General features: G+C 41.3%; 5 protein-coding genes and 2 long non-coding RNA genes across 11 annotated transcripts; 4 read left to right on the top strand and 3 right to left on the bottom strand.

The window, feature by feature from the left end:
* Window positions 1–53,160: 53,160 nt before the first annotated feature.
* Window positions 53,161–56,727, bottom strand: LOC125802920 (uncharacterized). 2 transcript variants are annotated; one of them, XR_007439963.1, is made up of 3 exons: window positions 56,548–56,727; window positions 54,854–54,937; window positions 53,161–53,541 (listed from the first exon to the last, which is right to left on the bottom strand). It is a non-coding gene; the product is annotated as an uncharacterized LOC125802920 (long non-coding RNA). The 2 variants fall into 2 exon arrangements; XR_007439959.1 differs by lacking the exon at window positions 54,854–54,937.
* An 8,606-nt stretch (window positions 56,728–65,333) lies between these two features.
* On the bottom strand, window positions 65,334–98,084 carry cd109 (CD109 molecule). 2 transcript variants are annotated; one of them, XM_007255440.4, is made up of 33 exons: window positions 97,957–98,084; window positions 97,668–97,834; window positions 97,538–97,566; window positions 96,599–96,835; window positions 95,911–96,036; window positions 95,198–95,237; window positions 94,995–95,076; window positions 94,558–94,651; window positions 94,310–94,451; window positions 93,582–93,691; window positions 91,762–92,052; window positions 90,972–91,070; window positions 90,794–90,856; window positions 89,039–89,215; window positions 87,090–87,242; window positions 85,696–85,782; window positions 85,492–85,561; window positions 83,726–83,822; window positions 82,578–82,692; window positions 82,347–82,460; window positions 80,767–80,979; window positions 79,633–79,774; window positions 76,925–77,101; window positions 75,624–75,705; window positions 75,074–75,302; window positions 74,370–74,541; window positions 73,562–73,752; window positions 71,341–71,493; window positions 71,175–71,240; window positions 68,570–68,706; window positions 68,270–68,426; window positions 65,830–65,932; window positions 65,334–65,700 (listed from the first exon to the last, which is right to left on the bottom strand). In XM_007255440.4, the coding sequence occupies exons 1-33, from the start codon at window positions 98,025–98,027 to the stop codon at window positions 65,510–65,512; spliced, it is 4,377 nt and encodes a 1,458-aa protein (XP_007255502.3). In that variant the 5' UTR covers window positions 98,028–98,084; the 3' UTR covers window positions 65,334–65,509. The 2 variants fall into 2 exon arrangements, with proteins under 2 accessions (XP_007255502.3, XP_007255503.3); XM_007255441.4 differs by having other exon boundaries at window positions 83,726–83,819.
* Window positions 98,085–107,683: 9,599 nt separating this feature from the next.
* naa20 (N-alpha-acetyltransferase 20, NatB catalytic subunit) lies at window positions 107,684–112,581 on the top strand. The gene is made up of 6 exons (XM_007255442.4): window positions 107,684–107,828; window positions 109,179–109,203; window positions 110,470–110,560; window positions 110,697–110,832; window positions 112,002–112,147; window positions 112,249–112,581. Exons 1-6 carry the CDS (start codon window positions 107,776–107,778, stop codon window positions 112,332–112,334), a joined length of 537 nt encoding a protein of 178 aa, XP_007255504.1. The 5' UTR covers window positions 107,684–107,775; the 3' UTR covers window positions 112,335–112,581.
* Window positions 112,582–112,674: 93 nt separating this feature from the next.
* crnkl1 (crooked neck pre-mRNA splicing factor 1) lies at window positions 112,675–120,050 on the bottom strand. Its single transcript, XM_007255443.4, has 14 exons — window positions 119,870–120,050; window positions 118,242–118,394; window positions 118,045–118,136; window positions 117,784–117,942; window positions 117,493–117,659; window positions 116,792–116,970; window positions 116,529–116,699; window positions 116,246–116,437; window positions 115,634–115,693; window positions 115,432–115,512; window positions 115,085–115,324; window positions 114,864–114,965; window positions 113,701–113,949; window positions 112,675–113,105 (listed from the first exon to the last, which is right to left on the bottom strand). The coding sequence occupies exons 1-14, from the start codon at window positions 119,915–119,917 to the stop codon at window positions 112,770–112,772; spliced, it is 2,229 nt and encodes a 742-aa protein (XP_007255505.4). The 5' UTR covers window positions 119,918–120,050; the 3' UTR covers window positions 112,675–112,769.
* A 50-nt stretch (window positions 120,051–120,100) lies between these two features.
* Window positions 120,101–268,806, top strand: cfap61 (cilia and flagella associated protein 61). 3 transcript variants are annotated; one of them, XM_007255444.3, is made up of 26 exons: window positions 120,101–120,154; window positions 125,440–125,588; window positions 127,250–127,400; window positions 127,510–127,586; window positions 127,956–128,023; window positions 129,107–129,224; window positions 129,364–129,496; window positions 131,785–131,997; window positions 132,239–132,316; window positions 132,459–132,580; window positions 133,127–133,166; window positions 133,924–134,063; window positions 135,035–135,161; window positions 135,246–135,323; window positions 135,443–135,649; window positions 233,623–233,757; window positions 240,690–240,817; window positions 247,878–247,970; window positions 249,824–249,992; window positions 255,144–255,321; window positions 261,220–261,512; window positions 262,153–262,480; window positions 263,285–263,370; window positions 264,361–264,566; window positions 266,885–266,984; window positions 268,198–268,806. In XM_007255444.3, the coding sequence occupies exons 2-26, from the start codon at window positions 125,446–125,448 to the stop codon at window positions 268,399–268,401; spliced, it is 3,615 nt and encodes a 1,204-aa protein (XP_007255506.3). In that variant the 5' UTR covers window positions 120,101–120,154; window positions 125,440–125,445; the 3' UTR covers window positions 268,402–268,806. The 3 variants fall into 3 exon arrangements, with proteins under 3 accessions (XP_007255506.3, XP_007255507.3, XP_022540376.2); XM_007255445.4 differs by having other exon boundaries at window positions 120,116–120,205; XM_022684655.2 differs by lacking the exon at window positions 120,101–120,154 and adding an exon at window positions 124,466–125,152.
* Window positions 268,807–269,804: 998 nt separating this feature from the next.
* Window positions 269,805–271,100, top strand: LOC111195982 (uncharacterized). Its single transcript, XR_002651920.2, has 2 exons — window positions 269,805–269,918; window positions 270,664–271,100. It is a non-coding gene; the product is annotated as an uncharacterized LOC111195982 (long non-coding RNA).
* A 6,113-nt stretch (window positions 271,101–277,213) lies between these two features.
* On the top strand, window positions 277,214–280,242 carry insm1a (insulinoma-associated 1a). The gene has a single exon (XM_007255446.4). It carries the CDS (start codon window positions 277,667–277,669, stop codon window positions 279,158–279,160), a length of 1,494 nt encoding a protein of 497 aa, XP_007255508.3. The 5' UTR covers window positions 277,214–277,666; the 3' UTR covers window positions 279,161–280,242.
* Window positions 280,243–288,358: the final 8,116 nt, after the last annotated feature.

Below are 288,358 nucleotides of genomic sequence, written 5' to 3'. Positions count from 1 at the left end.
CATAGCAGTCTTTGTTGTCCAGGTGGGTGAGAGCCAGGTGGAGCGCAGTAGAGATGGCATCGTCTGTTGATCTGTTTGGACGATACGCAAACTGCAGAGGGTCCAGTGAGGACTGGAGCTGGTTTTTGATGTGCCTCATGACCAGCTTCTCAAAGCACTTCATGATAATGGGAGTAAGTGCAATGGGACGGTAGTCATTAAGGCAGGACACTTGAGACTTCTTCTGCACAGGGACGATGGTGGTCGTCTTGAAGCACGTCGGCACGATTGCAGTACTCAGAGAGATGTTGATAATGTCCGTGAGAACATCCGTGAGTTGTTCTGCACATCCTCTGAGCACTCTGCCAGGTATGCTGTCTGGTCCTGGGGCTTTCCGTGGGTTGACTCTGAGTAGAGTTTTCCGCACATCAGCTGAGGACAGGCACAGTACCTGATCGTTTGGAGGAGGTGTAGTCTTCCATGCTGTCGTGTAGTTCTGTGCTTCGAACCTTGCGTAGAAGGAGTTCAGTGCATCTGGAAGGGAGGCATCACTGTTAAAAGCAGGGGTGGGTGACTTGTAGTTGGTGATGGTCTGGATGCCCTGCCACATGCGCCGAGTGTCAGTAGTGTCCTGGAAGTGGGCGTGGATTTTCTTTGCGTAGGTGCGCTTTGCCTCTCTGATCCCCCGGGAGAGCTTGGCTCTAGCTGTTCGGAGGCCAGCCCTGTCCCCTGACTTAAAGGCCTTGTCTCAGGATCTCAGCAGCACACGCACCTCTGCAGTCATCCACGGCTTCTGGTTGGGGCAGGTTGTGATGGTTTTGGAGACAGTAACATCCTCAATGCACTTGCTGATGTAGCCAGTCACTGAGTCTGTGTACTCCTCCAGGTTGATGGAGTCATCAGAGGTAGCAGCTTCTCTGAACATGTCCCAGTCAGTGTGCTCAAAACAGTCCTGAAGAGCAGAGATGGCTCCTGGAGGCCAGGTTGTAACTTGCTTCTTCTCTGATTTGGCACGTCTGATGAGTTGTCTGTATGCTGGGATGAGCATGACAGTGATATGATCAGAGTAGCCGTAGTGGGGGCGGGGCTCTGCTCTGTACGAAACGGGAATGTTAGTATACACACAATCGAGCAGGTTAGCTCCACGGGTTGGAAAATCCACATGTTGGTGAAAGCTGGGCAGCAGAGCCTTCAGATTACTGTGATTGAAATCACCAGCAACAATAAACAGTCCGTCGGGGTGTGAGTTCTGGAGTTTGGAGATAACAGTGTACAGTTCTTGCAGAGCGTTAGCATTAGCACCGTTAGCATTAGCATTAGCACTGGATGCTACATACACTGCTATTATGTACACGCTGCTAAGCTCTCTGGGCAGGTAGAATGGCCTGGCTCTGACTACAGCAAACTCCACCAGCGGCGAGCAGTAGCTGGAGATCAGCGCAGCGTTGTTACACCATGCTGTGTTGATGTAAACACACACCCCACCTCCACGTACCTTGCCCGAGAGGCCGGCGTCGCGGTCCGCGCGGTAGCTTAGCATGCCGCTCACCTCAATCGCGGAGTCCGGGATGGAGTCCGTTAACCACGTCTCCGTGAAAACGAACACACAGCAGTCTCTGAACTCGCGCTGGGATGTCCGCTGGAGCCGGAGATAGTCAATCTTGTTCGGCAGGGAGCAAACGTTGGAGAGAAGGAGAGATGGAACCGCTGGCCGGCTGGAGTTAGCCATTAGCTTAGCGCGGATACCGGCTCTCTTACCGCGCTTTCGGCTCCTCGCGCAACGCTTGCGGAGAGACCGCTTCCGGATAGCAGGCTCAGGAAACGCCGCGGATCTTAGCAGGCCTAGCGCGCGTAGCTCCGCTCGTAGACCGTCTGTAAGTACAGATTTTTTGTTGATTTTGCAGGTCTAGCAGGGTCTGTCGGTCGTAAGTTGTTCCCATAGCAAACTTTTCCATGATTGCGAGTTCAGATCGGATTATTTACACAGAAAAACAAACAAAAGCACCGTGTTTTGCTTCCGGAGTAGCCGCTGCGACTGCTCGCGCCGCCGACAGGAAGACTCGACAGACATATCAAGACCTGGGCTGATGACGGGGCCTGTTGCAAAGACTTTATCTAGAAAAGACTGTCTCTATATATAACCTCTTTATAATATTAATGTTTTTTGATTAACATTAAATATTTCATATAACAAGTTTGCTTATAAACTATAGATCTGTATACTTTAGAACTACTAGTTAGATCTTCTGTGAACTAGTCAGTCCCTTCAGTACTACTGAGAGATAAATAACCATAGCATTAATTTCCAGACTTCAAAAGACATCAAAAAATTTAATGAGATCTATTGTTAAGAAATATTTTATGATTATATAACACTGAGGGAAATGTGGCCAGAGCATTTTGTGCAGAATTTCCTGTACGAATACAATTCAAACAGGTGCATGTCATTAATCACCAGTGACTGATAAATTAAATTCGGTCTTTAAATAAGTGATGTCATGCACCAAACATGCCATATTTACAAACAACGCATGCCTGCAGCGGAGTGTCTCAGAGCCAGGAACGGAGAACAGCCCTGGAAGACACAGCAATAATCCTGAGAGCTGCTCTATTCATGTGTTATAACAGGTTCTTACCGCCCCTCCGCTCTCCAGTGTGTGCTAAATTAGATCACGCTCAAGCCAAAACATCACACAAACAAAAGGATCATAAAATGCCGCAGAAATCTCCCAGGCAATTCCAGAAAAGGAGCCGAGGGTTCAGGTTAGATAAGAGAAGAGGAAATTGCTAGCATATGCCAAAGAGGAGGGGAAGGTTCAGACACGCAAATGAGGAAACTGGGATGGAGAATTCTTCTCAGAGGATCGGGGTGAGAAAGAGAGTTTAATGGGTTTGTTGTGGATCGGGAAGAGAGTGAGAAAAACAGCCTCTAGGATGCCTTTTTTAATGTGTGTGTGTTTACAGAGGAGGAAACTCAGAGCGAGCAAGAAAACTTCTTTCTGTTCAACTTCTTTCAATCAGTGCTCAGTGGCCCCTGGGTGGCTTTCTCAGTGGTGGGTCTTTGCGAGGCCGGGCCAGGCCAAACACAGAGAAATACACTTATGCTGAGTCATTACCAACCTGAACAAACTCATGCCTGTGCATAAACTGTGTGTTGTGTCTCACTTACAGCTGGCAGATTTTTAAATAGTGGAGACCATAATGATGAACCCCAGGACACTAGGCTTAGCATCCCAGATAGCATGCCCACGTGAAGCCTTTATGAGCAACTAGTGGTTTATTGAGAGCATGAGCCATTATTCTGAGTGGTATCTGCAACAAATACAAAATCCGGAGTCTGTAGTGGTATAGGGTTCTGTTAGAACACGTCTGTGATGCAGCATTAATGCTCAAAATCCATTGAGATCTTATAGTTGTCCAATATACATTATGCTGCGTTCAAGATCACATCTATACCAGGAATTTCATTATCATTATTTTAATTTCAGGAAGACAATTCCAAACCACATGCTGCACAGGTTTTGTAATGCAGCTGTACTGTTGCACACAAAGTTAGTTTCACAAAGAATTTGATAACATTACACCTGAAACTTTGTTGCTTGGTATTCTCAGTACAAACATTGTGCTGTATCTAGTGAAATAAGTGCAGCAAACTGTGTATGAACAGATGTATTAGTCTCTAACTGTACAAATATAGAACTGTATACTGTTAAGAGTTAAACTACAATGGCATTCTTTTCCAGACTTGACATCAAAATAGTAAATGATATCAATTGTGAAGAAATACTTTAAGATTACATGAGACTGAGGGAAATGTGGCCTGAGCATTTTGTACAGAATTTTATGCACAACACAAAATTTGCAATGACACCCCTGTTTTGTTACACACCTTAAGAAGTGTTTTTTCTTTTTTTTTTTTTAAGGGACAAATAAAACACCTGAAACACTTCATCCATTGGTATTTTTCTTGCATGACATTACAGTGAGGAAAAGTGTAATGTAATGTAAGAAACACTGCATTTTTGTTTTTGTTTTTTTGCATTTTCCATACTGTCCCAACTTTTTCTGACTTGAGGCTGTAGTTACTTGGACACACTGCATTGTTTTTAGTGTAGTTTTTAGTAGTATCATAATCTTAATAGAATTTAGTATTATAACAGAGTTTAGCCTTTCCTGTTTCCTGGATATTAATTAACCTACAGTAGTTCTGGACTTTATTCTCTCAAAATGCTGTGCCATTTTTTCAAGCTGCGAGTTACATAATTTACACAATTTCTGAAGAGTGAATGTTGCAGAACTGCCATTTCATTTTGTCTGTATGTTTCTGTATATTCATGTTGAATTCTTATGTATGTAAATTACTTTTGCTGCTGCCCCCCCATTTCCTCCCTCCCTTTTCCTGTTTTGCCCATTCCCCTCCCAAAACTGCAATAAAAAGGTGAATCACAAAAAATGCTGTGCCAGAACTAGAACCAGAACTTAATCCCTGTCTGAGATTATTTGATAACTAATTTGATACCTCAATAACTCATAATCAGGGAACTTGTGTTACAAATGTTATTTAATAAGTAAGTGAGGGCAGGCACATGTTTGGGGATTGCATTCCACAAAGCTAAACATTTACATACTATGACAAACTGATCTTCCAAATGCCTGAGGAAAACAGGTTTTCTAACATACTATTCTTTATGTACATGTTTCAATTATACACATGGTTTAAATGGTTGAACAGTGTTTTAGTAGCTTTACTTCTGCACTTCTGCTTCTTTAGTAATGTCCACTTAATAAGCATTGTTGTCCACCACCATCTGATGTCCAGATATTTTTGTGTGTTGGCTCATTCTCAGCAAGGCACAAGAAAGTGTCTGTGGCCAATAAAATCACACATAACAGTGAGAAGAAAAAAAGGGAAAAGAGTATTAATTATTTGTTTACTAATAAAAACTCAAATTTACAAATCTTTGTAATGCAATCTTTACAAATAGAAACCAGAGACGTTGCTCATGAGGAGACCCGCCACTTACTGCAGTATGAGTGAGAGTCACTCATACTTCAACCATGGCATCAATTCAAGAGTAAAGCTCACCCTTCACGAACAAACGTGATTGAAAATGTGTTTCTGAAATGGTAGTCCAGTATTTTGGAGTCTCCCAATAAACAGATGGTCTTGCATGACTGTAATTAACTTGAAAAGATGGCCTCTGAGTAAACAGACTAGTCTATAAGGAATTTGTAGATAAGAACAATGAAGTAATAATTCTAGTACTAGTGTGAGAACTCAAACTATTGATTTGATTATCAGAAAAGGAGATATTCATAATGCAATTTTGTCTAGTTATGTTTTACCATTTACACAGAATTGCATTCTATCTTTTCTATTATTACAATTTTTATAGAAAAAACTCCAGTTACATATATGTATAGTTTTATTTTACACGTAGAAAATATCTGCTCTTTAATTCTTACTAGTAAAAATTTCAGCTCCGCATATATGTAAATGAATTGTGACTAGTACAAATGATTATCTCCAGATATCTGGATATGGGCAGGTGTACCACTCTGTAATATGAAAAAAGAAGATTTGACTAGTGATTATAATTTTACTGATATCTATTTTTATCTAACTTTTTCAGTAGTCAGATTGACATTGTATGTGAAACTATCTGAAATAGTAATATCTACTAGTAAAAAACAAATGACAGATTCTTGTTAAAGAGTGAAAGTGTTTGTTTCCACAGTGGTTTTCATCATGTCATGACCTTTATTAATCTGGTTATTTAGATTAAACATCTACATTTGTGGGATGGATGAGGGTGGGGTGGGATGGATGTAGGTGGGGTGGTATTTAAAAGAGATACTTCTGTTATCTACAAAACTTTCAATAAAAACTTGATTACAAAAAAAACATCCACATTTATGGAAAGACAGTGGTGGATCACTTTACAGCCCCTCAAATTTCTCTTTGATTTAATGTGTTCACCATTTTTTCAATTCCTAAATAGAATTGGGCATCATGTGGTTATCAGACAAAACCTGGTCTCACCAGAAATTCATTCATTTAAAAATCAGGAATGAGAGATCTCAACCTGAGACTGTGTCTTTCCAACTAATACATCACTGTTTTTGCAAGAAGTTGATTCACTGAATGAAATGTGAGATTTTATTTGTTTTATTCAAATGTTATATGTGGATTTTACGCACACTTTTGCCAAAGTAAATGGTAATTGATATTTAAAAAAAACTTCTAGCAGTTCTAGCAGACTTTCCTAAATCTTTCCTATTCCTTTCTTAAAATGTAATGCTTTCCTGGGAAACAAAATTTACTCTTGGTTCTTAAATATCTGTTTAGTCAGTTTCACTCAGATCTGTGAATATCTTTTCTTTCTCTTCTTGAAATATGATTTAAGAAAGAGATTTTGTGGTGCTCCATAAATCACACATAGGTTCTTGCAGGTGCATGAAGCAAAAAATCTGAATCAGTGTGGAGTGTGGAAGTGTTGCACACAGACACAGTGCTTTTTTATTTTTTAGTACAAAAGTACATAAAACTGATTTAAAGACGAGTTCGTGCTGCGCAGACATTTTTTTACATTACCGGCAAATAAAAGCATGTGATAGTTTGCTGATATATAACATCAGACAGTGGAATAATTGAGCGCTATGTGACACTGTGCTCTTCATACTTTAAAGAAAAAAAAGGATTAAATATGTGAAAAGCATCTAATTTAGAAGCTTGTCTAAACACGGCCTTTCGCTGGGCAGGCATCCAAGTCTGGGAGCTTTTAAAAAGCCTGCCACAGCCAGGAGAACAAACTGCCATCACGGAAAATATCCCTCATTTCTTTCTGAAGGCACCTTCAGGGAATACGGTGTATATCAGCTTTGACAGCTCAACCACGTGCCCTGTTCAAATCCAGACGCATATAATGATTAACGCAATCTGACACTCCTTACACAGAGGAGGCATCAGCGTGTATGCTCTGATGAAGCATTTAAAAAAAAGGGTAACTCATAGAGCTCATTTGTCAAATTCTGACACATGAAATATGTAGCATCACATTCAAATAACCTAAAGACTCGGCGTGCACAACCTGAAGGCCTTTGATGGCCTGCAATTTATCATAATTGACACTGATTTATTGCACTCGCCTAAATGTCAGAATTTTTTCAGCTGTAGGTCAGGATTTCAAGTCAAATAAAGAACTCTGTTTTGACAAGAGGTTGACATGCTAATCTCCATGTGGAGTCTCTGTGATGATATCACCCACTGCCTTAAGTGGGCCAGTACTCACTGGTACCCAGTAACCCAGTACCAGCCCTTACTATGTTTTACTCTTCGGCATACTGGAACATGTAGAATATGTGTAGAATAGTGTGTGCATTGTTTTGCAGGTTTAAATACAGCTAAGTCTTTTAATTGGGCTACATGATCATACATCTACAACTGTATCTCAGAGGAGAGAGAGAGAGAGAGAGACTGAATGCCGTAAAAATGGAAAAAAGTAGAAACAACTAAATTCTGAAAACAAACAGACCAAAAAGTTTAAAACATCAAAAAGCATTGCATTTCATTTTAATAATCAAATCATCCACACACTTGGATAGATTACACTTTCTAGTAACACTTTCTATGAATGTCATCTCTATTACAGGTATATATATGTATATGTATATATGTTATTAATAATTTAGTCCCACAATGAAAGTCTGAGTGCACAAAGACCTGTTATAATACATAAGTGACTTTAACATATATTATATCCAAGACAAGAATAACTCATGAGAGATTAAAAAAATTAAAGTGTGTTGGCAGCGTTTTTAGTCATGATGCATTTTGCAAGCTGAAACTGAGTTTTTTGGAATTTATGTATAACGTCAAAAACACAGGTAAAGATGCACAATGATTACAATTCATTATGCAAAATAAACATGGCTACGATGGGTTACGATGGGCCTTTTTTCATAAATATGTACAATCATGTTTATAATGCCTTATAGGTGCATCATAATCTGTTATAGATATGTTTATAGAGTCTTATAAAGATGACATTCATAGAAAATGTTACCAAATTTGGTAAAAGACTGAAGTCTGACACTCTCTCACATCTAAAGACAATTTAGTATTACTGAACAAAGACGGAAAATCACTATTAGAGTCACTATTAGCAAGACAGCAGCCACATTCCTTTTGGGAATATTTCCACCCAACTAACCCAGCCCCAGCGCCCTCAAGAGTGGGGCATCACCATCACAGCCAACAGCAGAATAAAGATGGCTATTTAATTCTATGTGCATGTGCTCAGTGAATAGAGTGGATTTTAATTATGCAGTGATAGGAGACTGATGTATTTTATTAATATTATGTTTCATGATCTACTTTCTAAGATTGTAACAGAGAAACGTTTTCGTTTAAAAAACAACAAAAACACAACTTTTTAATTTCTTTTTTAAGGGTGCTGGGACTTGAGTGCTAAAGTCCTCCTTAAAAGGGCTAGTGATTCCGTAGTAGAACTTTGTAATAGAACATTGTGATGTTCCTAGTAAAACTTTATGATAAACTGTTAAACAATTAAGCTGAAACAGAAGCAGATTTTGGCCACAACTGCCCTTGTGTGCACAAATGTGTAAACATTTTTTGCTGCTTCCTTTGTTGATTCCTATTTGGTGCTGTATAGAGTTTCCCTATTTGGTTCGGGGGAAAAAAATACCTGTTGTTTATTTACAGTGTTCACATGTTTTAAACTTTTGATGATGAGATGACAGCTATTGTGCATTTTTTTTTCTAAAACTGGAGATTTGTTTGCCACAGTGACATTGTTTTTTAAAAGTCTTCTGGTGTGAGAATGGGGTTACACACTAAAGCATTAAAGCCGTACACACCAGGAGGACTGAACAGTGTCTAACAATGAAGTGTTAGACAGGAAGTGTCAGGAAGTGTTTGGGGATAACACTGAAATCATCAGTTTTCTCATGAGATCTGTGTACATTTATAGGTGTAGAGCTTGGCTGTGTTAAAGCATCAAAGCATCGCTGTGATAATATTTACAGTATCTTTAGGCCTTATCTGGCACCTGCATTCATACACTTTACTGCTGATCCTAATGCACCACACCCAGCTGATCACAGATCTGAACCCCGAACAGGTTCACACCCATCCACACACACACACAAACACACACACACACACACCAGTAGTCCCAGCTGGAAAAATACTGCCAGGGACTCTGACTGCCAGTGTCTCTGTTCTGGAGCACAATAACAGTTTGGATAGGGCTGATTCATAGGTTCCACTGACTCACGTGAGCTCTGTTCTGGACATTTAAGGATTAGCGAGCTACTGCAGAAACAGAACAAATTATGACAACTGTTCTCTGTAAAGCCAAGCAAGGAAGTTTAATTTCACACATTAAATAAGTAATTGAGGTATCCTTTTATATTACACTTTAAATGTATTAAATGTAAATCCCATTCAGTACATCAAACTGTGTAATAAAAAAATAAAATAATAATAATAATATTAGACTGCGATGGTGTAAATGCACTCCTTTGCATGTGTTCATCAGTGCAAAATATGAACATTATCCAAATCTCCAAAGACATGAGCAGGGAAGAGAAGAAGAGCAGAGAAGGAAGACAGCCGGGTAAATGATCGTATTTAAAAAGGAAAAGTTACGTTTTATTTTGAGTGGTTCTTTTTAAATGAAATAAACACCCATCAGACTCTTCCTGAACATTCAGTAGATTATCAACAGACATCTACTGAATTGTGTTTTTCTCCTTATTTGGAGCATCCAAATAAACTGTATCTGGATCTTAATTGGATTAGGGAGGAGATTAAGGGGGCAGATTTAGGTCTTGGATTTAGATTAGGGTTAAAGCTAAATTTTGGGAAGAGGTTAAAGTTAGAAAAAGGACCAGAGTGAGAGGTTAAGATTAGGTCTTGGACTAAGGTTAAGGTTAGGACAATGGCTAGGATAAAATATAAAATGTTGGTCTGAGGTTTAGGTTTTGAGATTGAGATTAAGGTTAGGAATAAGTCTTGAACGGAAGTTAAGGTTCATCATGCCAATGTCCAAAGAAATTGAGGAACAAATGAGAAAGAAGGTAATTTAGATCTATCAGTCTGGAGTTATAAAGCCATTTATACATTTTTGATACAAATGACAAAAATATGGAACAGTGGTGAACCTTCCCAGGAGTGGCCGACCAAAATTACCCCAAGAGCGCAGTGACAACTCATCCAAGAGGTCACAACTGACCCCAAAACAGCATCCAAAGAACTGCAGGCCTCACGTGCCTCAGTTAAGGTCAGTGTTCATGACTCCACCATAAGAAAGAGACTGAGCAAAAATGATCCAAAACACACCAGCATGTCCACCTCTGAATGGCTGAAGAAGAACAAAATGAAGACTTTGGAGTGGCCTAGTCAAAGTCCTGACCTGAATCTGATTGAAATGCAGTGGCATGACCTAAATAAGGCAGTTCATGCTCAAAAACCATCCAATGTGGTGATATTACAACAATTCTGTAAAGAGGGTGGAGCCACAGCGCTGTGAAAGGCCCAATCAGTTATTAGGTTTAGGAGAGCAAATACTTTTTCACACAGGGCTATGCAGGTTTGGATTTGGTTTCTCCCTTAATAATGAAAACCTTTTATAAAAACTGCATTTTGTGTTTACTTGTGTTGTCTTTGACTAATATTGAAATTTGTTTGATGATGTTAGGCTCACTCAGCCATCTAATAATGATCTTAGTGCTAAGTACCTTTGGGGAAACCCAGCCCAGTAAAGTGCAGTATATCATTTACTTATGTCAACTAGATATAAATGTTGAATTACGGAGCCCTTATCAGAGCTTGCACCTTATGAAATAAGCATTTATGTATGTTTATATTTATGTCAGTTTTCATGTAGCTTTATAAATACTGGCCTACAGTGAAGTGTTAGCGGAAAACTATTTTTGTCACGAAAAGTCCTTCAGGGTTTAGCCAACACACAAGTGGCATTATTTGCAAATGGAGAAAGTGTGGTACAGTGGCACAGTTAATCTTCCCAGAAGTTTCTGTTCCACCACAGTTTTTTTCCAAGAGTATTGTGGTGATTCAGACAGGAATTTGCAAAAGAACTCATATATTCAAAGAACTGCAGTTCTTCCTCATTTCAGATACAGTCAGAGACTCACAATAAATAAAATGAAGGGTTTTGATTGGCCTGATCAAGCAAAATCTGCAAAGACGTCCAAATACCAACAAATATATGCAAAAGTCTTTAGGCTACAGCTAAAATAGGGTGAATTACTTACAGAATAATGGCAAAACATATTCTTAACATACCTTAAAATCCACCATGGATTTCTTTTAGAGAGACAAACCAAATCTTTAGGAATGGCCCTCACTGTATTCTAACCTAATCATAGAAAATATAAGAATATGCACTATAAAAACCTATAAGACTGAAGCATTTTGCAAAAAAGATTTCTTCCAATGTCTTAATCCTGTGTCACATCCTGGTCTCGTCTCGTGTCTGTGTGTCTTCCCCACGTGACCTGTGCTCCCCTGTGTCTCCTGTCTCAGTACTTTTCCACCTGTGTCTCATTTGTAGCTCCACCCCTTCCCCAGGTGTTTCTAATTTTAGTGTTTCCTGTTTCTTTAAATAGCCCTCGTCTACCACTTTGTCTCCGTCGGTCTTTGCACTAACCCCTGTTGTTTTGTCTCTCCGTGTTTCGTAGTTTCTCCGTTTTTCATAGCCTCTGTTCCTTGTTATTTTCCCTGTTTATTGCCCTGCTCAGTTTAGTCTTCCTAGTCCTGTTTATTTCTAGTTTCCCTTGTTATTCTCTTGTATATACCCTGCTTTGTGTTTATTTTCTAGTTTTGCTCCTTATAGATATTCCCTGTTTATCATTATTATTATCTCTAGTTTGTTTATGTTCTCTAGTCTCCCTCGTTTATTTTGGTTTATTATCTTTGTTACGTGTTTACTTGTTTCTTTGTTTATCTTTGTTATTTATTTATTAAATATTTCCTTTTGTTCTTACCTGCACTTGTGTCCGCTTTCCTCGTCTCCCTGCCTGGGTCTACCTGACATCCTGCAACAAAGCCTATTATTTTATTGGAAACTTCATTGGAATAAACAAAATGCACCTTCATGTTCTCCCCAACATGGAGCACTAGCTTTTTAAGGAATATATTAACCCTCCTTCTGAGCGTATTCCCTAGTAAGGGAAATTATAAGGATTTGCATATTCCAGAAACTGTGATTAGCTGCAATTTGTTACATCTAATGTATCCATCCAAAATACTGCCAGAATGAGTAAGCAGGAGTTATAAAACAGAACACATGAACCCCACCTTTCTGCATTCAGATTTCCCAGGAACATTCTGATTAAACACGAATGAAAACCTATTTATCAAACTAATTCTGGAACAGACTCACAGGATCTGATATATCATCAGAGTAAATGTAGATGACATTATGTTGACTTTAGTTCAGAACATTCTGAATATTCAGCTCTAAACGACAGATTTGTGGGTGTCATTAAATTATAATTACATCTAATTACAGATTTCTAGCTTTGATTACTTACATCCCCGTTTGCACATTGCAACTACCAGACCAGATTGCCCTCAGGAATTGTACAATTGTGTGTAAAATCTTCGTTAGATTAGAGGATATAGTATATACATGTTTTGAAATTAATGTTCATTGCATTTTTTTACCAAAAGTAAAAAAAAAAAAAATGCATTCATTCATTGTCAAATTCGCTTAATCCATTCCTGATCGTGAGGGAGCCAGAGCCACACCTAACCTTAATCTTAAACAAAATGAATCTACACCTTCATCTACACATAAATCTACACCTAAACTAATGATAATCTACCCCCTAATCTACATCTAAAACTAATCTTAAACTACATTAATCTACACCTTCATCTACACATAAATCTACCTAATTACCTAAACACCTTAATCTAAACCTAAAACTAATCTTAAACTAGTTTACCAACTCCTTATTCTACACTTTAATCTAGACTTAAATTAATTGTCATGCCCTCACTCTGTTTCCCTGTGTTTCTGCGTTTCCCAGTGTGTTTCCCCGTAATTTGTATCTCCGCCCCTCGTTACCTGTCTCCCCAGGTGTTCATTGTTTCTTGTTCTTATAAATAGTACCCTGTGCCACTTTCTCTTTGTCGGTCTTTGCACCACCCTCCGTAGTCTGTCTTTCCACATTTTCTAGAGTTATTTCCACGATCCTTAGTTCTTTGTTTGGTATTTATTCTCTGTTTACCTTTGTTTTGTTTCTTGTTTGTTTCCTTGTTTATTTTCCTAGTCCTGTTTAGCATTTATATGTCTAGTTTAGCTCTTTGTTATTTTCCCTGTTTGTTTATGTATTTATATTTTCTTCGTTTACTTCTTATTTGTTTGTTTGTTTATCTGTTATTTAATAAATTCGTTGGTCTTACCTGCTTTTACGCCCGCCTCCAGTCTGCTCCCTCATCACATTAATCTTAATTAACACCGTAATCTACACCCAATTTAACTCCAAACTCTAATACATAATTGTAACCTACAACTTAATTTACAATCCTATTAATTCTAATTTAATCCTAATATGTTACCTCAACTCTGTTTGTGCTTACAATAATTATAAAACTTGTCCTACATCTAAAATTATTCATTAGCAGGAAATTAGCACATTTTAAAAGTTAAAACTGTGCTGTGCGTCTGGATTAAACCTCATACAGGATTTTTAGGTGTTGTTATGAACTTGGCGGGTCTGTCTAGAAAAAAGGCTCTTTTGGCATATATTTTACCCTATTGAGAATTTTCCTTTTAAATAGATTTGATTGGTCTAGATAACCCTGCACCTGGGGCAGCTGCACCGTGGATAATAAATTAAATTGCATGATCACTGATTAGATATATGCTTAGGGTCAATATGAATTTAAAATCATATCTCTTAACTGCAGAAATCTTTGCTTTCTGGGCCACAAGGCCAAGATATCACCATAATCACAATATATAACTTGTGCCTTAAGAGAAGGAAATACTCTGTTCCACTGCTACACTGCTATTGAAGATGTCGAACACTGTTCAGCGAGCAGCTCTTGGGAAATCTGACCACAATCTTGTTCACATTTACGCCAACATTTATGCAGAAACCTAAAACCAACAAGCCTGTTGTCACAACAGTAGAGATTTAGAACAGTGGAGACGCTGAAAAGCTACAAGGCTGTGTAGAATCCACAGATTGAACTCTTTTTGAGGCCACAGACAGGCACGATGAGTACACTGATACCGTGATGTCATACATCATCTCCTGCGAGGGCATCTGTATTTCAACTAAAGCATGATTAGATCAAAGCCGTGGTTTTCTGCTGAACTCAGACCACGTTGTAGGGAAAAGAAGGCAGTACTGAGGAGCCCAAACACAGCACAGAGAAACAGCAAAGCTCATACAAGCTTAAAATCCACGTTCCTGCTGATAAGATAACTTCAGTTTGGAGTTATCTCCTCCAGGAGATTACCAGCTGCATCATTATCAGAATATTTTTGCCATCTCATAAATAATAAATAAAAAAAGATTTTTTATTCTTTTAACTATTTATCATATTTAAAAGACTTCAGATTATATAGAAACTATATTTTTAAAGCTTATTCACTTTTTTGTCTCACTTATTATTTCCTGTCTTTCTTACGTCCACTCTTTCATAGCAAACTGGCAATGCACAATTTTTGTGAAATTTGCTATTTGATGAAAACATGGTTCACCTAGAGATGCAAGGATTATGAATTGTTGCAAATGCATTTGTATTTCCTAAATCATTTGAATTGATGAATTAACTGACAAAAAGTATATTTTACCATCAGTCCTGATGCTGTCAGCCTGCCTGCTCCAGACTCCAGACTTGTTACTAAAGACATTTCCCAGCATGCACTCACACCGGACGTCCCTAACTCCGGTGTTTCCGCTCTCCGAGCTACTGATTGTTTCCACCTGTTCTCCTCTGTATAAATACCCCTCAGTTTGCCCTACTCACGGCTGAGTATTGAATCTAGCTTTCTTAGCTCTTCTATGACGCGTTTCATTGTATTTGCCTTTTTGTAACCAAACTTTTTTGTGTCTCTGTTTATCTTCTTTTGCCTTGCCCATCCTACTGACCTTTTTGGGTTTTTTGACTCCTCTTTTGCCTTCTCCCTTGTATTGCTGGATATGACCCTGGTTTGCCTGACTACTCTATGGTATGTTGTTTATATTTGCTGCCATTTGTTACTGTCCCTGCCTGTCCCTCACAACTCTTGTAAGCCTAGTCCTTTTAATAACACATTTTGTGATTTTTATTTGCAAGTGTCTGTCTTAAATCTGTCCTGTGTGACATTTACCATGACAGGCTGGAAAGCTTACCATAGCTAAGTATGGAGACAATAAAATAAATACCAAGCAAAATGAATACTATTAGTTGCTGAAAATGCAGCAAGTGTCTTCAGTCACCTGAAAATTGACCTTTCAGAAATAAAAATAAGGGACACCCACCAAATAAACAGATAATTATTAATATATACAGCTCTGGAAAAAAAATAAGAGATGTGGTGGAGGAGAACATGCCAAGATGCATAAAAACTGTGATTAAAAACCAGGGTTATTCCACCCAATATTGATTTCTGAACTCCTAAAACTTTATGAATATGAACTTGTTTTATTTGCATTATTTAAAGTTTGAAAGCTTTGCTTCGTTTTGTTATTTCAGCCATTTCTCATTTTCTGCAAACAAATGAAATAAATACAATATTTTTATTTGGAATTTGGGAGAAATGTTGTTCGTAGTTTATAGAATAAAACAGCATTGTTCATTTTACTCAAACATATACCTATAAATAGCAAAATCAGAGAAACTAATTCAGAAACTGAAGTGGTCTCTTCATTTTTTTCCAAAACAGTATTTATATGGACAATACAATTAGCAAAAGCACTGCTAACACACTTTCTCTGGCTCCACGTATAATACACGTTATAGCATTTCCTCTCATGTATTATTGCTTAAATGTGTTGTTACAGAGTTTGTATAAAATTTTAACAACTACGCTTAGGGTTACAGACAGAAAACTGTGTTATACTGATACTGATCCAGGTACAAGAAGAAAAAAACACACTCCTCTTTTACTGAACACCCAGATTCTCACCAGGGGACTGAATGAGTTATACTGCAGCTTTAAAGGGGCAATCTCTGAAACCTCTGCCCTTTTCCCCCAACATTAGGTGAAAAATGCTCCAGGCCCAGATTTAGTTTCACCGTCCACCCTGAAGCATAGGTGACCAACTAGCTTAAAAAAACATGGAGGACTAAATGACCACAGGCTGTTTGCCCTGACCTGTGTAGTCATGAAAGTTTTTGAATGGCTGATCCTAGCCCACCTGAAAGCTATTACTGATCCTCAGCTAGACCCCCTGCAGCTCACATACAGAGCAAACAGGCCTGTGAGTGCTGCAGTAAACTCGGCTCTGCAATAGCTTTACTCTACGCTGCTGCACTTTATTTTACAGAGCCTATGCACTTTCTGAATCTATGCATTTCAGAAACTGCTTTTCCAAGCACTCCGCTTTGAAATGTCCTAATGTTTGCAGAGAGCACTACTGTTATTAACCAGAGTAGTAGGACTGTTCAGACTGCAGGCAAAGCAGCTTTAATTCTCAAATCTCTTCTGTTGAGATGACTGCACTGTTATTAGCATGTGATCAGGGGGAATTTGATGTCTGAATATGACAACCGTACCGGAACAACCATTAGGTCTTTCTTTATAACATTTTTACTAAAGCCATTTCCTGCATTCTGGTGTATTTTTAACAGGTTGTTAAACACAGACACAAACAATGTAACTTAATTAAACGTCTATTTCAGAGACAGATTCAACAATTACTACTCTTTAAATTTACTTGTTTATTTACACGTGAATTTAATGTGGTCTAGGGTTTATTTTAAGGGGATATTACAAAAAAGTATGTTTTAGTAAAAGCTGAACATGATGGTAATGGGACTGACATTACATCCTGACTATTAACTTCAGTTGCATGCGGTAAATTGTTGTATGCAAGCCGAAAAATCTGGAGTGGACTATTAGTGGGATGTATATTCTCCTATCAATCAAGTGGAATGGATTCTTTTGCAAAGTAATAAAAACATTGCTGGTGGAAGTAATATTTTATGTTAAATGTAGAGGGTCCAGATGAAAAAATCTAGTTTTTACGTCTTGCGCCTGCCTAGTATCAGAATTTATAAATATATCTAAGCTGGTGGTCTGGAAGTGAGGTGTGTTCAGGTAAATTTCTGGCGTGTTGCTATCTTGGTGGCAGAAAACACAGGTGCACAATTGACTGATTTGAACCATGACAACAGTCAGACGTTCATACCACTTTTAGCTACGCAAGCACGCTGTGCTCAGTGAACACGCATACACCCCCACTCGCTACACACCTTATATGTACTCAATTCAGTGCACAAACCTAACTTTTACATCAACAATAAACAGAATACAAATACAAATACAGACAATAAGATGTGTCTGTAAATGATCTACTCACACACCTTCACAATGTGAACAAGCAGGTCAGTTTCCTCTGCTGAGAATCGCAGAAGCACTGTGCCATTAAAATAGCAATCCACGCACCTGGCTCTTAAAGGGAATGGCGAGTGAAACGCTGATTTACACTGGTTTATTCTACGTTATGCTTAAAACACACCCATGATTAAATAGGAAAATTAGTATATGCCTTTTGCGCGTTTTGAGGCACACAAGGCACACTTTTTGCAAATTCACAAAACCAAAAACACACTGACACAACCCAAATTAAGCTGCACCAAATATTGCTGGCGTGGAGCAACCATGGTCACTAACTTGTGGTGCTCTTCTCAGACCCTCACACTTTTATCACTTTGAATTTGAACAATTAGCTCATTTGCCACATTGTGAGTGACATTGAAATCTGGTTTGAGCAGACAGAGAGTACAGATTGAGACACATCTGGTTAAACCTCCAAACCTCCAGACCACCTCCAAATTTGATAATAAAACTGATTTGCAAATATCTGACTTAAAGTGGTTTCTTGCTGTTCAGACTGTAAAAATTAATATGGATCCAATGTGACAATTTAGATGCTGGATTTGAGCTGGCTGTCTGGCAGGTAAGTGATTAAAGTTCCTGGACACCACCATTTCCAGGGACCTGAAGCAGGAGGGGAACAAAGTCTCCATTGCCAGAAGAGCAGAGCAGAGGATGTTCTTCCTAATGTAGTTGAAAAAAAAATCAACCTACCGCAGCCTCTGATGATCAAATCCTTCATAGCAATCACTGAATACATCCTCACATCATCCATAAGCATCTGGTTTGGATTGTCTACTTCACAAGAACTAGCCTCCATGAACTTCAGCACATTCTGAGGACAGCACAGATGATCATCGGGAGGACTCTGCCAATTCTTCAATATGTACAGTCTCACCCAAAAAGGTTTACAAACCTTTTTATAGGACAACTATAAAACTATAAGAAATAAACTATAGAAATGGAGCGTGGATAATTTGGACATGTTTAGTGTGAGGTGTCACTGGTCACTGACTACTCTTAATTATACCCAACTATCGATTCTGTAGTGTTATCCTATGAAAATATATAATAAAATATTTGCAGAAATGTAAAGGCTGTATTCATTTTTGGTATATATTGTATATACAGGAACAGCAGGATCCTGAGGTGCACTGGCAAGAATATAGCTGACTCCTCATCTCCTCTTCCAACCACTTCCCTCAAGCCGCAGGATTAACAAAACCAGCACTAAAGAGCCATGAAACGCCACTCATAAATAGTAGTGGACCCCTCACACATTAAAAAAAAAACTTCCCATACTGTGGCCTAGAATACCACTCTTTACTTTAATGCATCTCTGCATAACTGTACTAATATGTATATAATTGTAACACATATTGTAGCAGATATAGCAAATTATATGTTTTCTTAAAGATTCTCATTTTAGAGGTCGCAGGTTCGAACCCCAGTTCATGCAGCTTTGCCATCAAGCTGTCGGCACTCAGAGGGAGCACAATTGGCCCTGTACTCCAAGCGCGCTGGCTGCTCGGCAATGCTGCATCAGCAGCAGCTCGAAAAGAAGCAGTGGCTGGCTTCACATGTATCGGTGGAAGCATGTGTTAGTCTTCACCCTCCTGGTGTGTTGGGGCATCACTAGTGATAGGAGGAGTCCTAGTGAGTGGGTTGGGTAATTGGCCGTGTAAATTGGGGAGTAAAAGGGAAAAATTAGAAATAAAATAAAAAAAAGATTCTCATTTTATCCTTTTAAGCTTGCTTATCTTTATATACACTTATTGTCAAACAAATAGTTGCATCCAAGGAAGTGTCGGATTACAACACTATTCAGAAAGAAGGTAAAAGCTACCAGGTTTTGAACTCTTGTTTATATTTATTGAGTTGCACACTCAAAAGTAGTTTTAAACGCATGCAAAATGCATATGAAATGCAACATTTCAGACATTTTGGCATGGATATGTAGAGGTTCTTAATGATGTCCTTAAATAATCTATCCTATGCAACTTAAATATTTAAACACAGTTCCTGCAGATTTTGCTTTAGGGGTGAAGTTATGATAGCATGTCCAATAGCATTAAACAATTTTAATTGGGGATATGTCTGGTGAGATGGCAGCAGTATGTGGACAAGCATTATCCTGTTGGAATACTGCATTTAGGTGTGCATTCAAGAAAAGTATGGCCACTGGTTGTGGGACCTTATTATCCTAATGTGGGGTGGTCCAAGTGCCTTTAATATAGACGTGCACTGTAGCTCAATAAATAGATATATTTATTGAGCTACACACACAGTAGTTTGTAACACATGCATAATGCATAAAAAAGGCAACATGCCAGACGTCTCGGCCAGGCATCATGGAGAGCAGCCGGATGTGGACAAGCACTATACTGCTGGAGTACTGCATTGGAGTCTGCACTCAGAAAAGGTAGGGGCACTGGTTGTAGGACCTACTAACATAACGTTCTGTGATATTAATGCCTGTATAAAGGCCTATAAGATCTGTAAGACCAATGGTGAGGTAGCATTGTACAAAATTGCACCTCACTCCATGACATCAAACCTTCTTGACATTCCAAACCTTGACATTCCAAACCTTCTTGACATCAAACCTTCTTGAGTCACACCCACCTGAGTCACACACACTAAGTTTATTTTCTATTGATTGATTACTATTCATAAAAAAGATGGACATGAGGTAGCATATAAGAAAGTCATTAAAATCATATTCACTTTAATTTGGCACAGTGAACCCCCATACTTAGCTATAGTGAATTCTTCTGTTACTGGTCTGTTGGGTTAGGAGTGGTAGATTAGGGTTGGAAACTCCGTAGAAAGGCAGATTTTCAGAAGTTGGTGTGTTGGTGACATCTGCCTTAACAGATCACTTTAAAACCTGGAGATAAACGAGGTGTAGATATTGTGCAAGACACAGAGATATTGTGTAATAATTGCAAAATGACACTATGATTTTGCATCACATTTATTTAAAGTATTTAACTCTGATTGACAGCCATGGATTTACATTGGTTTCGGTACCACTTTAAAATAAGACTACCTTTATAAAGGGTTTCTGAAAGGTTTGTAATTAGTTTAGTAATGGTTACTAATAAGGTTGTTAATGCCTTACAAATCATATATAATCAGTTATAACACATACGTAGAAAGGGCAAAAATGACCTGTTGTTTGCCAAATGGTGAACTTACAGCCATCTATAATGTTGCCCTTTCTACGTATGTGTTATAACTGATTATTAATTATTTTTAAGGCATTTACAATCTAATTAGTAACCATTTATAAACCCTTTATAAAGGTAGTCTTATTTTAAAGTGGTACCTTGGTTTCTACCTGTGATTGTTTTTTTTTATTTTTATTTAATGTACCAGAGGTTTGGGTCATGCTGGAGCCCCCTTCAGTCAGTGAAAGTGACTTCATCGATTTACAGAACATATCTCTGGAACCCGCATCCCTCTGTCTCTCTCTCACACGCACACAATAGATCAGACACTTCACAGTAACGGAGAGGGTGGGCTGGAGACTTTTTTTCTGACATCACCGCTGTAAATGTGAGAATAGTTTTACTGGCTTAGGTGCTCCAGACAGGGATCATAGACACTGCTGAGCGAAGGGAGGAGGGAGGAGAGCATGTTGCTCCACACTCACTGTTGATCTTTTAAGAAGATATTGCGTTTCCAGACGTAGCTGCCTGAGGTGAAATGTGGTAGTGGAAAATGTTCGCTTTTCAGCGATGAGCCCCGTCAGAATGTTCAGCTTACGTGGACCAAGAGAGGGAGAGAAAGAAAGGGTGCTGGGAATACGAGGAGAGTGACTGAAAGGAAATGTGTAAAAGCAATATAAGTTAGTTAGCATCCCCAGTGAAGTGCACACTCACCTCTGTTGAGCCACACTGACATCTAGAGGTAGTGCAGCACACTGCATGCCTGAATACAGCGTCTTTAGCAATTTATTAATTTATTCAGTTACTGCCTCAAGCTCTCCCATACCTATGACCAGACAAACATCAGTGTCTGATGCTGACCCCAGGCCAGAAGTAGATGCAAGACTTTGTTCAGTATGACCTGCAAGGAAAGAGTTTTCATTTATTCATGTTATTACACTTTAATTACACTATACTTACTGTTTATAACATATATACTGAAAACTAAAACTTCTACAGAAACCCATCTCTCTATTTTAATGGTCTTTATCTCCTATTTAAGAGGGTAGAATAGGGGCTGATGAATTGCACAGCAAGAAATGCATCTGCTACAGTCTGTAGTGCAGATGAGTCATTTATTTTGATGTCTTGAGTTGTATAGATATGAATCAGTAATTTGGAGTTATTGTTATCGCTAAGCATCCTTTCACAGCTTCCAAAGATCCAAAGGTTAAAGAAGCAATGAGAACAGGGATTAAGCAGAGTCTTGGAGTAAACAAAGAATTATTACTTGGTATTAAACATGTGTCTGATGAGTGTCTGACGTTGAACCCAGGAAAAAAAAAGTTGATGCAAGAGTCATTTCTTTGTTTTGGTTAAAGTTGCATATTGCAGATGAGGATTTAATACTTAGTTAATATTAAACTAACATATTTAGTTCTATTTCTAGCATGTGAATATATTTATAGATTGTGTAGCTTTAATGTGATGCAATCGGATTGGCTACTAATTCTAGTTTAAAAGTGTGATGATGCATAGAAAAGACTCCAGAAGCTTTGAGCCAGGAGCATCACAGTCTTTCGATCCTCATGTAACAGTAATGTAACTTTATTTAGTTAGAAATTGATCCTTTGTTTTGTAATTTGATAAGTTCATTGTAAACATAAAACAACAAAGAAAAGTTTCAGATTCAAGACCTCTTATTTTTTGTGTTATTTTTTTATGTTGTGTGTGAAAAATACTTCAAGGTTAAAGGCTAATTAGCAGCACTATGCACTCACAGCATGCCATGAAAGAGTTCTCATGTATAGATACATGTAATTACATTTTAATTACACTGTACTTACTGTTTATAACACACATACTAGGCAACTTTTAACCTTTTAAATCACTCTGCTCATGTCAAGTGGTGTAAAGAGCCTATAGTCCACTTATTGATTCCCAGTTTGTGTTTGAGTCAGTCCTTTATTACGGTATTATTAAGGTACAATACTCAGAGGTACACTGTTGTACCCTCAAAGGTATAATATTGATCTTTTCAGGGTCAAATGTGTTCCTTCTGAAGTACAAAGTCATCCCTAACAGCAATAAGTATAGATTTGTACCAGCCAAAATGTACGTTCAGTATTCAGTACCACTGTGCTAATAAACAATATACATTTAATTGCCCATTTTTTATTTGAAAGACAGACAATTTTGGATCATCAAGTTCTTAACACATATTCAGCTGATGTGGTTCCAGCATTCATGAATCAGCCCTGTCCTTCTACTCATCAGAAATATTACACAACCTTTCTAACTCCTGCTTTTTGTTTCAGTGTCACTAACGTGTACAAAAGAATCAGCAATAAATTCTCACCAGCACTACATACCTGCACACACAAACACACACACTGACATATAACCACTTGCATATTAATGTGACTGCTAAAATGACAACCTAAGTAATATCTGGTTACCAGAGGACTTAAGGGGGGCTTTATCTCCTCTTAAAGAGGGTAGAATAGGGCACAGCAAGAAATGGTCACATGCTGCTGTCAGTAGTCCAGAGACGTCCAGAGATTTCTTTTAGTGTCTTCTGTTGAGTTAATTGCACATGTAGTTATGAATCCATGATGTGGAGTGTGTAAATCCTGAGCATCAGGAATGCATAGAGTTTCATAGATCCAACGAGTACAGAAGTAATGTGAACACTAAATGACAGGAATTATGCCAAGTTTTTTTTACTTTTTATAGAACATATAGTGTACAAACAGACTTACTTTATGATTATGATTAGAATTATGCCCTCAAACAGCAGCTGTATTGTGTAAGTATTAGTTTTAAGGGCAACCTTGTCTGGTGCAGACCAAGTTTTGCTTTATTTCTATCCGTTTTGACAAGTGTGAATACTCCACCCATACTCTAGTTTTCAGCAAATCACTGAAAAGTGTGCTCTGCCAAAAACCATGGGTCCTGGCCTGCTTCCAACTGAACCCTTATTCAGTTTGCTGCTACAGGAACCACATTTTTTATAATGATCTGCAGCAAACAAATTTCAACATTAATTTAATCTAGACTTTAAACTGTAAATATTTGGTTGTCTGCCAAATTTCTCAACAAAATGCCTCCTTGAAAGGGATTTGAGCAAACAAAGTAGAAGTGAAAATCAACTTAAATGTATGCTGCACCAATGTGTTGGTTTATTTTATAAATACTGGAAACTTCAGAAGAAAAAGAAAATTTCTGTTTAAATATTGCAGATCAGGGAGGTACATGGTTATCATTGATAATAGGATATTTTAGAGTGTGTATGTGTTTTGTGTGTGTAGCGTCACTGTCCAATAAAAAAGTGTATTTTACTACAACCATTAAACACAGCAGTTGTCTTCCATGTTGTTTCAGAATTGCATGATGTGTGTCCAATAGAAATGCCTCAAAATGGCTTGTATAAATACAATATTTACACTGTCTTCTACTGAAAGTTTAAAAGGTTTATACCTTTCCTGTAAAGTCACTGTTGTGAAGATACATGTTTTCAATGGGCGATCACACAGATTAGTGGCAATATATGATAAAATCTCTATGTCACATACCAACAGTTCTGATACATTAAACAATTCCATTGTTAAAGTGGCACAGCAGGTCAGTCAGATTCCATTCCATTCCTTTCCACTCTCACAAAGTACATCCCATCCTGTCTGTTGTTTCTCTTTTCAGAGCCTCATATAAACGAGGCTTCCTAATGGTAATGCAGCAGTAAAACAAAAGTAACACCAGAACACTTCCAGCAAGTTGTATTTGGTCTGGAAAGTTACGTCCTGCTCCTGCTCTGCAGATTTAATGAAAGGTCTGGAATTTGATTACATTGGGGAACTGTGTGGAGCAACTGCTCCTCAAAACAGTAGCAAAAAGGAGAAAACACTGAAGGATGAAGTAAAGGTCTTCCCAAACGGGAGGATTTTTCTTTTAGGTCCATTAAAAAAGGCTCAGAGCTGTGTTTTAATGAAAGCTGACTGAATGATCAGTAATTTATGTCTTATACCAACATTAAAAAAAGAAGCTGTTATTTTTATTTTATTTATAAATTAATTTTTGACCTTTTTTGATATAGTTCATACTGGAGACATTGTTAAGTCTCCAATTGAATTTATGGCTATCACTTATCGCTTCTAGAAGATTCAAGTGTATAAGTGTATACTTAGTGCATCACACTAAGTAATGGGGGAGAGGGAGGGTCATCCTACCAACTCAGAAAAAGCAAGACCAATAACTAATGTAACCAACCATGTTCAGGACATTTTAGAGACTGGGAAGACTAGGTATGACAATTTACCCCTTCTCAAACTGCAGTGATATAAGCAAGACAAAAGAATTTAGTTATGTGCAAAAAGATATTTCAATCAGCATGAGAAAATCTAAGGATTTTTTAGTAGGAACTTGGATTTAATTTTATTTTAATTAGATTTTAAACAACACCATATAAGTTTGAATGAGATCTGAGATTAAATAAGATAATATTTATGACCTTACGATAAGTAGATGTGTACAAAGCCTTAGGTTACCAGAATGTAATTGCCAACAAATGTTTAGACATGCCACTTAGTTATCAGCATGCATATTTATATGTAGAAATTATTAACAAATCATTAGGTCATCAGAATTTGAAACTAGTTATAAAGAATCTTAAATCTGACAAATGTATATGTGTTCATCAGTATTTACAAATATGCTAGCAACGTTTTAATTCCTTAAAATGTGAAAACTTATAGATATGAATCAGTAGTTAATGGTATATTAATGAAAATTATCTTAAAGTGTTTGCGAGATCTGTAATTTTTAATATGTTTGTTCTTCTTGGTTTGGTCAATTGAACTCTATGTGAGAATTATTCCTGCTCTTTCAACAAACTAAATCTGTACAAACAGAAAGAAAATGATTACCTTATATGAGCAATGAGGTTGAAGTGAAAGAACACAAAGACCCAGTGCAGCACAGATTTATCAATAAAAATCATTAGAACACTACTGACATGTGCACCTACTTAATAATTGCCATAATTGATTTTATTGTGAATTAAAATAACATTATGATTAAAGTGGCACTAAACCTCCTGATTTTTGCTGACTCCACCCTCAGCTCAAATTTGAAAAAGACAAAAAAATTGGAGGGGTAGTTTGGGAGAGGCACTGGGTGATGTATGGGTTTAGAGGTGGGGCAGGAGGAAGAGCTGATTGGCTGAGCTGCATTAGCAGCAGCAGAGTCTGACAGCGGTGAGACGCAAATGGGTGGATGTCAGCAGGGGGGCGGTATTATTGATTATTGACTGATCTGCATATTGTGATGTGTCCACATACCAAAGTACACGGAGACATCATCCTCATCTATGGCACAGGGAAACCTGTGATGGCACTGCAGAGGCGGAAATTATCACATTATTATTTTTTTAAAGCAGGACTGGTATGTTTTATTACTTCTAAGGAACACATTTCAGCTATTTATGCAAAAAAAAAAAAAAAAAGGTTTAGGTTTTATTGGCTTTTTAAAGAAACCTCCCAAATACATTGTTGCATACAAAACAACTCATTTGAATGATTAAATAAAAAAAAATGCAGTAAAATAAAAGTAAGATACTCCACAGAAATAAAAAAATAAATAATATCGCTTGCAAACACGATGGCTTCACATTGCCTGACTCTCGACTAGGCTAGGAGCTCTCCCAATTTCAGATTTGTTTGATTACTTGGACTCTACACGTGATGACAGCTTAACAGAGCTGAATATATGACTTAAAAGGCAAACTGTCTACAGCTGGAGGTCTTGTGAAACCATAACTGAAGATGGAGATGATGGTCAGGATTATGGAGGAGGGCTTTAGTATTAGACCCTCAGCCTTGTTGTAACTGGCAGAACACTGCTGTGCAGATTGGAATGCAGGACCCACCGCGTCACAATCCTTCAGTAGTGCTGCGACCTGTCCGAGAAATATGCCTCACACTTCCATTTACCTTCGCTTTAAATTCATCCCCTTAAACTGTGTTCTATGCAGGTTCATTGAGAGGAGAGCATGTTTCATGCTGATAGGCTGGTGTTTTTTATCTCTCTGAATGCTCCACATTCCTCTGGCTCTCCTCCTCCCTGACGCCACGTAGAACCTGCAGCAGATCAGTTTAAGAACCACTTGTCAACCTCTCTGTGACCCTCAACATCCTTTATCTTCACATTACAACTGCCAGGTGAAGTGCTCCTCTGCTCTGCAGACTCGGGCTATACTCGATATGGAGGAAATTATGTACTGGGGTTGCATTACACTGCTGTGTTGCTCTCCAAAAGAGCAACTTTATAGAAAAAAAAAGTTTACTGATGCATTTGGAACCTACATACAATCTACGGAACAGCTGCCAATTAAAAAAAAAAGTCAAACAGTGTAAAATGCATGCAAGTAAAATACATATTGTTGAATTATGATTTAATATAATTTAATTATTCAATACTTGGTGTGGTTTAAGATAACCTGCATTATTTAACACAATATTTTACACATTATTTAACACCATTTTTTGGATTATGCAACTTTGTGTCAAGTATAAACTAGGTCTATCAAAATCATTACATGTTCATGGAAGCAAACTGAGATATCCTGAAGATTTGCTCTGCTTTGAATTTGATATTAAGTTTATGTTTTATATTTAACGCGTTTTACAGACAGATAATTCTTATTCTCATTCTTTCTTCATTATTATACTGTCCATTAAAGTAGATATATCTAATTGAATATCTAATCGACTGTGTGCTCCAGATTAATACATCTACATACAGAATGTAAATCCAGAGTCAAATTCGCAATTACATACATATGTAATATGTAATAAGTTATGTCATTTTTTTGCAATTTCCTTCAAGATCATTAAAGTGCTATCTTATCTTATCTTATCTTATCTTATCTTATGTAAAGATGGCGGCGCGTTAACACGTAGCGGCCGCTCCGGGTCGCTTTTTTGTTTTTTCCGTTTATTCCTGCAAATATGTGCATCGGAACACCCTTGCACATGTTCTACCACCGCCAGACCCTGCTACAGTGGAGAAATCAGCCAGAAAACACGCTACCGGACGAGGTTCTGCAGACGCTACTTGAGCTTAGCCTGCTAAGAGACCCAGGCCGCCAGCCCGCGGTGTTTCCTGACGCCGGAGCCCAGCGGAAGTGCCATCGCAAGCGGTGCGAGCGTAAGCGCGGAAAGAGAGCCGGGATCCGTGCGAGGCTAAAGGCTAGTCCTAGCCGGCCGGCTATACCATCGCTCTTTCTGGCAAACGTCTGTTCCCTTGACAATAAACTGGACTACATCCGACTCCAGCGAACAACCCAGCGTGAGTTCAGAGACTGCTGTGTTTTGGTTTTTGTGGAATCGTGGCTGAACGACAACATTCCGGACAGCGCCATTCAGCTAGCCGGGCTAACCGCGTTCAGAGCGGATAGGAGCGCGGCTCTATCCGGGAAGACCCGCGGTGGAGGCGTGTGTGTTTACATCAACACGGAATGGTGTAACAACGCTGTGACTGTCACCAAACACTGCTCTCCGCTGGTGGAGTTCCTGATAGTCAAGTGCAGACCTTTTTATTTAGTACGGGAGTTCTCCGCCGTGCTAATAGCTGCTGTCTACATCCCACCCAGCGCTAGCATTGGTGCTAATGCTAAAGAGGCTCTGTGTGAACTCTATTGGACTATCAGCGATCTGCAGAACAAACACCCAGACGGACTGTTTATTATCGCCGGAGATTTCAACCACGCAAATCTCAAGTCAGTGCTCCCTAAATTCCATCAACATGTGGACTTTGCAACGAGAGGAGCGAGCGCGCTGGATCTTGTTTACACAAACATCCCCAGCGCGTACCGGGCGGAGCCCCGCCCCCACCTCGCTTTCTCGGACCACATGTGTGTTTGGCTGACTCCAATATACACACCACTCATCAGACGCTCCAGACCAGTTCAGAAGCAGGTGAAAACCTGGCCGGCAGGCTCCATCTCTGCCCTTCAGGACTGTTTTGAGTGCACTGCATGGGACATGTTTAGGGAGGCTGATACTGAAGGCGATTCTGTTGATTTGGAGGAGTATGCAGCATCAGTCACTGGCTACATCAGCAAGTGTATTGATGATGTCACTGTCTCCAAGACCATCACCACACGCCCAAACCAGAAGCCTTGGATGACTGCTGAGGTACGTGCGCTGCTGAGGACCCGCGACTCCGCCTTCAGAGTGGGTGACAAGGTGGCCCTGAGGAAAGCGAGAGCCGACCTGTCAAGAGCTATCAGAGAGGCAAAGCGCGCACATGCCCAGAGAATCCACAGCCACTTCAAGGACACGGGTGACGCGCGGCGCATGTGGCAGGGCATCCAGGCAATCACCAACTACAGGACAATGCCACCGTCCTGTGAACGTGATGCCTCCCTCCCTGATGCCCTGAACAACTTTTATGCACGGTTTGAGGCACAAAACAACACGATGGTGAGCAAGTGTTGTGCCTGACTGCAGTGGACGTGAGGAACACTCTGCACAGAGTCAACCCACGGAAAGCTGCAGGACCAGACAACACAGAGTGGAGGTGCAGCGGCTGACAGACTGGTGTACAGTAAACAACCTTCACCTGAATGTGGACAAGACAAAGGAAATGGTTGTTGACTTCAGGAGAGCACAACACACCCACTCTCCACTCAACATCGACGGGTCCTCTGTGGAGATTGTTAAGAGCACCAAGTTCCTTGGTGTCCACTTAGCAGATAACCTCACCTGGACCCTGAACACCAGCTCTACAGCCAAGAAAGCCCAGCAGCGTCTCTACTTCCTCCGGAAGCTGAGAAAGGCCCGTCTCCCTCCACCCATCCTCACACTCTTCTATAGAGGGACCATTGAGAGCATCCTGAGCAGCTGCATCACTGCCTGGTTTGGGACCTGCACCGTCTCTGACCGCAAGACCCTCCAGCGTATTGTGAGGACAGCTGAGAGGATCATCGGCGTCTCTCTCCCCTCCATCACGGACATTTACACCACCCGCAGCATCCGCAAAGCAACCAGCATTGTGAATGACCCCACTCATCCCTCACACGAACTGTTCTCCCTCCTGCCTTCGGGAAGAAGGTACCGCAGCATCCGGTCCAGCACAACCAGATTCTGCAACAGCTTCTACCCCCAAGCCATCAGACTCCTTAACTGCAGAGACTGAACTGATGGTTTTTCTGTACATGCACACACACTCTTACCCCACTTACCCCAGAAAATGGAAAGCACTAAAAACCCTACTACCTCACTGGACTCTATTGCACACTGTGTAGTAGAGGTAATTACTACCTCACTGGTCTTTTTTGCACACTGCATAATTTGCACACTGTCTTGATATTTATTATTCTTTTTCTGTATTGTGTTGTATTGTCTGTCTGCACTTTTGTACTGTTGCACTTATTGTTCTGTCTACACTGTGTTTATGTGCACCATGGTCCCTGGAGGAACGTTGTTTCGTTTCACTGTGTACTCTGTATATAGCTGAAATGACAATAACACTTTGACTTTTGACTTTGACTAATAATATATATTTTAAACATAGACATCTATGTAATTGTAGTTCTTACTGGCAAATTTTTTCCTGAACTAAGTTTTTATATAATTTGCTTCAAGTAAAAAGAAAAAAGACAAAAACACATTCATTAAGATCCTGAGTATTGAGAAAACAATAAGCTCTTTCTTTTTTCTTCCTTCCTTCCTTCCTCTCTTGCTGAATGAAATGTTCGTGTTGGGGCCAGTCTTATGAAGGGTGCAATAAAACTCTTCTAAGCTGTCTTTCTGTCTTCTTGACCTCAAGCTTCTGAAGGTTTATTGACTTCCTGACCAAAATGCAAACCAGTGACTTGGCATGCAATTACTCCAATTGAGACTAATCACATATTTTAAAACCCCCAATCAGCAAGAGCTCTGAATGCCAGACCGGTGTTGAAGACCAGCACAGCTTGCTGAATATCACTAATGCACACACTAAAATGATCAACAATAGTCATGCTGTTTTGGCAGTTCCTTACCGGAGCTTTAAATGTCTCTGACAATAAAAATCAGAAAGTACAGTGCAGCAGCAGCAGTGTTCTTTTTACCCACTAAACTGAGATTTTGGATTATTGTAGGTTTTCTTATTTTAATGTAGAGTAGATAGTTTATTTAAATAAGAGAGTGACAGATTATCATTGTACTTTATCTGTACTAGAAGAGTTTTGCACACAGAACATTTGCCAGTTTTAAAATGCAATTTAACAGTAAAAGTGATTATTTAAAACTGGTCACTGTTTTGATAAAAGGATTATATAAAAGCTTCTGTATCATGGGGACTGTAGTTTTCACATTAAACTTATTAAAGGCAACTGAGATATTCTGAGGATTCTACTTTCAATTTCAGATACAATTTCAATGTAAGATACAGATATTAAAATAACTTTGCATTAAATGTTATATATATATATATATATATATATATATATATATATATATATATATTTTTTTTTTTTTTTTTATTCTATTTATTTTTATATGTTATGTTTTATGTTTAACATGTTTTGCAGATTAAAAATTCTCATCTACATTCTTTCTTTCTTAACATACTGTCTTCTCTTCACTTCTGAATCTGACAATTAGTCCAGTGTTAAGCTGAACTAAGGGGGTTGCCATGTGGGTCAGCCAGATGTCTTCCTGTACAAGTTTTAATTCTTTTGAAGGTGTAGGAAACAGTGATTACTGCTCTGGCTTCATCTGTAATTTCTCAAAAGAAAACTCTTTTATTTTAAATATTTACAGAGTTATCTGTGTTTTTGTGTATTTTCCTAGTCATTATGTTGAAATTGTGAACGTGTGTCCAACGAAATATTAGAGTCTGTGACCTTTTTTTTTTGGTGGCAGCTTTTTTCTTTGCCAGGCAGTGTATATACTTTTAAAATATATTAATATTTATAATCTTTTTTTTAACAATACTAAAATTACTTTTTTCAAATTTTAGTTCATTTGTTTTATAAAGGACCTGTCAGTTTATTGTAAAATTTGTACACTGTATTTTGTACCATTTCTAGTTATTGATTGGACCTGAAGAGCTTAAACGTTAAAAATAAAGGGGAAAAATGGAGTACATATGTAATTATGTAATTGAATATATAACTACCTAGACATACATACAATTGTAGTTAATTCAGCCAATTTTCTGTACTCTTTCTATCAGTTCTTACTCATGAAAAGAGCTTTATTGTAGACGACAGAGCTCTTTCTTTTCACCCACTCATCCTTATGTAAGCTGTGCGACTGGAGGGAAGGAATTCCTCAGGTCCAAACCTGAGCCGGGTCTGGCAGCCCATCCCTGCAGCACGTACACACATCAGAAGAAGCCCATATCAAATATATCAATAGCAGATGATGAAGGAAAGGCTGTATGGTTTGGAGCAGGATCTTTCCTACGACACATTTACGCTACCATTTACTCAACAGTAAGAAACCAAAATAAACTTTCAGGAAAAAGATTTTAGTCACCTTTTCCCATCATAGCTTCAGTATTTCAACTGAAAAGTCCTCCACACTCTGCAGCCCCGGTTTATTGTGACCTCCTTTAAACTCCTGCTCTTGCCTGGAAACCTAACGCAGTCAAAACACTCACACATGGGAGTAGGATGTAAGGTAAGGGGTAAATAATGCTTGGTAGAAAGGAATTTATTGTTCAGGAACAGCCAACAGCTTGGTGCTATTTTTGGAATAAATTAGACTTCAGGCTTTATGTAAAGAGAGGAAGTTCAATAGTTTTGAGACCGTAAACGATCTCTGTCTCAACCTCCTTAAGAATTTTTCTCGTCTCAATTTTGTGGTGAAGTAGACTATAAACAAAAAAAAAACTGAAATTGGTGTTGAACCCAGTCCAAATCCACAGTGTGTGTTTGATAGACTGAACATTTGTATGTTTATATGCTTATATGTTTGTATGTCCCATTACAGGTATAAACATGAACTAACTGTACTATACCCTTAAACTGAACCTAGATACACCTGGATGCTTTTGTTACTAAAATACGCTATCAAAGAATACTAAGGCTAATATCATAATACTAATACAGGTAATTATGTGTATGTTAATTTTGTGAACTAGAGATGTGCACAAGTGTTTATTTGAATAATTAGCGAACAATCTGAGATGCTAGATTTTACATACTGTATCTTGTATGTTTATATGTTTATATGTTTGTATGTCACACTACAGGTATAAACAGCTCAATCCTCTAATATGAACTTACTGTACTTTACCCTTTCTGAAGCTCACTGTGGTGAAAACAGTCCTGGCTCCTAATGTTAGGTGAGCTAACAGGACTTTTTCACTATTCTGTTTAAATCTCTTTATTAAACTCTATAACTTTAATTCAATTAAGAGTGTAAAAAAGTACTGACATTCATCACTGATAGAAATATAAATACTAGGGTTTGAAAATACTTCTGTATAAGTTAAAGTATCAACTCAAGCTTTTTACTCAAGTAAAAGTGTAAAAGTACTTGTTTCAAAACTACTGACAGTATAAAAGTAAAAATAATGTAAGGAAAAAAATAGACTTCCTATTTTAGTTGCATATCTTCAATGAAAAACACTTATCTCCAAAACAGCAACTTTACAGAAGAGAGAAAAAAAACTTGTAAACTTTCAATGAAAGTTGTAAAATGTAAATGTAAAAAGAGTTTATTTCGGGTCATTTTAAAGAGTTTCTATTCGTCCGTTTATCAAAAAAATTGGCACAGGGACATTTTGTCTGTTCAAATTATGTAGTAAAAAATGGAGATAAGTGCTTTTCATTGGACAGTGACGATAAATGCCAACTGAAAATGAATGCATTTTAGTACAATGTAAATATATTGAAGAAGCTTAGTTGGGATATTTCGCCCGAGGTCTCTTGAGTCTCTGCATAGATCATTTTCATACTAGGCTACAAATGTCTGCTCTGTTCTATCGTTTGCTGACTGAATAAGTTGACGATCAATCCCCAAACCCCATTAAAAAACCTCTGGAATGTAAGCAAGAGGAAGATGGGTGGTCACAAGCTATTAAACAAAGCTGAACTGAGTTTTTGTGCCAGGAGTGGCATAAGGTCACTTAAAATCAGTGTGAAAAACTGGTGGAGAGTATGCCAAGATTCATGCAATCTACATAAATATATACAGTGGGGTGAAAATATTTCTTATGTTTTTATTTTTTTATTTTTTTCTGATTATCAAACAAACTTTAATATCAGACAAAAATAAACACTTTTTAAATTATAATTTTATTTAACCTAATACCTTGATTGTGTGACCATCACACTACCACCACCATGTTTTACATTCAGTATGAGGCTCTTTTTCTGAAATTATGTGTTAGTTTTACAACAGATGTAACGGGATACAAACCTTCCAAAAGGTTTCACTTTTGTCCTGTCTGTCTAAACAATATTTACCCAAAGTCCTGGGGATCATCAAGATGTTTTTTTGCAAATGTGAGAAGGGCGGTTGTGTTCCTTTTGTTCAACAGTGTTTGGAGACCATTTTCGACCAGTCTCTATCTCATTGAATCATTAACACTGACCTTAACTGAGGAAGGTGAGACCAGGAGTTCTTCAGAAGTTCTTCTTGAAACCTCCTGGATGAGTTGTCCATGCCCTTTTGGAGTAATTTTGGTTGCCCGGCCTCTCCTGGGAAGATTCACCACTGTTCTATTTTTTTTTTCAATTTGTGAATAACAGCTCTCACTGTGGTCTGCTGGAGTCCCAAAGGCTCAGAAATGACTTTGTATAGAAATAACCTTTTCCAGACTGATCGATGTTAACGACCTTGTTTTCTTATCAGTTTTTGAATTTCTTCATATTATGACATAATGTGTTGTTTTTGAGATCGTTTAGCTGCTTCATGTTGTCAGACAGGTTCTATTTAAATAACTTCTTGATTCTGGCAGTAATCAGGCCTAGTTGTGGTTAGTAGTGAAATTTACCTCAGCTTTCCAAAAAGTGTGATTGATCACAGTTAATCACAGTCTAGATTGGTCTGGATAGTTTTTCTTTCCCTTAATAAATAAAATCTTTATTTAAAAAGTGTCTTTATTATTTACTCAGGTTATGTTTGCCTGATATTAAAGTTTGTTTGATAAAAAATTGCAAGTATGACAAAAATGCCCAAACAAAAGAAATCTGTAAAGAGGGGAATTTCTTTTTCACGTCACTGTTAATTTTCCCAAATACATATATACACTGCATTTGAGGAAATAAAGGACATTTTAATGCTACACAAATGAAAAATGAAAAAACACATTCTCTGTTACACAGGAAATGGCTAACTTCACAGACTGTCATGCATTTTTAGTTCTAGGAATTTGTTAGAACATCAGCAATGACTAATGGAGTGACATAAGCTAGATGAGGGTAATGTGTGACTTAAAAGTATGTTGTTTTATTTATGTTTTTTTATAATTTTTTCCTCGAATGATGAATCTGCTCTGTTTGAATAGAAATGTGTGACATTTAAGTTTAATAATTTAAAGGGTAATGAGATACTCAGGGTCACATATTTTACCCACGTTCCTCAGCTTCTGTGTAGACTATTACGTCATCCTGGCCTTCTTCTAGACCTCTTTCAGTGTGGAGAGAAGGATCTGGAAAGAAAGCAGTGAGAAGCAGAATTAGAACCATCCACAGCCTGGAGAGACTGAAGTGCACCTCACAAAAAAAAAATCCTGCATATTTTTATGCTTGCTAAGTGTCCTGCATGTGATTATCGCATTATTTTCATACCTGCCACCTGCCAGTTTTAACTGACCTGAATTAACCCAAGAAACAATGACCAACTGCAGTCATTGAATCAAGACACACTAATAAACTGAACCTAGATACACCTGAATGCTTTTGTTATTAAAATACGGTATCAAAACATATTAAGGCTAATATCATAATACTAATACAGGTCATTATGTGTATGTTCATTTTGTAAACTAGAGATGTGCACAAGTATTTGAATAAGCCGTTAACAATCTGAGGTGCCAGTATTTAAATTCAAATCTTAACTGGGGTATTTGTAATGTTTCATCAACAATATTTAATGATTTTACAATTTAACAGATCTTTACACTTGACATCTTTACAGTGTATATCTAGCTGATGTTTGCTACATCTTCGCAACTCTAACTGATGTTTGATGGATGTTAACTATTCTATGTTAAAACCTTTAACTGATGTTAGCTAGAGTTTAACTACAGTATCTGATGTTAGCTAAATGTTTATTACTCTATTTGATGTTTGCTAGATGTTAACTACTCGTTCTGGTGTTTGCTAGATGTTAACTACTTTAACTGACGTTAGCTAGATTTTAACTACTGTAGCTGATGTTAGCTATATGTTAACAACTCTTTCTTATGTTTGCCAGTTGTTAACTACTCTAGGTAATGTTAGCTAGATGTTAACTACTTTAACCGATGCTACCTAAAAGTTAACTTACTACAGGTTAACTTAGTTAGATGTAAAGTTGATGTTTGCTAAGTCTGCTAGACACAATGAGGAAATAATTCTCACTAAGAGGAAAAGATCTAAAAGTGCTCCTCATCAGTATTAGATACTTTACTGGTTTATGAGCTAAGTAGCTTCTTTAAGCTTCTCTCAGCTTTTTTGAATACTTTATTTATTTTAATCCAATGTTTTCTTATAAATGCTATTAAATGTCTGACTGAATTGCTCCTTAACACCAGAACTGTCACTTGAACAGTAAGTATTTTTTGTGTGGTTTTGTTTTAATAAACTTGCAAATTAGATTACCATTTCAGACTTTAAACACTTGCAGCAGTTTCCCAAACACACAGCATTTTGAGTGGAGATTTACCACTGAAAGGAAAATGTAATCAAAGATTAGGGTTAATCCCTGTCCGGGAAAATTACCCTTTATCAATTTCAGTGTGTTCACAGTGTGTTTATTTTAGAACCTAAAATACTTCGTAATCTATTTATCTATACCTCACAATTTTCCTTCCCCTTGTGCTGGTAAGCGTCACAGTGGTAACAGGATGAGAATGTCTGTCCATATTTTTCTGTTCTTACCCTGAAATTTCAGACTCTCATGGGGGAACCCAAGATATTTCCAAGCTATGAAATATAAAACTCTTCAGTCAGACCTGCTTTTGTCTTTTGAGTTTTTGTCTAGTGAGATGTTTCTGGAGATTAGTACAGGAACTAACAAGAGGGCATCCTTATAAGATCTCAAACAATGGGGTAGATATTTTCGTAAACCGTCGCTATTTTACCAGCTCAGATGCAAGGTGTAAAAATAAACTGTACACTGATGCGCAGGGCCATTTCGAAGCATTTGAGTGCCTCGATCAAAATCGACATTTATTATCAGCCTGTCCAAAATCGGTTGTACTAATTAGTTTTTTACTAGCATTGACTACCTGCCTGGAAGTCAATGCTAACATAAACTTTACCTATATATTGTATTGCTAACCTACCTGCTGCTAAATTACACCATTACAGTATATAATTCAAGCAGGCAAAATTTATTCAGTGTAAATGATCATTTACCACTGTCTTGTATTTAATTTTCTTAATAGTTTCTTACCTGGCTTTTTGTTGAAATTTCGGAAGCTTCATATTTTGCCAGCTGCAGGAATCACAAACCTTGTCTAGCATTGCGGACGACCTCACCCATTCCTCACACAGACTCTTCACTCTGATGTTGTCCGGCAGAAGATACAGGAGCATCCGAGCCTCCACTACTAGACTCTGCAACAGCTTCATTCACCAGGCAGTCAGACTTCTCAACACACAAACTACTCACCCAACACACCACACAGAACTAAACTGAACTGAACCACCCCCACCACTCACACAAACACACACACACACACAGACTGAAATCTCTCTATCCCTATCAGTAATATTTACTGCTTCCTTCTATAAGATCAATAAACTCTCTGTGCAGTGATCATGTATGTTCTATATGTTACAGCATGTTACATATCTCTGCACCTTATTCTCACTAAAATATTTTATTTTACCGTATCAGTACTCCACTGTCCTGTCTGTTAAACTGTCTCATCTGTTGTATTTTTTTATTTATTGTAGTTTTGTAGTTGTATGTTGCACTTTCATTACACTTTTGCATTGTATTGTATTGTTGTTTTATGTTGCACAATAAAAGACAATAAAAGCCTCTTGACTATTGACTTGGTTGGCTACTTTCCTGCACTGACCCTCACAGAATTTAAAGGGGTGCTCACACACTTTGCCATCACATTTAACTCATAACCAGTCATTGTCTGGGGGTCCCAGGGCAACAATTCACTGGTTTGCTTGCCTTGTTGTTATGAACCTGGCGATGCACTTTGTGCAGGGTGTAAGATAGCACTCAAATCATGAGTGTGAAGAACCAATTATAGGTTTAAAAAAAACTACATAATGTAAAAGATTTTATGCCATTTTGTTTGTTTTTCCTATAAAGTTTACATCATATTTATGGAATTGTGGTGTTACATAAGGATTATCATTATCATTAATTCACTAGTACCCAAAAAAAAGCTACCCAACAAAAGTGTGGTTCACGTAGACCTATGGAAAATAACCTCGAATACGGCAATAAATCACACAATGTCAGAGTAGGTCTTCAGTGACAGAAAGCCTCAGGGTGGTCCTGAAAACATGCCCAATACAAGCCCAGCTGGCCTGTTTCTCCAGCACAGTCTCGTGCATGCTGGAAGTCATGCCTAAGGTCTACAGTTCCCTTCAGCAGAAGTCAGATGATACAGGATTTATCATGAGTGTGGGACTCATATTTAATGAGTGGAAAATGAGACTGCAGGCCATGTTTATGTAGCATGTCTGGAAAGTATTCCACAGCCCCTCTAGCTATTAGCATAGCCTCATACCACAGGTAATAAAGATGCTCAAAATCCAGGCAGTGATGTCTCTGTGTGACTGAGAGCACAGGAAGAGATAAGAATCTAAGACAGCAAAAGGTCTATGTAGTTGAAGAGCACTTTGGGTTACTGTTACTCAAATAATGCAAAAATTGAATTTAATCAAAAACACGAAAGGTAAATATTACAGGAAGCATTTTAAGCCCTTTCACCAGATTTTTAGGCAAAGTATCATTTTTTTGTCTTTTTTTAACTGAATGGATGTTATTGTGTCTTGAAAGTGTAGCCTTTACTTGTACTGCATGCATGATTACCCGATGCCACAGTCTGGGGATTACAAATTCAAGGTTCACTGCTTTTACGCACATTTACATAACATTGGGTTCATGGCCACGGAAGACTGACACGTTACCTTTACACACACACCTTAACATGGTAAGACAAGCGTTGCGAAATTGTTCCACTATGTTGTTGTGACAAGCAATACGGTGATAAGTGACCTGAAGCTCAACCAAACAAAGCAGTGGTGCAATACCGGGTCACGTTTTCGGTGCGTGATATTACTTCAGTGAATTTTATTACTTTAAAATCTGAACTAGATCAATGTTCAAAGAGCTACATTACATCAGCACACGGACTGGCGATGATGTAAAGCATTAAGAATGGAACAGAAGCACATGTGAAGATGACATTATTGTATCAAATTACCAGCGACCTGGTGTTTCCTTTTTTTGTGCAAATAAGCGTGAAAGCACATAACCATATTGTATCTCCCAGCCATGCAAGAGACATGAGCTCAACCCAGCCACAGCTTGCCAGCGCAAAGTGGCATTTAACAGTAATCACGTCACTGTTAATCTAAATAGGGTGTAATGTGGCCTTCATTAGGAGGTACTATTAGACCTATTATAGCTCTACAAATCCCTAAAGGCATTTGGCATCCAAAAATAACCTTATAAACTAATCTAATGCATATATGCACATGCACTAAAGCTCAGGAAGCACCAACCAAGCATTCTCCACAAAAAAACTCCAACCAAGCACTCTCCTTCCAAAAGCTGTATAAATTCACATTTATTACAGACGAATTTAAAGAAGATTTGGCAGCGATCCTTTTCTGAGATACTCTTGGGCTACATATCTTACAAATTACACTTGGCCTGTGATCATCCGACAAAAAACATTCAATTTGTTCACGGATCATTTCAGTTCATTTTCACTTTCACTGCTACACATTACACTACCATCCAACAGCATTGGAACAGTGAGGACCAAGCAGTAATTTCTGCAGTAGACTGAACAAAAATTGGGGTCGACATTAAAATATGTTAGAATGTTAGAAAAAATATCAAATTTCAGCTTTTGATTTCAGGTATTTACATCTGGATCTGATACAGAGTTCAGAAGGTAGCAGCTGTTGTCTGAACCCACCCATTTTTCTTATGTGCAAAAGTATAGGAACAGATCAACTTAAAATAGAATAAAGTTAATTAGACTTAATATTTATTTGCAAATACTGTCCTCGCAATACCTGCATCAATCTTGTGACCCACTGATATCACTAAGCTTTTTATGCTTCTTCTGTGATGCTTTTTCAAGCATTCAGAGCAGCCTCTTTCAGATGGTGTTTGTTTTGGCGGTTAATTTTTTCAGTCTTCTTTTTAGTAGGTTAAGTACATGCTCTAAGGGTTTAAGTCTAGAGATTTACTGACCATCCAAAACCTTCCACTTCTTGACAGTGTGTTTTGGATCATTATCTTACTGCATGATGAAAGATCTCCCTTTCAGTTTGGTTGCATTTTCTTTAAATTGACAGACAAAATGTTACTACACACTTCTAAGTCCATTGAACTGCTGCCATCACACATGACATCATCAATGTAGAAGCCTTGAAAGCCTAATTTCTTTCTTCAGACTTTCTTTAGCCTTTCCATCACATTGGTTAAGGTTAATCTTTGTCTCATCAATTTATAATCAGTCCATAGGCTTGTCTCTGTACGTCTTGGCAAAATCCATCCTGGTCTTCCTATTCTTCCTGCTATTTAGTGGTTTGCATCTTCTGGTGAAGCATCTGGTCTTTTGTCCATGAAGTCTTCTGCTGACAGAAGATTTTGATACCCTCACTCCTGCCACCTGGAGATTGTTGATGATGTCACTAACAGTTATTTTAGGGCCTTTCTTTACAGAAAGTACAGTGTTTCTGTCATCAGCTGCTGTTGATGTTCAACATCTGTTACTTAGTACACCAGTGATGACTTTCTTCTTCAGGACATTTCAAATGGGTATATGCTTGGTATATGTCATTTTTAGTGACAAGTTACACTTTTGTTCTAGTGGAGTTGGTGGCAAAAATTAACAATTTCATGTTCATTTATTATAGGTTAAGTTGATAATGTAATTTGCGACCACTTTGACAGCCCAACATTAGGTTAATGAGGTCCTGCATCTTAAAAAAAGGCCTAATCTTTTCTAAACACGCACATAGGTACACTATTCCAACAAGACAATTCCAGCAAGTCCACAGACTGCTGATGTCTAAGATCTTGGGCCATATTATACATTCTGCGCAAGGAGCATTGCAATACTCGATACTCTTTTACACACTGTCAACAGTCTACACTGAGTATCTACACTGATGGGCGTGGTGGTCTGGTAGTGAGATGTATTTAGGTACATTTCTGGGGTGTTGCTATTTTGGCGGCAGAAAACACAGGAGTGCCACTGACTGAAATTAATCTAGAAAACAATCAATCATTAGAGTCCATTCATATAGGTTCACCGTGCATGCTGTGCGCGTCTAGCAAGAGTACACACCCCATTGTTAAAAACCCAACTTTAAAAAATAACATTGAAATAAAATAACATTGCTGTTCCCTTAAATAAGATGCTGGCATACATTCACAGTGTGAACGCGCTTTCAGATTCCTCTGCTGAGACGCACAAAGCGCCTCACTGTTAAGATAGAAATGCTCCAAAGTCAGAGCTCACTTGCCTCTTAAAGCAAATAGCAAGTGACACACTGATTGGTTTATTTCACATTATGCCCAAAACACATGATTAATTAAGAGCGTTAGCACGTGCCTTTTGAGTGTTCTGAGCCACGCACGGTGTACTTTTTTTTTTACCTCACAATACCAAATCCAGCTGCGCGATACACAATTAACCGGTGCCCCATTGTCTTGAAGATACAAAAACCCATGCCATGGTCAGTTGTACAGATTGAAAATGTGTGAGATGCTATTGGCTACTGGTCTATTGAGCTATTGGCGATCAACACTCTACCTCTACAGCAAAATCCACAGGAACTGCATGTGAATATGTGAACATCTGTGTCTGGAATGAGCAGCTCCTGCTGGAGTGCAGCTCTGGATGTGTCTGAAGCTCCAGGTTTACAGTAAGTCGCCTCTGTTTGGTCTGCTGTTAGTCAGCGCAACCTGCAAGCTTACACTGGATCTGAAGAGCACGAGCCAATCTATCCTCATCTAGAAGCTCTGACTAACCCTGCATACCACACACCTTCTCTAAAGCATGAAGCAAAGAACCAGTGCCCCTCTGATGCCTGTAGCTGATCCACTGCTTTTACACACCCTGTGGACACACACTTAGGCCATGGTGTAGCTGTGGATCTGAAGATTGATAGAGGTCCTATAGGTCACTTGCATTTCCAACACTGTTTTTCCTCCCTTCCTCATGACCTTAGCTCAGCCAAGGTTTGCTGTAGGAGTGCTCCCCTCTTCATTTCATCCCCCGTCTCTCAGAGCCTCCTGATTTATTACTGTTGTATTGTTGCCAGCAATGGTCATAGCTGAGCTGCAAGGAGCTGCTGTTGTGAAAGTATTAAAGCTGCAGCCAGCCAGGTTACATAGAGCAGGAACAATGGATAAGCATCAATCCCATCTATCATGTCTGTCCAGCAAAGACCTCCACGCTGCTTTATTAACAGGTTGCCTGGACCTCCTGGTCAGAATGGAGTAAAGGCAACGCGTTTACATTCCTGCCGTTGAGTTTCATCTGGCAAGTTGAGCGTCTGACTCCTAAAACACAAGAAATCAGGCATACATTAATGAATCTCCTGCTATTGCTCTTTGTGATATATAAGCAGCAACATAGCCAAAGCACTTCATACTAGCTCAGAGATACATCACACGTTTAATGAGGCGTCTGTTAATTTTCCAGACATTGGGACTGTGCAAAACTTTTGATAGGTTTTGACTCGCTGCAGTGGCTCAGTGTCTCATGTGGAGCTCAGATGTTCAAAATGTAAGCCATCAAAAGGAAATTCCACAGAACACATAATTCTGCTGAACCTGGCAACCTCCTCAATGTGGCACTTCACAGAAAGGAATCAGACAAAACATCTCTTAACAGGGGGTGGGGGAGGGGGAGTCTAATGTTCTGTCTGAAGAAGACTCAAAAACAATGCAAGGTGTCAGTCATTGCAATTGAAAAATTATGGAGGAGTTTTTGTGCTTTAGTATATTGTGTTATTTTTGATCAAATAAATAATCCGTATTTTATCTTAATTAATATTTAGCATGTTTTACTTTATAATCTCTGGTTAATTCATTTGATTAATCATTAATATGTAATCCTGGTAAAAACTAACATATGCTATGTTTTACTTTGGCCAAGATAGGTTTTAAGGCCACTTCTCGTAGTTGGTTGAAAAACATTTATTTAGTGTTTTGTGAATTATTTGTGTGCTTTACAAGCCAACTGTTTTCAGACCATTTTTGTTTTTTTTTATATTCCATTGCATTCCAAAAATCAAGGAGATCTGAGGTAAATTATTTAAATAATTTATTAAAGATACAACTTGCTTAAAAAGATGAAATGAAATCTAGTAAAAAAAATCCTTGTTTTTTTTATTTTAAGATAAATTTATATAGAACAACAAATTATTGCCATTTCTATGTCTGTTATTTTTTTCCAATATCATGCAACCATGCAGTTGTACATAATTACAGCAGCAAAACTGCACAATTTTAAACCTGTAGGAAATTCTATGAACCAACTTTTTTTAAATGCTTTAAAATCTAGAGCGATTACTGTGCTTTTATTATATACTAAAAATAAAACATACTTCAGAAGGTTCTTTAAATATACAGGGGTTGGACAATGAAACTGAAATACCTGTCATTTTAGTGTGGGAGGTTTCATGGCTAAATTGGACCAGCCTAGTGGCCAATCTTCATTAACTGCACATTGCACCAGTAAGAGCAGAGTGTGAAGGTTCAATTAGCAGGGTAAGAGCACAGTTCTGCTCAAAATATTGCAAAGCACACAATATTATCGGTGAAATACCAGAGTTCAAAAGAGGACAAAATGTTGGTGCACGTCTTGCTGGCGCATCTGTGACCGAGACAGCAAGTCTTTGTGATGTATCAAGAGCCACAGTATCCAGGGTAATGTCAGCCTAACACCAAGAAGGACCAACCACATCCAACAGGATTAACTGTGGATGCAAGAGGAAGCTGTCTGAAAGGGATGTTCAGGTGCTAACCCTGATTATGTCCTAAAAACTGTCCGTCGACACAATAAATTATTGTGGTCTAAAACCAGGTGTTTCAGTTTTTTTGTCCAACCCCTGTAGGATGCCATAAAAGAGTCCATTTTAGTTCAATAAAGAACAATAATTGGAAGTGAAAGGACATAAAGATTCTCTAACAATTATAAAAAGTTGAAGGAACTTTTTATAATTGTTAGAGAATCTTTATGTCCTTTCACTTACACATCTCCATTATAAACATAGTTCTAGTATCTTAAAGTTGCTCTTTTATATGACATCACTTAAACAAGTACAGGCAAAGACTATAAAGTATAAAGAGGCAAAATATTGCCTGAGCTTTATATGACTTTTTCTAAAAAAAATCAGAAGACCATTCAAAATCAAATAAATTTTAAATTATTTAACTTACAATCAGAGAATGTCCCCTGTTTTAAAGAAACACAAGCTAGAAATATAGATTGTTTTTTTTAATGCTAGTAGTAATGCTGAATTCTATTCTATCTTCTAAAGCTTTACAATAGCAAATAGCTTTTTTATATCCATTGTTATGCAAAAAACTGTCTTTTTACATAAAATTGCATTGTTGTTGTTTCTCACACATAAGCTACATGCATCAGTGAGTGTCTTATTAAACGAAAAGCTGAACATACTTACTGTACTCAGTGTCATTGTTATGATTTGTGAAGGTACTTACTTGCAATTTTTTACGCAATACCACACGCTCTCTGCAAATGGCACTTTTGCACCCTGAGTAACTTAAAATGATAAGGAAGTAGGAGAGAGAGATCACTTCTTTGAAGCATTCTTGGATAAAGGAATAAGTAACTCTGAAATGCATACTGTGCCATTTTCTAACTCCCAATTCGGCCACTTTGTGTCATATATATCCCATGTGTCAGCCATCTAAAGCTTGTAAAACCTTATAATTGAAACATCAGAGCCCCATCCCCTAACTTAAGACTTCTACTGGACCTATAAATCTCTGTTGGATATAGGGTTTTAAGTGCGTGCTGCAGAAAAAGCTGTTCACTGCTGACGTGGAGCCTTGAGTTTGACTTTACCCCTGCTAAATTGCCACATTACGTAATAGCAGAGCTGGCACGTTATTTATACCACTCACATCTACCCAATTCACATCTACAGTATTCAACTTCATACAGCACAGCAGTGTTCACATTCACATGCAAAGAGTTTTTATTCTATCTGAAATGAACTCATTTCAATACTGGATTCTGGATTAACTGTTTTATGTCAATGTGTTTCCAAGTTTCTATTATGTTCCCCTTAAAGTGACAGTCCATATGTTTTATGGATTTGGAGACCTCTCTGGTGAGAATGTGAAATTGCATCTACCACATGGAAAGTCCTGTTTAAAGCGCATCATGTGTGGTCTGATTTCAGAATGGATGAATTTGGCGATTTTAATACCCTATATTAGAGCTTTCCAGCTCACCTCAGTTCTAATTCGGTATTTGGTTCAGATTAATGAATGAATTAATGTGAATGAAAAGACAACGACATAGTTATCTATTCTGATATCTCCATGTTTGCAGTAGCTCTTGTACTGGAGCTATTAGTAGTGCCAGTAGTGCTGCTCAGGCACAAGGAAAAGATGTCTTGGTCTAAAAAAAAACTAGAATAAATGTATTTGGCTTTGCAGAGAAGGTAATAGACACCATTTATTTGAATAATTTGTTCCCAGTTCTAAAAATGCTTTCGAATAAAAAATAAAAATTCTTAAGGACTGCTGCTTTAAATTATTTAAACTATATGCAAATTCTGATTAGAAAAATTTATCTAAAACTCAGCAACCAGCTCTTAATAAACGTCCATGTGTGCAGTATATTACATCTTATGTGCTTACATTACCCTAAGGCAAGTTTATTCTTTGTTCCCCCATTGCACATGCCCAGAATGTATACAAATATTATGACTGTAAAAGTGATAAATCTATTGTTTACCTGATGATTGTTACTCAACTTTAGATTACAAATATCTATTTCAATAAAATGCAATGCAGATGAAATTTAATTCCATATGATTTATTCTAGTAAAGTATGAAGTGTGAAGTTTTTTATTTATCATGTCTGAATGTGCATAGAAATGCTGTGCTTCTTATTGTACTTTTTTTATTAGGCCATATCCACGAGACACAGCACTATCAAGCAGCAGCAGTTACATAATACACAGTGCTTGACTGGGGTGAACTCTTTAAGCATATTGACTCAAAATGTCGCAGCCTTGCCCATACACATAAATCTATTTTAGTGCCCTCAGGGTCGTCTATCATTCAAATATGTGTACCATATATAACGCAAATATTTCAGACAGCCAGTACATCAGCCTGCCAGCAGAATCATTGAAAACAGCCTCCCCAGAGAACCCATTACAGCCACTGCTCTTAAAGACTCGTAAAAAAGGAAAACAAAGCTGCATAGTTGCTCTACTGAACGTCTCAGATATTCAGATTAAACCTAAAATCTCTCAGCATTAAACAGAGAGGAAATACAGCTATAGAATACAGCTAATGACATGTATCCGAATAATTGCTATTTTCATGGTTTTATGCTACCTCAGACAATTGACAACTGTGTCACCACTGACTAGACAGGTGTGTAGAGTAACTTTAACTCTCTTCTAGAAGATGATCTTTTAACTGTCTTCAGGAGTAAAAGTAAAGTTTGCCTAACATTTTCCGCACATCACACAAGAACTACATCTTTCCTAATGGCTTCTGGCATTATTTATTTGCTTTATAGCCATATCCCCAAAAATTACCATCAGTGTAGTGTAGTAGAGGTGTAAGGAGACACACATCTTACAAGACGAGATGAGACACAATATTGGGCTCACAAGAACAAGAAGAGAGTAAACTAGACAGGATTTAACACATTTTTTATGATAAAATATATGATTGAAAACATGATTCTATATGACTGTTTTTAACATTACAAGTAATCATTTTGTAATGGATGTCAATCAAGTCAAGTTTTACTCGGATTATAAATTATGTATGATTGATATCATATGCAGTAAAACACAGACCAGAATGTAAGTACTGCTGCTGAATTTACTGTAAACCCATTAACTTCTCTCCTGTATGATCTCACAAACTACTGTCAGAATCCCACCATTGAGGGTTCTGTAGTCAACTGGCAATCCCCTTATAGGGTTCTATACAGACTTGGCAACCTATGGCAGAATCTCTGTGGTATATACTTCTGCGTCGTGTCAATGTGTTGCCTCCGTTTGTTTCCATGTTGCTCTGCAGTTTAAACCACAAAGGCGGGAATGCGTGGATGGTAATGTGAGGCTCGGTGGACCATGCATTAATGGAACATGAAACAACGTGTGTGTGTGTGTGTATGTGTGCTGCGGCTGTTTTACGTGTGCATAAGTTTAAGTTTAATCTCACAAGATGTAGCACATCATTTCATTAAACCCTTAGTTTGCAAGCTTTTCAATCAAAATTTATTCTGAGAAGGTTTCTTAATACAAGACTGTCTGTGGTAAGACAGTCCACCATTACACTAAATATATCCAAATTTCCAAGCGAAGGCTACACAGCGAGCAAGGTTTGGGAAGATGCATATATTATGCAACTTATTGAGGCCAGGAGCCAATAGGATTGATACAGTGTACACTTTTTGTGTAATGTACTAAGAAATGTTAGGAATTACCACATTTACTGTGTCTCAGCTCAATTTAGGCAATATTTATTCTAAATGGGGTGAACTGTACCCAAACAAAGTAAGCTTGACAACAAAGCAGTAAAGGTGAATTAACACCAGGAGAGCTGTATCGCTCTCCTCAACATTTTGTGAATAGACTTTAAAATACTAAAAATACGCCAAAGAGGTCATTCTTTTGTCATTCTTTGCAAATATCTCTATCTTTGAACAGTTGTTGGAAGGTAAAATGTACAGTATGTGTAAAAGTATAGTATACACTTCATATAGTATAGATTTCAATGTAATAGAGGAAAGATTTAGGTATATTATCATGAGAAAGTGAAGCTTAAAAGCTGTGCATGTTCTCATTTTTAGTACGAATGCACTGGTGGGGAAAAAGAAAACATTAAAAGGATAATGACATACCAAGAAATAGAAAAGAAGGAAACTATGAAATACTACCCCTTAAATTCATGTGATGAGTAGAGCAAAACTTTGCCAAGAAAAAGGAAAAACAAAGGGATGTATAAGGAGAGACTGATGAGTCCATAAATTGTTAGCAGGTGAGCATGAAGACTGTAATGAAGACTGACTGAGCAATTCAGCAGGCAAACCCAGAATGGCAAACCCTGCAGCCTGCATGACTCCAGAGAACTGTGTACCCCTACATTCAAATGTTTTTCATCCCTATTTTTTAAATAATAACTACTGTAATTTAATCCAATAATAACATAGGATTATTAACTCTATATAACAAAGCAGATTCTACATATAATACAATATCTGTATTGAAATGTAATATTTAAAATATGATTTTGGTTACAAAAGCTACTAAATTAATATATTAAAACGTTTAATGTATAGTACTTATAGTCAAGGTATGTTTGATTATATGCCTACATGTTACTATATTTGAGTAATAATGTTTAAAATCAAGACTTTTTGAATGTACATTTTCCTACTTCAGAGATGTAGTTGTACACAAATGTGACCAAACTGGTTTTAGCTTTGTTGTTAAAATATCTAATAAACACTATATTTATACAATTCTAAACAAAAAGTCAAAATAGTAGGAGTTTATATCAGCAAGTTAAAACATAAGTGCCAGATTTAAATTTACATGCAAATTTACATTTAACCCTATATATTGTCTGTGTAATGGGCTTTACTCTGATTATAATAGTGCTACTTTAGTTTTGAGGGCATGTTTAATCACTGTCTGCTGCTTGCAATTAGCCATGAGAGAGCTAGAAAATCTGTGATAGTAAAAGAAAGCAAAGACAGTAAACAGTACTGTAAAAATGATACATATGAAGAGTCCAATTTTTAATTCCCAGTACAATTAGTAAAATAAACAGATATTATTGTGATTTGTCCCCCTGTTTTTTTTAAAAGACACAAAATAAAATCTCAACACGTCTTTTTCTGTTGTTTGATACAAAAGAAAAGGTACCCTAACTGTGTAGTTTATTAATGGATAGGTTATATACAAAACTGACATACCATGAATATCAAAATTGTGTTCTAATATAAAAGAAAATCTTTCATAAACAAAATAATGAAATAAATCCAGCTAATTGCAAAACCCAAAAACTGTTTTGTAACATCCTAACTATTTACTATTAGGTAGATAAAAACAATTATGCTTCTTTTTAAGGTTTAAAAAATTAACCTGGACGGGATTAGTTTTTTTCAGGGGGACATTGTGAAAATTTTTACACTTTTACTTAGTGATAAACCTCTTGCATCCGGACTGCAATTGAGTTTTTTGGCTTTCTTGGTCACATGACATTGCGTTCAGTAGCTCCTCCATTTCCTGTCGCTGTTGTGTTTACATAGATCTCTGTGGAAACACGTGCCCAAAGTGTAATTATGGTGCGTGGCAGTGGACAAGTAGCTATTTTATTAAACCCAAAGTGACAAAACTCAAAGATGGAAGTCCGGACTGCACTAAAAACTAGATAATTCAGCCTGTAATTTTCTCAGAGGAAAATATAAAAGAGAAAATTTTCCCAGAGCCCCTGAGAAACTAATCCCATCCGGATAGTTCTTATGTGTCTGCTGTGGGCCATCTTGGCAATGTAATCCTCATTAGAACACCATAAATGATAAAAACAGCATGTTTCAAAAACAGCATGTTTGTAGCAACATAACATAGTTGTTAATATGATTCTTAAACATCCTCTGACCAAATCCAGATTCTTACAATTTAGTCTTCAAAGAACAACTTAAAATCTTCAGTAAATGCATTTTTGGGACCTTAGGGTATACTCAAGGTAAGCATTATTGACAGTTTAGAACATTCTTTTGGAAATGACACAAAACAGGCCTATATTCTCTAAACTCTTTCACCCAGAGAAAGCCTGTGGTTAAAGTGTTTAGGGACGTCTTCTTGACTGTCTGATGAGTAACAATTATTTGTGGAAACTTGGGTGCAGGTAAAAGCCTCCAGAGACATGCTCTCTCACTCTTTCCAGTGAAAAGTATCTCTTATTTATTTAAAGAATCTGTGGTTTCTGCAGTGTCTGTTAAATGTCACCATCATTCTCTGTTTTAATTTAAAAACTGAGACAAACCTCACAGACACGAGGCATCATCAAGATGTCATTGACTGATTTGTGAAACCACAACTGTGGATTCTGTTGTCTTTGTTGAGGGACGTCTGTTTTTTTTTTTTCATGCAAATCGCAGCCACAAAACGTTTTTGTGCAAAATGGAACATGCAAATATGTTGTGTTTGGAAATGAGTAACCATACGCAAAAGCACAGAATCAAATCTAGTGAACCCCCAGTGAGTGACAGAGGAGAGGAAAAAAACTCCCTCAGAGCTGGAGGAGGAAGAAACCTTGGGAGGAGCCGAGGCTCACATGTATCTTGTACTGTCACAGGAACTGATCACATGAACTGATCATTTGTACTATCAAAGCTAGTATGTAGGAGGGGACCCATCCTCCTCTGGTCACACAATTTATAAATGAATGTTAAACCATCATTAAACATCCACATAGGTCTAATATATTCAGATGATTAGATACACAAGCTGTGGAAGTTAGACATCCTTGTTAGAGTTTAGATAAACTTTAAAATAATCAGTTGTAGAAAGTGAGTAACTTGTGCGAGGCAGGTGGCAGAAAGTGGGCAGTGGGCAGCTGATCTGTGGTGGGTTGCAGGAAGCCTGCCTACCAGAGACTTCAATCAGTCTGGTTGCACATGTTACAACCTAAGGGGTTGAACATCCATCACTGCCAGACTGGACAGGTGGGCAGATAGTATCTAATGAAAATCTCTGGAATATAATCAAGATGAAGACAGATGATTACAAGCCATCAAACCAAGCTGAACTGCATGGATTTTTGCACCAGGAGTGGCATTAAATTGTCCAAAAGCAGTGTGTAAGACTGGTGGAGAAGAACATGCCAAGATGTATAAAAACTGTGATTAAAAACCAGGGTTATTCCACCAAATATTGATTCCTGAACTCTTAAAACTTTACAAATATTAACTTGTTTTATTTGCATTAGTTAAAGTCTGAAAGCTCTGCATCTTTTTTGGGGGGTATTTCAGCCATTTCTCATTTTCTGCAAATACATGTTCTAAATGACAATATTTTTATTTGAAATTTGGAAGAAATGTTGTCTGTAATAAAAATTTTCATTTTACTCAAACATATACATATAAATAGCACAATCAGAGAAACTGATTCAGAAACTGAAGTGGTCTCTTATTTTTTTCCCAGAGCTGTATATATGCATCAGTTATGGTGATGGCAAGTGTACTGTGGCAAAACTAAGCCAGCTTGAGAAGCCACATTTAAAGTTTGCCACATGTGATCCATACAATATACAGCCCATCAGGTGAAACGTTTGTGCAGCTTTTCTATTTTGGGTCAAGACCGTCTTAACTGTAGGCAGTCGTAAGTAGTTGTGTTCCAGCACATGAATTCAGAATCCAGGTTCTAGAGTAAAAACCGAATGGAAACAATGGGAATAGCCAGATACAATGTGATATCAATCAATACATTTTAACTTACAAGATGGTTTTGGGTACCAAGAATATACCCAAACTAAAAAAAAAACTTCAGGGTAAACTTTGGTCTGTCTTTGTGCACTTACATGGAGGAACCAACTCTAAAAATCAGATCCATTTTCCTTCATTGGTGGTGAAAGCTGGAGCTAAATAAACAGTATTAACAATGTACGTTTGAGTTGTTTTGCTTCATTAGACCAAGTCATCACCCCAGTCAAACAAAAGCATTATTCTCAAATGAAGTCAACGCTATCCTAACAGTTTTATATGCAATCATGTCATGTTATTAAGCTGTTGAGAAGCTGAGAAGTGACTCATGTATGTATGTTTTTTGCATCCCCTCACCCTTTGTACGATCCTCTGATGTATGACTGTGCTTGTTTATATAGGGTCCCTGGGTCCGATGACAACGCCAGACAATGTTTTCATGACTCTTCATGACGAGAAGTGCTACTCATGCCAGAAGCACAAATTTCTACAGCAGACCAGGGCAAGGTCATGTTTGGTTGTTTGTCTGAAGCAAATGAGAACTTTCCTACCGGCTATACAGATGCATGACATCATCGTGCACAGCTGCCAAATAACTTATTAGCCAAACTAATTGGGAGATGAAATTGAGAGTAATTTAATTTGTGCACTTTCACTGGAGCGCATACTTATATGACAGATCATATGGAAAACTAATTACTATCATAAGTGTTAATCCTCAACTGAAAACATTCACAATCTTATAGCCTGTATAAGAAACTGGGTAACACAGAAACGATGCAATTGCTCCTCACGCTCTGTTAGGCCAAGATATACTGTAATTAAAACTGAATTGCCCAACCACGTATTAGAAAACCATGAAACATCAGGAGCATTTGATACGCTTCATTTCAGTGGCTAATAATTCCCATTAATTCTGATTCATTCTGAACCTTTGCACTTTCTCCCTCTGCACTGTTCAACTCGTTATAGTCTTTCTTGATTGCAAAAGAGGTTGCGACCTCTACAGTGGAAAGGTCAGCAGTTTTAAATTGGCCAATGATTGAATGTCAGTCAGTGGTTCTTTGTTTTAAACAGACGTGATCTAGCCTGGGTTAGTAGCATGTTCAGTTCAAGACCAATTCTCTAATTTGTAGTTTGATTACTTTGATTTTCCACAGTCAGGAAAACAGCTTTATGGGAAGTAAAATGAATGTAAAATGATGAAGTGTAGACCTGATGAGTAAAACAATAATGATTAAAAGTAGATAAGTGAACTTCAAAACAAACGGCTGTTTGGTTGAATAAAGCTGCATAATTGCCAGGATTGTATCAAATCTTTAACAAATAACAACAAAGATTGCATGAGGATGATTTTGGAATAAGCAGCAAGATTTTAATCAGGTTTTAGTGCATTCTTCAAAACAGTACTAAATTTTTTTGCCATAATTGTTTGTAGTTGATGATGCTGAGGAGAAGATGCATCTAGTGACTGACCTATTTTTATGCTTTATTAAAAACCTCAGCAGAATCTGAGCGAGTTAATGCTATTGCTCTCAATCAAATTAGCAGGTACTTGGGTTTCTTCCTGTCAAGAGAGCCAGCTGGCACTGCCGTTCCTTCAGTTTATCCATTCTTATGAGCAGTGGGTGTCACCCTTAACCGTTTGCCAGTGGACAAATTCCCCCCATCTTGGCCTTAGCCACTTCAGTCCAAACTTGTTCACAATGCCAAGGAAACTGCAGTTAAAGCTGAAAAACAGAGGCAGTCAGATTAGTCTTGACCAAGAAGTAATGTTCTCTCCTGTAACAATGATAAGTGTTAAAGGCTCTGTGATATGGAAAACATTTCAGTAGACTTGGCCGTGGCTTTGATATAAATCAACTCTCATGCTTGAACGAGGAAATGTATACTAGGCTAGTGCAGCGTCTGTCTCAAAGAAAATCATTACGATTAGAAAAATTGCACCCAACCAAAAGCAATGTAAGTAAACATAGCCAGAGCTCTGCTGTTTCTTCAGTTCCAACCAATACAGTGTGAAGAAATGAGGGGGAGGGAATGAGAATGTAAGAAAAGGAAGGAAAGAGAGGGCAAGGGGAGAGAGAAGTTTCCATCTTGACAGCATTTCTGTGGCTACTTAAGCCTCTAGCATTACGACTTGGGACAATGTGGTAATGCTACTGTAATGGACTAACTATCTCAGCCATTGCTCCTCAACCCCCAGACGGCTCCGATTTATGACATCATCAGCCCACAGCGGGGCCCGAAAAACTGTCCGGTGGGTAAAATCCTCCAGCAATCCCTAAGGTTTATGGACTCATGTGTAAAGCTAATGAATCACGTTTATCACCCAGGACCCTGCTGTCTAACGCTTGGTTATGCTGGTAACCCCCTGCCATTTACAGCTTAGCGGTAACATCCCTCCCATTCCCATCTCTGGGGATCCTCCATTGATGCTCTACATGTGTGTGTGTGTGTGTATGTTCTTTCCATGATCTTATTCAGCAAAAATGAACATATACTCAGCCTGGCCATGTCTGTCCCCATTGCACCGTGCAGTGCCTTTTTATGGGACGGAGCGAGTTTGACCCACTTTCAATCTGTTGCCTCTATAAACTGCCCATGCAGTCCCTGCTTTTTCTCCAACTCAGATTTTCCCTCTCACATCGTCTTGTGTTGGGCGCCAATGTATTGCAGTTGTATGTGTGCTTCAAATGTAGTTACATCCCCAGGGGTGGCACCACACCTCCACAAGAGGTGGGGCAAAATGTACTGGTTCGCAAATATCTTGGATACTGTGTGCTGACAAAAGACAACTTGGCTTTTACTTCAGAAAATAGAATAAGTATTAATATGATCCAACAAATGTTAACAAATAGCATTAGTGTTGTTTTCTCAGATAGCTTAATTTACTCAAATCTCTGAAGAATTTTAGATTCTAGTACATGTAGCAGAAAGTAATAAAGTAAATTTAGCAGTGTGGCTGCTGCCTCAACCAGTCTTCCAGATTATTAAGGAACACATAAGGAGTCATATAATTAAAGTGTAAAACAACTTTTTTACCTTGCAGTTTCTGAGGCTGGTAATTCTGATGAAATTATCCTGTGCAACAGAGATAACTCCGGGTCTTCCTTTCCTGAGGTGGTCCTGATGACAGCCAGTTTTATCGTTAAGTTTTTGACTGCCCTTGAGGATACTTTCAAGATAGTTCTTGGCATTTTTAGTACTGACTGACCCTCATTTCTCAAAGTCATAAAAGGGCTATTCACTGTATACCACTGCATACACTGTGTACAACTCTTCCTCTTCACAACAAAACTGATGATCTTAAACACATAAAGAGGTAAAAAGTCCAAGTAATTAACTCATAAGGTTCAGCACCAGCTGTTAACTGAAAGCCATTCCAAGTGACTCTACCTCACAAAGCTGACTTTTGACTTGTATTTTATGTCTTGTAGATGAACTGTGGAAGGCTGGAGTAGTGGTTTAAAGTGATGTGTGATGTGATGTGAGGTGCTCATCGGAAGGTTATGTACCAGATGCCATATACTGAGGCATGGGAATCTGAATATCCTAAAAAATATTTAATAGAATAATCCACAAATACTGTAAAATATATATATAAAAAATGTATAAGCATCAGTTAGGCATTGGAGTATAATTGCATAAATTACATTATGTAAAATCACAATTTAAATACACACTGTAAAAGTAGGTTACAACTCATCCTGATTTTACCATTTGTAAATATCATGTAAAAGCTGTATTATTCATTTTCTCACTTGAATGCAGCTTTAGTCGACCAGCCATCATTAGCCTGCATTTCTGTGTACTGTGTTTATTGTTAGCAGAATGTCTGCATATCAGTTTATAAGTAGCTAATGCTAAAATAGCTAGGTTACTAGCCTAGCGTTAGCTACCAAACAGCAACAAAGACTCTGCTTTTTTGCATAAAATGTTTAGAATGCTTCTGCTCTAGTTGTGTGGAACAGAATATTTATCAGGTTTAATCAGGAAAAAAAAACATTTAACTCTCTGAAGGAAATATATAAGACCACTTAAAGCAAAACATATGGACAAGGAAAGTGTATCTGTGAGGCTAATGGTGCTAACAAGCAATAAAAAAGCAATGTAGAGGTGAAGTAATACAATTTACTTTACCCTCTATGGCATAATGTTTTCCTCAGACAACCAACCAATTTTTTGATTATTGCACCTTTTCATACCACACTGTACCATATTGATTTATTGATTCACTTACTTACTTATTTACTTTTAATATAATACTGCAAGCATATCTACATCCAATACAATGAGGTGAACAAGTGGGTCATACATAAATTATGTATATACCAGTATGTACAAGAATATGTAAATAAGTATTTGGTTGTTTGTTTTCTTGCACTCTTTTCGTTTAGCTCCTTGTTAGACCACTTTTTAAAAATAAGGGGAAGCAGTGGTTCTCACCTCTTACCTTGTATGTTTTTAGTGCTTTTTTACTCTTAATTATTGGATTTAAATTATCTGCTTGTTATTAAAAGTCAAAATATTACATTTTTCTCAAAAAAAACATAATTCATGCCATAGAAGGCTAATTTGTTAACATTGTTAAGCACTAATGGATTAATACATGTTTTTTTTGTAATTTTTTGTAGCATTGCAGAGACTTTTTATATATATTTAGAAATAGTAATCATAGTATTTGATACATTTGTTAGCTTCTACTAACAACATTGTAGCCACTTGCTTCCCATTACCTTTGTCTGTCCTGTAGCCTCACTGCTTAAAAAGTCTGGTGTATTTGGTTCAGTCAAGGTATTATTCGTCTTTTGTCGTTTTCTGATTTAGAGAGTAACATGGTGTATTTTGTGACCGAATAAAACCACAGTCCTCAGAAAGGCACGAGCTGTTTCTCTGGTGCTGCTTATGAAGCGGTCTTAAACAGAAGCATGAACAGAGGTCATGTTCACTTGGCAAACACCTGACTAATACAATCATGGCTTAAACAAGTCTGCCCCCTAGAGGCGGATCAGCTTAATCACACAGTGATCACACAGCTCAGTCCAGTGCCAGGATCCATAATGTCTGAATTAAAGGGACATGCTCAATTGTGACTCATTTCCTCTCTGCCTCTGGAGAAGAATTGAAGCTTCAGTCTCTCAGAAATGTATTGTTTTTTCTTCTGTGAGATTTCTGAGCCAACTTTTTAGTCCTGGAGCCTCTAAACCTCTGAGTGCAACGTGCAGGCACTCATTCCAAACCGCTTCATTTGGCTTAATTTTAGCTACGGGCTGAAATTCAAGAATATGAACTTGCTTGATTGCTTTTTTTGCTTGTATTTATTTATTTATTTATTTATTTATTTATTTATTTATTATTTTAGCCTGGAACAGATGTAGCTGCCCACACTCTCAGAAACCTGTTAATTAACACTACCTTTTAATGTAATTTAATCTGGTGTGAAAACGTGATCTCACGGATATGCATCTTCTGCAGTGTGAAACTAAATCAGATGTGTATTTTGTGTGGATAAGCTCAAGCTGTTGGAAAATAGGAAAAATGCTGCCTTATTTTACAACAGAACATAGAATCAGTAGACAACTTTGAGTTATACATTTAAACCTGCATTGCCTGTATTGCCTGACTTCTTCAAAGCTGCAGACCCTTTAATTCTTTCTTTTTCTGCAACGGGGATGTCTGGTGGGTTTGTTGTTCCACATGCTCTGGCTCTGTGTAATTACACATTCTCACACATTCTTAGAAACTTGTGAACTGTTGCTTTAAGTAAAAATTTGATTTAGGGTAAAACAGACCATTTCAAATTAATTGTTCTTATAATATGTATCACAATGAACATATGTACATATATTTCACTATACAGCCTACAGCAGTTTAGCTCCTCCCACTTACTCTGAAGTTATAAGAAGTGGTACTTTTCAGAGTGAGACCCCAGTAGTATGGTGCAGCCAATCACAACAGAACTAATTTACATAGATCAATTTTAAAGGCACAAAAAGGCAAACAATTGTTATGGAAAAAAAAAACATGGCTTAACATATCTTTATGCTTTAACACTTAATTATACTGATGTGTGTGGTCTTACAGTGCATGTTGTGTTTATTTTAAGCCTTGGAAAGGTGATTCATCCAATCAGGTTTTAGCACTGAAGTCATCAGATTTAGAGCAGAGATTTTAAAATAGCTTGGTCTGAACGTGCTCTGGGCTGCACATGTTGGCTACATGTATACATGACACTGGTACATTTACGTGAGAAATGAATGGGGCGAGTGGACTGTTTGGTTTGAGTGAAGGGTTGTAACGGCATGTTTTCACCAGGCCCCCTTGTTTATGTTCCCAAGAGATCTGGACGTGCGCTGCGCTGACATCTCAGTATTGTGTTTACATTGGCCGCTGTGTTGTGATGCATTTGTGTTTGCATTATGATTTACTGAGAAATTGAATGTGCAGCCCACTTAATGGGAATAGCTTCTAGGGGACCACGAGACCTTGATTGTTTATGAACGGTTCTTATAATGTTCTCAACTAAACCCGATAGCAGCACACTGGACCCCCTGTTTGCATTCTGCCATGTTCTCTGCCAAATGACATTTTGCCCAACTAGTTTTTTTATGGTAATCAGCAACAGGTGAAGAGATTGAAAGAATCTCACATGAGAAAGTGATTTATTTTTTATACATAAGAAACATATATTATATAGCTTTGTATGTTAGTTTAAAAAAAAAAATAGGCATTGATTTGTTGAGTTCATGAGTTGTTGAGTTTTGTTATAAACAAGAAATGCTGGGATAGCTGTTTCAAACCAAATATAGTATAATGATCTGTTGTAAGGAATTTTATTCCTTATCATATTAAAAGGGTTCGTACAGTCATGAAAATCTGGAAAAGTCATGGAATTTACAAATAGCAATTACTAGGCCTGGATGAGTTTTGGAAAAATAAAAAAAAAACAGAAAGTTTTGGGAAAAGTCATGGAAATTTGGTCCACAAATCTTTGTGTTTCAGTTTATCGATGGATAAAATTTATATTGAGTATTGAATCTATATTGAATCTATATTGAATACATCAGCTCAGAGTTAATTCAGTAATTTAGCCTTTAACAATGGAGCTCTCAGGATCTGACCCACATTTTATTATCAAAGATTGTGTCTTCATCTTTATCTGATTCATTTTAAACCTAATTTTAGTTTTAGTTGATTTTTGGTTTTATTGTCCATGTCTGCACTGATATTTAAAAAATTATATGGTCATGAAAATTTGCCTTGAAGGCATGGAAAAGTCATGAAAAAATCATAGAAATGTATTAGTTAAAACGTGTATGAACCCAGTATTAAAGGGGATTTATTATACACCTTTTTACTATGTGCTATACAAAACATGTTCATGAAGTTCAAAATCATTGTCACAAAATTAGATCTGATCAGCTCTGTTCCTGTTAGTTTTTGTCCCTTTCAGACTGAACCATTTAAGGAATCAGTCACTTTTATGCAAATAAGCTGTTGCTGACCATGGCCCATGTTTACGCTGAGTATTTCCACTTGTTAGTGTTAGCTTGTGCTAAATGGCAAAACACAAACAAGCTAGTTCCACCTTAACTGCGATAGAAACACAAAACGTATTTTTTTTAAGTACTTACATCTCCCTCATCTGCTTATTTGCCAGACATTAGGTACAGCTCCCTCTGTCAGATGAAGTCTACTAGCTAATCATGCTGTGTACTGTCTAAGGTTCTCTTTCAACTAATTCACAGAAAATTTTATTAGGTGCATTATTGACCTAAATAGAAATACAAAGGAATGTTTTCCCTTTAAACATTTAAGAAGGGACACACTGCATATACACAAAAAAAACACATTTCTGAACCTCGTCAAGTTTGTAGTTTGACTCCCTATATCATGACAACCCCTCACCAGAGAAAACAATGAAAATACTCAACTCAAGCACCTCACATAAGAATTAGCCTTTGGGGAAGATCAGACAGTTCAGTCTTTCAAAAGTTTCTTTTCTCGTATGAGCTTTTCCAGCCAATGCTGCAGCCCTGGAGCCTCTAAACCTCTGGGTGCAAAATGCAGGCTTACATTCTAGACCTCTTCATTCATCAGCTGTGGGCCCTAAATCAGAGTCTGATGTTAATTTGCATTCAGAATTGTGCTCGCTGTGAACTAATGTCAAGCTTCACTCCAGACATTTCCTATTATAGGACATTTTTAAACTCATTAAAAAATTTTTAAAAACATACCCTCGATTGGTCCCTAACTCAGCAGGCTGATATGTAAATGATGACAAGTGTGATTTAATTAGACACTAATTATTCCCCCACTGCCCCAATAAAAAGGCTCTCAGATGCTACTTTTTGGTTGTGTTTCTTTTGGTGAGAGATGGCTGGAAATGCCCCTATGACACATTAAAGCACCTTTTGATCAGATGACAGATTTTGAGAGTGGGCACATCATTGGACCAAGAGATACAGGTTGGTCATTTTGACAACAGTCCCACAGTCAAGGCATTCCAATAGCCAGACACCATTGCCTTTATTTACAGAGGTATCCTAAATGATAAACCTGCACTGCTACAGACAGGGACCGTATTGTCTTTAGCTATGAATCCATGTTTGGGTTCTGTTTGGGATCTGTTTGAGGCCTTGTGGTAAGCACTTTAATCTAGTGCTGAGCAGTATGACCAAAAATGTATATCACTGTATTTTTCAAGATTCTGACGGTTTCACAGTATGTCACAGTATTTTTATTTTATCTTATTTATTTATTTTTATTTTTTTGCATGACTAGGCTTTTATATAGGTTTGTGATTTTTTTTTACTGTTAGGAGTACATATAATATCAAACATTAAGGCTTTAAATTAAGGCTTTGATTACTATTGGGTTTACTTTGTCCCGCAAAATAACACTATATATGGAGGAATAAGACTTCATTAGCAGAAAGACAGCTGAAGAATGTAAACAATAGACCTTAGAAAAAGATATGCCAACAACTTCAACATGGATTCCTTTTTGATTTGTACAATAAGCACTACAAATGGACCTAAAATACTTAATGTTTAGGTAATAAAAGTATATATTTTTCAACATCTATATTATACAAGTTAGACATACGTTTGGTATCAATTTATAATATTTTTCTGAAGCCATTAGAGGCATTACACTATTAATATTTTAAAAATAGGTACTTCTTCATTTTTAGAGTTTTATTTCTTGTGCTGAATAAATGATTGTTTCTGGGCTCGTCTGGAATACGAGAGGAACATTTCTCCGAGCTGTGGATCGATTGCGCAGTTCCAGTCTGTATTCATGTCTATTTTACCGTTAACTGCAGTATGTTAGCTTGTTATGCTAACTGGCTAGCATTATTATCTAGCTAGCTGTGTGTCTTCTTTGGGGCGCTGATCTACACTGTGTACTTCTGCACAGCGCTCCGCAGCGCCTCTAGTGGTATGGCGGTATAGGAAAACTCCATACCGGTTGAAAAGTCTCCTCCGGTATACCGTATGAACTGGTATACCACCCAGCACTACTTTAATCCTTCCTTTGATTTGAACTGCTGTTGAGATCTGATCTGGAGAGCCATTACAGTACTGGTTACATTACAGTACTGATACAAAAGACACTAACAGCTCATATATAAATTCAGGATGCTCTGCAGCCACATGCATTTTTAGCAGGATAATACACAGCAAGAGTTTCACAGAAATGTCTCTTCCAGATTGTAACACTTCCTTGGCCTGACCAGTTGTCAGATTTATCACCAATTAACAATATATGGTACAAGCTAAGAGGTCAACTTTGGAAGCTTATAAATGTGGATCTACAGGCCCAGCTGCAACATCGGTGTGCCTCCATGCCCAACAATATTTTATATACTGGCTAGGGCTGACCCGAAAGTGTAATTGAGCCTACGTTCTGTTTTCACAAAATAAAACTTACAATAATCATTTTACTCCAGTATTGTCAACCACTTATGATAGATCACAATTACATTCACATATATAAAGGTTTTATTGTTTTATTACGGTACTTTCTTGGTGCATTACCTTTTTGGTCAATAACTAAACCTAATACCCGTTATCTGAATGCAATCTGCATGATTCCCCACACTGAGGACGCTGAGGCAGACAGGGACGTTAAGATAAGACAGAACAGCTGGAAGAAACACTGAGTCAAACTGCTATGGGCTCTAGCTGTGCTAGACAATAGTAGCTACAAGTTGACTGCAGCCCTACAGCCATGTGGTTGTGTGAACACTATTGTAACCCCTCAGAAGACAATAGCTTAACAGAGCTGATGAATAAATTGAAGACTGGGGGTTGAGATGGAATTTTTGGACCCATGCATTGTGGAAAGATTGTGCTTTTCCAAGACTGCATGGGGCAATGCTAATGAAGTGGCATTGCATGGTCTATACATTGGCTAATTTGAGCACATTTTCTTTCAGAGGTTATCAATTGTGCCAAAAAATGTGCCAAGTTCTCTGTGTTCAATAAAGTTGACAAAGGATCGATGCATCTTTGATAATGACGCACTGAACAGCTTGTGCAAATTAGGACGCCTTGTAAATATGCAAGCTGAATGACCTTAACCTTTCTTTGTCAGCGCTCAGAACTTGTGGAATTAACCAGGAGCACAGGTTTCACTGCAGCCTGAGAGAAGGGCGTGACTAGGTTTAGTCCTCTTTTTGGTGGGATAAACACACATTTATGCTCGGGATGTCTTGCAAAGATACATATAGTTTATGACAGCAAAATTATGAATTAAATGAACAAAACTGTGGATTTCCACACTATCTGATAAGATATTTATGGCCTATGAGATTAATAAAGGCTTCTTATTTAAATTCTGTTTTTTACCATATATTGTGCAGTAGTTATATTCTGCCATGAAAGGTAAAATATGACCCAAAACTGCAGGTTTATAAGGATTGCTTTCTCAGGGCAAATCATCCGCAAAGGCTCTTTTTTCAGCTATTTATATCGCAATATTAAACAATGCAGGACCTGTGTTTGATTTAATTGCCTTATGTAATATCGCACATCCTGTGATGTGACTTTTGCACATGCACACATTGAGATGACAATGCTTAAACGATATATCGTGCAGCCCAGTATTATCATTAATAATGGATCAGCCTGCTGTCAGTTGGCATCTGTCCATGTGACATTCTGATTCAGGGTCATCAAGGGCACATAAGACATTGTGCTGTTTACAGTTGTTTTGTGGGAAAGGAGTAAACACGAGGTAACCACATGGCCTCCATCCACATGGTTGGGCACATAATTGTAAACCCACATGTCTAAAGCTGTGCACCTCAGTCCAGCACAGTTTTGCGCAGATATTTCCAGTTACAGCTGAATTCACGCTTTTAATCCCAGGAAAACACTCTTATTTACCTTTTTAAAAGCTATTTAAATGCTTGATTACTGATGTTTTGCTGTTTTCCCCAGGTTTTGAGTGCTCAGAGCTGACTCGACGTCCAGACCGGCTCTTGATCTGTCTGCATTGTTTAATAACAAGATATATATCAACGCAAAAAGAACATTTGCAATGTATTTTTTTTTTCAATATCGTGCAGCCCTAGCCTGTTGTCTTTTTACTTACAGTGTTGATCAGTGGTGCTTTTAGTATTAAGGAAGCAAGTATAGCTACAATTCTATGGCAGCATTTTGCATTAGGTGTAAGAGCAGGCAGACATGTTCTATTGCATGAACAGATTCAAATGCTTCACTCCCCTGCACTGGGTTAAGCCCCCAATGTTGATGTACTTTAGTCACACCTCTTCATGAAAGCCCTTGCCTGCAGTAAAAGCGATTACTATGTCAAGCATGAGTGGTTAGTTTAGATTATGTCTGGTGAACCCAAGGACATGTATGAGCTAATCTCTTTAGACACTCAATATCCTCTCTGCTTCACTTCCTCCACCATAACAAAGACAAGACGTCACTTTTGCAGACAGTTTCACTGCTGCCATCTTATGTCTCAAGCACTTGAACTGTAAGACAGACAAGTTGGACCCCAGTTGCACTTATGTGCTCAGATTTATGAAGGCTACTTAAATGTCTGTATTGCATGTCTTCAATCTTTGCTCTTGACAGCTGCTCTCTCTCTTGTTCTTGTTTTCTATCTCTGGCTATGCACATGTTTCCGCTAACCCTATTTATTCACAGTGTATAGAAGCATGCTGAACATTAAAGTGATTCATTCCCGGTCAGGATCTCGGCATGAGAAGTAAACTGCTGGCAGTTATTGTTCAGCTTGAAGTCACAGCCTCTGTCATTTACTGCACTTCAAACGTTCAGGAGTGCTGGAGATTCTTCACAGTGCTACAGAGATTGGCCATTTAGCCACTGAGTTCCACTAAAACTCTGTATTTGATCCTTGGTGTGGCCTGTCACTGAGTAAAACTTAAATATTTTTTATTAATTTCTTTTTCATGTATTTATTGCACATCAGCATTAACATACATTGATTAGCAAACCATGAAAGGATGTTATTTATTTCTAAACTCTGTAAATCTAATACAGCATCAGGATCCTCTGAAAGCATGGCAGCAAAAACCAAATCAAATTAAACTGTAAAGTCACACATACTGTATAAGATCATTAAAGGAATGAATTAGTTAATTACAGTTCATGTATTACATCACAAACAGCAATGCACTGAATTTACTTTTTTCAAACACATGTAATTTCCACATAAAAATGGAAATAAAAACTAAAAGACATTTTTTTAAAGATATTTTAAGGAGGAATAAAGGTCTCAGTATTCGCAGATATCTGTTTTAGAAAGTATTTCCATTGAACAGAAGTTCAGGTTTGTGCTATGTAATCATATAATACTGCACAACATGCATTTTATAATGGACTTTTAACACCACAGAACTTAGTATACTATTTTATATTCTTTATATATTTATTCTATTCTTTATATTCCATAAATGTTTTTTTTGGCACCATCATCAACTGATACACTGCCTAGCCAAACAAAAAAAGTCACACACTCTAATACTAATACAGTCTTTAGCTTTGATTATAGCATGCATTCGCTGTGAAATAATTTTTCACACGCTTCTGCAAGTTTCCTCAAGATGGTGTATTGATGATAGGAGACTTGGAGCACAGCTACACAGCTGTTTAGTCCCAATTACTTGAGTTCTCTTTGCATTGTGAGTGTGGAAATGCTCTTACTTTCACTATTAAACATATCCCTGAGTTCTAAAGATTTTTTTACATAATTTGATCTTACCAAATGATTGCCAATCACAATCATGTATGTTTTTATTCAGTTATCCCACTGTTATTCCACTTTAGAGTAACCAATTAACCAAAATTCCATCCAAAGTCCCACAGGGACTTAAAGCCAAGACCCTACTATTGAAAGGCAAACTTGCTAACAACCAAGCCACTGTGCCATAAATAAAACATCAAATTCATACATTCTCAACGAATTTCTGGGCAAATAAAGTACATTTGAATTAAGTAAATTCAGTGAATCACTGTAACGTTGATTTAAGTGTCTATTTCACTCATGAACTTAAATAATCATAATAAAACTAATAATTTGTACCATCACATTAATCACAGCATTTTTGCAGGTTTCCCAGTCCAAATTCAAGTCTTGATTACACATTAGAAACTGAAGAACTGTTTCAAATCAATACAAAGTGACCTCATATCACGAATAATTAATTTCTATTTAGAAGCAAATAGTTAAGGTGATCAGAAGAACCAAGAGCATAACTAAACTATTGTTTTGATGCCAAGACAGGCCACTGTCAAATATAGACACATCATTTGTCTCACAGTAAGAGCAGTCTCCTTCACAGAAAGAGCAAATTGGCATGTCTTGTCTGGCCTCAGATGTGTAGGTCCTCACTGTTCTCCTCCCTGTTGAGGAAACGGGACAATGAAACAATGAACATGAGTTGCTGATGCTGTCAAAATATGAGCTTGCATTTTAAGAAAAGCAAATTTTATAAAATTCTGTGTGGGTGGAAATCTGTGTGAGGAGCTTACGTGGCTCATAGTAGTCATAAAGAGCAACCACTGCATCCTGAACACTGGTGACTTTGAACTCCAGCAAGGTTGGGATAGTAACACATTCTTCACTCTTGGTCACCTGTGAGGAAAACAAAAGAATGTCTCTGAAGTTCATACTATCCTTAATTTAAACATCAATCATAGGACACTGCTGTAAAACAACAGCAAGAACAATTCTATAATCTTTTTTATTTGCCCCATTGCCATCAGGACAGTAAAACTGTCAGGTAATGTAAGAACACCAGATTCTGAAAGAGCTTCTCTTCAGTATAGTCTACTCATCTGCTAACTCTGTGCTTCACAGTAGAAGCAAAACACAACACTGATTCTCACATATTCTAGGACGACTGTACACTGTAGACTCTGTGTGTGACCAATAACCTGGTCTATATTCAGTATATTCAGGTAGTCAGCTGACCTTCTTTCAGCACCATTCTTTCAGCACATACTGTTGCTGAACCCAGACCTGACCAACTGTCACAACTCCAGATAACCGCACTGCTCCCACAGGCTTGTATGGTAGACACTAGACATGACATCACTTCAGCTGTCTCTCCTCTTACCCTGATGATCCATCACTCTGAAACAGAGTAAATGTGGACTCATCAGACCACATGACCTTCTTCTATTTCTCTAGAGTCTGATCTTTAAGCCTCCTAGCAAACTGAAGCCATTTTTTCTGGTTAGTCTCACTGATAAGTGGTTTTCTTTAGGCTACCCAACTGTTTAGTCCTCTCTTCACATTGTGTGTGTGTATGTATGGAAATGCTCTTACCTTCACTATTAAACACATCTATTAAACAGTTCTAGTGTTGTTTAAGGTTAACGTTTAAATGTTTACCAATCATGGTCATCATAGGAGGACTGTAGACTTTAGAGGTTTATCTGTGTGTGACCAGTTTAACAATCTTTAACACTCTGACTGACCAGAAAAAAAATACTATCCCTAGTTCTCAATCCAGCAGGTGAGGTGCTAAATCAGGCATATATACATGAGCCTCAAGAGACTTGTGTAATACTAACCTGATAGGAATGACCTTGTTTCGAAGCAAGGGGAACACAATATCACTAACATAACATAATAAAACTGCTCTGTACCTCTCTGATTACACATTACCACTGTTTCTGAACTACTCCAATTACATAACACCACTGTTCTGCACTACTCTTATTACAGGTTTTTATTGCTGGAGTCCTTTACCAGAGTGTCCTTTACCAGACTGTTTACATAAACTCTTTCTTACTCATCTCCTTTCTTTTTTTTTCCTGTATGTCCTGAGCAAACCCTCTGTTGCTCTGCTCAATGTTGGTGAAAGTTGATTCATGGTTGGGTGCTGGTGCCTGCCTTTCCTGGAACAGATTTATCCGATGGGTGATCTTGCCAGTGTTTGATGCAAAACTCTAATCACCCCTGTTCTTTCTTTCTTTCTTTCTTTTTCTTTCTTTCTTTCTTTCTTTCTTTCTTTCTTTCTTTCTTTCTTTCTTTCTTTCTTTGTTTCTTTCTTTCTTTCTTTCTGGTTTTGTCCTGGTGCTTCCCAGCTTGGCTGTCCACTACCCTGCTGCCCACTGCAAAGCTGTCCTGCTCTGGATCCTGTCACTGATTAATTTCTGCCACACTCCACATCTGAACTCAGGCTGAGTTTAAAAACACGTCAGTACACTATATACTATTTAGTGTGCCAGTGCGCAATTTTTGATAGTCCTAAACTATCTTAATCTTCTTAAACTTCTCTATGGCTACAGCAGAGAGACAACTCTCTGTTCTGGCCCTGGTTAGCATTGTGATGTGGAAGAGTCTTGCAATAAGGCATTTTGTTGCATGAGATGGACTATCACAGAACGCCATTAGGAACCCGAGATGTCTGGCATGCTGCATTACAGATGTGTTGCACTCTAATTCTGTATTCTATGTAGCTCAATAAATATGATTATGAGTGGCCATATATGCCTAAATGTTGAATCATTTATTGGTCCTGGTAACTCTTATCATCCTTCTGGGTGCAACTGTTTTTGCAACCATTTCTTTGATGATGAATGTATTTCCTCTGCCCACATGTTTAATGTTTTCATTTGTTTATGCAAATAATGTTTAAATACAATATCTGTATTATGTCTATTAAAATTAAATATGATGTAAAACATTTTTTTTTTTAAGTTCCCAGATTCTATTTTTTTACTCATGTGCCAAAGGCATGGTTCCAATTCATTAAGCAGAGTTAGGAAAGTTTTGGTCACAGTCTCAGTTAGTCTTAAAGTGGAAGTCTTTAACTCTCTTAAACGTCTCTATGTCTGCAGGTGTGAAAACAACAGCACTGACTTTGCCTAGCATTGTCATGTGAATGAATAAGGCATTTTGTAATGGTAAATAACTCAGGTTATCACAGTTAAGAAACCACAAATGACATAGGATGCTTACTGAGTCAAGATAGAGGATGACTTTTCCTGGCGGTGTCTCCACTTTTTTGACCAGGCTGTTTAAGGTGATGCCATCCTGAGCCAAACTGAAGCCAGTGAGAAGGCCAACCTCCAGAATAGCCATACCGGTCTGATCCAACACTTGGTTCTCTGATAGCCTGGAAGAAGTGTGAAGAAATGCACATTTAAAACAGCTTAAATATGCACTTAATTATCATTTTAGAGACATTTTGTATCTATAACTTTGTAAGCTAATTCACAATGTGAAATATCCAGCAAAATATTAGTTTAGCTCTCTTACCGAAAACATATATTGATGTAGATACTGTACAGGTTAATGTCCATGACATTTATGTCCATGTGAAAGGCCTCATTAGTGTGAGCATCACGGCGTCTGCGGGACAGCTCTTTGGCCTCTACGTTGTAGAATGTAGTAAGCTGATAAATGGAGGGATGAAAACAACAGATCAATTATGGCAAAACTCTGCTTTGATTAAAGTTGTTCAGAACAATAAGTATGTGAAATAACAAATCATTTCCTTCTTTTCCATTGAAATTGTAATCTGTTTTCAGTGTTTCCATGTGAGCAAGTTGAAAACCACCCCAAGGCTAGAAAAGCGTCTCAAGATGTTGATAGTGTCTGAACGAGACGAACAATGCGACAATACAAGTGTGAGTCGTGGGTGTTGTTAGCTTCACGCCACGCTTTCGGTATAATCATGCACTGCTGAGAGAGAAGAGTTCTGTGCATTGAGAGTGGAACATTTTCCCAATTACAGTAATTCTTTTTATCTGCGCCATTCAAACGAATGAGCGTTATGACTCAGGGCGCCCTACTTCCTGATTATCACACACAGCTGCTAGACCCATGCTTTTGTAAAGACTGCAATACCTTGTAAATTGGAATCTCCCAGGCACTGGCAAGTTCTCCAGGAGATTTCCAGCTGTCCATGCATGAAGTCATGCTGCTTTAAACACACAGCTGAAATTCCATTGTAAAGACACTGAGGTTCACCACAGCGGCTTTCAGGATGAGCTGTTGTCTTATAATTATATATGTGACTTGGCCACCTGGCGGCATTCTTAGAAATGATCCTTGAGTCAGAGACTCAAGCGCATTGTAACCAAAGTATATGGATAGATCCCCTTGACATACAGTACATTATCTCATTATCAAAAAACAGCTGCACCCAGAGGGAATCGACCAACAGGAATGAAACTGGTAGAAATAAAACCATATAGCTAGTTGTGCCTGACTGTGTCAAAATCTGCTAAATCAGCTAGGAACTGCATGAACTTTCATTCTGCATGAGATGGATTATCATTACATTACATTTGGCAGACGCTTTTGTCCAAAGCGACTTACAAAAGTCAAGTACAAAAGTAATAGGAATTAAGATAAACCATTTTAGATGGGCTTAAGGGAGGTCGAAGGGAAATAAAAGGATAGAGAAGTGAAGGAGGGGAAGAAGGAAATGAGGTTAGAAGTAGTTAGTGTGTTAGAGGTGTTTAGAGAGTAAGTGCTCTTTGAAGAGCTCTGTCTTCAGGAGTCTCTTAAAGATAGCGAGAGATTCTCCTGATCTGGTATTGGAAGGTAGTTTGTTCCACCATTGGGGAACTCTGTATGAGAACACTCTGGATTGCTTTGTGTGAGTGTTTGGCAAAGCGAGGCGACGTTCATTGGAGGAGCGCAGCGGCCGGGAGGTAGCGTAAGCCTTCAGGAGCGAGTGCAGGTAGGAAGGAGCTGTTCTGTCATCACCTTGTAGGCGATTGTAAGAGTTTTGAATTTGATGCGAGCATCAACTGGTAGCCAGTGGAGCTCAATGAGCAGTGGGGTGACATGTGCCCGTTTTGGTTATCACAGGATGATCTTCATACCAAAATGTCTGACATGTCTGACATATACATGCTATTTCTGTACGTGTAGCTCAATTAATGTGACCGTGAATTGCCCATATATGCCTAAACTTTAATCTTCGTTCAAAACAGCACTGAAATCTGACACTTCCTTCAGGGTGCAACTTATTTTGCAACTATTTATTTCACAATGAATGTATTTGCCCTGCCCACACATTTAATGTTTCCAATTGTTCATGCAAATAATGTTCAAAATTCATACAGTTTTCTATCACATTCTCATGTGCTCATAGCATGGCTCGAATTCATTAAGCAGGGTGATGAAATGAATAAATCCCAACTGCGCGTCATACAAAGTTTCTTCACCCTACAACCAATCTATCTCCTCCCTGAACTCGAGCCATATTCGAGCCTTCTATTCTCTGCTTCTCAGATTGGGTCTGGCCTTCAGGCTCAAAGAAGAAGTTGGCTGGACTTCAGCTCCAAGTTCTTTGAGTTCACTCCCTCTTACAGTTTTTTTTACAAAATTATCATATAATGATGGCTCACTGAACTCCTAAAATTTAGTTATATTTAGTTATTTAGTAATAAGCATGTTGCTTATGGCATGTAACATGATTAGTTACACAGCTCTGGAAAAAAAAAGAGAGACCGCTTACAAATGATGAGTTTCTCTGATTTTACCAAATTAAAAAACTTCTGGAATATAATCAAGAGGAAGATAGATGATCACAAGCCCTCAAACCAAGCTGCTTGAATTTTTGCACCAGGAGTGGCATAAAGTTATCCAAAAGCAGTGTGTAAGACTGGTGTTTTGTTTAATTTCTTCGAAACTAATTCAGAAACTGAAGTGGTCTCTTAATTTTTTTCAGAGCTGTATGTTAAGGCTTCTTTATTAAGTTAATTATTAAAAGATAAGTGTTGTTGTTTTCAAAGACACTCCGCATACTTCTAACTGCCGTATTTACTTATTTGTATAGAATGTAATTTCATAGAAATAAATAAGTCAGACATTTTGCACCTTTTAATAGTTTAAGTAGGGAGAATACCTGGAAGAGTGCAATTCCTTTTCCCACTGCAGATACATGGATGTGGAGCTCCTCTGTGGCTTCAATCTGTTGAATTAATTTAATATAATTAGACCTACAGTTATCCAGCAAGTTAACATACGACATGTAGAGTATATACTTTAGAATGGTCAGTGCTGATGGCAACCTCTTGGCTTTGGTACAGAAGGTAGTTGCTTTGGTTTATAGTGAAGTTGGCTACTTTGTCCATCGGGTTGGTCACTGTAATGTCAATGTCAGTCTGCTCTCCACTGTTCAGGCTGGCATAGGTTGATAGAGCCTGCATAGCAATCACTGTGTCCTGCAAAAGAAACAGAATGAGTTCATGAACGTGATAATAATAAAAAAAAACGTTTTTTTCCCACAACGTGAATATGGGCATAAATATTTGTGATAAATATAATTAAATAATATGCATAACACTTTTTTTTTTCTCGTAGAATAAATGTACATGTTTTTTGTACTACAACAACACAAATCGGGTTGGAATAACAAAGCCAGCAAATAACATTGCAAGGAAATATGAAGTGAGTCAGCTCAATAAAAAATACATGGCAATTAGTGGGGAAAAGCTGTTCTTATGGTTGAAATGTTTATATGAAATACAGCAGAGGGTGAGTTAGGGTTTAATTGGACCTGGAATTATTTACACATATGTGTATTTGTTTTTCTGTGCCTGTTTTTGTCATGGTGTCATTAGCAGAACTGCTATCATGTGACTCTACAGCAGCAGGTGCCAACCTGCTGCGCTCTGTCGAACGTTTACCACAACCAAACCATCACCTGCCAGCCATTAGATCACACAGATGAAAGGAACAGGGAAGAATCTGCAGATAGCGGCGGGCCTGGCAGCTTTGATTAGGCCGTCTTTAATCTCAAAACAAGCCGCAAAACAAAGGCCGCCTAAGACTAGACACCAGACACAGGGCAGCTGTTCTTCTGCTTCCCGGAATGTGTCAGAAAACCATCATCCAATTAAGAGAAGCTGGCTCTTCACTCGGCCCCTGACAGTATTCTCATCACCATGTTATTCTCGCTTCCCCAGTATCCATTTAATCACAATTTTAACCACTTGAATTCCGGGGGTTATAGTTCAGATATAGTTCAGGTTGTTTTCCAGCAAGTACAAAAAACTGTTTAATTGTGAACAGCTGCTTAGGTGAAAAACAATGCAACACATAACATATTTTTATCCATATACAAGTTCATCTTGGTTTTCTTTGTCCAAAAAACATGTTCCACAATGTATGTGTTCTATTAGTATGTTTACATTTCTGTTCTTAAGTATAAACAGTGGTTTGCAGTGGTTGAATGACATTGAAAATGTTAAGCGTACCTCCTCCATATGTTTCTCACTTGACTAAAGGTTGGTGAAGAAGGTTTTTTTTTATACAAAGGAGAGAATTCTGTTATCATCTACTTTAGCTGTCTTCCACTGTCTTATAGGCCCTTAGGTGTTGTTCATCTCAGCAGTGAATTCCTCCATTTTTAAAAGACCACATCTTTTTTTTTTTTAGACTCTTTGTTTCTTAATGCCTGGCTCACAATATAGGATTTTTAAAATCTTAACCAATTGTGAAAACGTGAGAAACCCCAGACATTTTTCACAGATTTATCTGTCTTCAAGTGTGGTAATTAATCAAACTCCACACACTATAAGATCTTCTCGCCATCTCCAATCCTCAAAATCTTGCAGGAGTTTCTCACCAACTAGACATAATCAAATATGGCGGATGACAGCAAAATTGTTGTTATACTAGATGCATATAGTATACTAGATGCTTTCTTCTCAAAAAAGGTCAAGAATAAGTAATGGATATGGATGCAACAATAGCTGAAAAAAGGGAGTCAACAGGGCTTGTATGTACTGCAATGCAAGCTGGAGGTAGCCACACATATATACATATATACGCTATGTGTGCAATGTATATATGTTGCACATATAAGTTGAAGACATGTAACTATAGCTAGCATATACATAGATATAAATAATTATGAATATAACTGTCAATATTAAATGTGTCATATTTATGATTCATTATCGTGACGGCCATGACTGTTCTGAAAGAAGATTGGATGAGCAAAGATTAGATTATATCTACTGCACAAGATAACAATCTACCTCAAATCAGATCTTAATTGTTGGGAGAAGCAAATCATCCATAAAATCTGCCTCAAAAATGGCATTATTTTTATGAAGGAATAATGAGAGAACCGGCCACATCTAACCAATAAGCTGCTAATAGGTTAAATGTTAAACTACATTTGAGTTAATGGAGCAATTAATAGAATGTTTTATTAAACTATTTGAATTAAAGCTAAACATCTCTAAAGGTATATCAGTGTGAACAGAGTGTGAGAGTCATTGCCTGGGTGGAGCCGTATCCTCCGAGGTGGCTCCTCTGCTGGCTGAGCCACTTCATCAGCGTGAAGCCCTGCTCTACGCTGCCCTGCTGGTAGTAAGACAACAGCGTGTAGGACGCCATCTCAATGTCTGCTGAGCGCGGCTGCCAAGAATCCATCAAGCCAGAGTCTGGAGAACTCCACACGGGCACGTTATCTGTCAGACAGTCAGAGTGCAAAACACTGAACACCTCTGGAAAATTTGCTTTTAACACACATACACACACAAACAACTGGCATAATGTCTTCTGTTAAACTGCTCATTTGTCTTCAGACAAATCTCAGGATAAAAATGACTAAATTGTCCTTTTGGTGCATAAGGAATGTCTCGAAATCAGGCCTTTTTTTTACCTTTAAAACAGAACAAATCTGGACTATAAGGACGAGGATGTGCTTTTGAGAGTACAATTATGTACATGTATATATAGTATAGCACACATCATATATAGTTCAGTGTACAGTATGAAGAAAATATTTTAGCATTGTTGTGGTCATTTCAGATATTGTCTTTATGTAAAGATTACTGACAATCTACTTCTTTCATAAAAATAAAAAAAAAGAACATTCCAATTTTAATGAATTTAGTGCAGTGCTATATCTGAGTCAAAATAAGAATTCAGTTTTTGTCATACTGTTAAACGTAATATATACTGTGTAAATGTCTTAGATATCATGCTGTGGTCGACTCTTGGTGTGATTTCAATCACAACTAACTGAACAGGAATTTTTGAATGATATTATACTGCCAGTAATTTTTTTACAGTGTTTACCCACCTTGCATCTTAGCCCTGCTCATCAGCTCACTGAGAGCACTGCCGGCGGAGGGGCTTTTGGCCAGAGACAGGGCATAGGTCACCAGACACAGGCTGTAGTTACTGGAGATGCCTTCGCTGAGTTTTAAGGTCAGGTAGTTTACAGCAAGCGATACCTGTCCTGCATAGTTAGACTAACACATAGAAAAAAAGAGCATTTTAACCATTCAGCTCACATTACATAATGATATTTAAATTCACACAAGTCACTTTTTTTACATATACATTTCCTTTATATTTGAGGCTGCAAGATATTTTCAAGTCATAAAATACCTTCCCTTCTACAGCCAAACACAAACATATCTTGTTTTAATGCAAATATAAAATTTGGGACAAATCTAATGGTTAAGGGAAGGTCTACCCACACAGTGGCTTCCCCTAAATGGCTGCAGCGCTTTGGAACTCTGATTAGACCATTTGATTAACATATGCTGTTTAAGCATTAAGTTAAAACCAGAATGATCCCATAGAAAACAAGCTGTCAGTCAACACATTTGTGAGGATTTGTCAATATCTAATAAGGATAAATTATTTAAAAGAAAACCTTTGAATTGCTTAAAAAAACATTGTAAACTGTTTATTTTTCTTTGTGAAAAGCTGGATCTGTTCCAATCAAATTAATTTAATTGAATCAAATCTTAATAAATGTAATCTTATGTCACATACACTGTAGCTCACATCCTCCAGAAAAGCCATAAGCACATAAGCAGTGAGAGACACAGAGCTGTCCAGTCCACCCTGGAGCTCAGTGTGGATGACCCGGCCAGGTTCCTTGAAGGCCCCGTCTGATGTTTGCTGGGCTATCAGCCAGCTGGCCGTACGCAGCAGCACTGATTCATCAATAAAGATGAAGGCCCGAGCTTGGAGGAAGCACCTCAACACAAAAGCTGACAACCTAGCAATAAAAGAGAATATGGGTAGGTAATGTTTAGGTTTTTTATCTATATTTGACCAGACTTTAGATTTAAATGCTTCAAAAACGGGTGTGCATTTATACTGGGGCTATCAAAGTTTGCAACAGATTTGTAATAGAACTGTCCTATGTAAAAAAAAAACACTATGACAATCAATATGTAAGTAAGATGACACATATAATCACATATAATCACTTAGTCTAAACTGATTTATCATGTCATTCTCTCTAATGAAAGCTAATCTGTTCCACTTTCTTATAAGTACTATTTGTGTGTGTGGCTGTGAATAAATAGATTCTCACCATGTACTACCAGAAGGGTCACTGTCTCCAAAAGCACTGAAAGAGCCATCCTCTCTCTGGTATGACAATTCACGCTCATAACCTGTTCGTACACAGCATATCTCATAACCAGTTCTACATGAGTACATTTTAGCATTTCATATTTGTAAACTGTTGAATTAATGTGGAATGTATTGTATATTACATATTATATAAGTTGTCTACTGTTGTAGTAGAAGGAAGGTGAAATACATTAATAGATGAATGTAGCAAAAGGTTTTGAAATTTGAGGCATTATGAATATTGTACAACTTATCCAAACTGTCAGAATTCTTGCTTTAGCAGTATTTGGCACTCCCCAAAAATGACAGTTTATTAATCCTCTGGGGTTGGCACATACAATATGATGTGTCTTAATATATTTACTAATGTCTTTATGATACTACAGTGCAGATGCAAGCAATCTTAACCATTATCTAATAACATCTCAGTCCCTGTTTCTTGTCCAAAATAAAGAACCCTATTTAACTGGAAATCATTGTTTGAGTGGTGATTACACTATAATTATAGAAGGTGTATATTTAAATATATAAATGTCTGTTGGCCAGTTTTACACAAAACATAGAAAGAAGTTCAGATAAGAGGATGATGGATGATGGATTTGGCAGAAAGGCAGAAAATACTCAGCTCTGTATTATTAAGACAGCAACAGAAACATTGAGAAATGCTGGTAATTTTTGCCCAGGAGAAATATATACAGGGGTTGGACAATGAAACTGAAACACCTGTCATCATTTTAGTGTGGGAGGTTTCATGGCTAAATTGGACCAGCCTAGTGGCCAATCTTCAATAATTGCACATTGCACCAGTAAGAGCAGAGTGTGAAGGTTCAAGTTCTGCTCAAAATATTGCAAAGCACACAACATTATAGGTGACATACCAGAGTTCAAAAGAGGACAAATTGTTGGTGCACGTCTTGCTGATGCATCTGTGACCAAGACAGCAAGTCTTTGTGATGTATCAAGAGCCACGGTATCCAGGGTAATGTCAGCATACCACCAAGAAGGACCAACCACATCCAACAGGATTAACTGTGGACGCAATAGGAAGCTGTCTGAAAAGGAATGTTTGGGTGCTAACCCTGATTTGCCCATGGCTGCCCAAATCATGGCAGAATTCAATGTGCACCTCAACTCTCCTGTTTCCACCAGAACTGTCCGTCGAGACAATAAATTATTGTGGTCTAAAACCAGGTGTTTCAGTTTCATTGTCCAACCCCTATAGCTTTGCAGGCTGAGAGACTGAAGGTACAGGTAGCCCACCTTGTGTCAGGTAGTTTATAGCTGTAGTGCGGATCTTCTCATCAGCCTGGCCTGTGCTGCTCAAGTACTGCAGGACGTAAACGTTCGGGGCAAAGTTGATCATGTTCTGTTCTCCACAGCCATACGGCATCTGGATCAGTGTGTCCAGCCCGCTGATGGATGGCCCAAGTATGTCACCTTCATAACCGCACACACAAACAGGAAACCACATCATGACACACAAATACACACATGCACACATGTCAGCCGGTGAATCACCTTTCCTGCTGTCCAGCAGAAGAACACACACAGAACGAAAGACCACTAAACGAGCCCCACTCTGCATATTTACAGCCACTGCCACCTACAACACAGTCCATGTTTACTCCGACCCACTGCAGCTCCAAACAAGCGGAGAGGTCCGCTAAGTGGAGTAGCGTGACTGAAAAGAGAGCTTTTCACTGCCTCCTGCTCCCAGGGCAAGCAACATAATCACACAGCTGCCGGCCATAAAAGAAAAAAAAACACCCAGAAGAGTGAAACACCGCCAAGAGTGCCATTATTCCCCTCCTTCTACTTCTTCCACTCAATATTTATGGATCAACATGTTTGGGGGCTTATCATCTTATGTCAGTGTTTCCAAAGAAAGCTTACTTTTTATTAGACAAATAATTAGAAAGCACAAAGAAGAAGGAGGCAGGAGGAGAGGAACAGATAAAGAGTGATGATGAAAGTGTGAGTTAATGACTTAGTAAGAGAAAATGAGGAGTAAATGAGAGATTGTAATTGCTGCTATTGCTTGTAATGTAATATGCCTTTTTGTTTTTACTTCTTTTTAACCCAAATGTGTCACAGACCCTTTAAAAGATGTGGAAAGTTCGTTACAGAACTTTTCCTTCCCTTTACCTCATAGGGCCCTATTTTACTGATCTATGGGTGAGCTGTCAACAGTGCAACGTACAGCTGGATTTAGGGAGTCAGTGTGTGTTTGCTATTGTAAAAACGGGAAAAGTACACCTTGCATGGCTTGAAAGATGCAAAAGCATGTACTATCTTTCTTAATTTATCATAGGTGTGTTTTGGGCATAACGTGACAAGATAGCAATGAACATCTGATGGTTGACTGTTGTAAGGGTTCAAATCAGTCAGTGGCGCACCTGTGCCTTCCGCCACCAAGATAGCAATATGCCAGAAATATACCTGAACACACCTCACTTCTGGACCACCATGTCCATCAGCGTAGATATTCACTGTATTTACAAGCTCTGTTGCTATTTAAACAGCACAGATGAATTTGGTAACACAGTCGACAATATCAGCATCTTTACAATAAAGAGTGCAGGTTCTTTTCCATTACCCGGCAGGAATGGAGCTCTTCATTTTGTACTTAAGAGTTTGTTATTAAGTTTAGCAAAGCAGACTATTTGGTTTCAAATCTGATTTTTTAAATCTAAAAATCAGCTGACAGTACAGCTGTGTTACATCTAAAACCTAGCCAAAACAACTGATGGGAAATGCATTTAGCTTTATATTTTAAACATATAGATTAGTTCTGGCAACAAACGGTAACACGGTAGCTGACCTGGAGGTAGATTTGAACAACCAATGTTAGTAAGCTACTAACTGAGTTATTGAAAGAGAGACCAAAGTGCAGAGCTGGGAAGAACCAAAGAACAAACTTAAAATTATATAAGTAAAGGCTTCCACAGAAAATACTGATGGGACTAGGAAGGACAAAGACACTTAGGAACAGAGGAAATATTTATTTGAGCAAAAAGGGAAAACTTGTATTACAGAGGACTCAAATCTCCAACCTCTTGGTTATGAGGCCAATGAAACCCCACTGCAACAGTGGAGCAGCTCACATGAAATATTGACACAAAAAGGCAAAACATAGGGAAGCCTGGCCAGCTCAAAATCTCAGAGCAATGAAAAAACTCAAGCAAGAGTAAGCTCCCAAACAATTCGATTCAAAAGAGAGGCAGAAACTCAAAAGACTTCGAGGATGGATTATTTCTTCACATATTACTTTCTTATTTTGTCTTCTATTCCATTTATTTATTTTAAGATAAGAAACAATTTGAGGCAAATTAAGACCCTAATCAGGGTGTAGTGGTTCTGGGTTTCCCTCTAGTGTCGGGGGGTGGAACAGCAGGACAGTTTGCACCCTTACACAAACAGTGATTGATAACATATACTGCCTGGCCAAAAGAAAAGGTCACCACCTGGAGCAAATAGGTAAGACCTTCCCACTGAATAGATGATTATGTTTCAGCTGCCAACAAGTTTGAACTCTAACTTCTCATTTGTTAAACAACCAAGACACTTCCTGTGGTTGTTTAAAAGATGTTAATCTGTTTCAGAAGAATCAAATTATTGGCAAGCATCAAGCAGAAAAAAAACATCTAAGGATGTTGCTGAAACTACTAAAATCAGGGCATGAGACTTGAATTCACCTCTCCCATTAAAAGCAACTGAAAATAAGTTATTTCAATAGTATTCAAAAATGCAGCATAAACCCAGCCATCTAAAACCCCACTAAACCTATGGATGTTAATCACTTGACTGTAAGTTGTACATCACACAATTACTGCTATGGTAATTTGCCCACTGTAATTTCTTTTACGATAGTGCTTTACTATGGACAGAGGTAAGAGTATCTGCTACATGTTTAAATGTAACTGGTGGATGTGAAAGCAGGAGGAATGGAGCCAGTGAAGTTTACGTACCTACAGCCGTCACCACAGCCCTCTGACTTCCTGACACCACATTTACAGGGAAAATAAAGTCCAGCTTTTTGTGAAGGTCATTCTGTAACGGGGGGAACTCCAGGAACAGTGTCTGAGTGAACGACTCTTCCATTCCTTCTGGCTGGAGAATAACAACAATACATGCACTTACTGGTCATTTATTAGAAACATCTTTCTTGCTGCTCCACCTTGCTGCTGATGATGCACACAGATAGTAGATGAGAATTATTATAATCATTTAGTTTAAGTGGCGTTTCGAAAGTGTTTTTTCATTGTCTCATGGGTGCTGTCTCATGTCTCATGGCCATTACCATGGTCTGTTTTCACAAAAAGTCTTAAAACAAATACATGAACTGAGAAATAATAAAGCTTACTTTATTTACTTTATTTTTTTTCATTGGATTTTTAGACTTTATTCTGATCTATGAACTCAGAATATGCTGTTTACATGACTACTTAAATAATTAGTTAACTGCAATGATTACAATATACTAAGATGTCCATTTAAAATAAATGTCTGGTGCTCACTGGGGGTTCTGTATTCTGTATTTTTTATGTTTAATGTTTTGCCTGATTCTTTGTCCTGTGATCATGTTTCTGTAAAGTTGCTTTGTGACAACACCAGTTGTAAAAAGCGGTATACAAATAAACTGAATTTGATTTGATTTGATTTAAAAAGTGGTCCAGCGGTCAAAAGCCAATCAATGACCAGGATGTAATTGTATTCCTAAGTAGCGGGCCTTTTAAGTAGATGGAGCTCATAAAGAGGTGAGCAGATAGTGAAATGTAATGGCTCGGACATGCAGACCCTCACAAAGCTTACTTTTAATGGATTTGATTTGTATAGATACTTACAGATTAGGACGCATCATACATTTTCATCATGAGGTTTAAGGCTTGCTTAATGTGGTCAGTAAAAACAGGCATGAGAAGCCCAGGAGAACAGAGTAGTGAATTGTTTTGTAGTTACATTATGATTGATCAAAGGATACAGCTGTTTCTACAAGAGAGATTATAGCTGATCAAGTGAACCCTGTGTTTCATTAAGATATTCAAACCTGATGGAGTATTTCATCTCTTTAAAGCCTTCAGAGAAAAGCTTTTCCAACTTACCTTGACCAGGATGGTCTGGTAGACAGAATCAGAGGCATAGTTGGAGACAGCTTTGACAGAAATTGGGATCTGTCCCAAGTCAATGGCTTTAATGGGGAACTGCACTGTAGTGCCATTCTGACTCCATACAGACACATGGCGGACACCAGGCATGGAGTCTTCAATAGAAGACACAAACTCAAACATGCTGCTCTCCTGGACCTCCACCATCACCTGGACAAATAGACAAAACACATAGTAAAGCCATCTTTAAAAACATCTATTCTTTATTTTGTCTAGCATTTCATCTGTTCACAAAATGATAAAACACTTAAAAGGACTCTACCAATACTCTCTAATAAGTCCAGCAGCCCCACTTTGTCCTTGTTTGGGTTATATTGGAGGTTTTGTGTTGTTTTTGGGGGTCTCCACTGGTGGGATACTATTTTAATTAAGAACCACTACGCTTACTGAGTAATTTCTGTCTCTCTCCCTGTTCAAATAAAGTTGCCAAACAGGACTATGAGCTTGCATTCCTCAGTGATGTTAAAATATTGTTTTGTAATACACACACAGATTGAGATTTCAAGTAATAAACAAACACAAAGTATTGAATAAGTGTGAAGTAAATAAAAAAAATTATACATGGTTTTCAACATTTTTATCAAATAAAAATCTAAAAAAGTGTGACGTGCAAAAGTATTCATATCAATACTTAGTGGAGCCACTCTCTAACAAACCACTAAGGCCTTTTTTTAGAACAGGTGTATTTATACTGACACTTAATTACACACAGCTGGACTAATTAAGTGACTTATGAAGGCAGATGATTGCAATAGATTTTATTGATGTGTTTTAGAGTAAAGGGGGCTGAATTCACGTCACACTTTTCAGATTTTTATTTAAAAAAAAATTGAAAACCTTGTAACATTTTCGTTCCCCTTCACACTTATGCAATACTGTGTGTTTGTCTATCACTTAAAATCTCAATAAAATACATTCAAAGTTTCTGGTTGTAAGGTGACAAAATGTGGAAAAGTTCAAACATATAGATCTATGCATGTATGATAGTATCTCATAAAAGTGAGTACAACCCTCACATTTTTGTTAATATTTTTTATGGGACAATGGGATATACCACATAGATACAGTGTAAAGTAGTCAGTGTACAGCTTGTATAACAGTTATTTTTTACTTTTTTGCAGGGTTTATGCTTTTTTTATATATTTCCAAATACAATTCAGTACACACATACATGTACTATATATATATATATATATATATATATATATATATATATATATATATATATATATATATATATATATATATATATATAACACAAAAACACTATCAAAAAAACAAAAAATATCAATATGGAGATAATTTGTCAGTATGTGAAATACCTCAAGTACTATCAAGATCATCAAAACAGTTACACTTGGTTACATATTAACAGAATTAAAATGACGTTGCTTTATTTATCAAATCATGTGCTCAGGATCTGCTCCTCCCGCAAACATAATGCATTACTTTTGGTGGTGTATTGCTTGCATGTATAAAAGTGCATGATATCTCTTGGATATAGAACAGAAGCCCACCTCCAGTTCCTGGTCCATGTAGTTGAACAAGGTGACCTCCAGCAGCAGCAGCTCTCCGCGGATGACGTAAGCCGGGAGACTCAGGGACAAGAAGAAGTCTTTGAACACTACCAGCTGGGAGAGATGCTCAGAGTAAATAAACATCCATAACATAATAGGTCTTTGTTTCTGTATTATGATTACATACATGATGTGTTTATAACGTCAGTAAGTCAGTAAGCAGATTGTTACCTCTGTAGGAGCACTAAAACCAATGCCCAGGTTTTCGGATATTACGAAAGCAGTGGCCACCCAGGAGGTCATGCTGTCTGGTACGGTCAGATGAAGAGGTAACGTGGTATTCTCACTGCAATACAAAGAGATTTTGAGCATTGTTAAGAAAAGCATGTGTGTCATCATCAGAATACTGTGCCTTTTTTTTTTTCAAAACTACCACTAAAATTACCATTTATCATATTTATTCATATTCATATTTATTTATACAAACTAAACTAAAATAAATTAAATTGCTTTGATATTTTACCACGACAGGTTGTACAGCATTAGTTTTATTCGGAGCCAATATGATAAATATTAAGTGCAATTAATATCATAAAATATAACTGAAAATAAACCAGTAGGAAGGTTGTGATGTGACTTTCTTAAGAGGTTTTATCCCAAAATGACAGGGTGGGCAGGTAAACAGGATCATTTAAAAAGCTTGTTATTTAAAACAGCTAAATTGATTATTAAAATGTCTAACTTTTTAAAAACTTCAAAACTAATAATAAAACAAATTAATTAAACCTCTTAAAAACACATTTAGCTTAACCAGGCAGCACTGTGGACATACCAAAAGCCTACCCCCAGTGTCAAAGAAACCTATATAATATGTAGAAAAGTACAGTAAAGTGAAGATTAACATTCCTTTATATATGTATTGTGGTTATTCAGAGTAGATCTTAAAATTAAACAGGGTATTTGTATGAAATTTAAACAACCATGCTGCAAACACAAAAGTTATGGTATACTAATATCAACCCCTATAGGTTTGTGTGTATGTTTGAAGTCAATAATAAAGTCAATTAAACACTAAAGTATAGTTAGAAATATTATGTTGGACTGCATTTGCACTATTAAGACATTATAGCAAAACAATATCCATGTTAGAATACTTTTTAATAATTCAAATAGTTTATAAATATTCAGTATATCTGACTAATTCATTAGTTGTATTAATTGTGATTTTATTAGCTTGTGGCTTCTGGGGGTTTAGAAAAGCCAAGGCCCTGAAAACAAGCCTGTAAATCATAACACACAAACATCAGACAGCACCCCCTAGTCGGCTTAATAAGAATGACCACTTACTGAGATATTTCTGAGAAACACAAAGGACATACCTCATGTAGCTCTCCAGCCACAGCCATGTCTCAGGGAAGTTTTTGCGTGGCTGGAGGTTGTCCTGCTTCATTGAAAACATCTGGACTCCCTCCTCTACTGTGACATAATAAAGGGGGGGAAAAATAGCATAGCCGTGGTCAGCTTTAGTCTGGAACAAATGATAATATTTCCTTTCATACAGTGTGATTAAATTAGGAGTAAATTTATCTGAATTAGCATTACAGCATAACAGAGAAGTATACCATTTACTTCTCACAGTTTCAAAAACAGTAGGTCAGCATCACCTCTGCTCTTCTGTTCTTTAATACATCTTTGCATATCAGAGTTAAACAGTCTTTAAATCCAAAACTTTGACTGATGCCAACTATGTCTGATATTGATATAATTCTGATATCCTCATGTTTCACAATAAGAGTTTAATAATATAACATTAATTATTAAGGTAGCTCTTTTATTAAAGGTGTTTAAGTAAAGTCAGTTGTTCTACAGAGAACCACGAAAGGTTTTTCAAATACAAGAAAGCACTTTTAATTCCTTATGGAGCCTTAAAAATGTTTCCACTCAGTTTAACATTTTATGCTTTTTGGGAAGAGTAAGATATTGTTAAATTATAATATTATTCTGTAATTATCTATGAAGCAACATTAAATATTAAATGTCTGTTTATATAGACTTGATATTTTTGGCCACTAATGGTTTGTCTTGTGGTTTGATTGCCATTTTTAATTAAGGCATTATTTGTACACTTAAAACATGCTAGATCTTGATGACCGAAAGATTCAAGTTGAAAAGCTTTACTGACATAAACTGTGTAATTAGCTGAGAATGAAATGACATAAAAACAGTCCATGGAAACCAAAATAATACCGAAAATCTAAGTAAAACACTGATATTGTAGGTTCATTCAATTTCCATGAATTTCATCACAGCAGCTCAGGAGGAACCCAGGGCCCACAGCACTAGAATACTGTCTGAGCTGGATGATGCTGGGTTGTGACTATAGGTCCCTCTTGAGGACTTTGGGCTCTCATGCCACCCTCGTAAAGTCTGTTTCTGACTGTTTGTTCAGTAGTCTGCTGGAGGTCACTTTGTAGGACCTCCTGGCAGTGCTCTTTCTTTTTCTTCTCACACATAGGGGCAGATATACTGTAGGTCCTGCTGCTTGGGTGCACAAACGGATGTGCCATCCTGGAGGAGCTGGACTACCTGTGCAGGCTGAAAGAGCTGAAGGTACTGCCTCATGCAACCAGTGTTTACAAGGAGACTAAAAACACAAAACTAGAGAAGAATCTGTCGAAAGGAGAGGAGGAAAGGAGTATTTGTTTGTGGCACCACCTATAAAACCATTCCCTTTTTGAAGATTTGTTTTACTGTTGCCCCTCTGGTTTCCATTTTCATTTGCACTAAAGGTAAACCTGATTTGTAGTTGCTTATACTATCTAACTAGTTAGATTTTTAACCATACTTTTTTTTATGAAGTGAATTTTAAATATCCTGAACCCTCTACCACTTTCTCTCTACAGATCTATTCAACATTCTGGATGAATATAAATTTTGTATTATATTCTTGAAAATTATGTTAATTTATTTGTTCTATTACATTGTCTTAAATTATCAGGTTTATTCCAAACTTCTGAACTGTGTCATGAAAGAATAATTCGTTCTCATTCCTATCTTTAAATATTCATCTCCCTAGAGCATTTTAAGTGCTTTCATTTCCCTTTCAATCAGCTCAGTTACTATACTTACATAATTTCGTACTTACTGAAATCGTTAATATAGTAGTTGTACACCGGGTTCAGATTGGCATCTGTTAGGACAGTCACATCACTTGCCTAAAGGGAATAAAAATAAAAGGATCATTCAGACCTATGGTTAACTCCCTTTGCTTTATTTTTTATGTGTGCATAGAAAAATGGAAGAAACATGAGTTAAAAATGTAAGATCATATCAAGTCTTTTCATTCTACCATGAACATTGAATATGGATCCATCATGCTCGTCCCGGCCAATGGTGGAAAAAGCACTCCATTAAACTTATCCAGCTCATACATCACCTGCAAAATAAGCAAAGTTCTTCATTTTATTGAGGTTGATTAGCAGGATGTTAGTAAATAAATAAGGCATTTTAACCCTAATGACTCTAAAAGGCATTTTCAGTCAATAGTTTTTAAACAGCTTGTTTTCTCAGTGTGCACCAAGAACATAAATCATAATTCATTACCCTTCTAATGTACCACGTAATAAATGTAACAACATGAGCACTTAACATTTAAGTAAATGTAATGTACAGAGCACTTAACATTTTTACATTGAAGCAGACTAACCAACAAAGCACAATATATGTACACATTTACCTCAACAGTTTATGTCCTAAATTTACCTCAGTAGTGCTATTCTTATTATATTTTGTATACATTTCTAAATAAATTTACCTCAACAGAACACTTACTCATAAATGTACTTCAGCCATGCAGTAGTAGTAACACAACCTGAAACTTAATGGTTTTCGGTAAACAAACAAATGCTAAGGGTAAATTTCCTCACTCATCTTAAATATCTTAGCCCTGCACAACTAAAACAACGTTCTTTTAGCTTTATAAAGTCTCTTCACACTCATCTAATTTTTATATATAAAAAGAGGTTTATTTATGGCTTACAATGCTCCTTTGATCCTTTGGCCAGTAAAGTAAATCACCTGTGTGCTAATGGCTTGCCCTATTATCATCAAAGGCTATTTTGTGGTATTTTTTGTCAAAACTATTTTTAAATGCACTGACTGAATCTCCTTTAATCTCATAGTTAAACACCTGAGAGGCCTGAGTGCTAATGTGTGCTGACATCACAGTTTAGCCTTTGGCTTTATTTGCAAAAAAGGCTTTGTTCATTTAAAGAGAAAGCAAATACCTAACCAGCTTTCAGTTTAATTTAAGTTACCAACCAACAAGTGAAATGTACACATTTGTATAGAAATGGTTTTGAAATGTCCCCAACGATTTGATAGTCAGTGAACCTGATAGAGGTTAATGAACCAAATCCACAAAAAGAGTTTTGAAGTGTGAAAACCTCTTGGTCAGGTTTGTGAATAGAGGTTCTCTCCTCTTTCTTTTAACACAAAGCTGATACATGGGTGTGTGTTGAGAATTGGTTTACTGAAGGGTCAAATATGTATTATGAAGATAACAATGCAGGACTGGAGCACAAAGACTGAGACTTCAGCGGCAGCATCTTTGTTGTGGATGGTAAGCCGTCATGTATACAGGCACTGAGTACAATAAATGAGATGAAGAAATGCTCCTATATTGACACATTACTGGAAAATCAGGTTCATCCATCAGTTATCATGATTGTAGTCTAGCTTTACCTTCTCCCCTGTGAGGTCATTGCTCCTGTCTACATCCTGGCTGCCTTTGTCCACCACGAGGATTCCCACCAGTGATCCAGGTTCTGCCACAGAAATGCTCAGAGACACAGCCTCGGCTGGCTCCGCCCTCTCTCTTTCCCAGCTCAGAGACACCTGTTAGAATGAATTACAAAATCAAGTGATTCAAGTATTTTATTACTCTCTACATCACCCTGTACTCCACAGGTATCATATATTCAGAATGATCCCTAACACCTAAACATTTGGTCAGAGATGGTCATGACCAAATGACTCTTTACATTGTTACTGTTTATTTTAAATGTATTAAAAGGCACGCAACTGTAGGTGATGTTTTTTTTTTTTTTTTTGGTTCATGCACTGTTGGGACCAGAGTCCAAACAAACAAACAAAAAAAAAAGATGTCAATTAAATGTGGTGTGCTGAATGGATTAGGAGTTCAGACAATTACATTATAACCAGCTGCTTGTTCAATCAATTTAATCAAGCCTGATTAGCATGAGGCATCTTTTTACATGTAACGTCACTGGAGAATCAGCTTTCAGGAGGTACTAAACACCATAAGGACTACCAGTAATATCAGCCTTCTAGCTATCCTTTGGCAATGCCATAGCTACCAGCTAGTAACACCACAGACATGAGACAACATCAACTGCATAAAACTATTATTGAATGGACTAAAAAAGTAACATTAAAAAACATATTCTATAAAACAAATCATTACATTTGTAATAATTTCCTCTGCACCTGTTGAGAGGATATTTAGTGTTGCTGGTAAGATATTTAGACCAGAATGATGCCAACTTAATGACAAAACACTTGAGGAACTGTTGACCATTAGAGGCAACAATGTTACCCTGTACTTTAATAAATGATGATTGCATTTACCAAACTGCTGTTTCATTCGATAACTTTGAAATGAAGTTACTGCTAATTATTCATCATTAGAGGAATACATGCTTAGTGAAAAAAATGCTCACATTCTCACTGATAAGTGATAAGAAGGAATTTCTCTGGATTGCCATTCTACATCCTGTAGTTCTAATTCAAATTCAATTCAACATCCTGTAGGGTGTATTAAATTCAAGTTTAAATTCATTCACTGAATTAAATTAAATTCTGAAATTCTCAATGTTTCACAACCCTGACCTACCTTACACAACATAAAAACTTGGTGCCACATTTCACCAAATGTTTTCTTTCTGGCCCAAGTTAAAAAGAATTTTGTTACGCCATGTTGCTTAATCAACTTGACACAACTTGATTGTAATGCTAAATCACTGTGTTTGTACACAACTTGTTACATAACAAAGTTCATGGATAATCAAAGGTCAGTAACTGCAACAGTCACAGCTGGCAGCATCCCAAGGGATTTGCTGCTATATGCTTTCATGGAGTGGGGTGGCAGCTAATCAGTGTACATACAGTAAACATAGGCTTTTTTGTTGGAACACTGGGAAAAGAATTGACCCAGCTTTATCACTGGACAGGATTGTCTCTAAGGAGGAAATGAGATTCTGTTTCAGGACCTGAACAATACACACCAATGACAATGACCAGGCAGAGCCATATCTGATTTACTGTGTGAATACACAGGTTACCGGAAAGTAGGTCAGGAATTCTAATGAACTGAAATAATCATGGATTAGCTAACATTGGAGCTACCCAAGTTTTAAACAGCATGCCTTCTATAGTTTCTATAATTATATGCCCTCTACAATTTCATAGCAGACTCTAAAATATATATTATAGCGCTTAGACAAAGTGGACTGACACTGTGGGTTACTTTATTCTACAAACATACTTAAGCTTGGCCAGGATGATGAAGCCACTAAATGTATCTGTGAAGACACACTTTCTCCCATTTCTTAAAAAAACTAACCAGTATGTTAATACATTATCACCATTGAAACTATGAGGTTTAAATTTACATTGTTCCTCATGGTTTGGGTAAAGGAAATGTACAGGGCATCACTGATGATCTCCCCATCTGAATGGATGCAGTAGACCAGCACACTGGCATGAGGAACCCACGCAAAATCTGGAGACAAAGTAAAAACAGAGGAACTTGATGTCCCAGCATCCACCACCTGACCCCGGGATATTACCTACAAACACACAAAAACATTAGGAACTACACTACAGTTCAAAAGTTAGGAATGCATATATTATTATACATTATATTGCTCATTGGTATTTTTTGACAATATACCCATTTTATTAATGTATTTTTGATATTCATGTTATTTTTCTGTTTACCCTTAACATAAGGATTAAGAACACATTTTGAAATTCTAAAAACAGGCTGGGTATACTGTAAACCATAGTGGTATGAAAAAGTTTGGGCACCCCTGTTCATTTCCTTTATAAATCATTCGTTGTTCAAATCAGCAATTTCAGGTATATATATATATATATATTTTTAGGAGACAAACACAGTGATATTTCAGAAGGCAGGTGCATAAATTTGGATACCCTTATTGAAACACAAATTTAATTTGTTAAGCTCACTGACCCTTGACCTGCATACACAGGTGTATTCGATTTTGAGAAAGGGTTAAGTTGCCATTTGCAAGTTTTTCTCGTTTTTGAAAAGTGGCAACATGGGAGCCTCAAAACACAACTCACAAAAGACCTGAAAACAAAGATTGTTCAAAATAATGGTTTAGAGAAAGGATACAAAAAGCTATTTCAGGCACAGTTCTAGTTAAGGCCTGAAGTGGCAGGACAAGAAAAATCTCAGATAAGCAGAGGAGAAGGATGGTGACAACAGTCATAGTCAACCCACAGATCAGCTCCAAAGACCTACAACATCATCTTGCTGCAGATGGCTTCACTGTGCATCGTTCAGCTATTCAGCGTACTTTGCACAAGCAGAGGCTGTATGGGAGAGGAACGCAGAAGAAGTCTTTTCTGCGCCACAAACAGAGTCACCTGAGGTATGCTTAAGCACATTTGAACAAGCCAGCTTCATTTTGGAATAAGGTGCTGTGGACTGATGAGACTAAAACTTCCTTATTTGGAGAGTTATTTGGAGGATGGTATGCATGGAGGAAACAGAACACAGCATTCCAAGACAAACACTTTACTGCTCCCCACAGTAAAATTTGGTGGTGGTTCCATCATGCTGTGGGGCTGTGTGGTCAGTGCAGGAACTGGAATGATCATCTCAGTACCCAGACCTGAATATTACTGAAAATCTTTGGTGTGATTTAAAGCACAGGCTGTTCATGCTCAGAAACCATCAAACCTGACTGAACTGGAGATGTTTTGTAAAAAAAGGAATAATCAAAAATATCATCAACCAGAAGCCAGACTCTCATTGGATTCTATAGGAAGTGTTTAGAGGCTGTTATTTCTGCAAAAGGATTTACTGAATATTGAAGCATTTTTTCTGTTGGGGTGCCCAAATTCATGCAGTTGCCTAATTTTGTTTGAATTATTATTGCACACTTTCTGTAAATCCTATAAACTTCATTTCACTTCTCAAATATCACTATGTTTGTCTGCTGTATGATATATTTAACTGAAATTGCTGATTCGAACAACCAAAGATTTATAAGGAAAAATCAAAGTTATCAGGGCTGCCAAAACTTTTAATACCACTAATATCCAATGTATAACTTAAAGTCATTTTAGTAAAATCTGCTATTCCAGTGTTTGAGCCACCACAAATTAGGACTTACCATGTAATGAAACTGAGGTAAGGGAAAATTACTTTCCACATTGATCTTGAGAGGCTGTCCGACCTGTAAATGTGATGAGAGAAGACTCTTTAATTTAATAATCCTAAATATCCATACAGAGAATAGTATCATTTATTTAAGTATATGCAAAAATACACATCAAGAAGAAGATGCTTGCCTGAGACGGACTAAGAGCCTGGAGTTGGATGTATGAATCGCTCGGAGATAAGTATCCTCTGTATAGGTGCAGGCTATTTTGTTGGTCTTCATACTGTGCCTAAAATAAGGAGATCGGTCATTGGTTATGATATGATTGGGGTTTTTTGTCATGCTCAACATGGCATCTCTTTACTGATAAACTCCAATTTCAAAGTGTTACCAAAATACAAATTGGTATTTTTTTTTTATCAGGTTAAATTAGTAATGTAAAATATGTTTCTAAAACAATGATTTGAGTTTAAATTTTCAGTATTTTCCAGCTGCTGCAGACTCAAATAAATGGTTTTGTATGACCAGAGATGACTGCCCACCAGCATTGCTGGCGAAATGACAGATTTGTTTTTATTATTTTGGTTTTAAAATTACAAATAGTATTACAAATTTCAGAAATATTTACAAACTCAAAAATGTATTTCCCAAATGTCCGACTTATTTCAAATTAGCCAAGACATGTGTCTAAAGTTTGGTTCCTTAGTCTCTTGATGGAACTATAATGTAGCTAAGAAGTAATGGGAGGGTTTTATCTTCATCAGTTAGCATAGTAATAACTTCATGCCTAAATGTCACACCTCACAAACAGTGTGGAGCTGTTCAGTAGTTTCTAATAGACAGTTTCTGACACTGTATTAATGTACTCACTGTTTCTATAAACATGAAATAACTGCATAGCCAAAACAGCAGTCCAGAACTATCCAGAACTCTGATGCATAACATGTCTCTGGGTCAGGTAGTAGCCAGTGCAGTGTTACCTCTATGGTAAGCGTAGCCACAGTTTCTGAAAGCTGTATCGGGATTGATATAATTCCATCAGCAGGTACTGGCAGCTGTAACTTCTCCACTGGCATATCTCCTGAGGGGTAGGGGAGGGTTGAAGGCAAGATGCTGTCCTGTGTTGTATTGATTTCTCGGGGCTGAAAAGGTTTTGGGTTGTTCCATTCAAAACTCCATGGACTCCTAATCTGCTGAGTAATGGTTATACTAACACCCCTTGCCTGATCATTTAGCGTGAGGGGTTGGCCGTTATAAGTGGACAGTTTGAGCTGCAACATAGTAAAGAAAATTCAGAAATGATCTGGTTGTTACAAAAGACATTTATTTTTACAAAAAATGTATGCAACATATGTAGTTGTCATACCAGTTGCAAGAAAAAGCATGTGAACCCTTTGAGATTACTTGGATTTCTGCATAAATTAGTCATTAAATGTGTTCTGATCACAACAATAGACAAACACAGTCTGCCTAAACTAATACCACACAAACAATATATGCAAAACCTCAACCAAACGTTTCCTGTAGTTGCAGATCAGACCTGCATAACAGTCAGGAGGAATCGTAGACCATTTCTCTTCACAAAACTGTTTCAGTTCAGTAATATTCTTGGGATATCTGTTGTGAATCGCTCTCTTGAGATCATACCACAGCATCTCAATTGGGTTAAGGTCAGGACTCTCCAGAAGGTGTATTTTCTTCTGTTGAAGCCATTCGGTTGTTGATTTACTTCTATGTTTTGGGTCATTGTCCTGTTGCGTCAACCATCCTCTGTTGAGCTTCAGTTGCTGGACAGATGGTCTTAAGTTTTCCTGCTAAATGTCTTGGTTAACTTGGGAATTAATTTTTCCATTGATGACGGCAATCCATCCAGCAAAGCAGCCCCAAACCTTGAGACCCCTCGACCATATTTCACAGTTGGGATGAGGTTTTGATGATTGTGTGCTGTGCCTTTTTTTTACCACACGTGTTGTGTTTTCCTTCAAAACAACTCAATTTTGGTTTCACCTGTCCACAGTATATTTAGCCAGTACTGCTGTGGAACATTCAGGTGCTCTTTTGCAAACTTAAAATGTGCAGCGATGTTATTTTTGGACTGCAGTGGCTTCTTCTGTGGTGTCCTGCCATGAACTCCATTCTTGTTTAACGTTTTTCTTATTGTAGATTTGTCAACAAAAATGTTAGCATGTGCCAGAGATTTCAGCACCAGTGCTGAACTTTCTCCATTTGTAGACCGTCTGTCTTACCGTGGACACGTGAACATCAAGGCAACATCAATGCAGGTCAACAATTCTTGAACAGAGGTATTTTGAGAGCTCTTTTGTGGGAGACATGATTCGCATCAAGCAATGCTTCCTAAGGACAGCAAACTCAAAACTGGGGTGTGTTTTTTAAAGGGCAGCTGTAACCAACACATCCAATCTCATCACATCCGGGCTCCAATTAGCTCTTAGAAACGTCATTAATCTAGAGGTTCACATACTTTCCCCCCTCACTGTGAATGATAATATGTTGTGTTTAATAAAACCTTGCAAACATATATTTTTTGTGTGTTATTAGTTTAAGCAGACTGTGTTTGTCTATTCTTGTGACTTCGATCAGAACACATTTAATAAACAATTTGAGCAGAAATCCAAGTAATCCCAAAGGGTTCACATCTTTTTTTTTCTTGCAACTCTATTTAAAAGTGCAATTATTATACTTTTCCTTATGAAATACAATACAGTGGGCACAGGCTCGGAAAACTGGACAGTTCCTGCAATGCAAGGAACTCATAAAATAGATCTAAAACAAAACTCACCTGGGCTGTGATGTTCAGAGATGGCTTTATAGTGGGTGGGTAGTTCTGAAACTCAAGCTTAAACTTAAACATCGCAATAGAAATCCTTGTGGTGCTGTTGTGGGTCACACCTATCCAAAAAGCACATTAAAGGTTTGACTAAATAGAGCAGAATCGTATCATTTACTGGACAAGTGCATTCACTGCTGCCAACACAGAATGGTTGTGCAGATAAGGTAAGAGACAAGAAAACAAAAACATAACAGTATAGGCCAGTTCGGCTGTGGATTAGAGCTGAGTTGCTTGCCCTAATGGAGGGATGAGAAAAACGACAAATTAAGGAGTGTATCAGTAGAGTTAGGGGGCCTACTCGAAAGAGTGCATGACTGTCAGGCAAATAAAACTGTGGGACTTTCACAATGGATGAATGTGAATGTAAGTAACTGTGAGTTATAAGGGATGAAAGTAAAATAAAAAATAAATGGGTATGGGGTTAAATGACAGTGGATTTGTTATTTGAGAGTATATCCAAAATGGTGTGCATAGGTCGAGCAGAAGTACAGTAAATGCATTTTTGTACCCCTTTGAAAATTGATGTAAAAACTGTGTGTTCAATCAAAGAACTATAAACACCCCATATACAAAAATACAAAGAAGAAGAAGAAAAAGATGAGCCGGATAACAATCTACAAGCACAATAAAGAGAAAGGAAGGAGTTACATTGGGAAAGTGTCTGCAGTGATATTTACCAGTCAGAGATTCTGTGACCTGCACGTTGATGTCAATATAGTCTCCGGTGTCATATTTATAATCTGAGTACATGTAGTCATTAAAACGTTTCTGATGATACAACTGAGGAACATCAAAGTTTAAATCAACTGTGCCATCAATCTGTGACAAAGAGAGAGAAAGAGAGAATAAATTGTAAATGTAAAGCATTACTAAAAAATTAGACTATTAGCAATATAATTTAGAAGTACATGAAGCCAAAGCCTACCATTCTCGTATCTTCATAACGTACTTCATAACCATAGAAACCATGAACGTATATTACAGTCAGTTTTCCTGTTACTGGTTTTCCATACAGGTATCTACAAAAAAACATATTTTGTGAGTTTGTGAAGTATGTAAACACTGTTTCTTATATATATTCTAAGTGTACCTTTCACTCCCCTGATCTTTGCAGACCATATCATGTATATATATAAAAAAATATATATAATGAATAGTGTATATAGTGTTTTTGTAAATCACTTTTGCAATATGCCTATATAGTATTTTACCTAGCTCTGCTATGTATACTTAATTTTTTTTTATTTACTATTCTTAAATACACAGTAAACATAGCCTGTTTAATGAACTGGACCTTAAAGGCGGTAAGATATTGGTCAATTCAGTTCTAAGTGTATGAAAGCAGTGTGTGAGTGGACTCACTGTGCAGTAACAGTGTATACCAGGTGATCTTCATAGTAAAGCACATCAGGCGCATTCACCAGAACCTCAAATTTTGGGAGCACTGCAGTTTCACAAAAAGCAACCTCTTGTTAACGAGGCAGAGTTATGTATTACATTCTGTGATAGATATTTTCCCTTTTCAACTTTCCAACTGTTTAAAAAGTTGTATTTTCATATCTTACCATAATGACTGACAGTGAATACTTGCTCCTGTGCTACCTCCTACAGTTGACAAGAAACAATGTTTATTGTGTTGTAGGAGTATCAGCAAAAAGTGAACTGAAAAACTAAAGATGTGAAGCATTGATTTAATTAATTCAAGTGTGTGCTAACTGCATAATAAGAATTGACTGTATATTATACCAAAGCATATATGTCTTTGACTTACTTTTGTCAATAAATATGTTGTTGTAATACATATATATTATTCATATGTAGGTGATGCACACACTAGAACCAAGTAAAGCATAAATTCATTTATTTTCTACACTCAAATCCAGTCCAACTAACTGTCAAGTCAAGTCATGAGGCTTTTATTGTCAGGTACACAGTGAAATAACTACGCAATCATGGTGCAACATGGAACAAGAATACAATAGACAAGCATAAAGTGCAAATGTGTAACGGAAGTGCAACATAAAATTAAAACACTCCAATAAATACAGCAGATGAGAAGTTTAACAGACAGGACAGTACAGTACCGATATGGTAAAATGAAATGTGCATGGTAGAACAGGTGCAGAGATAGGTAACATACTGTAATATATAGAACATACATGATCACAGTAGTTACTTAAAATGTTACTGAAACTGTTAAAAATGGAATAAAAAAAATAAATGAGCATATCTAAACAAGAGAGCAAATAATTTTTTGGGGGGAAATGCAATGACTCACTTTCATGGAGGCCGCAATTACCCAATTCCCAAGCGGAGGGTTGTCAGAAAGCTGGAACTCTCGAGATGCCGTACCAACAGAAGTCTCCACTGACAGCCACTGATGTACCATGTTTCGTTTAGGGTCCTGACTCACAACAAATACAAATACACAACAAAAGTAAATGTTATCAAATTGGTCAGCTGTAAAAAGGAGTTATCTCCTTGTGCACACATCTGCAGTTCTATTCCCAAATCCTAAACCCTACTATATCACTATTCTTCCTCTGTAGAGGCCAGATTAACATTAGTAATAGTGTTCACATGGGGCAGCCCTTCACTCATTTGATATTTTGTGATCCTTGTTAGCTGTGGCATTACATCGTCAAGCAATTATATCAGCTGTACTCTTAACTGATAATGATTATAAAATCTGTGATGAGAAACTGGATTCAAGGTCCAGGTTTGACCTTTGATTTTGGGCTTGTCCATTTCTGCTATCGGCTCTGTTGCGGTTTACTGTCTTTTTGTAAAAGACCTTAAGTATTAGATTACATAAGTACAAAATTAACTAATTATGTATATAGTTAGTTGCAAAACACCTTACAGCTACATGACTAATACATTCTGTGTTAAGAAGCCGAAGTTACATTTGTTCTCATGTCAAGAAATGCTTAAAAAAAAGCCTCTGGCTTGCTCAGCACACTCACCATGATGACGAGGTCTATCCGTTTGTCACATGGTTTGCCATCAGGGGTGATGACCACAGCCCGGATTTTCACAGCTTGGCCTGGCTTGTACTTTGGCTTGTCAGTTTGGAGTAAAATAGCCATGCCCTGTAGCTCATAGCGCAGTGAGGTTGAATTACAGTAGACTAAAATTCCTTCACTATAACCTCTGACTCGCAGCTCGTAGGGGATCCAGTAGCTCTGGTCATCCTCTGGAATCTCGAGAGACAGAAAAAAAAGGATTCAAAATACTTTTTTGTAAAACTGTAATATTTAATTATTAAAATTATATTCAACATTCATATTTAGGTTTATTTTTGTAAAGTAGTGTTGTTATCTTGGAAGCAGTTTTGGTCCAGCACTCCAAAGTAAAGCACATCAGACTGCTTTATTATGAAATTATATCTGTGTTGTGGAAAGAAATGCAACTAAGTAATATTATTATTACTGTACTGTAAGTTATTTATATTAACTATCTGAATGTGATGTACAAACTCTAGTTTAATGTAATTATTTAGGTAACATGACAATTCCAAGACAACAAAATTAGTAGGTTCTAATTATTAAGGCAAAAGGGACTATATATGCATTTCCAGAAGCAAAGCAAACAATTACAAATGTTAAATAAAACAATAAAAAAGTTAAACATTTGAAACATTTTATAATATAGGAGTGAATTCTAACATAGCAACCCAACACAATGTTTCAATTAAATTATATATACATTTACATATACATGTAAATTAAAGCTCAACATGTGCAATTCATGTTATGAGACCAACCAAAAACAAATTAAATTCATTTGACCATATTCTAGGGTGTGCACCAATCCCTAACATTGGAGGCTTTTTTATACCTACTTGCATTTATTTACTTATATGATGTGGTCCTACCTAGAGATTATATGAATATGATACTCACTGGAGGAAGAACTTGCCTTGCTGTTGACCCTTTAAATAGAAGGCAGTAAAAGTACATGAGCGCACTCTGTGTTTTGAGAAATTTGGCTATTGATATACTTCTCCTTATTTTACAGAATAAAGCATTTTACCTGCTTCGATTGTGCTATTTTGAGTTTGAATGCTGGTATTTCCATGGATAATCTCAGAGACGACGAGAACAGGAGACTGTTTGAGGTTGGTGACTGAAACTGTGACAGGAAGCCCGGGCCGCACGGTTTTGAAGACTGCAATCAGGTAAGAGGGATTCTGAGCAGAGCTAGGAGGGAATTAAACGCATGAGTGAATAAAAGAACAGCACATTACAAATTACAAAAGAGAAAATTCTACAAACAATACAAAAACCTAAACTAAACAAGCCAGTTCAACACATTTAAATACCCCGGTGTGGTTTGTGCTCCTACGGCACCAGATAAAAATCCAAACACAAGTACAATGTAAAGCTGCTCCATCTGCACGTCTCCAGCTCATGTGAACTCTGCGTGGTTATGAAACTAGAACCAACTGAATCTTTTAAAAGAAGCTTTGTCCACCTGATCTTACACAACCCCACCTATGTCTCCCTGAGGGGAAACCTTAGCAAAGAGTCTTTAAAATATATTAGCAGGAGAAGAATAATGAACATAGTGATCGTGCACAGTTTTTAAAAAAATGTCACCTGCCGTGTTCTACTGGTAAACCAGGCTTTGACATTAAAGTGTCACAACTAATAACTACTGTTTAAAAGTTTAAATACTAAATTACTAGGAATTTAAACCAAACATAAAAATTTAAAATAAAATTACATTAATATGCAAAAAGTACAAAATTTCACCTGACAAAAATATCAAAGCAGAAAACTCCTGTAAATAGATGATTAAAGTATGCAATTTATTAGTTAATAACATATTTTGGCTGAAACTTTTGCACAGTACCAATCAAAACTATGGACACACCTCTACTTATTCAATGTGTTTTCTTTATTTCAGTGATATATTTTTTTTACATTGTAAATTTATTTGGAATGATTTTGTTAAGAAAAAATGTTACACTAACTAAAATATGTTTTATTCTTTAGATTCTTCTAAGCAGACACATTTAGCTTGTATAACAGACTTGCACACTCTTTGTATTTTCTCAGTGGTTTCATGATAATTGCTTCTGTTTGATTTTCATTATTTGACTGTTTCTAATAAATTGCCTGCAGAGGCCTGATGGGAAATATTATTAGAAATATTTGATGACATAAAAAGCAATATTAAAACAGTGACCCTGCAAGATTTTATGTAATGAAATCTTTTTTTATTGTTATTATAAATTGAGATTTCAGATGTGAGAGTGTGTCAGACAATGCTGTGCTTAATTTCCTTGAATGTAATAACTGGGAATGACATTACACCAGAGCTGGCTGCTTTCTAGTGTAACATTCAGGCAGAGACTGTAAAAAAAGATGGACGCCGTTCCCATTCATTCAATGAAAATTAAGCCAAAATCTTCCGCCATGTTGGCGATCCTGACACCCGATTCTGAGCAGTAGAGACCAGAGGAGGGAAAAAAACTGTGTAGAGACAGCCTACTCATTTAAATAACCCCGCCCCCTGAGAGCTGCCTCACAGTCACAGGCTGCAGAGCGGGCGGAGAGGAGCTGACGGTCTGTTATTGGTCCCGCCCATAACCAGCCCTTTTACAATAACCACACCTTTTTTTAATAGAGCTGAATAACCTTCTAAAAAACTAATTCTGTGGGGATATAAAATATAACAATATAAGCAGAGGTTACACTAGCTGTTACATTTAAATAAAGGAGGTAGAATTACAGTATATTAGAAAAAAACGTGATTGAAAGTTGTCTGTTTTGCCATTGAAACCTACGGTAACGGGGGGAGTTACACAGCTTTCTAAAACCGAACAGCAGGGGGCACCCGACCTGTGGTGCCTTCACTTTTGAGAGACGATACTCTGTCCAGCTATATACAGTCTATGCATTCAGGTATCAGCTATGCTAGTTTTGTCCCAGATTAGCATTGTAGTGATACCAGTTGAGATCAATGCCATTATTCAGTATGGTGCACATCCAGTCTTCATGGAAACATGTGCACAGCTGGACATATACTGGACAGTTCTGTGTGTACAACATATTAAACAAGAAACAAACAACTAGAAATGACAATAAACTGTATAAAACTGCTTCTGTAACTGTTGTCGATGTGTGAGGCAGCCATCTTGGATTTTGAACTTGGGGATGGTGAGGTTCTTCAGATTATTCAGCAGGAAATTAGTTAATATTTAATTAATATTAATTAACAGTTGAAATGTCCTACTTGGAACTAGAAAAGTCTGACATTTGGCTTTAAATGGAACACAGAATTAATATTTTCACAGTGATCTCGTGTATGGTTGAAAGCTTAAGAAGTAATGTAGAATTGTCATGACTTACATACTGTTTTTAGGTTTAAATGAAGAACAAACTTAGATATTCTCACCTTTCTAAAATAATCGCCCAACTAATTTTTTTTTTCATTTTTTAAATTAAATATATGACCATTTCTATGGCTATTTAAAAATCAGCATTGGTTTATGAATATACTTTATCATACAATCGCAGAACCAACCAGAAATAATCCATATTAAAAAACAGTGTTGGGAGTAATGGCGTTAAAACTAACGGCGTTACTAACGCCGTTACTTTTTTCAGTAACAAGTAATCTAACTAATTACTATGACTGTAACTATAACACCCCGTTACTGCACGTTACTTTAGCCGCTCTATTAACTTTTTTTTTTTTTACTTTGCTTTGCCCTGGTTAACCCCTCCTTTTTCCGGTGAACTTGAGCTTCTGGCCGCTGTGCCTGTGGTTTGGCGTGGTGAAGTGAGGCACAATTGTGACGATTTGCGTGTTCTAATTAATTCAGTGATTGCCGTGGACAGCCCAAGTTCCGAATTAAGGACGTTAAACTATTTTTAGCTGCTCCGGTTTTTGTGGTGCTGCTGCTTTCTCTTTTAGAGCTTAGATTCTCTAAAAGAGAAAAAAAGAAGCTTTGTCCACCTGATCTTACACAACCCCACCTATGTCTCCCTGAGGGGAAACCTTAGCAAAGAGTCTTTAAAATATATTAGCAGGAGAAGAATAATGAACATAGTGATCGTGCACAGTTTTTAAAAAAATGTCACCTGCCGTGTTCTACTGGTAAACCAGGCTTTGACATTAAAGTGTCACAACTAATAACTACTGTTTAAAAGTTTAAATACTAAATTACTAGGAATTTAAACCAAACATAAAAATTTAAAATAAAATTACATTAATATGCAAAAAGTCTCAAGTACAAAATTTCACCTGACAAAAATATCAAAGCAGAAAACTCCTGTAAATAGATGATTAAAGTATGCAATTTATTAGTTAATAACATATTTTGGCTGAAACTTTTGCACAGTACCAGTCAAAACTATGGACACACCTCTACTTATTCAATGTGTTTTCTTTATTTCAGTGATATATGTTTTTTTACATTGTAAATTTATTTGGAATGATTTTGTTAAGAAAAAATGTTACACTAACTAAAATATGTTTTATTCTTTAGATTCTTCTAAGCAGACACATTTAGCTTGTATAACAGACTTGCACACTCTTTGTATTTTCTCAGTGGTTTCATGATAATTGCTTCTGTTTGATTTTCATTATTTGACAGTTTCTAATAAATTGCCTGCAGAGGCCTGATGGGAAATATTATTAGAAATATTTGATGACATAAAAAGCAATATTAAAACAGTGACCCTGCAAGATTTTATGTAATGAAATCTTTTTTTATTGTTATGATAAATTGAGATTTCAGATGTGAGAGTGTGTCAGACAATGCTGTGCTTAATTTCCTTGAATGTAGGAGCTGACGGTCTGTTATTGGTCCCGCCCATAACCAGCCCTTTTACAATAACCACACCTTTTTTTAATAGAGCTGAATAACCTTCTAAAAAACTAATTCTGTGGGGATATAAAATATAACAATATAAGCAGAGGTTACACTAGCTGCTGCATTTAAATAAAGGAGGTAGAATTACAGTATATTGGAAAAAAACGTGATTGAAAGTTGTCTGTTTTGCCATTGAAACCTACGGTAATGGGTGGAGTTACACAGCTTTCTAAAACCGAACAGCAGGGGGCACCCGACCTGTGGTGGCTTCACTTTTGAGAGACGATACTCTGTCCAGCTATATACAGTCTATGCATTCGGGTATCAGCTATGCTAGTTTTGTCCCAGATTAGCATTGTAGTGATACCAGTTGAGATCAATGCCATTATTCAGTATGGTGCACATCCAGTCTTCATGGAAACATGTGCACAGCTGGACATATACTGGACAGTTCTGTGTGTACAACATATTAAACAAGAAACAAACAACTAGAAATGACAATAAAGTGTATAAGACTGCTTCTGTAACTGTTGTCGATGTGTGAGGCAGCCATCTTGGATTTTGAACTTGGGGATGGTGAGGTTCTTCAGATCCGGTTTTTGTGGTGCTGCTGCTTTCTCTTTTAGAGCTTAGATTCTCTGCCCGAACCCGACCTGACCCGAGGACCAACCCGAAATCGGGCTCCTATTTTTATTTTATATAAAGCTCTGGTGTGATATTCACAATGTTGCTAAGTAACCAATTATTATTGTTCACTAAAGCGAACGAAATAGCGAAAACTGAAAGTGAAAATGAATCTAATAAAAACGGTAATTAAAAGGAAAAAACATAACTATCTCGAACTGTATTTTGTGTTTATAAAACTAACTAAAACGAACTGAAATTACTGAAAGAATACACTAATTTTCGTGTTTAATTTATTCATACGCGCTGTTGTACAGCGGAGTTGTACAGCGGCGGTGTTGTGCCGAGTGCGCTGCACCTCGGGGTCCGTTAGTTCTTGTGTAAAGCGCTCGCGCTAGCCGCAAAATACGACAGAAAACACTGAAACTGCAGAATTATGTATGGGATTACAATATGAGCGCCAGGCAGATGAAAGAGAAACAGGAGATACAGTGTGTGAGAACATTTGCCTGTGAGTAGCTCATACCAGAACAGGTAAATCTCTCTCTCTCTCTCTCTCTCTCTCTTTCTCTCTCTCTCTTTCTCTCTCACGTTTCTTAGATTGATCTCTCTGATGAGATGTGTGAAAACTAATAAAAACTAGCAAGCCCACCCTAAAAACTCTTGGAGGTGACAAGAGCAGCCAGATCCAGCTCCACTCCAGGACCCAGTCGAGTACCCTACAAGGTGTACAAACGCTGCCCAAACCTCCTCAGAAATCTCTGGAAGTTGCTGCGAGTGATTTGGAGGAGGGGGACCATCTCAGATCAGTGGAGGCAGGCGGAAGGCGTCTGGATACCCAAGGAGGAGAACTCAACTAGGCTGGAGCAGTTCCGATCCATCTCACTTCTCAGCGTGGAGGGAAAGATCTTCTTCAGTGTTCTTGCCAGAAGGACGACAGACTTCCTCCTGAAGAACAAATACATTGACACTTCAGTACAGAAGGGGGGCATTCCTGGAGTCCCTGGCTGCCTGGAGCACACTGGAGTGGTCACCCAGCTAATCAGAGAGGCTCGTGAAGGGAATGGAGACCTGTCAGTGCTTTGGCTGGACCTAGGTAATGCATATGGGTCAGTCCCCCACAAGCTAGTAGAAATCACTCTGAACCACTACCACATACCCCATAAGATCAAGGACCTCATCCTGAACTACTATGGGAACTTCAGGCTGAGAGTGACTTCAGGTAGCACAACATCCAACTGGCATAGGCTAGAGAAAGGGATTATTACAGGCTGTACAATCTCAGTCATCCTGTTTGCCCTTGCCATGAGTATGTTGGTGAAGGCAGCTGAGACAGAGTGCAGAGGCCCCCTGTCCAAGTCTGGAGTTCGACAGCCCCCCATCCGAGCCTTTATGGATGACCTGACGGTCACCACTACATCTGTGCCTGGATGCCGGTGGATCCTTCAGGGCCTGGAAAAGCTCATCAGTTGGGCAAGGATGAGTTTTAAACCATCAAAGTCCAGGTCCATGGTCCTGAAGAGGGGGAAAGTGGTGGACAAGTTCCGCTTCTCTGTGAATGGTGTGGTAATACCATCCATCACTGAAAAACCAGTCACAAGCCTGGGCAAGGTTTTTAACTGTAGCCTCAGAGACACAGCATCAGTCCAATCCACCATCAAGAAGCTCGAAGCCTGGTTGTCCACCGTGGACAAGTCCGGCCTTCCCGGAAAGTTCAAGGCATGGCTATACCAACATGGCATTTTGCCCCGTATCCTCTGGCCTTTGCTGGTGTACGAGGTGACCATGTCAACTGTGGAGACCATGGAAAGAAAGATCAGCTCCTATCTCCGAAGATGGCTGGGCCTACCACGAAGTCTTACAAGTGCAGCGCTGTATGGAAAAAGCAACAAACTACAGCTTCCTTTCAGCAGCCTGGAGGAGGAATTCAGAGTCTCTCGCACGAGAGAGGCACTAGTCTATCAAGATTCCAGTGATACCAGAGTTGCAGCAGCAGGCATAGTGGTAAAGACAGGCAGGAAGTTCAAGGTTCAAGAGGAGCTGGAGCTGGCAGAGTCCCGGCTAAGACACAGGGCTCTGTTGGGCACGGTGGCCATTGGACGAACAGGACTGGGGTTTATTCCTCAGCCACGCTGCGACCTGGCCCAGGGAAAGGACAGACGCCATCTTGTCCTGGAGGAGGTGCGGGCAGGGGTTGAAGATAAGAGGACCAGCAGGATGGTGAGCATGCAGCAGCAGGGAGCATCGACAAGGTGGGAAGGAGTGCTGGAAAGGAAGCTGACCTGGAATGAAATCTGGAAGGCAGAACCACAGCGCATCAAGTTCATGGTCCAAGCTGTGTATGACGTGCTACCCAGTCCAGCCAACCTGCACACCTGGGGAAAAAGTGACCTACCCACATGTCCTCTCTGCCCAGGAAGGGGCACACTGGAACATATCCTTAGCAGCTGCCCAGCAGCCCTCAGTGGAGGCCGCTATCGCTGGCGTCATGACCAAGTATTGAGGGTAGTGGCTGAGACTACTTCCACTGCAGTTGCCAACAACAAGCACATCCACAGCCAGAGGTCAGTATCCTTCGTAAAAGCTGGAGAAAAGCCACGAGCACAGCAGACATCACCAGCCAGCCTAATTTCATCTGCATCAGACTGGGAAATGAGAGTGGACTTGGGTAGGCAGCTCAAGTTCCCAGAGTATGTGACATCAACTTCTTTAAGACCAGACCTGGTGCTTACATCTCTCTCATCCAAGCAGGTACTCTTACTGGAGTTAACAGTCCCCTGGGAGGACCACATGGAAGAGGCTAATGAACGCAAGCAACTCAAGTACCAAGAGCTGGTAGAGGAATGTCAAAGGAAAGGCTGGAAAGCCCTCTGTGTGCCAATAGAGGTGGGATGTCGAGGCTTCGCAGCCCGCTCCCTATGCAAGACCTATACCCTCCTTGGCGTCACAGGAGCTGCAAAAAGGAGAGCTATCAAGTCCACTACAGAGGCTGCAGAGAGAGCCTCAAGGTGGATTTGGATCAAAAGGTCCGAAACGTGGGCCAAAGCTGCTGGGACACAAGTCGGGGTCTGATCAGCCCTGGCTGGGTCGCCTGAGGGAGGGTGTCTGATGTTGTGAGACCCGAAACACCTAAGGATCTCAGGAAACATCACTGATGATGTGTCCCAGTGCATCCCCAGATGTATCTACACACCTGAACAGAAATAAATAAATAAATAAATAAAATTAAACTATAATAAAAATGAAAAATGTAATCACCTAGCTCTAGCGGCTGGGTCGGGTCGGATTTTTTGGGCCAGATCTAAGCTCTATTCTCTTTTGGTGAAGCTGTTATATTAATACAATTTTAACGGTCATTAGATTGTTGTTTTTGTCCATTATTTTGTTTTGTTTATATATACATATTTCCTTTGAGTGTGGCTTGGTTTGTTTAATTTCATCCCCAGACGCGCTTTTCCGTTTTTTTCAGTATTACAAGTTTTAGTACTTTTCTTTGGTTCTGTGAAGAATTTCGTTTTTATTTTTTGTAATTCGTTAAATTATATTTGTCAACATTTTGGGTTCATTTTCGTTTGTTATTTTTGTAATAATAATATTAAATGCATAATTGATTTCCTTTTTTTGACGGGCGAATAATAAAAAGTAACGCATAGTTACTTTAACTGGTAACTAATTACTTTTATAGTGGAGTAACTCCGTTAGTACCTCAGTTAAGTAACGAGTAACTATATCTAATTACTTTTTCAAAGTAATGTGCCCAACACTGTTAAAAAACCTAGGCCTTGTGCCTACGACCGCAGCACAGCAGTGCCAATTTTACACACTATAGCTGTCCCTCTTCTGTATTATTGCTTAATTAATAAAGCCTATAGAGTCTGCATTTTAGTTGGCAAAATAGTCCATAAACCTATCTAGAAATGCTTTGTGCCAATATTACACATTAAGGCACAAACCTCAAGCGTAATATTTTGATTATACCACAGTTCCATTTTCAATGTTTATTGAAAGATTTTGAGTTAAAGAGGACGAGAAAATACAATCTGTTTGGTTATAAAAACTATGCATGTTAAAATAGTTTACAATGAAAGCAATAAAACATTACTGCTCTGTTTGTAGCTGCGCTGTTTGGTTTGTAAGCGCTGCATTGTTTCTGGGTTACCTGTATGTGGTGCATACCTGTCAAGTCTCCCGTTTTGGCCGGGAAACTACCGTATTTTACTCCTCTTTCCCTCCGTCCTCCCGTTTTAGTATTTTACCGTGAATTTCCCGTATTATATTAAAATTAAAAAATATATATATTATTGAGGAGACAGGGCACTGACCGCTCTGTGTCTCTTAACCAATCGTGGAACCGGTTCAAGGAGAAAGTCACGCCTTTCAGGAGAAACAGCCAATCAGATGGCAAAGGATGGTCAGTGTGGGGAAGCCACAGGCAGCTAGTCGGAGCAGCTGATGTTAAAACATATCTGGATATTCAGCGATTTTTCTAAAAGAAAGGTAACGGTAGGCGGCTAATCATGAAAACTGTGATAAGATTTTTCTGATAGCTGCTAAAAAAACACTCGTCTCCGAAATAAATCACACAGATTAAACCTTTTAAAATAAAAAAATTACAGCTTGTGACTCAGCTTAACTAGAGGACCGAAATGAACTGAACTGATCAGGGGTGGAGTGATCAAAAGAAAGAAGTACTAACTAAAAATTATTAATTGTGTAGGCCACTTAGGACTAATTTTTACTGATGGAATATATCTGGTCCATGTCCTTTTAGTAAAAGCTCATGATACTATTTTAAGGTCACCAACAGTCATTTTGCAGAATTTGTGCACCCTTTGTTCAATTTTAAATCTATTAAATAAATAAAAAATATATTATATAAAAGAGTGCATTTATGCCAAAAAAGACATGAAATCTTAACTTTTCTTAAATATCTAGAAAAGGGTTTTTAATTTGGCTGTATTAAAAGAATGACATATGTAGGAATGTCCACAACATTTCAGATTCTGATAATCTAATTGTAGTGTGTAAGTGGTTCACATGTGGTAATTTTAGATTTTTTGTAAACCTGTCCTAAAATGTAAGGGATACTGAACCTTCGTTGGGCTGGTGGGACGACTTTAAGCGGACAGAGGAAAATATCCCTTATTTTTAAATCTAAAACTTGACAGGTATGATGTGGTGGAGTAATACATGGAGAGCTCCAGTTACAGTGCATTACCAGCTGATAATGGCACTTATAGAATGCCTCTCAGCCACTCACACTGCAGGGTCAGAACTAACTGTGGTATAATAATAATAAGGGTGATATTATAGTAAATCTCATCACTTGCCAATTGGGGGCCAGCCCTGAATCAGTAAAGGTCAGTGGATGTATTTTGGAAAGCTATTAAAATAAAAAATAAGTCCTTTTGATTTAGATTTAGTTATAATAAATTAACTGAAGTCACCCTCTATAGGCCATTATCCTAAAGGGGTCATAGGAGATTTTACCACAGGAGGCCATATAGCATCATGATAAATTATTAGTTATTAGAGCTGTTTTGTAAATAAAACTACAAGACTTGAGCGGGCGCAGTTTGCTCTCCGGTCGCCAGGCGGCGCCTCTCTCTGCAGAGCTTCAGTTTAATGTGAGGGACGGAGGATCTCCAGGCTACAACCGACTGAGGCTGAGTTACAGAAACAGCGAAGACAATGACAACATTACGGGCTTTTAACTGCGACGACCTGTTCAAATTTAACAACATGTGAGTTCTTCTTCATTGTGAGAGCGAGTATTTCTCTGATTTTAGGAGTCAAACTGGACCAGAGTGAAGAGAAACGAGGGGATATCTGGGTAACCTAGCCAGTAAAGCTAACTAGCAGTGTTAGCAGTGCAGCTAACGAGTCTACTGAGTCTAGTGTTATAAAGTCTGTGTAACCCCTCTGCAGGGTTTAGTGTTTAATCATTATAACAGCTAAAGCGTGTGTCAGAACACTTCAGCATATCATTAAGAGTGTTTCTGTATTTCTAATTTACTGAGCTTAGTACAAACACGATCACACAGGAACTGAACCTCGCAGTGCTTCAGTTTGTTTATTAGCAAACCTAACGTTAACTATTATTGAGGAAAAACTAAAACTATAAGTTCACTAAAGCTGAAAATGTAACTAGGTAACTTTATGTGTCCGTTTCCTCCACTAAGTGGTAATAAGTCGTCTCTGATAGAAACAGTGGAACAGAAGATCCACTAACGTTAGAGGATAGGCAGCTAACCTTGTTAAGCGTTTATATCTTTTATTGTTGATGTTTATGGCTTACAGCCAATAAAAACCCAAAATTTAGCAAATTAGAATATTATATAAGACCAGCTGGTATTTGGGCAGTGAGCCAAGTCCTGCTGGAAAATAAAATCCACACCATAAAAGTTGTCAGCAGAGGAAAGCATGAAGTGCTGTAAGATTTATCGGGTAAACAAACCATCACTGATCATCAGTGAATTTTGCCTTTCATTTAAAAAAAAAATCAAGGCACACAGTCCAAGCTGCTTGAGGTCTAGTGTGAAGTTTCCACCAATCAGTGATGGTTTGGAGAGTCATGTCATCTGTTGGTGTTGATCCACTGTGTTATATAAAGTCCAAAGTCAGTGAAGTGTTTTCCCAGAAAATATTACAGCACTGCATTCCCTCTGCTGACAACTTTTATAGAGATGCAGATTTCATTTTCCAGCAGGACATTTTCCACAGCCCACACTGCCAAAAGAACCAATTTAATATTCAAAATGTCTGAGACACTGATTTTTAGGTTTTCACTGGCTGCAAGCTAAAATCAACAATAAAATAATCACTATGTGTAATATATCTATATAATGAGTTTCACAACTTTTCAATGATATTCTAATTCTAATGAGGTGCACTAGTAGATATTATAGTCTGTGCACATGTCATTACTTTTAAATAACAGGCTTTACATCAACACTTCTCACACATCTGGATTTATAGGAGGGGGCAAAATCTGGACATTGTAGTTAAAGAGCAAGTAACATATCTCTGTATAATGGTGTTAAATCAAGTTGGTACATTAACCATATCCTCTCTCATTTTTTTTGTTTTTGCAGAAACTTGGACCCTCTAACAGAGACTGTATCCTTTTTGTCATAACGTTACTGATCATACTGTAGCCACAGGTTGTGAGTGTCATGTACACTGTGTATTCACAGGTTTGTGTTTGTAGGCACCTGGTTCTCCAGTGTTCCTTTCTGAAACCAAGGATAATAATAGGAGGAGATACTACTGGAAAAGATTTTCACTAAAAATGGGAACATTGCTTTAAGGAATTCACCAAACTACTAGAAAATAAGTTAAGATAATCCTTTGTTAATACAACAGCAGGGAAATTGTAAACATTACAAAAGAAACATATATAACCCAGGCACTATATAAAATCTATATATACAAGAAAAGAAATACACGAGAATATAAAACTACCAAAATATACTATATATCTAGGAAAACCTAAGATTAGAGGACACATGGTTCCTCAGTATGTATGACCAGTGATATTGCACACAGGTTGATAGACATAGTCAATAAGTGGTAATACTGCACATAGCAATGGTGATGGTAAGACTTTGCTATACATGGTTGTTTTAGATATTGTGCATAGTATAGCAGCACTAAAGCAGAAATAAGCAGCACACAGTTGTAAATAGTAAACTGCTGTCTAGTAAGAGCAGCGTGTGTTATACAGTCTGACAGTGGCCAGAAGGTTGGACCTGCGGTATCTCCATTTTACACACACTTAAATCACACAAGTTCTGATGTTGGATGATCTTTTTGTATCATAATCAGCACTTCAGTGCATACCAGCGATATTTAATGGGGCTCAGTTACTTCAGATGCTCTTTCTAGCCCTTTAGTGCACATTTAAACATTATGGGAATGTACATTTAAAAGAAAAAATAGGAAAAGGAGTATGATCAGTCAGAGAAATCATGAACAAGCAAATAAAAGCCTAAATACTTAAACAGAAGATGGACAGAAGAAAACTCTTTCATACGGTTGCCAGGAATGATTGGATCTGCATATAATAAGTGTGCTACTTAATAATCATGCACTGGGAATTGGAGTCCTTTTGCTCGTGTGGCTGCTTCTGAGTGCTCTGATCTGTTGGCAGTGATTTCTGTGGAGGTTATACATGTCTATGCATGCTGTTAAATGTTTAGTTCCTCAATTAGAGGGGCTGTGGGAAATCTTATTGGGCCAGGTTCATAGACTGTATATAAGGTCCATGTCTGTAAAGATCTGGTCCATGTCTAGGCTTGGTCTCTGTATAGAGTATGTAGGTTGTATTTGCATCACAGGTCCCAATACCTATGCAGTCTCCTTCCTTAACTGTTTGCTTCACAGTATGGAATTCCCTTTTACTTGCAGTATCTGGCACATTGGCCAGAGTATTTCATCGTGGCAGAAGCTCCAGGTGGAGAGCTGATGGGTTACAGTGAGTCTAACTTATTTATTTATAATACAGCATTTAAGGCAAATATTTGGTTTAAAACAATGGTCAAGCTGGACAGATAAATGGAACATTGTGGAAGACAGTCATTACCTTTTCCTCTTGTGTCCTGTCTCTGAAGTCATGGGAAAGGCTGAAGGCTCAGTTGCGAGGGAAGAGTGGCACGGCCATGTTACTGCACTCTCAGTGGCTCCTGAGTTTAGACGACTGGGGCTCGCTGCCAAGCTCATGGAAATGCTGGAGGAAATCTCAGAAAGGTACTGTTAATCGTAAAATCCATTGCATTGTTCAATACTCCCAAGTCTCCCAATTCAATACACACAGGCATCACACTGTACATTCAATGGACGGGAGCAAAGGTTGTACTCCTTTTAGTACTGGCTGTTGTTTGTAATAAAACATCAAGTACTTCTATTAAAGAAGCAAGCACACGGTGTGGACATTCCAAAATGCTTTCTCAATATCTAGAGCATGGACAAAAAGCACTTATCTCCAAATTGATATGGATAATAGTTCACTTACACAATAGCACAGTGTTAAATTATGTTACACTGGGAAAGAAAACCTTCTAAATCCATACTTACACCACAGTGTAAAAACTGATTTTTGTTTTGTATATACTTGTGGTAACTCTGCTTTATCAATATAAATGGGAGTTCTCAGTGGTGAGGGATGGACTTAATTGTGTTCTCTCATTTACCACACCAGATTTAAATCATTAACTAGCCAACCTTATACAGATCACCAGTACCAAAAACAACTTGGATGATACAAAATGTATAATTGAGTGTAAACTGGTCAGATCATGCTACTTTGCTCAGACTAAAACAGGAAGCAGTTTTAGTTTACTTACACCATTTTATACAATTAACATTTTATTCACAGTTACTTTGTCTACCAGTATTTTTGGCAACAGAAACTTGTGCTGTACACCCGGTCTGGTCTTTTTTTTTTTTTTAACAAGTATACACTACTCAGTCAGGGGAACAGTGATCTAATGCTGTCTGACATAGTGTCAGATATACAGGCTGTTGAGAAATTCTGATGCTAAAACACTTGTGGCAGAGGTCCATGGGTCAGTGGTCATTCATATACTGAACGTCAATAAAAAAAAAATGCTGGATAGACATGTGGATAGATAAAATTTGAGACAGACTATTAGTTCAGTATTTAATTCCTGGAGCTAGATTAGGTTCCATATTTAGGCTTAACAGTCCGCTTTAAATAATGTAACTTAAGGTTCAACAAGACATTCCAGTAAGAGGCAGGTAAATAATGAGCTGCCATCAGCTTACGTCAGGTACCTTTGGATGCCGCATATGTAGTAGAAATAAAATAGTGAAACTATTATTCTTAATCATCAGTAAGATCTTCTTTGTTCATTTTAGTGTGGGGTAACTCTTTGGTGTGTGTTTCTCTCATGCAGGAAAGGAGGATTCTTTGTTGATCTTTTTGTCCGGGTGTCCAATCAAGTTGCTGTAAACATGTACAAACAGCTGGGCTACAGCGTCTACAGAACTGTAATAGAATACTACTCAGCAAGCAACGGAGAACCAGATGAAGATGCCTATGGTAAGTTATTTCACAGTTGAATCAGTAGATTATTTTAGATTAGTTTATTGACATTATAATGTACTAAACCAGTTACTGAAACAATTTGATTTTATCTGCAGATATGAGGAAAGCATTATCCAGAGATACAGAGAAGAAGTCCATAATTCCACTGCCACATCCTGTCAGACCAGAGGATATAGAATAACACTGAACAGTGGCTCTCTGACTCCCCCTGTACCCCATATTGGGAGAATAAAGCTGCAGGTTGTCATTCTTGCCTACAATGTTTCAGATGGAGCTTAAGGTTTATTTTTTTTGTAAATTAAATTTGTCAGAGGGTCACTGCTTTGTTAATCTTATTTAAACTGAACTCTGCTTGTTCTACCCTTCCAATGTCTGTAACTGCAGGATATATTCACGTTTTTTAAAGTTATTAAAAGATATTGACAAAAGTTGGGTATTGATTTGTTTTAAATGCTTTAAACACAGACTAATAATGGACAATAATAATGACAGTTGCATGATCTGACAACACATTTATGTATTTTTCTTTTTATTTTGTTATAAAAGAATAGTTTGTGGAAAAAAACATAAGGTCACATTAGTCCTTGGGGTTGTTGAAGAGAAAGAATTATCCATTTTACTCTTTCTCTGCAGAATCAGTTTTCTCATTCTCTTTTCTACCTTCACTCTTTTCTTCATCACTCTCGCTGTCACTGCTGCTAGTGCTACTGACACTGTCATCACGATCGTCATACATGTCTTTAGGCTCCTGTATTTCTGTTTCCTCGTCTTCTTTTGGCTTTGAAGGGGCATCAATCTCCTCTGTTTCTGCCTCGTCTTCCTCCTGTGGCTCCGGCTCCTCTTGCTGCTGTTTTTTCCACATTTTGGCCATTGCCAGCAGTTTAAGGTTGGGCTGGTTAGCAGCATCCTCTGGAAAGATGTAGTCGTAATATTCCTCCCATCCTGCATCCGACTGGGAAAAAAAAAAAAAAAACACTACTATTAAGTGCAAGAATACAAAACCAGTAGATATGAACAAAGGGTGGTTACTTAACTGCATTTATTTTACAGAGTTGTAATTGATTATAGTCAACAACATTAACATACAATTCATGCTTAGTGTATAGTTTGTTGTTCATACTCAGTGCAAAAAAAAAAATGAATGGGGACTTTACCAATTAATTGGATTTTTAATTTTCAATGTAATTTTATTGGAAGGTATTAAAAACTACAACTTGGCTGTAGCTAGATTTTAAGTTTATGATAAATAAAATTGTAATGTAAGTTAATACCATATACTGTGGTAATATTTTGACACAGTAGGGAAAAAGTGGATACTGCCCAAGCCTATATCAGGTGTTTATACTGAAGATTTTGCCTCCTGCTTATGACCTTAATGTTAAATATGAACACATACCATTAAATAAAAGACACTGCTACCTTTGAAAAATTGAAATGAGAATATGGCTCCAAAACTCACTAAAATAACACTAACCCTACATCTGGGCTGCAACTCTTTATACAAGACAACACACTGCATATTCTGTGTTCAAGGTAATCCCACTTACCCCATCCTCTGCTGTGAGTTTCCTCCTCTTCTTCACCTTCTCTGGCAGTAATTTCCTCACTCTGTCCTTGTTGGCAAAGGTACCAAACTCCTGCTCAAAGTCTCTCCAGGACTCCAGCAGCATCAGTCGCTCCTCCTTCTCCTCACAGTTTCGCAAACTCTTATTGGATTCCTCATACACCTGCCTGCACCTCTGCAGCCTGTCCTCACTGTCCACAGAAAGCTCAAACTGGGCATAACTGATCCAGACCTGCAGAAGAAAGAAACATGTAGACGAGTTACTCATTAATGAGTTTGAGAGAGGAACTTTACAATTTGTATTAAATATGTAATGATTGTTTTAGATTTTAGATAAATAGGGAGAAACAAATTATAAGCAGGATAAACCATGATACATTTTCTTAATCCACAACATTTTACCATAAAATATCCATAATATTTCTTTACTTTTTTTTGCAGCATGTTACATGTTACAGTATGTAAAGTATAAATATGCCTACCCAAAAGAATACATGATGCACTGCTAAACTGAAATAAATCCAAAATACAGATTTTTTTTTTACCAACTCCTACTTACTTTTCATTAATAATTCTAGAATTACTCTTTACAATTAACTGTGGTATCTAGGCACTGTAGTCCACCACTTGACTTAAGAACCACACAAGCTAACCCCATCCTGACAAGCCACATCCTACTTTGAGCTCAAAATATGGAATTGTAAATCCTTGGAGGAATGGTCAGCCATGGTGAAGAGGAACATTTTGATTAGTTCTTTCAACCAATAATCATATATGGGAGAAATCAGCTTTTTTATTTAGTTTTGTAAGCTATTTTATGTTAAGTAAATCTAAATAAAGCACATAAAACATTTTAGTTTTTAGTGTGACAAAAATTAAATAGAAAAAAATAAACATTCATATGGTTATTTATTCAAGGTTTAACTTCGCTCACGGTGCCCATATAGTTGCAGGAGACTATAACATGAGTGTGGATGAATCCACAGAGATGAGTATGTGTTCTGTTAAATATACAACAGAAACAAGTAAAATCTGACAGAACTTCACAGAAGCAGATTTCTTTTTCAACAGTAACGAAATGAAATATCTGCGAGCCATCTGCTCCTTTAAAACATCTGTGGGGGGGAAACAGGGAAAAGTCCTTACCTTGACATGCTGTGTCCGCTGCAATAGCCTCTTATAAAGCTCTCGTGTTTTGTCATACTCCTCCTGCTCAATCTCAAAGTCAATATAAGACTTCCACAGCACCTGGAAAATTTAAAGGCTTTCGATTAGGTTCACTATAGAACATCAGAGATATATCACTGCTCGAATGCTTTGTGAAGATTCACAACTGTAGGAAAATGAACTGAGGTGAGACAGATTACCTCTGGCATGTCTAGCCTCGGCTGACCGATGGCCAGCTCAAATATGGCACGTGCTCGCTCTGCATCACCCAGGATGGTCTCCAGCTCAGCAAATTTGATCCAGGTGGTGCAGTTTTCCGGACCGAACTCCAAATATTTCTCATACAGTTTCCTGCAGCGGTCAAACTCTCTCAGTTGCAGCTCCAGCTCTATGTAGCCCTTAAACAGCTTGTTTTTTGGGCATTTGCCTATGGCTGAACCCTGGTGTGAGAGTAGACAAGACAATCAGTCTCTGTGTATCTTATATGGTGTTAATAAAGCAGATATCAACCAATTAAATTGTGTAAAAAAAAAGTGTCAAAGCTCACCATGCCTCGTCTGGCATTCTGCAAGTTCTTCTGGCGAATTTCAAACTGACCATACAGCAGCCAGATTTTGGCAAAGGTGAACTGTCAAGAAGAGAAAAATTCAAGAAATATATGATAACATGCCAGAAATGCTGCACTATAGTATATTATATATTGTATTATGTTATATAATTCTAATAGTAATAGCTGTTGCGGCCCGTACCTTTTTGTGAGGGATAAGTTCCAGGCATGCTTGATACACCTGTCGTGTTCTTTCAGGATCCTGCCATGAAATTTAACAGTGAGTACACATTAGGAGGTGAATGATATGGTCCTAAAATAATATACAATATTTCAAAATGTGTTTACGATAAAAATATTCCTGGCGATAAGATAAAAACAAACATAAAAGATTATACTACTGCAACAAAACAATAAAACTAAAATACATGTAGACAAATAATCTTTTAGAATACTAAAGAGCAGAATATTTTGTGCATGCACATAAACTGCAAAAACATAAAAGTTTACAAAAATACCCTTCCATATTAACAGCAAATGGCAAAACAAATACAAAATAAGTCTTTCATGACAGATTACAGCTATCACCACAAAATTAGATTTTTATCTTGAACAAAATTGACATACTTACAAAGTAAACCAAAATTTGGTAATTTTAGCATTTAGTCTAATCAGCTACAATATGTAACATTATAAAACATAAATACTGTAGTCCCTGCTAAATGAAAATGCTATGCTATGCTATGTGATAATGCCTGCATTCTGCAGCCTATTTAACATCACCAATCCTCCAGAAACACAAAGCAATACAAACCTTGACCTCCAGTTCCTCATACAGGGCATAGTTGATCCACAGGTAAATGTAGCGTCTCCAGTGCCTCTTTTCCTGTATGGGGGGCATGTTAGCAATGGCTCTTTCGTACACCTCTCTAACCGTGTCCACATCTGCATCACTCTCCACCAGGCGCAGGTAATCAAACCAGGCATCGTAGTTGTGTGGGTTTGCCTAAAAAAAAAGAGAAAATTATGATGATCCTAAAACTGCATTATCATCACTATACACACACATATTCTCCACCTTTTTAATTTCATCTTACCTTGACCTCTTCCTCATACTGAAATCTCCTTTTGCTGACAATGACATCCTCGATTCCTCTCCTGTCTCCAAACTTCTTCTCAAACACAGTGTAGTTCTTAAAAAGCTCCTGGGCCTGCTGTTTGGGGATTTTATCCAGGGCGTATTTATATATGACCCGAACCCGCTCAAACTGAAGAAAAACAATATTAATAAAAAGTTTAACTTCTGAAATGAACAGTAATAGGATGTGTATATTGTCTGGTCATCTTAGAATGACATTACCTCTTTCTGCTTCTCCTCAAATCTAGCAAAAGCCACAAAGAGGTTCTCATCAATGTGCTCTTCACCAAAGAACTCCACAGCTCTTTCAAACACCTTCCTCGCGTGAGCAATGTAGCCATGCTTATCCTCAAAACGAGCGTATTTGATCCAGTTCTTTATTTCAGGATGAACGATCACAAGTGCAGTGGAGTTAAAGAATGTAATCAGTTTGCTATGAGAGCCCACAATCAGGTACACATTTAACACTCACAGAACAAGTTAAATTAAACGGAATACTAGTGAAAAACAGAGTAAAAGAACATAATAACAAGAATGTAGCTGTAGCCAAATGGTACATAGTGTAACACAGATGATTTCATTTCATTTAATTTCAAATTTAAAAAATAAATAAATAAAAAATAAAGGTTTGAAAAATAAACCTCTAAACCTTACTGCAAATTAAAAAAAAAAATAAAGTGAATTTTATCCTGTTCTTCATTACACATCATTCTTTACTTTTTTTTAATTAATGATAAATAATGACCAAAACAATTTGAAAAACAAAAATACCATAACTTATTCTGTAATTTTACTATAGCCAACATTGGGTGATCAATGCAATCACATAACTCAGCAAACTGCAAAACTCATTAAAGATCAGGCAACTATTGCACACCATGCTACAATAAAATATCTAAAAGCTAAAATATATAAAAGGATATATCTCTCGTAGATGGTGCGGGCTTTGTCCACCTCCTTGTAGCGCAGCTCGAAGTTGATGTACGAGTGCCAGGCCTGTTCTTCTGGCTCCCACTCCATCCAGCGTTCAAACACCTGCCTGCAGCCGGCTACGTTCCCCAGCATCTCCTCCATGTAGCTGTATTTGTACCTGTAAATTCATTCACACCAAAGCTCACTACATGTAAATTGAAGCCAGTTTAGAATAAATGTTTTCAGTCTTCCTGTAGCAAATGTTTCTCTGTCAAAAAATTGGACAACAGAAGTGTTATTACCAGAACTGGTTGACTCTTGGCAGGATGGTTATGGCTCGGTCCCAGATGTTGCGAGCATGGTTGACCTGGCGACTCTTCATCTCCATTTCGGCATACTTCAGCCACAGTGTGACATTGCGGTGATCTACATCCAGCGCTCGCTCGTAAATAGAGCGAGCTCTTTAAACATGAATGACAGAAACAAAAGGTTTATTTTCATGTTCTTGAACATAAAAAACATGCATTTAAATATGAGTCTAACAGAATGATTAATGATAATACCTCTGGATTTCTTTCAGACTCTCCTCCCATTGTGCGTACTTTATCCAGTTGCTTATGACAGTCCTGTTCTTTCTGATATGGTCTTCAAATCCCTTTTGAGGTGATAAGAATATTGGTGATGGTTTAAACAGGAAGGTAAAATCAATGACTTTGTTAAAACAGATTGTTAGATTTTAACATGAAGCACGTTCTCTTACCTTGCGTTTTCGTAACTTGTAGTCATTTAACTCTTCTTCATCAGTGATCTTCTGTTTGGGTGGTGGAGGAAGAAGCTCGAGTTCTCTCTCCTTGGCTTCTCTCAGAAGCTGCTCAGCAGTTATCTGCACCTCTGCTGGGGCTTTATTTTTCACCTGTGGGAGCAAAAAAATGGTTAATTAAGCCACCAATGTTATGACATACTGCTAAAACTTAACACATAATATCCCATTTATTAATTATTTATCTATTAAAAACGACAAAATTGAATATTGTACTATATATATATTTTTTTATGAGTTTAAATTTAAAACACACTACTTTATATAGTCAGGTAAAATGCCATACTCAAAAACTGAACAGGATAAAACACTCTGCATTATATTTTAGAGTAGATAAGCTACACAACCACAATTACAATTACTTATCAAAAACATTTTTTCTCACTTTGAATGGTGTCCATACAGATATGCCATCACTATTATTTCATCTGCACTTTGGCTTAGTGGTTACCATGTTCATCTCCCAGCACTGGGGTTTTGGAATTAAGGCCCTATCTGGATGGAGTTTCCAGTTCAAAACATGAAGTGTTTCGTTGGTGTCTGAAAAAGCGCTGTATGTGTGTAACTTAATTCATTAACTACTATTTTTAACTACACACTATTATACAGTTAGATTCCACCAGCGGTACAGTGTTGTACCTTGCAGTTTGTCATGCCAAAAATATTTATCTATGTATGCCTTATCTGAAATTACCTATAAAATAAAAAATGTATTTATATTATTATGTATTATTTAATCTACGCATGCAGAAACTCAGATTTTCCATACGATACGAACACTTATTCACGATACACTAAAATGTCGATATATTGTGAAGCTCTACTTGCAGTATATGTTTTTTTCTATAGTTTTATACTCTAGTGTTAAAAGTTTAATACTTATTTGTTCCAGGTAGATATCAACACATGGTGGGGCTCCTATTACTGGAGGTTCAATTCCTATCTTCATTTATACAGAAGCAAGCTAGTTTCGAGTCTGGGGAAAACATACTCCAAAACCTAACTAGCTGCTACATTCTGCAGCCAGTGAAAGATAGATTTGCTGGACAATGAATACATACTAATGATAAACTTATGATAATGGCTCAAATAAGAGCTTAAAGTTATTGTGTTATTGTGACAATTTGATTAGCTAGCTAGCTTAGCTAACTACAGACCACACTCAACGGCAAACTTAGGGCTGTGCTCCAATTCGCCTATTTGAGTTCTAAGTAGGATACTTATCAAGTGTGTAGAAGTGAAGAAGAATGTTTCGCTGCACTTCAGCGGCTAGTACGTTAAACAACTGACTTAATCTAGCTTATTTCAGTTCAGCTCACGTCGTTGTTCCCAAGCTACTTAACGGTATGTGTGTACGAGAGTGTTTAGCATATTTAGCTCCGGTGAAATAGCCAGCTAACGTTAACTACCAGCTTACAACTGGTCCTTTCCCACTTTTGTTTTCTAGTTAGTGTGCGAGTGTGCAGTGCGCAGACCCTCCAATTGGTACACGTCCGTTAGCAACGTTAGCTTATCCTAGCTTATTTAGCTAACCAGCAGGTTTACTACTAACAGACACTAAAACTCACCTTGGCCACTTTGGGTATTCTCTGTTTCCCAGCAGCGGTGGACGCCATATCTGCAGAATACCTGACACCACAAAACTACAAGAACTCTGAGAGAAGACCAGGCTGTAAATATATAAACACAGAGAGCTTCAGCTAACTGGCTAACACTCTTCCACCATGGCCAGGGCTTCCGCCATTACGTTCGTCTACAAAACGGACGTCCAACGTAAGACGGAAACGTGCATACGTCATGACGCATGGTTGCCATGACAACAGGACGCCCAGCGCTAAAGTGGTTTTGAACTGGTTAGTTTGGATTAATTTACTCAGATTGTGTACATTTCTTTGCTCTTTTGGGTGAGTGACTTTCTTTCTGTTGAATTATCTTTTTACTATTTATTTTTCCTGACAAAACGACATTTTTTAGCTCAGAGAACTATAGGAGAATATAGTACAACCAAATGTGCAGGACATTTCGCTTTTAGGTCGAGTTGTGCTACCCTCTCAAACAGTGCTACCCCAGTGTATATTTAAACGTAAGAATTGTAAATACTCTCGGTAGGATTTGAAACGCCTAAATCAATAGTTATATCAGGATCCATTTAATGGTTAATCAGAGGTTTTGTTGCTCACATAAATTTGGTGCTCACATAAAATTTCCGCGCATGCGCACTGGTGTTAAGAAGCACATTTCGACACGTAGCACAATTCGACAGAACACCGCACAAAAACACTGCAATGTCCGAATGAACGCTGTATATAAACAAACAGAGCTGAGGGAGAAAGGATAAAATAAATGCACGCATAATTTTTTGTGTAGATAAATTACTAAATACGTTTTGTCATAAAAAGTACACACTTTAAATTATATCAGGGATCTATTTTCATATTCCCATGCATGAACATTTATTTGGGGCTGTTTCTGCATTTATTTATTTATTTAATTATTTACTTCCACATTTATTTATATGTGTATTTATTTAATCTCACATTTCTTCATTTATTTGTTTATTTTTACCTTTGTATTGTGGCGTGGAAGAGGAAGGAAGACCCGTGAGACTCATGCTGAATGCTCAACAGCTCCTTTATTGAACTGGCTTGCCACTCACTTACAGTCTTTAACAAGACTAGGAGAGCTAAAACCATACCCACAGAGCTCAAACAGCCCAAAGGCCACCAACACAGCTGTGTGTCTCCCAGATGGCAGATCCAGAGTGGTGCCCACCCTCTCTGCATAACCCCTCCCAAGGGAGATGCCCCACCCCTGTCATCCTCACACACAGGAGAACAGAACATGCCTGCAGGCAGCCACACACACAACCCAGAGCCGCCACATAGCCCCCCTCCCAAGGGTCAGCCGTCCCGGCGACCCCACCAACCCAACACAAACCCCGCGTACAACAGAACATTTTTTTATTTTTTATTTTTATTTTTTTACAATCAGTCGCAAACAAAGTCATTAAGGCGGGCGGGCGGCCTCCGTGCCCGCGGCGGCCTGGAGGGGCCGGGCACGGCACCGCCTGCCAGCGGCTCCGAAGAGCCAGAGTTCAGGTCAGGCACGAGTGCAAGGCCGGCAGGTTCCGCACCACCATCCACAGTGTCCGACAGTCTCGGCCTATAGGGGGCCAGCCTATCACGGTGCACAATCATAGTGCGTCTGCCCCACCGGATCTTATACACCAACTCCCCCAGCCTGGACAGCACCAAGCATGGACCCACCCAGGCCGACTGGAGCTTCGGGCACAGTCCCTTCTTCCGCTGAGGGTTATATAGCCAAACCCTCGCCCCCACCGCCAACGGGTCCCCAAAGCAGCGCGTGTCGTACACACGCTTCTGCTTCTGTCCGGCAGCAGACTGGTTGGAGCGCGCTAGACGGTTTGCTAATTCCAGCGAAGACATAAGGTCCGAGACAAAAGTGGGCGTGTCCGAAGCGTACCCGCCCCCGTCAGGAGGCGCCCCAAAAGCCAGGGAGACCGGCGTCCTCAGTTCGCGCCCGAACATAAGCAGAGCCGGCGTGAATCCCGTCATCTCCTGCACAGCGGAGCGACAGGCCAGCAGCACTACCGGCAGGTGCCTGTCCTAGTCACGCTGGTTCTTGTCCGACACCATGGCCAACTGCGCCGCCAGCGTGCGGTTAAAACGTTCCACCAGTCCGTCACTCTGCAGATGAAGGGGCGTCGTCCTGGTCTTATGGATTCCCAGGATGCGGCAGACCTCCGCCATGACCTCCGACTCGAAATTTCTCCCCTGGTCGCTGTGCAGTTCTTCCGGAACCCCGAATCTGCAAAAGAACTCCCGCACCAGGATATCCGCAGTAGTGACCGCCCCTTGGTCCGGCACCGCGTAGGCCTCTGACCACTACGTGAAATAGTCCATCACCACCAGAACAAAGCGATTTCCAGAGTCCGTCACCGGAAAGGGGCCCAGCACGTCCACGGCCACCCGCTCCATCGGGCTGCCGCACTGGTAAGGGTGAAGTGGGGCGCGGGGCGCCCTCGAGGGGCCCTTCTTGGCAGCGCACACGTCACAGCAGTGCACGAAGAGTTCCACGTCGGTTCTACACCCAGGCCAATAGAAGCGTTGCCTCAGGCGCTTCAGAGTCTTGGTGACACCAAAGTGCCCAGCCCCAGGTGACCCATGAACTCCCCGTAGGACCGATCCCCTAAGCGCCCGTGGTACCACCACCTGAAAAACGCGCCGCCCGTTCGCCGGATCCTCCCAGGTATGGCACAGCACGCCGTCGGACAAAGTCGGTTCCGTGCGCCAAGACATCATCCAAATAAACGACGCAGCACGACCGCGGAACCCCACATAAAACACGCTCCATAAGACGCTCAAAAGTAGCCGGCGAGTTACACAATCCGAATGGAAGCACCGTGAAATGCCATAGGGCTGAGCCGAGCGAGAAAGCGGTTTTCTCCCTATCCCCCGCCGCGAGGGGCACCTGCCAATATCCACTCCTCAGGTCTAACGAGCTGAACCAGGCTGAGCCAGACAGCTGGTCCAGCGTATCGTCGATCCTGGGGAGCGGGTAGGAGTCAAGCTTCGTGACAGCGTTAAGTCGCCGATAATCCACGCAAAAGCGCCAATTTCCATCCTTCTTTTTCGCAAGGACCACCGGGGACGACCACGGGCTGCTCGAAGGCTCAATAATGCCCGTACTCGCCATCTCGCGGACTAACTGCTCCGCCGCTACGCGCTTTGCTAACGCCAGACGGTGCGGCCTCAGCCTGATGGGCTGGGCGTGTGGCCACGCCCCCCGCAGCGCCAGCACTCCAGTTGGGCATCAGACTGGCTCCGACCCCACCTCTGCGAATCACGGGCAACCGGCGACGCCCCCCACGGTCCAGGATGGCTTGAGAGGATGAGTTCGGACCGCTCCGCCACCTCCACCGCGGACTCCAGGGTCTGCGGGTCGGCCAGCCTCACGTGTTTGCGCAGCTCGCTCGGCTCGAGGGCGCGCAGAAAGTGATCCAACGCGAGCCTCCTCTGGGCCGCTCGCGGAAACGTTGGGTAAGTTTGGCGGGTTAGCAGGGCCATCTCCGATGCCAGCACGCCCAGTGTCTCTCCCTGCTGTCGGCGTCTGTCCGCCACTAGCATTTTGGCGGCCGCCTCTGACGGTTGGCGGCTGAAACGTGTTCTCAGCGCCCGCGTCAGTTCGGGCAGCTCGCAGCGGCACTCGGCGGGGAGCTCGATCAGTACCCTCAGCACGTCGCCCCGCAGCGCCAGGCAGAGGTTGGCTGCCGTCTCGGCGTCCGTCCAGCCCGCACCGCCCGCCACGATCTCAAGCTGAGCTTCGAAGGCTGTTCAGTCAGCGCTGCCGTCGGAGAGGGTAAGGCGGGGTTGAGCCGTGAAGCCCGCCATCCCGGAGGCTTGCGCCGCCATCATCGCGCCGTCCGTTCCGCGAGTCGGCGCCGCTGTCCTTGCGCCATCCGCTCCGTGAGCAGCTGAGCAGGCGTTTCTCAACAAGAGGAATTTCGGCCTGAAATCGCTGCTCTGATTTTCGGTTCCTACTGAAGATTTATTCCGCCAGCAAAACGGAGAGAACAGAACTGAACTGAGCTGATCTGAGGTAAAATACTCCACTACACCAGCAGCTACCCCACTATAGTACTATCCTTACAGAATTACCTTTTTTTAGAAAACTATATATTAAAACTGAGGAAATTATTTATTAAATTAACAGATTTATGACAACTAAAGAATATTTTTTTTAAATTAACAGAACCTTTTATTGAAACAAAGGGAATTATTTATTAAAGTTAACATAACGATTTATTACAACTGAAGAAAGTATTTAATACATTTAACGTAACGATTTATTCAAACTGAGGTATGGAATTTGGAACGATTTAGTTAAAACTGAGAGAATTATTTATTACATTTTACAGAAAGATTTATTAAAACTGAGGGAATTATTTATTAAATTAAGAGAAAGACTGTTTATTAAATCAAGAGGATTATTTAATATATTTAAGTAAACATATTAATTACATCCAAGGAATTATTTATTACATTAAGTTAACAATATTTTAAATTATGGACAAATATATTTATATTATATAATATATTGTAAGAGAATGATTTACTACATTAAGGAAAATAATTTATTATATTTAAGTAAACCCATTTATTGTAATATGAAATAATTATGTTAAATAATTGTACTTAATAATAGTTATAAAATATATAAAGATTTATTGTTTGTGAAACGTCTGTACGACTGTTTATGGTTTAGGAATTGTGTAGATTGGCTGAACCCTTGTTTCTGTACGTGCCGTATTAGGAAAACGCCCACCAGCGACAGCTCGTTCTGAGTGAGACACGTCCACAAGCGACTCATCGCCTGTTGCACAGGCGACACAGAGCGATTTTATCGCGTTCGGTGTGAACGTACAGTAAGCCGGACGACGCGGCACATTATATTTAAAGTCCGCTAACTGCCCTGTACATTGTTTACTTCCGTTCAGAGGCGAAGCTTAGACATGATGCTGACAAAGTGGGCGGAGCTGGACGCACTGGACGTCCAACTCCGCCTTCCTGCAGGCTGCAGTCAGTACCCTCTCAAAATAACCGGAAAACAGCAAAAATGAGCCGTGGATACAGTTGCTTCAGGACGAGCATGTTCGTTTGGCGAATTTGAACTGACCTAGAGTACTGTCCCTGAAGTTGCTGCTGCTGGTATAAAAACACAATAGCAGCACTACTATGGAGACGAAATGAATCTGTTCATTCATTTTATCCTTATCCTGGAAAGGCTTTCCACCGAATGAACCAAAACCAATAAGGAAAACGCATCGATACGTAAGTGATGATAAAAGGATGTAGGAGTATCACACAAAGGTCTTTGTTGCGCTCCCTAAACTGCAGTATGAAAACAAAAATAAGCGGACCAAATATATACAATGTAGCAAACACATATGAACCTTGGTTCAGACCAGGGTCCGGACTTTCAGGGTTGAAAAGCAGGATTGGTCAGCTGGTGAATCAGTTATTCATTTATATGTGAATTTATTTATTCATACTTGTGTATGTTTTTTTTGTCCTCCATATGCTTGACGCTTTTGTCAGTGTGTTTGTTTTTTCTTTAGGTGAGCATGAGGGTCGTCACGTCCTCTTCTGGTCAGGTTGAGACTGTGACTGTCAGGCGCACTGAGTCTTCTGACGCTGAACAGATCTGTGAGCTGCTCAGTCCTACAGCTGCTGCTGTGTTCGGCAGAGTGAATGTGATCTATCTTCTGTGAGTACTGGAGACTGGGGTGGGAAATATGACTCTAAATTAATATCACCAAATATTAGAGTGTTTTTGATGATATTCTTGGCAAAATGACAAAACATTGATTTTTTTAAATTAATTTCAAGAATATACTACTGCAACAAAACAACCATTAAAATTGAAAATAATTTTTTTACAAATATAACAGTGTTCAAATAGAACAATATTGAATTTAATTAATACATTTAATATAAACAACAACGGAAAAAACATATACAGTACCAGTCAAAATTTGGACACACCATCTCATTCAATGTCAGTGTTTTTCTACATGGTAAATGAATATTTAAGTCATCCAGACTATGAAGGAACACATAAGGAATCATGTAGTAACCTAAAAGTGTTAAACAAACCAAAATACTCATTTAAGCATTTAGGTGGGGTGCTGTTAGCTTGTGGTTTCTGGGCTGGTAACTTTAGTAAACTTATGATGTGTAACCGAGATAACTCTGTAACAAGAAAGTTTTGTTTACTGGAACAATGTTGTCCCTGCATTTGGATGTCAGTGATGGGACCAGGAGGGATAAAACATAAACCCCAACTGGGTTGCAAACTTCATGTGTGCACTTGCTGGGACCTGTGTGAGATTTGATGGGAAGCAGATTTGGGTCCCAGTAAAAACACATACATAAACCCACTCATGTCCACCTGAAACCCACTTACCCCCCTTACACCCATGTTAGACCCACATGAGAATATTGTCTGGGTTGGTGGAGTTTTGATGTTTTCCTTTACTGTGTGGTCTTTTATTAACTGGACTGTTTTTTTTTATCAGAAACCCGGCTCTTGTAGCTCCACCTAGTGGTTCATAGTTAGCTACACACTGTAGTTCATCTGTTGATTTGACACACTTCTTCATGCTACTATTAAATCAGTGTCAGTGGTGGGCAGGAATGCTCCACTACTAAAAATAATATCTAACATAAGTCCCAAAAATCTATGGGATAATGATTGTTATCATTATATAATGCCTTTCACATTGGGTAACAATATGGGCCACAATCTGAAGATGCAGGGGTTTCTAATAAAGAGGCCAGAAAGTGAAGTACAAGGTAGGGTTTTTTTTAATAAAGTGGTCAGTAAGTGGAAGCACAAGGTGTTTCTAATAAAGTGTCCAGTAAGTGGAAGCACAAGGTGTTTCTAATAAAGTGGCCAGTAAGTGGAAGCACAAGGTGTTTCTAATAAAGTGGCCAGTGACTGGAATCACTAGGTGTTTCTAATAAAGTGGCCAGTGAGTGGAAGCACAAGGTGTTTCTAATAAAGTGGCCAGTGACGGGAATCACTAGGTGTTTCTAATAAAGTGGCCAGTGAGTGGAAGCACAAGGTGTTTCTAATGAAGTGGCCAGTAAGTGGAAGCAAAAAGTGTTTCTAATAAAGTGGGCAGTGAGTGGAAGCACAAGGTGTTTCTAATAAAGTGGCCAGTGAGTGGAAGCACATGGTGTTTCTAATAAAGTGGCCAGTGAGTGGAAGGTACTAGTAAATGGAGATACAATGTAGCTGTTTCTATTAAAATTGTTAGTTTACTCCAAAAATCGATGTAGAATAAATTTTAATAAGGAATTAATAAACAGTATAGATTAATGTAGTAATTTGTAATTGTGTATTCTGATTTTTTTTATTCTCAGAGAGAAGGCTAATTTGGCTGTGACTTTAAGTACAGCCAAAAATCAAATTCTTGCCCATGCTGCTTTCTTGGACCACCCCATCGGTGACCTGGTGGATCAGGCCTCATGGGAGGAGTTCCTTCAGATCCATTATAACGGCGCAGCATTCACAGTAGGAAGAGACATTAAACAGTGGCTCAGCTTATATAATTGAATAAGGGAGATGGATTCTGCTGTGATGTTTCATATTTGATGCTTTGATCTTGTGTTTATCTCCTTAGCCTTTGAACACTCTCTTCATGCATCTATTTGTGGCCCGGTCCAGCTTTGCTGCTGAAAGCGCTAAAGAGATTATAAGGTATAACGAGAATACAGTGCATGTTTTTGGGCGCCTATATGTTTCTGGAGAAATGCAATAAACATATATTCAGCCTTTTGAGATTTGTTTAGCCTAACATGCTTCCATGTACTTTGATAATGATTTGCTTGAATAAGACAGACTTCTACACTACGGTCATCCAGTTAGGCTGAGTTTAAATCTTGTTTGAGGCAGCAAAATTACATTTCCACCACGGCGATGTCTTCCTGTTTCCATTCATAGCCCTTTAGCATTGAATTCCACAATCAGATAAAGTTTGGTTTTGCATTGTGAGGTTATTGTCATAAAAGGACACAGAGCAGACCCAAACTGTAATCTTCTCATGTGTTTCTTCTTCAATTCAAACAGAACTGTCTTCAGTGCCATCACTGAGCTGGAATACATATGCCTGGTTACTCCCTACAGCAGTTGTCTTGGTAAGAAAACCAGACTGTCTGACTGGGCTTGAGACATTCTGGCCATCACTTTTATTTAATGCCCAGTATGCTATATTTGTGTGGTATTTTATTTTGTTTGCATGTTTTATTGTTACAAAATCTGACATACAAAATATCCAGATATTTTTTTTTCCAATTAGTGAATTTAACTACCTAAGACTAAGGTGCTCCTATAACAGATAGATACTTTATCTGCATAAAAATGCCCTTTCTATAGAAAAAAGCACTGCCAGTATCTATTGTATGCTAATGTGACACTCCAGGGCAACACATATACAACCCAAGAGTCTGCTATAGGGTAGTGAAGCTGTGTTCTCTGTAATAATGGATCTCCATCTAATACCTTTGGGATGGTTTGGGTGATAGAACTAATAATCCAATATCAATACCAGGCTTCAGTAAGGATCTCTTGTGATTTAATACATTTAAATCCCCAGTGTTCCAACATGTACTTTAAAGATCTTCCCAGATGAGTCTAGGGACAAACTCCCAATTCATTTTCTTGATTTAAAAACTACAGGACTACTGCAAATGTTTGGACACACAATGTCTGACCTTTATTCTGACTACACAAAGCACTGCACTTTTAAAAAGCAGTCTGGACTGAACAGCATGGAGTAAACTTATACTGTATATTCAGATTGAGATCAGCAGTCAGGTCAGGAATAATTCTTTAGTTGTGTGGATCTTTTAAAAGCTGTCTATTTATTATCTCCTCAACATTTTGTCAATTGTCAAAAAAGTGTTTAAATGTAGTGAAAAGCTGTGCTTAGCTATTTAAGATTATGGCAAGTTAGTTCAGATTCCCTATGTCAAACAAAATTAAATTTTGTTTAGTACAGAGATTTACCTAAGCCTGTTTAAAAGAAGGTAACATCTTGATGAGTATCTCAACATTGCTTTTGGTCAAATCTATATTAATATTAATTTTTATAGCAGTTTACTGGGCACAGATTGATGATTTGTTTTTTACAATAACTATATAATATATCAGAGTTTGTTTTCTGGTCTGGACTGTATGTTAATGTTCTCCCAAGACACTCATTGCATTTCTTTTTCCAGAGCCAGCTTTGGATGGCATTTTTGAGCCCATGCATTGTGTTACTGAAGGGCTCCAGTGTGCTGCATTTGTGTGCAACAGACACAACCACTGCCCAAGACTGCATGTGCGCAAAGCCAGGTACTGAAACTGCTCATAACTGCTCAATTGCTTTAACACTATAAGCTTGCATCTGCACTCCTTTAAAAGTCCACCAGCAACAAGCAAGTTTCAAATCCTGCTGTATTTACCCAGTGAGTAATAGCATAATGTCCTCCAGAGTGGAAGACCTTGATGACATCACCACTCTATTAGTGGAGCAGACGAAGGCTCAGGCCAGCTCCTATGGTCCATACTTCCTGGCTGATCTCATTGAAGCTCAGGATGAGACCAATCATGTGGCGGTCTGTGAGGTTGGTAACGCTAGCCAGTAATGCACCACGAATATTCATGCGCCCCCAGCAAAATGCATGCAAATGTAGCCCAATCTGGGCATCATCAGACGTTTCATTTGTAAATCACCATGGCGATAAAATCCTTGATATACTTTTGAATTGCACAGCAGTAGGCACACTCGAGGCTGCAGATGCTTTTTTTGGGAAATGTAACTGAAATTGTGACAGGGTGTGCTCCCCCAGGAACGGCACGATGACAGATCCAAACGCCCCCCCCACCACCACCCTCCCCCTCATCGCTGTGACTCAAGCTGACATGTGTTCATAGCAGCATATGGCAGATGAGAGCTAATGCCCAGCCAAGACATGCTCACACTCAGCATATTGTGTCCAGACATCTGTAGCATTTTTGCATTTTTTTGTTTGGGTGCACGCTCGGCTAACGGCTCCACATTGCCCGGGAGTGTTATCAAAGTAGCATCAGTTTTTCCCCCCAGAGAATGTCAGAAATAATTACAGAGCTTTTTGTTGCTCTCACAACGAGAGTTTTAATAATTCATTCTGCCCTGAACATCTTTTTCTCTGAGAGGGTTTGAAATGTTGATCCTGGTGTTCATTGTGTCTCGAAGCACAAAAAGTGTTAGGAAAATGCAACAACAAAAAAACAAAAAAAAAAACAAAAACAGAACAAAACGGTTTGTCTCGGTTAACCTCTTAAACTACTGGCTTATGCAACAATACACTAGTTACAAACAAGAGGGAGATCATTTGAATACAGAGTAGGCAAAAACAAAAAAAATCAGCTTTCTAAAATGTATATTTTTAACATTTGACCACTTTTGTAAACTGTGGGAGTAATATAACCTGTAACTTCATTAAAATATAAGATAACACTGCTGTGTGGTAATCACAAAAATACACTCAGTGTTACTGATCTTTTTATGGATTGTATTACTGCCTTTATAACACACTGTTCATAGTTATGTTTTAAAAAAGAGAGGACATAAAAAAGCTATTTGTTTGTTTATCACCATCCACAAGCTAAAATACTTTTTTACAGTTCTCTCAGGCATCCCACTGCTGAAACATTATCATCAGACTCCGCCCTTTAGACATCATAGTCAAGAAGCAGTTCATCATCTTACCATCACAGGGTTACAAGCAACAACCAAAACATTAGGTGATGTTACAGGTCATTTTAATCCCATGACTACACAGTCTAAGAAAGTGTGAATATACAAAAACTTCTTTGTATTTTGTATTCAAATGACTCATTCTATTTTATATTGTACAACAGATCATGTTCCCTTTGATTGGCTGATCTAAAAATGTATACCACTTCATAGATCCTACATACCTCCCTATTTTAAACCCATGGTGTGTGTGTTCAATGCTTTATATGTATATATACTGTATATGTACTATTATAATCACTAAGGTTGTGCACTTATAGTAACAACAAGCTTTGTTATGGCTGGTGTTTTATCTCGTTAATACTGGAGCTTTTCTGCTATTTTCTGTGTTTAGGTGATTTGTTAATTTCATGAGATTTCATGAAATTACTACGAGTGCCTACAATATCTACAATGTCTCTCATTAACTGACTGACTGTGGTAAATTATATAACAGGGGTGGAAAATATTAGTCCTAAAGGTCTGATTCTCTGTTAAGATTCTACATCCGATTCCACTTGTTCAAATACTGTACCAGTCAAAAGTTTGGACACACCCCTTCTCATTTAATGTTTTCTTTTCTTTATTTTTGTTAGTTTCTGCATTATAGATTAATATTGAAGACAACAAAACTATGAAGGACCACATATGCAATTATGAAGTAAACAAAAAATATATCGTCGCTGTCCAATGAAAAACATTCTTATCAAATTTTAGTTTACTACATAATTTGAACAAACAAACTGTCTCTTACACTGTGTCATATTCATTTCTCAATGAATATTGATATTAATGATCTAAAATTACCTGAAATAACATCTTTTTACATTGACTTCTATTGAATGTTATAAAGGTTTTTGTCTCTACTGTAACGTTGCTGTTTTTCATTAAACAGCGACGCTATATATATTTTTATACTAAATATTCTTTAATGCATTATGTTTTGCTTTTATGCCAGCTGATGCAACTTTGCACCTTTTCAACAAATAGATAAATAAAGAATGAATAACCTTTACACTTCAAATGTTACTGAAAAATTCAGTAAATATTCTGAAATATTCTATTGCCTCACTTTGTCATGCACCTATTTTTAAGAGTGTGCTAGTATTATTCGATACACATGTCTCTTTTCAGAATGAAGGAATTGCAGTGGGCTTTATGAGTGTGAGTAGTGAAGTCAACCTGACACTGCTCAACCAGTGCTTTGAACTCAGCCCATTTGATGGATTGCTGAAGATAAACCCAGCTGATCAGACCGATGAAACAGAAGAGCCACAGCAGGACCAACCTACAGAGGAGAATACTGAACATCACTCTGAAATCATTCTCACACAAGAGAGCAATGAGGTGAGTGTAGATATACTGCATATTGATTTCAACAGATAATTGCGAAAAATGCATTTGCAGTAATAATGACTAGCCTAACAGTTTTACAGTAATAATAATATTTGTATATATAGCACATTTTTATTTTGATGAGTTGATGAGTACTTGCTAATAACAACAACTGCATAAAAAGGCTATTTTTTTTTATTCTGACACTGTTAGACCCTTTAGTTAATCAACAGTGATTTCTACGCTATTCCAGGTTCCTGCAGTAGAAGGTCCTGAGGAGGGGTCAGAGTGTGGTGCAGGAATCTCAAGAGTGTCCTGTGGCACATCCGAGGTGAGAGCTGAACGTGAAAATGTCTCTAAATAATATCTTGCTTTCAAAGTTTGTTCACTTTACACTAAACATATTTTCTTTAGTGTTACTAAATTACTATGTTTAAATGACTTTGCCCTTTTTCTGTGTGCTTGTGTGCTAGACTGAACCCATCAGAGCACACACAAAAGATTGCACAGGATCCAATGTGGGCTCGGAACCAGCACAGTCTCCTAATGCTTTCTGCATCCAGCTCTTTGCCATCGACAAGAGGTTTGAAATGAGGTGAGTTCAGCTGAAGGGCACAGACGCAAGGCCCATTCCAACACTGCGCGCCCTGCCCATTATATTACCCACAACTGAAAGTTTTCCCAGAGCAACAAACATTTATGGTACCTGAGTATGATTTAATGAGTGTTTCCACTGGTGAAGTAGTGTGTATGGAAAGAACACAAACTCGTACCTCCGCTGGCCCAGCTCCAGTGGCTCTTGGTTAAGAGCCGTTGTCGGGCTGGGGGGAAACTGATTGCTAGTTGGCTCCTGCTGAGCCCAGCTTTCTGCGCCTTACTACCCAGCTGTTGTGGAATATGGAATCCATTCCCACCCCGTGGAGAGTGAGCATGTAATTAATGAGTAGAATGCTTAAAGTGACAGCGAGATGAGAGTGGAGGAGTTGAGTGGAGACCAATAGGCAGATTGGTTGGCCGCGGACTCTAACGCTAGCATCCAACATGGCAAGTTTTCACTGTTTCTCAACAAAGACACGCCATGCAATCAAACTTTCCACCGTTTCACCACCCTCCTCCTTTTTCTCATTTTATTTCCTCACAGATCAGTGGACTTCCTGCCTTACGTCTTTAAAGTGTTCCCAGTGAGTATGTTTAGCCAAAATATGTTTTAACTTACCCTAAATATTTATTGGTTTAATCATAAAAAAGGTGTCCCTCACCCTTTTCTGGCTGCACTCATTGAACCTGATTTATAATGATATGTATTTATGAACACCACACCTGTACTTTCTCATTTTGTGAATAATTGCATTAAAATATGCTGCCAGCTGCTTTTACATGGGCATTTAGGTCACTTTTCCTGCAGTAATGAAGAAAGAATATGTTTTATGTAAAGGAGAAAAAGACATACAGTAGCTGTGTTACACCACTATACTGTTCACTGTGTCATCAGTCCATTAGGTAGACATACTGTACATTTTCCTTGCAATACTTTTTTTGTAAAAAAAAACAACAAAAAACAACAACAATAGAAACACCTACGCTAATGTTCACTTATGTGTAGTTGCACACATATGTGTACAGTTACGACTGTAGTCCATCTGAACAATTTATCTTTTCCGTTCTGCTCATTTATCAGTGGAAAAGAGAACAGTACGTCACATATTAAATATGATTAAGATGGTGGTTCAGTTTGAGTTGAGCATTGACACTGATTCAACTTAATTAGACACTCTGCACTGTGTTTAGCTAGACTCAGAGTTGGTTCACACTCAAAATATCCAACCAAAAGTTGAGTAACACAAACTGGAAAGGTTGAGCTATAAAAAGGAGGGGGCCATTCATTGTAAACAATAGCAGTTTTGGCATGCCTAATACGTTTTTCTACTTTTTTACCAGGAGAGGGATTTTTGCATAATTTCTGTTCCTAAACTGGATCCAGAGTTTCCTCTACTGCAGACTTTCCTCAGAGCAGCGCCTCGTCCTTTTAGCAATCTGCCCCAGGAACTTTACATCTTTCACCGCACTGGCCTTCTCAAGTAAACGCACAGACACAGACACAAAACAATCTGTTATGACTGATGTAATAAAACCTTCTCCAATACTTAATTTTTATGTTTTTTATTATTTTTTAAGCACATATTTTAAAAAGGCAGCTGCCCAGCTAGAAAAAACAGCATACAACCACATAGACCTTCATAAACCAATTTAAACCACTTTAGGTTAACTGTAAGCATTAACAATGAAATGTAAAAGAGCTCAATTATAAATGTGAGAATTTCAATCAGGCACTTTTATACTGTGTTCAGCTAAGTTTGGAGTAGTTTTCCACTCAAATTATCCAATCAAAACTTACCAAAAAAACAGCCAGAATCCTAAAGATGATCAACACAAACTGTGCATCATCAGTGGCTAATTCAAGAAATATTAGATCTACCAGGGATTTTCTTTCCAATTTTTGAATTTCCATTCCCACCTACCAGCAAGGACTTTCATTGCTGCACTAAATACTACAGTACCCACTCTTGGGAGGATAAAAGCTAAAAAAAAGGAATGTGAAAAAATGTGAGATGTGATATCACTGTTTTTTTTTTAATTAACATTTGACAGCTGAATGCATTAGAGGAGATCTTTAACTACCAAATCTTACAGATAACAGGTAAAAGACTGCTGTATAGCAACATGCTAAATGCTATAGGGTGAAAGGGAGGCTAGTTATGCTCTCTGGTCTGACATCACCTGCGATTTATTGTGAACTACTGTAGGAAATCATTATAAGGAATATACATTGTGTGAAAACTGGTTTCTGTAGGATGTACATAAAGGTTAATTGAGGTGGCTGACGTTGGTATGTTTGTAAGTTGTTTGTAAGTTTAAATAATGCATTAAAGTGGTCTTGCAGAAGTAAAATTGTCAATTGAACATCGATAAATTTCCAAAATGAAAAATATATATATTTATTTTATTTACCTGAAGAATAAAACTTATTTTTTCTATGTATGTTTGGCAGGTCACTCCAAGTACGTGTGCCAGTGTGTGATGACACGGTTGCAGTTCAGAGACTGGTTGAGAACCTCAGCCTTGACAAGGCTCTGATGGATGATTTAGACATGTTCTTAAAAGCTCGCAGAGACCCAGTAAGTCCCTAAAGTTATGTGGACAGTTATAAATTCAGATGATAATAATCTCTTAAGCTACATTCTCTTTTCCTTCACACACAGGATGGAACACCCATTCAGGCATTTGTAGTTGAAATTGAAGAGCAAATTGTTGGGATAGTTCTAATTAGAAATGAACAGGTAATTAAAACAGCTCTGCAGAACTCATAGTTGTGATTTTTGGAGTTTTTGTGAAATGTCCTCACTTTCATGCTCTCTATCTCTTTTCTCTCTCCTTTATCTCTCCTGAACTATTTTAGGACATTGAGTACATCCGAGCCAACTACAACATTGAGAACTTTGTGTATTTCAGTCATTACCAGCTTGAGGAGCATGGACAGCTCTGCCATTTTGCACTACACCCCAATTTCCAGCACTATACCAAACACATCCTGAAGGAGGTTCTCCGTCTGGCTCACAAATCCTGCCTCTACTATCTTGTTTACCCTACTTATTGCAGCCAGCAGGTAGGAAAACTGTATATCCTGGATATGTTCCATTTAGCTGTGTGGACATCTACTTTAAAACACTCTCATACGTACATGCATATGTATTTACACACTTATCAAGCAATATATATCTTCTAATTAATTTAGTTAGATTTTGCAGTGTTTACAATTATGCTGATTATGTCCATAACAACCATTAGAATGGGGATTAATGTGATGTGATGTTAGTGATTTGGAGCATGGCATGATTGTTGGTGCCACAGGGGCTGGTTAGATTTTTTCAGAACCGTACATCTCTTTGGATTTTCAGAACAAAACCAACATGGAGTTTCTTCAGAATGGTCTAATAAAAACATGTAGTCAACAATAGACAGTTTTGGTAGACAGAAACTTCTTGTTAAGGGAAGAAGGGTCAACAGAGGATGACCAGATTGTAAGGGCTGGTGCCCGATCGAGGTGTCCTCCAGGGCGTCGGAGGGCGCACCAGGCCAGCGCCGAGGGCTGATTGGCTAATTATCAACACCTGCTTTCAACAGCTTATAAGCAGCGCCAACCAGCCACTCGGCGCTGGATCTTTGAAGCTCGTGAGAGCGAATCTATGCCCGTTTTTTCGAGTGAGCCTCGGCTCTTTTCTCTTTCTCTTCCTGCTATCCCTTTGGAGAGAGTATGATCCAGCACCGCTGGCATACTCCTCCCGCAAAAGTATCTTCCTCTGTCCCTTTCTTCTCTCTCGAATCTGCTGGAGATAGAGCTGTGTGCTCTCTCCTGTGTCTCTGTGTCTGTGTGTGTTTCTCACCGCGAGGCACGCGGTTGTTTACTTCTCTCTCCCGCGCTGTTCCTCCCCTCTCTGGTGGAGCAGCGTTTAAATCCACAAACACCTCAGTTCAGTTTTGTTTTCTTTGGAAGCCCCTTTTGTTCAGTTACTCCTTCACCTCGTTTTATAAGAGGTAGCCGTAGCTTCCACGGCGAGTCTTGTTTACAATTCTCCCCCTTTCTCTCACTCACGCTCGGCGTGAATTTTGTTTTCCGCCTGTTTTCCCTCTCCGCCCGTTTTCGTTGCTCCGCCCCTTTCGGGAGTGGAGGCTCTAAAGGGCGATTAAAGCGGCCGCATCCCAATCCACTCGCTGGTTCAGCGGTTAGAGCATTGGGCTGCGACCGCGACAGCCTGGGTTCAATCTCCGCATGGAGCGGGGTTTAATAATAATAATTATATCTATAATATTATTATAGATCCTATATATATATATATATATATATATATATATATATATATATATATATATATATAAATATATATATATATACTATTATATATTGATTATTATTATTATTATTATTATTATTATTTTTTCCCTTTTTCTTGGGTTTACCTGCTTTGAGATCTGCTGCTCTGCACTTGGTTCCTACAACCTTCTGGGCTGGAGAGCTACTGCTCCCCAACCCATTACAGAAAGATCCAGCCCAACATGGACCCAGCAGAGCAGCCGGATCTCGAGCAGGTAAAAGCCACACTGGGGAACCAGAGGGAGGCTATAGGGAGGCATGAACAGACCTTGCAGCAGATCCTAACCCAGCTGCAGGGTCTGACTGGCCTGTTAACACAGCCTGTCACCCAAGCACCTAAACCCCCCCAGGTGGAAGAAAAAATTGCTGTGGCACTTTCAGTGGGGCCTCAAGTTGAGCCCCCACTACCTTCCCCCATGCGGTATGGTGGTGAACCAGGAGGCTGTAGGGGGTTTCTCCTGCAGTGCTCCCTTGCATTCGAGCTGCAACCGTCCCGCTTCCAGTCAGAGCGTGTCAAAGTGGCGTATATCGTCTCCCTCCTCTCCGGACGGGCATTAGCGTGGGCCACCCCGGTGTGGGAACACCAGCCAAGGGTTTGCACCTCGGCTGCGCTGTTTACAGCTGCTCTCTCGCGGACGTTTGATCTCCCGAGTCGAGGAGGGGAGGTAGGAACCCGCCTCCTGAACCTGCGTCAGGGTAGGAGGTCGGTTTCGGAGTACGCTATAGAGTTCCGCACGCTCTCGGCTGGAAGCGGATGGAACTCCAGCGCTCTGGGCAGTGCGTTCCACCATGGCCTCAATGAGGGACTCAAAGATGAGCTCGCTCATCGCGACCCCCCAGCGTCCCTTGACGACTTCATTGAGCTGACCCAGAGACTGGACAGCCGCCTTAGAGAAAGGCGTAGAGCTCAGGGCACGGGGACCGTGCCTCAGGTACCTCGGGGTTGGCCTTCGGTTGTTGGTCCACCTCGGTTGACCAAGGAGCCACCAAACCTTGGGGCACAACCCGTGCAGTTAGGGCACACTCGCCTGTCTAGGCAGGAGCGCAATGCTCGCATGCGGGGGGGTCGGTGTCTCCACTGCGGAGTCTCGGGGCATCAGCGCGCTGCCTGCCCCGAGCTAGCAGTTAAAGGCCAAAGTCTGTTAGGGAAGGAAGGACCCCTAACAGACCGACCAGGGTCCCCTCGAACTCAGGGGGTGTTCCTCAATGCCACACTTTCGTGTGGGGCATCTGAGGTTCGTCTTCCTGCCTTTTTGGACTCGGGAGCTGCAGGCAACTTTTTGGACGCGGCCACGGTCTTCGTGGGGAAGAAGGATGGCGGGTTGAGGCCCTGTATAGATTACAGAGGCCTCAATAAGATCACGGTCAAGAACCGTTACCCCCTGCCCCTCATGTCATCCGCCTTTGAGGCACTACAGCAGGCCACCATTTTCACCAAGCTGGACCTGCGCAGTGCCTACAACCTGGTTAGGATCAGGGCGGGTGACGAATGGAAGACTGCGTTCATCACCCCATCTGGGCACTATGAGTACCTAGTTATGCCCTTTGGGTTGATGAACGCCCCCGCCGTCTTCCAGGGGTACATTAATGAGGTTCTCCGGGAGGCGTTGGACCGGTACGTGTTCGTTTACTTGGACGACATTCTCATATACAGTCGCTCACTAAACGAACACGTTACCCACGTCCGACGGGTTCTCCAGCTACTCCTGGAGAACCACCTCTACGTCAAACTGGAGAAGTCGGAGTTCCATGCGCAGACCATCTCGTTTTTGGGCTTTATTGTGTCACATAACAATCTGCGCATGGACCCCACCAAGGTCAAGGCAGTTGAGAACTGGCCCCGACCGACTTCGGTGCGCCTGGTCCAGCGCTTCCTGGGCTTCGCTAATTTCTTTCGACGATTCGTAAGAAACTTTAGCTCTGTGGCCGCACCGCTAACCGCTCTGACGAGGAAGACGTCTGGGCGGTTCAGCTGGGGCACAGAGGCCCAGGAAGCATTTGATGCTATCAAGAACTTGCTGACCAGGGCTCCAGTTCTCCGACTGCCTGACCCTGGCCTCCCGTTTGTCGTAGAGGTGGACGCCTCTGAAGTAGGCGTGGGTGCGGTCTTGTCCCAGCGGGTGGGGCTGGATGGCCGACTGCACCCATGTGCCTACTACTCCCACCGTCTAACACCTGCAGAGCAGAGGTATGACGTGGGAGACAGGGAGCTCCTGGCCGTAAAGTTGGCTCTGGAAGAGTGGAGGCATTGGCTTGAGGGGGCGGAACACCCCTTTCTGGTCTGGACTGATCATAAAAACCTGGCTTACATCCAGCAGGCCAAGCGCCTGAACCCACGCCAGGCCAGATGGGGGCTGTTCTTCACCCGGTTTGACTTCACTTTGTCATACCGTCCCGGGTCCAAGAACGTCAAACCGGACGCCCTCTCTCGCCAGTGGGAACCCCTCCCTCTTCCAGACGAAGCCTCGACCATCCTGCCTTTGGCCAAGATCCTGGCACCCCTTCGGTGGGGGCTCTTGGACGCCATAAGGCGAGCCCAAGAGACCGATCCGGGTCCAGGGAATGGCCCTCAGGGCCGAGACTATGTACCTGCTCCTCTCAGAGGACGGGTACTCACATGGGGACACTCCTCACCCCAAGCTGCTCATCCAGGGGTCACGCGCACGCTTGAGTTCCTGCGGCGGCGGTTTTGGTGGCCTCGCATGGAGCCAGACGTGCGTGCCCACGTGGCCGCCTGCACGATATGTGCGCGGAATAAGGACCCCAGAACCAAACCCACGGGTCTGCTGCACCCCTTAGCCGTCCCCTCTCGCCCCTGGTCACACCTGTCCCTTGACTTTATCACGGGGCTGCCCCCTTCTCGGGGCAACACTGTGATATTGGTCATTGTGGACAGGTTCTCCAAGGCCGGGCGCTTTGTGGCATTGCCCAAGCTTCCGACTGCCCAGGGGACGGCTGAGGTGCTGCTTGAGCAGGTTGTCCGCATCCACGGCCTACCTTCGGACATTGTGTCAGACCGTGGGGCTCACTTTACCAGCCGGTTCTGGGGTGCTTTCTGCCGGTTATTGGGGTCAGAGGCCAGCCTGTCCTCGGGGTTCCACCCCCAATCCAATGGCCAGACAGAGAGGGTTAACCAGGACCTGGAACGAACCCTCCGCTGTCTGGCTTCCTCTGCACCATCCACCTGGTCCGACCAGTTAAAGTGGGCGGAGTATGCCCATAACACCCTCTGGCACTCGTCTCTAGGGATGTCACCCTTTGAGTGCCAGTTTGGGTATGCTCCGCCTGCTTTCCCTGGTCAGGAGACGGTCACGGGAGTATCCACGGCCGACCAGATGGTCAGCCGCTGCCGCCGAGCATGGAGGAGGGCTCGGGCCGCCCTCTTGTCTGCCAGGGCAACCCAGAAACGTCTCGCAGACAGGAGGCGTCGGCCTGCCCCCTCATTTCGAGTCGGCCAACGAGTCTGGCTTTCGGCCAAGGATATCCCGTTGCGGGGTACCCCACGTAAACTGGCCCCACGGTACTTGGGGCCGTTTAAAATCCTTCGCCGGATCAATCCGGTTTCATACCGGCTTGCCCTGCCATCAGCCCTTAGAAGAATCCACCCGACCTTCCACGTGTCCCGCCTTAAGCCCTACCTCTGTTCCTTGGGTCCGGCTGCTCCCCCGGGCCCCCGTACCATTGGTGGTGCCCCCGCCTACACCGTCCGCCGGCTCCTGGACTCCCGAAAGGTACGCGGGGGTCTCCAGTATCTGGTGGACTGGGAGGGGTACGGGCCGGAGGAGCGGTCCTGGGTACCAGCTCGTCACATCCTGGACCCGGAACTGGTCAGGGCTTTTCGGCGAGACCGTGCGGCGGGTTTAGGGCCGTCGGGTGCCGCCCCTCGGGGGGGGGGGTCCTGTAAGGGCTGGTGCCCGATCGAGGTGTCCTCCAGGGCGTCGGAGGGCGCACCAGGCCAGCGCCGAGGGCTGATTGGCTAATTATCAACACCTGCTTTCAACAGCTTATAAGCAGCGCCAACCAGCCACTCGGCGCTGGATCTTTGAAGCTCGTGAGAGCGAATCTATGCCCGTTTTTTCGAGTGAGCCTCGGCTCTTTTCTCTTTCTCTTCCTGCTATCCCTTTGGAGAGAGTATGATCCAGCACCGCTGGCATACTCCTCCCGCAAAAGTATCTTCCTCTGTCCCTTTCTTCTCTCTCGAATCTGCTGGAGATAGAGCTGTGTGCTCTCTCCTGTGTCTCTGTGTCTGTGTGTGTTTCTCACCGCGAGGCACGCGGTTGTTTACCTTCTCTCTCCCGCGCTGTTCCTCCCCTCTCTGGTGGAGCAGCGTTTAAATCCACAAACACCTCAGTTCAGTTTTGTTTTCTTTGGAAGCCCCTTTTGTTCAGTTACTCCTTCACCTCGTTTTATAAGAGGTAGCCGTAGCTTCCACGGCGAGTCTTGTTTACAATTCTCCCCCTTTCTCTCACTCACGCTCGGCGTGAATTTTGTTTTCCGCCTGTTTTCCCTCTCCGCCCGTTTTCGTTGCTCCGCCCCTTTCGGGAGTGGAGGCTCTAAAGGGCGATTAAAGCGGCCGCATCCCAATCCACTCGCTGGTTCAGCGGTTAGAGCATTGGGCTGCGACCGCGACAGCCTGGGTTCAATCCCCGCGTGGAGCGGGGTTTAATAATAATAATTATATCTATAATATTATTATAGATCCTATTAATATATATATATATATATATATATATATATATATATATATATATATATATATACTATTATATATTGATTATTATTATTATTATTATTATTATTATTAGTGTGATTGCAGTAATGCAATCACAGTATTGTTCTTCTTAAGTCTTATTCTTCTTCTTCTTCTTATTATTAGTGTGATTGCAGTAATGCAATCACAGTATTGTTCTTCTTAAGTCTTATTCTTCTTCTTCTTCTTCTTATTAGTGTGATTGCAGTAATGCAATCACAGTACTGATCTTCTTAAGTCTTATTCTTCTTCTTCTTATTATTATTATTCCACCTGTTTTTTGTCCGGTTAACTAGTGCCGCAGTTTTCGAAATATCGACTTCGTTCAAAAGAGAAAACGTGCGTCCATATCGGGAATGGTGGGCTTGTATACAGCTTTCCGATCGGACTTACGTTTTTCGTAAAAACTTCGTAAGTACGCGTTTTTTTGCCCATTGAAAATGAATGGGCAGAACTTTGCACGCCCGTGGACGTCGCAATTTTTGAAATACGAAGATGAAACCAATTGAGGACCTGTAGAACTTATTGAGCTCTTTCCGAAAATATGCGTTACGAAAAGTTACGTAGTACGGATTTCGTACGATTGTCGTACGAAGTGGCCCCATTGGAATGAATGGGGCCAATCGGAGGACGGCAGCTAGATCGAAGGACAGGTAGCTAGAACTCCAGTACTGTGTGTAATGGAGCAGCTATGGGATAAAACAGCATTAGGTCAAAAGTTTGGACACCCCGGCCCCCCAGTACTGTGTGTAATGGAGCCATGGGTCAAAAGTTTGGACACCCCGGCCCCCCCAGTACTGTGTGTAATGGAGCCACGGGTCAAAAGTTTGGACACCCCCGAACGGCCAGAGCAACCTAGCGTGCATAGCTGATTGATGTATTTGCACGTTGCGTAGCAACGTGCAAACACCATTTAATCAAATTTATGCATATACATCACCTAGCAACCACCTAGAAACACCATAGCAACCACCCCGGATACCATAGCAACACCTTAGCAACCGCCTAGCAACACCCTAGCAACCACCTAGCAACCACCTAGCAACACCTTAGCAACCACCCTGGATACCATAGCAACACCTTAGCAACCGCCTAGCAACACCATAGCAAGCACCTAGCAACCATCTAGCAACACCTTAGCAACCACCCCAGATACCATAGCAACACCTTAGCAACCGGCTAGCAACACCTTAGCAACCACCTAGCAACCACCTAGCAACACCTTAGCAACCACCCCGGATACCATAGCAACACCTTAGCAACCGCCTAGCAACACCCTAGCAACCACCTAGCAACCACCTAGCAACACCTTAGCAACCACCCCGGATACCATAGCAACACCTTAGCAACCGCCTAGCAACACCCTAGCAACCACCTAGCAACCACCTAGCAACACCTTAGCAACCACCCCGGATACCATAGCAACACCTTAGCAACCGCCTAGCAACACCCTAGCAACCACCTAGCAACACCTTAGCAACCACCCCGGATACCATAGCAACACCTTAGCAACCGCCTAGCAACACCCTAGCAACCACCTAGCAACCACCTAGCAACACCTTAGCAACCACCCCGGATACCATAGCAACACCTTAGCAACCGCCTAGCAACACCCTAGCAACCACCTAGCAACACCTTAGCAACCACCCCGGATACCATAGCAACACCTTAGCAACCGCCTAGCAACACCCTAGCAACCACCTAGCAACCACCTAGGAACACCTTAGCAACCACCCCGGATACCATAGCAACACCTTAGCAACCGCCTAGCAACACCCTAGCAACCACCTAGCAACACCTTAGCAACCACCCCGGATACCATAGCAACACCTTAGCAACCGCCTAGCAACACCCTAGCAACCACCTAGCAACCACCTAGCAACACCTTAGCAACCACCCCGGATACCATAGCAACACCTTAGCAACCGCCTAGCAACACCCTAGCAACCACCTAGCAACACCTTAGCAACCACCCCGGATACCATAGCAACACCTTAGCAACCGCCTAGCAACACCTTAGCAACCACTTAGCAACACCTTAGCAACCACCCCGGATACCATAGCAACACCTTAGCAACACCATAGCAGATACCAGCCAGCACTGCAATCACACTCGCAGTTTCTGTAGGAACTGCAATCTAGTTAGTGTGATTGCAGTAATGCAATCACAGTATTGTTCTTCTTAAGTCTTATTCTTCTTCTTATTATTATTATTATTAGTGTGATTGCAGTAATGCAATCACAGTATTGTTCTTCTTAAGTCTTATTCTTATTATTAGTGTGATTGCAGTAATGCAATCACAGTATTGTTCTTCTTAAGTCTTATTCTTCTTATTATTATTAGTGTGATTGCAGTAATGCAATCACAGTATTGTTCTTCTTAAGTCTTATTCTTCTTCTTCTTCTTATTATTATTATTAGTGTGATTGCAGTAATGCAATCACAGTACTGTTCTTCTTAAGTCTTATTCTTCTTCTTATTATTATTTTTATTAGTGTGATTGCAGTAATGCAATCACAGTATTGTTCTTCTTAAGTCTTATTCTTCTTCTTCTTATTATTATTATTATTATTATTAGTGTGATTGCAGTATGCAATCACAGTATTGTTCTTCTTAAGTCTTATTCTTATTATTATTATTATTATTCCACCTGTTTTTTGTCCGGTTAACTAGTGCCGCAGTTTTCGAAATATCGACTTCGTTCAAAAGAGAAAACGTGCGTCCATATCGGGAATGGTGGGCTTGTATACAGCTTTCCGATCGGACTTACGTTTTTCGTAAAAACTTCGTAAGTACGCGTTTTTTTGACCATTGAAAATGAATGGGCAGAACTTTGCACGCCCGTGGACGTCGCAATTTTTGAAATACGAAGATGAAACCAATTGAGGACCTGTAGAACTTATTGAGCTCTTTCCGAAAATATGCGTTACGAAAAGTTACGACGTACGGATTTCGTACGATTGTCGTACGAAGTGGCCCCATTGGAATGAATGGGGCCAATCGGAGGACGGCAGCTAGATCGAAGGACAGGTAGCTAGAACTCCAGTACTGTGTGTAATGGAGCAGCTATGGGATAAAACAGCATTAGGTCAAAAGTTTGGACACCCCGGCCCCCCAGTACTGTGTGTAATGGAGCCACGGGTCAAAAGTTTGGACACCCCGGCCCCCCCAGTACTGTGTGTAATGGAGCCACGGGTCAAAAGTTTGGACACCCCCGAACGGCCAAAGCAACCTAGCGTGCATAGCTGATTGATGTATTTGCACGTTGCGTAGCAACGTGCAAACACCATTTAATCTAATTTATGCATATACATCACCTAGCAACCACCTAGCAACACCTTAGCAACCACCTAGCAACCACCTAGCAACACCTTAGCAACCACCCCGGATACCATAGCAACACCTTAGCAACCGCCTAGCAACACCTTAGCAACCACCTAGCAAACACCTAGCAACACCTTAGCAACCACCCCGGATACCATAGCAACACCTTAGCAACCGCCTAGCAACACCTTAGCAACCACCTAGCAACCACCTAGCAACACCTTAGCAACCACCCCGGATACCATAGCAACACCTTAGCAACCGCCTAGCAACACCTTAGCAACCACCTAGCAACACCTTAGCAACCACCCCGGATACATAGCAACACCTTAGCAACCGCCTAGCAACACGCTAGCAACCACCTAGCAACCACCTAGCAACACCTTAGCAACCACCCCGGATACCATAGCAACACCTTAGCAACCGCCTAGCAACACCCTAGCAACCACCTAGCAACCACCTAGCAACACCTTAGCAACCACCCCGGATACCATAGCAACACCTTAGCAACCGCCTAGCAACACCCTAGCAACCACCTAGCAACCACCTAGCAACACCTTAGCAACCACCCAAGATACCATAGCAACACCTTAGCAACCGCCTAGCAACACCTTAGCAACCACCTAGCAACCACCTAGCAACACCTTAGCAACCACCCCGGATACCATAGCAACACCTTAGCAACCGCCTAGCAACACCCTAGCAACCACCTAGCAACCACCTAGCAACACCTTAGCAACCACCCCGGATACCATAGCAACACCTTAGCAACCGCCTAGCAACACCCTAGCAACCACCTAGCAACCACCTAGCAACACCTTAGCAACCACCCCGGATACCGTAGCAACACCTTAGCAACCGCCTAGCAACACCATAGCAACCACCTAGCAACCACCTAGCAACACCTTAGCAACCACCCAAGATACCATAGCAACACCTTAGCAACCGCCTAGCAACACCCTAGCAACCACCTAGCAACCACCTAGCAACACCTTAGCAACCACCCCGGATACCATAGCAACACCTTAGCAACCGCCTAGCAACACCTTAGCAACCACTCAGCAACCACCTAGCAACACCTTAGCAACCACCCCAAATACCATAGCAACACCTTAGCAACCGCCTAGCAACACCTAGCAACCACCTAGCAACACCTTAGCAACCACCCCGGATACCATAGCAACACCTTAGCAACCGCCTAGCAACACCTTAGCAACCACCTAGCAACCACCTAGCAACACCTTAGCAACCACCCCAAATACCATAGCAACACCTTAGCAACCGCCTAACAACACCTTAGCAACCACCTAGCAACCACCTAGCAACACCTTAGCAACCACCCCGGATACCATAGCAACACCTTAGCAACCGCCTAGCAACCACCTAGCAACACCTTAGCAACCACCCCGGATACCATAGCAACACCTTAGCAACCACCTAGCAACACCTTAGCAACCACCTAGCAACACCATAGCAGATACCAGCCAGCACTGCAATCACACTCGCAGTTTCTGTAGGAACTGCAATCTAGTTATTATTATTATTCCACCTGTTTTTTGTCCGGTTAACTAGTGCCGCAGTTTTCGAAATATCGACTTCGTTCAAAAGAGAAAACGTGCGTCCATATCGGGAATGGTGGGCTTGTATACAGCTTTCCGATCGGACTTACGTTTTTCGTAAAAACTTCGTAAGTACGCGTTTTTTTGCCCATTGAAAATGAATGGGCAGAACTTTGCACGCCCGTGGACGTCGCAATTTTTGAAATACGAAGATGAAACCAATTGAGGACCTGTAGAACTTATTGAGCTCTTTCCGAAAATATGCGTTACGAAAAGTTACGACGTACGGATTTCGTACGAATGTCGTACGAAGTGGCCCCATTGGAATGAATGGGGCCAATCGGAGGACGGCAGCTAGATCGAAGGACAGGTAGCTAGAACTCCAGTACTGTGAGTGTATGGAGCAGCTATGGGATAAATCAGCGTTAGGTCAAAAGTTTGGACACCCCGGCCCCCCCCCAGTACTGTGTGTAATGGAGCCATGGGTCAAAAGTTTGGACACCCCGGCCCCCCAGTACTGTGTGTAATGGAGCCACGGGTCAAAAGTTTGGACACCCCCGAACGGCCAGAGCAACCTAGCGTGCATAGCTGATTGATGTATTTGCACGTTGCGTAGCAACGTGCAAACACCATTTAATCTAATTGATGCATATACATCACCTAGCAACCACCTAGAAACACCATAGCAACCACCCCGGATACCATAGCAACACCTTAGCAACCGCCTAGCAACACCCTAGCAACCACCTAGCAACCACCTAGCAACACCTTGGCAACCATCCCGGATACCATAGCAACACCTTAGCAACCGCCTAGCAACACCCTAGCAACCACCTAGCAACCACCTAGCAACACCTTAGCAACCACCCCAGATACCATAGCAACACCTTAGCAACCGCCTGGCAACACCTTAGCAACCACCTAGCAACCACCTAGCAACACCTTAGTAACCACCCCAGATACCATAGCAACACCTTAGCAACCGCCTAGCAACACCTTAGCAACCACCTACCAACCACTTAGCAACACCTTAGCAACCACCCCGGATACCATAGCAACACCTTAGCAACCGCCTAGCAACACCCTAGCAACCACCTAGCAACCACCTAGCAACACCTTAGCAACCACCCCGGATACCATAGCAACACCTTAGCAACCACCTAGCAACCGCCTAGCAACACCCTAGCAACCACCTAGCAACCACCTAGCAACACCTTAGCAACCACCCCGGATACCATAGCAACACCTTAGTAACCGCCTAGCAACACCCTAGCAACCACCTAGCAACCACCTAGCAACACCTTAGCAACCACCCCGGATACCATAGCAACACCTTAGCAACCGCCTAGCAACACCCTAGCAACCACCTAGCAACCACCTAGCAACACCTTAGCAACCACCCCAGATACCATAGCAACACCTTAGCAACCGCCTAGCAACACCTTAGCAACCACCTAGCAACACCTTAGCAACCACCCCGGATACCATAGCAACACCTTAGCAACCACCCCGGATACCATAGCAACACCTTAGCAACCGCCTAGCAACACCCTAGCAACCACCTAGCAACACCTTAGCAACCACCCCGGATACCATAGCAACACCTTAGCAACCGCCTAGCAACACCTTAGCAACCACCTACCAACCACTTAGCAACACCTTAGCAACCACCCCGGATACCATAGCAACACCTTAGCAACCGCCTAGCAACACCCTAGCAACCACCTAGCAACCACCTAGCAACACCTTAGCAACCACCCCGGATACCATAGCAACACCTTAGCAACCACCTAGCAACCACCTAGCAACCACCTAGCAACACCTTAGCAACCACCCCGGATACCATAGCAACACCTTAGTAACCGCCTAGCAACACCCTAGCAACCACCTAGCAACCACCTAGCAACACCTTAGCAACCACCCCGGATACCATAGCAACACCTTAGCAACCACCTAGCAACACCCTAGCAACCACCTAGCAACCACCTAGCAACACCTTAGCAACCACCCCAGATACCATAGCAACACCTTAGCAACCGCCTAGCAACACCTTAGCAACCACCTAGCAACACCTTAGGAACCACCCCGGATACCATAGCAACACCTTAGCAACCACCCCGGATACCATAGCAACACCTTAGCAACCGCCTAGCAACACCCTAGCAACCACCTAGCAACACCTTAGCAACCACCCCGGATACCATAGCAACACCTTAGCAACCGCCTAGCAACACCCTAGCAACCACCTAGCAACACCTTAGCAACCACCCCGGATACCATAGCAACACCTTAGCAACCGCCTAGCAACACCCTAGCAACCACCTAGCAACACCTTAGCAACCATCCTGGATACCATAGCAACACCTTAGCAACCGCCTAGCAATACCTTAGCAACCACCTAGCAACATCTTAGCAACCACCCCGGATACCACAGCAACACCTTAGCAACCACCTAGCAACACCTTAGCAACCACCTAGCAACACCTTAGCAGATACCAGCCAGCACTGCAATCACACTCGCAGTTTCTGCAGGAACTGCAATCTAGTTATTAGTGTGATTGCAGTAATGCAATCACAGTATTGATCTTCTTAAGTCTTATTCTTCTTCTTCTTCTTCTTCTTATTATTATTATTATTATTCCACCTGTTTTTTGTCCGGTTAACTAGTGCCGCAGTTTTCGAAATATCGACTTCGTCCAAAAGAGAAAACGTGCGTCCTTATCGGGAATGGTGGGCTTGTATACAGCTTTCCGATCGGACTTACGTTTTTCGTAAAAACTTCGTAAGTACGCGTTTTTTTGCCCATTGAAAATGAATGGCCAGAACTTTGCACGCCCGTGGACGTCGCAACTTTTGAAATACGAAGATGAAACCAATTGAGGACCTGTAGAACTTATTGAGCTCTTTCCGAAAATATGCGTTACGAAAAGTTACGACGTACGGATTTCGTACGATTGTCGTACGAAGTGGCCCCATTGGAATGAATGGGGCCAATTGGAGGACGGCTGCTAGATCGAAGGACAGGTAGCTAGAACTCCAGTACTGTGAGTGTATGGAGCAGCTATGGGATAAAACAGCGTTAGGTCAAAAGTTTGGACACCCCGGCCCCCCAGTACTGTGTGTAATGGAGCCATGGGTCAAAAGTTTGGACACCCCGGCCCCCCAGTACTGTGTGTAATGGAGCCACGGGTCAAAAGTTTGGACACCCCCGAACGGCCAGAGCAACCTAGCGTGCATAGCTGATTGATGTATTTGCACGTTGCGTAGCAACGTGCAAACACCATTTAATCAAATTTATGCATATACATCACCTAGCAACCACCTAGAAACACCATAGCAACCACCCCGGATACCATAGCAACACCTTAGCAACCACCTAGCAACTGCTTAGTAGTGACCTACCAACCACTTAGCAACACCATAGCAACCACCCTGGATACCATAGCAACACCTTAGCAACCGCCTAGCAACACCATAGCAACCACCTAGCAACCATCTAGCAGCACCTTAGCAACCACCCCAGATACCATAGCAACACCTTAGCAACCGCCTAGCAACACCCTAGCAACCACCTAGCAACCACCTAGCAACACCTTAGCAACCACCCCGGATACCATAGCAACACCTTAGCAACCGCCTAGCAACACCCTAGCAACCACCTAGCAACACCTTAGCAACCACCCTGGATACCATAGCAACACCTTAGCAACCGCCTAGCAACAACCTAGCAACCACCTAGCAACACCTTAGCAACCACCCCGGATACCATAGCAACACCTTAGCAACCGCCTAGCAACACCCTAGCAACCACCTAGCAACACCTTAGCAACCACCCCGGATACCATAGCAACACCTTAGCAACCGCCTAGCAACACCTTAGCAACCCCCTAGCAACCACCTAGCAACACCTTAGCAACCACCCCGGATACCATAGCAACACCTTAGCAACCGCCTAGCAACACCCTAGCAACCACCTAGCAACCACCTAGCAACACCTTAGCAACCACCCCGGATACCATAGCAACTCCTTAGCAACCGCCTAGCAACACCCTAGCAACCACCTAGCAACCACCTAGCAACACCTTAGCAACCACCCTGGATACCATAGCAACACCTTAGCAACCGCCTAGCAACACCCTAGCAACCACCTAGCAACACCTTAGCAACCACCCCGGATACCATAGCAACACCTTAGCAACCACCTAGCAACACCTTAGCAACCACCCCGGATACCATAGCAACACCTTAGCAACCGCCTAGCAACACCCTAGCAACCACCTAGCAACACCTTAGCAACCACCCTGGATACCATAGCAACACCTTAGCAACCGCCTAGCAACACCCTAGCAACCACCTAGCAACCACCTAGCAACACCTTAGCAACCACCCCGGATACCATAGCAACACCTTAGCAACCGCCTAGCAACACTCTAGCAACCACCTAGCAACCACCTAGCAACACCTTAGCAACCACCCCGGATACCATAGCAACACCTTAGCAACCGCCTAGCAACACCTTAGCAACCACCTAGCAACACCTTAGCAACCACCCCGGATACCATAGCAACACCTTAGCAACCGCCTAGCAACACCCTAGCAACCACCTAGCAACACCTTAGCAACCACCCCGGATACCATAGCAACACCTTAGCAACCACCTAGCAACACCTTAGCAACCACCCCGGATACCATAGCAACACCTTAGCAACCGCCTAGCAACCACCTAGCAACACCTTAGCAACCACCCCGGATACCATTGCAACACCTTAGCAACCACCTAGCAACACCTTAGCAACCACCTAGCAACCACTTAGCAACACCTTAGCAACCACCCTGGATACGATAGCAACACCTTAGCAACCACTTAGCAACACCTTAGCAACACCATAGCAGATACCAGCCAGCTCTGCAATCACACTCGCAGTTTCTGTATTATTATTATTATTATTAGTGTGATTGCAGTAATGCAATCACAGTATTGATCTTCTTAAGTCTTATTCTTCTTCTTCTTCTTCTTCTTATTATTATTATTAGTGTGATTGCAGTATGCAATCACAGTATTGTTATTCTTAAGTCTTATTCTTATTATTATTATTATTATTCCACCTGTTTTTTGTCCGGTTAACTAGTGCCGCAGTTTTCGAAATATCGACTTCGTTCAAAAGAGAAAACGTGCGTCCATATCGGGAATGGTGGGCTTGTATACAGCTTTCCGATCGGACTTACGTTTTTCGTAAAAACTTCGTAAGTACGCGTTTTTTTGACCATTGAAAATGAATGGGCAGAACTTTGCACGCCCGTGGACGTCGCAATTTTTGAAATACGAAGATGAAACCAATTGAGGACTTGTAGAACTTATTGAGCTCTTTCCGAAAATATGCGTTACGAAAAGTTACGACGTACGGATTTCGTACGATTGTCGTACGAAGTGGCCCCATTGGAATGAATGGGGCCAATCGGAGGACGGCAGCTAGATCGAAGGACAGGTAGCTAGAACTCCAGTACTGTGTGTAATGGAGCAGCTATGGGATAAAACAGCATTAGGTCAAAAGTTTGGACACCCCGGCCCCCCAGTACTGTGTGTAATGGAGCCACGGGTCAAAAGTTTGGACACCCCAGAGCCCCAGTACTGTGTGTAATGGAGCCACGGGTCAAAAGTTTGGACACCCCAGCCCCCCAGTACTGTGTGTAATGGAGCCACGGGTCAAAAGTTTGGACACCCCAGCCCCCCAGTACTGTGTGTAATGGAGCCACGGGTCAAAAGTTTGGACACCCCAGAGCCCCAGTACTGTGTGTAATGGAGCCACGGGTCAAAAGTTTGGACACCCCAGAGCCCCAGTACTGTGTGTAATGGAGCCACGGGTCAAAAGTTTGGACACCCCAGAGCCCCAGTACTGTGTGTAATGGAGTCACGGGTCAAAAGTTTGGACACCCCAGAGCCCCAGTACTGTGTGTAATGGAGTCACGGGTCAAAAGTTTGGACACCCCAGAGCCCCAGTACTGTGTAATGGAGCCACGGGTCAAAAGTTTGGACACCCCAGAGCCCCAGTACTGTGTGTAATGGAGTCACGGGTCAAAAGTTTGGACACCCCAGAGCCCCAGTACTGTGTGTAATGGAGTCACGGGTCAAAAGTTTGGACACCCCAGAGCCCCAGTACTGTGTAATGGAGCCACGGGTCAAAAGTTTGGACACCCCAGGGCCCCAGTACTGTGTGTAATGGAGCAACTGGTCAAAAGTTTGGGTACCCCGGTCAGCTCTGCAATCACACTCGCAGTTTCTGTAGGAACTGCAATCTAGTTATTATTATTATTATTATTATTCCACCTGTTTTTTGTCCGGTTAACTAGTGCCGCAGTTTTCGAAATATCGACTTCGTTCAAAAGAGAAAACGTGCGTCCTTATCGGGAATGGTGGGCTTGTATACAGCTTTCCGATCGGACTTACGTTTTTCGTAAAAACTTCGTAAGTACGCGTTTTTTCGCGCATTGAAAATGAATGGGCAGAACTTTGCACGCCCGTGGACGTCGCAAATTTTGAGATACGAAGATGAAACCAATTGAGGACCTGTAGAACTTATTGAGCTCTTTCCGAAAATATGCGTTACGAAAAGTTACGACGTACGGATTTCGTACGAATGTCGTACGAAGTGGCCCCATTGGAATGAATGGGGCCAATCGGAGGACGGCAGCTAGATCGAAGGACAGGTAGCTAGAACTCCAGTACTGTGAGTGTATGGAGCAGCTATGGGATAAATCAGCGTTAGGTCAAAAGTTTGGACACCCCGGCCCCCCAGTACTGTGTGTAATGGAGACACGGGTCAAAAGTTTGGACACCCCGGCCCCCCAGTACTGTGTGTAATGGAGCCACGGGTCAAAAGTTTGGACACCCCCGAACGGCCAGAGCAACCTAGCGTGCATAGCTGATTGATGTATTTGCACGTTGCGTAGCAACGTGCAAACACCATTTAATCAAATTTATGCTTATACATCACCTAGCAACCACCTAGAAACACCATAGCAACCACCCCGGATACCATAGCAACACCTTAGCAACCGCCTAGCAACACCATAGCAACCACCTAGCAACCATCTAGCAACACCTTAGCAACCACCCCAGATACCATAGCAACACCTTAGCAACCACCTAGCAACCACCTAGCAACACCTTAGCAACCACCCCGGATACCATAGCAACACCTTAGCAACCGCCTAGCAACACCCTAGCAACCACCTAGCAACCACCTAGCAACACCTTAGCAACCACCCCGGATACCATAGCAACACCTTAGCAACCGCCTAGCAACACCCTAGCAACCACCTAGCAACCACCTAGCAACACCTTAGCAACCACCCCGGATACCATAGCAACACCTTAGCAACCGCCTAGCAACACCCTAGCAACCACCTAGCAACCACCTAGCAACACCTTAGCAACCACCCCGGATACCATAGCAACACCTTAGCAACCGCCTAGCAACACCCTAGCAACCACCTAGCAACCACCTAGCAACACCTTAGCAACCACCCCGGATACCATAGCAACACCTTAGCAACCGCCTAGCAACACCCTAGCAACCACCTAGCAACACCTTAGCAACCACCCCGGATACCATAGCAACACCTTAGCAACCGCCTAGCAACACCTTAGCAACCACCTAGCAACCACCTAGCAACACCTTAGCAACCACCCCGGATACCATAGCAACACCTTAGCAACCGCCTAGCAACACCTTAGCAACCACCTAGCAACACCTTAGCAACCACCCCGGATACCATAGCAACACCTTAGCAACCGCCTAGCAACACCTTAGCAACCACCTAGCAACACCTTAGCAACCACCCCAGATACCATAGCAACACCTTAGCAACCGCCTAGCAACACCTTAGCAACCACCTAGCAACCACTTAGCAACACCTTAGCAACCACCCCGGATACCATAGCCACACCTTAGCAACCACTTAGCAACACCTTAGCAACACCACAGCAGATACCAGCCAGCACTGCAATCACACTCGCAGTTTCTGCAGGAACTGCAATCTAGTTCCACCTGTTTTTTGTCCGGTTAACTAGTGCCGCAGTTTTCGAAATATCGACTTCGTTCAAAAGAGAAAACGTGCGTCCATATCGGGAATGGTGGGCTTGTATACAGCTTTCCGATCGGACTTACGTTTTTCGTAAAAACTTCGTAAGTACGCGTTTTTTTGCCCATTGAAAATGAATGGGCAGAACTTTGCACGCCCGTGGACGTCGCAATTTTTGAAATACGAAGATGAAACCAATTGAGGACCTGTAGAACTTATTGAGCTCTTTCCGAAAATATGCGTTACGAAAAGTTACGATGTACGGATTTCGTACGATTGTCGTACGAAGTGGCCCCATTGGAATGAATGGGGCCAATCGGAGGACGGCAGCTAGATCGAAGGACAGGTAGCTAGAACTCCAGTACTGTGTGTAATGGAGCAGCTATGGGATAAAACAGCATTAGGTCAAAAGTTTGGACACCCCGGCCCCCCAGTACTGTGTGTAATGGAGCCACGGGTCAAAAGTTTGGACACCCCAGAGCCCCAGTACTGTGTGTAATGGAGCCACGGGTCAAAAGTTTGGACACCCCCGAACGGCCAGAGCAACCTAGCGTGCATAGCTGATTGATGTATTTGCACGTTGCGTAGCAACGTGCAAACACCATTTAATCAAATTTATGCATATACATCACCTAGCAACCACCTAGAAACACCATAGCAACCACCCTGGATACCATAGCAACACCTTAGCAACCACCTAGCAACTGCTTAGGAGTGACCTACCAACCACTTAGCAACACCATAGCAACCACCCTGGATACCATAGCAACACCTTAGCAACCGCCTAGCAACACCATAGCAACCACCTAGCAACCATCTAGCAACACCTTAGCAACCACCCAAGATACCATAGCAACACCTTAGCAACCGCCTAGCAACACCCTAGCAACCACCTAGCAACCACCTAGCAACACCTTAGCAAACACCCCGGATACCATAGCAACACCTTAGCAACCGCCTAGCAACACCCTAGCAACCACCTAGCAACCACCTAGCAACACCTTAGCAACCACCCCGGATACCATAGCAACACCTTAGCAACCGCCTAGCAACACCCTAGCAACCACCTAGCAACCACCTAGCAACACCTTAGCAACCACCCCGGATACCATAGCAAAGCCTTAGCAACCGCCTAGCAACACCCTAGCAACCACCTAGCAACCACCTAGCAACACCTTAGCAACCACCCCGGATACCATAGCAACACCTTAGCAACCGCCTAGCAACACCCTAGCAACCACCTAGCAACCACCTAGCAACACCTTAGCAACCACCCCGGATACCATAGCAACACCTTAGCAACCGCCTAGCAACACCCTAGCAACCACCTAGCAACACCTTAGCAACCACCCCGGATACCATAGCAACACCTTAGCAACCGCCTAGCAACACCCTAGCAACCACCTAGCAACACCTTAGCAACCACCCCGGATACCATAGCAACACCTTAGCAACCGCCTAGCAACACCTTAGCAACCACCTAGCAACACCTTAGCAACCACCCCGGATACCATAGCAACACCTTAGCAACCGCCTAGCAACACCTTAGCAACCACCTAGCAACACCTTAGCAACCACCCCGGATACCATAGCAACACCTTAGCAACCGCCTAGCAACACCCTAGCAACCACCTAGCAACCACCTAGCAACACCTTAGCAACCACCCCGGATACCATAGCAACACCCTAGCAACCACCTAGCAACACCTTAGCAACCACCCCGGATACCATAGCAACACCTTAGCAACCGCCTAGCAACACCTTAGCAACCACCTAGCAACCACCTAGCAACACCTTAGCAACCACCCCGGATACCATAGCAACACCTTAGCAACCGCCTAGCAACACCTTAGCAACCACCTAGCAACCACCTAGCAACACCTTAGCAACCACCCTGGATACCATAGCAACACCTTAGCAACCGCCTAGCAACACCTTAGCAACCACCTAGCAACACCTTAGCAACCACCCCAGATACCATAGCAACACCTTAGCAACCGCCTAGCAACACCTTAGCAACCACCTAGCAACCACTTAGCAACACCTTAGCAACCACCCCGGATACCATAGCCACACCTTAGCAACCACTTAGCAACACCTTAGCAACACCATAGCAGATACCAGCCAGCACTGCAATCACACTCGCAGTTTCTGTAGGAACTGCAATCTAGTTATTATTATTATTCCACCTGTTTTTTGTCCGGTTAACTAGTGCCGCAGTTTTCGAAATATCGACTTCGTTCAAAAGAGAAAACGTGCGTCCATATCGGGAATGGTGGGCTTGTATACAGCTTTCCGATCGGACTTACGTTTTTCGTAAAAACTTCGTAAGTACGCGTTTTTTTGCCCATTGAAAATGAATGGGCAGAACTTTGCACGCCCGTGGACGTCGCAATTTTTGAAATACGAAGATGAAACCAATTGAGGACCTGTAGAACTTATTGACCTATTTCCGAAAATATGCGTTACGAAAAGTTACGACGTACGGATTTCGTACGAATGTCGTACGAAGTGGCCCCATTGGAATGAATGGGGCCAATCGGAGGACGGCAGCTAGATCGAAGGACAGGTAGCTAGAACTCCAGTACTGTGTGTAATGGAGCAGCTATGGGATTAATCAGCGTTAGGTCAAAAGTTTGGACACCCTGGCCCCCCCCAGTACTGTGTGTAATGGAGCCATGGGTCAAAAGTTTGGACACCCCGGCCCCCCAGTACTGTGTGTAATGGAGCCACGGGTCAAAAGTTTGGACACCCCCGAACGGCCAGAGCAACCTAGCGTGCATAGCTGATTGATGTATTTGCACGTTGCGTAGCAACGTGCAAACACCATTTAATCTAATTTATGCATATAAATCACCTAGCAACCACCTAGAAACACCATAGCAACCACCACAGATACCATAGCAACACCTTAGCAACCACCTAGCAACCACCTAGCAACACCTTAGCAACCTCCCCGGATACCATAGCAACACCTTAGCAACCGCCTAGCAACACCTTAGCAACCGCATAGCAACCACTTAGCAACACCTTAGCAACCACCCCGGATACCATAGCAACACCTTAGCAACCACCTAACAACTGCTTAGGAGTGACCTACCAACCACTTAGCAACACCATAGCAACCACCCTGGATACCATAGCAACACCTTAGCAACCGCCTAGCAACACCCTAGCAACCACCTAGCAACCACCTAGCAACACCTTAGCAACCACCCCGGATACCATAGCAACACCTTAGCAACCGCCTAGAAACACCCTAGCAACCACCTAGCAACCACCTAGCAACACCTTAGCAACCACCCCGGATACCATAGCAACACCTTAGCAACCGCCTAGCAACACCCTAGCAACCACCTAGCAACACCTTAGCAACCACCCCGGATACCATAGCAACACCTTAGCAACCGCCTAGCAACACCCTAGCAACCACCTAGCAACCACCTAGCAACACCTTAGCAACCACCCTGGATACCATAGCAACACCTTAGCAACCGCCTAGCAACACCTTAGCAACTACCTAGCAACCACCTAGCAACACCTTAGCAACCACCCCGGATACCATAGCAACACCTTAGCAACCGCCTAGCAACAACTTAGCAACCACCTAGCAACCACTTAGAAGCACCTTAGTAACCACCCCGGATACCATAGCAACACCTTAGCAACCGCCTAGCAACACCTTAGCAACCACCTAGCAACACCTTAGCAACCACCCCGGATACCATAGCAACACCTTAGCAACCGCCTAGCAACACCCTAGCAACCACCTAGCAACCATCTAGCAACACCTTAGCAACCACCCCGGATACCATAGCAACACCTTAGCAACCACCTTGCAACACCCTAGCAACCACCTAGCAACACCTTAGCAACCACCCCGGATACCATAGCAACACCTTAGCAACCGCCTAGCAACACCTTAGCAACCACCTAGCAACCACCTAGCAACACCTTAGCAACCACCCCGGATACCATAGCAACACCTTAGCAACCGCCTAGCAACACCCTAGCAACCACCTAGCAACCACCTAGCAACACCTTAGCAACCACCCCGGATACCATAGCAACACCTTAGCAACTGCCTAGCAACTCCCTAGCAACCACCTAGCAACCACCTAGCAACCATCTAGCAACACCTTAGCAACCACCCCGGATACCATAGCAACACCTTAGCAACCGCCTAGCAACACCTTAGCAACCACCTAGCAACCACTTAGCAACACCTTAGCAACCACCCCGGATACCATAGCAACACCTTAGCAACCGCCTAGCAACACCCTAGCAACCACCTAGCAACCACCTAGCAACACCTTAGCAACCACCCCGGATACCATAGCAACACCTTAGCAACCGCCTAGCAACACCCTAGCAACCACCTAGCAACACCTTAGCAACCACCCTGGATACCATAGCAACACCTTAGCAACCGCCTAGCAACACCTTAGCAACCACCTAGCAACCACTTAGCAACACCTTAGCAACCACCCAGGATACCATAGCAACACCTTAGCAACCGCCTAGCAACCACCTAGCAACCACCTAGCAACACCTTAGCAACCACCCCGGATACCATAGCAACACCTTAGCAACCGCCTAGCAACCACCTAGCAACCACCTAGCAACACCTTAGCAACCACCCCGGATACCATAGCAACACCTTAGCAACCGCCTAGCAATACCTTAGCAACCACCTAGCAACATCTTAGCAACCACCCCGGATACCATTGCAACACCTTAGCAACCACCTAGCAACACCTTAGCAACCACCTAGCAACACCATAGCAGATACCAGCCAGCACTGCAATCACACTCGCAGTTTCTGTAGGAACTGCAATCTAGTTATTATTATTATTCCACCTGTTTTTTGTCCGGTTAACTAGTGCCGCAGTTTTCGAAATATCGACTTCGTTCAAAAGAGAAAACGTGCGTCCATATCGGGAATGGTGGGCTTGTATACAGCTTTCCGATCGGACTTACGTTTTTCGTAAAAACTTCGTAAGTACGCGTTTTTTTGCCCATTGAAAATGAATGGGCAGAACTTTGCACGCCCGTGGACGTCGCAATTTTTGAAATACGAAGATGAAACCAATTGAGGACCTGTAGAACTTATTGAGCTCTTTCCGAAAATATGCGTTACGAAAAGTTACGTCGTACGGATTTCGTACGATTGTCGTACGAAGTGGCCCCATTGGAATGAATGGGGCAAATCGGAGGACGGCAGCTAGATCGAAGGACAGGTAGCTAGAACTCCAGTACTGTGTGTAATGGAGCAGCTATGGGATAAAACAGCATTAGGTCAAAAGTTTGGACACCCCGGCCCCCCAGTACTGTGTGTAATGGAGCCACGGGTCAAAAGTTTGGACACCCCAGAGCCCCAGCACTGTGTGTAATGGAGCCACGGGTCAAAAGTTTGGACACCCCAGAGCTCCAGCACTGTGTGTAATGGAGCCACGGGTCAAAAGTTTGGACACCCCAGAGCCCAGTACTGTGTGTAATGGAGCCACGGGTCAAAAGTTTGGACACCCCAGAGCCCCAGCACTGTGTGTAATGGAGCTGCGGGTCAAAAGTTTGGACACCCCAGAGCCCCAGCACTGTGTGTAATGGAGTCACGGGTCAAAAGTTTGGACACCCCAGAGCCCCAGCACTGTGTGTAATGGAGCCACGGGTCAAAAGTTTGGACACCCCAGAGCCCCAGTACTGTGTAATGGAGCCACGGGTCAAAAGTTTGGACACCCCAGTGCCCCAGTACTGTGTGTAATGGAGCAACTGGTCAAAAGTTTGGGTACCCCGGTCAGCTCTGCAATCACACTCGCAGTTTCTGTAGGAACTGCAATCTAGTTAGTGTGATTGCAGTAATGCAATCACAGTATTGTTCTTCTTAAGTCTTATTCTTATTATTATTAGTGTGATTGCAGTAATGCAATCACAGTATTGTTCTTCTTAAGTCTTATTCTTATTATTATTAGTGTGATTGCAGTAATGCAATCACAGTATTGTTCTTCTTAAGTCTTATTCTTCTTATTATTATTAGTGTGATTGCAGTAATGCAATCACAGTATTGTTCTTCTTAAGTCTTATTCTTCTTATTAGTGTGATTGCAGTAATGCAATCACAGTATTGTTCTTCTTAAGTCTTATTCTTCTTCTTATTATTATTATTATTAGTGTGATTGCAGTAATGCAATCACAGTATTGTTCTTCTTAAGTCTTATTCTTCTTCTTCTTCTTCTTCTTATTATTATTATTATTATTCCACCTGTTTTTTGTCCGGTTAACTAGTGCCGCAGTTTTCGAAATATCGACTTCGTTCAAAAGAGAAAACGTGCGTCCATATCGGGAATGGTGGGCTTGTATACAGCTTTCCGATCGGACTTACGTTTTTCGTAAAAACTTCGTAAGTACGCGTTTTTTTGACCATTGAAAATGAATGGGCAGAACTTTGCACGCCCGTGGACGTCGCAATTTTTGAAATACGAAGATGAAACCAATTGAGGACCTGTAGAACTTATTGAGCTCTTTCCGAAAATATGCGTTACGAAAAGTTACGACGTACGGATTTCGTACGAATGTCGTACGAAGTGGCCCCATTGGAATGAATGGGGCCAATCGGAGGACGGCAGCTAGATCGAAGGACAGGTAGCTAGAACTCCAGTACTGTGAGTGTATGGAGCAGCTATGGGATAAAACAGCATTAGGTCAAAAGTTTGGACACCCCGGCCCCCCAGTACTGTGTGTAATGGAGCCATGGGTCAAAAGTTTGGACACCCCGGCCCCCCAGTACTGTGTGTAATGGAGCCACGGGTCAAAAGTTTGGACACCCCCGAACGGCCAGAGCAACCTAGCGTGCATAGCTGATTGATGTATTTGCACGTTGCGTAGCAACGTGCAAACACCATTTAATCTAATTTATGCATATAAATCACCTAGCAACCACCTAGAAACACCATAGCAACCACCCGGATACCATAGCAACACCTTAGCAACCGCCTAGCAACCACCTAGCAACCACCTAGCAACCACCTAGCAACACCTTAGCAACCTTCCCGGATCACATAGCAACACCTTAGCAACCGCCTAGCAACCGCCTAGCAACCACCTAGCAACCACCTAGCAACCACCTAGCAACACCTTAGCAACCACCCCGGATACCATAGCAACACCTTAGCAACCGCCTAGCAACACCTTAGCAACCACCTAGCAACTACCTAGCAACACCTTAGCAACCACCCCGGATACCATAGCAACACCCTAGCAACCACCTAGCAACCACCTAGCAACACCTTAGCAACCACCCCAGATACCATAGCAACACCTTAGCAACCGCCTAGCAACACCCTAGCAACCACCTAGCAACCACCTAGCAACACCTTAGCAACCACCCCGGATACCATAGCAACACCTTAGCAACCGCCTAGCAACACCCTAGCAACCACCTAGCAACCACCTAGCAACACCTTAGCAACCACCCCGGATACCATAGCAACACCTTAGCAACCGCCTAGCAACACCCTAGCAACCACCTAGCAACCACCTAGCAACACCTTAGCAACCACCCCGGATACCATAGCAACACCTTAGCAACCGCCTAGCAACACCCTAGCAACCACCTAGCAACCACCTAGCAACACCTTAGCAACCTTCCCGGATCACATAGCAACACCTTAGCAACCGCCTAGCAACCGCCTAGCAACACCCTAGCAACCACCTAGCAACCACCTAGCAACACCTTAGCAACCACCCCGGATACCATAGCAACACCTTAGCAACCGCCTAGCAACACCCTAGCAACCACCTAGCAACCACCTAGCAACACCTTAGCAACCACCCCGGATACCATAGCAACACCTTAGCAACCACCTAGCAACACCCTAGCAACCACCTAGCAACCACCTAGCAACACCTTAGCAACCACCCCGGATACCATAGCAACACCTTAGCAACCGCCTAGCAACACCTTAGCAACCACCTAGCAACCACCTAGCAACACCTTAGCAACCACCCCAAATACCATAGCAACACCTTAGCAACCGCCTAGCAACACCTTAGCAACCACCTAGCAACCACCTAGCAACACCTTAGCAACCACCCCGGATACCATAGCAACACCTTAGCAACCGCCTAGCAACCACCTAGCAAAACCTTAGCAACCACCCCGGATACCATAGCAACACCTTAGCAACCACCTAGCAACACCTTAGCAACCACCTAGCAACACCATAGCAGATACCAGCCAGCACTGCAATCACACTCGCAGTTTCTGTAGGAACTGCAATCTAGTTATTATTATTAGTGTGATTGCAGATCACACTATTGATCTTCTTAAGTCTGTTTCTTATTATTATTATTATTATTATTATTATTCCACCTGTTTTTTGTCCGGTTAACTAGTGCCGCAGTTTTCGAAATATCGACTTCGTTCAAAAGAGAAAACGTGCGTCCATATCGGGAATGGTGGGCTTGTATACAGCTTTCCGATCGGACTTACGTTTTTCGTAAAAACTTCGTAAGTACGCGTTTTTTTGCCCATTGAAAATGAATGGGCAGAACTTTGCACGCCCGTGGACGTCGCAATGTTTGAAATACGAAGATGAAACCAATTGAGGACCTGTAGAACTTATTGAGCTCTTTCCGAAAATATGCGTTACGAAAAGTTACGACGTACGGATTTCGTACGAATGTCGTACGAAGTGGCCCCATTGGAATGAATGGGGCCAATCGGAGGACGGCAGCTAGATCGAAGGACAGGTAGCTAGAACTCCAGTACTGTGAGTGTATGGAGCAGCTATGGGATAAAACAGCATTAGGTCAAAAGTTTGGACACCCCGGCCCCCCAGTACTGTATGTAATGGAGCCATGGGTCAAAAGTTTGGACACCCCGGCCCCCCAGTACTGTGTGTAATGGAGCCACGGGTCAAAAGTTTGGACACCCCCGAACGGCCAGAGCAACCTAGCGTGCATAGCTGATTGATGTATTTGCACGTTGCGTAGCAACGTGCAAACACCATTTAATCTAATTTATGCATATAAATCACCTAGCAACCACCTAGAAACACCATAGCAACCACCCCGGATACCCTAGCAACACCTTAGCAACCGCCTAGCAACACCCTAGCAACCACCTAGCAACCACCTAGCAACACCTTAGCAACCATCCCGGATACCATAGCAACACCTTAGCAACCGCCTAGCAACACCCTAGCAACCACCTAGCAACCACCTAGCAACACCTTAGCAACCACCCCGGATACCATAGCAACACCTTAGCAACCGCCTAGCAACACCTTAGCAACCACCTAGCAAACACCTAGCAACACCTTAGCAACCACCCCGGATACCATAGCAACACCTTAGCAACCGCCTAGCAACACCTTAGCAACCACCTAGCAACCACCTAGCAACACCTTAGCAACCACCCCGGATACCATAGCAACACCTTAGCAACCGCCTAGCAACACCCTAGCAACCACCTAGCAACCACCTAGCAACACCTTAGCAACCACCCCGGATACCATAGCAACACCTTAGCAACTGCCTAGCAACACCCTAGCAACCACCTAGCAACACCTTAGCAACCACCCCGGATACCATAGCAACACCTTAGCAACCGCCTAGCAACAACCTAGCAACCACCTAGCAACCACCTAGCAACACCTTAGCAACCACCCCGGATACCATAGCAACACCTTAGCAACCGCCTAGCAATACCTTAGCAACCACCTAGCAACATCTTAGCAACCACCCCGGATACCACAGCAACACCTTAGCAACCACCTAGCAACACCTTAGCAACCACCTAGCAACACCTTAGCAGATACCAGCCAGCACTGCAATCACACTCGCAGTTTCTGCAGGAACTGCAATCTAGTTATTATTATTATTCCACCTGTTTTTTGTCCGGTTAACTAGTGCCGCAGTATTCGAAATATCGACTTCGTTCAAAAGAGAAAACGTGCGTCCATATCGGGAATGGTGGGCTTGTATACAGCTTTCCGATCGGACTTACGTTTTTCGTAAAAACTTCGTAAGTACGCGTTTTTTTGACCATTGAAAATGAATGGGCAGAACTTTGCACGCCCGTGGACGTCGCAATTTTTGAAATACGAAGATGAAACCAATTGAGGACCTGTAGAACTTATTGAGCTCTTTCCGAAAATATGCGTTACGAAAAGTTACGTCGTACGGATTTCGTACGATTGTCGTACGAAGTGGCCCCATTGGAATGAATGGGGCCAATCGGAGGACGGCAGCTAGATCGAAGGACAGGTAGCTAGAACTCCAGTACTGTGTGTAATGGAGCAGCTATGGGATAAAACAGCATTAGGTCAAAAGTTTGGACACCCCGGCCCCCCAGTACTGTGTGTAATGGAGCCACGGGTCAAAAGTTTGGACACCCCGGCCCCCCAGTACTGTGTGTAATGGAGCCACGGGTCAAAAGTTTGGACACCCCCGAACGGCCAGAGCAACCTAGCGTGCATAGCTGATTGATGTATTTGCACGTTGCGTAGCAACGTGCAAACACCATTTAATCAAATTTATGCATATACATCACCTAGCAACCACCTAGAAACACCATAGCAACCACCCCGGATACCATAGCAACACCTTAGCAACCACCTAGCAACTGCTTAGTAGTGACCTACCAACCACTTAGCAACACCAAAGCAACCACCCTGGATACCATAGCAACACCTTAGCAACTGCCTAGCAACACCATAGCAACCACCTAGCAACCATCTAGCAACACCTTAGCAACCACCCCGGAGACCATAGCAACACCTTAGCAACCGCCTAGCAACACCCTAGCAACCACCTAGCAACCACCTAGCAACACCTTAGCAACCACCCCGGATACCATAGCAACACCTTAGCAACCGCCTAGCAACACCCTAGCAACCACCTAGCAACCACCTAGCAACACCTTAGCAACCACCCCGGATACCATAGCAACACCTTAGCAACCGCCTAGCAACACCCTAGCAACCACCTAGCAACCACCTAACAACACCTTAGCAACCACCCCGGATACCATAGCAACACCTTAGCAACCGCCTAGCAACACCCTAGCAACCACCTAGCAACCACCTAGCAACACCTTAGCAACCACCCCGGATACCATAGCAACACCTTAGCAACCGCCTAGCAACACCTTAGCAACCACCTAGCAACCACCTAGCAACACCTTAGCAACCACCCCGGATACCATAGCAACACCTTAGCAACCGCCTAGCAACACCCTAGCAACCACCTAGCAACCACCTAGCAACACCTTAGCAACCACCCCGGATACCATAGCAACACCTTAGCAACCGCCTAGAAACACCCTAGCAACCACCTAGCAACACCTTAGCAACCACCCCGGATACCATAGCAACACCTTAGCAACCGCCTAGCAACACCCTAGCAACCACCTAGCAACCACCTAGGAACACCTTAGCAACCACCCGGGATACCATAGCAACACCTTAGCAACCGCCTAGCAACACCTTAGCAACCACCTAGCAACCACCTAGCAACACCTTAGCAACCACCCCGGATACCATAGCAACACCTTAGCAACCGCCTAGCAACACCTTAGCAACCACCTAGCAACCACCTAGCAACACCTTAGCAACCACCCCGGATACCATAGCAACACCTTAGCAACCGCCTAGCAACACCCTAGCAACCACCTAGCAACCACCTAGCAACACCTTAGCAACCACCCCGGATACCATAGCAACACCTTAGCAACCGCCTAGCAACACCCTAGCAACCACCTAGCAACCACCTAGCAACACCTTAGCAACCACCCCGGATACCATAGCAACACCTTAGCAACCGCCTAGCAACACCCTAGCAACCACCTAGCAACCACCTAGCAACACCTTAGCAACCACCCCGGATACCATAGCAACACCTTAGCAACCGCCTAGCAACACCCTAGCAACCACCTAGCAACACCTTAGCAACCACCCCGGATACCATAGCAACACCTTAGCAACCGGCTAGCAACACCTTAGCAACCACCTAGCAACCACCTAGCAACACCTTAGCAACCACCCCGGATACCATAGCAACACCTTAGCAACCGCCTAGCAACACCCTAGCAACCACCTAGCAACCACCTAGCAACACCTTAGCAACCACCCCGGATACCATAGCAACACCTTAGCAACCGCCTAGCAACACCCTAGCAACCACCTAGCAACACCTTAGCAACCACCCCGGATACCATAGCAACACCTTAGCAACCGCCTAGCAACACCCTAGCAACCACCTAGCAACACCTTAGCAACCACCCCGGATACCATAGCAACACCTTAGCAACCGCCTAGCAACACCCTAGCAACCACCTAGCAACCACCTAGCAACCACCTAGCAGCACCTTAGCAACCACCCCGGATACCATAGGAACACCTTAGCAACCGCCTAGCAACACCTTAGCAACCACCTAGCAACACCTTAGCAACCACCCCGGATACCATAGCAACACCTTAGCAACACCATAGCACATACCAGCCAGCACTGCAATCACACTCGCAGTTTCTGTAGGAACTGCAATCTAGTTAGTGTGATTGCAGTAATGCAATCACAGTATTGTTCTTCTTAAGTCTTATTCTTATTATTATTATTCCACCTGTTTTTTGTCCGGTTAACTAGTGCCGCAGTTTTCGAAATATCGACTTCGTCCAAAAGAGAAAACGTGCGTCCTTATCGGGAATGGTGGGCTTGTATACAGCTTTCCGATCGGACTTACGTTTTTCGTAAAAACTTCGTAAGTACGCGTTTTTTTGCCCATTGAAAATGAATGGGCAGAACTTTGCACGCCCGTGGACGTCGCAACTTTTGAAATACGAAGATGAAACCAATTGAGGACCTGTAGAACTTATTGAGCTCTTTCCGAAAATATGCGTTACGAAAAGTTACGACGTACGGATTTCGTACGATTGTCGTACGAAGTGGCCCCATTGGAATGAATGGGGCCAATCGGAGGACGGCAGCTAGATGGAAGGACAGGTAGCTAGAACTCCAGTACTGTGTGTAATGGAGCAGCTATGGGATAAAACAGCATTAGGTCAAAAGTTTGGACACCCCGGCCCCCCAGTACTGTGTGTAATGGAGCCACGGGTCAAAAGTTTGGACACCCCGGCCCCCCCAGTACTGTGTGTAATGGAGCCACGGGTCAAAAGTTTGGACACCCCCGAACGGCCAAAGCAACCTAGCGTGCATAGCTGATTGATGTATTTGCACGTTGCGTAGCAACGTGCAAACACCATTTAATCTAATTTATGCATATACATCACCTAGCAACCACCTAGCAACACCTTAGCAACCACCTAGCAACACCTTAGCAACCACCCCGGATACCATAGCAACACCTTAGCAACCGCCTAGCAACACCTTAGCAACCACCTAGCAAACACCAGGCAACACCTTAGCAACCACCCTGGATACCATAGCAACACCTTAGCAACCGCCTAGCAACACCTTAGCAACCACCTAGCAACCACCTAGCAACACCTTAGCAACCACCCCGGATACCATAGCAACACCTTAGCAACCGCCTAGCAACACCTTAGCAACCACCTAGCAACCACCTAGCAACACCTTAGCAACCACCCCGGATACCATAGCAACACCTTAGCAACCGCCTAGCAACACCCTAGCAACCACCTAGCAACCACCTAGCAACACCTTAGCAACCACCCCGGATACCATAGCAACACCTTAGCAACCACCTAGCAACCACCTAGCAACACCTTAGCAACCACCCCGGATACCATAGCAACACCTTAGCAACCGCCTAGCAACACCCTAGCAACCACCTAGCAACCACCTAGCAACACCTTAGCAACCACCCCGGATACCATAGCAACACCTTAGCAACCGCCTAGCAACACCCTAGCAACCACCTAGCAACCACCTAGCAACACCTTAGCAACCACCCCGGATACCATAGCAACACCTTAGCAACCGCCTAGCAACACCCTAGCAACCACCTAGCAACACCTTAGCAACCACCCCGGATACCATAGCAACACCTTAGCAACCGCCTAGCAACACCCTAGCAACCACCTAGCAACCACCTAGCAACACCTTAGCAACCACCCAAGATACCATAGCAACACCTTAGCAACCGCCTAGCAACACCCTAGCAACCACCTAGCAACACCTTAGCAACCACCCCGGATACCATAGCAACACCTTAGCAACCGCCTAGCAACACCTTAGCAACCACCTAGCAACCACCTAGCAACCACCTAGCAACACCTTAGCAACCACCCCAAATACCATAGCAACACCTTAGCAACCGCGTAGCAACACCTTAGCAACCGCCTAGCAACACCTTAGCAACCACCTAGTAACCACCTAGCAACACCTTAGCAACCACCCCAGATACCATAGCAACACCTTAGCAACCGCCTAGCAACACCTTAGCAACCACCTAGCAACATCTTAGCAACCACCCCGGATACCATAGCAACACCTTAGCAACACCTTAGCAGATACCAGCCAGCACTGCAATCACACTCGCAGTTTCTGCAGGAACTGCAATCTAGTTATTATTATTATTCCACCTGTTTTTTGTCCGGTTAACTAGTGCCGCAGTTTTTGAAATATCGACTTCGTTCAAAAGAGAAAACGTGCGTCCTTATCGGGAATGGTGGGCTTGTATACAGCTTTCCGATCGGACTTACGTTTTTCGTAAAAACTTCGTAAGTACGCGTTTTTTTGCCCATTGAAAATGAATGGGCAGAACTTTGCACGCCCGTGGACATCGCAATTTTTGAAATACGAAGATGAAACCAATTGCGGACCTGTAGAACTTATTGAGCTCTTTCCGAAAATATGCGTCACGAAAAGTTACGACGTACGGATTTCGTACGATTGTCGTACGAAGTGGCCCCATAGGAATGAATGGGGCCATCGGAGGACGGCAGCTAGATCGAAGGACAGGTAGCTAGAACTCCAGTACTGTGAGTGTATGGAGCAGCTATGGGATAAAACAGCATTAGGTCAAAAGTTTGGACACCCTGGCCCCCCCAGCCAGTTCACAAGTATAGTGAGTGTATGGAGGAGCTATTGGATAAAGCAGCTATTGGTCAAAAGTTTGGACACCCCGGCCCCCCGAGCCAGTTCACCAGTATAGTGAGTGTACGGAGGAGCTATTGGATAAAGCAGCTATTGGTCAAAAGTTTGGACACCCCCGAATGGCCAGAGCAACCTAGCGTGCATAGCTGATTGATGTATTTGCACGTTGCGTAGCAACGTGCAAACACCATTTAATCTAATTTATGCATATACATCACCTAGCAACCACCTAGAAACACCATAACAACCACCACAGATACCATAGCAACACCTTAGCAACCACCTAGCAACACCTTAGCAACCACCACAGATACCATAGCAACACCTTAGCAACCGCCTAGCAACACCTTAGCAACCACCTAGCAACCACCCCGGATACCATAGCAACACCTTAGCAACCGCCTAGCAACACCCTAGCAACCACCTAGCAACCACCTAGCAACACCTTAGCAACCACCCCGGATACCATAGCAACACCTTAGCAACCGCCTAGCAACACCTTAGCAACCACCTAGCAACACCTTAGCAACTACCCCGGATACCATAGCAACACCTTAGCAACCGCCTAGCAACACCTTAGCAACCACCTAGCAACCACCTAGCAACACCTTAGCAACCACCCCGGATACCATAGCAACACCTTAGCAACCGCCTAGCAACACCCTAGCAACCACCTAGCAACCACCTAGCAACACCTTAGCAACCACCCCGGATACCATAGCAACACCTTAGCAACCGCCTAGCAACACCTTAGCAACCACCTAGCAACTACCTAGCAACACCTTAGCAACCACCCGAGATACCATAGCAACACCCTAGCAACCACCTAGCAACCACCTAGCAACACCTTAGCAACCACCCCGGATACGATAGCAACACCTTAGCAACCGCCTAGCAACACCCTAGCAACCACCTAGCAACACCTTAGCAACCACCCCGGATACCATAGCAACACCTTAGCAACCGCCTAGCAACACCTTAGCAACCACCCCGGATACCATAGCAACACCTTAGCAACCGCCTAGCAACACCTTAGCAACCACCTAGCAACCACTTAGCAACACCTTAGCAACCACCCCGGATACCATAGCAACACCTTAGTAACCGCCTAGCAACACCTTAGCAACCACCTAGCAACACCTTAGCAACCACCCCGGATACCATAGCAACACCTTAGCAACCGCCTAGCAACACCTTAGCAACCACCCCGGATACCATAGCAACACCTTAGCAACCACCTAGCAACCACCTAGCAACACCGTAGCAACCACCCCGGATACCATAGCAACACCTTAGCAACCGCCTAGCAACACCCTAGCAACCACCTAGCAACACCTTAGCAACCACCCCGGATACCATAGCAACACCTTAGCAACCGCCTAGCAACACCTTAGCAACCACCTAGCAACACCTTAGCAACCGCCTAGCAACACCTTAGCAACCACCTAGCAACCGCCTAGCAACACCTTAGCAACCACCTAGCAACCACCTAGCAACACCTTAGCAACCGCCTAGCAACACCTTAGCAACCACCTAGCAACCACTTAGCAACACCTTAGCAACCACCCCGGATACCATAGCCACACCTTAGCAACCACTTAGCAACACCTTAGCAACACCATAGTAGATACCAGCCAGCACTGCAATCACACTCGTTATTATTATTATTCCACCTGTTTTTTGTCCGGTTAACTAGTGCCGCAGTTTTCGAAATATCGACTTCGTCCAAAAGAGAAAACGTGCGTCCTTATCGGGAATGGTGGGCTTGTATACAGCTTTCCGATCGGACTTACGTTTTTCGTAAAAACTTCGTAAGTACGCGTTTTTTTGCCCATTGAAAATGAATGGGCAGAACTTTGCACGCCCGTGGACGTCGCAATTTTTGAAATACGAAGATGAAACCAATTGAGGACCTGTAGAACTTATTGAGCTCTTTCCGAAAATATGCGTTACGAAAAGTTACGACGTACGGATTTCGTACGAATGTCGTACGAAGTGGCCCCATAGGAATGAATGGGGCCAATCGGAGGACGGCAGCTAGATCGAAGGAGAGGTAGCTAGAACTCCAGTACTGTGAGTGTATGGAGCAGCTATGGGATAAAACAGCATTAGGTCAAAAGTTTGGACACCCCGGCCCCCCAGTACTGTGTGTAATGGAGCCACGGGTCAAAAGTTTGGACACCCCCGAACGGCCAGAGCAACCTAGCGTGCATAGCTGATTGATGTATTTGCACGTTGCGTAGCAACGTGCAAACACCATTTAATCTAATTTATGCATATACATCACCTAGCAACCACCTAGCAACACCTTAGCAACCACCTAGCAACCACCTAGCAACACCTTAGCAACCACCCCGGATACCATAGCAACACCTTAGCAACCGCCTAGCAACACCTTAGCAACCACCTAGCAACCACCTAGCAACACCTTAGCAACCACCCCAGATACCATAGCAACACCTTAGCAACCACCTAGCAACACCGCAGCAACCACCTAGCAACACATTAGCAACCACCCAGCAACACCTTAGCAACCACCCCGGATACCATAGCAACACCTTAGCAACCGCCTAGCAACACCTTAGCAACCACCTAGCAACACCTAAGCAACCACCTCGGATACCATAGCAACACCTTAGCAACCACCTAGCAACCACTTAGCAACATCATAGCAATCACCCCGGATGCCATAGCAATACCTTAGCAACCACCTAGCAACGCCTTAGCAACACCTTAGCAACCACCCCAGATACCATAGCAACACCTTAGCAACCACCTAGCGACGCCTTAGCAACCACCCCAGATACCATAGCAACACGTTAGCAACCACCTAGCAACGCCTTAGCAACACCTTAGCAACCACCCCAAATACCATAGCAACACCTTAGCAACCATCTAGCAACCACTTTGCAACACCATAGCAACCACCCCGGATGCCATAGCAATACCTTAGCAACCACCTAGCGACGCCTAAGCAACACCTTAGCAACCACCTCAGATACCATAGCAACACCTCAGCAACCACCTAGCAACGCCTTAGCAATCACCTAGCTACCTTAGCAACACCTTAGCAACCACCCGGATACCATAGCAACACCATAGCAAAACTTTGCATCTACGTAGCAACACCTTAGAAACCCCATAGAAACACCATGGTCACCAGCACGTGTGTTTTTCTGTAAATTGCATACATTTAATGCAAAAATTAGAATGTGACTATACACAGTAGATAACAGTAGATGATGACATACTCATAGTAAAATTAAAGCACAAAAAATATGTTTTGTGAAGCAGTAAAATAAAATGTGTGAAAAAATAATTTCTCTTTATATGTTCTTAATATATTTGTTAGCTAGCTAGCTAAATGGTTTCTTATTAGTTGACTTTAGTAGTAATAGGAAATTACTGTATCTAAGTACTTAAAATTCATAATGTGATTTATTGTGAAGGTCAGTCAATGTGGGGTGCTGCAGGTGCTTCAACTTGGACAGTTGATTTTGAAAAAAAACAAAACACTACACTTGCTGGTGATTGGCTGAGTGTATTTTTTAAATAAAAACACAGAGAGACCCAGACATAACAAAGGGGGGAAAAGCCCCCCTCTCTCCTGTACATCTGTCTGGAATTCACAATTCTCTCTCAGATTTGATCAATGCCACTGAGGTGACTGGATCAGAGATATCTCTTGCTTTCTTGCTTTTTGACAAACCCCACATTTCTTCAACTGAATCCAGACTTTCTACAACCAAGACGAGGCCTGTTTTCACCCAGACATTGGACTTCTGTCTTTAACTTTAAATATCTGGTGAGTCAAACTAACATTAATTTATACAAGCCATGTGTTAACTCTGCTAGCTAGTAAACTGCTAATTAGCTAAACTATCTTGCTTTAGACTTATAGATGTGTGGATAATTATTTTGTGATTAAAAGCTGTAACTAATCTTGATGAAAGCTGGAATTTTGTACATAGCTATGTAAGGTTTATACCAGTAGAACAGGGTCTAATGTGTTAGCTGGGTAGCTAATGTAAGCTACTAATTTAAATTTTGGTGGCTGGGTAGCCAGCACACACAATCAAATTAAATGGACCTTACCTTGAGAACATTGAAGGAGTTAATGGGCTTTAGCTTGGCATTTTCCTAATGCAATGTATTATAAGTTATACTTATACTAGCTAACCTAGCTTCAATTTATAAGTTATAACTAGGTAAGCTAGCTTTAATTTATAGGTTATAACTAGCTAAGCTAGCTTCAATTTATAAGTTATAACTAGCTAACCTAGCTTTAATTTCTAAGTTATAAACTAGCTAACCTAGCTTTAATTTCGAAGTTATAAACTAGCTAGCCTAGCTTTAATTTATAAGTTATAACTAGCTAGCCTAGCTTTAATTTATAAGTTATAACTAGCTAGCCTAGCTTTAATTTCGAAGTTATAAACTAGCTAGCCTAGCTTTAATTTATAAGTTATAACTAGCCAACCTAGCTTTAATTTCTAAGTTATAAACTAGCTAACCTTGCTTTAATTTCTAAGTTATAACTAGCTAACCTAGCTTTAATTTATAAGTTATAACTAGCTAACCTAGCTTTAATTTATAAGTTATAACTAGCTAGCCTAGCTTTAATTTATAAGTTATAACTAGCTAGCCTAGCTTTAATTTATAAGTTATAACTAGCCAACCTAGCTTTAATTTATAAGTTATAACTAGCTAGCCTAGCTTTAATTTATAAGTTATAACTAGCTAGCCTAGCTTTAATTTATAAGTTATAACTAGCTAACCTAGCTTTAATTTATAAGTTATAACTAGCTAGCCTAGCTTTAATTTATAAGTTATAACTAGCTAGCCTAGCTTTAATTTATAAGTTATAACTAGCTAACCTTGCTTTAATTTCTAAGTTATAACTAGCTAACTTAGCTTTAATTTATAAGTTATAACTAGCTAACCTAGCTTTAATTTATAAATTATAACTAGCTAACCTAGCTTTAATTTATAAGTTATAACTAGCTAGCCTAGCTTTAATTTATAAGTTATAACTAGCCAACCTAGCTTTAATTTATAAGTTATAAACTAGCTAACCTAGCTTTAATTTATAAGTTATAACTAGCCAACCTAGCTTTAATTTATAAGTTATAAACTAGCTAACCTAGCTTTAATTTATAAGTTATAACCTAGCTTTAATTTATAAATTATAACTAGCTAACCTAGCTTTAATTTATAAATTATAACTAGCTAACCTAGCTTTAATTTATAAATTATAACTAGATAACTTAGCTTTAATTTATAAGTTATGACTAGCTAACCTAGCTTTAATTTATAAATTATAACTAGATAACTAATCCCTGGTTCAGTCCTCAAAATGGCCGCTATATATTTTTCTAAGTTATAAACTAGCTAACCTAGCTTTAATTTATAAGTTATAACTAGCTAGCCTAGCTTTAATTTATAAGTTATAACTAGCTAACCTAGCTTTAATTTATAAGTTATAACTAGCTAACCTAGCTTTAATTTATAAATTATAACTAGATAACTTAGCTTTAATTTATAAGTTATGACTAGCTAACCTAGCTTTAATTTATAAATTATAACTAGATAACTAATCCCTGGTTCAGTCCTCAAAATGGCCGCTATATATTTTTCTAAGTTATAAACTAGCTAACCTAGCTTTAATTTATAAGTTATAACCTAGCTTTAATTTATAAATTATAACTAGCTAACCTAGCTTTAATTTATAAATTATAACTAGCTAACCTAGCTTTAATTTATAAATTATAACTAGATAACTTAGCTTTAATTTATAAGTTATGACTAGCTAACCTAGCTTTAATTTATAAATTATAACTAGATAACTAATCCCTGGTTCAGTCCTCAAAATGGCCGCTATATATTTTTCTAAGTTATAAACTAGCTAACCTAGCTTTAATTTATAAGTTATAACTAGCTAGCCTAGCTTTAATTTATAAGTTATAACTAGCTAGCCTAGCTTTAATTTATAAGTTATAACTAGCTAGCCTAGCTTTAATTTATAAGTTATAACTAGACAACCTAGCTTTAATTTCTAAGTTATAAACTAGCTAACCTTGCTTTAATTTCTAAGTTATAACTAGCTAACCTAGCTTTAATTTATAAATTATAACTAGCTAACCTAGCTTTAATTTATAAGTTATAACTAGCTAGCCTAGCTTTAATTTATAAGTTATAACTAGCTAGCCTAGCTTTAATTTATAAGTTATAACTAGCCAACCTAGCTTTAATTTATAAGTTATAACTAGCTAGCCTAGCTTTAATTTATAAGTTATAACTAGCTAGCCTAGCTTTAATTTATAAGTTATAACTAGCCAACCTAGCTTTAATTTATAAGTTATAACTAGCTAGCCTAGCTTTAATTTATAAGTTATAACTAGCTAGCCTAGCTTTAATTTATAAGTTATAACTAGCTAGCCTAGCTTTAATTTATAAGTTATAACTAGCTAACCTAGCTTTAATTTCTAAGTTATAAACTAGCTAACCTAGCTTTAATTTATAAATTATAACTAGATAACTAATCCCTGGTTCAGTCCTCAAAATGGCCGCTATATATATATATAAATATATATATATAGCGGCCATTTTGAGGACTGAACCAGGGATTAGTTAGCTACATAGTTAGCACTAACACAACAGCAATACTGGTTTTGGTACTTAAATTTCTTGTCGCCCACTCAAACACACATGCTCACACAGAAACACACACACATACACACACACATACACACACACACTTTCAAATACATTCACTCACACTCTCTAAAATACACCCTTTCTCAAACACACAATGTCTTTCTCAAACACACACAGTTTTAAACACACGCACTCTCTCTCTTTCAAACACACACACACTCTCTTTCAAACACACACACACACACACACACTCTCTCTCAAACACACACACACACTGTCAAACACACACACACTCTCTCAAACACACACACACTCTCTCTCAAACACACACACACACTCTCTCTCAAAGACACACACACTCTCTCAACCACACACACACACACACACTCTCTCAAACAGACACACACAATCTCTCTCAAACACACGCACTCTCTCTCAAACAAACACACACACTCTCTCAAACACACACACACTCTCAAACACACACACACACATTCTCAAACACACACACACACAATCTCTCAAACACACACACACACATTCTCAAACACACACACACACTCTCTCAAACACACACAATCTCTCTCAAACACACACATACACAATCTCTCAAACACACACACACTCTCTCTAACAAAAAAACACACACACACACACTCTCAAACACACGCACACACTCTCTCTCAAACAAACACACACAATCTCTCTCAAACACACGCACACACTCTCAAACACACACACACTCTCTCTAACACACACACACTCTCTCTAACAAAAAAACACACACACACTCTCTCAAACACACACAATCTCTCTCAAACACACTCTCTCTCTCTTAAACACACACACACACACAATCTCTCTCAAACAAACACATACACTCTCAAACACACACAGACACTCTCTCTCAAACACACACACACACACACTCTCACACACACACACACTCTCAAACACGCACACACTCTCAAACACACACACACACTCTCAAACACGCACACACTCTCAAACACTCGCACACACTCTCTCTCTCAAACACACACACACAGACCTAAACACACACATGCTCTGTCTCACTCTCAAACACACTTTGTCCCAGTCTCTAACACACACACACTCTCAAACACACACACACACACACACTCTCAAACACGCACACACTCTATCTCTCAAACACACACACTCTCTCAAACACTCGCACACACTCTCTCTCTCAAACACACACACACACACTTTATCTCTCTCAAACACACACACACACAGACTTAAACACACACATGCTCTGTCTCACTCTCAAACACACACACACATTCTTTCAAATAAACACACACACTTAAAATGCCTGTCTGTTGTAGGTATCAGGGTTAGACTAATGTTATGTTATTAACAAAGTGAAATGATGACCAAATCTAGCAGTATTGCTCAACATGTTATGGCCTCTAAATACCCCTTTAAAATGTAAACTAATTTGTATTAAGGAAATGTGCTTGTATTTGCTTTAGAGAAGTGCAGATAAGGCAAAATAATTTTGCAAGGTTATTTTGTTGTTTGTTATGAAGTATAAATACTTAACGACTAAGTACCAAGGGTTGTAAAAATGTCATATTTGCATTGCTTTGTAAGAGGCATACATTTGTCGTTTATTCATGCTGTGTTCTTATTTGCAGATTGCAGGCAGGTTGGTGTTGTGGAAGAGAGAGTGGTAAGCGTCGACTGACTGCAGAGTCATTTTGCTGTATTGTGTTCCTGTTCACAAACAGGAATACTGGTAAGTTATATCCATATTGAGGTGTTTTGTTTACAGGTTATTGTTTGCGTTTTTGATTAAGGTACATTGATTTAGCTGTTATTATATATCGTTTTCCAAGAAATTCACTCCCAAAATGCCGCGAAAGAACAAAAGATCCTGTGCAAAAAAAGAACAGTGGAAATTACGTACTGAACATTTAGTTGATACTGTTGAGAAAGCTGTGAGCAGCAACTGTGAAACTGCAATACCTATTTCACCTAAAGCCTCCTCCAGCCAGTCTGATCACAGGATTTCAGAGCAGAACAAAGGAAGTCAAAATAGGGATAATAAAGCTTCAGACAAGGATGACATCGTGTTTAAAAGCAGTGAGGGACCTGTCAGTAGTAACAGTACATCCTATAAAGAAACAGACGAGATTTCGGTGAGAGCCTCATACAGTCAATCGGATTACAGGTTTTCAGAGTACACCAGAGGAACCCAATGTGTGGCTAATTCATTGATGTTTCTAGCTCACCTGAATGAGAAACAACACATAAACAGAGACTGCTTGAATTGCATCTTAAACAGAGGAGACCAGTTGTACGGTCAGATAAGACACAGATTAGAGGATGAAAACAGGTTTATTTCTAGGTATTTGAATTTTGATGATCTCCCAAACACAATTGAAACTGACTCAGGGCGTTATGTTGTGAAGAAATCCAACCCAGTTGGTGGATTGTTACTGCAAGATGCACCTGAAGACTGGCAAAACTTTTTGAATCTGTCACTTCGTCTTGAAGGTCTTGGAACTGAATTTTCACAGGCCTTGCTGATCATTGGTGGTTTGTGTGTAAGTGTTTTCAAAGATCGAAGTGGGCGGTATGGGTTTTTTGATCCACATGCTCGAAATGCAAATGGATCATGCTGTGACAAAAATGGGAAAGCAGTAATGGTTACTTTTCACTTCGTTTCTGATCTGGCAAACCGACTGATACAGCTCTTCTTCTACTCTCTGAAGTTAAAAGCACACAACGAGTATAACCTGCTTCCTGTCTGCTTTGAGAGAGAAATATCTGAAGACCTCAAAATGGGAATAACATCAACAGAGAGTGAACCAGATGTGGTACAGGAATCCTCCATGCTGCCTAAGATGTCTATTAAACTAGATAAACTTCGGAGAGAAAAAGTTGCAAAGAGACTGACAAGACTGGAGATGTCAAAAAGGAACCAAGAGTTGCTAAATGAAAAAGAACAAAAAAAACTGAGAATGTCACAGAGGAGGAAAGATGCTGATAAACATAGATATAGGCTTCTTTCTTCAGAGAAGACTGCCAGCATCAGAGCCCGATATAGCGAAGACTGTGCCTTCCAGTTAAGGCAAAAACAGTACATCAGGGGTCGGTATATTAATGATCCTTCTTTTAAGCAAAGACAAAAAGAGCACATTAAAGACCGTTACAGAAAAGACCCTGCATTCCAGCAAAAACAAAAAGAGCACATTAAAGACCGTTACAGAAAAGACCCTGCATTCCAGCAAAAACAAAAAGAGCACATTAAAGGCCGTTACAAAAATGACCCTGCATTCCAGTTGAAACAAAAAGAGCATATGAGAAGCCAGTATAGAAATGACCCTGCATGCCAAATGAAAAAGAAAGAGAACGCTAGAGGCCGTTATAGAAATGACCCTGCATTGCAGCAAAAAAAAAAGGAGCACATTAGAGGCTGTTATAGAAATAACACTGCATTTCAGCTGAAACAAAAGGCTTATATGAAGGCACATTTTAAAAAGCATTATGAACAAGATGCAAGGTTCCAAGAAAGGCGCCGTATGTCACAAAGCCGTCATTTTAAATTGAGACAAACCAAGGACCTCAAAGCACTGCACAGCATACGATGTAGCAACAGCATAAAGGAGAAATACAGGAGCATTGTTGGCTTCACTACAGAACAAGTCAACATAGAACTTTCTGAGCCAACTACAGTCCAACGTACCAGTGATACCCAGTCAAACCAACTGATACAACAGGCACAATCACTGTTTGCACTGAATGTGCAGCAAGGACCAATATATATTTGTACTGTCTGCCACAGATGCTTATTTGCCAACCAAGTGAGGCTGTGTGAGTCTTCAAACTACTCTAAAGACCCTGAGCTTACAGCCATGTGCTTAACAGGAACATATGTCCATGTATGTGAAGACAGCTGCAGAGATCAAGGCGAGTGTGTAATGCCTGAAAGGAAGGAAGAGTGGATTTGCCATAGCTGCCATGAAAACCTAAAGACTGGTCATCTGCCATCTATTGCTGTATCAAATAACCTTGAGCTTGACCCTATTCCAAATGAATTGCAAGGGCTAAATGTTCTTGAGAGACACATCATTGCAAAGTTCATACCTTTTGCAAAAATCATTGCTCTTCCAAAGGGACAACAGCGTGCTATCCATGGAGCAGTGGTATGCGTACCTTCTGAGGTAGAGTCAACTGTCCAGTGTTTACCCAGACCCCCATCTGAATCACAATTACTGAGGGTGAAGTTGAAGAGACGCCTACAGTACAAAGGACATTTTCAGTTTCAGAATTTGGACATGAAAAAGGTCAGAACTGCCTTAATGAAATTAAAGGAAATTCATTCTGAGTATAGAGAAGTGGCTGTACGAGAGGAAGAAGAAGATGAGTACCTGGAAACAACAGAATGTGCAATGGGGGAGAACGGTGCTGAAAGTGTTGCTAATGATGGCTGCAGCAACAATGAAGAAAATGCAGAGGGAGGTTCTGATTCTGAAAATACATCTGACAAACTGGAGGACAATGTTGCTAACAATGTCTGCACCAACCAAGACGATGGTGCACATGGTGGTTCTGACGATGAAAATGCATGTGACGAACAGGACAACAGTGTTGCAGGAAACTATGGGATTGCTTTTGATTCATGCCTTCAGCCAGCTGATGTTGGTCAAGAAATACTGTCATTTGGAGACAATGTTTACTCAATTGCACCGGCAGAAGGAAATCAACCAGTCAGCTTTTTCAAAACTCCAAAGTTGGAATCCATGGCATTTCCTGTGCAATTCAACACAGGTAGGAACACATTGGATGAATCAGATCGACCCAAGAAGATTTCTCCAAGCAGATATTTTAATGCAAGGCTGTTCAGCGCTGACAACCGTTTTGCCATGGACACCAATTACATTTTCTTTGCTCAGTTTGTGGCAGAAATGCACGCTGCTATGTCAAGCATGTCCATTCAGCTGCGCAAAGGGAAAGCGTTCACAAAGGATGGACGAAGAATTACATCACGAGTGTTGCAAGACCAGCGTGAGGTGCAGAAACTTGTTCAACATGGGGAAGCAACAAGATTCATGCAGCCCTTAAGAGGAACACCGGCTTTTTGGGAAAAGACTATGAGGGACCTCTTTGCATGCTTACGACAATTAGGATTGCCTACGTTTTTTTGCACTTTCAGTGCTGCTGAAATGAGGTGGCCAGAGATCATTGGAGCCATCAAGAAGCAACAGGGAGAAACTGTGAACTTCTCAGAATTGGACTGGTCCACTAAATGTGACATCCTTCGAAGCAACCCTGTGACAGTCATAAGACTCTTTGAAAAGAGAGTGGAGGCTCTAATGAGAGATTTGATCTTGTCACCTGCACAACCCATCGGTGAAGTAGTGGACATGTTTTACAGAGTGGAGTTCCAGGCCAGAGGGTCAGCCCACATTCACTGCCTGTTCTGGATTAAGGATGCCCCAAAGTTTGAGGATGATCCAGATGAAAAGGTTTCTGCATTCATTGATAAATACATTTCATGCCAACTGCCTGATGAAAAGTCAGACCCGGATCTGCACAATATTGTGAAGGAAGTCCAGTCTCACAGCAAAAGTCACACAAAGTCATGTAAAAAAGGAAAAAAACATTGCCGTTTCGGGTTTCCAAAGCCACCCGTGAAGTCAACTTTCATTAGCAGACCAAGACCATCAGATCCAGATGGACCAAACCCAAATCAACAAGCAAGAACAAAGCTGAAGCCTGTTTGGGATTTACTACATGACTCAGCAGCTTCATTTCAAAGCACAGATGACATTCTTGCTAAATGCAATATGACTTATAACGACTTCTCTCATTATCTTGAGATGACAACGGATTCCAGTGCTGTGATGATGAAACGTGACCCCAAGGACTGTTGGGTTAATGGCTACAATCCACACTTGTTGAGAGCATGGAATGCAAATATGGACATTCAGTACATTCTGAATCCCTACAGCTGCATCATCTACATGTTGTCATACATAACCAAGGCCGAGCATGAGATGAGTGACTATCTCAAACGAATTGTTAAGGAATCAAGCAAAGACAATTCATCAGAGCTTGAGCAGATGAAAGAGATCATGCAAGCTTACTCCAAAAACCGGGAGGTCAGTGTGCAAGAGGCCGTCACCCGTGTGTGCAGCTTAAAACTCAAGTTTTGCTCACGCAGCGTAATCTTTATTCCTACAGACGACAATGCAGTGAAGATGAGCCTACCGCTGAGAAAACTGGAGACAAAGGATCCAGATTCAGATCAAGTGTGGATGGCTGGATTGCCAGAAAAGTATAAAGCCAGACCGGAAACTCCTGAATTCGAAACAATGTGCATGGCTGATTTCGCATCCAACTACAGACTTGTCTATGGCAGACAAAGTGGTGGTCCAAATGTCATTCCACTTCAAGATAATATGGGATTTATACAGAAGAGGACCAAAGGCAAACCTGCAGTCATTAGATATGCACGTTTTTCCCCAAAAAAGGACCCTGAAAAGTTTTATGGAAGTCTTCTTAAGGTTTACCTCCCCTACAGAGATGAACATCAGCTGAAGATACCACCGTTTAATTCTTACCAGTTCTTCTATGAGAGTGCATGTATCAAACTTTCTGGCTCTGAGTCACTAAGGCCTGTGTTTGAAATTGTGAATGACAATAGAAAGCGATATGAAAAGGACAGTGATGCTATCGAGCGTGCAATCGAGGACTTCGAAAAAATTGGACCCACTGAGGATGCATGGGCCAATTTTGCTCCAAATACAGAGCTCATTCGAATTGAGACCATTTCAGAACATCAACCAATGGATCCAGCTGAGGATGAAGAGCAAGATGATGTGCCAGAATACAGAAAAAATTCTGAAAGAACAACAGCAGTGCAGCTTGTCGAGTGCCCAGCACTGAGTAGTAAGGTTTTACGGCAGATGTACCAAAACCTAAATGAAACACAAGCAGCTGTGTTTTATAAACTAAGAGACTGGAGCTTAAGGCTTGTGAATGGCGAAAGGCCAGACCAGTTCTTTTACTTTGTCACTGGTGGAGCTGGAACTGGCAAATCTCATTTGATCAAGTGTGTCTACAATGAAGTGACCAAAATTCTGAGAAGATTGCCCAGTATGGATGAGCTGGATGACCTATCAAGGCCAACTGTCTTACTTACCTCTTTCACAGGAACGGCGTCATTTAACATTTCGGGAAACACTTTGCATTCAGTACTAAAACTTCCAAAGAACCTGAAGCCACCGTACCAAGGACTTGGAAATTCTTTGGATGAGATGAGGATCATACTTTCAAATGTTCAAATCATTGTTATTGATGAAGTTTCCATGGTTTCCAAAGAGCTCTTTGCATATGTTGACCAAAGGCTACAACAGATTAAAGGCAGCAAGAAACCCTTTGGAGGAGTGTCGGTGCTTGCTGTAGGTGACTTCTTTCAACTCCCACCAGTTGGAAAGGCTAAGGCCCTGTGTGTCTATGAAGACAACACAATGGACATTTGGAAAGACAATTTCCATATCGTCACACTGGAAGAAATCATGAGACAAAAGCAGGATGCCCCATTTGCGGAAATGCTGAACAGGCTTCGTGTTAAGAAGAAGACCGAGCCATTACTGAACTGTGACAGAGCTCTGCTGGCTACGCGCACCTTTCCCAGGAAGGAAGACTGCCCACCGGATGTGTTACACATCTTTGCCACAAACAAGGAGGTGGATAAACACAACAATGACACCCTTTCTGCACTTAGTTCTGACATAACCCGTGTTGATGCAGAGGACCATATGAAAGATGACCGAACAGGAAGAATGGTACGGCAAGCAGCTCCGTTTCAAGGCCGCAAAGGAGATCTTCCAGACTCATTGTTGTTGTCAGAGGGTGTACGTGTTGTCATTACACGTAATATAGATACAGGAGATGGTTTGGTTAATGGAACTTTTGCAAAGATCTCACAGATCGTCAAGAAGACTGACACAAAAGGCAATGAATATGTGGATTTAATCGGATTGCAGTTGGATAACCCTACTGCTGGCACCAAGAGACGCAGTCGAATCCCTGGGAGTCCTGACAATGTTGTTTTCATTGAGAGAGTAGAGGAGCGGTGCAAGAGAAAGGGACTGGTACGTTGTCAGTTTCCTTTAAAACTAGCATATGCCTGCACGTCTCACAAAGTACAAGGCATGACGTCATCATCAGCTGTAGTATCTCTGAAGCGGATTTTTGAACCAGGAATGGCTTATGTAGCCCTCAGCAGGACCACCTCTTTGCAAGGCCTACACATCATCGATTTTGAAGAAAAGAAGATTTTTTGCAACGAAGAAGTTTTGAATTCACTGGAAAGCATGCCTAAAGCAAACGTTGAAATGGTCATGCCACTCCTGATGCATGCTAAAACAAAAGCCAGGGACTGTTTTACTGTGATTCACCACAATGTGGAAGGTTTACATTGTCATTTTGATGACATGCGAAAACACCATGAGATCTGCTTAGGAGATATTTTGTGCTTCACTGAAACCCACATGTTTGGATTGTCCATCCCAGAGGAGCTCCAACTAGAAGGCTACAACATGTACAAGCGGAACAGACAAGTCTCCTATAGCAGTTTTCCACAGTTGGCAAACCAAAAAGGTGGTGGTGTTGCAATATATGTGAAGAACCATATAAATGCCCAGGTGTTGCAGTATGTAATGGGTGTCACTGACATGGAATTTCTGGCCCTCAAAATCAGAGACCCTGTACAAGCTGTTGTAGCTGCTATTTACAAACCACCGAACTACAAGACAGAAGATTTTCTTTCAAACCTAAAGAGTCTTTTGGATGCCATAGATATAATGGATCAGGACCATGTTATCATCTGTGGGGATTTCAATGAAGATCTCAGATCAACGACTTCAAAGTCCATCTATGACTTATTCACAAGAAGAGGATACACACAGCTCATACAGGGAGCAACAACTGAGAAAAACACTTTGTTGGATCTCATCTTTACCTCTCAACCACAAAAGTGCTTATCATCAGGAGTTTTGCATTCATATTATAGTTACCACAACCCCGTCTATGCAGTGATCAAGGAGTGATTTCATCAGAGGAACAATATGTTGGAATTGCAGAAGACCAATAAAAGGAGCAAACCATAAGCGGCCACAGCTACACAGAAGAACGTACTGATTGAATCGTAATCAGCCACAGCAACACAATAGAACATGCACAGGATTTGTATAACTTATAAATGCTCTCACAACAAACAAGTCTCACTGGAATCAAATGAACACTTACAACAAACAGGAACTAAAACACAAAATAACAAACCAAAACAAGTAAAATAATTAATAAAAGAATCACACAATTAAGGTTTGTGCCTAACTAAAAGCAAGAGAATAAAAATTAGGCCAGAATGAATCTGTTCTGTAGTTAAAATCCATTTGGAACTGGCGACACTGAGCATGCATAAACGATGCCAGTGGGCTCGGTGCAGCCTTAGTTTGCCAGGGAGGCCAGAATGGATCTGTTGTGTGGTTAAATCCATTTGGAACTGGCGACACTGACTACATATTATTGGTGTCAGTGGGGCTCCGTACAGCCTTAGTCGCCAGGGAGGCCAAAATGGATCTGTTGTGTGGTTAAAATCCATATGGTTTTGGTGGCAATGAGTATAATGTATTGATGTCATGTATTGGGCTCTGTATTATGTTGTCTGGTTGTAATCCAAAAAAAAAAGTTCTGTAAATAGTTCTATGCATTTTTCCCCAAAATTTACATTAAAAATCTTGTATTTTGCAAGACCCAAAAAATCAGTTCTGTAAATAGTTCTAGGCATTTCTTCCAACAAATTACATACAAAAAATATTTCATTTTGCAAGGCAAAAAATTGTTCTGTAAATACTACTATGCATTTTTTTCAAATGTTCCATACCAAAAATCACTTGTGAAATCCTTCACATGTGCAAAAATAAAGTTTAGTTTTGTATTTCTTCCAGTATTTCATACAAAAAAATTGAAGGCAAAAAATAAAAATATTCAGTTCTGTAAATAGTTGTATGCAATAATTCTATGTTGTCTGCGTGTCTAAAAGTTTGTATTGTTTGTCAGTTTACACTAACCTTGTCCTTGTCGTGTCATACTAACATCCCACTCTTGGCCTGTACCTTGACGTGGTGAGTGGGCTTTAAACAAAAGCAGGCCCCGTTTGTGTCATCACAATAACACATTAATACTATGAGCTGAATAACTTCACTCTTTTTCACCAGGTTCTAGGGGTGTAAACCAGTACAGGCAGGTATTTGCATCAGTATAGTATATGTTTTTTTCCCTAATCATGATTAGAGTTTTTCTCAAATAGTTAGCTATTAGAATGTTTTAAACACTACTCGTAGTGTAATGTAGTTTGGTGCTGATTATAGCATTATAGACTTATAGCATTTCTGATAAATCAAAAAATTATTGCAGGTTTAACATTCTGCAGGACTCTTAGATTAAAATTTGATAAAACAACTTGCCATGACATACATGTTAAGCTACTATGCATTTTAATTTCTATTAAGGCCAAGAGTTTAATATAATACTGTGAGATAATTGTGTTTGTGTTAATGAGCTGTATATAACATCTGCATAACTGGATATCATTTTTTTACAACAGTGATTATTAAAATGCGTGATGTTCTTGGCCAAGTTGATGGAGAAAGTGGTAAGTAACCTCTTTATTAAAACTTCTACCTGTACTAGTATAGATCATAGCCATAATGTTTCTATGATTAATAATTAATTAATTAATGCTACATCACTGTACAAACACAGATTCCCCAAATTATGTGAAAATAAAATTGATACCATAGCAACACCTTAAGAACCGCTTGGCAACCACCATGGAAACCATAGCAACACCATAACACCCAGCCATGAAGCAGCACTGCAATCACACTCGCAGTTTCTGTAGGAACTGCAATCTAGTTAGTGTGATTGCAGTATGCAATCACAGTACTGTTATTCTTAAGTCTTATTAGTGTGATTGCAGTAATGCAATCACAGTATTGTTCTTCTTAAGTCTTATTCTTCTTATTAGTGTGATTGCAGTAATGCAATCACAGTATTGTTCTTCTTAAGTCTTATTAGTGTGATTGCAGTAATGCAATCACAGTATTGTTCTTCTTAAGTCTTATTCTTCTTATTAGTGTGATTGCAGTAATGCAATCACAGTATTGATCTTCTTAAGTCTTATTCTTCTTCTTCTTCTTCTTCTTCTTATTATTCCACCTGTTTTTTGTCCGGTTAACTAGTGCCGCAGTTTTCGAAATATCGACTTCGTTCAAAAGAGAAAACGTGCGTCCATATCGGGAATGGTGGGCTTGTATACAGCTTTCCGATCGGACTTACGTTTTTCGTAAAAACTTCGTAAGTACGCGTTTTTTTGCCCATTGAAAATGAATGGGCAGAACTTTGCACGCCCGTGGACGTCGCAATTTTTGAAATACGAAGATGAAACCAATTGAGGACCTGTAGAACTTATTGAGCTCTTTCCGAAAATATGCGTTACGAAAAGTTACGACGTACGGATTTCGTACGATTGTCGTACGAAGTGGCCCCATTGGAATGAATGGGGCCAATCGGAGGACGGCAGCTAGATCGAAGGACAGGTAGCTAGAACTCCAGTACTGTGTGTAATGGAGCAGCTATGGGATAAAACAGCATTAGGTCAAAAGTTTGGACACCCCGGCCCCCCAGTACTGTGTGTAATGGAGCCACGGGTCAAAAGTTTGGACACCCCGGCCCCCCCAGTACTGTGTGTAATGGAGCCACGGGTCAAAAGTTTGGACACCCCCGAACGGCCAAAGCAACCTAGCGTGCATAGCTGATTGATGTATTTGCACGTTGCGTAGCAACGTGCAAACACCATTTAATCTAATTTATGCATATACATCACCTAGCAACCACCTAGCAACACCTTAGCAACCACCTAGCAACCACCTAGCAACACCTTAGCAACCACCCCGGATACCATAGCAACACCTTAGCAACCGCCTGGCAACACCTTAGCAACCACCTAGCAAACACCTAGCAACACCTTAGCAACCACCCCGGATACCATAGCAACACCTTAGCAACCGCCTAGCAACACCTTAGCAACCACCTAGCAACCACCTAGCAACACCTTAGCAACCACCCCGGATACCATAGCAACACCTTAGCAACCGCCTAGCAACACCTTAGCAACCACCTAGCAACCACCTAGCAACACCTTAGCAACCACCCCGGATACATAGCAACACCTTAGCAACCGCCTAGCAACACGCTAGCAACCACCTAGCAACCACCTAGCAACACCTTAGCAACCACCCCGGATACCATAGCAACACCTTAGCAACCGCCTAGCAACACCCTAGCAACCACCTAGCAACCACCTAGCAACACCTTAGCAACCACCCCGGATACCATAGCAACACCTTAGCAACCGCCTAGCAACACCCTAGCAACCACCTAGCAACCACCTAGCAACACCTTAGCAACCACCCAAGATACCATAGCAACACCTTAGCAACCGCCTAGCAACACCTTAGCAACCACCTAGCAACCACCTAGCAACACCTTAGCAACCACCCCGGATACCATAGCAACACCTTAGCAACCGCCTAGCAACACCTTAGCAACCACCTAGCAACCACTTAGCAACACCTTAGCAACCACCACGGATACCATAGCAACACCTTAGCAACCGCCTAGCAACACCCTAGCAACCACCTAGCAACCACCTAGCAACACCTTAGCAACCACCCCGGATACCATAGCAACACCTTAGCAACCGCCTAGCAACACCCTAGCAACCACCTAGCAACCACCTAGCAACACCTTAGCAACCACCCCAGATACCATAGCAACACCTTAGCAACCGCCTAGCAACACCCTAGCAACCACCTAGCAACACCTTAGCAACCACCCCGGATACCATAGCAACACCTTAGCAACCGGCTAGAAACACCTTAGCAACCACCTAGCAACCACCTAGCAACACCTTAGCAACCACCCCGGATACCATAGCAACACCTTAGCAACTGCCTAGCAACACCCTAGCAACCACCTAGCAACCACCTAGCAACACCTTAGCAACCACCCCAGATACCATAGCAACAACTTAGCAACCGCCTAGCAACACCCTAGCAACCACCTAGCAACACATTAGCAACCACCCCGGATACCATAGCAACACCTTAGCAACCGCCTAGCAACCACCTAGCAACACCTTAGCAACCACCCCGGATACCATTGTAACACCTTAGCAACCACCTAGCAACACCTTAGCAACCACCTAGCAACCACTTAGCAACACCTTAGCAACCACCCTGGATACGATAGCAACACCTTAGCAACCATTTAGCAACACCTTAGCAACACCATAGCAGATACCAGCCAGCACTGCAATCACACTCGCAGTTTCTGTAGGAACTGCAATCTAGTTATTATTATTATTCCACCTGTTTTTTGTCCGGTTAACTAGTGCCGCAGTTTTCGAAATATCGACTTCGTTCAAAAGAGAAAACGTGCGTCCATATCGGGAATGGTGGGCTTGTATACAGCTTTCCGATCGGACTTACGTTTTTCGTAAAAACTTCGTAAGTACGCGTTTTTTTGCCCATTGAAAATGAATGGGCAGAACTTTGCACGCCCGTGGACATCGCAATTTTTGAAATACGAAGATGAAACCAATTGAGGACCTGTAGAACTTATTGAGCTCTTTCCGAAAATATGCGTCACGAAAAGTTACGACGTACGGACTTCGTACGATTGTCGTACGAAGTGGCCCCATAGGAATGAATGGGGCCATCGGAGGACGGCAGCTAGATCGAAGGACAGGTAGCTAGAACTCCAGTACTGTGTGTAATGGAGCAGCTATGGGATAAAACAGCATTAGGTCAAAAGTTTGGACACCCCGGCCCCCCAGTACTGTGTGTAATGGAGCCACGGGTCAAAAGTTTGGACACCCCGGCCCCCCCAGTACTGTGTGTAATGGAGCCACGGGTCAAAAGTTTGGACACCCCCGAACGGCCAAAGCAACCTAGCGTGCATAGCTGATTGATGTATTTGCACGTTGCGTAGCAACGTGCAAACACCATTTAATCTATTTTATGCACATACATCACCTAGCAACCACCTAGCAACACCTTAGCAACCACCTAGCAACCACCTAGCAACACCTTAGCAACCACCCCGGATACCATAGCAAAACCTTAGCAACCGCCTGGCAACACCTTAGCAACCACCTAGCAACCGCCTAGCAACACCCTAGCAACCACCTAGCAACCACCTAGCAACACCTTAGCAACCACCCTAAATACCATAGCAACACCTTAGCAACCGCCTAGCAACACCTTAGCAACCACCTAGCAACACCTTAGCAACCACCCCGGATACCATAGCAACACCTTAGCAACCGCCTAGCAACCACCTAGCAACACCTTAGCAACCACCCCGGATACCATAACAACACCTTAGCAACCGCCTAGCAACACCTTAGCAACCACCTAGCAACCACCTAGCAACACCTTAGCAACCACCCCGGATACCATAGCAACACCTTAGCAACCGCCTAGCAACACCCTAGCAACCACCTAGCAACCACCTAGCAACACCTTAGCAACCAACCCGGATACCATAGCAACACCTTAGCAACCGCCTAGCAACACCTTAGCAACCACCTAGCAACCACCTAGCAACACCTTAGCAACCACCCCAAATACCATAGCAACACCTTAGCAACCGCCTAGCAACACCTTAGCAACCGCCTAGCAACACCTTAGCAACCACCTAGCAACCACCTAGCAACACCTTAGCAACCACCCTGGATACCATAGCAACACCTTAGCAACCGCCTAGCAACCACCTAGCAACCACCTAGCAACCACCCCGGATAACATAGCAACACCTTAGCAACCGCCTAGCAACATCCTAGCAACCACCTAGCAACACCTTAGCAACCACCCCGGATACCATAGCAACACCTTAGCAACCGCCTAGCAACACCTTAGCAACCACCTAGCAACCACCTAGCAACACCTTAGCAACCACCCCGGATACCATAGCAACACCTTAGCAACCGCCTAGCAACCACCTAGCAACACCTTAGCAACCAGCCCAGATACCATAGCAACACCTTAGCAACCGCCTAGCAACACCTTAGCAACCACCTAGCAACTACCTAGCAACACCTTAGCAACCACCCCGGATACCATAGCAACACCCTAGGAACCACCTAGCAACCACCTAGCAACACCTTAGCAACCACCCCGGATACCATAGCAACACCTTAGCAACCGCCTAGCAACACCCTAGCAACCACCTAGCAACACCTTAGCAACCACCCCGGATACCATAGCAACACCTTAGCAACCGCATAACAACACCTTAGCAACCACCTAGCAACCACCTAGCAACACCTTAGCAACCAGTCCGGATACCATAGCAACACCTTAGCAACCGCCTAGCAACACCTTAGCAACCACCTAGCAACACCTTAGCAACCATCCCAGATACCATAGCAACACCTTAGCAACCGCCTAGCAACACCCTAGCAACCACCTAGCAACCACCTAGCAACACCTTAGCAACCACCCCGGATACCATAGCAACACCTTAGCAACCGCCTAGCAACACCTTAGCAACCACCTAGCAACACCTTAGCAGATACCAGCCAGCACTGCAATCACACTCGCAGTTTCTGCAGGAACTGCAATCTAGTTATTATTATTATTATTCCACCTGTTTTTTGTCCGGTTAACTAGTGCCGCAGTTTTCGAAATATCGACTTCGTTCAAAAGAGAAAACGTGCGTCCATATCGGGAATGGTGGGCTTGTATACAGCTTTCCGATCGGACTTACGTTTTTCGTAAAAACTTCGTAAGTACGCGTTTTTTTGACCATTGAAAATGAATGGGCAGAACTTTGCACGCCCGTGGACGTCGCAATTTTTGAAATACGAAGATGAAACCAATTGAGGACCTGTAGAACTTATTGAGCTCTTTCCGAAAATATGCGTTACGAAAAGTTACGTCGTACGGATTTCGTACGATTGTCGTACGAAGTGGCCCCATTGGAATGAATGGGGCCAATCGGAGGACGGCAGCTAGATCGAAGGACAGGTAGCTAGAACTCCAGTACTGTGTGTAATGGAGCAGCTATGGGATAAAACAGCATTAGGTCAAAAGTTTGGACACCCCGGCCCCCTAGTACTGTGTGTAATGGAGCCACGGGTCAAAAGTTTGGACACCCCGGCCCCCCAGTACTGTGTGTAATGGAGCCACGGGTCAAAAGTTTGGACACCCCAGAGCCCCAGTACTGTGTGTAATGGAGCCACGGGTCAAAAGTTTGGACACCCCCGAACGGCCAGAGCAACCTAGCGTGCATAGCTGATTGATGTATTTGCACGTTGCGTAGCAACGTGCAAACACCATTTAATCTAATTTATGCATATAAATCACCTAGCAACCACCTAGAAACACCATAGCAACCACCACAGATACCATAGCAACACCTTAGCAACCGCCTAGCAACACCTTAGCAACCACCTAGCAACCACCTAGCAACACCTTAGCAACCTCCCCGGATACCATAGCAACACCTTAGCAACCGCCTAGCAACACCTTAGCAACCGCATAGCAACCACTTAGCAACACCTTAGCAACCACCCTGGATACCATAGCAACACCTTAGCAACCGCCTAGCAACCACCTAGCAACCACCTAGCAACCACCTAGCAACACCTTAGCAACCACCCCGGATACCATAGCAACACCTTAGCAACCGCCTAGCAACACCTTAGCAACCACCTAGCAACCACCTAGCAACACCTTAGCAACCACCCCGGATACCATAGCAACACCTTAGCAACCGCCTAGCAACACCCTAGCAACAACCTAGCAACCACCTAGCAACACCTTAGCAACCACCCTGGATACCATAGCAACACCTTAGCAACCGCCTAGCAACACCCTAGCAACCACCTAGCAACCACCTAGCAACACCTTAGCAACCACCCCGGATACCGTAGCAACACCTTAGCAACCGCCTAGCAACACCCTAGCAACCACCTAGCAATCACCTAGCAACACCTTAGCAACCACCCTGGATACCATAGCAACACCTTAGCAACCGCCTAGCAACACTCTAGCAACCACCTAGCAACCACCTAGCAACACCTTAGCAACCACCCCGGATACCATAGCAACACCTTAGCAACCGCCTAGCAACACCTTAGCAACCACCTAGCAACCACTTAGCAACACCTTAGCAACCACCACGGATACCATAGCAACACCTTAGCAACCGCCTAGCAACACCCTAGCAACCACCTAGCAACCACCTAGCAACACCTTAGCAACCACCCCGGATACCATAGCAACACCTTAGCAACCGCCTAGCAACACCCTAGCAACCACCTAGCAACCACCTAGCAACACCTTAGCAACCACCCCAGATACCATAGCAACACCTTAGCAACCGCCTAGCAACACCCTAGCAACCACCTAGCAACACCTTAGCAACCACCCCGGATACCATAGCAACACCTTAGCAACACCTTAGCAACCGCCTAGCAACACCCTAGCAACCACCTAGCAACCACCTAGCAACAGCTTAGCAACTACCCCGGATACCATAGCAACACCTTAGCAACCGCCTAGCAACACCCTAGCAACCACCTAGCAACCACCTAGCAACACCTTAGCAACCGCCTAGCAACACCCTAGCAACCACCTAGCAACCACCTAGCAACACCTTAGCAACCACCCGAGATACCATAGCAACACCTTAGCAACCGCCTAGCAACACCTTAGCAACCACCTAGCAACACCTTAGCAACCACCCCGGATACCATAGCAACACCTTAGCAACCACCCCAAATACCATAGCAACACCTTAGCAACCGCCTAGCAACACCCTAGCAACCACCTAGCAACACCTTAGCAACCACCCCGGATACCATAGCAACACCTTAGCAACCGCCTAGCAACACCCTAGCAACCACCTAGCAACACCTTAGCAACCACCCCGGATACCATAGCAACACCTTAGCAACCGCCTAGCAACACCCTAGCAACCACCTAGCAACACCTTAGCAACCATCCTGGATACCATAGCAACACCTTAGCAACCGCCTAGCAATACCTTAGCAACCACCTAGCAACATCTTAGCAACCACCCCGGATACCACAGCAACACCTTAGCAACCACCTAGCAACACCTTAGCAACCACCTAGCAACACCTTAGCAGATACCAGCCAGCACTGCAATCACACTCGCAGTTTCTGCAGGAACTGCAATCTAGTTAGTGTGATTGCAGTAATGCAATCACAGTATTGTTCTTCTTAAGTCTTATTCTTATTATTATTAGTGTGATTGCAGTAATGCAATCACAGTATTGTTCTTCTTAAGTCTTATTCTTCTTCTTATTATTATTATTATTATTATTATTAGTGTGATTGCAGTAATGCAATCACAGTATTGTTCTTCTTAAGTCTTATTCTTATTATTATTAGTGTGATTGCAGTAATGCAATCACAGTATTGTTCTTCTTAAGTCTTATTCTTCTTCTTCTTATTATTATTATTATTATTATTATTCCACCTGTTTTTTGTCCGGTTAACTAGTGCCGCAGTTTTCGAAATATCGACTTCGTTCAAAAGAGAAAACGTGCGTCCATATCGGGAATGGTGGGCTTGTATACAGCTTTTCGATCGGACTTACGTTTTTCGTAAAAACTTCGTAAGTACGCGTTTTTTTGCCCATTGAAAATGAATGGGCAGAACTTTGCACGCCCGTGGACGTCGCAATTTTTGAAATACTAAGATGAAACCAATTGAGGACCTGTAGAACTTATTGAGCTCTTTCCGAAAATATGCGTTACGGAAAGTTACGACGTACGGATTTCGTACGAATGTCGTACGAAGTGGCCCCATTGGAATGAATGGGGCCAATCGGAGGACGGCAGCTAGATCGAAGGACAGGTAGCTAGAACTCCAGTACTGTGTGTAATGGAGCAGCTATGGGATAAATCAGCGTTAGGTCAAAAGTTTGGACACCCCGGCCCCCCAGTACTGTGTGTAATGGAGCCATGGGTCAAAAGTTTGGACACCCCGGCCCCCCAGTACTGTGTGTAATGGAGCCACGGGTCAAAAGTTTGGACACCCCCGAACGGCCAGAGCAACCTAGCGTGCATAGCTGATTGATGTATTTGCACGTTGCGTAGCAACGTGCAAACACCATTTAATCAAATTTATGCATATACATCACCTAGCAACCACCTAGAAACACCATAGCAACCACCCCGGATACCATAGCAACACCTTAGCAACCGCCTAGCAACACCATAGCAACCACCTAGCAACCATCTAGCAACACCTTAGCAACCACCCCAGATACCATAGCAACACCTTAGCAACCCCGTAGCAACACCCTAGCAACCACCTAGCAACCACCTAGCAACACCTTAGCAACCACCCCGGATACCATAGCAACACCTTAGCAACCGCCTAGCAACACCCTAGCAACCACCTAGCAACACCTTAGCAAACACCCCGGATACCATAGCAACACCTTAGCAACCGCCTAGCAACACCCTAGCAACCACCTAGCAACCACCTAGCAACACCTTAGCAACCACCCCGGATACCATAGCAACACCTTAGCAACCGCCTAGCAACACCCTAGCAACCACCTAGCAACCACCTAGCAACACCTTAGCAAACACCCCGGATACCATAGCAACACCTTAGCAACCGCCTAGCAACACCCTAGCAACCACCTAGCAACCACCTAGCAACACCTTAGCAACCACCCCGGATACCATAGCAACACCTTAGCAACCGCCTAGCAACACCCTAGCAACCACCTAGCAACCACCTAGCAACACCTTAGCAACCACCCCGGATACCATAGCAACACCTTAGCAACCGCCTAGCAACACCCTAGCAACCACCTAGCAACACCTTAGCAACCACCCCGGATACCATAGCAACACCTTAGCAACCGCCTAGCAACACCCTAGCAACCACCTAGCAACCACCTAGCAACACCTTAGCAACCACCCCGGATACCATAGCAACACCTTAGCAACCGCCTAGCAACACCCTAGCAACCACCTAGCAACACCTTAGCAACCACCCCGGATACCATAGCAACACCTTAGCAACCGCCTAGCAACACCTTAGCAACCACCTAGCAACACCTTAGCAACCACCCTGGATACCATAGCAACACCTTAGCAACCGCCTAGCAACACCTTAGCAACCACCTAGCAACACCTTAGCAACCACCCCGGATACCATAGCAACACCTTAGCAACCGCCTAGCAACACCCTAGCAACCACCTAGCAACCACCTAGCAACACCTTAGCAACCACCCCGGATACCATAGCAACACCCTAGCAACCACCTAGCAACACCTTAGCAACCACCCCGGATACCATAGCAACACCTTAGCAACCACCTAGCAACCACCTAGCAACACCTTAGCAACCACCCCGGATACCATAGCAACACCTTAGCAACCGCCTAGCAACACCTTAGCAACCACCTAGCAACCACCTAGCAACACCTTAGCAACCACCCTGGATACCATAGCAACACCTTAGCAACCGCCTAGCAACACCTTAGCAACCACCTAGCAACACCTTAGCAACCACCCCAGATACCATAGCAACACCTTAGCAACCGCCTAGCAACACCTTAGCAACCACCTAGCAACCACTTAGCAACACCTTAGCAACCACCCCGGATACCATAGCCACACCTTAGCAACCACTTAGCAACACCTTAGCAACACCATAGCAGATACCAGCCAGCACTGCAATCACACTCGCAGTTTCTGTAGGAACTGCAATCTAGTTATTATTATTATTCCACCTGTTTTTTGTCCGGTTAACTAGTGCCGCAGTTTTCGAAATATCGACTTCGTTCAAAAGAGAAAACGTGCGTCCATATCGGGAATGGTGGGCTTGTATACAGCTTTCCGATCGGACTTACGTTTTTCGTAAAAACTTCGTAAGTACGCGTTTTTTTGCCCATTGAAAATGAATGGCCAGAACTTTGCACGCCCGTGGACGTCGCAATTTTTGAAATACGAAGATGAAACCAATTGAGGACCTGTAGAACTTATTGAGCTCTTTCCGAAAATATGCGTTACGAAAAGTTACGACGTACGAATTTCGTACGAATGTCGTACGAAGTGGCCCCATTGGAATGAATGGGGCCAATCGGAGGACGGCAGCTAGATCGAAGGACAGGTAGCTAGAACTCCAGTACTGTGTGTAATGGAGCAGCCATGGGATAAATCAGCATTAGGTCAAAAGTTTGGACACCCCGGCCCCCCCCCCAGTACTGTGTGTAATGGAGCCATGGGTCAAAAGTTTGGACACCCCGGCCCCCCAGTACTGTGTGTAATGGAGCCACGGGTCAAAAGTTTGGACACCCCCGAACGGCCAGAGCAACCTAGCGTGCATAGCTGATTGATGTATTTGCACGTTGCGTAGCAACGTGCAAACACCATTTAATCTAATTTATGCATATAAATCACCTAGCAACCACCTAGAAACACCATAGCAACCACCACAGATACCATAGCAACACCTTAGCAACCGCCTAGCAACACCTTAGCAACCACCTAGCAACCACCTAGCAACACCTTAGCAACCTCCCCGGATACCGTAGCAACACCTTAGCAACCGCCTAGCAACACCTTAGCAACCGCATAGCAACCACCTAGAAACACCATAGCAACCACCCCGGATACCATAGCAACACCTTAGCAACCACCTAGCAACTGCTTAGTAGTGACCTACCAACCACTTAGCAACACCATAGCAACCACCCTGGATACCATAGCAACACCTTAGCAACCGCCTAGCAACACCTTAGCAACCACCTAGCAACCACCTAGCAACACCTTAGCAACCTCCCCGGATACTATAGCAACACCTTAGCAACCGCCTAGCAACACCTTAGCAACCGCATAGCAACCACTTAGCAACAATTTAGCAACCACCCCGGATACCATAGCAACACCTTAGCAACCGCCTAGCAACCACCTAGCAACACCTTAGCAACCACCCTGGATACCATAGCAACACCTTAGCAACCGCCTAGCAACACCTTAGCAACCACCTAGCAACACCTTAGCAACCACCCCGGATACCATAGCAACACCTTAGCAACCGCCTAGCAACACCCTAGCAACCACCTAGCAACCACCTAGCAACACCTTAGCAACCACCCCGGATACCATAGCAACACCTTAGCAACCGCCTAGCAACACCTTAGCAACCACCTAGCAACCACCTAGCAACACCTTAGCAACCACCCCGGATACCATAGCAACACCTTAACAACCGCCTAGCAACACCTTAGCAACCACCTAGCAACCACCTAGCAACACCTTAGCAACCACCCCGGATACCATAGCAACACCTTAGCAACCGCCTAGCAACACCCTAGCAACAACCTAGCAACCACCTAGCAACACCTTAGCAACCACCCCGGATACCATAGCAACACCTTAGCAACCGCCTAGCAACACCCTAGCAACCACCTAGCAACCACCTAGCAACACCTTAGCAACCACCCCGGATACCATAGCAACACCTTAGCAACCGCCTAGCAACACCTTAGCAACCACCTAGCAACCACCTAGCAACACCTTAGCAACCACCCCGGATACCATAGCAACACCTTAGCAACCGCCTAGCAACACCTTAGCAACTACCTAGCAACCACCTAGCAACACCTTAGCAACCACCCCGGATACCATAGCAACACCTTAGCAACTGCCTAGCAACAACTTAGCAACCACCTAGCAACCACTTAGAAGCACCTTAGTAACCACCCCGGATACCATAGCAACACCTTAGCAACCGCCTAGCAACACCCTAGCAACCACCTAGCAACACCTTAGCAACCATCCCGGATACCATAGCAACACCTTAGCAACCGCCTAGCAACACCCTAGCAACCACCTAGCAACACCTTAGCAGATACCAGCCAGCACTGCAATCACACTCGCAGTTTCTGCAGGAACTGCAATCTAGTTATTATTATTATTATTATTATTCCACCTGTTTTTTGTCCGGTTAACTAGTGCCGCAGTTTTCGAAATATCGACTTCGTCCAAAAGAGAAAACGTGCGTACATATCGGGAATGGTGGGCTTGTATACAGCTTTCCGATCGGACTTACGTTTTTCGTAAAAACTTCGTAAGTACGCGTTTTTTTGACCATTGAAAATGAATGGGCAGAACTTTGCACGCCCGTGGACGTCGCAATTTTTGAAATACGAAGATGAAACCAATTGATGACCTGTAGAACTTATTGAGCTCTTTCCGAAAATATGCGTTACGAAAAGTTACGACGTACGGATTTCGTACGATTGTCGTACGAAGTGGCCCCATTGGAATGAATGGGGCCAATCGGAGGACGGCAGCTAGATCGAAGGACAGGTAGCTAGAACTCCAGTACTGTGAGTGTATGGAGCAGCTATGGGATAAAACAGCATTAGGTCAAAAGTTTGGACACCCCGGCCCCCCAGTACTGTGTGTAATAGAGCCACGGGTCAAAAGTTTGGACACCCCGGCCCCCCAGTACTGTGTGTAATGGAGCCACGGGTCAGAAGTTTGGACACCCCCGAACGGCCAAAGCAACCTAGCGTGCATAGCTGATTGATGTATTTGCACGTTGCGTAGCAACGTGCAAACACCATTTAATCTAATTTATGCATATACATCACCTAGCAACCACCTAGTAACACCTTAGCAACCACCTAGCAACCACCTAGCAACACCTTAGCAACCACCCCGGATACCATAGCAACACCTTAGCAACCGCCTAGCAACACCTTAGCAACCACCTAGCAAACACCTAGCAACACCTTAGCAACCACCCCGGATACCATAGCAACACCTTAGCAACCGCCTAGCAACACCTTAGCAACCACCTAGCAACCACCTAGCAACACCTTAGCAACCACCCCGGATACCATAGCAACACCTTAGCAACCGCCTAGCAACAACTTAGCAACCACCTAGCAACCACCTAGCAACACCTTAGCAACCACCCCGGATACCATAGCAACACCTTAGCAACCGCCTAGCAACACCCTAGCAACCACCTAGCAACACCTTAGCAACCACCCCGGATACCATAGCAACACCTTAGCAACCGCCTAGCAACACCCTAGCAACCACCTAGCAACCACCTAGCAACACCTTAGCAACCACCCCGGATACCATAGCAACACCTTAGCAACCGCCTAGCAACACCCTAGCAACCACCTAGCAACACCTTAGCAACCACCCAAGATACCATAGCAACACCTTAGCAACCGCCTAGCAACCACCTAGCAACACCTTAGCAACCACCCCGGATACCATAGCAACACCTTAGCAACCGCCTAGCAACACCCTAGCAACCGCCTAGCAACACCTTAGTTACCACCTAGCAACCACCTAGCAACCACCTAGCAACACCTTAGCAACCACCCCGGATACCATAGCAACACCTTAGCAACCGCCTAGCAACACCTTAGCAACCGCCTAGCAACACCTTAGCAACCACCTAGTAACCACCTAGCAACACCTTAGCAACCACCCCAGATACCATAGCAACACCTTAGCAACCGCCTAGCAACACCTTAGCAACCGCCTAGCAACACCTTAGCAACCACCTAGCAACCACCTAGTAACCACCTAGCAACACCTTAGCAACCACCCCAGATACCATAGCAACACCTTAGCAACCGCCTAGCAACACCTTAGCAACCGCCTAGCAACACCTTAGCAACCACCTAGCAACCACCTAGCAACACCTTAGCAACCACCACAGATACCATAGCAACACCTTAGCAACCGCCTAGCAACCACCTAGCAACCACCTAGCAACACCTTAGCAACCACCCCGGATACCATAGCAACACCTTAGCAACCACCTAGCAACACCTTAGCAACCACCTAGCAACACCATAGCAGATACCAGCCAGCACTGCAATCACACTCGCAGTTTCTGTAGGAACTGCAATCTAGTTCCACCTGTTTTTTGTCCGGTTAACTAGTGCCGCAGTTTTCAAAATATCGACTTCGTTCAAAAGAGAAAATGTGCGTCCATATCGGGAATGGTGGGCTTGTATACAGCTTTCCGATCGGACTTACGTTTTTCGTAAAAACTTCGTAAGTACGCGTTTTTTTGACCATTGAAAATGAATGGGCAGAACTTTGCACGCCCGTGGACGTCGCAATTTTTGAAATACGAAGATGAAACCAATTGAGGACCTGTAGAACTTATGGAGCTCTTTCCGAAAATATGCGTTACGAAAAGTTACGTCGTACGGATTTCGTACGATTGTCGTACGAAGTGGCCCCATTGGAATGAATGGGGCCAATCGGAGGACGGCAGCTAGATCGAAGGACAGGTAGCTAGAACTCCAGTACTGTGTGTAATGGAGCAGCTATGGGATAAATCAGCGTTAGGTCAAAAGTTTGGACACCCCGGCCCCCCAGTACTGTGTGTAATGGAGCCACGGGTCAAAAGTTTGGACACCCCGGCCCCCCAGTACTGTGTGTAATGGAGCCACGGGTCAAAAGTTTGGACACCCCCGAACGGCCAGAGCAACCTAGCGTGCATAGCTGATTGATGTATTTGCACGTTGCGTAGCAACGTGCAAACACCATTTAATCAAATTTATGCATATACATCACCTAGCAACCACCTAGAAACACCATAGCAACCACCCCGGATACCATAGCAACACCTTAGCAACCGCCTAGCAACACCATAGCAACCACCTAGCAACCATCTAGCAACACCTTAGCAACCACCCCAGATACCATAGCAACACCTTAGCAACCCCCTAGCAACACCCTAGCAACCACCTAGCAACCACCTAGCAACACCTTAGCAACCACCCCGGATACCATAGCAACACCTTAGCAACCGCCTAGCAACACCCTAGCAACCACCTAGCAACCACCTAGCAACACCTTAGCAAACACCCCGGATACCATAGCAACACCTTAGCAACCGCCTAGCAACACCCTAGCAACCACCTAGCAACCACCTAGCAACACCTTAGCAACCACCCCGGATACCATAGCAACACCTTAGCAACCGCCTAGCAACACCCTAGCAACCACCTAGCAACACCTTGGCAACCACCCCGGATACCATAGCAACACCTTAGCAACCGCCTAGCAACACCCTAGCAACCACCTAGCAACACCTTAGCAACCACCCCGGATACCATAGCAACACCTTAGCAACCGCCTAGCAACACCTTAGCAACCACCTAGCAACACCTTAGCAACCACCCCGGATACCATAGCAACACCTTAGCAACCGCCTAGCAACACCCTCGCAACCACCTAGCAACCACCTAGCAACACCTTAGCAACCACCCCGGATACCATAGCAACACCTTAGCAACCGCCTAGCAACACCCTAGCAACCACCTAGCAACCACCTAGCAACACCTTAGCAACCACCCCGGATACCATAGCAACACCTTAGCAACCACCTAGCAACACCTTAGCAACCACCCCGGATACCATAGCAACACCTTAGCAACCGCCTAGCAACATCCTAGCAACAACCTAGCAACCACCTAGCAACACCTTAGCAACCACCCCGGATACCATAGCAACACCTTAGCAACCGCCTAGCAACACCCTAGCAACCACCTAGCAACACCTTAGCAACCACCCCGGATACCATAGCAACACCTTAGCAACCGCCTAGCAACACCTTAGCAACCACCTAGCAACCACCTAGCAACACCTTAGCAACCACCCAGGATACCATAGCAACACCTTAGCAACCGCCTAGCAACACCTTAGCAACCACCTAGCAACCACCTAGCAACACCTTAGCAACCACCCCGGATACCATAGCAACACCTTAGCAACCGCCTAGCAACACCCTAGCAACCACCTAGCAACACCTTAGCAACCATCCCATATACCATAGCAACACCTTAGCAACCACCTAGCAACACCTTAGCAACCACCCCGGATACCATAGCAACACCTTAGCAACCGCCTAGCAACACCTTAGCAACCACCTAGCAACCACCTAGCAACACCTTAGCAACCACCCCGGATACCATAGCAACACCTTAGCAACCGCCTAGCAACACCCTAGCAACCACCTAGCAACCACCTAGCAACACCTTAGCAACCACCCCGGATACCATAGCAACACCTTAGCAACCGCCTAGCAACACCCTAGCAACCACCTAGCAACCACCTAGCAACACCTTAGCAACCACCCCGGATACCATAGCAACACCTTAGCAACCGCCTAGCAACACCTTAGCAACCACCTAGCAACCACCTAGCAACACCTTAGCAACCACCCCAAATACCATAGCAACACCTTAGCAACCGCCTAGCAACACCTTAGCAACCGCCTAGCAACACCTTAGCAACCACCTAGTAATCACCTAGCAACACCTTAGCAACCACCCCAGATACCATAGCAACACCTTAGCAACCGCCTAGCAACACCTTAGCAACCACCTAGCAACATCTTAGCAACCACCCCGGATACCATAGCAACACCTTAGCAACACCTTAGCACCAGCCAGCACTGCAATCACACTCGCAGTTTCTGCAGGAACTGCAATCTAGTTATTATTATTATTATTATTATTATTATTATTATTCCACCTGTTTTTTGTCCGGTTAACTAGTGCCGCAGTTTTCGAAATATCGACTTCGTTCAAAAGAGAAAACGTGCGTCCATATCGGGAATGGTGGGCTTGTATACAGCTTTCCGATCGGACTTACGTTTTTCGTAAAAACTTCGTAAGTACGCGTTTTTTTGACCATTGAAAATGAATGGGCAGAACTTTGCACGCCCGTGGACGTCGCAATTTTTGAAATACGAAGATGAAACCAATTGAGGACCTGTAGAACTTATTGAGCTCTTTCCGAAAATATGCGTTACGAAAAGTTACGACGTACGAATTTCGTACGAATGTCGTACGAAGTGGCCCCATTGGAATGAATGGGGCCAATCGGAGGACGGCAGCTAGATCGAAGGACAGGTAGCTAGAACTCCAGTACTGTGTGTAATGGAGCAGCAATGGGATAAAAATGCATTAGGTCAAAAGTTTGGACACCCCGGCCCCCCAGTACTGTGTGTAATGGAGCCACGGGTCAAAAGTTTGGACACCCCGGCCCCCCAGTACTGTGTGTAATGGAGCCACGGGTCAAAAGTTTGGACACCCCGGCCCCCCAGTACTGTGTGTAATGGAGCCACGGGTCAAAAGTTTGGACACCCCCGAACTGCCAGAGCAACCTAGCGTGCATAGCTGATTTAATCTAATTTATGCATATAAATCACCTAGCAACCACCTAGAAACACCATAGCAACCACCCCGGATACCATAGCAACACCTTAGCAACCGCCTAGCAACACCCTAGCAACCACCTAGCAACCACCTAGCAACACCTTAGCAACCATCCCGGATACCATAGCAACACCTTAGCAACCGCCTAGCAACACCCTAGCAACCACCTAGCAACCACCTAGCAACACCTTAGCAACCACCCCGGATACCATAGCAACACCTTAGCAACCGCCTGGCAACACCTTAGCAACCACCTAGCAACAACCTAGCAACACCTTAGCAACCACCCCGGATACCATAGCAACACCTTAGCAACCGCCTAGCAACACCTTAGCAACCACCTACCAACCACTTAGCAACACCTTAGCAACCACCCCGGATACCATAGCAACACCTTAGCAACCGCCTAGCAACACCCTAGCAACCACCTAGCAACCACCTAGCAACACCTTAGCAACCACCCCGGATACCATAGCAACACCTTAGCAACCGCCTAGCAACACCCAAGCAACCACCTAGCAACCACCTAGCAACACCTTAGCAACCACCCCGGATACCATAGCAACACCTTAGCAACCGCCTAGCAACAACCTAGCAACCACCTAGCAACCACCTAGCAACACCTTAGCAACCACCCCAAATACCATAGCAACACCTTAGCAACCGCCTAGCAACACCTTAGCAACCGCCTAGCAACACCTTAGCAACCACCTAGCAACCACCTAGCAACACCTTAGCAACCACCCCGGATACCATAGCAACACCTTAGCAACCGCCTAGCAACACCCTAGCAACCACCTAGCAACCACCTAGCAACACCTTAGCAACCACCCCGGATACCATAGCAACACCTTAGCAACCGCCTAGCAACACCTTAGCAACCACCTAGCAACCACCTAGCAACACCTTAGCAACCACCCCGGATACCATAGCAACACCTTAGCAACCGCCTAGCAACACCTTAGCAACCACCTAGCAACCACCTAGCAACACCTTAGCAACCACCCCGGATACCATAGCAACACCTTAGCAACCGCCTAGCAACACCTTAGCAACCACCTAGCAACACCTTAGCAACCACCCCGGATACCATAGCAACACCTTAGCAACCGCCTAGCAACACCCTAGCAACCACCTAGCAACCACCTAGCAACACCTTAGCAACCACCCCGGATACCATAGCAACACCTTAGCAACCGCCTATTAACACCTTAGCAACCACCTAGCAACCACCTAGCAACACCTTAGCAACCACCCCGGATACCATAGCAACACCTTAGCAACCGCCTAGCAACCACCTAGCAACCACCTAGCAACCACCTAGCAACAACTTAGCAACCACCCCGGATACCATAGCAACACCTTAGCAACCGCCTAGCAACACCCTAGCAACCACCTAGCAACACCTTAGCAACCACCCTGGATACCATAGCAACCGCCTAGCAACACCCTAGCAACCACCTAGCAACACCTTAGCAACCACCCCGGATACCATAGCAACACCTTAGCAACCGCCTAGCAACACCTTAGCAACCACCTAGCAACACCTTAGCAGATACCAGCCAGCACTGCAATCACACTCGCAGTTTCTGCAGGAACTGCAATCTAGTTATTATTATTATTCCACCTGTTTTTTGTCCGGTTAACTAGTGCCGCAGTTTTCGAAATATCGACTTCGTTCAAAAGAGAAAACGTGCGTCCATATCGGGAATGGTGGGCTTGTATACAGCTTTCCGATCGGACTTACGTTTTTCGTAAAAACTTCGTAAGTACGCGTTTTTTTGCCCATAGAAAATGAATGGGCAGAACTTTGCACGTCCGTGGACGTCGCAATTTTTGAAATACTAAGATGAAACCAATTGAGGACCTGTAGAACTTATTGAGCTCTTTCCGAAAATATGCGTTACGAAAAGTTACGACGTACGGATTTCGTACGAATGTCGTACGAAGTGGCCCCATTGGAATGAATGGGGCCAATCGGAGGACGGCAGCTAGATCGAAGGACAGGTAGCTAGAACTCCAGTACTGTGAGTGTATGGAGCAGCTATGGGATAAAACAGCATTAGGTCAAAAGTTTGGACACCCCGGCCCCCCAGTACTGTGTGTAATGGAGCCACGGGTCAAAAGTTTGGACACCCCGGCCCCCCAGTACTGTGTGTAATGGAGCCACGGGTCAAAAGTTTGGACACCCCCAAACGGCCAGAGCAACCTAGCGTGCATAGCTGATTGATGTATTTGCACGTTGCGTAGCAACGTGCAAACACCATTTAATCAAATTTATGCATATACATCACCTAGCAACCACCTAGAAACACCATAGCAACCACCCTGGATACCATAGCAACACCTTAGCAACCGCCTAGCAACACCATAGCAACCACCTAGCAACCATCTAGCAACACCTTAGCAACCACCCCAGATACCATAGCAACACCTTAGCAACCGCCTAGCAACACCCTAGCAACCACCTAGCAACCACCTAGCAACACCTTAGCAACCACCCCGGATACCATAGCAACACCTTAGCAACCGCCTAGCAACACCCTAGCAACCACCTAGCAACCACCTAGCAACACCTTAGCAACCACCCCGGATACCATAGCAACACCTTAGCAACCGCCTAGCAACACCCTAGCAACCACCTAGCAACACCTTAGCAACCACCCCGGATACCATAGCAACACCTTAGCAACCGCCTAGCAACACCCTAGCAACCACCTAGCAACACCTTAGCAACCACCCTGGATACCATAGCAACACCTTAGCAACCGCCTAGCAACACCCTAGCAACCACCTAGCAACCACCTAGCAACACCTTAGCAACCACCCCGGATACCATAGCAACACCTTAGCAACCGCCTAGCAACACCCTAGCAACCACCTAGCAACCACCTAGCAACACCTTAGCAACCACCCCGGATACCATAGCAACACCTTAGCAACCGCCTAGCAACACCCTAGCAACCACCTAGCAACACCTTAGCAACCACCCCGGATACCATAGCAACACCTTAGCAACCGCCTAGCAACAACTTAGCAACCACCTAGCAACCACCTAGCAACACCTTAGCAACCACCCCGGATACCATAGCAACACCTTAGCAACCGCCTAGCAACACCTTAGCAACCACCTAGCAACCAGCTAGCAACACCTTAGCAACCACCCCGGATACCATAGCAACACCTTAGCAACCGCCTAGCAACACCTTAGCAACCACCTAGCAACACCTTAGCAACCACCTAGCAACCACCTAGCAACACCTTAGCAACACCTTAGCAACCTCCCCGGATACCATAGCAACACCTTAGCAACCGCCTAGCAACACCTTAGCAACCGCATAGCAACCACTTAGCAACACCTTAGCAACCACCCCGGATACCATAGCAACACCTTAGCAACCGCCTAGCAACCACCTAGCAACACCTTAGCAACCACCCCGGATACCATAGCAACACCTTAGCAACCGCCTAGCAACACCTTAGCAACCACCTAGCAACACCTTAGCAACCACCCCGGATACCATAGCAACACCTTAGCAACCGCCTAGAAACACCCTAGCAACCACCTAGCAACCACCTAGCAACACCTTAGCAACCACCCCGGATACCATAGCAACACCTTAGCAACCGCCTAGCAACACCTTAGCAACCACCTAGCAACCACCTAGCAACACCTTAGCAACCACCCCGGATACCATAGCAACACCTTAGCAACCTCCTAGCAACACCCTAGCAACCACCTAGCAACCACCTAGCAACACCTTAGCAACCACCCCGGATACCATAGCAACACCTTAGCAACCTCCTAGCAACACCCTAGCAACCACCTAGCAACCACCTAGCAACACCTTAGCAACCACCCCGGATACCATAGCAACACCTTAGCAACCGCCTAGCAACACCCTAGCAACCACCTAGCAACCACCTAGCAACACCTTAGCAACCACCCTGGATACCATAGCAACACCTTAGCAACCGCCTAGCAACACCTTAGCAACCACCTAGCAACCACCTAGCAACACCTTAGCAACCACCCCAAATACCATAGCAACACCTTAGCAACCGCCTAGCAACACCTTAGCAACCACCTAGCAACCACCTAGCAACACCTTAGCAACCACCCCGGATACCATAGCAACACCTTAGCAACCGCCTAGCAACCACCTAGCAACACCTTAGCAACCACCCCGGATACCATAGCAACACCTTAGCAACCACCTAGCAACACCATAGCAGATACCAGCCAGCACTGCAATCACACTCGCAGTTTCTGTAGGAACTGCAATCTAGTTAGTAATCTAATTTATGCATATACATCACCTAGCAACCACCTAGCAACACCTTAGCAACCACCTAGCAACCACCTAGCAACACCTTAGCAACCACCCCGGATACCATAGCAACACCTTAGCAACCGCCTAGCAACACCTTAGCAACCACCTACCAACCACTTAGCAACACCTTAGCAACCACCCTGGATACCATAGCAACACCTTAGCAACCGCCTAGCAACACCCTAGCAACCACCTAGCAACACCTTAGCAACCACCCCGGATACCATAGCAACACCTTAGCAACCGCCTAGCAACACCCTAGCAACCACCTAGCAACCACCTAGCAACACCTTAGCAACCACCCCGGATACCATAGCAACACCTTAGCAACCGCCTAGCAACACCTTAGCAACCACCTAGCAACACCTTAGCAACCACCCCGGATACCATAGCAACACCTTAGCAACCGCCTAGCAACACCCTAGCAACCACCTAGCAACCACCTAGCAACACCTTAGCAACCACCCCGGATACCATAGCAACACCTTAGCAACCGCCTAGCAACACCCTAGCAACCACCTAGCAACACCTTAGCAACCACCCAAGATACCATAGCAACACCTTAGCAACCGCCTAGCAACACCCTAGCAACCACCTAGCAACCACCTAGCAACACCTTAGCAACCACCCCGGATACCATAGCAACACCTTAGCAACCGCCTAGCAACACCTTAGCAACCACCTAGCAACCACCTAGCAACCACCTAGCAACACCTTAGCAACCACCCCAAATACCATAGCAACACCTTAGCAACCGCCTAGCAACACCTTAGCAACCACCTAGCAAACACCTAGCAACACCTTAGCAACCACCCCGGATACCATAGCAACACCTTAGCAACCGCCTAGCAACACCCTAGCAACCACCTAGCAACCACCTAGCAACACCTTAGCAACCACTCCGGATACCATAGCAACACCTTAGCAACCGCCTAGCAACACCTTAGCAACCACCTAGCAACCACTTAGCAACACCTTAGCAACCACCCCGGATACCATAGCAACACCTTAGCAACCGCCTAGCAACACCCTAGCAACCACCTAGCAACCACCTAGCAACACCTTAGCAACCACCCCGGATACCATAGCAACACCTTAGCAACCGCCTAGCAACACCCTAGCAACCACCTAGCAACCACCTAGCAACACCTTAGCAACCACCCCGGATACCATAGCAACACCTTAGCAACCGCCTAGCAACACCCTAGCAACCACCTAGCAACCACCTAGCAACACCTTAGCAACCACCCAAGATACCATAGCAACACCTTAGCAACCGCCTAGCAACACCCTAGCAACCACCTAGCAACCACCTAGCAACACCTTAGCAACCACCCCGGATACCATAGCAACACCTTAGCAACCGCCTAGCAACACCTTAGCAACCACCTAGCAACCACCTAGCAACCACCTAGCAACACCTTAGCAACCACCCCAAATACCATAGCAACACCTTAGCAACCGCCTAGCAACACCTTAGCAACCACCTAGCAAACACCTAGCAACACCTTAGCAACCACCCCGGATACCATAGCAACACCTTAGCAACCGCCTAGCAACACCCTAGCAACCACCTAGCAACCACCTAGCAACACCTTAGCAACCACTCCGGATACCATAGCAACACCTTAGCAACCGCCTAGCAACACCTTAGCAACCACCTAGCAACCACTTAGCAACACCTTAGCAACCACCCCGGATACCATAGCAACACCTTAGCAACCGCCTAGCAACACCCTAGCAACCACCTAGCAACCACCTAGCAACACCTTAGCAACCACCCCGGATACCATAGCAACACCTTAGCAACCGCCTAGCAACACCCTAGCAACCACCTAGCAACCACCTAGCAACACCTTAGCAACCACCCCGGATACCATAGCAACACCTTAGCAACCGCCTAGCAACACCTTAGCAACCACCTAGCAACACCTTAGCAGATACCAGCCAGCACTGCAATCACACTCGCAGTTTCTGCAGGAACTGCAATCTAGTTATTATTATTATTCCACCTGTTTTTTGTCCGGTTAACTAGTGCCGCAGTTTTCGAAATATCGACTTCGTTCAAAAGAGAAAACGTGCGTCCATATCGGGAATGGTGGGCTTGTATACAGCTTTCCGATCGGACTTACGTTTTTCGTAAAAACTTCGTAAGTACGCGTTTTTTTGCCCATTGAAAATGAATGGGCAGAACTTTGCACGCCCGTGGACGTCGCAATTTTTGAAATACGAAGATGAAACCAATTGAGGACCTGTAGAACTTATTGAGCTCTTTCCGAAAATATGCGTTACGAAAAGTTACGACGTACGGATTTCGTACGAATGTCGTACGAAGTGGCCCCATTGGAATGAATGGGGCCAATCGGAGGACGGCAGCTAGATCGAAGGACAGGTAGCTAGAACTCCAGTACTGTGTGTAATGGAGCAGCTATGGGATAAAACAGCATTAGGTCAAAAGTTTGGACACCCCGGCCCCCCAGTACTGTGTGTAATGGAGCCACGGGTCAAAAGTTTGGACACCCCGGCCCCCCAGTACTGTGTGTAATGGAGCCATGGGTCAAAAGTTTGGACACCCCAGAGCCCCAGTACTGTGTGTAATGGAGCCACGGGTCAAAAGTTTGGACACCCCCGAACGGCCAGAGCAACCTAGCGTGCATAGCTGATTGATGTATTTGCACGTTGCGTAGCAACGTGCAAACACCATTTAATCAAATTTATGCATATACATCACCTAGCAACCACCTAGAAACACCATAGCAACCACCCCGGATACCATAGCAACACCTTAACAACCACCTAGCAACTGCTTAGTAGTGACCTACCAACCACTTAGCAACACCATAGCAACCAACCTGGATACCATAGCAACACCTTAGCAACCGCCTAGCAACACCTTAGCAACCACCTACCAACCACTTAGCAACACCTTAGCAACCACCCCGGATACCATAGCAACACCTTAGCAACCACCTAGCAACACCCTAGCAACCACCTAGCAACCACCTAGCAACACCTTAGCAACCACCCCGGATACCATAGCAACACCTTAGCAACCACCTAGCAACCGCCTAGCAACACCCTAGCAACCACCTAGCAACCACCTAGCAACACCTTAGCAACCACCCCGGATACCATAGCAACACCTTAGTAACCGCCTAGCAACACCCTAGCAACCACCTAGCAACCACCTAGCAACACCTTAGCAACCACCCCGGATACCATAGCAACACCTTAGCAACCGCCTAGCAACACCCTAGCAACCACCTAGCAACCACCTAGCAACACCTTAGCAACCACCCCAGATACCATAGCAACACCTTAGCAACCGCCTAGCAACACCTTAGCAACCACCTAGCAACACCTTAGCAACCACCCCGGATACCATAGCAACACCTTAGCAACCACCCCGGATACCATAGCAACACCTTAGCAACCGCCTAGCAACACCCTAGCAACCACCTAGCAACACCTTAGCAACCACCCCGGATACCATAGCAACACCTTAGCAACCGCCTAGCAACACCTTAGCAACCACCTACCAACCACTTAGCAACACCTTAGCAACCACCCCGGATACCATAGCAACACCTTAGCAACCGCCTAGCAACACCCTAGCAACCACCTAGCAACCACCTAGCAACACCTTAGCAACCACCCCGGATACCATAGCAACACCTTAGCAACCACCTAGCAACCGCCTAGCAACACCCTAGCAACCACCTAGCAACCACCTAGCAACACCTTAGCAACCACCCCGGATACCATAGCAACACCTTAGTAACCGCCTAGCAACACCCTAGCAACCACCTAGCAACCACCTAGCAACACCTTAGCAACCACCCCGGATACCATAGCAACACCTTAGCAACCGCCTAGCAACACCCTAGCAACCACCTAGCAACCACCTAGCAACACCTTAGCAACCACCCCAGATACCATAGCAACACCTTAGCAACCGCCTAGCAACACCTTAGCAACCACCTAGCAACACCTTAGCAACCACCCCGGATACCATAGCAACACCTTAGCAACCACCCCGGATACCATAGCAACACCTTAGCAACCGCCTAGCAACACCCTAGCAACCACCTAGCAACACCTTAGCAACCACCCCGGATACCATAGCAACACCTTAGCAACCACCCCGGATACCATAGCAACACCTTAGCAACCGCCTAGCAACACCCTAGCAACCACCTAGCAACACCTTAGCAACCACCCCGGATACCATAGCAACACCTTAGCAACCGCCTAGCAACACCCTAGCAACCACCTAGCAACACCTTAGCAACCACCCCGGATACCATAGCAACACCTTAGCAACCGCCTAGCAACACCCTAGCAACCACCTAGCAACACCTTAGCAACCATCCTGGATACCATAGCAACACCTTAGCAACCGCCTAGCAATACCTTAGCAACCACCTAGCAACATCTTAGCAACCACCCCGGATACCACAGCAACACCTTAGCAACCACCTAGCAACACCTTAGCAACCACCTAGCAACACCTTAGCAGATACCAGCCAGCACTGCAATCACACTCGCAGTTTCTGCAGGAACTGCAATCTAGTTATTATTATTATTATTATTATTATTCCACCTGTTTTTTGTCCGGTTAACTAGTGCCGCAGTTTTCGAAATATCGACTTCGTTCAAAAGAGAAAACGTGCGTCCATAACGGGAATGGTGGGCTTGTATACAGCTTTCCGATCGGACTTACGTTTTTCGTAAAAACTTCGTAAGTACGCGTTTTTTTGCCCATTGAAAATGAATGGGCAGAACTTTGCACGCCCGTGGACGTCGCAATTTTTGAAATACTAAGATGAAACCAATTGAGGACCTGTAGAACTTATTGAGCTCTTTCCGAAAATATGCGTTACGAAAAGTTACGACGTACGGATTTCGTACGAATGTCGTACGAAGTGGCCCCATTGGAATGAATGGGGCCAATCGGAGGACGGCAGCTAGATCGAAGGACAGGTAGCTAGAACTCCAGTACTGTGTGTAATGGAGCAGCTATGGGATAAAACAGCATTAGGTCAAAAGTTTGGACACCCCGGCCCCCCAGTACTGTGTGTAATGGAGCCACGGGTCAAAAGTTTGGACACCCCGGCCCCCCAGTACTGTGTGTAATGGAGCCACGGGTCAAAAGTTTGGACACCCCCGAACGGCCAGAGCAACCTAGCGTGCATAGCTGATTGATGTATTTGCACGTTGCGTAGCAACGTGCAAACACCATTTAATCAAATTTATGCATATACATCACCTAGCAACCACCTAGAAACACCATAGCAACCACCCCGGATACCATAGCAACACCTTAGCAACCGCCTAGCAACACCATAGCAACCACCTAGCAACCATCTAGCAACACCTTAGCAACCACCCCAGATACCATAGCAACACCTTAGCAACCCCCTAGCAACACCCTAGCAACCACCTAGCAACCACCTAGCAACACCTTAGCAACCACCCCGGATACCATAGCAACACCTTAGCAACCGCCTAGCAACACCCTAGCAACCACCTAGCAACCACCTAGCAACACCTTAGCAAACACCCCGGATACCATAGCAACACCTTAGCAACCGCCTAGCAACACCCTAGCAACCACCTAGCAACCACCTAGCAACACCTTAGCAACCACCCCGGATACCATAGCAACACCTTAGCAACCGCCTAGCAACACCCTAGCAACCACCTAGCAACCACCTAGCAACACCTTAGCAACCACCCCGGATACCATAGCAACACCTTAGCAACCGCCTAGCAACACCCTAGCAACCACCTAGCAACCACCTAGCAACACCTTAGCAACCACCCCGGATACCATAGCAACACCTTAGCAACCGCCTAGCAACACCCTAGCAACCACCTAGCAACCACCTAGCAACACCTTAGCAACCACCCCGGATACCATAGCAACACCTTAGCAACCGCCTAGCAACACCCTAGCAACCACCTAGCAACACCTTAGCAACCACCCCGGATACCATAGCAACACCTTAGCAACCGTCTAGCAACACCCTAGCAACCACCTAGCAACACCTTAGCAACCACCCCGGATACCATAGCAACACCTTAGCAACTGCCTAGCAACACCTTAGCAACCACCTAGCAACACCTTAGCAACCACCACGGATACCATAGCAACACCTTAGCAACCGCCTAGCAACACCCTAGCAACCACCTAGCAACACCTTAGCAACCACCCCGGATACCATAGCAACACCTTAGCAACCGCCTAGCAACACCTTAGCAACCACCTAGCAACACCTTAGCAACCACCCCGGATACCATAGCAACACCTTAGCAACCGCCTAGCAACACCCTAGCAACCACCTAGCAACCACCTAGCAACACCTTAGCAACCACCCCGGATACCATAGCAACACCCTAGCAACCACCTAGCAACACCTTAGCAACCACCCCGGATACCATAGCAACACCTTAGCAACCGCCTAGCAACACCTTAGCAACCACCTAGCAACCACCTAGCAACACCTTAGCAACCACCCCGGATACCATAGCAACACCTTAGCAACCGCCTAGCAACACCTTAGCAACCACCTAGCAACCACCTAGCAACACCTTAGCAACCACCCTGGATACCATAGCAACACCTTAGCAACCGCCTAGCAACACCTTAGCAACCACCTAGCAACACCTTAGCAACCACCCCAGATACCATAGCAACACCTTAGCAACCGCCTAGCAACACCTTAGCAACCACCTAGCAACCACTTAGCAACACCTTAGCAACCACCCCGGATACCATAGCCACACCTTAGCAACCACTTAGCAACACCTTAGCAACACTATAGCAGATACCAGCCAGCACTGCAATCACACTCGCAGTTTCTGTAGGAACTGCAATCTAGTTATTAGTGTGATTGCAGTAATGCAATCACAGTATTGTTCTTCTTAAGTCTTATTCTTCTTATTATTATTAGTGTGATTGCAGTATGCAATCACAGTATTGTTCTTCTTAAGTCTTATTCTTATTATTAGTGTGATTGCAGTAATGCAATCACAGTATTGATCTTCTTAAGTCTTATTCTTCTTCTTCTTATTATTATTATTATTATTATTCCACCTGTTTTTTGTCCGGTTAACTAGTGCCGCAGTTTTCGAAATATCGACTTCGTTCAAAAGAGAAAACGTGCGTCCATATCGGGAATGGTGGGCTTGTATACAGCTTTCCGATCGGACTTACGTTTTTCGTAAAAACTTCGTAAGTACGCGTTTTTTTGACCATTGAAAATGAATGGGCAGAACTTTGCACGCCCGTGGACGTCGCAATTTTTGAAATACGAAGATGAAACCAATTGAGGACCTGTAGAACTTATTGAGCTCTTTCCGAAAATATGCGTTACGAAAAGTTACGACGTACGGATTTCGTACGATTGTCGTACGAAGTGGCCCCATTGGAATGAATGGGGCCAATCGGAGGACGGCAGCTAGATCGAAGGACAGGTAGCTAGAACTCCAGTAATGTGTATAATGGAGCAGCTATGGGATAAAACAGCGTTAGGTCAAAAGTTTGGACACCCCGGCCCCCCAGTACTGTGTGTAATGGAGCCGCGGGTCAAAAGTTTGGACACCCCAGAGCCCCAGTACTGTGTGTAATGGAGCCGCGGGTCAAAAGTTTGGACACCCCAGAGCCCCAGTACTGTGTGTAATGGAGCTATCGGTCAAAAGTTTGGACACCCCAGAGCCCCAGTACTGTGTGTAATGGAGCCACGGGTCAAAAGTTTGGACACCCCAGAGCCCCAGTACTGTGTGTAATGGAGCAACTGGTCAAAAGTTTGGGTACCCCGGTCAGCTCTGCAATCACACTCGCAGTTTCTGTAGGAACTGCAATCTAGTTATTATTATTATTCCACCTGTTTTTTGTCCGGTTAACTAGTGCCGCAGTTTTCGAAATATCGACTTCGTTCAAAAGAGAAAACGTGCGTCCATATCGGGAATGGTGGGCTTGTATACAGCTTTCCGATCGGACTTACGTTTTTCGTAAAAACTTCGTAAGTACGCGTTTTTTTGACCATTGAAAATGAATGGGCAGAACTTTGCACGCCCGTGGACGTCGCAATTTTTGAAATACGAAGATGAAACCAATTGAGGACTTGTAGAACTTATTGAGCTCTTTCCGAAAATATGCGTTACGAAAAGTTACGACGTACGGATTTCGTACGATTGTCGTACGAAGTGGCCCCATTGGAATGAATGGGGCCAATCGGAGGACGGCAGCTAGATCGAAGGACAGGTAGCTAGAACTCCAGTACTGTGTGTAATGGAGCAGCTATGGGATAAAACAGCATTAGGTCAAAAGTTTGGACACCCCGGCCCCCCAGTACTGTGTGTAATGGAGCCACGGGTCAAAAGTTTGGACACCCCAGAGCCCCAGTACTGTGTGTAATGGAGCCACGGGTCAAAAGTTTGGACACCCCAGCCCCCCAGTACTGTGTGTAATGGAGCCACGGGTCAAAAGTTTGGACACCCCAGCCCCCCAGTACTGTGTGTAATGGAGCCACGGGTCAAAAGTTTGGACACCCCAGAGCCCCAGTACTGTGTGTAATGGAGCCACGGGTCAAAAGTTTGGACACCCCAGAGCCCCAGTACTGTGTGTAATGGAGCCACGGGTCAAAAGTTTGGACACCCCAGAGCCCCAGTACTGTGTGTAATGGAGTCACGGGTCAAAAGTTTGGACACCCCAGAGCCCCAGTACTGTGTGTAATGGAGTCACGGGTCAAAAGTTTGGACACCCCAGAGCCCCAGTACTGTGTAATGGAGCCACGGGTCAAAAGTTTGGACACCCCAGAGCCCCAGTACTGTGTGTAATGGAGTCACGGGTCAAAAGTTTGGACACCCCAGAGCCCCAGTACTGTGTGTAATGGAGTCACGGGTCAAAAGTTTGGACACCCCAGAGCCCCAGTACTGTGTAATGGAGCCACGGGTCAAAAGTTTGGACACCCCAGGGCCCCAGTACTGTGTGTAATGGAGCAACTGGTCAAAAGTTTGGGTACCCCGGTCAGCTCTGCAATCACACTCGCAGTTTCTGTAGGAACTGCAATCTAGTTATTAGTGTGATTGCAGTAATGCAATCACAGTATTGTTATTCTTAAGTCTTATTCTTATTATTATTATTATTATTCCACCTGTTTTTTGTCCGGTTAACTAGTGCCGCAGTTTTCGAAATATCGACTTCGTTCAAAAGAGAAAACGTGCGTCCATATCGGGAATGGTGGGCTTGTATACAGCTTTCCGATCGGACTTACGTTTTTCGTAAAAACTTCGTAAGTACGCGTTTTTTTGACCATTGAAAATGAATGGGCAGAACTTTGCACGCCCGTGGACGTCGCAATTTTTGAAATACGAAGATGAAACCAATTGAGGACCTGTAGAACTTATTGAGCTCTTTCCGAAAATATGCGTTACGAAAAGTTACGACGTACGGATTTCGTACGAATGTCGTACGAAGTGGCCCCATTGGAATGAATGGGGCCAATCGGAGGACGGCAGCTAGATCGAAGGACAGGTAGCTAGAACTCCAGTACTGTGTGTAATGGAGCAGCTATGGGATAAATCAGCGTTAGGTCAAAAGTTTGGACACCCCGGCCCCCCCCCAGTACTGTGTGTAATGGAGCCATGGGTCAAAAGTTTGGACACCCCGGCCCCCCAGTACTGTGTGTAATGGAGCCACGGGTCAAAAGTTTGGACACCCCCGAACGGCCAGAGCAACCTAGCGTGCATAGCTGATTGATGTATTTGCACATTGCGTAGCAACGTGCAAACACCATTTAAACAAATTTATGCATATACATCACCTAGCAACCACCTAGAAACACCATAGCAACCACCCTGGATACCATAGCAACACCTTAGCAACCGCCTAGCAACACCCTAGCAACACCCTAGCAACCACCTAGCAACACCTTAGCAACCACCCCGGATACCATAGCAACACCTTAGCAACCTCCCCGGATACCATAGCAACACCTTAGCAACCACCTAGCAACCACCTAGCAACACCTTAGCAACCACCCCGGATACCATAGCAACACCTTAGCAACCGCCTAGCAACACCTTAGCAACACCTTAGCAACCACCCCGGATACCATAGCAACCGCCTAGCAACACCCTAGCAACCACCTAGCAACACCTTAGCAACCACCTAGCAACCACCTAGCAACACCTTAGCAACCTCCCCGGATACCATAGCAACACCTTAGCAACCGCCTAGCAACACCTTAGCAACCGCATAGCAACCACTTAGCAACACCTTAGCAACCACCCCGGATACCATAGCAACACCTTAGCAACCGCCTAGCAACCACCTAGCAACACCTTAGCAACCACCCCGGATACCATAGCAACACCTTAGCAACCGCCTAGCAACACCTTAGCAACCACCTAGCAACACCTTAGCAACCACCCCGGATACCATAGCAACACCTTAGCAACCGCCTAGCAACACCCTAGCAACCACCTAGCAACCACCTAGCAACACCTTAGCAACCACCCTGGATACCATAGCAACACCTTAGCAACCGCCTAGCAACACCCTAGCAACCACCTAGCAACCACCTAGCAACACCTTAGCAACCACCCCGGATACCATAGCAACACCTTAGCAAACGCCTAGCAACACCCTAGCAACACCCTAGCAACCACCCCGGATACCATAGCAACACCTTAGCAACCGCCTAGCAACACCCTAGCAACCACCTAGCAACCACCTGGCAACACCTTAGCAACCACCCCGGATACCATAGCAACACCTTAGCAACCGCCTAGCAACACCCTAGCAACCACCTAGCAACACCTTAGCAACCACCCCGGATACCATAGCAACACCTTAGCAACCGCCTAGCAACCACCTAGCAACCACCTAGCAACACCTTAGCAACCACCCCGGATACCATAGCAACACCTTAGCAACCGCCTAGCAACGCCTTAGCAACCACCTAGCAACACCTTAGCAACCACCTAGCAACCACCTAGCAACACCTTAGCAACCACCCCGGATACCATAGCAACACCTTAGCAACCGCCTAGCAACACCCTAGCAACCACCTAGCAACACCTTAGCAACCACCCAAGATACAATAGCAACACCTTAGCAGCCGCCTAGCAACACCCTAGCAACCACCTAGCAACACCTTAGCAACCACCCCGGATACCATAGCAACACCTTAGCAACCGCCTAGCAACACCCTAGCAACCACCTAGCAACACCTTAGCAACCACCCCGGATACCATAGCAACACCTTAGCAACCGCCTAGCAACACCTTAGCAACCACCTAGCAACACCTTAGCAACCACCCCGGATACCATAGCAACACCTTAGCAACACCATAGCAGATACCAGCCAGCACTGCAATCACACTCGCAGTTTCTGTAGGAACTGCAATCTTTATTATTATTATTAGTGTGATTGCAGTAATGCAATCACAGTATTGTTCTTCTTAAGTCTTATTCTTCTTCTTCTTATTATTATTATTAGTGTGATTGCAGTAATGCAATCACAGTATTGTTCTTCTTAAGTCTTATTCTTCTTCTTCTTCTTCTTCTTCTTCTTCTTATTATTATTCCACCTGTTTTTTGTCCGGTTAACTAGTGCCGCAGTTTTCGAAATATCGACTTCGTTCAAAAGAGAAAACGTGCGTCCATATCGGGAATGGTGGGCTTGTATACAGCTTTCCGATCGGACTTACGTTTTTCGTAAAAACTTCGTAAGTACGCGTTTTTTTGCCCATTGAAAATGAATGGGCAGAACTTTGCACGCCCGTGGACGTCGCAATTTTTGAAATACGAAGATGAAACCAATTGAGGACCTGTAGAACTTATTGAGCTCTTTCCGAAAATATGCGTTACGAAAAGTTACGACGTACGGATTTCGTACGAATGTCGTACGAAGTGGCCCCATTGGAATGAATGGGGCCAATCGGAGGACGGCAGCTAGATCGAAGGACAGGTAGCTAGAACTCCAGTACTGTGTGCAATGGAGCAGCTATGGGATAAAACAGCATTAGGTCAAAAGTTTGGACACCCCGGCCCCCCAGTACTGTGTGTAATGGAGCCACGGGTCAAAAGTTTGGACACCCCGGCCCCCCAGTACTGTGTGTAATGGAGCCACGGGTCAAAAGTTTGGACACCCCCGAACGGCCAGAGCAACCTAGCGTGCATAGCTGATTGATGTATTTGCACGTTGCGTAGCAACGTGCAAACACCATTTATTCAAATTTATGCATATAAATCACCTAGCAACCACCTAGAAACACCATAGCAACCACCACAGATACCATAGCAACACCTTAGCAACCGCCTAGCAACACCTTAGCTACCACCTAGCAACCACCTAGCAACACATTAGCAACCTCCCCGGATACCATAGCAACACCTTAGCAACCGCCTAGCAACACTTTAGCAACCGCATAGCAACCACTTAGCAACACCTTAGCAACCACCCCGGATACCATAGCAACACCTTAGCAACACCTTAGCAACCGCCTAGCAACACCGTAGCAACCACCTAGCAACCACCTAGCAACCACCTTAGCAACAACCCGGATACCATAGCAACACCTTAGCAACCGCCTAGCAACACCTTAGCAACCACCTAGCAACCACCTAGCAACACCTTAGCAACCACCCCGGATACCATAGCAACACCTTAGCAACCGCCTAGCAACACCCTAGCAACCACCTAGCAACCACCTAGCAACACCTTAGCAACCACCCCGGATACCATAGCAACACCTTAGCAACTGCCTAGCAACCACCTAGCAACACCTTAGCAACCACCCTGGATACCATAGCAACACCTTAGCAACCGCCTAGCAACTGCTTAGGAGTGACCTACCAACCACTTAGCAACACCATAGCAACCACCCTGGATACCATAGCAACACCTTAGCAACCGCCTAGCAACACCCTAGCAACCACCTAGCAACCACCTAGCAACACCTTAGCAACCACCCCGGATACCATAGCAACACCTTAGCAACCGCCTAGCAACACCCTAGCAACCACCTAGCAACCACCTAGCAACACCTTAGCAACCACCCCGGATACCATAGCAACACCTTAGCAACCGCCTAGCAACACCCTAGCAACCACCTAGCAACACCTTAGCAACCACCCCGGATACCATAGCAACACCTTAGCAACCGCCTAGCAACACCCTAGCAACCACCTAGCAACCACCTAGCAACACCTTAGCAACCACCCCGGATACCATAGCAACACCTTAGCAACCGCCTAGCAACACCTTAGCAACCACCTAGCAACACCTTAGCAACCACCCCGGATACCATAGCAACACCTTAGCAACACCATAGCAGATACCAGCCAGCACTGCAATCACACTCGCAGTTTCTGTAGGAACTGCAATCTAGTTCCACCTGTTTTTTGTCCGGTTAACTAGTGCCGCAGTTTTCGAAATATCGACTTCGTTCAAAAGAGAAAACGTGCGTCCATATCGGGAATGGTGGGCTTGTATACAGCTTTCCGATCGGACTTACGTTTTTCGTAAAAACTTCGTAAGTACGCGTTTTTTTGACCATTGAAAATGAATGGGCAGAACTTTGCACGCCCGTGGACGTCGCAATTTTTGAAATACGAAGATGAAACCAATTGAGGACCTGTAGAACTTATTGAGCTCTTTCCGAAAATATGCGTTACGAAAAGTTACGACGTACGGATTTCGTACGAATGTCGTACGAAGTGGCCCCATTGGAATGAATGGGGCCAATCGGAGGACGGCAGCTAGATCGAAGGACAGGTAGCTAGAACTCCAGTACTGTGAGTGTATGGAGCAGCTATGGGATAAATCAGCGTTAGGTCAAAAGTTTGGACACCACGGCCCCCCCCCAGTACTGTGTGTAATGGAGCCATGGGTCAAAAGTTTGGACACCCCGGCCCCCCAGTACTGTGTGTAATGGAGCCACGGGTCAAAAGTTTGGACACCCCCGAACGGCCAGAGCAACCTAGCGTGCATAGCTGATTGATGTATTTGCACGTTGCGTAGCAACGTGCAAACACCATTTAATCTAATTTATGCATATAAATCACCTAGCAACCACCTAGAAACACCATAGCAACCACCACAGATACCATAGCAACACCTTAGCAACCGCCTAGCAACACCTTAGCAACCACCTAGCAACACCTTAGCAACCTCCCCGGATACCATAGCAACACCTTAGCAACCGCCTAGCAACACCCTAGCAACCACCTAGCAACCACCTAGCAACACCTTAGCAACCACCCCGGATACCATAGCAACACCTTAGCAACTGCCTAGCAACCACCTAGCAACACCTTAGCAACACCTTAGCAACCGCCTAGCAACACCTTAGCAACCACCTAGCAACACCTTAGCAACCACCCCGGATACCATAGCAACACCTTAGCAACCGCCTAGCAACACCCTAGCAACCACCTAGCAACCACCTAGCAACACCTTAGCAACCACCCCGGATACCATAGCAACACCTTAGCAACCGCCTAGCAACACCTTAGCAACCACCTAGCAACCACCTAGCAACACCTTAGCAACCACCCCGGATACCATAGCAACACCTTAGCAACCGCCTAGCAACACCTTAGCAACCACCTAGCAACCACCTAGCAACACCTTAGCAACCACCCCGGATACCATAGCAACACCTTAGCAACCACCCCGGATACCATAGCAACACCTTAGCAACCGCCTAGCAACACCTTAGCAACCACATAGCAACCACCTAGCAACACCTTAGCAACCACCCCGGATACCATAGCAACACCTTAGCAACCACCCCGGATACCATAGCAACACCTTAGCAACCGCCTAGCAACACCTTAGCAACCACCTAGCAACCACCTAGCAACACCTTAGCAACCACCCCGGATACCATAGCAACACCTTAGCAACCGCCTAGCAACACCCTAGCAACCACCTAGCAACCACCTAGCAACACCTTAGCAACCACCCCGGATACCATAGCAACACCTTAGCAACCGCCTAGCAACACCCTAGCAACCACCTAGCAACCACCTAGCAACACCTTAGCAACCACCCCGGATACCATAGCAACAACTTAGCAACCGCCTAGCAACACCTTAGCAACCACCTAGCAACCACCTAGCAACACCTTAGCAACCACCGCGGATACCATAGCAACACCTTAGCAACCGCCTAGCAACACCTTAGCAACCACCCTGGATACCATAGCAACACCTTAGCAACCGCCTAGCAACACCCTAGCAACCACCTAGCAACCATCTAGCAACACCTTAGCAACCACCCCGGATACCATAGCAACACCTTAGCAACTGCCTAGCAACACCTTAGCAACCGCCTAGCAACCACCTAGCAACCACCTAGCAACACCTTAGCAACCACCCCGGATACCATAGCAACACCTTAGCAACCACCTAGCAACACCTTAGCAACCGCCTAGCAACACCCTAGCAACCACCTAGCAACCACCTAGCAACACCTTAGCAACCACCCCGGATACCATACCAACACCTTAGCAACCGCCTAGCAACACCCTAGCAACCACCTAGCAACACTTTAGCAACCACCCCAGATACCATAGCAACACCTTAGCAACCGCCTAGCAACACCCTAGCAACCACCTAGCAACCACCTAGCAACACCTTAGCAACCACCCCGGATACCATAGCAACACCTTAGCAACCGCTTAGCAACACCCTAGCAACCACCTAGCAACCACCTAGCAACACCTTAGCAACCACCCCGGATACCATAGCAACACCTTAGCAACCACCTAGCAACACCTTAGCAACCGCCTAGCAACACCTTAGCAACCACCTAGCAACACCTTAGCAACCATCCCGGATACCATAGCAACACCTTAGCAACCGCCTAGCAACACGCTAGCAACCACCTAGCAACCACCTAGCAACACCTTAGCAACCACCCCGGATACCATAGCAACACCTTAGCAACCGCCTAGCAACACCTTAGCAACCACCTAGCAACACCTTAGCAGATACCAGCCAGCACTGCAATCACACTCGCAGTTTCTGCAGGAACTGCAATCTAGTTATTATTATTATTCCACCTGTTTTTTGTCCGGTTAACTAGTGCCGCAGTTTTCGAAATATCGACTTCGTTCAAAAGAGAAAACGTGCGTCCATATCGGGAATGGTGGGCTTGTATACAGCTTTCCGATCGGACTTACGTTTTTCGTAAAAACTTCGTAAGTACGCGTTTTTTTGCCCATAGAAAATGAATGGGCAGAACTTTGCACGTCCGTGGACGTCGCAATTTTTGAAATACTAAGATGAAACCAATTGAGGACCTGTAGAACTTATTGAGCTCTTTCCGAAAATATCCGTTACGAAAAGTTACGACGTACGGATTTCGTACGAATGTCGTACGAAGTGGCCCCATTGGAATGAATGGGGCCAATCGGAGGACGGCAGCTAGATCGAAGGACAGGTAGCTAGAACTCCAGTACTGTGAGTGTATGGAGCAGCTATGGGATAAAACAGCATTAGGTCAAAAGTTTGGACACCCCGGCCCCCCAGTACTGTGTGTAATGGAGCCACGGGTCAAAAGTTTGGACACCCCGGCCCCCCAGTACTGTGTGTAATGGAGCCACGGGTCAAAAGTTTGGACACCCCCGAACGGCCAGAGCAACCTAGCGTGCATAGCTGATTGATGTATTTGCACGTTGCGTAGCAACGTGCAAACACCATTTAATCAAATTTATGCATATACATCACCTAGCAACCACCTAGAAACACCATAGCAACCACCCTGGATACCATAGCAACACCTTAGCAACCGCCTAGCAACACCATAGCAACCACCTAGCAACCATCTAGCAACACCTTAGCAACCACCCCAGATACCATAGCAACACCTTAGCAACCGCCTAGCAACACCCTAGCAACCACCTAGCAACCACCTAGCAACACCTTAGCAACCACCCCGGATACCATAGCAACACCTTAGCAACCGCCTAGCAACACCCTAGCAACCACCTAGCAACACCTTAGCAACCACCCCGGATACCATAGCAACACCTTAGCAACCGCCTAGCAACACCCTAGCAACCACCTAGCAACCACCTAGCAACACCTTAGCAACCACCCCGGATACCATAGCAACACCTTAGCAACCGCCTAGCAACACCCTAGCAACCACCTAGCAACCACCTAGCAACACCTTAGCAACCACCCCGGATACCATAGCAACACCTTAGCAACCGCCTAGCAACACCCTAGCAACCACCTAGCAACCACCTAGCAACACCTTAGCAACCACCCCGGATACCATAGCAACACCTTAGCAACCGCCTAGCAACACCCTAGCAACCACCTAGCAACACCTTAGCAACCACCCTGGATACCATAGCAACACCTTAGCAACCGCCTAGCAACACCCTAGCAACCACCTAGCAACCACCTAGCAACACCTTAGCAACCACCCCGGATACCATAGCAACACCTTAGCAACCGCCTAGCAACACCCTAGCAACCACCTAGCAACCACCTAGCAACACCTTAGCAACCACCCCGGATACCATAGCAACACCTTAGCAACCGCCTAGCAACACCCTAGCAACCACCTAGCAACACCTTAGCAACCACCCCGGATACCATAGCAACACCTTAGCAACCGCCTAGCAACAACTTAGCAACCACCTAGCAACCACCTAGCAACACCTTAGCAACCACCCCGGATACCATAGCAACACCTTAGCAACCGCCTAGCAACACCTTAGCAACCACCTAGCAACCAGCTAGCAACACCTTAGCAACCACCCCGGATACCATAGCAACACCTTAGCAACCGCCTAGCAACACCTTAGCAACCACCTAGCAACACCTTAGCAACCACCCCAGATACCATAGCAACACCTTAGCAACCGCCTAGCAACACCTTAGCAACCACCTAGCAACCACTTAGCAACACCTTAGCAACCACCCCGGATACCATAGCCACACCTTAGCAACCACTTAGCAACACCTTAGCAACACCACAGCAGATACCAGCCAGCACTGCAATCACACTCGCAGTTTCTGTAGGAACTGCAATCTAGTTATTATTATTATTCCACCTGTTTTTTGTCCGGTTAACTAGTGCCGCAGTTTTCGAAATATCGACTTCGTCCAAAAGAGAAAACGTGCGTCCTTATCGGGAATGGTGGGCTTGTATACAGCTTTCCGATCGGACTTACGTTTTTCGTAAAAACTTCGTAAGTACGCGTTTTTTTGCCCATTGAAAATGAATGGCCAGAACTTTGCATGCCCGTGGACGTCGCAACTTTTGAAATACGAAGATGAAACCAATTGAGGACCTGTAGAACTTATTGAGCTCTTTCCGAAAATATGCGTTACGAAAAGTTACGACGTACGGATTTCGTACGATTGTCGTACGAAGTGGCCCCATTGGAATGAATGGGGCCAATCGGAGGACGGCTGCTAGATCGAAGGACAGGTAGCTAGAACTCCAGTACTGTGAGTGTATGGAGCAGCTATGGGATAAAACAGCATTAGGTCAAAAGTTTGGACACCCCGGCCCCCCAGTACTGTGTGTAATGGAGCCACGGGTCAAAAGTTTGGACACCCCGGCCCCCCCAGTACTGTGTGTAATGGAGCCACGGGTCAAAAGTTTGGACACCCCCGAACGGCCAAAGCAACCTAGCGTGCATAGCTGATTGATGTATTTGCACGTTGCGTAGCAACGTGCAAACACCATTTAATCTAATTTATGCATATACATCACCTAGCAACCACCTAGCAACACCTTAGCAACCACCTAGCAACACCTTAGCAACCACCCAGGATACCATAGCAACACCTTAGCAACCGCCTAGCAACACCTTAGCAACCACCTAGCAAACACCTAGCAACACCTTAGCAACCACCCTGGATACCATAGCAACACCTTAGCAACCGCCTAGCAACACCTTAGCAACCACCTAGCAACACCTTAGCAACCACCCCGGATACCATAGCAACACCTTAGCAACCGCCTAGCAACACCTTAGCAACCACCTAGCAACCACCTAGCAACACCTTAGCAACCACCCCGGATACCATAGCAACACCTTAGCAACCACCTAGCAACACCCTAGCAACCACCTAGCAACCACCTAGCAACACCTTAGCAACCACCCCGGATACCATAGCAACACCTTAGCAACCGCCTAGCAACACCCTAGCAACCACCTAGCAACCACCTAGCAACACCTTAGCAACCACCCCGGATACCATAGCAACACCTTAGCAACCGCCTAGCAACACCTTAGCAACCACCTAGCAACCACCTAGCAACACCCTAGCAACCACCCCGGATACCATAGCAACACCTTAGCAACCGCCTAGCAACACCTTAGCAACCACCTAGCAACCACCTAGCAACACCTTAGCAACCACCCCGGATACCATAGCAACACCTTAGCAACCGCCTAGCAACACCTTAGCAACCACCTAGCAACCAACTAGCAACACCTTAGCAACCACCCCGAATACCATAGCAACACCTTAGCAACCGCCTAGCAACACCCTAGCAACCACCTAGCAACCACCTAGCAACACCTTAGCAACCACCCCGGATACCATAGCAACACCTTAGCAACCGCCTAGCAACACCCTAGCAACCACCTAGCAACCACCTAGCAACACCTTAGCAACCACCCCGGATACCATAGCAACACCTTAGCAACCGCCTAGCAACACCCTAGCAACCACCTAGCAACACCTTAGCAACCACCCCGGATACCATAGCAACACCTTAGCAACCGCCTAGCAACACCCTAGCAACCACCTAGCAACACCTTAGCAACCACCCCGGATACCATAGCAACACCTTAGCAACCGCCTAGCAACACCTTAGCAACCACCTAGCAACACCTTAGCAACCACCCCGGATACCATAGCAACACCTTAGCAACCGCCTAGCAACACCTTAGCAACCACCTAGCAACACCTTAGCAACCACCCCGGATACCATAGCAACACCTTAGCAACCGCCTAGCAACACCCTAGCAACCACCTAGCAACCACCTAGCAACACCTTAGCAACCACCCCGGATACCATAGCAACACCCTAGCAACCACCTAGCAACACCTTAGCAACCACCCCGGATACCATAGCAACACCTTAGCAACCGCCTAGCAACACCTTAGCAACCACCTAGCAACCAGCTAGCAACACCTTAGCAACCACCCCGGATACCATAGCAACACCTTAGCAACCGCCTAGCAACACCTTAGCAACCACCCCAGATACCATAGCAACACCTTAGCAACCGCCTAGCAACACCTTAGCAACCACCTAGCAACCACTTAGCAACACCTTAGCAACCACCCCGGATACCATAGCCACACCTTAGCAACCACTTAGCAACACCTTAGCAACACCACAGCAGATACCAGCCAGCACTGCAATCACACTCGCAGTTTCTGTAGGAACTGCAATCTAGTTCCACCTGTTTTTTGTCCGGTTAACTAGTGCCGCAGTTTTCGAAATATCGACTTCGTTCAAAAGAGAAAACGTGCGTCCATATCGGGAATGGTGGGCTTGTATACAGCTTTCCGATCGGACTTACGTTTTTCGTAAAAACTTCGTAAGTACGCGTTTTTTTGCCCATTGAAAATGAATGGGCAGAACTTTGCACGCCCGTGGACGTCGCAATTTTTGAAATACGAAGATGAAACCAATTGAGGACCTGTAGAACTTATTGAGCTCTTTCCGAAAATATGCGTTACGAAAAGTTACGACGTACGGATTTCGTACGAATGTCGTACGAAGTGGCCCCATTGGAATGAATGGGGCCAATCGGAGGACGGCAGCTAGATCGAAGGACAGGTAGCTAGAACTCCAGTACTGTGTGTAATGGAGCAGCTATGGGATAAATCAGCGTTAGGTCAAAAGTTTGGACACCCCGGCCCCCCAGTACTGTGTGTAATGGAGCCATGGGTCAAAAGTTTGGACACCCCGGCCCCCCAGTACTGTGTGTACTGGAGCCACGGGTCAAAAGTTTGGACACCCCCGAACGGCCAGAGCAACCTAGCGTGCATAGCTGATTGATGTATTTGCACGTTGCGTAGCAACGTGCAAACACCATTTAATCTAATTTATGCATATAAATCACCTAGCAACCACCTAGAAACACCATAGCAACCACCACAGATACCATAGCAACACCTTAGCAACCGCCTAACAACACCTTAGCAACCACCTAGCAACCACCTAGCAACACCTTAGCAACCTCCCCGGATACCATAGCAACACTTTAGCAACCGCCTAGCAACACCTTAGCAACCGCATAGCAACCGCCTAACAACACCTTAGCAACCGCCTAGCAACCACCTAGCAACACCTTAGCAACCACCCCGGATACCATAGCAACACCTTAGCAACCGCCTAGCAACACCTTAGCAACCACCTAGCAACACCTTAGCAACCACCCCGGATACCATAGCAACACCTTAGCAACCGCCTAGCAACACCCTAGCAACCACCTAGCAACCACCTAGCAACACCTTAGCAACCACCCCGGATACCATAGCAACACCTTAGCAACCGCCTAGCAACACCTTAGCAACCACCTAGCAACCACCTAGCAACACCTTAGCAACCACCCTGGATACCATAGCAACACCTTAGCAACCGCCTAGCAACACCCTAGCAACCACCTAGCAACCACCTAGCAACCACCTAGCAACACCTTAGCAACCACCCCGGATACCATAGCAACACCTTAGCAACCGCCTAGCAACACCCTAGCAACCACCTAGCAACCACCTAGCAACACCTTAGCAACCACCCCGGATACCATAGCAACACCTTAGCAACCGCCTAGCAACACTCTAGCAACCACCTAGCAACCACCTAGCAACACCTTAGCAACCACCCCGGATACCATAGCAACACCTTAGCAACCGCCTAGCAACACCTTAGCAACCACCTAGCAACCACTTAGCAACACCTTAGCAACCACCCCGGATACCATAGCAACACCTTAGCAACCGCCTAGCAACACCCTAGCAACCACCTAGCAACACCTTAGCAACCACCCCGGATACCATAGCAACACCTTAGCAACCGCCTAGCAACACCCTAGCAACCGCCTAGCAACACCCTAGCAACCACCTAGCAACACCTTAGCAACCACCCCGGATACCATAGCAACACCTTAGCAACCGCCTAGCAACACCTTAGCAACCACCTAGCAACACCTTAGCAACCACCCCGGATACCATAGCAACACCTTAGCAACCGCCTAGCAACACCTTAGCAACCACCTAGCAACACCTTAGCAACCACCCCGGATACCATAGCAACACCTTAGCAACCGCCTAGCAACACCCTAGCAACCACCTAGCAACCACCTAGCAACACCTTAGCAACCACCCCGGATACCATAGCAACACCTTAGCAACCGCCTAGCAACACCTTAGCAACCACCTAGCAACCACCTAGCAACACCTTAGCAACCACCCCGGATACCATAGCAACACCTTAGCAACCGCCTAGCAACACCTTAGCAACCACCTAGCAACCACCTAGCAACACCTTAGCAACCACCCTGGATACCATAGCAACACCTTAGCAACCGCCTAGCAACACCTTAGCAACCACCTAGCAACACCTTAGCAACCACCCCAGATACCATAGCAACACCTTAGCAACCGCCTAGCAACACCTTAGCAACCACCTAGCAACACCTTAGCAACCACCCCAGATACCATAGCAACACCTTAGCAACTGCCTAGCAACACCTTAGCAACCACCTAGCAACCACCTAGCAACACCTTAGCAACCACCCCGCATACCATAGCAACACCTTAGCAACCGCCTAGCAACACCTTAGCAACCACCTAGCAACCACCTAGCAACACCTTAGCAACCACCCCGCATACCATAGCAACACCTTAGCAACCGCCTAGCAACACCCTAGCAACCACCTAGCAACCACCTAGCAACACCTTAGCAACCACCCCGCATACCATAGCAACACCTTAGCAACCGCCTAGCAACCACCTAGCAACCACCTAGCAACACCTTAGCAACCACCCCGGATACCATAGCAACACCTTAGCAACCGCCTAGCAACACCCTAGCAACCACCTAGCAACCACCTAGCAACACCTTAGCAACCACCCCGGATACCATAGCAACACCTTAGCAACACCATAGCAGATACCAGCCAGCACTGCAATCACACTCGCAGTTTCTGTAGGAACTGCAATCTAGTTATTATTATTTTTTCCCTTTTTCTTGGGTTTACCTGCTTTGAGATCTGCTGCTCTGCACTTGGTTCCTACAACCTTCTGGGCTGGAGAGCTACTGCTCCCCAACCCATTACACAGATTGGATCGAGCTGGCAGAATGACTTACTGCAACAGTGGAAAATCATGTCAGCCAAGAACAGAAAGCTGAGGATGCAGTGAGCACAGGCTTACCAACACTTTTAATGACTGAAGACATGTAGCCTGATCCGGTCAATCTGATCCATTCAATTTCTACTGAGGCACACAGATAGTAGGGTCAGAATTTGACAAATCCCAAGACTCAACCTGGTTTCTGTCCACAGTCCAGGCTGGCGAAGATGGTATAATGGTGCAGGGAATGTTATGTTGCTGACCATGTGCATCCCTTCATGACCTATATTTCTCAATTTTTTAGCGGCTTTTTCCAGCTTGATTATAGAAAATCGTATAGAATCTTTACCTCTAAGAACTGATAGTGAACTGCTCATGAGTGTATGTATGTACACACACACACACAAACATCTCCCTCTGTTTATTATCTCTCTCTCTCTCTCTCTCTCTCTCTCTCTCTCTATTGCTATGATCTGCTCTGCTGGCCTTCTCTCTTTTCTGCTAATTACCTCAGACAAACATGAGCCAGATTGAGGGATGTGTAAATAGAATTAATGGAGAACTAACAGGTGGGGTTTCATCGTGAAGCGAGAGTGCCAAGCACTAACAATAATGCAGCATTCAGCACAGTCTTGTATAAAGGGTTTTTTTTATATACACTGTCTTGTAGGAGTGGAAACCTCTGGCCTCACAAATATTTAAATGTATTACTATTCTTAAGGGAACAGTTTAACACATCACAAAGTCTCAGATTTCACAAAAACTCAGATACAATTCAAATGAACAGGTGTGACTGGAGGGACTTGTTCCACAAAAATTTACACACAATTAATACACAATGAACTTAATTTACAGACTCATTTTAAAAACATATTTTATCTTGGCATATTGATTAAATGTTAAAAATTACTGGCAAGGTGTCAATAATTACTGATAATGTCTTAAGTGTATCCACATGATAAACATAATTAAATGGAAAGTTTACAGTTTTTATAGAACAATGTTGCAATCGGCTAATTTGTTTGTTATATATATATAAAAAAAACATATCTAACAGACCTAAAATAACTGTCTCATAAAAATCATCAGTATTTAATGAACATAATTTGAGTTTGACAGTTTTTAAAAATCTGGCACTAGAGTGCATTTGACAGTGACAATGCTTTTTTATTGCAGGAAAACAATGCCTTTGTCAGCTACTTGACAGCAGCACTAAAGTGCATGGTGCCAGTGCAGCCCCGCCGTCAAATTATTTACCCCCTAGAGGAGTTGGGCATTAATGCCCCATCTACACTGATCACCAAGCAGCAGGTCAGTTTCCACTTTTTATACCAGTATATGGCCAGTTTTTCAGCTCTGATCGTGGTACGGTGGTTTGAAAAAGTTTGGGCACCCCTAATAATTTTCATGATATTCCTTTATAAATCATTGTTTTTTCAGTGAAATTAAGTGTATAGGATTTACAGATAGTGTGCAATAATTTTTTAAACAAAATTAGGCAGGTGCATAAATTCATAGAACTGTGCAATATATTGGTATTTTATCGTATCGTGATACATTTTCTTATTGTATCGACAATATGCTTTAATAGGAACGTCAAGGATATCGTCAGTGCTTAAAGAACAAAATCTGAATAAAAATTACTCTACTATACATGCTATATATATATAGTTTTTGATTAGCAGTTATATGAACCTGTCACTGCTGATGAATTTTGTCTGTGTGTCAAAATATTGCAATAAATTGTGTTATATATCAAATTATATTTCTCATATAATATTTTTACTATATTAACCAGCACTGTTAGTGCATGATTAAATACCCCACAGGTGGGGACAATATACTGTTTATATAGATTACAGAGTTATATCGTATCCATCGAAATAAAGAAATATATTGTGATATTAATTTTGGCCATACCATCCAGCCCTACCACTACAGTAAATACAAACCTTACTGACTACTGTTCACATGCATTTTGGGACAAGCTGTGTTCAAAGCAAGTGTGCTGATGTGGTAGAGTAATAGTACTGGATTTTACACAAATGTTGTTACAAAAATGTGGCAAATATGCTTATGTATTGTTACACAGTTCTTAGCTCCACCAAAGTATCATAGTATAAGAGCAGCTTTCCAGCCTATTTATTACAAGTTATATTTATTACAAGTAAGTATAGCATCAAAAGGATTTTACAACTGTTATTTAAAGATTAAATTGCTTTAAAATGTTTAAACAAAAAGTGTCCACTTATTTTAATTAATTATATACTATTTGTATGCTTATTCATTAAGACATATGTTATAGATTTGCACAAAGTAAAAAGGCAGTCTCTATAAATTATAGTACCAGTTATACACAACATGTTAAGCTTAATAAACAGCCTGTGCTCTAATAAGCTTGGAAGACACTTTGCAGAAAGCAGTGGTTTGTGTGTTGCTGATACTGGTATTTTGTCATCTGCTCCACTGGTTGCATGCAGATTATATGGTTACACACTCCAGTGGGTCTGTGCTGTGTAAGCTGCCACAGCAGCAGCTCCACTCTTTCAGCTCATGAGGCCAGTGGAGCTTCTCTGCACCGTGATTGAATTTTAATACACACAGAAACAATCTCACCTCAATTATTTTTGTTTTATTAGATAGATCTGAAAGTACAGCTCATGGCAGCACTTCTACTTCTAAGTGCTGCTTGATGGAACTAACCTACACAGTGCCTTCTGGGTTTATAGCATATTGTAGTTGTCATATTAAAACCTCATAAGTCTTAGTTTCAGGCTTTTTTCTTTTCTTTGTTTTACCTCATTTTATACTGCCAGCTTTTACACTGTGTGTATAGTGAACAATGGAAGTAATACAAAATCAAGACAAACGTGTTACATTAAAAGTAACAGTCACAAATTTATATTTTTACATTATATTTTTTCATCATCATTATTTTTATTTGGATTATTTAGTAAACAGATTCTTCGAAATGGGCACCTCTTGCTTACATGCCAGCTTTGCTCGTCTTGTCTGTATCTCAGTAAGCTTTATGGGTTTCAGTTAACAGTTGTGCTGAACTTATTCATTACTTGAATTTCTTGCTCTATTACTGTGTTTGAGAGCATCAGTTGTAAAGTTGTAAAGAAGAGGTAGAGTTGGTATACAGTGAATAGACCTATTTGAGTAATGTTCTAATCCATAATATGGAAATACTCAATAAAGTAAAGAAAAAATAATTAAGAAATGAAGGTCAGTCAATCTGAAAAATATCAAGAACTTTGAAAAAGGGTCTTCGATTGCAGTCGCAAAGACCATCAAACATTGAAACAGATTAAACTGGCTCTCATCAGGACCACCCCAGCAAAACAAGGCCAAGAGTTATCTCTGTTTTACAGGATGAGTTCCCCAGCCTTAGAAACTGAGATAACATTCACATTTCAGTGTTCCTTAGAAGCAGTCCTTTAAAATTACAATATAAACAGAGAGGTCTCTCTTAAGAATCCTCTTAATATAAAAAAATTGTCTATATCGCCAAAAAAATAGATGCATCAACCTTTATTTATTCAATTGAAAACCTCAAAAAAACATAACAGTAATAGTACTATAATAATAGTAATTGTTTTTATTTTAAAAGTACTTTTCATAAATGTAGTAGTTCCAAATGCTTTATATTCTTGTTGTAAAATTCAGTAACTGATAAAAAAAAAAGTTCTATTTTTATTGTAATGCTAAATTTGGAAAGACGTATTTTTAATAGTCATTTTCAGTTGGAAGATCTAACCTGTCAACATTAATCCGCCGTTTTTTTCATTCCAGCCAAGCAGAAGCTCATGTGATCAGTTGTTTAAACAAGTGGAATAAAGTTTTCTCTGATTGTTTAGAATGAAAACCTGCAGCTCCAATGACCTAATATGGTCAGGTTTTGATACCTATGGTCTAAGGTAAAACTAAAGCAAGATTTACCTTAAATACAGTAGCAATACTGCAGCATGTGTCGCTAGAGGGCGCTGTTTCGCAATTTCATTTTCTTCTCATTTTAACACGCACACACAGTCCTCACTGGTACAATTAAGACATGTTGAAAACAAATGTAATGTGCACTATCAGACAGTCACTAATTGTTCACTACTGTTCTTTACTGGGATTTTAGGGGGGTCTTGTTTTTATGATTGTACCAAACAGCACAAAGTAGGCTGTCTTAGTTCTAACTGTAGCCGTTTTACCTGAGGGTTATTTAACAGGGCAGGTTAATGGAGCAGATGGCCTCAGCGACAGATGGGATGGGAAATGTTTACCGCTGGTGTTCAACAGGTAAAGCTGTGTTCTTATCCAGCTCCGCATCAGGCCAGCAGCTGCCCCACCTGCCCGTGTTTACCTGCCTGACCAGATACTTGACCTAAAGCAGCAGGCTGACTTTCAAGAGTAAAGCTTACGTGCAGTCCAGCACCAAACAGCTAACAGCTTCTTATCAGGAGCATCTGAAACACCTTAATTAGCTGTAGGGCTGCGGTGGCACTGCTTCTAAAGGCAAACATCTTTTTCAATAAGCATTTTACTTGGAAATAAGAGGATGTTAATGAAAGTATCATGATTGTTTTTTAATGGGAGGATTCAGTTCCAAACACAGAACCTAAGGGGTGGGTTAGGACCCTGTGTCTTACCCCTGCATATGTGTGTATATATGCGTGTGTGTGTGTGTGTATCTGTCCCATGCTCAGTGCATTAGCAGGTACAAACAACCTGCCACTGCTCTCCCACACTCCATCTCCATTAGAAAGCTCCATTTGGTAGCACAGCAACCGTGGTGTCCAGGCAGCAGCAGAGATAAGAGCACGTCTAGTGGCTTAGCATGAGGCAGTGTGCAGTAAAGCCCTATGTCCAGCACACGCGGATTAATCAGGTTTAAAACACCTGTTCACTTTCTTTGTCAATAGCAGATCGTGTTACGCTGGGCCATTGTGTTCCACAGAGCTTCTGCATGTCCATGAGGAGCCGAGAGGCAGAGGCTGCACCTGCTCTGAGATTTACCTGCAGGCAGAACACAAGTAATAAGAAGCTGATTTAAAAGCTTTCTCACTGCTACTGATTTAAAGAAGTTCATGTTTGATGTGTATCAGTATCAGTTGACATAATAAAATATGATTTAAAAAAGTATATTATTCAAATGTGTCACTCGGCTGTGCATAAATGTATAACTATAAAAATAAACTGTGTTAAATTAGCACAGTAAATCAGGGTACTTTGGTAAGAACTGTGTTGACGTAGATCGACTGACATATAAATAGATATATATACTTTGTTGATTCCCAAGAGGAAATTTACAGAGCTAAAGGTTACAGTGTGAAATGAAGGTACCAAGGATTGTTTTTAATAGATTTTCAGGGTGATCTCACTGATAAAGCACCAACAATGTTGGTAAATATCACATATACAGCTCCAGAGACCACTTCAGTTTCTGAATGAGTTTCTCTGATTTTGCTCTTTATAGGTATATTTATAGGTTTGAGTAAAATGAACATTCTTGTTTTATTCTATAAACTACGGACAACATTTCTCCCAAATTCCAAATACAAATATTCTTATTTAGAGCATTAATTTGCAGAAAATGAGAAATGGTTGAAATAACAAAAAAGATGCAGAGCTTTCCGAGCTCAAATAATGCAAAGAAAACAAGTTCATATTCATAAAGTTTTAAGAGTTCAGAAATCAGTATTTGGTGGAATAACCCTGGATTTTAATTACAGTTTTCATGCATCTTGGCATGTTCTCCTTCAACAGTCTTACACACTGCTTTTGGATAACTTTCAAGCAGTTCAGTTTGGTTTGATGGCTTGTGATCATCCATCTTCATCTTTATTATATTCCAGAGGAATATACGAATAAACAAAACGGCTCATACAGTATAGCAGAGTACAGACAATAGTAAGCTTCGGGGCTTACACGCTCCAAGACTGCTACATAGTTCAGTTGTCAATTAGCATTGAGCCGCTAGCTGCATTCTGGTGCTCTGAGGTTAATAATTAAGGACTCCAGTAAATGTTGAGACTACATTGTTGCAGGTACCGACACTAAATCTCAAAATATATTACTATCTAACTAACATTTACCAAGAAATAAAACACTAGCTTTAAATTAAGAGGAAAGCTGGTACAATTTTATTGAAGATTAAGGCACACACTTGCATCTTACAGCCAAGCATGTCTGCTCTCCTCAGCTGCCCCGAGCCAAGGCACACACACACTCTTAAATACGCTGTGTCCTTTCATTATAATACAAGGTCATTTAAAACATCTATGAGAAACTAGGGTACTCCATACATCCATTAATCTGATTAATTCATCTTAGAAAACAGTTACCAGTTAGAAATTTGCCATTTTGACTAATCTGCCATTTTGGGCTTCATAATAAAAGCCAGGTCATTAAAGATGTATAGTATCTCATTGGTAAGTATTTAAAGCAGGGCTGGTATATTTTATTATATCAGAGCAACATATTTCAGCTATTAATGTAAAAAAAATGCTTACAGTGTTTTTAAAACATAAATTAGTAGCATAAAATTCTTTATTCTTTATTCTTTAAGGTCCATAAAGGTGCATCAAACTATAAAAAAATTGTAAGAGATATTGGGCCCCATTAGACTACCCTGCACCAGGCACATTGCAATGCTCATTGCTATGTTAATACATCCCGTCATGGATGTTAAGATATCAATGTACCAAATTCAGAGCGCACCTGGCTTTTAAAGAGAATGGCAAGTGACACGCAGATTGGTTTATTTGATGTTACGCTCAAAACACACCCAAGATTAATTAAGAGAATTAGTAGAGAATTAAAAGTATTTAGCATTCAGGCAGTTATTATCTATTGCTAGCAGTTTTTTAAAAGTACCTAGCCCTTTTTAAAAAAAACATTAAAAGAAAGAGAAAACTGCGGCTTGTGGTGCAGTGATGCCAAACAAAAAAAGTTGTTGCTGGTTGACTCTGTAGAGTGTGTTAAAATAACAGATTGTGCTGATGAGGACGCCCACCCCCCAGTTTAACAGCAATTTCCTGGACAGCTATTTTTGCTAGTCTGCCCTTGTTAACTTTTTTTTTTTCTTGACAATCACTTATTTAATGTTTTCACACAACTAATGAATGAGTGCACTGAGAAATCAGAACATGGCACTTCAAACCACTTGTTGTCAGGCAAGCTAGCTAGTTGTGAAACACCTTGAAATGTCCAAACACAAATGATTATATGCACAAAAGCTGAAAAGGCAGGCACGCCTAGTTTTGATTTCGGAGTAAACCAGCTTTTTTGCATCTGTCCCCGAATTCTCCCTGTCTTTAGGCTCCACAGGTCACTGCAATTAGGTCTGTTTAAGGGCCATCAAAGCCGAGCCATTGATTATGGTATTTAACGCCGCAACAAGAGGGTCAAATAGTGATGAGTGCGCAATCAGTTATGTTCCTTTATTTTGTGATGATAAATTGCATAGTCTCCATGCTCTCTCTCTTAGAACTCCTCTCTTTTTCTTCTTCTTTTTTTACTCATGTTCAATCAGACAAGGTGTACTGTGGAACCAATCCATGAAATTATTCATGCTCAAGGACCAACTACAGCTTGAGCTTAGAGAGGGGAGTGATTGGGAGTGTGTGGCAGCTGTAGGGGGGTTGAATTGATTTGAATTCTTCTGGCATATTCCCCTCATTAAATGTCCTTTAAAAACCTGTACACTTCTTTCAGGTGGAAAAAAAGAGCAGGGACATTTCGGAAAGCAGTCAATATTCAGCAACAGGAGAGGCCTATCAAATTCTGCTCCATTTTTATTATGCAGTGGGTAGATACACTCTTAGTTAGCGCTCACTACAGGCCTGTGGAGCATTAGGAGATTTCAATATGGCACATTAGGTACAGTGCAGCTGCATTTTTTTCAAGCGCAGAGTGGTGCTTACTTTTGGTGGTTAAGTGCTTTGTGAAATGCACTGTATAGTCCTGTCCATTCCATTAGACTATTGTCATTGGAGGTTGGTGAGGGAGTACTCTTACAAATGGAGCAGCGTATGTGCAGGTAATCAGTATAGCTTTTAGGAATGTAGTAATTGCTGTTAGCTGGACTTTGTTGCTTATAACAGACAAATGAACGAGTGAATGATGGTCCAGTGCAGCTAAAAATGAAGGCCTCACTCTGCATATGTGCTTTTAATGAGACTTCATACAACCAGGCCATTTCAAATATGGCTTTTAGTTTTTTTTTTAACCTTCTTATTTTCTGGCAGGTTCCCTATGCCCTAAACCACATTAACAGAAAGCTCACATTGGAACCCAAGGTTACCGTCAATACCAGGATTGTGGTGGTAGGAGCTTCTGACACTGGCATAGCCTTCTTGGAATCTCTTGTATTTTGGTAAGTAGGGATGTCTTGATTATTTGACTATTTTATAGAATTAAAAAAGAGTTGAAAAACTACCAATGATTTTTTTTCCAGTTACATCACTGGAAATGTAATGTCTGGTTAATGTGCTTGGGTGGATTTATTGAGTGCCAGTGGAACAATTAATGTCAAATTGTACTAAACATATTTATCACGAGTGGATTAATGTCTTTTTATATACACTGATATATTATTTTGTATCAATCCTCATGTTCATACTAGCAAACCTGTGCTTTCACTTTTCCTCACTGGGTTCATTCATGTCACTGCACTGCTGCTTTTTAAAGCTAAAAAAATGGAAAAACATCATTCTGTATGTATTGAAGCATGTTTAGCATCTCAGTCCCCAAGATTTAGCTAATTTCTTCATTGTTTTTACAGCATCCCATAGCCGAAACATTATATACTATAGGCTTTTTACAGTTAATAGACATAAGATATAATAGTTGCATTCTGAATTATTAGCGCCACTTACATGGCAGATAGGGAAGGAAGTAAAACTCATAAAACATGTTTTGGTTTCAAGCTGCTTACCTGCGACTGAATTTGAGTTGCCTGTTTAATTTGTACTGTTGTAAGTGGACTAAATTCTGCCTTTGCTAGATTTGATTGATGAGATTAGCAGATACCTAATTCTTTATTTTTAATAATATTTAAGAAAAATGGACAGTTCAGACTTCAGATTTCAGAAGCAAGATTAAATAACGAATATATAAGACTTTTGCCTGTTTTACATTAGAATCAAATGTTATTATATGACACTATTAGTTTGGCACTAACAAATTCCATAGAAACACTAGTGGAAATTAGTTCTATCTTCAAGTTCTAAGTACATGAAAGAACACGTTTCATAGTCCATTTTATGGCAGATATACTAGCCCAAATTGCACTTTTGAATTTTTTATGTTTTCAAGTTTATGCTCTTTGTTTGTCTCAGCTCCCATTTTAATGACACTGGTATTCTTTATACTGAATTACGTAATGTAAAACTGTATGATAATTTAAAACAAACTTTATAGGGGACTGTCAATGAAGAAACATCCCTTCAACTGGCTTTAAAAGAATATTTGCTCTATCTGATTTAATTTAGAAAATAACTCATAGATGACTTTGTTACTATTATAATAAACACTTATAGCTGTATTGTCTCTATTGGTAAATTGAGGACTGAGCAGATGTCCTCCTTCAATCAAAACTAAAAATTATAATGGGGACCATAAGAGCATTCATGATTTTCATCAGACACAACAGCAAGGTTTTTTTGTTTTTAGTGAGTGGGGGAAAACAGCACAGCACATCATCTTTGGGGTGATTATAATTAGTGGGAGTGACTCTGGGGATTAGGGAGAAACAGTGATTGCTTGAAATATGAGCTTAGGGGCTTATACGCTAATACTCAACTCAACATGCTTTCTCCAACCAAGGCAATTAGTGCCTCTGCTACACCTCAGGACTGACTTGTGTATGTACTTCAAAGCCTGTGAGTGCATGTTCAAAAAGACCATTTACAGTAACCTCAAATCAGTGTTTTTCTTTACCTTTCTAGCATTCTGAAAGGTTGACTTTGACAATGACATTTCTTTAGGCTGATTATTTGTCTCTATTTTAGGGCGAGTGGTTAAGATGCTTCATATTTGCACACAGCCTCGCCTCTCTAAACGTTCGACCAAACAAAAGGTGCATTTTAGGACTGTTCTCATTTTCCCAAATGCAGATAACTGCCTGGCAACCAGGGGTCAGCTTTTGTGTATGTCTGTGCCTGTGTGGGTGTGTATTTAGTCTCTTGTATGGACCAAATCCCTGCAGTATAATGATAACATGAACACTGTAGCTATGGGGAGATGAGCCTTTGTACCAAAAATGCAGCTTTTATTAGAGAAAGTATCGTAAAATGTTGATGTGTTTGCTTGTAACTAGAATGGAAAATGTGATATATTGCTGAAGTCTGTTAATAATTACCTAAAACACTGGGTTATATAGTATGAGATTCAGAATACTGTCATTGTGCTCATGCATACAGGTGTTAGAATGAGATAGATGTAATAGAATGTCCTTTTAATATGTTTTTTTTTATTTTGTTTTATGCAACATTCTGCAACAAACACTCTTTAAAAGTTTTTTTTTTTTAGTCATGCAGTAAAAGAAATCTCTTTTCAATAAAATTGGGTTTGTTATAGAGATATGTAAATATAAAGATGCTTCATATTGGTAAAGAACATTTACATCAAGTTAGTGTAGTTAAGAAAGTTGGATATTTTTACATTATAAATTGGGTTCTGGTATCCTTGGTGATCAGGCAGAGCATGTGTAAAACTCTTGACACTGAAAACCTAGTCCTATTTCTGAAAGCACTTATGTACAACCCCAATTCCAAAAAGCAGGACAATGAATAAAATGTAAATACATGTAAAAACAGAACGCAACAATTAAATATACCCATATTTGATTTAAATAAGGACATATAATGCATATCAGATTTTGAAAATTACATATTTTACCATTTCTTGAAAAATATTTTAGAATTAGATGGCAGAAGCGAGTAGACCAATTGTTGAAGTTATATAAGAGGAATATTGATCCGTTCTTGCCTGCAGGATTCAAGCTGCTTAACAGTCCTGCATCTTCTTTGCAAGATTTTTGGTTTCATGACACACCAAATGTTTTCTGTCTAGACTTGAGGCAGGCCAGTTGGCTGCAGTATGTGGTTTGGCATTGTCTTGCTGAAATATGGAAGACCTTACCAGAAATAGATCTGGATGGGAACATTGACTGAACCTTGTTCAAAAACCTTTAACCTTAAACCTTAAACTTTATACTGCTTGGCATTGATTGTGCATTTCCAGTTGAGCGAGCTGCCCACGCCATAGGGACAAATACCAGCAGAGAAGCAGGCTTTGAACTGTGTGCTGATGAAAATTAGCTAAATGGCCCTCAACCCCTTGAAACCAGAATTTCAATTTATCTGACCACAAAACCATTGGAAAAAAAGAAGAGTGTGGCATTTTTGGATGGTATTCACATATGTCTTCTTCTTTGCATGATACAGCTTTAACTTGAATTTGTGAATTGCACCTCAAACTGGGTTCACAGACGTTTAATTCTGAAAGTAATTCTGAAAGCAGTGATTTCCAGTACAGAATCATGCTTGTTTTTAATGTGTTTAAATACCTGAGGACCTGAAGATCACCAGCATCTATTATTGACTGTAAGCCTTGTCCCTTGCACAAAAGGGTTTCTCCAGATTTTTAGGCCATTTTCACACCAGCACTGTTTGGTCCAGTTAAAATAGACTCTGGGTCGTTGGTACCCTTAGAGCAGTTCGATTGAGCAGGTGTGAAAACAGTAATCGCACTCGGGTCCACTCAGATATAAGATATACGTGCTGGAACACAGAATCTTCTCGCTATATTTACTTTCGTACTCATGCGCCAGACAGCTCTGACCAATCAGAGGATAGAATGTGCTTGCGTGGTTTATTAGTGCGCGTTTTAGTGAGTTAAGGTTTATGCCTGTGTGAAACCAAACCATACAGAGATAGAAAACGCTCCAACTAAACAAACTCGTCAACTGATCTGGAGCATAGAAACGGACTACAGGTGTGAAAAAGCCCTTAGCCCTGCAGATATCTGAATTTTTTTATGTGTCTTATGTGACACTCGGCCTGTTTAAAATACTCTTTTTAGTTGCAAGTTTCTTCTCCAGCTGTGTTTTTTTGGTACCAATACTTTTTTTAGCCTTTTGTTGCCACTCTCCTAACTTTTTGAGATATGTAGCTGCCATCAAGTTCTAAATTTGTGAATCTTTTTCATGAACTTGTAAAAACAATATGGGTCTATGCAAATCATTGCATTGTTTAATTTAAATTTACTAACATTTTACACAGCACCCCTACTTTTTTTGAATTGGGATTTTAAAATCAGAGCCGAGTTAAAAATATTCTTGACTTACTAATTTGCATTATTTGTGTAGTATTTAGTGACAGAATTCAGTAAAAGATTGAAAAGGTTTTCTGTACTAAATACAGGGAAAAATGTTAAACCTATTGTCCAGGCTAATCAGTACTACTATGATGCAGTTTGATTGAATGGCACTGTAGCATAAATGCATGTATCTATGGTGAGAAAGAAAGATTTGGAAACACCCCACAGAAAAAAGTAATAAAATTCTCTGTGTGTGTTTTAGTGTGTGTGTGTGTGTGTGCCTGTGTGTGGAGGTTACTCCTGCGGCATTGGCAGGCTCAGTGGGCATGCAGCTGCCCGGGGCTGGCAGCTCTTGGGCCGTTGACTGGCCCTTTAATTAGCCGCTCCACTGTGCTCCTGTCAGGCTCCTCTGCTGCGATTCGTGTTTGCTGTCACTAATGAGTTGACTAATGAGGCAGTTAGTGTCCACTAAACTGATGGTGAGTCAGTGTAGTAAGCGAGGGGTGCGGCCGGACGGCAGCGGGACGCTCTTATCTCGTAAAACCCAAAGAGCTGACCCCCGCAGACCACCCTCCACCCCTCCTCTCCATCCGTCAGCAGGACAGGGTCAGGAGCAGTGGCAGTGGGGGACAGATAAAGATGCATTGGTCCCTCTGCTTGGCCTCTGAGTGCTGGTGGTCAAAACCCGGCCACAATGGAGGCCTGTGTGGCGCTGATAAGGGCAGAAAGCCGCGGGGTGGTAATGTGCTGAAGAGCGGAGAGATGGCTGCAATGCTTCACTCCTCCGCTCTCACAGCCAGGCCCAGATTAACATGGCAAAGCCACAAACCACAAGATGCTGCCTACTTTCTTTCAGTATGAAAACAGAAGCACAATACAACAATGTAAATGAGTCTTTCAGAACTGCACTCTTTTTACTCAGTTATCAGTTATTCCCACGACTTGGTGTTCACTAAACTAATGAGAAACCTGATTAAGATATGGTTATAATTAAAAGTAATGTAAGAAACAGAAGTATAGATCTGTCCCGAAAAAAAGAGCCTTTCAAAATAATACTCTATGCTATTTGTTCAACGGTATTCAGTTCTCTTGTTTGCATTTAAAATGTTGTCTGTTTTAAGCCATATTGTACATTGTAGCCTAAATTACATTACATTTATCATTAAAAAAAACATTATATAAAGCAGTCATTTTTCAATTTGTTAATTTATTAAATTGTGTGATAGAAAATCAGGCAAAAAGACTAATCCTCAGATCAGTTATACTGAAAGTTAAGAAAGTTTTCCTTCCCTCACATGTACAGTTGCTGTTTTGGAGAAATTAGCTTTTTTATCTGATAGTCATGTGATATTACTGTTTTTGAGGTTTGAAAGAATGAGTATTTAGGTGCTCCTTGAACAACAATAGTCAGTATGTGATGCCTGTACAGTGCCTTTTCCTGGCTTTACTGTAAAGTTGTGGGAATATGAGTGAGGGTTGAAGCATAGAAATGAATACAGACCTGTCAGATTTATCCCTTTAATCCTTTATCACTTAATTTAGCTCATTCCAAGGACAGCAGTAAGCTGTTTATGATTTCAGTACACAACCATGGCAAAACCTTTATAATACAGTACATATCAGGATACAGGGCTTACAATTCAGTATATTTCAAAATATGGTAATACTGTAAGCGAGGTGATATATTGTGATTGTTTAAATGAAATTTTAGGAAGACTGTCATAGTATCACATCATATTTATACAATATGAGTAAAAGAGAAGATTATTTTTTTATGCAGTCATAACAACACAAAATAAACCACTGTCTGACACCATTAATAATTATAATAACATAAATTAATAATAAAAATCTTTCATTTTTAAAAACTGATACAGTATTGCAGAACAAAATGTTGTAATACTTTAATATATTGATATTATCTTTGATTTACGGAAACTCTTATTCATTTTATTACTTTTTTTAAAGCATATAGAAGCCAGCCACTACAGTTTCAGTGAGCCTGTGTAAAATCTAAAGAGTCTATGTGCTTAAAATCACATTTAAATTTGCTATTAACACACTTCAAAGCATCCCACTGAACAGACTTATTGATGGCATTGTCCTCAGTGACATGTGTGCCAGTGCATCTACAGGTACATTGCCAGATGCTAAAACTGTACGCTTTGATGATCGTTGCCCCAATCCATCAAATAGCACCAATGCTGCTGGTGCCCTGTCTGTCTTAATCACTTAGAGAGCCATAATCCAGAGCAGTGTGTGTGTGTGTCCACCCCTTTTTGCCTCCGATCGATGCAGACGATACCCAGCGCTTCTCCCTCACTCCACACACTTCAGCTTTATACGCTCAGATAATGTCTTTCTCGCATACAGAGCAGATTCATTTACATGACAAGGGACCTTTTTACACTCCTGAGGGTAAACGCAGACCCAGGGGAGGGTCGAGGCGGGGGATGAAGCTTGGAGGTGGGGAGGGCGACTACACCCAGTAGAGGCTAGGAAAAAAAAAAAAAAAGACAAAACAAAGAAAGGGCTTTTCCTATGATGCTTGAAGAAGAAAGGCCTTTTAATGTATGCCAATGCAGAGAGAGGGGAAATAGAGGGATGTCAGCGTCGGACTGCATCTGCCCCTCCAGCGCTCGCAGAATAACCCTGCATGGCCCGCGGCCTTTTGTTCCGCCTCTAATGGCGTGCGGTTATACTCACTGTCGTCCCGCTCTCTCGTGTCCCTGCTTTCAGTGGCATTCCATTCTTCACAGCAGAAAGAAAAATAGGGAACACACACACAAAGCCTTCATTACTGGAAATGGGCAAAATCCACTTTACAAATGAATCTTCATTTAGGAGGTATCTTTATGAAGGCATTATGATTAACAAAGCTCACCGCAGCTTCAGTTTTTTTCTTCTTGCCAGATAGGATTTTTTATAGGAATCTGTAAGAGAGCACTGAGCTCTTGAGATCTGTACTGACCATGAAACGCTAAAATGCCTTCAAGCCCAAGAGAGAACACTTCTGTTAAAGCAACAACAACAACAAAATAGAACCTGAAGTATTATAATGGAATGTTCTTCTAAGAATAATATAATGTCCTTACACTGTTTCCTCTCTATAGCCCCCATCTTCAGTTCAACAACCTGACTCTCATCTCCACTCATGGTCTCCCAGACTGCCAGGGAACTGACAGCACAACCTTTCTGACTACAAGGTGGGCTTTTGCTACTCATTATGGAACTCAAATTTGATTTGCCTCATAAAGCATGTCTTGACTAACTGTGATGGAATGACTAATTTTACTAAAACATCTTAAAAAGTGTATTTTTCAGTGTAAGAATGTTAACCCTGTTAACTCCACTACACTACTCAGTTATTATATAACCTTATTTTTTTAGTTAGATTTGTTTTTTATTAGTTGGAGACTAGAAAAACTTTCTTCTCCTAATTTGTTTTAAAGTGAGATGAACGAATGACTGTCATTGAGTGACTCAGAATGGCAGTGGGTCATCTTTTCTGATGTCCCGCTTTGTCTTGGTGGAGATGACCAATGAATCTATATGTGCTGGCACTGCGGTCAGCACTGAACTGCATGTCCAGGAGGTCTGGTCACATGGTCTTAGGGACAACTTCATTCGATGGTTTTTCCACTCAGCCTCCTTTAAAGATGCAATTTGATATTTGACGAGGTGCTGCAACAAGTCTCTCTACCTTAGTCTGAGTTCACAGTGCAGTAAGACATTCCAACAGTACAATGCTGGTCCACATACTGCTGCCATCTGAAGAGCTAGCCTTAAAGACACAAATACTATGCCATGGACCCACACTGAAAATGTGTGGGGTAGTATTGAACACACTACTGACACTTTTCTCCCCTAATGTAAAATTTGCAGGGATATTTTCGCTGTATGGGATGGAGTATTGCAAGAAATCATTAGGAACCTCTACAACTATGCGTTACATAGGCATTACACGCTACTTCTGAATGTGTAGCTCAATAAATATGACAAAGATTTGCTATTCTGAATAGAATAGCAATCTGATACTTCCTTCTGTGTGCAACTATTTTTGCATTTTTTTATTTTAGGATGAGTGTATTTTGGGGGGCTTCTTGCTTATGCAGAGTATCTAGGTTGTTACCATTAATTCTGGGAAGAAGAATATTAATGGCTTGCTTGTATGATGTTTTGTGTTATGCATTCTTTAGTATTGAAGAGTAGTGTAGTAAAAAACATACAAAAATATAAAATCATACTCATTAGACTTGATAAGGCTGAAGGATACAATACTGTCCATCAGAATATTATATAATAACAAAAAAAAAACACATTACATTATAGTGTTAGTATGTTTGTTTTGTCCTAAGGCTTATTATTTCACTTAAACACTGAAGAACAAACACTGAAAAATAATAAGCATGAACTCGGAAATTTGGATACCTAGATAATTCTGTAAATATTAAGAGTGATTTTCACTCATGGAGATTCAGATTAGCCATGATGGAGGTATGATTCTGAGGTATAATGCTATGAAGTGTATCATTCACTCTGTAACATAAAAAGAAAGAATTTATTGACATATTTCTCTATGAACAGCACTCAGTTATTAAGAGGAAGAAGGTAGAAAAGAAATAATGAAAATTCGTAAGATTTTCTTTTTCTATATTTTTAAAAGAAGTAAACTAAAGAAGAATCAGTTCATTAGTGTTGTAATTTTAAAGGAAACTCTTGACCTTGCCAATGCAACAACAGAAGCTACAGAAACCCAACCTTATTCTAGAGAACAGACCTTGCTAGCAGGACTGTATGTTACGTTATTAAATTACAAATCCCAACAATGAGCTTGCTGTTCAGCCTTAAATGCTAAGCTTCCTTACACAATGTTTCCGTATGTGCTGTTTTTCCAGGGTTTCAGGTTATAGAGGTCTCAAGGTGCTTCACCTTTATCTGTGTGGCTGTAGATTTTCAGTCCTGGTGTTTGTGTGGGGTGTGTCTCCTTCAGTGTGTGTGTGTGTGTGTGTGTGTGAGAGAGAGTGACGCTCAGGTATCTGTGTGTGTTTCTCCTCAGTCACTGCTACAGTGAGCGGGATTATGCTTTGCTCTCTCTGAGCTCCTGGGTCAGCGTGGTCACTGGCAAGATGACGGCCATTGACCGAACTGCCAAACATGTGCAGGTCAGCGAGGGCAGGGTCGTTCCATATGACCATCTTGTTCTGTGTACTGGACAACAATACCAGGTGAGCGACACAGAGATTACAGCATAATAACAAGGGATTAGAGGAAAGATCCATAAAAGCTTTGTGAAAAAGAAAAAAAAAACATAAGCACAAATCACATAAGATCACTGAGTCCCTAAGAATGTTCTTAATTTCAAATGTTAAAAAGAATGTTTGGTAACACTTTACAATAATTAATTAATAATTAATTAACAATCAAACAGTAAATATTGGCAAATATTATTTGACATTAGTTAAGACATCACAATTCACAATTATTTTACGAATGTCTTAATCCATTATTATTTTTATTATAGTATTCCTAAGCATTCAAATTTAGTCATGTTTAATTATGCCTTAATTACTGTTAATTTATAATTTATTAAGACATTACTCAACCATTTAATAGGGTTAATTACTGTTGTTTGTTTTGTTATCTGTGACTCTTTTTGCACAGTGTTTTAAATGATTTAAATGTTAAGCCTAGATTCATAAAATTCATAGACTGTCTAGAATGATAAATTCCAGATTGATGAATTCCTCTTAACTTCATCATTACAAAGCTTTGTTAACAGATTTTCTGTGTTTTATGTTGCTTTGTTGTTTTCTATACTGTGGTAAGTTATTTTATGTTAAGTGCCTTCATTAACCCTTAAAACCCCATTGATGCAAATTCCGTACAAATCGAGCATTGTATATACACCTTAATTACTCAGAAATGCGTCAATGCCCCAATGTGATTCATACATTGTGACAAACAGGGAACCCTATTGTTTCTAGAAATAGCACTGACCTCACGCTGAATTGAAGTGTGAAAAATCTAGAGGTGGGCATATCAAGAAACAAAAATCAGACTGGTGCTGCTCATGTATTCTGTCACAGTAATAAGACATGTAATGAACTATCATCAAAATTCTTATATTTTCAATGAATATACACTCTAATCTAACTATTACTGAAGAAAAACTCTTGTGTGAATCGATTTGAGTCTGTACATTCAAAAAAAAGTGTAAAATTTTGATCAAAACATGATCCATTCCATGAAGATTCACAAATTCTGGGAGCATTTACATCTTAAATTATGACATTTTTGAGCAGCTCAGTTTCTTCTCGTATAAGGAAAAATAATAGCATGTGGCTGACTCCTAACATAACTGTGTTCTAACAAGTGAAGGGGGAACTGAGAAAAACAGAGAAAAAAAACACACCAAAATAGGATGGGGTTCAAAGGGTTACTAAAGAAATTCACGTCTAAATAAAGAACTTTTTATTTTATTGATGTAAATACATTTAGTAGTTCATCTACTCATTTAATGTTTTTTTCTATATTTTTATAATGTTCTACATGTAGATTAATATTGAAGACGTCAAAACTATGATGGGGTGCAACAAAATATTAAACAACCACAAATATCTTTCATACTTTAGATTCTTTTAGGTAGCAGCTTTTGCTTTGATGCCAGCTTTGCCGTTTTTGAACATTATTGTCTCAGTCAGCTTCATGTTTTAGAACCTGGAATGGTTCTCCAACTGTCTTAAAGGAGTTCCTGGAGGTGCTGAGCCTTTGTTAACTGTTCTTTCTTCACTCTGCGCTGTAAACCACTCATCCCAAACCACCTGGATTGCTATCAGGTGTTTGTGAAAGCCAAGCACTTTTTTTGTCCACTACCTAACTGCATATGTGTTCATTTATAGTTTAAGTATTTAATATTAATCTACAATGAAGTAAATAATACAAATAAAGAAAAAATCTTAATGAGAATTTGTTTGCAAACGTTTGACTTGGTACTGTATATTGGATACTGACATATGGTTATTCTTTGGACAGGGCCCATTTGTGCTGCTTTGCATTTGATCTCAACATTATTTAGTAATGATATTACTGAAGACAATTACATCATGGTACAGAGTATAGAGTTTACCAGAAAGTGTCAGACTTTCCTTAATGAATATCATTGGATAGAGTCAAGTATAAATGGAGGTTCATTCTGAAGGGATGCTTTTACTCTGCAGGGGCTCGGTATATTTGGTTGAATAACAAAAATATAAAAGTTCTATGGTTAGTTACATATGGTTTATTCATTCAATTCACCACTCCACACTCTTCACTGCATTAGTTTACAGTAGTTAAATGAACTGACTGGAGAAATATAGAATGAGAGAATTGGTAAAAGTCAAACAATACTGTACAACGGCTGTCATGCTCAATAGTGCACTGTTTGTGCACAGTGTGATTTTAAACACAGTTGTCATTCAGGTGAATAATAATGTTGACTTCATTTGTAATCAGGATTTCACCGCTTCTAGCTACATTGTTTGGTAGTTTACACTTAAAAGTGAGTATTTTTCTTCAGTTTCCTTTTAAAGCGGGGGGTCAGCAAGCACTTTGCAGGGAGCACCTGATCATTTACTGTAGTTGTTGGCTGTTGAAAATGATTACCCCCCTTACCTGTGTGCGTGTTTACCTACTCTCCATGAGTGCACATTCTTAGTTATTTAGCCAGCCATTTATTTCAACAGTTGTTATTTCTCTTTCAGCAGTCAGATGTTGATATATACTTATCATCAAAAAATAGTAGCAGAAAGAATCAACAGATACAGGTAAAGGTACAAAACTTTGTGAACTTTGTGCAAGACTGTCATGGAGTGACTTGGCAGATGACAGCAGACCATCTTCAGGGTTGAATCCCACTTTTGTCCTGGTGGAGGTGACCAACAAATCTGTGTGTGGAGGCACTATGTTCAGCACCAAGATTTGTTTGTTGTCACATGAAACATATCCACACATCCAGAAGGCCCAAAGGTGTCACAGTGTGGGGTGCAATTTTGTATGATGTCAGATCACCATTGGTCTTTAATACAGACACACTGGCAACGCTATATTACAATAATAAGGTACTACAAGCAGTGGACAGGACAGGACAATGATATTCCACATACTGCAGCCTTCTCAAGAGCTTACCTTGAAGATAAAGACATAGCCAGCTGCATTACCAGTACTATTCCCAAATAAAACATGTAGGATGCTATTAGACACACTATCAAATCTCCATTTCTACCACACAATCTGCAGGAACTGCATGAATATTCAAGTTGCATCCCTACAGCTACAGGAATATCTGGCATGTTACGTTACATGTGCGTACATGTGACCAAGAGCTGCCCATATACAGCTCTGGAAAAGCACTTACGTTTCTGAATCAGTTTCTCTGATTTTGCTATGTATGAACATTGTTGTTTTATTCTATAAACTACAGACAACATTTCTCCAAATAATTCCAGAAAAAAAATATTGTCATTTAGAGCATTTATTTGCAGAATATAAGAAATGTCCAAAATAACGAAAAAGATGCAGAGCTTTCAGACCTCAAATAATACAAAGAAAACTGGAATAGTACACATATTTGATATACTAGTTTACTTACTTCAACAATAATCAACATGGATCGAGATTATTAATGATGAGGCTGACTCACATTATGGTAAACAGTAATTGACCTTTGATAGTCCAAAAATCTAAATTATGGCCTTAAACTACAGATGCATGTTTTAGTTTTGCATTTGCAATTTTTTTGTAGTTCATTTAAGTTCAGAAATCAATATTTGGTGGAAAAGCCCTGGTTTTGAATCACAGTTTTCATGCATCTTGGCATGTTCTCCTCCACCAGTCTTACACACTGCTTTTGGATAACGTTATGCCACTCCTGTTACAAAAATTCAAGCAGTTCAGCTTGGCTTCAATTTGGTAAAATCAAAGAAACTCATCATTTTAAGTGGTCTCTTATTTTTTTCCAGAGCTGTAAGACTATTAATATAGTTAATATTTATAATATGTGGAGATGTGCGCAGGTGCAGTAGCCATAGCAAACCGAAGAATCACATTTTTTGTGAATTTTGAAGCTCAACGCTTGAAGGTTTATATAAGGTTTTGTCAGATTTTCTCAGTGATGTTAAATATGTTGTTGAAATGGTAATTTGACCTTTAGTTTACAGTATTTTGGTCTTTCATCATTTAAACACATAGGAGGCTGCTCTCACATGAGGGGATAAAAGTGCCAAGCCACATTACCAAGATTGATGCTGAGATCACATTACAGGCTTGCCTGTAAAAACTTAGATAGTTCTAAAAAGTTGTTCTTCATTTTAAAGTGGCAGTGCAACCTTTATGGTGCATTATATGAAACCTTAATTATCAGTAACATTTTTACACTAACTCAAAGAACACTTTTAACCAGCAAAAAACATCTAAGCATTCGAAAGATTGTCAGGAAATACCCAGGCAGGGTGGCGAGGAAAGCGGACACAAGTGCAGGTAGGGTGAAAATAAATAATAATTTAATAAATAAATAACAAGAAAACAAGGAACAAGTAACATGAAACAAAGATACACAAATAACCAATAACAAACTAAAGAACATAAACTAAACCAACTAGAGATAATAATGAGAAAATAAACAGGGAATATATATATACAAGAAGATAAACGTGAAACAAGGGACTAAGGCTAAGAAAACAAGGTAAACACTGAGCGAAGCTATTAAACACAGAGAGAGACAAAATGACATGGGAAGGTGCAAAGACCGACGGAGACAAAGTGGCAGAGGAGGGCTATTTAAAGAAACAGGAAACACACTATAATTAGAAACACCTGGGGAAGGGGCGGAGCTACAAATGAGACACAGGTGGAAAAGTACTGAGACGGGAGACACAGGGGAGCACAGGTCACGTGGGGAAGACACACAGAGACACGAGACGAGGCCAAGACGTGACAAAGATACTATGTTGATATAGTTCTATACAGAAATTTTGCCTTATGTAAAGAACCATTGAAGAGCCATTTTAAGAATGTAGAAGTCTCTGAATCACCACAACCAAGAAGAGTCTATATAATTATCATCCATATGCCTTGACAGATGTCAGGTCAAACTTATCTGTATTTTGTGCTCAAAGAATTCTAGGTGCAGATTACATTTTGAACATTGTCATTAGATTTTTATTTTTTTTTCAGCATCTATATTTTGCTCTGGTTTTCAAGCTTACACCTTCATATCCACTTCAACTGTACAAGCATAAAAGCACAGCATGGTGTTGTGTTGGTTTTACAGCATGTGTCATCTTTCAGAATCCAGTCCCATTGTGTTTCTATTTGTGTCTGTGCATTTACTTGATCAGATACCCTGCCCTACTGGAATAGACATCAGTAAATGGAGCTCGACCAGCCAGGAGCCAGATAAGCCCAGATGCAGAAAATACACCGACCATGTTCCTTCCAACTTCTTCACTCTGAATGACCAGCACGACTGCACACAGGCCTACAACTGGCTGCTGGAGAACTTTATTGAGCAGGATGGTAAGTGTGTGTGCACTGATTAAACTGATTCTGCACTGATAAAACTGATTGTGTACTAATAAAACTGATTGTGCACTGATATAGTATATATATAATAGTTTTAGTTACATTTTAGTTTATTGGATAATATTAGTTTTAGTCAAGTTTTAATCGATGAAAACAAATAAATTTTGGCCTTATAAAAAGCATGTATTACATATGTTTTACTTTTTTCTATTTTATATTTGCTGTTATTTTGAGATTATTTACTACTAATGTTTATTAAAATAATAGCCTTTAAGTTTTGTTGCATTTAAATTATGCTAACATTTAAATGTTTTAAAGCAAGTGACTTGTAATGGAGATGGTTTCTGAAATGATTCACTTCTACTGCAGTACAGATTTATACTAACATTACTGGCTTTCAGTAGACTAGACTCACATTACATATCAAGTGTATTTAAAGCTCATCCAGTTCAGTAACAGCAATGTTTAACTCCGTTCAAATACAGCTACACAGATTATATAATCTTCTGTATTTAGTAAAAAGTATTTAGTATTTAGTGTGGCGAGTGGTACTTGGCTGAGCATGCAGTTCAGTGCACTGCCTGATTGCGTGCTGCACCTGTTCACAGTGCTACTTGAACGGGAAATAGAAAATAAGGCTTATCGAATCCTATCGTCCGGCTTATCATATTTATCGCGATATATAATTTCCTTGATAACTATCGATATCGTTTTATCGCCAGCACTCTTGTGCACTAATAAAACTGATTGTGAACTGATAAAACTGATTGTGTTGACTTTACTTGATGCATATGTGTACATGTTAAAAAACAACAACATAAATTTAAATAAAAACAGAATGCAATGATTTTCAAATCTAATAGACCCATATTTTATTATCGTTAGAACACAAAACAGACATTTTACCAAATCAGAAAGCAGGGCAGCTATCAGTGTATAGTTGTTTTACAATATACGTTCCCATCCATACAACAAGACTTTGAATCTTTTAGCATAACAATGTTAAATCACACACTGCTCCCTAACAACACAGAACTGGCTTGCCTCTAGTCCAGATCTTTCACCAACAAAAAAACATTTTGCACATCATAAAATGAAAAGCCTGCCTATAAAAGACTCAGCACTGTTGAGCAGGTAGAATCCTACATCAGACAAGAATGCGAAACATTCTTATAATTTAAAGACTGCTGTTAAAGAAGAAGGGATGCTGCAAAATGGTAGACATGGCACTGTCACTGCTGCAATGCTGGCATCAAGTTCAAAATGGGTTAGTAAAATATATCAGCGTTTAATATGTGTTCTATATTCTATTGTGAGTAAAATATGGGTATATGGCATCTACAGATCATTTAATTCTGTTTTTAGTTATATATATATTTTTTTTACACAGCATCCCATTTTTTTCTATCTGGAATAGTACACATATTTAATATACTAATTTACTTACTTTAACAATAATCAACACAGATCAAGACTAATAATGATGATGCAGACTCACATTATGGTAAAGAGTAATTGACCTTTGATTGTCCAAAAATCTAAATTATGGCTTTGAACTACAGATGCATGTTTTAGTTTTGCATTTGCATTTTTTTTGTAGTTCATTTAAACAAAATTATATTTTTTAAAGACTGCCTTGTTTCATTTTTGACATCAAAACATATAAATACTCAAACCTGTAGATGCTGAAAGTAAATTACTTGTAAATGTAATTCATTACACAACTAGCTAACTAATTGATTTAATTAATTGTGTAATTACATAATTACATTTAAATAGTGCAGCACAATGGCAGTAATAACTCTGGCCTTCCAAGGGTTAAACAGCTGCTATTAGGCATTGTGCTGTAAAACCTGGTCCAGGATCGGTGTAAAATGAGCAACTTTTACACACAGCTAATCTGTTTTAGCGAGGCTCCATTACTCCCAGCCCACTCCAACTGCCAGGCCATAATGAGGAGCTAATTAGTCAGAGTGAAATCTTTCATCTGTCATACACAGGTCGGCCTCTTCCATCTATTTACAGGATGATATTAATATCAGGAGGGCTTTAAAATGAATCTCGCTCTGTGAAGGCAGAGAGGGGCGAGCCAGTGATCCGTGTCTGATTAAGCCTATTATATTTACTAATTACAGGCTCCTTTAATAATCCGGGAAGTAGCGCAATTATCAGTGAATGCAAATTATGCCGTCCAAATGTAGAGGATATCAATTTGGCAGGATGGAAATTTGCATTTTCTGTCGTCCAGAGACGTGTCTTGGACGCCGCCTCTGAATAAGCAGGTTCTGTCGATATTTTAACATTTTTTATTTTATTTGTTTCAGTGTGAAACACTGGCATATTAGAATGACTGTAATTAAAAATTGAATTTCTCGAAATGAGAAATGCACCAATAAAATTACGAGCAACACATACTCAAAGTGCTTTTATATGAATCCTATATAGAGATGCTCCTTTATTCAGTTCTGACAGCAGTATATTCAAATCCTGTTTAAATCATCATATTTATGATATGAGTGCACATGTAATGACACCATTACAAGTGGGGAGTTTTGGTAGGTGTTTATAGTTGATGTACATGCACTGCATGCACGGAGTCTGCATGCACTCCCGCTTGTTAAACACACACACACACACACAGACACGCAGCAGTGCACAAACCCAACATTTACATCAACAATACTAAATAACATTGATGTTATCCTTTATAGGGTGAACGCACAGGTCAGTTTCCTCTGCTAGGATGCGCAGAAGCGTTGTCCCAGTAAAATAGCAATCCATCAAAATCAGAGTGTACCTGACTTTGAAAGGGAATTACAAGTGACATGCTGATTTATTTCATGTTACACACAAAACACACCCATGATTAATTAAGAGAATTAGTATCTGCCTTTTGTTTGTTTTGAGCTGCACAAGTAATACCGTTGTTTTCCCACTGACACGCCCAAAATCAAGCTGCACGGTAATTTAACATAATTGGCAGCTCACCTACAGATCTCTAAAATAGAGCCCAAGGTTTTTCTTTGGAATAGGAAAGTATGCCATGTCATCCTTCTAACAGAATAAAATCATGCTCTGCTCTTTATTTTGTTGTAGTTCTACAGAAGAAGTAAATATCCTCTCTCTGAAAATACAAAATGACAGAAAAGGTTGTTCTTCTTAGAGCATCACTGCACTTTGCAACCAGAGCTTGAATCCAGCAACATTAAGATAAAATAGTTATACTGAATGAGTGAGTGGTGGAACTGTTTTGTGTTCAGCACCATGGACAGTGGCTGAAGTTCCTGTAAGCATGCAGCTTTAACACATTCTATAAGATTGGCACCATTTTCTAAATTACCCCAAATATAGCCAAATATCAATCTGCCAAGAATGTAGTTAGTAGTTGCTAGTTCGCACTGTGACATTAGTATACACTAATTTAGGAGCAGACTGTGGGACATGGTTTAGGCTGGATTTCAGGTGGATTTAGCTCAATAATAGGAATAGGAAACGAGTTGCCTCTCTCTGATAAGTGGAGTCAATAAGAAGAGACTGAGGAGACAGTGTTGAAGGGGTGCAAAGACTTGTTATTGACGTAGAAAAGATAGAGATGGTATTTATATAATGCTAGATTGGAAGGAGGGGCTTGAGGACATCACTATAAATATCTAACCTACATTCTAACAAAAAACTACCTTGACAAGTTATGATGGAAAATATAGTACTGAAGTACTTGATCACTTGATTCTCTCAGTGATGAGGAGAACCCGGTGACAGTGCAGAGCATCTACCGCTCTGGCTTTAGTGATAATGTGGGTCTGGAATTGGTAACAATGCAGTACGTAAAAATATATAAGAATAAAAGTATTAAACTCTTGGAAAATATGTAGAGAGGTAAAAGTGGAAATAGCAGAAAAATTACAGCATTTCTGTACTAGAGTACAGTACTGGAGTAGTTCTACTCTGTTTTTCTGTGCATATTGGCTTATTGACTCACTTGACTGTTGAAATCTGGCTAATATTCATGTAGAATTCTGTAATATCACATTATATAATCACAGAACAACTAAATATTGCACTATGTCAGTTTTTACCCCAATAACATACCGCCCTGCTTAGACCCATATAAGGCTTACAATGAGTAATACAATTTTAAATTAAAATCTACAGTTCATCTGACTGGTAACCTGTGAACAGAGGCAGGTATAGAATAAATGTATTTTACCTAGTTCCTGTCATGAGCTTACAGCTGCAGTTTTTGCACCATCTGCAAGTATTAGAAGCACAGCTGATGCACATCCGCAGTGCGATGCATTTGCAGGAAAACTGTAAACTTAATCGTTGCCATTTAATCTCTATGCGCATACAGCATAGCAATGTAATTTAATCTGTCGAGCTGTATTTTAGCTTTGAATTTTTATATTAGTTGTTTCTCATGCGCAGCTCATTGAAACAGGCAAATAAATCAAGCTGTATTTACTCAAAAGAAAAACATTCATCATTTCACTCATTTTTTGATCCAGAGCAGAACACTGTTTGAAAGCACTTGCGTGACTGTGCATCCAGTGTGTTTTGTGCTGGCTTCAGTGTAGAGCATAATTAGCAGTGGTTGTTGAGAGTAGCGGTGGGTTTCCTAATCAGAGAGCCCATTTACAAAAGACCCCTCATTTAGATCTACCTATTTCCATCACCATTAACATCATCATTGTGCTGAAGGAGTTTTCGCCCCTGCGTCTGCAGCTTGACTGTAGAAGTGGGAGAGTCACCTGATGCCTCCGGCATTCTTTCCTTCTTCTACAAGGTAGAAAGTGAGGCCTGTATTCCCACACATGCTAGAGCTGCACAATACTGAAGGAATAACATAATTCCTTCTTTAACTCTTCTCTAACTTTCTGACTGACACCGCCAGTCCTGACAAAGCAGATGCTCATTTTAGTCCAATCTTTCAGCAACTAGTGGATTTTTTAGCATTTTAGCAGCTGCTGTTCCCGACTGAGAACTGGTAATTTGACGGGTCAGTCAGTGTTAGATCACGTCTTTTCACTGTACAGTGGTCGTCATGATGACTGAACATGATACACAATTTTAGTGGAAGAGTGGATGAAAGTTCAGGTTTGTTCTGTTTTTTTATTTTTATAAGTTTATTGCTCAAGATTTATAATCAAAATTTTATGAAAAACAAGGAGAACAATCCAGCTGTGTGAAGTAAAGTAAAATAAACTGTGGAAGAGATGACAAAGAACACAATGAAAATATAACAGAATGCAGACTGTTAGATTTGATGGTTTTCTATAATGTTGTTTATTTGTAAAATGATGATTTAAGTTATAACATTAAATGGTATTTTTAGATTTGTTTTGACAACATTAGGTTAGTCAATTATGAGCTTTTTGAAATATGCATATTACTGTTACACTAATCAAGATATTTATCTACTATATCTTCATTCTTCAAGCAACTTAAAATATATTTGTTTTAATTTTTCATTGACTTGTAATAAGGAGAATAGCATCTATGTCATTTCCACTCCTGCACTGTGTAACTTTGGTGAAGTGAGCAGGACAACAAACTGATTTGTTTGTTTGTAAAGTCCTGTAATGTTATTCTATCACACCAGTCCACATGCTTCTTTAATTTTCCGTGCCAGTTCTGAATCTTCCTGCTTGTCTAGATTTCCATGTGCAAAAACCATGTTGTTTAATGATGGCTTTAGAAATTCTGACTGAAACTTTCTTTAAAATAGCTTTAAATTCACATAATAAAAACTGTTATCTAATATGAGAAAATGATAAAATACAAATTAATTTAGATTTTTTTTTTTTGACATTCAAATGACTACAAATAAAGAATAACACTTTTCTGTGCTAATCACTATGCTGCTCCAACCCTTCTACAATTCTCTTTTCCCAGGTAACGCAGTGGTATATGGAGACTCCATTGATATGTACAGCTGTGTGGAGACACTGTTGTGTTTGGGTGTGAGAGGTTCCAGGATCCACGTGGTTCATACGCCAGCAGATAAACCACAAAGCAGCTTCAAGAACTCTGCCGTGGACCAGGCGGTCCGGAGTGCTCTGCAGAAGAAAGAAGTGCATGTACATCACGGCTGTTTGTTGGCTCAGTTGAATGATGGACAGCACCCTGAGCCACTCACAGCAGTGTCCTTTACCACTGACGGACCACCCCTCAGACTGGAGTGTGCGGTGAGTAAAAATCATGGAAGCTTTTGTATAAATAAAAAAGTCTCAAAAGGGAAGTGTAAATGTTGACAGCAGAAAGCCATTATAAATAACTACACATGAACATAACACATAATACATTTTAGATACATTCAGCTTCACATGTGTATGTTCTAATTTATGAGCGAACAAGCACACTAGCATTACATTACCTCATACAGTGTTTATATTAATCTATCTGGATATGAATCAGCTACGTTTGTTGGATTTGGGTGTGTTTTTGATATTGCATAAAATAACCAATCAGCGTGTCACTTGATATTCCCTTTAAGAGCCAGGTGTGCTCTGACTTTGGCAGATTAATATTTTAATAGCGCAGCGCTTCTGAGCCTCTCAGCAGAGGAAACTGACCTGTGAATTCACGCTGTGAAGGTGTGTGAGCAGTTCACTTATGGGAACAGCAATGTTATTTTATTTAGTACTCTGTTTATTGTTGATGTAAAAGTTGAGTTTGTGCACTGCCGCATGTCCTTGTGTGTGTATGTGTTTAACGAGTGGGGTTGTATGAATGCTGAGCACACGATGCACCTCTTTTTTTCCAGTTGTGATTCTTCTCAATGATTCTTTACACCTATTAAGCGCTAATCGTTATTTATCCTCTCAGGTCTTCTTTAACTTCTCCTGTAAAGGTGTAGACTTTGACGCCTTCAAGGCCATCAATGATGCCTGTTTGGTGTTTGATGGCCGTCTGGTTATTGACACAGCTTTCCACACAAATGACTGCGCCATTCGAGCCGCTGGACCCTTAACCAAGTACTCCCGCCGTTACTATGCTGACCAGTGGAGTCACACTGACTTCAACTCAAAGGAGGTGGGTCAGGAGCTAGTGTCTGTACTGCTACCCTTTTTTGACCCCACGCTGGAGACTCCCAACAACCCTGCGCCTGCTGAAGACAGACTCATACCCATCCACACTCAACCCAAGATTCGAGGTAAACAGGTTTAACTGTGCTTTACCATGTTAAAGTTACAGTTACTCTGTTAACATAACACATTCAGAATAACAGAAAACACACAAACAGTGCTGTGAGAAACCACTGGAAGTAGGCAGCCACCGAATACAAAAAAAATGGATTTCAGAAATATGTTTTTGCTGCTGTAAAACTCTATATAAGTATATAAGTATATCAATAATAGACATAAAATCAGTAGTCAGGACATGCTGTTTGCAAGTTAAGTACTTTTATGTAGGTTACAGGAACACAGCGTTTATGACACTTTTGCGTTTATGACAGATTATTCAGTTCTAACAGAAGCTCATTTCTTATAACAGCTTAACACATTTCTTAAATGGCCTAAGACTTTTGTACAGTACTGTACTTCTGCTTGTTGATTTAAAAATTGATAATAAAATAAATACAGTCACAGTGAAGGCAATATTTTATAGGTCATTGATATGTAAAATTACATTAATTCACACACATAGCAATTAGGAGCCGATAAGTATTAGAAACCACTTGTATTTGTCCTGCAACCATAGACCTAGTTACTTTTAGCTAATATAAGAGGTTGGTTGAAAAAGCAAATATGCCTAATTCATCGCAATGGAGCTACAAACTTGATGTATTAATTCTGCTTCATTTCAAAATTACCTGTGCAGAGTTTGAAAGAACACCTGTGCTAATAAATTGCATTATGTCCAGTACTAATGTATCTATCTATGCATATTGTGAATGCTGAGGGAAATAATAAAATTTATGCTGTTTCATTCTTTGTGGGGTTGTTTTCATACACAGGTGGAAGGTTGCCAGGTGGTTACAGTTATCTTCATGTTGCAAAACCCTCAATCTACACCAACACAGCTCCTTCAGCAGATAGATCAGTAAGTTTTTGGGTTTGAAATTAACTGCTACAAAACCTAAATTCATTTAAAAGTTTGACATACATTCTCATTAATATATCTTCTTTATTTGTATTATTCACTACATTGTAGATTAATATTAAAAACTTGAAAAGAAACACATATACAATTAGGTAGTAGACAAAAAAGTATTTGGCCTTCACAAACGCCTGATAAAAAAAAACCCAACCCAGGTGGTTTGGGGCGATTTGGACCGTAGAGTGAAGGAAAAGCAGTTATGAAGCTCAGAACCTCTAGAACTATTTTAATACAGCTGGAGAACTATTGTAGGTTGTACCTTATGAAACAACTGAGAGAATGATGCCAACAGTGGGCAAAGATGGCATCAAAGCAAAAAAGTCCTACTTTGAAGAATCTAAAGTGTAAAACATATTTTGGCTTGTTTAATGTTTTTTGTTTACTTTATAATTGCATATAATTTTGTTCCTTCATAGTTTTGATGTCTTCAGTATTGAACTACACATAGAACATAAAAAAAAAATCATGAAAAAAACAGTGAGGGGCGTGTCCAAACTTTTTACTGGTACTGTATATCATATTGTTTTAATTTGCAATACATTGTCAATACTTGCTTATCTATATATATATTTTTAACACAGGCAATCCCTACTTTAATAGGATAAACCTGCCATTGTCATAATCAGGCAGAACTCAATGTGAAATAAAAACAAACGCAGATGTGAAATATAAACTCTAATAAATAAAGGGGCGGTACAAAATGTAGTCAGACAAAGCAGGGTCAAAACCGGTATACTGGAGCATAGAATAAAACACATTCCAGGGTCAAATAAACAGAACAGAGATCAGTACATAGGCAGGGCAGCAAATTATAAAAAACTTTATAATCCTGTATGAAGCTCTTTTAGTAGTAGATGTCAGTACAGTACTAATCTTTAATCCAATCACGCTCCGTCTCAGTTGTGATTAAGGGCTTGTTTGCGTGTCCTGCAGGGCCGAGAGATGGTGACTGGACGTGTTGAGACAGGAAACTACTTTCACCTGCAGTTTAACACACACGGCCTGCTGGAGGCTTTCACCTGCCTGTCTCACAGAACACTTCCTGTCTCCAACTACCTCTGCCTGTACGGAAAACACCAGCTGCTCCTCAACCACCTGTACATGCGCTTCGACCAGGACCTGATCCACGACCTGTACAGGTTCATTACTATTATTACATAGTCCATAATAGCCACTGCTTATATAAAAAGGTTGTAATTGCTGTAAGAATATGATGTTCATCAAGTGTGCCAAAAATACATTTATGAAGTATTTTAAGATGTGCATACATATTTATCACTCTGCTTTTTGCCTCCTAATCAAATATACCACTTTTCTTTTTGCGGTGTGCTTGTGGAAAAATGAATGATGAGTCCTGCTTTTGTTTGGCTGGTTAACAGCACCTCAGCAACTCACAGGAGACGCACAGCATAAAATATTTATGAATGTTTTTCAATGATTAACATTGCACTTTTAAGTCCCCCTTCTGATGTGGGGTTAACTTTGTTTTGAAATAGTCAAATTAGTTGTGAAAGCAGTGGATGTTGCAGAGGAGAAATGGTAGAAGCTAGTTGGCTAGTGTTAACTTTTAGTCTAGTTCAGATATCGGGTCAGTTTCAGTCTTTACCATTTAAATAAAGTTAAAATAGATGTTGATCATCCATGTCTGAATTTTCTTATCTCTCCTGAGAAAAGTACTGTCCAACCTACTGTTTCAGGTTGGTTTGTATACTGTTTCAGTTCTATTAGAAGTTCTATTCCTAACATCTGCCCATGTTGAATTCTTCCTGAATCACTGGACACAATTCTTAACTTAGTCTGGGTGAAAGAACTTGGTCTTTATTCTATATACACTGGAAGAGCATCTGGGGGAAAAGGAAAATAGTAAATCAGAGTTTAATTTAATAGAATCTACAGCAGTTGAGCATTACTTTATTCTGACATTATTCCAACGTGATCAGACCCAGGTTTGTAGTAAATACAACCTACTACAAATTTGGGTTGGCCTGTGGTTGTTTCTTTCTGGGTTCAATAGATATACAGCTCTGATAAAAATAAGAGACCACTTCAAAATGATACGTTTCTTTGAATTGACCAAATTGAAAACCTCTGGAATATGTTTAAGAGGAAATTGGATGATCACAAGCCACCAAACCAAGCTGAACTGCTTGATTTTTTGCACCAGGAGTAAAGGCATAACATTATCCTGAAGCAGTGTGTAAGACTGGTGAAGGAGAACATGCCAAGATGCATGAAAACTGTGATTAAACATCAGTGTTATTCCACCAAATATTGATTTCTGATCTCTTAAAACTTGAAGAATATGAACTTGTTTTCATTGCAATATTTGAAGTCTGAAAGCTCTGCATCTTTTTTTTTTTTTGTTATTTCAGCCATTTCTCATTTTCTGCAAATAAATGCTCTAAATTACAATATTTTTATTTGGATTTTGGGAAAAATGTCTGTAGTTTATAGAATAAAACAACAATGTTCATTTTACTCAAACATATACCTATAAATAGCAGAGAAACTGATTCAGAAACTAAAGTGGTCTCTCTGCTAAGGAGCAATTTTTACTAGTTGACTGGTAGGTTATTTGTAACTTTTATAGCAAATCATAAGGCAAAAAATATTGGGAGGTTGCAATTTTGCACTTTTTTTTATTAGTGCATGTGCATGGACGTTCTAATCAATTAGTCAACTAATCTACACAACCCCTAAATGAGATATGCAATCCTACTGATAAACCAATCCATTCTGAACATTCTGAATTCCAACATTAACTCCAATTTTATTCTTTTTCTCAGTGTACTGTTGTGCTGTATGGGCTAACACTGTATTTAATACAGTATGAGCTCAGCTTTATGCTTATGCTGAAAGCAGTACTCAGTGTTCTGCATTATCTAGTGTGGATGTTTGTGCATTATAAAGTGCTTTTAAGCAACTCCCTCCTGCCCAGTGAGGCCGAAAGCCTCAGGCTTTAAGGTATGCCTGTCTGATGACGTCTGCCAGTTGAAATCATGTTATCAGTGTTTCTATGGAGATCCCTCCCCACTGCTTGCTTGTGTAGATCTATGTCTGACAGCGTGACCTCTTTTCTAATATTTTAACACTAGCGACCCCTCAGCATCAGCGCCATTGTTCCTCAGCCCTAATCTGTTTATGCAGGTGTCCAATCTGCTTTGCCGCATGGCCAAGAGACAATGGCTCAGCCGCCCAGCAGTGGTCATCAGCCGCTCTGCCACTTATTAAATCTGGATTCTTCACTGGCCTCTTGTCTTGCTCTGAATGAAGCTTGCTCTCAATGTCATTATTGAAACTGGCTGAACATCAAGAACCGTTAAGATAATTGATTGACCGTGCTGTTGCGCGGCAGCTATTAGATGAACATGCTTAGGCCTGTGTGTGTGAGTGTGTGTGTGTGTGTGTGTGAGGAGAGAGATGAGCTTTCATTAATGCTTTTATTTTTTCCCCTCAGCTATTTCAGGGAGACGTGGTGCATGGCCATTTTTCATGATCGCTTTGCTGATTTTGAGCAGGAAGTGCGTCAGATCATGGAATCCACAACTAAAGTCCAGGTTAGCACAAGCTGTCTCTGAGCCAGAATGTCTACACACACACTGTAACACAATTCTCACCATGTCAGCTCCAATTAAACAGTCATGTTATGTGTTTTTTTCTGGATATGGGCAACTACTTATACTAATACATTTTATCTTGACTTACAAACCACATACACTGAAAGCACTGAATTTACACAATTCAAAGAGTTTCATTATTTACATATGAATAAAATAAAGAATGTAAGATTGGAGCACAAACTAACATAAAATGTTAAAGATTTTTTATGTAGTTCAACAGGTCAAAGAACAAGTATCAGAATGTATTCCTGTTTTATGATAGTACTTCTCTTTTTGGCTGTAATAAAGTGGCATTTTTAAGGTATATTACAGTAATAGGTAGCCAGGCTAAAGTACAGCTTACACGCAGTGGGGTTAGTTGTTTAACAACAAAAACTCTTTAGAAAAGCAATAAAAGAACCCCATATCCTCCCCCGTTTAACCACAGATTTATCTTAGTATTTAGTAGTACTTAGTACTACTTGTATGTGAGATAAGTAAAATGTATTTCACTTTGAAAAGTACAGTAAAAAAAGAAATCATATTGATTTAATACATTGGTTTGCTTTATTTGAATGTATTATTTTTAGTATTTTTTATTTAATCTGATTTCCACTAAATATCCCTAATCACAACCACAGCAGTTGTCCAGAGTACAAAACCAAAGTAGTTGTGACACTGTAAATAAATATAAATAGACAGAATGCAATCATTTGCAAATCTCATAGTTTTATATTTTATTCCAAATAAAACATAGAACACATACATTTCTTGAACAAGGTATTTTACTACACATAACTAATTTATAAAGGTATGGCAGCAACACATCTCAAAAAATGGTAGTGTTTCATATATTGAAGAACAATATGTGATACATGTTCTTTAAGTAAAGTATGTTTCTATGAAATATGCAAATCATTGCATTCAGGTTTTTTTTTTTTTTTTTTACATTATATTCCATTTTACACTGTAATTGGGATTTTTGAATTTGCAAAATATTTCAAACATCTGTGAGTAATCTGTAACTGGCTACCCAAGTATAATGGACCTGATATCTCCTATAGTCATAATACACGTAACTGAATCCAGTGAGTTCAGTGCTTCACTTTTGTCTTAAAGCATTAAATAGTGAAACAGCTGCACTAATACTGCACTTGTGTTTTGTCTGCAGGTGGACCTGGACTTGGTGTCCATTCCTAAACTTGCTGAGATGATAGTGTATGGTACATTGGTGGCAGCAGAAGAGCCAAGACTGTACTTAAACCAGATGTTTAAGAACAGTGAAGGACCAGATGCCCTAAAGAGAAGTGTTCTGGATTACCTGAAGTACAACAGATATCATCTCCCCATGTACGCTCAAGCGAGATTACTGTAGTACTGCAGTCACTACAGACAACAAAAACATGTTACGTTACTTTTTTTATCTTTCTTCCTAAAATATTACCTCTAGAAATGTAGAAATACCATTTACATGTAATGCTTTATACCCATGCTAGGCTTAGTTATGTAGAGTAAATAATTCAATTAACATTTCCATTCATCTGCATTCTATATCCACAGTTTTCCCCTAGCAGTTTCCTGTTTGTTTCTGTGTCAAACATTATTTTTTTCTTTCTGCAAAACCAAAAACAAAACTGTGCACAGAACAATACTTTTTTTTCATCAAATTGTGGTATAGATCAAAAATAGCTTGTGTAAATACACTTTCCATCTTAAAACTATTTTAAGGTGTGAGGATGGTCAAAATTTGCAATACAAATAAAAAAAGCTTTGTGTTTTATCTAAGGACTACATTTAATGCTGGTAAAACTGGTCTGTTCCATTGCTCTGGATCTACTAACTTTTGGGAGTTGAATGTAACGCTCTGTGTAACTGAATAAGTAACATGATTGGCACTAGTATATAAGTACTGGTATATGAGTACTGGTATATGAGTATATGTTTGGCTTTTCTGCCTCGTGGTCGAGCATTATTTACAGTCGGCTTGCTCAGGGCAGGGTTAGAAAACGCAGCATGACTCCTCCGTGCTTCCACAAAGGGCCACAGTGAGGGTGGATTTGCGGAGTTTTAAATAGACTGCGCCAGCTGTATGATAATTTGACGCAAATCTCCAGCGTGTCCACCTTGCAGCACAGCACACGCCACTGAACAAATACACACCCACGCGCCTGTACGCATATGATCCCTCATGCGTGCATCACTTACAATGCAGTCCTGATAACAGAACACAGATAAAAGGAAAGCTGTGAAAATGGAGCTCTCATTTGAAAAGCTGAAATGCTTCAGTTAACCTAACTGACTCTGTTTTTGGTCGAATGTTAACGCAGACTCCAGAGGCAGAGGAATATTGCTGATAAACTATTTTCTACAGATGCTTTACCAAAAGTTACTGGTGGTCAGAAAAAAAGATTAAGTTACATAAACCAACTTATAGGGTTTCTTTTTTATGTTTGTTATTTAGCAAATGTTAACATTACTATGGAAGTGTCACCAGATTTTGAATTTTAAAAGCACTTGAATTTTTAGCACTGAATTATTTTACATTGAATTATTGCATGTGATTTGCCTCTGAATTAAACACTTTAATTTTTCAGTATATCATTTTCACTTTTTAATGTAAAAAAAATTCAAAAGCAAAAATTTAAGTTTTAAAAATTCAATTAAAATAAATTCAGGTTGCTCAAATTTGACCTGTCAAATTCGACTGCTAAAATACAACGTTCAAAATTCGCTGTCAACATCCGGGACACACAGGATGAGCAATCGATTCAGTCTTCAATCGAGCCAATCACATCACGCTCCGAAGATCACGTGACAGGTAGCGCCCACGGCCAGCAGTAGGGCAGAGAACCACTCAACGCGAGTCACAGCTCCGCTGCTGCTCTCGAGAAGGTGAGTGTAAAACAGCTGAAAACAGGGCATTTACCTCACCACTGTGGCCATGTAATATCACTTAAACGGTGTAGAAATCCTCACTTTAACCAGGGTTTGCTCTGTGGTTTGTAAACATATTAAATTAAGATAGATATCCAGATATACCTTGTTAAACTAACTAACTAAATAAATAAAGCTCCTCTGTTCATTTCAGAAAGAGCTTCAAACACGAACACTAGATCAATTATTTATAAATACAGCCAGACTGTGTGGAAGATTACTATCTGAGATAGTAACTTAGTTAGCTAAATTATAGCTACCTATCTTGCTAGTTAGCTGTGGGACTGTGCGATTATAGACAAGATACTACCTAGTTAGCGGTTTGTTTAGCAATATCTTATTTACACTTTGCTGCAAAGTATGTTGCTTAGTGTAATGGCCACTGTCTAAATAAATATATTGAGCTATATTACACTTACTTAAATAAAGGAGATTTATTACAGTTACTATACCCCTCTCAGGCTGGTAACTAGGTCTAGATGTATGTGTGGGCATTATCTAATTTGTAATCAGTGCAATATTTATTATTGATGTCTTTTATACAGTTTTATTTATATTTAGGTCATGTTAATAAATGAGAAACAAATATTGCAACCCATGAGAGACTATTATTAGTAATATTTATTAAATGTTTTATGTTAATAATAATTATCACATTTTGTAAATGCTGTTGCTAAAAGTGAATCTGATGTTTTTATTTAAGGTTGAAAAGAAGATGGAGAAGTTTCAGCTTGCAGCTATGGAGAGTTCACCACGAAAAGAACGAAGTCAAAGAATACAAAGATATGTCCATATTCTGAAGTCACCACTTGAAGATTTTATGCAGAATTATTTGGATTATGAATAGGAACCACATTATTTGCAACAGCTTTTATTATTTATACAAACAAGATGAACATGAAATGATGTGCCAGAATATAGGGAGGCTGCCTAAAACATACAAAAAAAAATACAGAACACATGTAAACAACTAAAGAAAAACAGAACATTGCACATGCAAATAAATCAAATAAACACAGCACAGACTGCATGAAATTGGATTTCTTTAAAAGTTTGGAGAAAGGAAACCAGTGGAATACAAAAGAAACTTGAAAAATTACTGCATTTGATACATGAATATAATTAAACATTTTAAGAACATTACCTACCTTTTATTATCCTTTCTTTTTCTGGGAGAAAATATCCTGTTTAAGAAAATGATGAGAAGAAGTATGACTGTGTTAAACTTGGTGTTGTTTGGATTCAGTATTTACTTCATTTATATTTATATAAAACATTTTTGCAATTATTATTGCATTGGTTTTGGCACAAACCAATTGCTAATGCATCTCAGAAAATCTGAAGATCATGAGAATATCATAATTTAACAGAAATTATACATTACACTACATGTAAAGTGACATATTCCAAATCATTTTTATCTGGCTAAAAGTTCATTAAACCAGAATTACTGTCCTAACCTTAACCCAGTTTACTAGAATATGTAGTTTAAACTTAAAATAAAAAAAAGTTAAATGTGTCGCTTTAAACATAAGGTGACTGTTTACTGAACGATATTAAACACAAATATATATTTTTCACTATTGAGATGCACTAGTAAACAGGACTAATCATGCTGTATCTTAATTACACAAGCATTTTAGGACTATTATTTACTGTTGATATCCTCAGTTAAAGCCTGAGTTAAATTGTTAACAAATGTATAAAATATATATTAAATATAAACATTAAAATTAATATCATAAAATAAATACTGGTCATATCTTAAATTATTTCTGTTAAATTAGTAAAGAGACAAAAAGCAATTCTAATAAATCTCCTTTATTTAATGAGAGGACCAGCCTGAGAGGGGTAAAGTAAGTGTAATATAGCTCAATATATTTATTTAGACAGTGGCCAGTACACTAAGCAACATACTTTGCAGCAAAGTGTAAATAAGATATTGCTAAACAAACCGCTAACTAGGTAGTATCTTGTCTATAATCGCACAGTCCCACAGCTAACTAGCTAGATAGGTAGCTATAATTTAGCTAACTAAGTTACTATCTCAGATTCTACAGTAGTAATTATCTTCCACACAGTCTGGCTGTATTTATAAATAATTGATCTAGTGTTCGTGTTTGAAGCTCTTTCTGAAATTCTGAGCTTTATTTATTTACTTAGTTTAACACGGTATATCTGGATATCTATCTTAATTTAATATGTTTACAAACCACAGAGCAAACCCTGGTTAAAGTGAGGATTTCTACACCGTTTAAGTGATATTACATGGCCACAGTGGTGAGGTAAATGCCCTGTTTTCAGTTGTTTTACACTCACCTTCTCGAGAGCAGCAGCGGAGGGGGCTGTGACTCGCGTTGAGTGGTTCTCTGCCCTACTGCTGGCCGTGGGCGCTACCTGTCACGTGATCTTCGGAGCGTGATGTTATTGGCTGGTTGTTGGCTCGATTGAAGACTGAATCGATTGCTCATCCTGTGTGTCCCGAATGTTGACAGCGAATTTTGAACGTTGTATTTTAGGAGTCGAATTTGACAGGTCGAATTTGAGCAACCTGAATTTATTTTAATTGAATTTTTAAAACTTGAATTTTTGCTTTTGAATTTTTTTACATTAAAATAAAATAAGTGAAAATGATATACTGAAAAATTAAAGTGTTTAATTCAGAGGCAAAAAAAATCACATGCAATAATTCAATGTAAAATAATTCAGTGATAAAAATTCAAGTGCTTTTAAATTTCAAAGTCTGGTGACACTGTTTTACTTCCATACATTACTGTTTTAGAGAGTCTATCTTAATTAAAAGAGCAGAGAAACAGTATTACAGTAACAGTAATGAGTCTTGCTTAACAATCTGACTCCTAAACAAGAACAAGAACGTTACAACACTGAAAATATGGGTAATGTATCACAATCTAATTCAACTACCATGGCATAGAAAACCGCACTATTATAATTATGGGTGCTGATTTTATATCATGTTAAATGAAAAATAATAGTGGAACTGTACTATAGAAAACATGTGGGTACTGTATTAAAGTCTAGTTCAATGACAAGAGCAGAGAAACTTTACTACAGTACTGTATAACAATCCAACTCTATTAAAAGAGCAGAAAAGCTGTACTCTAGTGACCATATAAGTGGAGTGGTTGGTGTGGCACAGTGAATAACACCACCGCCTGCTTGTAAACTACCACATCATGTGGGAGACTGGGGTTCAATTCCAGGTCTGGGTGACTATACTGTGATACAGCAATATGAGTCCTTGGGCAAGACTCCTAACACTACATTGATCCACCTCTGTTATCGGCCTGACAGTATCTCAATCTAATTTAAATAAAACAACAAGGAAGCCGTTCTACTGTGAAATTATGGGTAATGAAAAACAATAAAACTAATTTAAAAAAGAAAGAAAAACTGTACAACTGAAAGTATGTATATTGTAACACAGGTTAACTCAAATTAAAGAGGAAACAAACTGTACTAATAAAGTATGGGTACTGTATCACAATTTAACTTACTTTAAAGAGCCGAGAATCTATATTATTGTGAATGTATGTGTACTGTATCAATCTTATTCCACTAAAAGAGCAGAAACTTAACAATAGTAAAAAAATGCTACTGTATTAACATTATACACTAAACACTAAATTAAAAGAGCAGATAAACTGTACTATAGTGAAAGTATAGGTATTGTTTCACAGTCTAATTCAACAAAAGCAACTGAAACTGTCCTACATTTATAATGGGTACAGTATCACTAATACAAGAGAAAGTATGGGTTCTGCATCACAATCTGTCCCAACTTAAGTAACAGGGAAGATACACTACAGTGAACTAATGGGTAGAGTATCACAATCTCAAACTCAAAGGAGCAGATAATCTGTACTCTAGTGAAAATATGGATACTGTACCTTAATGTAGTAACTAAAACTAAAGGAAGCTGTTCTACGGTGAACAAATGGGTATCACAAGATAATTTAATATAACTAAAAGAGCACATAACCTGTACTATAAAAGTATGGGTATTGGGTACCTAATTCATCTATTTATTTATTTATTTAATTGCACAAATAGAATGTGACATCAAATAATCAAATGTACAAACAAACAGACAAAATGACTGTGCAGGGAAAGTTAAAAAATATATATAATATGTAGTTACTCTATATACATAATTACAAGAATATACTCAAATACATATTTACTATTTGGATTGGTTACATTGAGAGTAGATAAGTTTTAAGCTGTTTTTTAAAACTAGTGATGCTATTGCAGATTTTTAAATGAGTTGGTAGGCAAAAGAACAGAAACTGTACAATAATAAAAATACTGGTACTGTATCAACATTTAACTCAGATAGATCAGATAAACTACTATAGTAAAAGTATGAACACTGTATAATAATTTACCTCAATTAAAAGCATGTCAAAACTGTGCTCTAGAGAAAGTATGGGTACTGTACCATAATATAATTCAACAAACACAACGGAAATTGTGCTACAGTAAAATAATGGATAGAAGATCAAAATCTAATACACTTTGAAGAGCAGATAAACTGTTCTATAGAGAAAGTATGGGTACAGTATAGGGGTGTAACGGTATGTGTATTTGTTGCGAACCATTATTGTATGGGGGTCACGGTTCAGTTCGCGTAAATGCACGCAGAATACACGGTACAGCCTATAAGAGACTCTCTCGCCCACGTGTGCCCTCTCTCTTTCTCTCTCTCTCTCTTAATATGTTTAAGATTCACTGTTTGTTCGAACAAGATCCAAAAGATGGAGCCTTTCATGATGACAGTAGGAGAGAACCCTGGTTTCAAGCATTTAATAAAAGTCCTCGAGTCCCGTTACAACATTCCATCCCAAAAACAAAACATGATTATAATGAAGATTTATTGTTATTATGAAAGTAATAAAGGTAAGGCTCAGTCTCTTTATTTTTTCCACCAACTGTACTGAAAACGTACTGAAAACATACTGAAACGTGGGGTTTATATAGAGGTGTGAACTGAACCGTGAATTTTTTGTACCGTTACATCCCTAATACTGTATCACAATCTATCTCAACTAGAGCATCAAGGAAAGCTGTACAACAGTGAAAGAAAGAGTAGTTAATTAGTGATGAAAACGTATAAAATTTTACTATATAGTAGTCGAAATTAATTAATGGGCATGAACTGATCATATGCTCTGTTTAGCGAGTCCATCTGGTCTTAACCCTTTTTAACAAACTCTAAGGAGCACTGTGACTAATTGCTGGCACTGGTCATTTTATAAATAGGGATTAGAACAATGGTGAGTAATTTACTTTTACACTTATGAGCACATTATAATCATTTTATTTTATTTTATTTTCTAGTTTGATTAACAAAATAGTTGTTCAAACTTTTGATGAGTTACATTCGTTTACAGCTTAATTATTAAAAAGAGAAATATTTATTTAAGGTGTAATGAGTAATGTAAAGGTAATGAAACTGTAAGGAGTAAAAATGATCTTCTCAGGGATGATTTATGAGTAGAAGTGCAAGTCTAGACTTACAAACACACTTAAATGATATACTGAAACCTACAATATAACAGTAGAGGAACAAAGTTGATTTCCTCAGACATGTTTATCATCTTTACCTGAGGTAATCTGGACAGTGACACACAGGGGCACGCGGGGTCTGTTTTGACCCGCGCTGCTCCGGCAGGCTGTGCTGTGCTGTGCTGTGGGCTGCTCTGACTCCAGTATGGCCGGGGCTGACCCGCTGGGCCGCTGCTGGCCCCCTTTGTGGCAGGACGCGATTACACACAGCACGCGCCCATCTCACACTCCACTCGCCCGCGTACGAGCCCCTGCCTCACTCCGCAATTTCCTCTCTCCCCTCACAGTCTGCACGAGCGCCGCTTTTGTGATGCTAAGCAGGGGAGCCTCTCTCTATTAATTATGTATGAGGAAGATGACTGAGTCATGTGCGCGCGCTCCAAACTGTCGCATCCTGCTTGTGTTCACACAGCCTGGCTCAGACTCAGACTCTGTACAGTTTACTACTGTAGTTTACTACTGATCCTGCTCCTCAGACCACAGCTCAAAATAGAGCTGCTTCTACGGGGGCTAGAGTGCAAAAAAATAAAAAAGAAGACAGGTAGGAATAACAGTTTTTTAATTTTAGTTTTTCATGTATTTTTAATCAATAATGCTGTTTTGTTCACTGAATTATCAATTAAATTAAGTTAATATATAGTTCATTAAGTAAAACATACTGAGCAGCCCTGCTTTCCATTACTTATTGCTGGCTAATCACTTGAGAACCAGTGGATTGTGTTTACTTCAGTGCACAACATTTGGAGGCGGGGCTTCGTTTCATTGGCTCTTGCCAATAAACATGAGCTCAAACAATGAAGTTTGTTTGACTTACAGACCGAAAAATAGGTTGGAATTAATAAGGGAAATGCATTTACATATACTCGCATTTAAAAAAAAAAATATTAACATAATAGTATTACAACTTTTAATAAAATGTTATGTTTATAAATAATTTAACAACAGTACCCTCACTTTATGTTTCATAAATTGTCCAGTAGAAATGTTTAAACACAACTTGTTTTAAATATCTTTTTGTATGTTTACTTGTTTGTTTAGCTTTTACCCCCTTCATATCTAAAGCTATGATTTTGGAGATACTTCTTTTTAACTAGGATATATAAGAAAATCATCTTTTCCAGGTTTGTAATGAAAGATCTTCTTTAAAGCCAAACAACTAATCAGTACAAAAGATTGATTTATTTGTTTGTTTAGTATTGTGTGAGATGCCCTGTGTAAGTACTAGTGTTTGTGTATGTGTATGTGGTTGTATTTTCAGACATTCCATCTGTACTGAGATTAATTCCACCAGCTTAGCCATGAGGTAATTAAACAAACTGGACTTGAGGATAGTGACATTTAAAAAAAAATCGATTTTGAGATATACCAGTATTTATATTTACAATTCATACAGTGTTTTATTATTACATTTGTTCTACATTTGGAGAAACTTGGAGAAACTTTTAGAACAGAGGCAAATGGTTAAGGATTGTTGTTGTCATTTATGGTTAACCCCCTCCAACACACACACACACACAGACATACACACACCCTGTTTTGGCAGGATGGGAGCCCCCTCTGTAGGAGGCTGTAGGCTACCAAAGCCTGTGTATACGCATGTGTGTGTGTGTGTCTGCCGAAAAGCCATCAGACCGTAAAGCAGGATAGAGGTGCCCCCCACCGCCCCACCGCGCGCCCTTGGGGCCACTGCGCGTCTAATAAAACGCCCTCAGGTACATCTGCTTAGCAATCTGCAAATCCTCCTCCAAAGCGCGAGCCCGCAAAGCCAAGCCTTCCCTCCAGCCTCCGCCCACTCGCATCCGCAGGGAGCACGCCGCCGTCTGATTGGCTCGGGATGAGGCAAGCGTAGGGAGGGGGCAGGGGGGTGACAATGTCATCATTTCTGCTTAAAAACGAGTGCAGCTATGCTTCAGTCATGACAAGCATCTGATGTAAAGGGGTGGAAAAGAAGAAGAAGAAGAAGAGCACTACAATCTTTCCCCCCTCCCTCCCTCACGCGCTCTCTCTCTCTTCCACTCCCACACGAGCTGACTCACTACCACCCAAAACAAAAGCAGCCTGCCTGGGAGCTCCAGGGGAGAACAAGTGCCTTCCTCGCGCAAAATCGCAGAACAGAGATGCCGAGGGGATTTCTGGTGAAGAGGAACAAGAAAGCGACGCCCGTGTCGTACCGGATACGCACAGATGAAGAGAATGAAGAAGTGCCTGGCGCGCGATGCAGCCCGGGACGCACCGATGCATCCTCCTCAGCATCATCATCAGCATCAGCACCAGCATCATCAGCAGCACCAGCATCAGTACCAGCGCCACTGTTATCATCATCCTTACCATCCTCATCCTCCACTCTGGCTATGAGGGGGGAATGCAAGCCGGTGCAGTTCGGAGACCCCGAAGCGGTGTGCCTCTCGCTCTACAGCCCCACGCGTCCCGTCAGCAAGGAGCACGAGCGCGCCGGCTTGGAGAAGCGCTTCAGCCTCGGCTCGCCCATTTCAGCCGAGTCTTTCCCGAGCCCGGCCGCCCTGCACAGCCTGGACCAGCTGCTTCTCGCCCCCGTGGACCTAAAGATCGGCACGAGTAACAGCAACCGAGGCGCAAATGCGCCTGGGAACGGGAGCGCGCCTGGAGTCAGGAGCGCGCCTGGAATCAGGAACGCGCCTGGAGTCAGGAGCGCGCCTGGAAACGCACCCAAAAGATCGTCCTCCTCTTCTTCATCTTCCTCGTCCGAGGCCGAGCGCAAAAACAAGCCCAAGCGTCCCAAGGCCATAAGGAAGCTGCAGTTCGAGGACGAGGTCACCACCTCTCCAGTCCTGGGCCTCAGGATCAAGGAGGCTCCCGAGGGGCACGACGAGGGACGCGCGGTGCAGCAGAAGCAGCCGCTGGGCGAGTTCGTGTGCCAGCTGTGCCGCGAGGCGTACGCGGACCCATTCGCGCTGGCGCAGCACCGCTGCTCCAGGATCGTGCGCGTGGAGTACAGGTGTCCTGAGTGCGAGAAGGTGTTCAGCTGCCCCGCTAACCTCGCCTCGCACCGGCGCTGGCACAAGCCCAAGCCACCGAGCGCCGGACAGGGGCAAGAGCAAGGAGGCCACGTGGGACAGGGCAGCAAGACGAGCAGCTCCGAGAGCGACCGGGACACCGTCAGCCCGGGTCTGTCCGAGTCCGGCTCCGAGGAGGACGGCGCATGCGAGTGCCAGCACTGCGGGAGGCGCTTCAAGAGGCACGCGTACCTGAGGAAGCACGTGCTCGCGCACCACAGCCACCAGACCCACCAGAACCACCAGGACCACCGGATGGAGGAAGACGGGAAGGTCGAGAAAGACCCCCTCCAGCCTCAGCATCATCAACAGCATCAGGACCAACTTCAAGCCCAGCCCCCTCTCAATCTCAGCGCGCAGGAGGTCCACATATGTCCCATCTGCGGCGAGTCTCTCCCAAACCGCGCCAGCCAAGAGAGGCACGCTCGCCTCCGGCACGCCTCGCGGGCTTTTCCATGCAAGCACTGTCCGGCCGTCTTCTACAGCTCCCCCGCGCTCACGCGCCACACCAACAAGTGCCACCCGTCGGAGAACAGGCAGGTGATTCTGCTCCAGGTGCCCGTGCGCCCGGCCTGCTGAAGCGCAGCACGCTCCACATCCACCAATCACAATCTCGCAAGGCTTCATCGCCTAAAAAGAGGCTCTTTTAAAATAAACAAACAAGAAAACATGAAAACAACCCTTTTACGCAGGATCGTGCGCATTTTACGCACGCCGGACACGCCTGCGTAAAGAGACACACACACAGAAACCACAGAGACGCGCGAGTTTCACTTTTACGCGCGTCTCCATCCACGCGCCACTTTAACTTGCATCGTGAACGCGCGTTAATCGTCAAACAGGACACTACAGACTCCAGACCCTGCACTCCTGTACGAAGTGAAGAGTTGAAAAGCACTGTTTAGACTGTTAAATTATTTTTCTAGGATTCTTCTGCAGTAGCTTCTAGACCTAAGAAGACCTGTGTGCCAATACAGCAAGATGCCTTCAGTCCACAGGCCTATCCACTTATATATACACACACACACACACACTCACACACACACACATTTATATACACACCTTTAGCTTTAATAGAGCTTGTGAATCTGTGGACTTTTTTGGACTCTAGCTTTTTCACTCCCACCTTAAAAAAAGGGGATCCGACCTTTCCTTATTTCCTAGTGTAGCCAGAAATGCCTTGAAATGATAGCTCTTTTTTCCACAGAGGCTCCGCTGTAAACCTGCCTTAATCATGTACTACGTTGGGCTGAGTGAATGTCTTATTTATTACCTTAAAAGTGTGTTGAAACTGTGTGCTTATTATTTTTATATCGATCCAAGGTGTATACGTTCACACTGGCTTTTAATTAATCGATCATGTATTTATTTATTGCAAATGTTTTATTTAAATTATTCTGTCGGCGTGGTCAGTGTGTGGGTTAGGGCTGGGTGAGTTTTGAAGCAGCCAAAAGTTTGATTTGAGTGGTGTGTCCGTATAGCCTAGGAGTCAACAGGACAAGCTGTCTCACTGCTTTTAGATTTACAATCATTAGCCTATTCCCTATAGGCCAATTAGTTTTTTAAGATCATTACAGTGCTTGTGTGTCTCTCCAGTATTGCTATATGTCCAAATATGAATAATAATGATGATGATAATAAACAATCCAAAAACTCTTAAATGGGATGTGCTTGAGTCGTGTTGTGGTGGTATGTGTATCTGTGTATCAGTATAGAGAACTGAATTACAATCACAAAACTATATTTTATAAATATATGCTATAATGCTGATATAATATGATATATGATATGATATAATGAGTGAATGAAAAAAGCCAAAATAAGTTTTTACAGCTTGTTTACAGTCCTATCATCTGTTTAGCCTTTGTACTTCATATGCAGGCATGTGTAATATTCAACACCTGCAGTGTCTTTTACTGGATATGGTATATGATATGATTTGGAGGTAGTGTGTCTATATTTCTCAGTTAATTAAATGGTTAAAATGTAAGAAAGGCCATTTAAAAGCTGTGAGGAGTTTACTGTTTAGAGAAAGTTATTACACCAGAGATTATGGGTATACTGCTTGATGCCTGAGATGGTTTTATTCTAAAACATTTTTTTTACAAAATACATTAGTGGTGAAGGGATACCTGCAGGGTGTTGTGAGGCAAAATAGTCCCGCCTTTTTTACGTTTTTACCCTCATCAGCATCACCATCAACATTACAGATAAACTCAGAAGACACGTGTTGCTTCATGGGTGGGTTCAGATAGAAAATAAAACGGCTATATTTGGGTTGTAAACATGGTGAACACTGATTCGTATCACAACCACTGTAAAGGAATCTGTGTTTCTCTACAATGAACTACCTAATTCACACACATACATACACATACATACACACTCACAAATACACACACACAGTGAATGATGTTTTCAAGGTGGAATTACTCTTTAAAGTGATACTTGAATCAGGTTTCTTTCTAAACTTAAACAGTATAAGAGTTTTCGATTAAGACCCAACATCATTTATGTTGCTTAATTCGTAAGAAAAGACTGAATGTGTGAATATATACAGAAATATATACAGAACTAACCCAAATATTTCAGTGTTGGATGTAAACGTGTGTGTTTTAGGCTTTCAGTTCAGGATGTTTGAGCTTATCACGGTACTGTTAGTACTGTTTGAACAGGGCAAAATCACATCTGTTGTGCTTTCATTAGGAGAATGGTTTACTGCTTGTGTGTGCATGTGTCTGTGTGTATTAAGTACTTAGTGAGGACCAAATTCTCCCAGGATGATAGAAACCTGAGCATTTTTTGTTGTGGGGACATCTGGCTGTTCTTCCTGAGGAAAACAGCTTTTCCCTATTGATGATTCCATTGCTGAGGTTAAGGTTAGTAAGAACTGAATGTCTGTGTGTGTTTATTTACACTCTATTAAGATAGAAATTCATAGTGTAGTGAGTGTGTGTATAAGAGTATAGATGTGTTTGAGGATTTATATAGCGCCTACATGGTGGTAGTGAAAGCTCATAGACACACACACACACACACACACACACACACACACACACACACCTGGGCCGCACCTGCTTCAGCCTAGCAACCAACTCCCCTGACTGAGCAGCAACAGGAGCACCATGCAACACTGCAAACACACAGTGGGGTAACACACACTCACACATATGCCCCATGGCACTCAGCTCTACTGATTACACACACAACACTGCAGATATGCGGCAAATATACAGTAAATATGAACTGATAAAAAAAGGTTCTTTAACAGTTTTTCAGTAAAGGAAACGGTTCTATATAGAACACGTCGGTCACTTAAATCATTCTTTGTCTAATCAAACCAGTTTTTTTTCTGTGTAAATGGAACAATCCTTTTCAAAAGCCCAGAATCTCACAGAAATTACACACCAAAAGAGATATATATATATATATATATATATATATATATATATATATATATATATATATATATATATATAGCATTTTTGTGACATCTTTTTGTGCTGCTGTAGCAAATCAACTGTGATGTTGTTAATGGCAGTGAATCTCCAGATTCAGCATCATTTATAAATGATTATAATAACAAACAGTTAAACTGGGTTTAATTAACTCTATTATTATATTCTTGGAGTATTTGTTAAATAAACCCAGTTCAATTTCCTACCACATTCAGCAATATTTTTTTTTGTACAAAGAAATTATATAACATAGTGTATCGTAATAGGTGGAGTTCTTGAAGTGCACTCTGTAGAAAAATGCCTTTACATAAAAACACTGATACTGTTGGTATGTTTAGAGTGCCCTGAGGACGTGTTTACAGTCATTTTGTCTGTTTATAGTAAAAGTACAGAGACACCTGCTCAGTCATTGTTTCCCCTGAAAGTCACGGGTATTAAAAAGAGTTTGTCCTGCTTTTGCTGGAGTAACTGTCTTTACTGTCCAGCAAAGGCTTTTGACTAGATTTTAACCATTTCAGACCCTGCATCCATTGCAATGGACATAGTGTGTTTTCTTCTTTCCTTTGTATTCTTTTACCTCACACAGATTGAGACCTAGCCTATTATTCATCAGAAGAAACCTTTATTAGCCAATCAAACAGCAGATTCCCACCAACTATATTGAAAACTACTACTAAATTTTCACACTTAAGTAAAGCACTGTAGCATCCCAGCTAATGTGGCTAATAAATGCCTTTTCCCATTATGTTATAAGTTTTTAACAGATTAGAAATAATTTGTGAAAATATATATAAGAATATATTAAAATGTGTGTGGAATAAAAAGCAATATACAGTAAATTATATGAAATAAAATAACAGTGTTAAATAACTCTTTTTCAATAAATATTATGTTTAATTTTTATTTATTATTTTATTGAATCCTGTTTTTAAGTGCATTTCAGGCAGAAAATAGCATTCTAACGTTTTTTTCATCACTATAACAAAAGTCAGATCTGAAAGGGTAGAGATTTTGAATTGATTGAATTCAGTGACAAAAGCATTGTGTGAGGTCAGGATACTGGATCCGTTCCACTCAAATTCAACCCCAACTACATAACTCATCCAAAACTTACTGGGTGATACCTGCATTCACAACTCAGTGCTGGGGGTTCATTTTTATATGCGGCAGATAATCCTATTTTATGTGCTACATTTCTCTACTTGGACTGTATAAGCTTTATATTTGCATATCTGTATCAGCAATGAGTGCAACTTAAAGTAGCTGAGATTTCTTAGATGTGTGGTGTCTACAAACATTTGGACAATTTCAGCTTAAGTGTTTAACCCTTTCAGACACACAAAAAATTTCATTCAAAATGCCACAATTACTGATATGGACAAAATTTAAAGCATTAAACCAGATTTTGTGTTGTTTTTATTTAAAAACAGTAGCAGACTTTCTTTGCAATGGTTTTATCTATCAAAAGACATATAAAACATCCACTGGGCTGATCAAACATCAGTGTTAACAGGTCCAGACTCAGCTTTGCAGAAAAAAAAAAAATCAGTCGTTAAATCACTTCCTGAGTGCTACAATGTTACTGTCCTCAGAAAACATTCAGAAATGTAAGAAAATGTAGGGAGTTCTCTTTTAAACTCAACCAAGAAATGAAATGAAAATGAGGAAATAACTACTGTACTTCAGACTGATAAAAAAGGTTAATCTATACGGGTGTACTAAATTATTTTACTTAAACAGAAACTTTAGAAGCTAATAAAAAAAAAATAGGCATGCATTTACAGAGATGAGAGCGGTAAGTCTAAAGGCCTACTGGACGGGATTAGTTTCTCAGGGGGTTCTGGGGTAATTTTCTCTTTTATGGGGGTCCTCTGTGATTTTATTCCTGTCCGGATCGATCATGTATGTGTTTTTTCAGTAGTCCTCTGAGAAAATTACAGGCTGAATTATGTTTTTCGCTGAACTTTGTGGTCCTCTGGTAATTTTAGTTATGTCCGGATCCACATCTCTGAGTTTTGTCACCTCGCATTTAATAAAATGGCTATTTGTCCGCTGCGCACGTTTCCACGGAGATTCATGTAAACACAACAGCGGGTGGAAGCGGAGGAGCTACTGAACGGTCTTGTGCCAAAAAACTCACTGGTCCTCCTGAGTTTTATCATTGAGTAGAAGTGTGAAATATTTTTCAGAGACTAAATCCCTTCTGGATAGGGCTTAGGTCTAATGATTGACACTGTCTGGAGAAGGTAATAATAATAATAATAATAATAATAATAATAATAATAATAATAATAATAATAATAATAATAATAATAATAATATCAATCAAGTAAGTAATAATCTTTAGTTGTTTTTTGTTTAATTTTTTTCTTGTGCAAATTTTGCAGATACGTATGTACAAGAATATTAATCACACTAAGTACGGAGCAATACTAAGCCAGAAGATAACCAGAATATTAGAAATATTAGATTTCTCTCTCTCACACACAGACAGACTTACAGATAAAAGAGAGAAAACACTCCCACACACAGATCAGAGCTCTGGCATTAAATTCCATTAAATCTGTTGAGTGTTTTGTTGCATTGTGGAGAGTGGAGAGTAAAGAACACTGACAGCGTTTCAGTGCAGTTCTATAGTTTATACTGCTGAACTCCAGCACACATTCCACTAGTGCACAATTCTCTCATAATACAACTGTGAGACACACACACACACACACACACTCACATAAACATAAGGGCCCAGCCCACACACACACACACAAACACACACGCACTGATGCATGGACGCATGCACACGCGCACACACACAGTACTGCCTATTTGAGTGACAGGTGGAGTGCAGCTGCAAAGCGGGACAGGAGAGATAACTGCAGATAAAGGCTTTTCACACAAAACATTACACACACACACACACGCACACACACACACACACACACACAACACAGCTTTACAGCACCATACACACACACATTTTATGCAAGTACAGTTAAAAAGGTTTAAATCAAAATTGTATTTCTTGGTTATTCCTAAAACTAGAAAAATAAACCTCAATAAAATTATTTTACATTTGATTATTGAGCGAACCTGTTAAGAATTGAATATTAAAAACATATGTGAACTTCTGCTAACATGAGCTCATTCTTAGAAGTAGTTTAATCAGGTGTTTCAGTCAAGAGGGTGGCATGATATACAAATTGAAGAACGTCAGCATCGCTATTACTTTCTATTACTCTAGAAATGTTCCACCAGCAAGAATCATTTGGAAGAATAGCTATAAAAAGAGAAACTAGCATTGTCTCTGTATTTTCATGACTTTTACCATGTTCTATGGAAGCTGACCACTGAATGTGTCTGCCAGACTCACTCGTCTGTTTGCCAGATAAAAACAGACGATACAAGCCAGACACTGCCAGTCACAATCATAACCACCCACTGCACTGTCCACTGTGGGTGGTAATACCTTCTGTGATGTATACCTGCTACACACATATACCGTATAAAATGTGACACTGTGGATTGGGGAGTTTTAAATGGCCGCACAACTTCAGAAACGTAATGTCTCCATCCATCTAGCGTTCACTATTAGTCACTCACATGATATCACCTCACAGCTTAAACAAGTGTGGGAATTCTCAAGCTGTTCTCTAAGGTAATATGACATTTGACTTTTGCCATGCCAGTGTAATGTTATGAGTTTACTAAAAAAAACACAAATACTTAGCCCCAAACAGGAAGCGACATCACCTGCAGGTTGATTAGCCCTTTTTGTTAAAGGACGGGATTTTATCCATAAACAGATGCCATGTTGATCTTTATAGGAACTCCCATTCATATTTCAACCTAATTTAAAACATCTCAGCATACCAGTCTTACTTTAAGAACTAAACACTCTTCAAAAAGAACATGCTTCCTCATCTAAAGTTTTCTCCTATTGAAATAATTGCTGTGAGGAGATGAATCCAACAGTGAAGTCTTTTAATTATTTGTGCTGCTTGGTACAAAGCATGGTGGTGGATGCATCATGGTTAGAGTCTGTTTTTCCATATGTACATTATATAGAGCATTTAATATACAGCCACTACTCCTGTGTGGAGACTTTACACTAGATTTTAGAACATTGATTTGATTGTAATCAGCCACAAAACAATTAGAACAATCAGGTTCTAATGTTGGCTCGTAAGTTCTGGCACTTTAACTCATCCCAAAAGTATTGAATGGAGCACCATCATTTTAGAGAACAGAGTTACACTGTGCCACAGCTCTAAAGACACTGGCCAGATTTGAAATATTTCTGGCTATTGTGGATCCGAATTCATGAGTGTGTGTATGTGTGTGTGTGTGTGTAAGCATTTAGAGAATACCAGGAATACCATTATTCAATAACTGTATTTTTGTTATCAAAATAAACCTATTTCTCTGTTCAACTCGTCATGCTATAAAGACATGTTTATAACACACCAAATCACACCTGCAGCACGAGAGAGAGCGAGAGAGAGAGAGAGAGAGAGAGAGAGAGAGGGGGAGAGAAAGAGAGAATGCCAGAGAGAGAGAGAGAGAGAGAGAGAAAGGCAGAGTGAAGCGTGTGCCTGCTCTTATCTCTCCTACATGCAGACAAAGGGTGAGTGAGAGGAAAAAGAGGAGTGTAAACACTCGTTCTTTCAGAGCCAGCGCCTGCCCACGGCAAGACAAACAAACCTCAAGGCATTTTCCAGTACGGCAGGTGCTGCTGGCAGGAGCTTTCACCAACACACACACTCACACACACACACACACTGAGAGAGAAAAAGTCAACAGGAAAAGACATGCTGTACACTGTAAACCCTAATAAGTTAAGTCTACTCAAATCATTTGAGGTAATTCGTTGCCTCAAATGAATTAAGTTTTGAAAACTCATTTTTTTTAGTAATTTGTAATTACTGTATGGAGTTAAACAAACTTTAATTTTTAAGTTCAACAGACAAACCAAAAGTACTTGACACTCAAAATGTGGTGTAGCTGAAACTTAACATTGTAAATTAATGTAACTTTTGCACACTTATTTGTTTAAGTTTATTGCAATGATTACCTAGAGTTGTTTTTACTCAACATATGCTTATTGTACACTGTAAAACCCGATAAGTTGACTAAACTCAAAACTTTTGTTGTAACCGATTACCTAATAAATTTTAAGTTCATGTAATATAATTTTAAAGTACAATGAACTTAACAAATACATATACATATATATTTAAAATTCATATTTTCCTGAACTTGTATTTAGTCTTCTTTCCGGTTTCATTCAACATTTTTTAAAATACTCTTAGAAAAGTAGATGAAAGAAAATAGTAACGAATTAAAAGAACTGAGAGCACAGTGAGAACACAGAGTCACTGCAGCTCAGTAAATGATGCTTGTTCTACAGCTACAACACAGAGACCAAGCATTTAATCGTAATATATGATCTACAAGTTTACCTAAGGTAGCCCAGGGGGAATCACTACACACTGATGGTGAGTGCTACAAACTGGGGGACACACCCAGTATGCAAATCGATTGTGACAGAAGCCAATGGAAAAGAAGCTGTTAATGGCAACAGACTAAACTCAGTTATTATAAGTTGATTCAACTCAGAGATCTCAGTTTGAATGTGTATGTGCCCAAGAATGTTCAACTAACTCAAAATAGTTGAGTATTGTTTAGAAATATCCAATTTTATGTAAAACAGACTTAATTTGTTTGAGTTCAAACAACTTCTGGGTTTACAGTGTAGGTTACAGATAGGCACTCATGAATGCACCTCCTTAAGGTTATGAGGCTGCAGGAAGAGATTATTACAGATTACAAAACTTCACTATAATTTCACATTTCATAACTGATACTACTGATACTACAACTGTTACTGTTACTGATATTGATGCTGGCATCACTATCAGTATAAATGTTACTACTACTTTTACTATTACTACTACTACTATTACTGTAACTACTATTACTGCTGTTATTACCTTTACAACTATGACTATTGCTGTTAGTACTAGTTATAAGGCCCCTATCTGGGTGAAGTTCTGTGTCCATGGTTTCCTCTGGCAGTCCAAAACTTGGAGATCAGGAGAATCGGCTACTTTATTTGGCTACTCTAAATCAGAATAATCCACTACTTTTGTGTGTGAATGTGTGCGAACAGTGTCAATGTGAGTACAGCCCTCACATTTTTTCACAAAGAGAATAAACCCCTAAGTAAATATGACCAAATTATATATTTTTTTTACACACACCATGATGCTACCACCACCATGCTTAACTGTAGTCAAGGGAGAATTGTCTTGGTACTCCTCAG

Source organism: Astyanax mexicanus, chromosome 1 (genome assembly GCF_023375975.1).
Source record: "Astyanax mexicanus isolate ESR-SI-001 chromosome 1, AstMex3_surface, whole genome shotgun sequence".
NCBI classification, from domain to species: domain Eukaryota; kingdom Metazoa; phylum Chordata; class Actinopteri; order Characiformes; family Acestrorhamphidae; genus Astyanax; species Astyanax mexicanus.
Note: the sequence above shows the minus strand (reverse complement) of the source record. Positions and strands in the feature narration are given on the sequence as shown.

Coding starts and splice junctions, on each gene's coding strand:
- cd109 (XM_007255440.4), bottom strand. CDS start 98,027: ATGGAGCAGCTTTACATTGTACTTGTGTTTGGATTTTTATCTGGTGCC. Junction 87,243..89,038: donor CCCAAACCATGAGGAACAAT/GTAAATTTAAAC, acceptor TCATTCTAACAG/GTGTCTCTGAGCTGGGAAAG. Junction 85,783..87,089: donor ATGACCTCACAGGGGAGAAG/GTAAAGCTAGAC, acceptor CTTATTTTGCAG/GTGATGTATGAGCTGGATAA.
- naa20 (XM_007255442.4), top strand. CDS start 107,776: ATGACAACATTACGGGCTTTTAACTGCGACGACCTGTTCAAATTTAAC. Junction 107,829..109,178: donor CTGTTCAAATTTAACAACAT/GTGAGTTCTTCT, acceptor TTGTTTTTGCAG/AAACTTGGACCCTCTAACAG. Junction 109,204..110,469: donor TGGACCCTCTAACAGAGACT/GTATCCTTTTTG, acceptor TTTGCTTCACAG/TATGGAATTCCCTTTTACTT.
- crnkl1 (XM_007255443.4), bottom strand. CDS start 119,917: ATGGCGTCCACCGCTGCTGGGAAACAGAGAATACCCAAAGTGGCCAAG. Junction 117,660..117,783: donor CCAAGAGTCAACCAGTTCTG/GTAATAACACTT, acceptor ATGAATTTACAG/GTACAAATACAGCTACATGG. Junction 115,694..116,245: donor ATGAGGAACTGGAGGTCAAG/GTTTGTATTGCT, acceptor ATTTCATGGCAG/GATCCTGAAAGAACACGACA.
- cfap61 (XM_007255444.3), top strand. CDS start 125,446: ATGAGGGTCGTCACGTCCTCTTCTGGTCAGGTTGAGACTGTGACTGTC. Junction 135,324..135,442: donor TTCTAATTAGAAATGAACAG/GTAATTAAAACA, acceptor GAACTATTTTAG/GACATTGAGTACATCCGAGC. Junction 261,513..262,152: donor CCCTCAGACTGGAGTGTGCG/GTGAGTAAAAAT, acceptor TTATCCTCTCAG/GTCTTCTTTAACTTCTCCTG.
- insm1a (XM_007255446.4), top strand. CDS start 277,667: ATGCCGAGGGGATTTCTGGTGAAGAGGAACAAGAAAGCGACGCCCGTG.